General features: G+C 45.8%; 8 protein-coding genes and 1 long non-coding RNA gene across 29 annotated transcripts; 7 read left to right on the forward strand and 2 right to left on the reverse strand.

Moving 5' to 3' along the window:
• The first annotated feature begins 6,150 nt into the window (after nt 1-6,150).
• Nucleotides 6,151-127,177, forward strand: TTBK1 (tau tubulin kinase 1). Of its 13 annotated transcripts, none has more exons than XM_064509821.1 (19): nt 6,151-6,403; nt 14,122-14,256; nt 19,702-19,803; nt 24,205-24,276; nt 24,410-24,568; nt 30,665-30,812; nt 45,310-45,383; nt 48,835-48,975; nt 50,738-50,842; nt 68,342-68,407; nt 69,928-70,020; nt 70,742-70,867; nt 82,638-82,792; nt 83,567-83,786; nt 87,399-87,574; nt 89,242-89,800; nt 97,644-97,898; nt 116,125-117,695; nt 119,008-127,177. In XM_064509821.1, the coding sequence occupies exons 4-19, from the start codon at nt 24,226-24,228 to the stop codon at nt 119,432-119,434; spliced, it is 4,326 nt and encodes a 1,441-aa protein (XP_064365891.1). In that variant the 5' UTR covers nt 6,151-6,403; nt 14,122-14,256; nt 19,702-19,803; nt 24,205-24,225; the 3' UTR covers nt 119,435-127,177. The 13 variants fall into 13 exon arrangements, with proteins under 13 accessions (XP_064365891.1, XP_064365896.1, XP_064365886.1 ...); XM_064509816.1 differs by lacking the exon at nt 6,151-6,403 and adding an exon at nt 6,714-6,828 and having other exon boundaries at nt 14,117-14,256; XM_064509819.1 differs by lacking the exon at nt 6,151-6,403 and adding an exon at nt 6,714-6,828.
• Nucleotides 127,178-135,622: 8,445 nt separating this feature from the next.
• On the forward strand, nt 135,623-153,433 carry SLC22A7 (solute carrier family 22 member 7). Of its 2 annotated transcripts, XM_026104178.2 has the most exons (10): nt 135,623-136,100; nt 138,718-138,821; nt 144,242-144,396; nt 145,900-146,068; nt 149,101-149,218; nt 150,553-150,662; nt 150,750-150,964; nt 151,464-151,572; nt 152,901-153,107; nt 153,285-153,433. In XM_026104178.2, the coding sequence occupies exons 1-10, from the start codon at nt 135,723-135,725 to the stop codon at nt 153,346-153,348; spliced, it is 1,629 nt and encodes a 542-aa protein (XP_025959963.1). In that variant the 5' UTR covers nt 135,623-135,722; the 3' UTR covers nt 153,349-153,433. The 2 variants fall into 2 exon arrangements, with proteins under 2 accessions (XP_025959963.1, XP_025959964.1); XM_026104179.2 differs by lacking the exons at nt 144,242-144,396; nt 145,900-146,068 and having other exon boundaries at nt 135,629-136,100.
• A 7,970-nt stretch (nt 153,434-161,403) lies between these two features.
• On the forward strand, nt 161,404-178,938 carry TTL (tubulin tyrosine ligase). Of its 2 annotated transcripts, XM_064509833.1 has the most exons (8): nt 161,407-161,786; nt 165,151-165,229; nt 166,973-167,205; nt 170,367-170,502; nt 170,600-170,869; nt 172,127-172,270; nt 174,490-177,008; nt 178,444-178,938. In XM_064509833.1, exons 1-7 carry the CDS (start codon nt 161,630-161,632, stop codon nt 174,602-174,604), a joined length of 1,134 nt encoding a protein of 377 aa, XP_064365903.1. In that variant the 5' UTR covers nt 161,407-161,629; the 3' UTR covers nt 174,605-177,008; nt 178,444-178,938. The 2 variants fall into 2 exon arrangements, with proteins under 2 accessions (XP_025959966.1, XP_064365903.1); XM_026104181.2 differs by lacking the exon at nt 172,127-172,270 and having other exon boundaries at nt 161,404-161,786; nt 174,490-178,938.
• Nucleotides 178,939-179,453: 515 nt separating this feature from the next.
• POLR1B (RNA polymerase I subunit B) lies at nt 179,454-198,492 on the forward strand. Its single transcript, XM_064509829.1, has 15 exons — nt 179,454-179,682; nt 180,098-180,265; nt 182,268-182,414; nt 183,415-183,547; nt 184,589-184,725; nt 186,336-186,559; nt 187,960-188,131; nt 189,342-189,513; nt 190,329-190,610; nt 191,238-191,371; nt 191,826-191,996; nt 192,625-192,781; nt 193,971-194,167; nt 194,585-194,838; nt 196,516-198,492. The coding sequence occupies exons 1-15, from the start codon at nt 179,524-179,526 to the stop codon at nt 197,396-197,398; spliced, it is 3,390 nt and encodes a 1,129-aa protein (XP_064365899.1). The 5' UTR covers nt 179,454-179,523; the 3' UTR covers nt 197,399-198,492.
• On the reverse strand, nt 195,170-201,253 carry LOC112985510 (uncharacterized). The gene is made up of 3 exons (XR_003259767.2): nt 201,116-201,253; nt 200,867-201,007; nt 195,170-198,333 (listed from the first exon to the last, which is right to left on the reverse strand). It is a non-coding gene; the product is annotated as an uncharacterized LOC112985510 (long non-coding RNA).
• PTCRA (pre T cell antigen receptor alpha) lies at nt 199,581-200,891 on the forward strand. Of its 2 annotated transcripts, XM_026104173.2 has the most exons (4): nt 199,581-199,749; nt 199,982-200,284; nt 200,581-200,619; nt 200,782-200,891. In XM_026104173.2, exons 1-4 carry the CDS (start codon nt 199,698-199,700, stop codon nt 200,889-200,891), a joined length of 504 nt encoding a protein of 167 aa, XP_025959958.1. In that variant the 5' UTR covers nt 199,581-199,697. The 2 variants fall into 2 exon arrangements, with proteins under 2 accessions (XP_025959958.1, XP_025959956.1); XM_026104171.2 differs by having other exon boundaries at nt 199,982-200,619; nt 200,782-200,865.
• Nucleotides 201,225-205,851, forward strand: CNPY3 (canopy FGF signaling regulator 3). Of its 2 annotated transcripts, none has more exons than XM_026104174.2 (6): nt 201,225-201,606; nt 203,696-203,819; nt 204,114-204,210; nt 204,627-204,749; nt 204,921-205,038; nt 205,162-205,851. In XM_026104174.2, the coding sequence occupies exons 1-6, from the start codon at nt 201,240-201,242 to the stop codon at nt 205,371-205,373; spliced, it is 1,041 nt and encodes a 346-aa protein (XP_025959959.2). In that variant the 5' UTR covers nt 201,225-201,239; the 3' UTR covers nt 205,374-205,851. The 2 variants fall into 2 exon arrangements, with proteins under 2 accessions (XP_025959959.2, XP_025959962.1); XM_026104177.2 differs by lacking the exon at nt 201,225-201,606 and adding an exon at nt 201,632-202,368.
• A 300-nt stretch (nt 205,852-206,151) lies between these two features.
• On the forward strand, nt 206,152-208,051 carry GNMT (glycine N-methyltransferase). Of its 2 annotated transcripts, none has more exons than XM_064509835.1 (6): nt 206,152-206,446; nt 206,525-206,652; nt 206,780-206,893; nt 207,210-207,352; nt 207,506-207,627; nt 207,710-208,051. In XM_064509835.1, exons 1-6 carry the CDS (start codon nt 206,241-206,243, stop codon nt 207,819-207,821), a joined length of 825 nt encoding a protein of 274 aa, XP_064365905.1. In that variant the 5' UTR covers nt 206,152-206,240; the 3' UTR covers nt 207,822-208,051. The 2 variants fall into 2 exon arrangements, with proteins under 2 accessions (XP_064365905.1, XP_064365904.1); XM_064509834.1 differs by having other exon boundaries at nt 206,155-206,446; nt 207,723-208,051.
• Nucleotides 208,052-209,622: 1,571 nt separating this feature from the next.
• On the reverse strand, nt 209,623-226,944 carry PEX6 (peroxisomal biogenesis factor 6). Of its 4 annotated transcripts, XR_010388606.1 has the most exons (18): nt 226,030-226,944; nt 225,511-225,674; nt 224,720-224,803; nt 223,237-223,339; nt 222,910-223,046; nt 222,714-222,825; nt 218,450-218,658; nt 217,673-217,865; nt 217,169-217,245; nt 216,928-217,060; nt 214,586-214,791; nt 214,433-214,494; nt 213,867-213,975; nt 212,558-212,674; nt 211,858-211,935; nt 211,446-211,570; nt 210,502-210,641; nt 210,106-210,246 (listed from the first exon to the last, which is right to left on the reverse strand). XR_010388606.1 is itself a non-coding variant. In XM_064509830.1 (17 exons), exons 1-17 carry the CDS (start codon nt 226,879-226,881, stop codon nt 210,110-210,112), a joined length of 2,913 nt encoding a protein of 970 aa, XP_064365900.1. In that variant the 5' UTR covers nt 226,882-226,944; the 3' UTR covers nt 209,623-210,109. The 4 variants fall into 4 exon arrangements, 3 of the variants coding, with proteins under 3 accessions (XP_064365900.1, XP_064365902.1, XP_064365901.1); XM_064509830.1 differs by lacking the exon at nt 211,446-211,570 and having other exon boundaries at nt 209,623-210,246; XM_064509832.1 differs by lacking the exon at nt 210,106-210,246 and having other exon boundaries at nt 210,474-210,641.
• Between the last annotated feature and the right edge of the window lie 252 nt (nt 226,945-227,196).

Raw genomic sequence — 227,196 nt, forward strand, 5'->3', positions numbered from 1 at the left:
GGGTATGAGTTATAACCAATAGCACGTGTGCCACCTTGTGCCAGATAGCAGTATGGAAAGTTGTTCTTCATTCAGTTGGTTTGCTTAAGAATTGCTCACAATTTTTCTATCAAAGATATTTTTATGAAAAAGAAAAGAACAGATTTCCAGCTGAATGCTTTCCATGAAAGAAACAAATGGATGTTTGGGGGGTTTTATCCAAAAACTCAGCATGAAATTAAATTCTTTGGGTCAAGAACCTAGTGATTTAATTTACCTAGGTTGCTGCAGACCTTGAAATCTTCCGGGAATGCTGCCATTCTCCGATTTTCTTCCATTTAAGACTGATTTTCCTTTTCTGCCACTGAGTTTTATTTCTCTCATGCTTCCCCAGACCACCCACCGCCCCCAAATTTTGACTTTTTCCTCAAAAAAAGCTATGACCATCCTCAATACAACTGTCACAATCCAGTCCTGGAGGTCACCTGGTCTCCCCATTCAGCCGGGCTGCTTGGCAGGCCAAGAACCACCCTAAATCTTTTTTCTTGCCTCCAAGAAAGCTGGGGAGAGGGGACATGAGACTCTGTGATCTGAGACTTTGTGATGCCTACTTCTCCCAGGTATGACCTTCTGGAGGTGAAGGCCAGCATCAGGTCATTGACTTTTGAGAAAAAATGGGAATTACAGCAGTTCTCATTATTAACTACAGCTCTTGAGATGGGTTCTTCCAGATTAGCTTATAAATTAGCCCTCTTTTCGGCACCAAAAAGATACAGCAACACACCTCCTGTCTAGGTGCATCCTGATCCCCATTACGCTCTTCAATGCCAGATTGTGCGACATCTGAAGGACTTTCATGCCCAAGGACTCTGAAAACAACAGGACCACGGCAGTTCAAACAGCCTTGAGCTTCTTCCTGGGGTGTCCATGTCTCAGCAACTGGATTCACAGAGGATTTATATGAGTGGGTGAGGAACAGGGATGTGGTAGATGAAAGGTTCTGGTAACTTCTGACAGGCAGGCCTCGTATGCAGTTCGGACATCTTGCAGCCAGTCTCCTGCTCAATCCCTAGGCTGGTTTTGAAAATGAAAATCACCTCTCCACTGCTTTCCTCTATCTCTGTAAAAAGGGGGTCTTTCAAAGCCTTCACATTCACTGCATAAACTCCCATTCTAACAGTTTGACAAGTAGCTCAGGAGGAGGACACAAAATAAATTGCAAAGTAAAAATTTATATTACCAAGCCATTCAGAAAAGGCAGAGTGTTGATCCTTCTACAAACACAGCTCAAGAGCCTCCCCATTAGAAAGTCTATCCTTTGCCAATTACTAGAAAACCCTGCAGTGCCTCCTCATGCACACCCATGAGGCCTGCCCCACAGGCAGTCTCCCATACCAAAGGAAACAAAAAAGGAATCAAAATGATTTCATTTTGCTCACTTTTACCTTTCCCCATCCTTTTCCTCTGTGATTGGTTTAGCAGATGGTTCTAATCTGGGTTTGCCCAATACATGGTACTGCAAAGAGATGCAAACATGCCAGGAAAGGCTGTAGCTAGATAAAAGCTGTGGGAAAAAATGTGGAATTGCTTTCTGCATTCACTGTGTTTCCATTCAGAAGACCCTCCTTGGATTATGGAGACTCCAAAGAGTTGTGGCCTCCACTGCAGAGAGAAAGTCATTCCCTGGTGTAGCCAGTCCTTTGAGATGGCCTCTGGATCCAACACCTCATTGCGCTACAAGAGATTTTAGCAGGACCACCCACTAGATAGCTGTTGTCCTGGGCAGATATCAAGGGTCTTCTGTGCAGATATCATGGCAGGCACTGATGAACCAAACCAGTGCCAAGTAAGAGTAGGGTATGGGTTTGACTGCAGATATCCTCTGTGTTGATCAGAGCTAGAGCAAAAAAAAAAAAAAAAGAAAAAAAAAAGAAAAGAAAAAAGAATGAAAGAAAGAAAATATTTCTATTCCTACTACAGCAGCATTAGTTATTGGCCTTATCTTTAATTACTGCCAAGACACACAAGACTTACTCAATGCGGTGAGCAAGCCCCCTTCCTCCAGAGTGTGAGCATAAAGCTGAACAGAGGCAGAGATATTTGCAGTATCAGGACCTGAATATAAAAAGACTAGGAAACATCTCTGATAATGTGCTCACTGGCACTGCTAAGTCCTCTGCTTGGCACCAAGTCAGCTTTCTTCTCCTCTGAAGGCTCCTTGCCACTACTGGCATGGTATTGGACTGTGGCAGTCAGCAAAAGAAGAGAAATCACTGTTTTCTCTGGGTTTGCTGTCTTGTCAGTGCTTGTCCCTCTCACTGTTGCCATTAGCCTGCCCAGGTGATCTGTTGTGCTGTCCCCAGGGTTTTCCTGCTCAAGGATGGGTTTCAAACCAAAGGGATTTCTGAGCTTTCTTTGCTATTTGTCTCCTCTCCTGCACAAGCACAGTCCACAACAGCTTTGCTCTACACTTTGTACCTGCAAGTCCTTGCTGACAAAACTGTCCATTATGCTAGCTTCCTCTTGGGCAGCACTTGGGGCTGCCTACCTGGATAGAGGACTGAAGGCTTCAGCACCAAGCCCTTCTGTCTACTCCAGCTTAGTACTTGTGCTCTGGGCTTAGACTCCACTTGCCGCAAGGGCACACTCATGGGCCAACAGTTGTTCAGGGGAAACTCAGCTAAGAAAGGTAGGAAGGCTCCAGCCTTTCACTTGACTTCCACTTTACCTTGTAAAGTGATATTGCCTTCTTCTTTGGAGTAAGGTCAGAGAGACTAGTTGCAACATAATTGTGATTGTACATGGAAAGATTTCTTCCCCAGGAGAGTAACTAAGCATGGGGAGAGGGGTGCAGGGAAGGTGTGGTCTCTCCATCCTCAAAGATCTTCCAAACTGGCCTGAACAAGACCCTGACCTAATTCTGAAGTTAGCCCTGCTTTGAGTGGGAGGCTGGATCACAGGCATCCTCATCCAGGGATCATGGAAAGCGAGCCAGTGACCCAATCATCAGGCCAAGGGCTCCACCAGCCATGGCTCAGTATTCAAGCAAGACAGACACAGAGATGGTAGCCAGGTTGAACCAAGAGGCCACATCATCAGGCAAATTTGCTCTGGTGAGGTAGGTGGAAGGTCAAACTAGGAAGTCAATCCACAGGTCAGGATCAGGTCCTATGACAGTAATCAGGCTCAGACACAGTCCAGTTATTGCTGGACAGGCCTATAGTGACAAGACAGATCCAAGGTCAAGCTGGTCCACAGGTCAGAGTCCAGATCAGCAGGCTCAGTGGCCAGGTACAGCTGTGGCTGACCTAGAGACCAGCTCAGGCATGGACTGAAGGCACAGTGCTGAGCCTAAATAGAGCTCCTCCGCCCATGGGCAGAGGATACAGGTGGAAGCCCCAGGTGAGGCTCCTCAGGTCCCCTAAGGCCTATTAGTGCATTAAGGGCCCTAGCAGTCCCTTTCCAACCCAACTATCCCACTGGGTCTGTGCTTGGTGTCCCATTAGCCCTCTTCTTCTAGATTGTGAGGACCCTGCCCTCCACCATATGGGCTTCTTCCCCCCAGCAGGTGCCCACATGTTTGCTGGCAGCAGTACATGGCATGATGGGGCTGAAGAAGTCCTCCGGCATCTCTGGCTAGGAGTCCCTCCCCAGGTGCATCCCTCCATGGGGAAAGCTCTGCCAAGCCCTTGGACATGTCTGGAAGGCAGCCTGGGAGAGCGGTGTGTCAGAGAAGATGTCCATGGCAGCAGGCAGGGTGCTGAAAGAGGGGCCTAGAGGGTTCCCAGAAGCTTGGGAGAGGGCCTTTTCAGGGGAAGACAGCTGCCCTGCCTTCTTCCTTCCTTTTGGCTGCTTCCCCCTGAGCCCTCTTGAACACAGTGCCAGGGACCAGCACTTGAGGACACCAGTGATGGGAATTTGACTTGCAGCATGGGGAGCTTATGTGGCAGCTGTCAATCATCTGTCTGTCATAGGCCAAGAATGACACAGCCCTAGGCACAAGGGTGCAATCTCCCCATGACAAGCTGTGTTACACCCTGGGAGCTAAGCTGCTGCAGGAATGGAGACTCCCTGGCGTCTCTACGGGATGTTTCCACTGAGCAAGTCCTCAACGCTGGGGGAGCATGGCCTCTTCCAGTGAATGAAGGAACATCATGAGAGTGTGGTAGTCCTGTACTCTGTGGCCTGAGTGGCTGGAAGTGGCAACAGTTATGGTGGGTCTCCCTTTGCATAGTCATGCCTGCAGGGATGTCAGTCTTTGTAGTATCTATCTCTTGTTGCGACCCCAGCCCCAGAGGGACTGCTCTAGGAGGAGAAGAGTCCTGGTTAGGAGATATGTCCCCCAAGGGACTGTCAAGATATGTGGTCTTGCAGAAGCTGGTGGGACATGCTGCACATGAGAGCAGCTGGCAACCGCCAGCTAGGGAAAGGACAATAGGTTGGGTCACTCCAGTGTGGACAAGGAGAAGGCACAGGTATGTTGCACATCTATGGTGAAGGTCCAGGAGCAGTGCTGTGCTGCTTGCAATGTGTCACACAGGGGAGTGCACATCTACAATATGGGCATGGGATAATGCACATGCACGCTTTGGGGCACAGGTACAACGCACATCTGGGGATGTGGGAGATTAGCAGTGCACACCTTCAATGAAAGGGAATGAGAAAGAGCACAACCACAGTGCACAGCACAGGAATGGGCACATTTGCAGCGTGGGAGCACAGGAGAGCACACACCTGGCATGTGTGGCATGTGACTGCATGCCTGGCATGTGACATGCTGCTTGTAGGAGTGGCATACTTATCTGCAGTCTGAGGTGCAGGGTCATAAGTACAGTGTGAGTATCTGCGCGTTGGCGCATGGAGGATGGCACATCTCTGGTGTGGTGTGTATGTCTGGGTAGCAACAGGGGACTGCCCAGCTGTGGGGGGTGGGCAGAAGCAGTGCCACGTCTGTAACACAGTACTAAGCTGCAGTACCCCACTGCAGGTGCAGTGGCCTATTGCAGGTGTGTAGCAGAAGTTGCAGTGCACACATCTGCAGTTCGAGGCACAGAGGGGCAGTAGACAGCTGTGTGTAGACCATGAGAGTGTCCAGCTGTGGCCAGGCAGACATGTGCTGGGCACCCATCTGCAAAGACTGCAGTGCCACGTACAGCTGCATGCAAGGCAGAGGTACAGTGCTCAACTGCACGCAGGAACAAGGTCTATTGTTCCTGTGCAGTGCACTGCCCATTTCTTTGTGTGCGGTGACAGTTTCGGTGGCACTAGTCCTGATGTGGTGCTGTGCCCAGCCCTGGGCTGCTGGGCCTGTTTCCAGCCCTGGCAGTGCAAGATCCAGCGTGTGCATATGAGGCCAGTGCTAGCCCTGGAGGTGCAATGTCCAATCCCGTGCTGGTGGTGCTGATCCTGTCACCAGTGCAGTGCCCAGCCTAGACAATGCCGATGCTGACATGGTGCAGTGTCTGGCCCCACGCTGGTTGTGCCGGCACTGGTCCCGGTCCCAGAGCAATGGAGTAAAAAGCCCCAGGCCACTATGGATGGAGTTCCTGGAGCCGGTTTAACTGCCAGCTCAGAGCAGTGCCCAGCCACACGCTGGGGATGGTGCCAGGTCCAGTGCAATACAGTGTCCTAGGCAGATGGGGCCGGTCCTGATGTTGGTCCCAGTAGTGCAGTGCCCATGTCCATGCCAAAGGTGCTGGTGCTAGTCCCAGGCCCAGTGCAACATGTTAGTTCCAGTCAAAGTGCAGTGCCCAGTCCTGTAAAGATGGGGCCAGCGCTGGTCCCAGTCCCAGTGCAGTGTGCAGCCCTCTGCCACTGCTGCTGGTCCCAATGCGTTGCAGTGCCCATGGCCCTGCAGATGCCGGTGCTGGTGCTGCAGGTGCTGGTCCCAGCGCAGCGCAGAGACAAGCCCCGTGGCAGCGCCAGTTCCAGTGGGTGCCCATGGCCAGGCTGCTGGTGCCAGTGCTGGCAGCACACTGCCCAGCCTGGTGCCAGCGGTGCCAGTCGCAGCACGGTGCACTGCCCAGCCCTGCAGCAGTACACCGGGATTGCGGCAGTGCAGAGCGTTGCTCCCGGCGCTGCCCGGGATCGCGGCGCGGGTCGCAGGCCCGGCGCGGCGGCCGTCCCCTCGCCGTGGCGGCGGCGGCGGCGGGGCGGGCCCGGGGCGGGCCCGGCCGGGCGGGGGCGGCCCGCAGGTGATGTCAGGCTGATGCTGGCGGTGCGGCGCGCGGTGCATTGTGGGCGAATCCCGCCGCCCGCCGCGGCTCCGAGGGGGAGGATGCGCCCGAGGCCGGCCCTCCCCCGCCCCGCAGCCGCAGCCGCAGCGCGTCGGGCCGGCGGCACCGAGCCCGGCGAGTGGCACTGAGGGCGCGGGGCATGCGCTGCCCACGCCGGCCTCAGCGGGAGGCGGCAGCGGCGGGGCAAGGTGAGCCGCGCCGGGGCCGGCCGCGCCGGCCGTTGGCGACCGTTGGCGGGGAAGGGGTGTCCCGCGGGCGGTCGCAGGGGCGTCTCGCAGGCGGTCGCGGGGCTGGGGGGTTGCGGGCCGCGCCGGCCGCGCCGCGCTGCTCGGGGCTGCACGCGGGGCATTTTGGGAACTGTAGTTCGCCCCCGCCCGGGGCCAGCGGCGAAGGGGGATGGGGCCTGCGCCAACTACTCGGGCTCCCAGGATGCCCCGGGAGCTGGGCGGGCCCGAAGCGGAGCGACGGGCCGGCGTCGCCAATGAGAAGCCGGGCCGGGGTGGGGCGAACCATCTGCCGAGAGGGGCTGGGGGGCGGGGGATGGCGTGCCGGCAGCTGCAGTGCAGGGGCGGACGCGGCCACCTCTTCGGCGGGGGAGGCGGGGCGGCCCGAGGTGAGGGGCCGGACCGGGGAGCCCGGGGGCGGCGGGGGCTTCTCGCGGCTCAGTGCCTTGTAGCTGCGCTGGCTGCGGGCGAGCAGGTGCTGGGCTGCAGGCGAGGCCCCGTGGAGGCGCCTGGGCGGGGAGGGGCCGCGGGCAGGGCGGGCCGCGGTGGGGGCTGCTGCCCCACTGCGGCCCGGGCGGTGGGAACGCCGCGAGGGGCCGGATCCACGGGGAGACACTCGCCCGCACCTCCGCCGTGGCCCTGGGCTGCCGTGCTGCTCTCCCGCCGCCTCAGGCAGCGTCAGGGTGGACCAGCGTGGGAGGCAGCCCAGCGGTTTCCCGGCCTCGTCCGGATGATGCTGAGGAGCGCAGGAGCCTGTCGGGCGGTGGCCGGGGTGGTGGCGGCGCAGGCGATGCGTGGCAGACCGCAGGGACAGCCTCGCCCAACCATCCAGCGCGCATCAGCGGGCCGTGGCATCACTTGGGGGCTCGGCCTCGAAGTTTATGGGCGAAGCAGCCCGCGCGCAGAGGGCATTAGCAAGGCGCTGCACCAGTTGGCGGGGCCACGACCTGCTGTGTTAGGCAGGTAAATGTACAGAATATGTCACTTTTTGCAGCAAGGCCAGGCCCTACATGAGGTAATGAGCGTTCCTTGGTGTATCCATCGGTGCCTCCTTTATGTTTAATTGAATGCTGGGAAAATAGACCGTTTTGCTGGGGCTTTTGGGAAGGGAGTTTTTTCATTGTATTATCTTGGGATGACTTTCTGACGCTTGGGTTTGGGGATGGATACTGAGAGTTTCTCTTCATTAGCATTCTTAGGGTAGGAGTTGTTATTGCTTCAAGAGTAGCAGTGTTTTCTGCAGATTTTTAGGCTGAAGTCTCATACCATTGTATTTTGATTGTTCATACTGTCCAAATTTGTGTTGGTGGATGTGACTCCAGTCATTATGCTTTCCCTACATACAGGGAGAGAAGGTATCCAATAATCTGGGTCTAACTCGCTGAGAACTGTCAAGATGAACATCATGACCTTGAAGTGGATCTGGTAGTTAACAAGGAACCAAAATGCTACATGAGGCACTGGAGTGACAGTGTTGCTGATTCAGTCAGCTGCTGAGCTCAAGATCCCTAGCATTTTGAGGGGTGATTTGTGTACTTGTTTGTTGGTGTGGTATTTTTGAGCACTCTGGACCAGCTGTATAATAAATTGTTTGCTCTATAGTTTTGAATTTCCTTAGGCTTCCAAGGAGAAAGTATAATTTGATTGACAGAAGAAAAGGTTTCTTAATTTTACTGTAACACATGAATTTTTTAATATTTTTGTATTGTCACTGAAAATGCTACCCTTTAACAACAAACTTCCGTAGTGAATCACAGCAGAGATTTTGAGTATGAGATAACTTTTATCTTTGTATGACTGAAATTTAATTACGTGTTGTATGTGAGATGAGGTGTGCTACTTGCTACCTCCACACTAATACTTAGGGGTACTGTGCCTGTATAGATGCTGTGACTAAAGAGCAGTGTGCATCGGTACTGTTTCAGTAGTCATTACCACATTTCAGTCAATTAGCTTCTTTTGAGACTATTTCTCAGTATTATAGGGGACTTTTCTTAGGATTCTTGTGTGCCTGTGATCATCCAACTCATAGCAAGTATTCTCATGCTGATGCCTCTGAGATGCGAGCTCAGAAACTTTTGAGATGTGATGTTTATTGGCTTATGTCATGTTCACCCATGTTACTTTTGTGTTCTGCATGCTTTTGCATGCTTTATGATAGATCGTATTCATTCAGGAAAGGGCAGAGTTCATCTTCTCTGTCTGAAGAAAAAAATCCTGGGGAATTACCATCCCCTTGTATGTCGGTTTTTATCAGGATCAGTCTCAGGCATACCTGCCTCATCTGTTTTCTTGGAATAGTTAGTACGAGGAAAGTTAGATCCCTATAAATGTTCTTGGGCTTCCAAAATAAAGTGTGTCTGGTGAAGGAAATCTATTTCAAGAGCTCCCAAGACTATGTCAATGAAGTGTCCCCTTCCCCCCACAGATCATGTATTTGTTCCCCTGCCCTGTAACCCCAGCATTTTTTGGTGCTGGATGAAAGTGCAGTGGTATAGCCAAGTGTATCTCTATGCTGCAACAAGCAGCCTGGAGCTCTCCTCTAAGGCAGGCTGTTGGTACTCAATGTTTTCCAGAGAAGGAGTGATCAAACATATTCAGGAAGAGCTGTACCCCTCTTTCTTATTTATCTTTAGCCTTGGAATCCCTTCATGCTGTTTCTTGCCTTTTCCTACAGAAAGATTGCCACATCACTTTATAGCCCACTACATAGCCCATTGCTCTCTCATGGGTTTTGCTATGGGCTCTCCTTTCCGGTTGTCCTGCCAGTTTTCCACCTTGGTCTTATGTATCTGTGTGTGAGGTCCAGATAAACTGTGCAGGAACAGCTGTCCTTCCAAGGAAGGACCTAGGTAAGATTTATCTGCTAGAGCTTCATGTTGACCTTCCAATCACATTGGTTCACTTTAGAAACAGTCAACGGAGCAGAAGACAGAAAATAGGCCCTCATAGGGCAACATATTTTTACAGAGTCTACAAGGGGTTTGTAAACTGTTCCCTCATTTTTTAGGGTTTATTGGGTTTGTTGGCATCTCCTCCCCTGAATGTTGTAAGGCGCAGCCCAAGATTTGCTGGAGTGATTGCAGAAGCATCAGCTATTGAGCTGTCCATTGTACAAAAGGAAGTTTAAGCTCGGCTGGTTTACTGAAGAAAATACAGAATAGGCACAATTAGTGCTTCCCTCCCCTCATCTCTCAAAAACCCGAAGAGCAGTTATTTCCCCTGAAACCTCCTGAAATGTCTTTTTGAGACATGATCCGATTGGAAGAACTGTGAAGATTGCTTAGGGAGGGAGAACTGAGAAAGGCCAGCAAGGAGGTTTTCCTCCCTAGAACAGAGGAAAAATATGAGACTATTGTATGTTTGTTGAAGCCTTAGGAAAGAAAGGTGGGAGGTGAAGGAGATGATGTGATTTATATGTTATGCCCTTGATCCCTAATTGAGACCTCCTTGACTGTAAGAGTCTCACCAGATGCAAACTGGGCAATGGCAGTCCTCATCCAGGTCATGCAAGACCAACTCTTAATGTTCTCCACAACAGTGGCTGCAAATAGCCTATGTATCACACTGTTGAGACCCACGACTGTTACCTCGGAAAATGTGGGAAATCATCTAACATTAACTGTCCAATCTGGAACTCAATGTATATCAACTGTTGTTTTACAGATGAACTATTCAGCTTCTTGGAGATCAGCAGATAAGTCAGTATATTGGGCTTAATGGGAAAAAAAAAAGTCACCAGAGCAGCTTTTTTTCATCGGACTCGCAATTCCTTTTCACCTTATCCAATTCCATATTGTTTTCCATTAAGTCTTCTTCACTACTCAAGAGCTGTTTAAAGAGCTGTTTACATAGGAAAGGGTCTTTTTGTAGTTGAGAAGGGAGATGTTGGCAGTCTGATGCACTGTGGGTGTGATCAAGTAAGATGTGCTTGGAAGCCCTTTCCTTTTTGTGTCAAGCCTTGTCTGTAATTTGCTGAATGGTATGAAAGGAACAAACAGCAGATCATGGGCTGACACATGATACTCCAGCCATATGGGTACAACGGTGAGCAGAGATAATGCTTGTGGTTGCAGAATTTTTTTCGCTGCAGAGAAATAGGGAAGCCCAGCCATAAAAAGGGGTTTAGTTTCAGAAGTGAGAGGTGGAAGTACAGCAAGGTAGATTCCTTACCATCCGTGGGATAGGAAATGTTACAAGGCTCGCCATCGGTCCAGAGGCTATACATATATGAGCCTTTGGTGGCTAGACGATCAGATATAAAAAGATAGTTAGCAAAACAGGTAAGTCGATCCCCAGTGAAAAGAGCTCAATTAGTCTGTAAACCTGACCGGTCAGGCCAAAAGCCCATATTGCTTCAGTCCTTTCTCTAACAGTGACCAAGCAATGATGCTTAAGGAAAGATTAAGAGGACGTACATAGTATAATTTTCTTAGTTACACCCTTCTTGTTTTTGTAGTCTGCAGTTTTTCGGTCTTTTTATCTGTTAGCCTGAATAACTTTGTGTGTGTATACAAGGTTTGTCATTCCATTGGCAATAGCACTCTGTTGTGAAACTTAACTGTATGTTCCTATTTGTCTTCCCCTGTTTTAACTGGATATTTGTCTGAGAGAAACTTTGGTTTTATCCTGTGACATACTAATTTTTAAGGGCCTTTGGTCTGCTACCATGCCAGAAGGTTTTGGCTATCTAGATATACTGTTTATTAGTGAGATGACCCTTATCTGCATGCTTGTTGAATCTGCCTAAAAACACCCGGTTCTTCCTAATAGGTCTATGAAGTATGACTTCTCCCATCTGTCTGCCAGTTTTATTTTTAATTTTAATTTCTCTGAACATGTCTGGTGCAGAAGTAAGACTTTCTTATTTTCCAGATCATCTGCAGAGCTCTTTAAAATAAAGAACAAGGAAAAAATCCTTTGCATCTTCCCTTATCTTTTCTCTGTGCAGTCTTTCTATTCCTTGTTCATCTGCCATCCAGTAGACTCTCTGACTGGTGTCTGGTCTGATATGTGTGAAAAAAACTGTAGTTTTTATATCTTTAGTGATTTGCTCCATCTCTTTATTTTTTCTTGATGATTTTATTTGTGAGTTGGAAGAACTTGTGCTGTTTTCTGTTTTCTTCTTTTGCATTGCCTCTTCTATTTTAAAAAGACTTTGGTTTGTACAAGAACTCAATTAGAATTAAAATCAAGCAATTTAAAAGGACCAAGGAGAAGTTGATCTGGCTAAAGATAGGTCTTTTTGGTAGGTGGTGTACTTCTGCTCTGACTGCAGTAGAGTGTCAATGAAGTAGAGTGTCTAAGCAACAGCTTTGCTCCCCATGCAAGCAGTTTATTCTCTTGGCTGCTCTTTTTAATGTCCTTTATATAGTATTTAACCATCAATGCTGTAGCAGATTATCCTTTTCCCAGAAAATATTCTGAGTTTGAGGATATTGTTGTTAATATTACAGAATGCTTCTCAGGAATATTTCAAATCTTTTCTTCCTAAAGAAGAAGCCAGGTATTGCTTTTTCTCTCAAAAATTAATGACTAGCTGCTTCTAGTTACTGTTTAAAATTTCATCTTGGTCCCGTGTCCTGATCTCCATGAGAAAATTAAAGTTACCCACTGTTGCACATTTCGTAACCTCACAGCCTCTCTGTTCTCCCTCAATAAATCACAGTTGCTGTACTATTCTGGTCAGATGGTCAATGGTGTAGCTCTACTACTACATTCTTCCACTTAGGCTTGATACAATTCATTTATCTATCTCATCGGAGTCTTTTTTTTCCGCTTCGGTATGTAGTGCTGTTCTTCTCACTTGTTTGAACTGGTCTTTTTTTTATCTACTTTGTACCCTGGAAGGCCAGAGAATGCAATCCTTTTATCAAGTTCCTGAGGTACCTATTGCTTAAATATTCTTGCTTGAATCTGTGTTTTCTAGTTCACCCATCTTACTTCTGAAGCCTCTTTCTGTACAAACATGCAGGCATGTCTGCATTTGTTCATTTTGGGGGATCCCATTTAAATACTGCATACCACTGAAAGCACCCTTGGCTTTTTTTTTTCCTTCTAAAATTCCTTCCTATTTTTTTTCTATCCTGCATCAGAAATTACAGAATTTGGGATTTCATCCAGGTTATCATTCTTGGCCTTTGTATCACTGGAAACCATATGGAGCATGCTTGCCAGCTGCTCCCTGGTGCAATATAAAAATGGCTGTGCTGGATTAGACCACAGAACGCGTTATCCTGTCTGTGACTGTGACCAGCATTGAATGCCTGGGGGGAGCGTGAGTTTAGAGGCAGTGGGGTGGTGCCATTTTCTAGAAGTTCTTTCTCAGCTCCCAGTCATTTTCAGTTCAGTGACTTGGTGCCAGAGATTTTTGCCTTTGTATTCAGTTGTCCTCCATTGGTTGCGGGAGGGGGGTTGTTGGTTGGCTGTTTTTCTCCTATGTATTTGTCCAGTTGCTTTTTGGCCCAGTGTAAAGATTAGTCTTCACAGTGTCAAATAGCAGGGTGTTGCACAGCTGTACTATGCTTTGCATTTGTTTCAAACCTGCCACCCACTAGAGTTGCCTGGTGCCATTTGTTTAATGCATTGAAAGGAGCAATGAATGCTGAACTTACTTGAGGGGGGAAATGATTGAGGTCTATACAACCAGTTCTTCTTGAGAATCTGTTTTCCAATATTCTCTGTGCCACTTTCATACCTGACTAGCAGGTCTCCATGCTGTCCTCTCACCTCACAAACTCAGCTTTCTAAATGTCTGTTTACTGAGCCATCACTGCAGCTTTCCTCTTCCTCCCTTCTCCCAAATGGGAGTTCTTGTTGCAAGAGTGTGGCTTACCATCATCTGGTGAGAAGGTTTCACCAATAAGACCATTGCTAGTCAGCTTAAAGCCGTATTGCCACATGATGTTTTCCCCTCCTTGGCATCGCTGATAGTCTGAAGTTCCTCTTCCTCCCTCCCCAACACCCTGAATTGTTGCAGCTCATCCATCCCTAACCTGAAAAAGCAATACTTTGTTTCTGAGGACTGAGGTGCGTGTGTGCATGAACATTTGTTCAGAGGTACATAGCTGAACATGCAGCATTTGAAGCAGACTGTAACTGTCTCACCTTTCTGCTGGACTGCTGCCTGCTTTCCAGCTCCACTCTAGGCATTTTTAGAGGTAATGGGAACTGGAACGGAAAAATAAGGGGTAGTTAATTCTGTTGTTTCCCTCTTCTCTTAGCATAACTTTTTTTTGTAGTTCACTTCTGGAGTTAGGGACTGGGAACGCCATAGATTTGTTGACCTGTAGGCAAACTATCCTTTAAATTCTTGCCACTTGCTTTGCTCACTCAAACAATGGGGTTGTATAGCTGTATAGTTTTTACCTTCATGTGGGTGTCAGGCCAATGTTCCTTCTACTTGGATGCTTCATTAAGTTGTGTGGTTTGCTTCCCTCATTTTGTGAATGAGAGAGAGTTGCTTGTCACTGTGCAAAATACTGCATTCAGAAAATTGGAGTCATCTTTGGGGCAAAATTGTGCTATGACATTTAGAACTCTGTGTTTTAATTACTTGTCTTTAATTGTTTAAATAGAATCTAGATGCTTTAGAGTCTAAAATTTACCAGTTTAGGGTTTTATGAAGTAAGTTATCAAAACTAACTGGTTCCTTTAAATTTTGCTTTCCTTGAAAAGAAAAGTTGGCTTCAGGCAGAGTTACTCCCCTGCTTTGAAACAGAAGTGGCTGCATCCTGCGATCTCATGGAAGGCTGAGGGCTTCCTGCTATCAAGAGAGACGTGGAGTGCAGCTTGACAGAGGCTGAAATGGATCTGAGGTACTGCTCCTTCATTGTGCTGGCACTTGCATTTAACTGGCTCTACAATGAATCAGTTAAAGGAGCTTTAAGCCAAGGAGATAACCATAACGATAAGGAAGAATGGACTTTCTGCTGGGACAGGCCACCGAACTTTCTCATGGCGGGATCCTGGGTGCAGGAGCTCACAGGTGGCAGGGAAGAGGGGAACTGTTTCCCTTCATTGGAGGTAGTTTTTAGATTGGCTAACCAGGACCCTGAAGCTGTGGATCCAGGATCAATGTATGTTTGTAGACCTCATGGAGGAGGGACTGTAGGTAATGTGGTGTACTATTGTGCCACTGATTCTCAACCTTTATTCATTAATATCTAACAACCATCCTCCCCCATCAAAAAAGTAGGATTTATAGCAGCTAAAGCATGTCTTTTGAAAGGTGTCCAGCCTTGATCTGAAAAGAACAAGAGATCTAGTATGTATCGTCTCCCTTGTTCTAGGTGCTTTCCGTAAGGAAAAGAAAACTGCCATGAAAAACAAATTGGACTTGTCTAGCTTCAACTTCCAGCAGAAGATGAGCCAGACAGGAGGATCCCTTTAGTTTTGTAAATTTTCTCCATAGGGAGATACTTCTACACTAAATTAATTTGCCTCTCGTTTGCCTTTTTGATGAGATACATACACTTTAAAGAGTTTAGCTTTTTAGGTAGCTAGAAAGTCATTTTTCAGCCTTTCAGTGACCGTTAGATGTGGATGCTGGCATTATACAGTATTCCGCTCTCTCTCACCAGTGGTAGACAAGGGATAAGGACAGGATTGCCTTTCTTTTCTCTGCTTATATCTGTAGCAATGCTGTGCCTGTAAGCATGACCTATATGCCTTATTCCTAGATGCCTGAGCTTGAGTTTGGTTGTATTGAGAGGCATTTTGCATAAGATGCACTTTTTGTTTTTGCTTGACTCTTGTTTTTTCTTGATTCTTTGCTTCCTATATCTAAAGAGACCCAGAATAGTGTACTTGTATTGAGCAAAGATGAGGCTTGAGGGGCTTTGTCTTTTGAGCTAGCAGGAAAAAAGGGGTAGAAGGTGCAAATTCAAAGTGCAGGTAGTCAAGTGTTTTCTCACTCTCACAATAGCTAGTATGAGGGAAATGTCAGGGAGCATTTGGGTTCTAAGCCTCAGGGCTATCTGATGGCTTTGGTCTTTGCAGCCTATATGCAAGTTTTCTGCCAGCTCAGGAGCTGATATTTTTAGTGCAGTTGCTGGTTTTTGCCAAAATTTTTTTTTTTTTTTTTTTGCTACTGCTATCTGTGTTTCTCGTGATGAAATGATTTCTCTTCCTTTCCCCGCCACCACTACCTCCCCACCCTGACCATCCTTGCCTGGATTTGAAGTAGCCATTGTTCTGTCTGTGGAGTATCATTAAAAATGTTCTCTGGTAGCCAGCGTACTGTGGCACGTTGAGCATAGAATGCATAATTACCCTTTTCAGGTTGAGATCAGTTTGAAAAATTGTAAGCGCTTGCCCACTCAGGTACCTAATGTAGTTTTCCGTGAGTTTAATACAGTTATGAACAGAATTGAAACCCTATGTCATATTTTCATGTAAAAAAATCTCATTTTAGATAGCAGTAGTGTCTGATTTATGCTGCCTTTTTAATAGAAACAAATTCGAACCATCTGTGTTCTGTAATAGGAAATTCTCAGTATCCAGTTAGCTAGTACAGCTCTGGCAAATTAAAGATCACAATAAATATATGTATTATAACAATGAGTTTGTCCTGAAAAACACATTTTGGAGTGGTTTTTGCTAAGAATAATGTTCAAGGGACTTTTCTGTAAAGAACAGTGATCTAGTGTCATATCTTGAAAGATTTAATGGCAGAATTAGAAGATGCATATTCATAGAACTATTAAAGTCAGCAGACAGAAAGAACCTAGTATCATAGATTATGGATAGGAAATAATTATTTGCATGGCTAGGAAAATGCAAAAAGGTACTGACAGTTGTGGACTAGATGCCATCATTGATACATGTGGAAATGGCTTATTTAGAGGCAACCAAGACAAGCTTATAAAGCTCTTCCATAATCTTTTAGTGGCAAGACCACCGTTTCTCCTTTGGAAACTAACTTACAAAGCAGTGCAGAAAGAATAAAACAGACCTTGCTTGCATATAAAAGAGTTTTCATATATTTTTTTTTAAGATGTTCAGGCATAGAGAGAAACAGGTGTGTGCAACAGCCATCACCTGTCTTGATGGTTTTTGTTAGTATTATCTTCACATCAACTACAAAGGAAACAAATTCCGCTAGAATTGTATACCCTTCAAATAAACATGGAATTTGAACTTCCAGTCTTAAAACAAGTTTTACACCTCTGGGGACTTGAGTTTTGTCTTTGAGGTAAGAGCTCTGAGAACCCTTGGTTGTGGTTGAGAATGTACGGGGATTTCCAAAGGATAGAGGAAAAAGTGGGTCAGCTATGAGGACATCACCTTGGGACAAGTCAGCAGCCGTCAGCAGACTGAAAAATTATAAGACTGCAGATCAGAGAAAGTAACTGTAAATTTGCCAAAAACAGGGGGCAGAGGAAAGCTGAGCATTCCTCACTGAGCATGCTTCAAGAATGTAAGAGAGTTTCTCAGAAAAAACAGAAAAAATAGCTATAGAAGTGCTGGTGAGAGATGATTTTAAGTGACAAAGAGTTGGCATGATAAAACATTTTTGTCAGTCCCAGGAAATCTCTTCTGGGTAATTATAAACAGAATCTCTGCTGTGATCAGCAGTGGGCTTGAAAACTAGAAGAATTTTAATGTCCCATTGAGTCTTGTTTAGTTTGATATGACATGTCAGTGCAGCAAGTGGCAGTTGCCACTTCTCCTAATTTTTATTAAATTTCAGAAAGCTTTTGGCAGCAAAGTCTATGTAGCAGATCTATAAATATGTGGATTTCTCTGCAAAGTATCCCAGAATTTTAATCAAAATATCAAATACAATGTCATCTCTGAGCAGGAACTTGCTGTTGTGTTCCTATCCTCTGGATAGCTTTTGGATTAGTTGATTTAATCTTTTAAAATTATGGTGACATGCCTGTATGATATAATGACTTTAATGGATGAGACAAGCACTGTTTTCTCCAGTATGGATGTTTAAAATGATTAGCCTCAAGTTGTGAACATTTTAATAACCCTCACACTGGGTTACATACAAGAACACTAAGTAACAGATGTTATCAGTTTACCAAATGGCTATTTGAGTAGGTTATTCAAGGTAAAATACTGTTCTCCAAAAGTAAGGTCTCAAGGAAGGTACTGTTGCCCACAGCTGTAAAGAGAAGAGGGATTCAGAGTGGCCACCTTTGAAGGAAGGTGAACAGGCTCCCCACAAAAGCCTTCTCCAGGCAGAAGGGAGAAGAGTTGCCTTAAAGGGACCCTTTGGATTGTACTGAGGGTCAGTTAAACAAACTGCTCCAGGATCAGATTGGCTGGTGAAAGCATGCCTCTGTGAGATGTTCCTGATGGTGTCAGAAGCACTTTGAGATCAGTATTGGGTTTGACACCATAAGTATAACCCCTGCTTAGTTCTTGCTTTTATTCAGATGTATTTGTTTCAGTTATCAGCTGAGTGCTCAAGCTTTGCAAAAACGGAGCTATACTTAATTTGAAGGCAGATAAACTTGAATTGCAGGCAATGCAACAATGTTTATTGTAAGCAGACCACAGTGATTCCCTGTTATACTGGTAGGAAGTTATGTTGGTTGTGTTATGAGAGGGATTTCTTGTTGTTCGATTTTAATTTCCTGCTTGGATCAAAAAATTGGAGCAACTCTGTCAGGGAGACTGGAAGGTAATAGACTTTCCTCTCAAATTCTGCTCCTCCCTTTTTTCCTAGCTTTACTTCTTAGACCGATAACTAGAGACTTAGGTTCAAACAAACTGCCAATAGTGCAGGCATTCTTATCTGTTGTGCATGCCTAATGATTTGTTGTCATAAAGTAATTGTGTTGTTTCTCCCTGCAGATAGGTGGTTTTGGCACAGAAATCACTCCCTGCTTTGTAATGTTTGCTAATACAGTCTCTGGCAACATGAAATGATGATTTGGGATTTTTTTTGTTTTTGTTTTGCTTAGGTCATACACTTGTACTTTTAAGTTATTGTCGAGGCTAAGCTAAGTCCAGTTGGCTGTGCAACCAGGTTGCATAGCAGTGCTGTCAAGGAGCTTCTGCTATCATATTTAGTATATTTTTGTATATTCTGTTTAGTGCAGCCTGGTGTTAGCAGACAATCTGGACGTGTCTCTTGATTGCAGCACTTTTTTTTTTTTTTTTTTTTTTTTTTTTTTGCCGTCACAGACACATCAGTCATTAATAGTAATGAAATAGAGACCTTTTAAGAGTGAAAAATAGTCCTAGTATCATGCAACTTCACCTTCAGATTTTTTGTTTTTTCTGAAAATGAGATGCTGTAAAAGACAAATCCAGAATTTGTAAGGTTGATGCGCTTGCATGCCTATGAGAAGAATATGTCATAGAGAAGGAGACTTTAAGCCACACTTGCTAGGATTTGAGCCTGCTATCTAAGCAGGATTTGCTACAGCAGAAGCAGGCAATGAAGAAAGATATATGTCTGCAAGGAACAATTGAATACCTTTCAAGCTCCTGCTGTCAGACCTACCCTAACAGTGTATTACTGCTTTTAATTGCTGTTTCTAGTTCAGCAGGAGCTATGATGTATTCCAGGGCTGAAGCATGGTTAGCCCAGTGCACTGTATTTCTTAATCAGCTTGTTTCCTATACTGTCATATGCATATCTACGTATTAATAGAATGCTGGTGCATGGTACAACTTATTTATACAAAGACTTGTTTTTCTTAATGTGAAGGTTTTAATATTTATAATTGGAATTGTTCCTTGGAAGCAGGTGAGATTTGTAAAACCATGAGGGACACTGAGTACCTGCAGTTAATGCTGACATTGGCTGAGCCCCACTTCTGCTGCTCAGTTGCCCTTGGAAACCCCACTGTTTTTTCTCTCTTACTTTTAAGCACTCCCAGTCCTACTTGCTATGTTCTCCTCTTATTCCCTGCCCCATCAGTTTCATTTCAGCTTAATGCTAGTAAACTTGTTTCTTTGTCAGCTGTTTCAAACTGATGTTCATGGTGCCAGGTCATGCTTAAATTCTATTTACAATGTTTTTTTGTTCCTCTCAATTAAGTATCAGAAAGGGAGATTTAACTGATTTCTAGACTGCAGCTTGCTGGGGTTACTTCTTATATTTTTGCAGATATCCAGTTTTGTCTCACCTGATGAAAAGCTGTAGTTTGCATCAGCTTTCTAAAAACACTGTTGGGATCTGCTATTAAGGTGGATCCCGTGTTCGTGGTGGGGATGACACTTCGATGAAGTCAAGAGGGTCCTGGGTTTCAGCAGTCTAAATAAACTTCACTTGTTCTAATTGTTCTAATTTATAGGCTTCCAGAGGTGAGGATGTGCCCTGAAATAAAGTGGGATATTGCAGTTCTTCAGCAGTGAGATTAAGACACTTAAGAATATCCAGGACCTTTAGTAAGATGGTGAGAGACAGACCTCTATAGCTTTGTTCCGCTGTTTAACAAGCATCTTGCGTCTGAGTTTTCAAATTGATGTTTGCTTGGATTTGGCTGCGTTTTGAGCAATGCTACCACAGTATATTGGGATTGAAATACATCTAACATAGGGAACATCTCATATATACATTAAAGATTTCCGCAAGAAAGGTTCCAAGTAAGTTTTATTTTAAGAATGCTAGGATCCTGTAAAATTATGTAGACAGTTTTGTTAGAAAAATATTTAAAATGCTGCTTACATGAGAGAGAAGCCTATAAGGTAGGTAATTAGGTTGTAGGTATGTGACTTTTAATTAATTCTTTATTGCTTGATCTCTGACCTTCTTGGAGGGATCAGGGAGATATATCAATTACTTTCAGAGGAGGGAATATAGAATTAAAAACACAAGTCTGGCCATATTGAGTCATATCACAGGCCCAGTCTCAAAATTGGCCAAGAGTGGATATGTAGGGTAGAGGATAAGGGAAAGCATATAGCAATGACTCCTCAGAATGCTCTTACCACCTTCACTGATTTGTTATTTGGAGGCTTTCTAAGCTAAAGATGGGATCTTTGTGTGTGAAAGTGCTTGATGGATGGATTTTTTTTTAAATGAATTTGTCAAGACTCTTTTTGAATCCATTTAAGCTTTTAGTGTCTACAGCTCCTGCCACAAGGATTTCTGCAGCTTAACAAATTGTATGAATTACCACTTACTTTTGTTTGCTCTGAGTTTGCCTCCTGATAAATAAATGAACAAGGCAGAGGTAATTGGTATAAGAAAACTGTGCCAGATTAATAGGTTGCAAGATCAGGCCCTGCATTGAAATAATTCTCTTACAGACTTTCCTCCTAAGCTTATTTTTGTGCCTATCACAGTCATGCTTCTCTGCTGGATTTTCATGTTAGCTCAATAATTGCTGCTACATTGCATCAGTTTTCTTGCAGGCTGCCTTAAAAACAAAGAAACCACTTAGCTCTATGTATTACTGGCTGGAGCTGTGTTGGTGCCAAGTGGAAGGCACAACTAGCAGAGCAGTGTGTCAGAATGTTTAGTGTGGCATGTTGGCCTGCTTCAGCTTTTTTTTTTTTTTTTTTTTTTTTTTAAAGACCAAGACCAGATTTATAAAACATCTAAGATTCTGCAGTATGTGCTGGAAGCGCTGAGGTTGGCCAAGAGACAGGGTTTGGTCCTGTTGTTGTCATCGTTGTTTCTTTCTCACAGCTGCTTTTGTCATGCTTCACATCTTTCTAGGAAGCTAGTTTTAGAGTATCTTAGGCTTGCTCAGCTCTTTGGACTTCTTGGGAGAAGGGTGCAACCTTTTCCTGTCAGACTGACTTTTCCTATGGGAAATGTGGTGTCTGTAAGTTTTTTGTCTTCTCAGACACTGTCTTCAAGTAATGTACATTTATGTTGCACAGTCTGTGTCTCTTAAAGCCAGAAGTTATACAGATATTTCAGAGTTCATAAGATTTGGTCATCATTTGAATCAGGAAGAGCTTTACTGGAGATCAAGAGCACTATAATCCTTCCACCTCTCTTTCAGTCCCCCATTAGCACAGCTTAACACTTAATATGCGGAAATGATACCTGCTCTGTGCTGTGTGTTGGGGAAGAAACCATAGTGCCTCGCCTCTCCCCCACTGACCCACCTTCATCACCTCACTTTTGTACATGCACTAGCAAGCACATTCAGCCCCTAGCAGGGGGCAAGCTGCAGGCTTAGATGCTAGTCAAACCATCTTTAAGCTATATTTTAATGATTTAGGTGGAATTAAAATAATGCATAAATTAAAAGTATAATATAAATGTGTTTATTTTTTCCCCAAAGTAACTTTCAGCCCTTCTTTTGCTGTTTCTCAGTGACATTTCTGGAGATCTTGGTTAGTGTGCATTACATCTTGCTGTGGGTGTAGACATGCATCAGTATTACTCTGGTAAACCATCACTGGCCTGAGCAGTAATAGTACTGCCTCAGGAACCAATTTTTGGTGTGTTGTCACTGCTTTGTGCTGCTACTATGATCTAATTTGTCTCAGACTGTAATTAAATTGGCTTTTGGTTTGGCTCCATCACTCTGGCTATACCAAGCAGAGCATATCAGTAAACTTTGTTCTATAATTTCATATTGCCAAATGGCTGCTATTCGTGGTAGTGCCCCAGGAGAATAATTTCCTTATCAGAATTTTAAATGTGAGAAATGACTCGTTTGTCCCATTGTAATTGAAATTTTGTTCTGTTTCAAAGCCAGTGAAACTTCCTGTGACAACTTCTTTAAATGACAAACATTGTCTTTGTGCAGAATACATAAAGTGAATTAGAGCACCAGAAAAAGCACTTCTGTGTTGCCCAGCTTTGGACACCAAGTTTCATGCTCTGTCGTTCCTCTAAAATTATTCCCCGGTATTACTTTTCCACCACTAAGCACTGCACTGAAATCTCATTATGTGGATGCATCGCTAGTACATGCATCATGTCCAATACTTTTTAGGTGTTTTGCTGCAAAGTGGAAATTAGACTATAACCGACTTTTGCTGTGGAAAAACTCCCGAACTTCTCTCTTTTTTTGTTGTTCCTAAAACCCCATCTTCTGGATCTTCAGCTGCCTTTGTATCCCTTGCAGACCAGAGCCTGCACTGTACGATGATTGTCCTGCCTAGCGAAGATTTGTAAGAGTAGGGAGGGCATCCTTGCCTCTGCTCCTGTAAGTGCTGGGGTCTTTCATATTCTCATAGTGTTGAAGTTTTAGGACAGTCTGTGGTTAAATGACTTTTCTTTACATAACGGAAGAAAAACCTAGCAAATAATTCTGTGTAGTATGTGAATGCCATGATGTCAGACTTAGAAGTAGTTTTGTGGGGAGTGTCTCTCCTGTGCAGTCTGCCATGATATGCGGGGAGGGTGGGCATACAGCATGTCCAAGCTCACTGGTAGCTTAGGGCTGGTCAGGTCAGCTCTTCTGCCATAGCAGAAAGGAGCCTGGGAATGGCACTAAACTTGCTCTTCAGGAAGAAGCAGCATGTATGTTATGCTGCCAAACACAGCAAGTACTTTCTCATTGGAGAGCTTTCCAGTTTGCTTATTGCCTTCAATACCTGGAGACTGAAAGAATTGCTACCCTCTACAGATACTGGACTCTTTCTATGAGAACTCAGAGCGTTTTGAAGCATCTTTTCTTCTGAAATGTCTTTAAGATTCAGTTTCTTATGTTATCATTATCTCTGTTACCATTTTGATTGTACTCCAGCAAAAGCTGGGGTATCTGAACATTTCTATGCAGCCCTCTTGCAGCATTAGTCTGCTGTTGGGTTCTTCTAGGTAGTTATCCTCTGTTTTTAGAACGAGATCTTCTTTTGAGATGTTAGTCTTGTTTTGTTTGATCGTCCTTTGAATGTCTTGCACTTTGTGACATTTTTATCTATTGCTTCCTTGTGCACACTACATGCTGGCCACTTTTTATCCTTCCTTTTCAGTCCTTTTATTATTAGGAAGTGGCCTCTTTTTTTTCCTCTCTGCTAATTTTCTGGTCATTTTTCTTTTTTGGCATGAAGAAGTGTGATGATTGAATGACTGGCTCTAGCCTTTTTTTCTAATTTGGTCTGTACATTTTTAACCTGATTTTAACTTTGCAGTCAGAGCACTGCAGTGACAATCATTTTTAGGAAGGAAAATACGGAATATTCTTGGGAAAGGATGACAGAACTGCCAAGAAAACTTAATAAAAGATTCATGCAGTCTGGACTATTTCCAGGGCCAAAAATTATCTTACAGAAAGAGACAAAATGCCTGAGGAAAATCTTTTATTAGTCCTGTTCCAATTCATTTGCTTCCAGGGAAGGAGAGTTAATGTGTATCTGAAAATCACTTCCGTAGAAGAATTAAATCAAAATATTCAAACCCAAAATTAATTTCAGATTAGGCTATCTTGAACTCCCTATAAAGACAGGGGATGAGAGAGAATACAAACACCATAGGAATGTGGTATCTTTCTGTATTTTAACATGATAATTTTAGCAGTGTGTGTTACAAGAAGGACTAATCTGCATATGGCTGAAGCCCCTTCTAACCGTCCCCATCTTCTTTGCTTGGCTGTTCATTACAGTGGTAGTGTCTGGTTCTCTGAAGGCTCTTCTACCCTATTCAGATGCTTTTCGGCGTATTGAATGCAGTACCTAGCAAACCTGTCTGATTTGTGTTGGATGTTGTCCAGTGAAAACCGTAAAAAGTGCCAATGCAGCAGCTGCTCTGTTAAAGCAAGATCTTTTTGCCTGGTGCAATTACAGCTCTTGCAGCATAATTTGGCATTAGATTCTCTGACTTGTTGGCTGTGAGGCCCAAGAGCACTGGATTCCTGCATGATGTAGCCAGTAATTTGTCACCCTTTCAGTTTTTGCTGCTGACTTGAAGCATGGTTGCGTCTGCCAAGCCTATGCATGGAGTGAGCTCAGGTGTTTGCAAGGTGAGTTTTCCTTCTTTCCTAAGAGACTGTTTCTGATTAAGTCATGAGCAAGACCTGTGGAGATGCAGCATGCACTTCTGCCATGACCTGCGCTAATTTTGTCATTCCTTCCTCCCTCCCCATTTTTCCGCAGATAAATGGCTCATTTAAATTGGGAGCTACTAAAATACTCTCTGGCTGGCAAATGCAGTGCCTAGCAGCAGTCATCAAGGACGAACCAAACATGAGTGGAGGAGGGGAACAGGTCGACATCCTGCCGGCCAATTATGTGGTCAAAGATCGCTGGAAAGTGGTGAGTAGCTCTGGCTTTGTGCTTTCTTTGGTGCTCTAAACAGATCTCCTCCTCCTTTAGTAATACAGAAACTTGTCTGTTTAACCCTGGGCTCCAGCAAGCAACAGTGGAGAGGTCTGGTTTAACATGTTAGTCAGATACTGCAAGAAGATAGTCAATATTGCTAAAGTGTTTTTTAGACTGTTTGGTATTTTTAGAAGACTCAACCAGCCAGGGATTTTTAGGTAGGAATGAACTGTTGCAGCTGACTGAGTCATCTTTGAGTAAGAAACTTGGGTTTAAAGCTACTGCTTCAAAGAATGTTAGGGATGTGCCTATAAATAAGTTACACTGAAACAAGTTTAAAGCAAATGTTTAAGGTTGTAACATCAGCCACTCCAAAAGTTAGAAATTCCATAATTAAGGTTGTTGATACAACTTCTATGTAAATTTATTATGATACCTTTTTAAAATCATATCATTATATGTTAAGAGTTTTAGTTCTTTGTGGGACGACTGTCTCATTCAGTGTGCAAGCTGGATAGGGTCCTTGAATTAGTAACCATTTCATCCTTTATATATTCATTGTGTAGCTGAAGGTCTCACTATCCATTTAAATTCATAGCATGAGTTTGCCATTTAAAATAATTTTTTGTGTTATTTGTTGCTGTAGTATCTGTGTCAGAAATACTAATGATTTTTTTTATTTATGCTTTTACCAGGTGACGTAAGAGAGAATGATCAAATTTCTTTTACAGATAGGGTCTCAAATTAGTTAGATATTTTATTTTATTTTTTGGACTTAATATTTATGACCAAAGCCGAACTCCACTGGACTGCATGTGTGTCTAGGCACGCTCAGCACTTCCATAGTTTGGACCTGGCCCTTTTGTCTTGGGCGTCTAGCAGATGAGGAGCATGAGATTAGTGACTGCTTGTGAGCAGCCAGGGTTCAAATGCTTGACCAGAATCATGTAAGAACACTGTGGTAGAAACATGGGGAGAATCTGATCCTCCAGACGTGTGTTTCATTGCCACCAGATTTGTTCAGAGCATGTGGTTCCTCTTATACATAAGGTTTCCTCTTTATTCATAAAGTGAGGTTCCCTAGGAGGTGAAGAAAGTGGCATTATACTAACACTGTAAACTTAATGCAATCCTATTGTACATTATATTCTAGTGTCTTTAACTGAAGTGAAAGTTCTGTATATGCTTTTCTAAGCGTTATTGTTTTCTGATTTTGGGCTTTACTTTTAAAAAAATGGGGAAAAAAAAGTGTCTGTACCGTTTTGTCTTTCTTTAATTTGGATTACTAGCAGTGCCGAAATCATTAAACTCGCAGCACAGACCTCTCCTGATTGAACCACCAGTGATTTGTAGTACTAGCAGTAGGTCATCTCTCTCTGCTGGCTAGCTATGGTACAGCTGCCCCGTGAGTTTTGCAGTGGGCTGTGAAGAGCAGAGGACTAAAGAGACTGAGAACTTTAAACACTTCAGTTCCAGGTTGTGGATAGAATTATTTTCAATAGCCCACTTCAGACAACATATCATCCTTTCCCTTGACTTACCATGTGTCTTTATCTCTTTGATGTTCCTGGTCAGTCCACCTTGCTTTGTTTCTGTTCCTCCCCCATTGCTTGCATCTCTTCATCATAGTATTTTGCTCCTGCTTTCTCCATAACCTTCACTTTTCTGCCTGGCCTATCCTTTTTTTAATTATTATTATTTTTTCCTTCCAGCCTATTTTTATTTCAGAATTCAAACTGCTCCTCTTTTTCTATGCTTCCTGAGAGCAGATGGAGAATCTCTATTTTCTCTGCAATTAGACACCAAAGTTGAGACCCCCCCAGAAGCTGTCTGGAGCAATTTCAGGGAAGTCCTGCTGCATTCTTGCAGCTCTGGGCTGGACCACATATACTTGTTTGGGGAGGATGATATGTGCGCAGTTTAACTGACATAAAGGACTTGAAATATTCTTTGTGCTAATGGACTTCTAAAATCCTGCTTCCAGCTTTTAGCTGGTTCTCCCTGGGCACAAACTGAGATTTTTCTCACGCCTGCAATTTGGTCAGATTGGTGCATGTTCCTTACAAAGGTGAAGTTGGACACATTCCTGCTGTCAAGCCATTGCTTCAGATGCGTGGGTGCAGATACTACCAGCCGCCATGGGGAAGAGCCAGGAGGGAGAGAGCACGTTCATCTTTGTTAGTGTTAATTGCTGTAGTGCACACGCTTGTTACTGTGCCACTGTGCAACTTCTCACATTCTTCCCCATCCCTCTGTATCCTCGTTAGATTTGGCCTGTACCTGTTCATACTGTTCATCAAGCTTGAAGTTTCTCCTCCATAGGCAGGAGTGCTAAAGCTTCTCTGTTAAATGGTGGGTGTAATACTTTTAACACAGTCTAAACAAAGTAACTTTGTTCCTGGAAAAAGTAAAACTCCTAAAAGCCCTGTGAAAACCCCTAAAATAGTCTCAGTTATGCTCATGGGGGAACATTTTAAATGATTTTAATTTTCATAAGGGTAGTGAAAGTGGTGATTCAGATTCAAGTGATTGGATTGTCCTGCAATTCTGATTCTGGGGGCTGCTAAAAGCTCTACCCATTTATCCTCCCCCCCCTTCAGAAATACAGAAATGTGTAACTGTTTTGCTAGCAATAACCGACTCTAACTGGAAAAATAGCAGTACTGCTAGTTCAATAGTTCAATACTGCAGTGGGGTCATCAAATATTACCCTCCTCAGGGGCCCTGAGAAATTACAAGGGCATAAATAGTGAAGGGAAATTCTGATTCCCAGATGTGCTTATAACGTTTGGCCTTACACTGAATTGTGTGTTTAGAGCCATCACTACAAGGTCACTTCTGCGCCCTGAAAAGTGCCCACCCTTTGGGCAGGCTTTCTGTACTGCCCCCTTGCTGTGCTAGTACAGATGTTGGTGTGGCCATGAACCAGGCAAAACTGCAAACTGAACAGGGTTAAAAGTAATCTGGCAGAAATATAAAAATACTTCTGTTGGCCAAAGGAAGTGGATAATTAAGGACTTTCAACTGTCACTTGCTCCTACAAGCAAGCACAGAATTGTGGTATCAGTATTAGCAGGGAATCTGTCCCTTTTTTTTTATCGTAGACCTTTTTGAATCTAACCCACAGCATGCAAGTTGGACAGCCTGAGCTTTGCTGTGTGTTATGGGTCCTGCTCAAGCAGGTGTGTGGCATATTTAGATGGAGCTGGGGTTCAGTTGCCAGAAGGCTTTTTGTGTAATTTGTCCTCCCATTGTAACTATCTTTGGCTGGGCTGGGCATCCACTGGAACCCTGTAGTTCTTAGGCCTGGCATGCTTCCAATGTAGAGCCAATTTCTAATTTTAGATCAGTTTAATGTATTCCTTAGGCTGCTTTCCTCCTCTCCTTCCATATGCTGACTGACAGAGTTTTGACAAATGAAGACGTTAGTTATCTGCATTTAGCCTGGTGATAGTTCAGTTTTCTGTCACTCCCTAAGTGTGTGAAGTCTGGCTGACTGACAGCAATGTGGGGTTTTGTTTTGTTTTGTTTTTTAGAATGGCATGGACTGGGAGTGTTACACATTTTATCAAAGCTGTCAGACCTGAAGGAATAGTCTTTTGAGCCTCATTCTTTACTTGCAAATGTTTTCAATGGTTTGACCAGATGAAATTTGGATGGTATTGGAACCCTGCAACTATTTGAGAGTTCCCAGGGGTGACTTCATACACATCTGCTCTGAATGATGTGGACTTCTTTGTTCAGGGGAGGGAACTAAGTCAAACTTTGCAGACTTGACTATACAAGTGCTTCTATAGCCAATCACAGTATTTGCTCTTTGATATTGTCAGCATTTGAAGCCTGTGAATGACAGCTTTGATTCTGGCTGGATTCACTTGTAGGTCACTGGCTCTCAGTTTGGTCCTTCACTCTGGATTCACGGCACATGTTCTGGTTCCAGACCTTGCTGCCAGTCCTGGGACTGAGCTGCTTGTGCCTTGGTCCTAGAGAATTTTATTGAGAAAGTCTTTTTTTTATATAATGTCCTTAGATGTTAGACTTTGTGTTTAGAGCAGCTGTGTAATATATGTGTATACTTGCTGAATAAAAGATTTAATTTGTAATGGAGGGTTATTTTGGTTAGGGTTTGGGGGGAAATTTGGCTTGGTTTTTTTGAACTGCTCCTGTGTGGAACAGTGCAGTTTCCATTTTCCTGGTGGAGCTGCATTTTGTCTTTTAGAGTAGAATTTCTTGCTTGGTGGCTCTAAGCTCTGGAATCTTGTGCTGCAAGAACCAAATTATTTTCAGGATATTTGGGCAAACTAGAGACTTCAAAGGGAGCTGGCTGTGTCCTGCATAACTGCCAATATATCTGGAGAGGCTTTTGATAGTGGCTTCCCTCATCAGAACATGGTGGTTGTTTCGCATTGGCATCAGGTAGTCCTGAAGGACAGTTCAGTTTGTAGAGTTCCCAGAGCCCCCTAGTCAGAGACTGCCACACCAAGTAATCAAGTAGAGTGACTTTTTTAGTAACTGTTTGCTCCAAGGGACTGATGTGGCCATCTAGGAGAAAGCAGAAGAGCTGCAATGAGTTGTATGGTGGTGTGGCCATTGATGAGGTGTTGAAAGGACTGAAAGCATGTCTGAGGTGCAGCTTAATATAGGAGTGGAAATAGATAACTGTGCGTGATTAGATGGAAATATTCACCTGACTCTGTGGACTGTAACGGAATTCTGGACACTCAGCTTGCATATAGACTCATGTATTTAAGTAGGAAGAATCCTGACAGTGACATCGGTCTGTATCTCGGTCTTAGCAGGTTATGGGCTGGTGGAAGGTGGGGAATGGGATGGGTGGGAAGAGAGTAATTCCCTGAACAGGGAGGCATAACATGGGGTGGTGACTCATGATTACCACTTAGATGGTTTTCATTAGATTTTTCCCTTCTCTTTCTTGACCCTGCATTTAACAATTTCCTTATTCATTTTTTCTCTTGAATGATATATGCCCATCTCTCCTTTGGGTCAAGTAAAAGGCTGTGCTGAGTTCACCTTAGAAAGTAAATACCCACAGAGTACCCAAGCAATGAGGAAATGCCTGCATGGTAAGCTCCAGACCTCAGCCAAGGCCTTCAGTTGCAAGTTAACTAACTTCTTCTGTACTAAAGAAAAGGACATGGCTGCTGAGGACCTCTGGATGTCACTGAAAGATGAAAAATTGCACCTGTCTATATGTTTATATGTACATACGCTGTCAAGTCTCAGCTGAAGGAGAGTCAAGGAATCACCTTCCAGGAAAGGCAAAGGATCTCAGCTTGCTCTGAGTGGGTGGCTACTCTAGAAACAGGCAGATGATCTCTCTGGTAGATGCATATCAAATATGTTGAAACATAGATGTCTTTAGCTTTGAGTTTATGTCAACTGCAATTGCTTCTGTTTCCAAGTAGTGAGAACCTCCTATTCTGATACAGCCTTAATTTCGTTCAGAGACACAAAAAGCTTAATTTGCTGAGGTTTTTTTCTGTCTTTCTCTTTTATGAGAGAGAGAGAGAGTAGAGCTGTACTTGTGACTTTTACACAAGTGTAGTTGGCAGCTCTCTGAAATGTGACACTGACCTAGCCTCACTAGCAAAGCAGGTCAAGAATCTTGTAAAATATTTTGGTGGATATTTTGTTCTGCATGATTAAATTTTTGCAGCCATTATTCCTAACTACCTTGGTTGTGTTCTACTGCAGAGATTGGAGGGTGGGGGGATGACAGTTTTTATCTATCTTCTTTTTTACTATCTTCTTGAAAGACCTTTTCTTGAATTTTGGCAACAACTTCATTGGTGTGATAGGCATTGTCATTTGCTTTTAAATTTATCATGTCATCACTTGTTGAGCTTGTTCTTTGTGGTACAGGAAAGAGTTTACACATAGTACCATCAAGTGGGCATCTGCAGTTTTGCCTAACTGTGCAGTGAAGGGATTCAGGCACAGCACAGAAAAGACTTGAGAGCTGAGTTTGTTCCTCCCTATGCAGCAAAGAAGCTAGTGCCTGGCTCTGTGAGGGCTAACTTGATGGCATCTCTCTTGTGCATTGTACCAAACCTCCTTGTACCATTCTAGTTGAAGAAGATTGGTGGCGGTGGCTTTGGGGAGATTTATGAGGCAATGGATCTACTGACCCGTGAGAATGTGGCCTTGAAGGTGGAATCAGCCCAGCAGCCCAAGCAAGTTCTCAAGATGGAAGTGGCTGTCCTGAAAAAGCTGCAAGGTAAGACATAAAGAAACTAATAACCAGAGCTCTTTGTGGACTCTGAAATGGTAAAGGTCACTGTGCATGTTAACAATTAGAATCCAAAGGTACAAACTGGGGGGGGGGGGGGGGGGGGTGATGACGGGGAGTTGTTATGACCTCTTCAGCTTTCATCTACGTGTGATGCTAATGTTAAATGATTCAGCTCAATGTTAATACATTCTGCAAAGCGTCCTGCTCCCTGCTACTATGGGGAATATTTTTGTCTGACAGGCTATAGGAACAACAATGAGACTTAAGCTGAAAGACTGAACACACGAGTGATACTCATGAGATAATAAGGGATCGAGTAGGAGATGTCTGACTAAGAAATCAGGTTAGCTTATTGCCTCCCAAAGGACTAGGACAAGGGTTGTGACTAAAGCACTGTGAGCATGGAGTCTGCACCTAAAATGGTTGAATAGTGAATGGAGACCAGTGGAAAAAGTGGATAACATGAAGGACAGGGAAACTGGCAATTAGCTCATTTCTCATGTACCTGACTATCTTCAGATGTAAAGTGATTCTAGGTCTTTGGGTTTGGGGAGTGGTGGTACTGAATTATGTTAATTTGAATTAAATAGCTATCCTTAATTTTACCTGAAACAGCTATGTATCGGTCTAGAAGTAAAAGTCTGCTCAGGTACCATCACTTTCTATAGATTGTGTTTTTCTCTAGCAAAGCTTTTAAGCAGACTTCAAGCTGCCTGAGAAGCAGCAAAATGGGGGCCTTCCTTTAATGCAGGTCCCTTCCCTACTTCCACTGAAGAAACTACATTGAAGGGGGAGTTTCCCTATGCCAGGGTGCTGTTTTCTATTTGCTCAGATGAAACTGTAAATAATGTTAAAGTTGAAGCTTTATGTGATGATCTTTAAAGCTTTTAAAGTCACAGTCCTTCTCATGAGTGAACCAGTAGAACAGAGTGAAAGAAGTCAGACAGTATCTCAGAGGCTCTTGCAACGTTGGTGAGGTACAGCTTAACACCAAAGGATGCAAGGGAACAGTGTTTGTAGGAGTCCTTCCTGGTTGAAGTGGCAGTGATGGGACCTCTGCTGAAAAATGATGACTAAAGAGGATGGAAACAAGGAATTTCCAAATCTGCCATTTAGAAACTGAGAACTGCGGTTTGCTAAAGTGCATTGTGCACCGATTTCCTTGCGAAAGCATGTCCAGCTCTGGGCAGGTGCAGTTTACATGTTCTAGTAGAATATGCTTTTGAAAGGAGGTTCCCTTTTGCAGGATCCCACTGGATTTGGGGAAGCACCTCCTGAGGCAGTAGGTAGTATCCTTATCACCAGGGCTCCTGATTCAGAGATAGTGTTGCAGCCCCATGTCCATGCCTCTACCCTGCCCTTGCATGACATCTCTAGAGGTGACTGAATTAAAGGGTCTTGGCAAATTGGGTCTGCTCACTCACTGTGACAGAATGATTCTAGGGAAAAGCCAGGAAATTATTTTCTAAGTTCAGATAGTTTTCCATAGGTCAGTTCCTCCAAGAGGAGGAGCAAAGAGGCCTTTTTTGGATACACTGTGTTGTAATATTTGTAGTTGGGATGGTAAAGAGAGTCCAAGCAAAGGATAAGGCAACCCACATAGTCAGGAGAAAGGTTGCTGTTGATCTGAGAGAGGCCTGGATATGTAAGAGGCTCCTAGGGAAAGGCAGAGCTGGTGACTGAAGTCGGAAGGCAATATAATGAGGAAAACTGAGATCTAGATTTTTGCTTTTGCTTGTACGCTTGGAGCTGCTCTGAAGTTAAAATGAGGAGTATGAATGTGTAGAATGGCAGATTGTTAGAATACCAAGAGGAAACATATTGACACTAGCCAGCATGAAAGTATGTTACATCTAGGGCAGGGAATGCCTGAAAAGCATGACCTAAAGTCATCAAATCAGAACTAGCAGGGAGTTGACTAATATTTGTGTTTTACTGTCAGTGGCTATTTCTGTAAAAGCTGAGAATATCAAGCAGTTGAAAAAGAGCCAAAGCTGTACACAGGATGATCCTGGTAACTAGTGTCTGGAAAGTCTACCTGCAAAGCAGTTCGCAAATATTAAAGGACAGAAAAGACATAAAAAGCAGAATGGACTATTCATCAGATATCCTACATTTAGGAATCACAAATTGTTTTAGCCATATTTGTACAAATCAAGTTGCTCTGTGAAAAATACAGCTTTTTTGGTGCAAGGTTAATCCCCAAATGCTTTGCAGAAATAAGTGATAAAGATAAAAATAAGAAATAAGTTTGAGTGAGTTGGGAATCATGTACTGTGTATTTTTTCACTGCAAGCTGTTGGAGAGAGGTGAGAAACATTTCAGACAGGGACACACTGACTTAATCCAAACAGTTATCTAGGAGTCAGTTGGTGGTATTACCATAGGTGACAGGGGACAGTTCATGCTTTTTCAGGTGAAAAAGAAAAGAGCAGTGTTGTGTATAACTTCTCTGCTTTTCTGGTGGGATTGAGCATTGAAATCTTGAATAGTACACCTTTGTTGGATTTTATTTAAGTATTACACACACATTAAAGGACTAATGAGCTGCTGATTTCTTTCAGAGCTTGTGATCGTGATCTTGCAAGTTACTAGAGCTTCGCAGAGTTCAGGACAGAGCAGGCTCACCATTAGCCCAGGCTGCAGACCTGCTTCAGGACATAATTTGGGTGCAGCCCACTCTGTCAGCATCAGCTCCCAATCTGTTTGGACTGCAGACTGTTACCAGCAGTCAAACTGTCTGAGATACTACCTATCACCAAAGCAATGGAAAAAGCTACATAAGGAACATAATTTTGCAGGTCACTGACCGTGTCCTTTCTGCACAGGCACTCCACACAACACAGTTGGGGAACTAGTCAGGTTAAGGCTGTCTTAGAGACTCTCCATATACTTTCTAACACCTTGTGTATTTGTACTTGGCCATGTGAGATCACTGCCACTTAGTATCTCTCAACTGCCCTGTGCAGTCATCATATTCTGCTGTCACTTGTTTTTTTTCTAGCTGTACAGTGCCTGTACTTTATCTGTTTAGATCCTGATGTTTTTGCCAAAGGCAAAGTTCTTTCTGACTTGCATTGTTACTTGTGAGGAACATACATCACCACCTAATCCACCTTCCAAATCTTTATCCTGTCTGAGGGTTGGGAAGTACCACCAGTGATGCCCTTCTAGGCTTTCAGTGAAACATGAATGAGAAGTCAGATTACAGAATTTCTTGCTGAAGCAAGTGATGAAGGCTGCTTCTGCTGCTGGAACTCCCAGTTGTCCTGTTATCACAGATTTAGCCAAAAGATTCGCAGAAAAATTTCTCTCTCCCCTCCCTGTCCCCATGTCTGTCTGTCTCTCTCTCGCCTGCTCTGTCCCCCCCCGCCTGCCTGTCTGTCTACCTTTCCTCCCCCCGTCTGTCTCTCGCCCTCTCCATATTAAGAATATTTTTGTATGAGATAATATATATGATTATACTACCAGCATATAATTTTAATCTCAGTTAGGCTTGTGTCTACTTTGCAGTCAGGCTACGTCTTCTGACTTCAGTCTATGAAAAGCCCAAGTCATCTTGCAGACGATAGAAAACTGGAAGGAGTGGTTGATAGACCAGATTGGTGTGCTGGCTGGAGAAATGGACCAGATTGGTGTGCAGTTGGAGAAATGGGCCAATAGAAACCTCATGAAGTTCAACAAAGGGATGTGCAAAATCCTGCACCTGGAAAGGAATAACCGTGTGCATCAGTGCACACTGGGGGCCAACCAGCTTTAGAGCAGCTTTGCAGAGAAGGACCTGCAGGACCTGGTGGACAAGCTGAACGTCAGCCAGCAATGTGCCTTGCAGCAAAGAAGGCCAACATTGGACTGCATTAAGAAAAGCGTTGCCAGCAGGTTGAGGAAGGTGATCCTTCCCCTCTACTCAGTACTGATTAGACCTCATCTCGAGTGCTGTGTTCAGTTCTGGGCTCCCCAGTACAAGAGACATGGACGTACTGGAGTGAGTTCACAAAGATGGTTAAGGGATTGGAGCATCTGCCATGTGAGGAAAGGCAGAGAGAGCTAGGATTGTTCAACCTGGAGAAAAAAAAAATTTGCGGGGAACTTAATGAGGTTTATAAATGCCTGATGGGAGGGATTAAAGAAGACAGAGTTAGACTCTTCTCAGTGGTATCCAGTGACAAGACAATAGGCAAATTGAAATACAAGAAATCCTACTTAAACAAAAGAAAAGGCTTTTTTTTCTTTTACTGTGAGGATGGTCATACACTGGAACAGATTGCCCAGACAGGTTGTAGAGTCTTCATCCTTAGAGATGGTCAAAATCTACGTGGACGATGTCCAGTCCTGAGCAACCTGCTCTAATTGGTCATTCTTGAGCAGGGAGGTTGGACTAGATGATCTCCAGAGGTCTCTTCCAACCTCAGCTATTCTGTGAGTCTGTGATCTCTCTCAAACCTCAGGGTTTCCCTGGTTGTCTACTTTTGGATTAGTTTAAATGAAGTTGAGTTCATATATGCTGCGTATAATGGTTACTCATGCGTGCTAAACTATTACTCCTATTCTTATCCTAATCTGTCTCCAGTGGTTATTCTATACTCTTCCCTATATTGTCTTGTACTAAATACCACACTCAGACCTGCTAAAGCAGTTAGGATTAAGTTGTGTGTCCATAACCTCTGTGTGCCTTTGTGAATTCATACAAAGTCTTTATGTCTATTAATGAAGCCATCTATGAACCTGTATTTGATATGACCATGTCCAGCTTCTTGTTGCCCCGTAGAAAGGTGTGCAGACCAGGTATATCAGGCAATGAAGGACAGAGAGTACCTGTGTCTACATCTCCTACTTCCTCTGATCAGCACTGCTTTGGGTTTTCCAGTAGCCTGTGCCCTTGGGATCAGGAGGTGAGCTGATGATGTCATGGAGCGTGGATGTCATGGAAAAAAGAGCTTGTACATCTCAGTTTCTCTGGCTTTTGCTTGCCAAGTACAAGTTTAAGCTCCCTGAGAAGATCTTGGCCTTTGTAGAGTGTCTCCTGCCTCCTGGGTTGACTTTTCTGTATTGATGACTGAATTGCCAGAACCTTACATAAAGCACTGCATGCTGCACTTGCAGCAACCAGTATCATATCCTGGCCACTTACTATGGCTTTCCTTCTGTGCCAATTTTTACGGAAGCAGAATGTCGGGCTGCCCAGAGAGGAATTTCTTTACACGCCAACTTGTCTTTTTTTTCTTGAGAGTGCATGTAGCCTTCTAGCTTTTTATGGACTACAAGGCCACTTTGCGCTATTTGGGTGACTTTTGGTATGGCATCTAGGAAAAAATGGGTGTTCAGTTCCTCCTTTTGCCTGCCCCAGTTTCTATTACAGGCTTAGTTCTCATGGATTTCTTTTGAGGAGTCTTTTAACGAGTCCTGGTGATGGCAACACAGCTCCTTCCAGTCCCGTTTAGTAATGAGCAACATCAAACTGGTTCCAGCCACTTCAGCAGCAGCATTGTGTTGTTCCACCCAGATACTCTGTCTCCTTTAGATTTGGAAACTATTTGCTGCATACCTGGAACAGACCTTCTGGGTCAGTTTACTCAGAAAAGATCTAGTTCACATGACCCAAACCCACTCTGTGAACAAAGCTCATGCATGGTACTGGGGATGATTTGAGGCAGCATGGGGGTTTGCTATAAAACCTCATGACTGTTGCAAACCAGGACTTCAAGATATGAGAGTCCTGTTCCTCAAAGTCATGAGAGAGGAAAAAAAGAAAGGGGGGCAGTTTTGTCTTATCTACAATTTGGAAGGAGGAGTCCTGTCATTTCTAGAAATGAAGGTGGTATTTTGTATCTTCAGTGCTTTTCTCCCTTTGGAATACAGGCAGGGAGAGACCTGTGTGCTCTCTCTGTGACTTTTTCTTCCCATCCTGAAGCTTTGCTCTGGACCAAAATTCAGGTGGCCAAGGGGCATCTATGAAATACTATCCTAATTCTGTTTCTCATCTCTGAAGTCTTGGGGGTTAATCAGAATATAAACACTCTGTTAAAATGTTTTCACAGCTTCTGAGGTGCTTGGCTTGGGCTATCTCACCTTCAGTCTGGCTTTGCAACAGCAACCTTAATTGCAGAAATAATAAATCAGTATCCATGAGTAAATCCAGTGGAAATTCAGTAAATCCAGTAATCGGGCTGCTGCAGAGAAAGAGTTGTGGAAGCCATCTTTAGATGCTGAATCAAGTACTATGTCTGCTGTAGATGCTAAACTGGGGCTGTGTGAGGTCCAGCAGTAGGTGCTTTGAATTCAAGAAGATCCCTTTGTATCACGTTAGTCTGTCTTTTGGGGTCGAGGGAAGGAAATGCTTCTACAATTAGAATTTGTTGGGGTGTTTGCAGCTTGCAGTGATTTCGGATTTGGGATTGAGGGATTGCCTTTTAACACTGGAAGGCGTGTATGTATGCCTGTGAGCGTGAGGGTGTGCGCTTACGCATAATGGGCTGAGAACTCAGAGTCCATGTTTTCATTGCAATGCAGATGCTGGAATGAAATCCCCTTGATTTCAGATCCATGAACTGTCTGCATTGTTGGCTTTGAATACATCTTAAAAGTGTCTTGATTGCAATGTAGGATTTTTAGGAGAGCCAAGACTTTGCAGCTGTGGATGAAATACCCGTTTATGCATTCTGGCTGATCTGCATTGTGCAGCACTGCTGCCTAGGGTGACCCACACATGTTCCGTGAATGCATGTGATGTGACTGGCACAACTTGCTTTCTTGCTTTGTCTCCTGTCCCAGCACCTCTGCGCATAGAACATCCCTTTAAAAGCTATTGCAGAAGCAAGGTGTGTAGCTATCATCTGTTCTATGGCTCTCCAGCAACTGGGTGGACATGGTCCAGTAGATTTCTGAAGCTGTACAGTTTTATTCCTATGGCTGTGGACAGAGTTGTGTATGATTCATCTGCATGTTTGCAGGTCTGGGATTGTAAGGAAATGGTATTACTTGTAATAAAGTGGCATCTTTGTTGAATATTGTTATGGAAATACATGTTCTATTTGTGGTTTTGGCACAGCTAAGCCAGTGACCCAGCAGTACAGCGGTGATTTGTGGGATGCTGCAAATGTTGACTAAGAAGGAGCAGTTGGATGTTATGTGGCCATGTAGACTTCTCTAAAGATGATGGTTACAGCAGACTGCTAAACTGCTCTGACATGGGTTGATATAAGTCTGATTTGGTCAAGACAACTCCTTCCCTTCTGGACTGGGCAAGAGTCTGGGAACACTGCGCTGCTACCTTCAAGTCTACATGAGCTCATGGCAATTCCTATGTTGGTCAGCCTATATCTGGAGCCCAGTGTGGTCCGAACATTCTGTAACGAAGACCTAGTCTCTTTTTTCTTTCGATGTCAAGGAAATCAGTCACATTCAGTATGTTGGAGACTGGCTGGATGTGTCTTGTTGCTGCAGTTGTCCCTGGTATTGCAGTTCTGTGCATAGATCGACTGGCCCTGACAGTGATGTAGTGCGGTGATATTTTTGCTTCTACCTTCAGCTAGGGCTTGTGGAGTTTCCTGCTCCCCTCTCGTCCTAATGTAGAATCTGACTTAACATTTTTGCAGCGTAGAGCTGCAGCACAAGACCCAGGTGTTCACGCAAGGAGAGTAGCAGAAAGACCCTTGTATGTAGGGCAGCGGGATATGTGGCACTGTGTGTGCAGCACAGTTGATTTAGCATTCTTCCTTTGCATTCCCTCTTCTTGATGGCTCTTTCTGGAAACACTCAGAAGGCTTGTGAGATTAGAATGGTGCAAAAGGATCTCTCGTGAAGCACATGCTTTGGTTGTTCCTGTGGTAGTTTAAGGCCTGGTCTACAGGGCCTGCAATGTGGATGTGGCCACAGTATTTAGATGTCTTTGCTGGGATCGTCCTTGGGGCAGCCTAGCTGAGCAGTTAGATTGGCCAGACCGTTCTGGTGCTGAGCACTGTTTCTGTGGGTTCACCATGGCAGGTTTGGCCTAGGGTGGGGTTGGGAGGCCCTGTGTATTTCCCCTTGGCCTAACTCAGCAGCCAGAGTGTTTCCATGTTCTGCTCAATATGACATTTTCTTCGTAAACACCTTCTTCTCAGTGTAGCCAATCTTATTGCATAGGACTCTGATTAATTTTATTCTGCAGTGCAGAGATGTTCTGCATATTGAGTGGTTGTGTGAGATGCAGCCTGGTCACAGGCATTGTAGTTTTTGAGCACTTGATCTTATTATATCAGATAGTGAGGCAATTTTGTGTTGCCTGTTTTCCATTTACTGCCAGGGGTTGGACAGGTAAGAGTTTCCTAATAAAAGAAGGGAAGAAAAGGGCTCTTGCTTGTTTTTTTCCCTCATTTGCCAATCCTAGTGTCTTGGATACATGAGTTGTTTTTGTTAAAGGGGTGTCTTAACTCCCTGCAATTCAGTTTACCTTTGTAGACACTTTTATGTTTCCACAGCATTTTGCTTAGTCGATGTGACCAAGCTATCTGTGCAGGCTGGGAAGCAGGGCATTACTTCGGCAGGTGCTGTGCTAATGCAGGGAGGCAGATTCTGACACTTTAAGTAGCTCCAGCCTCTCTGCCCTGACTGCATTTTGCCATATGAAATAGTCTTGTGGGTGTTTGACTAAACTGAAATTTGGGCCCCATGTTTTCTGTGTGACCATTGTACCATGAGATGAGGGGAGGATATAGGATGGATGTAGGAGGATTTAAAATATGCTTTCTTGACCCCATATTGAATGCTTGCTCCTTCAGTTTTCTGCCTTGGCCTGTGTAGGGTTTAATAGCAGTTGGTCATATTAAAGTTTTTAGTGGTCCAGAGAGAGAACAGAAGAAATGATGTCATGCAACGTCAGGCAATTTTACATTTTGCTGTTTGAGGACTAACCCTTTGTTTTTAAGTATGTCCATTAGTTCATGCACTTATTACAGACATAATAGCAAGGCTAACCCAGCCGTTGAAATCATAGCTGGTTCCTATCAAATAATGTAGCTATTTAAACCTTACTTTCAGCATAGAATTTTTTTTGTTCTATGTTGGAAACTCCCCATCTCTAGCTGAGTCGACAAGTCCCCGAAGTCAGCTAGTTTGTCTGACCAGAAAAGAAGCTTTTTGCCTCCAGAGGAAGGGGAGTGTAGGTGAGTCAACTTTGCCAGGTTACAGACACCATTTCCAAGTTACAAGGTGATGAAAGTAACTCTCCTTTCATTATGTAGTACTGAAGGATCCTCTGTCTCTAGAATATTTCTACAGGAGTTCAACTACCCTCAAAATGCAAAATCTGCCCTAAGCTGATAAACTTGATACTGATGTTGACAGGTGAATAAAAACAGGATGTTTGCAAAATGTATATCATAGTTATAATACAAAATATGAAAAATAGCTGCAGCTTTCCACATAATAGTGAGAGCAATCATCTAGCTAGATATCTGCAACTGTGGATGTAACAAAGATCGTGATAGTGCCAAGTGCACAAGTGAGTTATGTAATTAAGCACTTTGGCTTTTCCTGTGCAGCTGGTCTTTAGTTGGTCTTCAGAGCTGCTGGATGGCTCTGCCTTGATGGCTATTTTTGGTTGACAATATGGCAATGTTTTGGTACTTGTTGTATTGCCTGAATAAGAAAGAAACTTGAGCGATGATTCTGGAGGTAAGCTGAGTTTGATCACTGCTGATGCAAGAGACAGACCCTAAAGAAAAGCTAGTATTTGGCATGGATAGATCTAGAGAATAATTTATGTTTGCAAGGACCTCTGGAGGCCTCTAGTCCAACCTTCTGCTCAAAGTGCAGCCAGAAAGATCAGGTTGCTCAGGGCCTTTTCCAGTCAGGTGTTGTCTGTAAGGATGGAGATCCCACAGCCTTTCTGGGCTCCTGTCTAGGGTTTGACCACCCTCATGGTGAAAAAGAAAATTCCTTATAGCTAATCAGAATTTCCCTTGTTGCAGATTGTGTCCAATGCTTCTCTATGCGCCTCTGAGAAAAGGCAGGCTCCATCTTCTCTGCACCCTTTTATTAGGCAGTTGTAGACAGCAGTAAGATCTCCTCTTTGCCTTCTTTCTTTAACACTGGATAAACCCAGTTCTTTCACCTGTTCTTTGAATGTTGTGTTTTTCAGTCCCCCACCCATCTTGGTGGCTATTCCTGAGCTCACTCCATAATCTCAAAGTCTTTCTTGTACTGCAAAGGATACGCAAGAATCAATAAGGGTAACAGTAATTATAATAACAATAATTACTGTGAGATTTATGATAGTTTATGCAGGAAAAGTTATTTTTTGGTGGACTGTTAGCTGTGAGGCAGCTCATGTATGTATGGAGATGGATCAGAAAATAATACTAGAATAAATTTTAAGGATTAAATTCTTGAGATGCCTTTTTGTGGGTGTGAGGTGGTTATTTGTATTCTGCAGGTTAAAAAGGAGGAAATACAGTATCTCCTATAAAAAAGATACTTCAGATCACAATAATAATGTCATGTATCTGTTCCTTAGTATTCATTTGGTTAGATTCATTGCTTTCTTGAAAATACAGTAGGAATATTTAAGGACCTAAATTAGCAGATTAGAATGAATGTTGGTGTCCAGCAGTTTGAAACCGATTAGTGCAGAAAGATGCACCCTAAAAAAATCATCATTTAATTTTTAACGACTGTGTAATGCAAGTTTTTCATGTACTGAAAGTTTTCAAGTATTAACATGATTCATTCTTTTTTTTTAATTATATCTCCACAAGGTGACAAGTGTACATCCTATGGTGGAAGGGTTTTCCAGCTCCTGGATGTTATTTTTATACAGAGTTCATGGTTACTGAGTGTAATTTTTAAGTTCCTTCAGAGTAAGGATGATGAAGGCCATTTCAGTGACTGAAATGTGAAAGAAAACACATGTTCTTTGAAGCTTTTTTCAGATCAGTGTTTATTTAACATCAGGCTGACTTATTCCTCCAAGCTATATTAAAAGAGGGAATAAGGTTGTAACCTTAGTTAACAGACTAAAACACCTTGTGATCTCTTGCTCAGTCTCCTTTACCTCGTTGGAAGAAAACTGCTTTGTTTTTATTATATAGGAATATTGATATTGGACTTAGTTTCTAAAGTATGAACTTGTAAGCTTCTGTAATATTAGAGTGACTGTTCAGTGGAACAAATCCAGCAAAGTAACAGCTAATATAACTGGCCCTGTGTCATCTGGCAATTAGTGCAGTAAAATGATTGTGAGGGCATCCATACTAAATACGCCCTGAAAAAACTTTGTTCGTGTGCTTCAAAATTCTGATCAGCTGCAGGACAGCTTAACTGCAGGAGTCCCAAAGCCATGCCCAATTGTCATCTTCCATCTGCTATTTCAGCATGGCATGAACTCCTCTGAGAGCAAACAGTTGCATCCTGGTGCCTCCTTTCATTGAAAAATGAGTAAAGCCTCAGAAACCCGGAGGGGTGGATGCTGTAAGCATCTATCCCGTCTATGCGAGCAGCTGGCTCTACATAGCACAGCTCTAAATGTGCCCTGCTTTCTACACCCTGCAATATCTGTTTTGTTTGATGCAGGAATTGGCACAGACTGTGTTTTGGTGGGGTGAATGGGGGTGCAGTACAAGAGAGACATGGACAGGCTGGAGCAAGTCCAGCAGAGGGCTACTAAGATGATGTGGGGACTGGAGCATCTCTCATATGAGGAAAGGCTGAGAGACCTGGGACTGTTCAGCCTGGAGAAGAGAAGCCTGAGGGGGAATCTTATCAATGTGTGTGAGTATTTGAAGGGAGGGTGTAAAGAGGATGAGGCCAGACTCTTGTCAGTGGTGCCCAGTGACAGGACGAGAGGCAACGGGCACAAATTGAGACATGGGAAGTCCCATCTGAACATGAGGAAAAACTTTTTTACTGTGAGGGCGACTGAGCACTGGACCAGGTTGCTCAAGGAGGTTGTGGAGTCTCCATTCTTGGAGATCTTCAAAAGCTGTCTGGATACAATCCTAGGCAACACACTCTGGTTAACCCTGCTTGCGTAGGGGGTTTGGACTAGATGATCTCCAGAGGTCCCTTCCAACCTCAACCATTCTGTGATTACCAGTAGATACACTCACTGTTTTGGCTTTTGCCCCGGTGTCCATCTCCCGCTGTTCTGCAAGGCAAAACAAAACCAAGTGAGACTTGCAGTGTGCCTGCAAATCAAACCGACTGGTCTCTGTGAATCTGTATGGATTTAACAGGCTACTCCAGCATGGGTTTGAACACTCGGTAGTCTGTTCATAGACACTCTGCAGATAGCCGGTATGCTGAAGCACACGGGTATTAGAAGCTCCCAAAGAAACATATTGGCTCTTTCTGAGGTTAATCTGTTGTCTAAAAAGCAGCTGCAAGGCCACATTCCCTCTTGGTAGATCCGAGGCCAGGATGTATGTTGTGTTCAGGCAATGTTTCAAGGAGTTCCTTCAGGAAAGTCAGCTTCAGCCGGTAGGAATCTGTAAGTCAAAATCAACAGTGAATTTACAATGAATTTACAGATACTGAGAAACAGGTGGCACACAGACAGGGCATAGGCATGGTATGTGAGGAAAAAGAAGCAAGGAAGAATATGTATCCTACTAGTGATGCTGTGATGTGTACTAAAGGAGGATACTTTCCTGATCTCTGAACCTCTTCTCCTGAAATATTATGAATTTGCTGTTCTTTGAGGGTTTCTGCCATATCTGGTTTTGTACCTTGTCCAGTTTTAGGTCTGAGTGTATTTAAGCAGTCTTAAGTCTGTGCCAGTTGCATAAAGGACAGCAGGGATCTGCAGCTGCAGTACCCACCTGTGCTTATCTAATCAGATATAAGGGCTACAAGTAGGGGGGAGGGAGGAGGGGACAGTTGTTGGTGGGGTGGTGACTATTTTTCTTTTGTTTTGCTTAAGCCTGTTCTTCCAAACGGAGTGAGGGGTAACCAGGGCCTCTGTCCCTCCAATTCTGGTTGCAAGCAGCTGTGTTGTTTCCTTGTGGTAGGAGAACAAACAGTGCTCCGCTGTGGGACACTGCTGGCCACTGGACGGCAGGCTGCTGATGCACTTACCGAGGGCATGCAGTTGGAGTGCCATATTCCCTGCCTGTCTGCAGTGTTCTGATCAAAGCTCTGGTCCTCTGCTGTGAAAGCTGCTCTTCATCTCCTGCTGCGCTTCAGCTTACGATTATGTTAAGTCTTAACTGTCCCAGCCCCTTTCTGGTGCCACAACCCTACGGTGCATGCAGAGGGAGCAGTAGCGGGGTCCCAATTGCACAGGCAGTGCAATTACTGATTACTGCATGTGTTCATGCTCTCATTTTTCATTTTTAATTGGGAACTATCAAACAAAAAGCTTTGGTAAAAACTAATTAAAATTGCCGGTGCTCAAGCTCCACCAAAAAATATAGGGCAAAGCTGTGCAATGATACCCACCCTCTTCTCTGCTTAGAAAACCCATCAGGAGCCAAATGTTCACCAGTGTCACATGCGTCGATCTTAACTTTGTCATCAACAGTCTGTTATTAGGGGAACACACATACATCTATTTCCCCTTTTGCTAATACAGAGAGTACGCTGTCACAAATACATCATGGGTCAGGATCTGAAACCACAACCTCCACTCTCTCCAGAATATACTGCATTTTTTTGAAGGTAGGTCTTGCTTGGAGCCATGTGATGAAATGAAGACATTGCAGCAGCGCTTCTGTACCAGAGAATGAACTTGAGAGGGCTGGCAAAGTGTTGGCTGGTGACTGATTGGTTTCGATTTTGCCTGGATAGAGATGGTTTGTGTTTGTAACTCAGTGCAAGAACTTGACATGTAATCACACAGATTTGTTTTCTTCTTTAATTATGAAATTGTCTTTAGTAGTTTAAATGTTTTAATAGAGTTTGTCATAACCATCTTTCTTGTCCAGATGTTTCTGGCAATCAAGCTTAAGGTTTGTCTATGCATCAAAATAGCTTTAAGTTTAGCTGTTTCAGGGTAAGCAGTGCTAACAGGGCAAATGTGCTGGTGGTCTGTAAAAGTGAGCATTTACTGAGTAAAGGTGGTCTAGGGAGCTTAAGAGTCATGCAGGTGAAGCTGTGAAACCATGCAGTAGTGTGTGCTACCCATGATTTAGTTCAGGGTTGCTGGTGGTTTTGGTGGTGGTGTTGTATGCATGTGGCAGCTGTATAAACTGCACTCTGTCAGACTTCCGCTTATACTCTACAACATCACTTTGAGGATTCAAGGATCCTTGACGCTGGTTTCTACTTGTGACTGTTTTCACAGGCTTTTTTCTTGTTGAATGTCATAATACTGTCCTGAGGCATGGGGTTGTGGGAAGTGGAAACAAAATCAGTCTACTCTGCAGAACTCTCTGCTTAATGTCTTTTACAGTTGCAAGCCCTTTATTAGAAAACACTTCTCTAAAAATCATGATCCCTGGGTAGTTATGTTTTCTTATGTTTTGTCTTGTTTCTGTTTTTTCTCTCTTTTTTTTTTTTTTTTCAGGGAAGGATCATGTTTGCAGATTTATTGGCTGTGGAAGGAATGAAAAATTTAATTATGTGGTCATGCAACTTCAGGTGAGTTATGCATCCCCCCCCCCCCCCCCCCCCCCCAAGAGAGATGACATCCCAGGGAGCAAGAGAATAAGGCCAAGCATTGCAGCAGAGACCTTGTTGTACATCAAAAGTGGGTGGAATGGGAGACAGTGAGAAGGGGTGATGTTGCTGTGACCCTTTTGGGTATGTCAGTTCTCAAAATATGCTAGAGCATTCCATAGCTCCACTGTGGTTTTTAAGATAGCTTTCTGTTTGCTTTCTGGGAAAGCACTCGATTCAGAATGCTTGCAGGGGCTGCTGTATCTTGCAGCAGTGGCTGCTGGTTGAAATAGCTCTTGTTGAGCTCTGAGATGTGGTGTTCAAAGTACCTGCCCTATATCAGAGCTCAGAACTTGGTGGGAGTCGATGGCATCTCACTAGGGGCGTGGTCATCCCTCGCTGAGAGAGAGTGGACTCTGGCTTCCCATCTCTACCAAGCTCAGCAGTGGCCTTGCTTCTGTTATGGAAGCACATGGTTAACTGTACTGTTAGACAGCCACGAGCTGAAGGCTGGCATGGTTCTGTTTACATGAGCCATGCTAACAGCAGGAGCTGCAGGGACACCTGCATGGTTCAGCATGAAACTCTACCAAGTAAGCCTACATGGGTAGATCTTCATAGCCCAAATACGGTGGTACTGTCACAAAAGCAGCTGTCCTCTGCCCCATAGTCACAGGAGAAGAAAGGTGGTAAGGAACAAATGAGAATTTGTCTGAGCCAAAAACATATGGAAGAAAGGCCTTTAAGGAGATGGGGAGTCTCCCTGGCTCAGAGGGGAATGCTTTCAAACTAAAGCTGCTGCTTTCTGACGCTGAGGCCTTGGAAGCTGGCCTGTTTCAGCACCTGATATAGAACTTGACAGGGCACTTGTCCCTATCTCTCTTGTAGCTTGTTTGATCAGAGCTTCACTTTGCAAAGCACTGTATGATTATACATTACAAACCTAACCTTCCTCTCAAGAGCTTACAGCATATGTCATATTTCTGTATGTATAATCTGGGTGATAGAACATGCTGAAGGAAAGTGAGAAGGATGAAATAGTAAGTAGAAGGAGGAGACTGCTAGGGTAAACTGGAGGGTTATTTTAATTAGTGAATGAAGTAAAATAGATACCAGCAGGCCCCATGTCCAGTTTCTAACATTAAATTCTTCCCTCCGGATGTCACAAGAGAGGAACATGAAGGGGAGCTGAAGGACACACAGTGGGTATATGAATTGAGAGTTTTCTAGGCATGTGGAAGAACAACTAAAAAGATGCAAAATTGCTCAGGGGAGAACGAGGTTATGATGGTCATGAGAGAGAAGGGAAATGGATTCTGTGCAGGGCATTGTTTAACACAGGATGTGGACAAGTGGGGAAAAATCAAGTTTTTTTTCATTAATATCTTATGAAGATTCTGAGGGTTACTTATTAACAATAAAAGTTAAGCACTCAAGCAGGGACTAAAGCTTTCAAGTTGACAGTACTTCTTTAAAATAAACTTGTAATTCTTTTAAGCTGTAGTTCTACTCCAAAAAGTGCATATATGAAACCAGTATATTTCTGAACCATGGGTTTACCTTCTGTGCACTTTTGGCATCACAAATTCTGATTTTAGGGACAGGAGAAGCTTTTGCTCTCTAGCTAAACCTGCCTTTAGCTGCAGTGTCTAAGTAGGATTCTCAACAGGGCTAATTTGGAGCTCACGACAAGATAAGATTTCTAACCCCCCAATCCTGTTCTTAACAAGCCTGTTGAATATGACTTACCTGGGAAGAAAATATTTTTTGCAAAGTATCCCTTACTTTCTAGTCTGGTTTTGACAGCATGGCTGAGCTGGTAGAGTTGGCAGAGCGGAATTTGTTTCATTATTTGCAAATTAAGATTTTGTTGCTTAAATCATAGCTAGTTTGGCACCGTCACTGTTCAGGCTAAAAATTCCCTTTCTGCTTCAAAATATGCTGCTCATCTATCCCTGTGGCCACAGTGCCTTGCAGTTCTCCCTTTCTGAGCAGGAGCTGTGTTCAGTTGCTGGAACTGTGGCTTCTCGTCTGAGCCTTGCAACTCATTGCATCTGATGTTTCTCTGCCAGCATGGTGGTGTTTATTTGCAAAACACTTATTTTCTGCTAATTTTCTGTCTTTCCCTGAGGCAGTAGTGGACCATCATGACATCCCTATGCTTTTGGTTGCTTTTGGGACTGGAGAACAGGTCTCTGAGACTGACTCCTAAACCTGCTAGGGGAAAATTGTGGCTTAATAAATAGCTATTTCAATATGTAGCTCTGAAAAAAATCTGTCTGGCCCTGTTACATTGGATAAGAGAATCAGTGTCCAAGAAACAGTGAAAAGAAAGATCTGCCGTCAATTCAGAAGCTCAGCTCTTTCAAGGCAGAGGTGGCAAATCTGTCTGCCTGTAATAAGCTGTCACATATACAGAAGTATTTATATTTTAAAAAAAAAGGTAATACTAGGCTACTTTTGTAGTGTTTTTGTTGCTCATGCTAAGGAGCAAAACTGGGTAGGTTGCTGTGCCTTGGCTCGTATCTGTATTATATGTGAGCCCCACAGCGAACTGTTTATTCATCTGTGCTCCAAATGTGTTTGTCACCAAATGTGTTCATTGGTACTTTGGATTAGATCCTGAAAGTTAACTGGCCTGTAATAAGTGTGGTTGGTCAAGAGACTCAGAGCCTTGAAGTGAAACAGGAGCAAAAGAACTTGAGCAACAGTTCAGAGGCTAAAAGAGCCAGTTGCAGTTGGCCCCTTAATGTCTTTCAGTAAGTTGGGAATTGGGGGTGGGTGGATGAATTGATTAACATTTCACTGGTTTGGAGAGCAATCTTGGTTTTCTCATCAAATGTTTGGAATCTCTTCTATATATATTCTGTCGTGAATTTAGTTTGAATATATGTGGACTTATATTATAAGTGTGTATGTTTTTGCAGGAGCAGAATTGATAAGTTCTGTAGTATAGTGTTAATCAGCATATTCACATAACTCTTATTTTGATGTATGTTATGTGAACCTGTGGACTTTTATGCCTGCTTGTTTTGATCAGTTGATATATGCTTTAGTTTTGTAGAATAGAGGTGCACTCTGTCATAGAGGATACTCATTTTAAAACCCTCTTTTTCATTTACAAATCAAAGAACGCTGTGATAGTGTGATAGCTCGTAGTGCAAGGCATTGCTGCCCTTGCTGTGCCTGTTTCCTAAGTAATGGAGTCAGCTGGCTTCCAAGGATATCAGCCTGGTATCTTCTTATGAGCATATGTATCTTTTAAAAGTTAAAATGAAGTATTGGAAGTTTACATACAAGAACTAAATCAGACATAAGGTGAGGCACCTCTCTGATTAGCATTTTTACTTTCGCTGGAATATGTCTTAGATCTTGCGATTGTGAAATGCTGTGCTTTGGTGTGCTGGTTTAAATGTTGTATTGACTGTTTCAGGGCCGAAATCTTGCAGATCTCAGAAGAAGTCAGCCTCGAGGGACCTTCACACTGAGCACAACACTGCGATTAGGCAAACAGATTCTGGAATCAATAGAAGCCATTCACTCTGTGGGATTTCTGCATCGTGACATCAAGCCTGTATGTTGTTTTGGAAATTCTCCTTTTGGTTGTATGTCTGTCTGTCATGCTTGAGTAAATAAAAACAACCTGATGGCTTGAGCATGGGCAAATCTCAGTGGAGGCATTTAGGCCTGCCTTACACTCCCACTGTCTGACACATTGGCTATTTTCTGTGAGTACGCAATAGTAATATAGTATTGTCATTCCTTTAAGTGCACAGCAAACTAGTTTTTGTTGGCAGAGGACACTCCATTGTGGATTAGTAGCTATCAGTCATACTTGTCCCACTCAAGATCACATGATGAAGCAATCTAACTTTGAATACTCCTCTGGAGTCCAGCCAATTGTTATTATAAAATGGGTTCAGAAAGTATGTCTTGCTGTGTGACCCATCACTTCAATAAATGCCATTTCATGTATTTGATTTAACTGAATAATCCTTTCCATTTTTCCCAAGCAATTGCCTAAAAAATTGGAGGACAATTTCCAAAGTATGTACCACTGCAAAGTGGTGTGTGAATATTGCCTGAGCAGCTGACCCTTTCCTTCTGCATATGCATGTGTCTGGGAGCAGCTGCCTCTTGTGATGACAATATGCTAATGAAGTGTGTTTTGGGATATCAGTCTTAGTGTGTCTCCATGTTTTTTGGGTGAAACATCATACAAACATGCTAGAGATTCAGCAAAACCTCCCCTGTGCGAACTGCAGGGGAGTCGTCATACTGGACTCAGACAGTAGAAACAGTAGTAAGACTTCAGGTTTGCTGTCCTGGACCAACAGCCTTTGAAAGATATAGCACTATACGCAGAGTGGTCTGGGCTTCTTCCTTTCTTCCTTTCTTCCTAAAAAGAGTATTACACCTTTATATTTACATCAAAATTGATGTTTCACATTCCTCGTTGCTTGTCCCTTGCCTTGAACGTGGGGTGACCTAACGGGGCCTTTTTGTTCCCAGTATGGTGAGTCATGGAGTCATCTGCCTAGGTGAGGCACCGTAATTCCAAGTCTCACTATAGGAGTCAGTCTTTCCTGAAGCTCTTCGGTGCTTGACCTGTACACTTCTTGCTACACCATCATTGTGACTATCTTCTTTGTTGCTCTATTTACTGCTTTAAAATCAGCTGTTCCTGGCTGATCAGATTCAGCTGAAAAAGTAGCTGACTAGTCACTAATGAGGGTGGGCTCAAATCCTTTAGCAGCCATGCATCATGGTAAAGCACCCAGCTATAAGATGGGGATTAAATGATGGCTGCTGCATTTGCTTATTGTCAGTTTATTTACTAAGAACCAAACCCGGTGTTTTTAGGTGTCTGAATATTCAGAGAAGTTCAGGTAATGTGTTACAGTGGATAGAGATTTTTAGTCTTTTTTTGGAGTTAGGGCAGGATAATGCATACTAGCAGCTGAATCATGAAGAGAAGCCAAGAAGCATTTTGTCTACAAGTAACTCCAGCATGTTATGCAAGTGATGGAGATCTCACTGCAGAGCTAGTGGTGTGAAATATAACTCTTTCTCATAGCAGCTGAAATTTAGCTAAGCTAATGTGAATTTTAGTTATTTTGAGACTCCACAGTCACATCTCTGCAAAGTGAACCTCTTAACATGACAATGATTCTCCTCTCCATGAGATGTATCTTAAAATCCCTCTCTGTGACTCATGTTACCATCAGCGATGTGTGGGGCTGTATGACAAAATTTTGTATACAAAAGGCCACTCTTACCCAAGTTGCTGTCATCCACCTGATTGTTGACTTTATTTTTTAATTTTTTTTGTCCAGTCCAATTTTGCCATGGGCCGCTTGCCTTCAACATACAGGAAATGCTACATGTTAGACTTTGGTCTGGCCCGTCAGTACACCAACACCACTGGTGAAGTCCGGCCAGTAAGTAAATTTTAAGTAATTTTTTTCCAGTTCTGCTCCTGATTGGGCAATGAAAAGGTTTGGTTACTTTGTTGATTTTATGATTGTTATGCTTGGTCATTATATTGAATTGCATTTTCTACAAGGTGAGAAGCAGGAGGTGACTTCAACTGAGTTGGGAATCAGAGAAGGGATGTTTGCTTTTGTCTCATGAGATATAGATAGATAGATCTCTTCCCCCGCCATCCCAGGCTAACCATGTTTTCCACAGGCTTAGAGTACTTACAGAATGTGTGCTTGCCAAGCAAGAGGACAAGCCTAATGCTGCCTGTGCAACTTCTGTAGCCTTAGGGGACTGTCCTGCTTCAGTTCTCTGAGGGCACAATCTGGGGAGCTGGGTTGGTGCATTCTGAAAGTTCTTTATGGAAAAAAACAGCAAGAAACTAGATGCTGGTCTGATCTCTGAGGTTGAGCTTACTGTGAACTGAAGCCTGTAACCTACCCTTGCCAGGCTGTATTCTTGCGTCTGTTGCCTCCTTTGTGGATTTCTTAGCAGTCACACTGAAATACTACTAGGAGAGGAGGAAAGAGCAGGGGAACATAACTTGCCCCACCTGGCTTTTGTACTATCTTCAGTCCACCATGTTATTTGGAGTCACCCATAAGGATGCAATAAGCTTCAGATACTGTAGGCTGTACCATATCCCAACAAGCTGCAGTCAGAGCACACCTAGATTTATTTTGGAACACAGCACAAGCATGCAGGGCTCTAATAATCTCTCTGCTTATCATCCTAGGCTTATACTTTTTGGCCTGCACATCTTTCCCATCTACAAGATATTAGTTGCTCCAGAAAGTGTTGACAATGTAAAGGTTAAATTCAGAGATTCTCTGTCATACAGGAAATGGTTGGGGAGTTTTTCCGTTTTTCCGTTTTTCTGTAGTCAGAATTCAGTCTCATCATGGACTGAAACATTACTTCTGAAACTTGATGTTTGTTTTTCTGCTAAATATATTGTTCATTGTTTCAATGAAGCAGCTATGTTTTATGCCTGTATTTCATGTCCCATTATTTGAACTATATTCTTTCTTTACAACTAAGACCATTTTTTCCAGTTGATTGTTCTTTTGGTTTCCCCTCTTTCCTCATTTCTCCCACTAATTTAAAATGACTTCATTTTTATTTTGCTATACATTTAGAGAGTATTCTCAGGCTGTCTTTGTGCAAGCAGCACTACATCAAGTCTGGCCATTTTTAAGAGCAAAGGATTCTTCAGCTGTGTCTCACACGGGGCATATGTGTTCCTACTTGGGTTGGTGTGGGTGTGCATTAGTGTAAGACTTTATGAGAAGGTGAATCTTAATTCTGGTCACTCTGCTGGTTGGTAGCTTGCTGCAGCTGGGTCTCACAGAAAGAATAATGACACACAATCTTTTCTAGGAAGAGATAAGGGAATCACTGTGGGGAGGGAGTGTGCTCTGTTGAACGTGGTATAAAGACTTAATTTGTTCAGGGCGTGGGAGGTTCATATGTGCTAAAGTCCCATGTACCTGTTCTCCTACACCACACTTCAGATGATGAGGTTTTTTTGCAAAAATAAAACAATAAAAAATCATAGATACTTACTTTGATTCCTTTCAACAGTATGCTGTAGTTACTGGGCTATTTGATCCCTTTTGTGCCTGCTGCCTGGTACCACTGAGTCCAGCTTACTGGACTGAGACATTTATCTAGAGAAGCATGGTGCCGGAAATTATTGCCCAAAGGAGTACTGCTCAAAAAGTGCACTAAGAATTAGGGAAGAGATGGGGTGAACAGGGATGTGAAAAGTGAAATGAAATTTCATCAGATGAAACAGTTAATTGGTCTATGTGTGTCATAGCTTAGTTAGATCCAAGTATCTGAAGATTAAAAGCTCTGTGGATTCAGCTCCGTGTGTGCATACAGCATTAATGACAGAGTGTGGTGAACTTGCAGGGTTTCTTTTGTGTCTTAAGGAGAAGGTGTATACACAACCTACTATGCTCCTTTGTAATAGACTTGGCCAAGCCTGGTTGTTCCACTGTAAGAGGTTTTTGGTTTAGTCTTTTTCAGGTGTGCTTTTGAATGCCTCTTAAATTGATTTTAGGTTCAAAGTGCTCTCTAGGGCAACAAGCCAGTTCTGGGGAGGGGGAAGTCAGGGATGCCCAAGGTGGTGTTAATGGTCATAGCATTGAGGAGGTGAAGCACTTGCACCTTGCCCTCGCCACTGCCTTGCACAGGCAGAACGAGGAGGCATGCAAAAGTCTGCTCTGGCAAACAACCTTCTACAACCACTCTGGAGCTGGGCCTTAGCGACTGAGCTCAGGCACCTTGCAGAAATCCTGAATGCTAGTTTAGGAAAAAAGATAACTTTTCAGATGTATTTAGGTAGTCTTTTCTTATATTTTTCTGGTTTTTTAGTTACAAACTTTTTTTTTTTATTATACCAAAGAAAGACTATTTTAAGCTGTTAAGATGGAGTCTTCATTCTCTTTCAGTTCCTTTGTCTATGAGGAATAAAGTTCCTAGACTTATAACGTGATCATGCTGTGATCGTCCTATCTTTCTGTGATTTGGTTTTGAGATATAATACAAAAGATGGGGAGCAGAAGGAACTCACTTTCTGCTTTTCTGGAAACGTGTGGATTTTTCTCTCAGTCATATTCATTTATTAACAGATTTTTATCTGTTATTTTTATTTTTTGAGTAGCTTCCCTGCAGTTTTCTACAGTTCCAAAAGCATTGTCATAGTTTATGGATAATACTATAAAACATATTTGCTGTTTTCACATCCTCTGAAATTCAGAATTTCAGTCTTGCTTGTCAACTTTTCAGAGATCCTGCATGACTTGTTAATGATACAGATGACAGACTCGGCCTTTAGGATTTTTTTTTAATGTATCTTTTGCCTTCCTCTTTTTTTGTTAGTTTTCTATTTCGAAAGCACATTTTGGTTTTGGAAAATGGGAAAAGCCAGCAATTTCATAAAGTAAAATGCACAAGAAAATTGTTGGCACTGATTTTTGTGCAATTCACAGATGCCAAACAGTATGAAAATTTTTGGCATCAAGAGGCAAGGAGCCCCTTAGTAGACAGATTGGCATAGGCTGTCTCTAAGAAGGTCTCATTCTCATTTCTTAGAGATTGATTGAAACTTTGAAGCGCATTTCTGCTTTCCCTGATCTTTAAGCATTAATTCCTCTGTCTTCAGTTGTTACCACTGTGGCTTTCCAGACCCTCTCTGAAGGGCTAGCACAGGAGCTGTTAGCTGGGGAGCTGGTAGCCTGCTGAGCTTCTGATGAGTATTAACAAACTATTTTGATGATATGTTTTTACAGAGGGCTGCTACTTGACAATTTGACTTGATTCCTCAATATTTGTAATGTTATAGGTCATTTGGCACAGTTGAATCCAAATTTATTCTGTGCTTCTAGGAAAATGAAACTGGTATGCCTTAGGTAGGATGCCAACATTATCACAAATACTACTCTTTGGAGAAAAGCTGTTGCACAGATTTGCTTTCATGGGAATGGTATCACCCCTCTACCACTTGGCCCTTGCCAGATCTTGCAAAATTCTCCTGGATAACAGTCTGTAGAAACTTGCAATGCACCCTAGAGGCACAAGATTGTTGGAGCCGGGAGGTGTGTACAGAATCATCAGCAACAACCTTGTTCACTGTTAGCGACTAGAGGAACGTAGCTGCTCTCAACAATCTGATTACTTAATATTTTTTGAGGGCTGTAGAAGTCACTGTTTGATAATTACTCAGATGGACAGGTAGAGCAGATGTGTGTCAGTCAGGTGGCCATTTGATGTCCATTGTGTGCTGAGAGCTTTTTAGGACCTAGCTGAAAGCTGTTGCTTGGGCTACCATCAGCAACTCCACCATTTGGATCAGAGTCAACAGGCTGGCTAGCAAGAGGACTCCGATTCATGGTAGCTTCCCCCCACCCCCCGCCAATGGAAAAACCTGTAATCTTTCTAGGGGGGGTTGCAAACACTTGTAATTGAGGACAGGGAAATGAAGGAAAAGAGAGGCAACTTGACCAAACTGCTAGAGGAGATGCTGATTTCCTTACTGTGCCTCTCTGCTTCTCCCCACCTGCCCCTTCCAGTATTCTCTCCTGCCTGAAAGGTCGCAAATATTGGTGAAGATCTGTGGTCTGTATTCAACAGGATACATTTGACTTGGGATTTTCCATTTCTTGCTGGTAGTTCATGAAGTATGTTGGTCCATTATCCTTAGTAACATTTTCTGGTGCTGAATATGTACATATTTACTGAAACAGAGTGGAAAAATGACTTTGTGCCAATGACTATGGACATCTCCTGGGCTGTGAGACTCCTGAAATCCCTATTCTAGGGAATATCAGTATTTTGTACGAAGTTGTAAAGCTTCAGTGAGAGATTGCAGTATGTCTGCTTTCTATCTGCCCATAGCTAATGTGTATGGCACTGTTCTGTCAAGTGAGAGGTGTAGGAATTCCTGTAGCAGATGGTGTTGAACCTGTGACTTCCAACTTTTGGGTGAATGCACTAATGCTGGGGAGCAGAAACTGTGCTCCTGTTCATTGTTGTCCTCTTTTGCAACTCTGGACCTTCATTTCTTATTTTAGTGGTTGTTTTCAGTGCTCTCCGTAAAACTCCTGTGGTTTTCATCCCGCCATGTTGCCTCTTCAGCAGATATCAGAGTGATGCAAGCCACTGTGAGTAGCAGGGCTTGCAGTTGTAAGGCTTCCTTCAATTGCCTAAAGAAAGCTTCATCTACTTTCTTTTCTTGATCAGGCAGTCTGTAGCAGTTGCTTACTGTTACATTACCTGTGTTACTTGGTGCTGGTCACTCTACCTCTCAGTGATAACTGTTTCATTATCTGTTCCAAGGAAAACTGTACATTCAAGCCACTCCTTTGCAACCCCCTCCTCCTCACCTTCGCAGCTCACCTCTCCTAAAGAGGCTTTGTCCATCCCTTGCAGCATTCCAACCATTTGAGCTATCCCACCAAGTCTCTGTAATCCCAATGAGGTCATAATTCTGCAATGGCACATTGACCTCTAAGTCCTCATGTTATTTTTGCATGTATAGGAGTTTGTAGACAGGCACTTGAGATGAGCCACCAGTTGTGCTGCTTTCCCGGGGGAAGCATGAGAGCCTCCATCATTCTCTCCCCTGGACACTTCCTCACAGCCTCTGTTCTTTTGTTTCTGTTCAGGTTATGCTAAATGTCTTCCAGTGTACCTCATTTAAAGCCCCCCCCCCCCCCAGTAGATTAGCAGGCCTGTTGGCAAAGATGCTCTTGCCAATCTTTGACAGATGGAGCCCTTCTTTCTCCAGCAGTCCTTTTTCCTCAGAGAGGGACCCATGGTCATAGAAGCCAAAGCCCTGCCTGCAACAGCTAGGTGTTGACCTACAGGGTACATCCACTCCTACCTATGCCTTTCTCACTCATTGGCAGGATTTAGGAGGATACCACCTGGGACCCAAGCCCTTTGCCTATGCCTCCAGAATCATATAGTCTCTCTCGATATACTAAAGGTCACCCCTGACAATGCTGTTGGTGCTCCCATGCATGACCAGCAAGGGGTTAATAGTCAGAGGGCCACACAAGCTTTGGCAGTCTGTCCTTAACATCCCAGATCCAGGCCCCCAACAAGCCACAAACCTCCCAAGACATCAAGTCAGGTCAGATGAGTGCCTCTCTTTCCCTTAGGGGCAAGTCTTCAGCATCACGCACCTTTGCCTCTTGGCATGGACATGTGATTCAGGCTTAGCTGGCTATGAGGCCTCCCCTGACAGGTCTTGTTCCTCCTTACCTATTCCCAGGGTACTGCATCTGTTCTGTAATTGCAGATCTGCCTGTGGAGTAGGAGCCTTCCTTCTGTTGCCAGAAGTCAGTTTCCCTGCTCTTGGGAGTCTCCATCTGTTACTCCTCTGAGCGTAGCTGCTTTTGTCCCTTCTTCCTGGCATTGCAGAGATCAGAATCTCCCCTTTCAGAGGCTCTGTGAAGACCCTGTTATCTCTTGTTCATCCTCCTTGATGCTACACAATCTGCTCATCTCTTCCCACAGCTCCTTCACCTGGCAACTCTGCATCAGGACCACAGCGCTCATCCTACAGGTGAGGCCACTGCCAATCGAAGCTGCAACCTCAGGGAGAGGCACTAGGTGCTCTCTGCTGCCCAATGTGGATAGCCACATCCTCCCTTAGGGGCTCTACCTGGTTTGAGGTCTCTGATATACCAAGGACAGTTGCTCCAGCTAGTCATGAGGACCATGGCCTGTGGCACATCAACACCATCACTGCAGCCTCAATCAAGCCCATGCTCTCCTGAGCAGAGTTTCTGGGCCCGTTTGCACCCTCGTTGTGCTAACTGCTGTCACAACTGCTACATCCCTGTTAGTTCTCTGTTTACTGTGCTTATTATAAATACCACAAATAAAGCAAAAATTTAAATCAACGTTTTCGTGCTTTGTTAAACACTGAAGAATCTCACAGTGAAACTTTGATCTACAGGAAGTCAGGCTTTGAGTTTTGCTGGTGACAGAGCTTTCTTATCTCATGATATGACAAGTAATGTTAAGGGCTGGGGGGAGCACATCTTTAAAGGGCAACTGTAATAGTCACCACTCAAATCGGAGAGAAACATTCTTTTGCAGTGTAATTTGTTTAAGTGTAGACTTGCTCAGTGGCTGATATTTTTGAAAATCCAGATGTACTGTATGTACTGTAGACAAGTCAGCCTTGTCTACGTGCATGAATGCTTCAGAGAACGCTATTGGTGATGTGTTGCTTTCCCTTACAAAAGCTGTACAGGCTTTTTTTAACTACATCCTAACTAGCCACATACCTACTAATTTTGTTCTTTAGGAGAGTTTCAAGTATTCATTCTGGCATATGGGGTCTGAACCAACATTATCCCATTTAAAAATTAGCATTGCACATGCCAGATTCCACAGAATGCAAGGAGGATTTTATCTGCACAATTACATATTACATGTACCCTTTCTGCAGGTATCCAGAAGCAACTTTTTTTTTTTTTTTAGGAGTGGAGGCAGGATACCAGACAAAATGCAAAAATGCATCCAGCCAGTGAAGCAGTTGTTACGATCCATATGGAATACAATGGTGAATGCTACAAAAGGCACTTTTATTAGTGCCTTTATACATATCTAGATGAGATAGCACAGCTGATAATGCATAAGGTACCGTATATACCAGTTTCAAACAGGGTACTGCAGATCTAAGCACTATTCAGAAGAGAGTAATGAGAAATTTATATGAAGCAGGATCCAAAAGACTGTGATTCTTCTGAGTGAGAGGATGAATTCTTCCTTTGGTTACATGGGAACAAGCTATTTGGTGAAATAGGTGGTAAATTTAAACCAATAAAAGGATACATCTATTCATGAGGTGGCACTTGCTGCCACAGGTAGTCAGTATGCATTGGAAAGAGTAATACAGAGTACACCTGCAGAGCAAAAACTGTAGTCTAAAGAGCAGTGATATGGCAGAGTGTACTGTGGTGAAGGGCCAATTGTGGAAAAAATTGCAAAAAGTTGTTATAAATTAGAATGACAGGACTATAAATTGCAAGATGAAATTCATTGTAAGTAAATGAAAGGTGATGCCCATGGAGGCAGAAAGCTGGTTCTGATTTCACATATATCATGATGGCTCCTGAGCTGATAGGTACCCCTGATAAGTGAGACCTTGATGTTATGAAATAGTTTCATGGAAATATTGGTGTGATACTCAACCTCATTCAAGAAGGCAATCAAATATTAGAAGTCATCAGGAAGGGAATACAGGACAAAACCAAGATCAATATGGTGACATCTGATGAGATTGAGATGAGGATGGGGATGGCTTTTCAGACTTCTTGCAGAGTACCTGAGGGAAAATCTTAGACCTTGGGACTGATCTGAGGGAGACTTGAGTGTCTATTGGCCTCATTTTTGCAAAGAGCCTTTCTCTTAGTGTTGGTTGTAGTGTGATGATAGCCTATACCAGCAAGTGCTGCTATCTCTGCCAGTGCCCTTGATTAAAATCAAAAGAGCTTGCTCTAGAGTGCTTTACTTGTTAGCCCCTCTTCTTTGAGATTTTTGCAGTTGCCTTGACTTTGTGATTACATGTGGAAAATTAGGCAGCAGGAGAATGGGTACATATAAAAACTGCTTAGAAACATAGAAAAGATTGAGTTAAAAGAAAGAAAGCATATGTTCTCCATAGGGATGTTCTTCCTGCAGAAAGCTTGTGCCCCATATTTGCCTAGTTGGAGAAGAAAATGGGAAATGTAAGGAGCAGTGTCATCTTGGGCCAATCTGGCCTTTGTCCTACCGCTATAGAGGAAGCGATTATTTCCTTCCCTTAATTCTTGAAGAATTGCACTGCTTCATCCAAGGCCACTGTCCTTGCTTCTCAAACTTACTTTTTGCTCCACAGGATCTTCACAGGATTCATGCTATTATGTTTTCAGTGCATAGGGGTTTTTTATTGATAGGGTTGTGCTGATGTGTTTATATACTCCGCGATCAGCACAAGGGTTCCCAGTCAGATTGAATAGTCTGATTTGAAGTGGGCAGGACTTCAAGCTATGTGTTTCCTAGTCATGGAAGGCTTGGAGATCTGCTTCAAAAGAGGTGGCTTGCTGAGGTTATCTGTTACCTCAGCTATAATTAATAACTGCTTTCAGATGTAGAGGATACTCTACAGAGCCTTGTCTCTTCTGTGAAATAGGTTTGGGGGGGGGGGTCTCCTCCCCCTTCCTCCCCCCACCATGAAGACATGCATTTTAGGGTGGATCCCAAGAACTTCCATTACAAATCTGATATTTCAGGATACAAAGAGCTTTTTAATACTCTAACCATTATTGCCTGTAGATGCAGCCTTCTGCCGTTGTTCAGATAGGGACAGGAGCAGTTTTATTCCTTTTGGTGTCACAGTTATGCAACCCACCTTTGTCATACAGCAGTGTGCTGCAGGCATTCAGTGTTGGTGCATATTATAGGAAAACAGAGCTAAGTCACTGGAGAATGGGTTGAAAAGTTGTATTTTTAAGTTCTTGGTACAGAAAGAGTACAAGAAAAAACTTTCATCTTGCAGTCATTTTCATAGCTGAGAGCTGGACTAGCAGAACGTGTTTGATATGGAGAACTAAGGGCTGACTAGAAAATTTGAACTGGGAGGGGAATATAGACATGAATGTTGTTATACAGATAATATGGTGAACAGCATATGCTTGCATAATGAAGATGTTTTGTTCTTCTGAGTCAAGAAAGTCTTCTGTGCTGATGCGGGTTAGCTTTTGGGTAATTAACTCTTTGGTCTTTGTTAAAGTCTGCTAGGTTTGTCACTAGTGTGCATTACAGATAGCACTGTACTCTTCCTCTGCATGTGAAACTTTGCCTACAGAAATGTATTCCCTGTGGTTTCAAAAATATTATTTGGAAGAGATCAAAATTTCAGCAACTTGGTCTTAATTATTTATTTGAAACTATAGGGGAGGTTATGTTTTTCCAGGAATCTCTCTCCTGCTTGTGGGATCTGACACAGTGCAGTTATGCTCAGCAAGTGCTTTTTTTAGCTTAGTCAGCTGCCTCCCATTGATTAGATCTCGTGTGCTTCAGACTGCACTGCAGTAGTTTGCAGTGCTTTGCTGGAGATACTGTACATGTGCAAGGGCGGCTGTGCCATTCAGTGGACAGAAGGAAGCTGTAGGCAGGACAGTGCATAGCCTCTTTCAGCAAACATGATGAAGGCTGCAGAAATGCGTCAGCTAATTGAGAAATACTTTTATTTTCCGCATGTCTGTGCACAGTGTTAAAAATAAACTTTACTGCAGTGGACAAGGTATTAGAAGGGGAGAGTATAGTACTTCTTTTCTACTAAGTAGTTTTTCCCCACTGGAAAATGAGCTAAAAGTTAAGAAAAAGTATATGAACTCCTACGTCCTAAGACCCCAAATATTCTAACTTAGAAGCCCAGTTGCTTTTACACTTTCTTCATACTTGAAATGTGTGTGTAATGTTACTGATAAGATTAACATTTTTACAATAGAATAAACACATTTGTGGAGCTATAGTACTGAGAGTAATGTATTAACTTGAGAAGGGATATACTTTTTGTCTTGAACTTTGTATTTTAAAAAGGCGATCACAGAAAAGACTGGCAGAACAAAACATAGTCACATAATTTCATATAGAGATGGAGAAAAAGGGAAAAAAATGAGCCAATGTCTTTAAATAAAATCACATACTTGCTATACTACAGAAATGCCATTTCCATGGGGATGTATTAGTTATAAAACACATCACTGTGAAGATGATTTAAAGATTCTGGGTTTTACTCCACTCATGCCTTGTGGAGTAGCAAACTTGGACTTGAGAAGAGAGTTGACATTCTGCTTTAAAATATTACAACTACAGAAAATCAGTGCAGTTAAAATTAAATGTATGGAAAGCAGGCTACCTGATCGATTTGAGAATCTATTAGCAAGTAGGGACCCTTGTATCTGATATATATTTGGTTATATTGTTGTCCTGTTCTTGATAAAGTACTACTTGATAGCATGAACAAGGAAAAAGCAAACTTTCATATGGGAAAGCATGTCGATACCACCATACTGATGAGCTGATCATCTGGATAGCATAATAAATAAGGTTCAAATGAGCTTAAGTATAAGACAGTCAACTACGCAAGTTTGAACATCCAGGAAACAACAGTGTGTAGGATGGTCAGTTCTATCCTGCAGGGTGGTAACTCAGAAGATGCCTTAGGAATTAAGGCAGAAAACAAGCTGAACATACGTTCCCTGTGTCACCAGACAGTAGCTATCTCAAAAGGCCAACATTTTCATTGCATGCATTAGCAGGAGCAGGTAGAAAAGTAAAGAGAAGTCACTAGTAAGATTACTACTGAATACCATATCCATATTTTATGGTGGGTTTGGAGTCTATATATCATTGATGGCTTAAAAAGTGCAGATATGGTGTTTGTGCTGTGATGCAAAGATTTGCTCACTGCTCCCTGGTCTCTGCTAGTCCTTGGGCACCAGCATGAGCACAAAACAACCTGCTGGCCTCAGGTTTCACTTCTAACTTGCATGGCTTTGAGCAGTGTTAGATAGTTTCGTCAGACATCTTGCCATAGGCTGGGGTTGCTGTGTCAGACTTTCAGAGCCTTTGTTCAGTTACCACCTACTGGAGAAATATCTCATGTTCTTGTTCCATAGTAAGATTCCTCAGAACATTGCAATAAGATGATCCCCCTGAAGGCACAAGAATTCACAAACTAGGTGTTTCTCTGCTTTCCTCACCTAGAAGCCCTGGTGCAGTGAGGGTGACCTCACATAACCTGTATCAGGTGGTTGGTGGTTTTCTTTTACGTAGCTGCTATCTGGTTAGAGCATTACACTACAGGAGAAGGGAAGGGAAGGAAGATCCAGGCTAAAATCCCATATATGCCTGAAAGGAATTGAGAACTGAGATCCCATTTTCCATATCTGAGTGCCTCTATTGCCAAGCTGCAGTAAGGATAGGCTACATCTGAATGTATCATTCCTTCTGGTTAAAGTTGTTCCGCTTGAAGCTCTGATTATTTTTCCTGCTGGGCTACACAGAGAGGAACAGAATTATTACTCTGTATGTTGACTTGAATTGGAAGTCAAGTTCCCCTCAATCAGGCAAGTGTCCTTGCTGTCAGTTTGCAGAGTAATTGTCATGCATTTTCTCTCTCTTGGTAATAAATATTCAATTATTCTATGCAAAATGGATCCTTTCCAAATGGACATCGAAGTTTCATCTCAAAGCATCCTGTAGTTCAGAGGTGAGGGTGTACTCTGGAAGGAGGGAGATGTGGTTTCCAGGTCTATCCAAAGGGTGGAGGGATGTGAACTTAGCTCTCCTGCATCTGAGTGATTGCCACTGCTGTCCTTTGTCCTCTGCCTCTTGGTAGGAAAGGACCATCTTCTCCACCTGACTCAAAAAAAAAAAAAAAAAAAAAAATTATAGCCTGTAAATCCCAAATGAGAGGTGACTAACTCTCTCTACAACTCTCTCCAAAACATTTCCTGCTGGCTATATTCAGTGTCTCTCCCACTCTGTGCAATAGCTTGTGGAAACTCTATCCTTATCTACTTAGCACTCCCTGTGCTTTCTGCAGAGATCTTTTGTGCTACTTGTTCCTCTAGGGGACTGTGTACCTAAGAGACCAGTGCAGCAACTAAATGCTTTGAGGCTGAAATTATCTGGTTTGTCCAAGAATTGGATGATAAGTGAACAATAAAGAATTACTGCTGGAATAAGCTTTTGATTAAAAAAAATTGCTTATTCTTAGTCCTGTTTGTAATGTGTGAAACGCATCAGATAAATCACTGTCATCCTCATCAGCCTCATCTGCAGCCCAAGTTCTGATGCTGGAATCATGCAATGAGCCTGTTGGTGCATGTTATTCAGAGAGACAGAATGATCACTCTGGTCTTTTCTGATGTTAAAGTCCATTGGAAATTATGAATTCTCATAAAGTAAAGAAGGAAAGATAGCATTTTAACTCATCTCTGTGTTGCCTGTTGCTTTGGAAAGATTAGTATGGGACTTCTCAAAACTGAATATAGTAAAATCTGCAGATGTCTTAGAGCTTGCACATTTTGAGCTAAGACGGATATTGAGATTCAAATAACAACAGGGTTGATTGCTTTTGATTAGTTGATTTCTGCTGGATTAGGTATCTCTGAGCCAAGATCTTTCTTCAGTTTACTAAATTATGTACTGAAGTCCATTATAACATTAGTTCTTGCTTCTGACTGAGGTGGCCCTCACATTTCCAGAATATGTGGTTCACATCTTAAGGTACAGTGACTGTTCACATGGCCTAAAAGCAAGACCTTGCACGTTCATTCTGCTCTCTTTCAAACCACCATGCTGTGTCCCACTACAGACAGTGGAGACTGCTATTTGTAGATGGGGTTCGACAGCAAGCAGCAGGGAAGAGAAAGCTGCCCAAAGTTGGCAATTGTGAAGCTCATGAAGTTGTGGAGCGGGTAATTATAAGGGGATGGTGCTTGCAAAAAGAACCAGAAATGTCAGATGGAAGCCCCTGAAAAATCGAACTAGGAATGGGACATCCCTGTTTATTTTTCTAAACTAAGCACCGATGGGCGAAAAGAGCAGGATGTGTTTGTGAGAAGGAGTGAATCCACTCACTGGTTTTTTAATCAGTTTGTTTTTTGGGGTGAGGAAGGGAGGTTTAGGTATCAGGTATTTTTATACAGTAGAGCCATGAGACGAGCCTGTAGTTGGGCCATACCTATCTCAGCTCTCAACTTTTATTTCTGTATTTTGTATTAGGAGCAAGTGATATGTCAGTAAAGGGAAGTTGGACTCTAGAGGGGCCCCTCTCGCCACTTTACAGAGCATTCACAAACCACAGAGACTTACTCAAGCTGTGTGTCTAAATAAAACCAAATACAGCATGGGCAACAGTAATCCCAGGCCTGGGAAATATGCTGGGAGATGACAGCAGCTAAACAACAGGCTGAAGTTTCAGGAGGGGTGCAATATTGAATTGTTTTTTTTAATTAATTTCTGTTTTTTTCCATTTTGTTGTTTTTTTTATCATGTTTTTCTTTGGGTTTCTCTCTGTTTTACAGTTCTTTTGGGCTCTTCTTTTGAGGCTGTGTTTGATGCGTTGGCTTCCCATCCGCTGCTCGTAACCATCTCTGCTATGAGTTGTGAGTGAGCCATCATCATGCTTCTGGGTTTTCATTTTGTTTTGTACTTTTGTTGTATATGGGATTCCAAATTACACCTGTTTTTCTTTTTTTCCCCTCATGATATGTTTGTTTTTCAGCAGGATCGTGACAGCTGCCTAAATGTGATGCAGAGGCCAAGAACACTTGGGATTCTGCATGAAGGGCTGGGAGACATTTGGGAGGGTGCCGGAGACTGTGATTTCTTTGTCACTTTTGTGGTTGTGGAGTCAAGGAGAAGGGAGTTCTCCCACGTTATGCCTTTGACTCCAGCTCCCACGTTATGCTTTTGACTCCAGCTTCCTGTATTTATTAATTTCTGACTCCTTATTGGGATAAAATATGCTGCTGTCATTAATGATTCTGGAAAGTACTGCTGTTTAAATTAACAACTCAAAATGCATATGAGAAGTGCAGAATTTGTCTACGGTGTGACCAACGCTACGGAAGAGGTGGAGACTCGTGTCCCCTCGTATCCCTGTAAACCTAACTGGTGGACTCGGGAAATACCTAGCAGTGAGTCACTTAAAACACAGATCATCAAGAGTGTTTGACCTGGAGAGTGTGGAAAAGCTGATGGGTGCAAAAGAGCACACACGCAGTTTGGAACAATGCATCCACCATGTACAGTATTTTGTTAGCTAATTCTGCCCTGTTTGGAGATAGTGCATATGGCCAATATATTGAAAGGAACACAGAGTATAATTTTTGCTCTGCAGTACTGTTCTAACATATTCTCCAAAGCTAAAACTCATTTTAAACCTAGCATCTAACACAAGGCAAAATACTTCATATCTCTGAAGTCTCCCTGGCAGCTCTGTGTAATATATTCCTTAGCTTGTGCACTAGATGCAATCCAAATGCAGGAAGAGACATTTTTTACCCTGATCAGCATTTTTGATAGTAATGCTGATGTGGAAAATTTAAAAAATAAATCATGTATGTTTTTGAAATTATATTTCAGCTTTCTAGCTCTTTACCTTCTTATCATTTTAGGGATTCAAATCAGTTGGATTATACATGATTCCATGGTTTGAAGTTCCTAACTGTTAGAATTTCAGTTCTTACACAAAATTTTTCCATCAGGCATGAAGATATAACATCTTTTTATTGTATAGCCCACACTGCGTTGAATGTGGATGTGTCTGGAAAGCTGGAATGTTTTATGCAAGCTCTCCTCCACTGTTGGAGCTATGCAGTGATGAGTTGAAATTTATTAAGAAGAATTGAAATATGTAAAGAAATTATCTGGAAAATGAGTGTTGATGAATTCAGAAGAAAAGCTGGTAACAGTTGGATATAAGTGTGAGCTGCAGCAAGTGCTGACGAAGGGCTGTTTGTCTGGATGAAAAGTATATCTCCTGCTCTCCACAGTCATGCAAGCATTTGACTGTAGTAATTAGTGACACAGTAAAAAGGCATGAGTTATAGCCTTGTGGCTGGCAGGGCAGCCAAATATGGTTAAAAGGAGGGGAAATCTTTCTGAGGAAAAGATGCTGTTAAGGCAGCTAGCATCTGCCTGTTTTGTTTAAAGCTCTAAACATCCTGTCAAAATAATTGGAAAGCTAGAATATCAAGTCCTGTGCTATGTGAGGATTTCATAGTAAAGTGTTTCAGCCTTGCTCAGCTGCAGTGCTCTCCCTTCAGTGACGTAGCACATCACAGAGGATTGGAGAGAGCTGTTTGGATTCAGCTGCAGAGCTGGAGTGATGAACTCTTTCACAATGGCCACGGGATAGAGGCACACTAAAAGATGGCTAGGCATTTTCTTCCTCTTCTGGAAGAGGAGCAGAATACATTTGCAAACTGTCTAGAAGTTGTTTTCAGAATGGATCTAATTTAGAGTCTAGAAATACTGTCTTCAAGAAATAATTGGTAGTGATCTAAAGATTTTCAGAGACATTGCTACTCATACTGAAACCAGCACTTGTGGCAGTGGATTCAGTACATACAAATTCACATTTGACAGCTGAAGCCACTGAGGTGGGTAAAGAACCTGAAAGACATCCTCCCCTAAATTGCAAACATTGAGAGGGATTTGTTCTGAAAGCATTATGGATTGCACACTAGAATTATTCATAATATGCTGTCACTCTATGTCTCATGAAAAGTTTCCAAACACACTAGCTTCCACTTACGCTGGAAAAGAGGATTGTTCTCTTGTCTTTGAAAAGGTAGAGAAGTTCTACCCCGATGGTTGATCCTAACAGATACCTTCCCGTGGCTAGGCATTTCTGCTGCTCAGAAACTCTCACCCTCCAGTGGAATGCTGAAGAATATTTTGCAGTCATTTGCCAGTGGGAATCCTCAGTGCATGCTCTGGGAAGAAACAGACACATGATCATGAAAATATCTTGGCTATTACATGCTGCTGAATGAGTAGCTCATAGCTCAAGCTGGTGGACTGCAAGATTAAATGCTGCATTAAGTGCTTGGGATATGCATATGGGTGCACTTTGGGGATAATTTGAGTAACATAATGGAGTTATAACATGGACTTGTGACTTTTTGCTTGGAGTCACTGTTATTGAAGAGCTGCATTGTATGCCCTCTAGGTTGTGTGTTAGTGGCAAAGTGTTGATGAACTTGTTTATAAAACATTCAAAGCTGTATGCTTTGAGTGTTTTGAAACTTACAGCAACTTCCCTGCACCGAAAAGGAAGCAACTGATCTGTATGTATTTGAATTGACAGAAGAATGCCTTAGAATGAAGCCATAGAGTTTTAGGCTTAGCTCTGAAAGCATAGGCACAGCTGAAAGAATAAAAATGAATCAACTGACCTAAGTGGGACAGGTCACTTAAACAGAGTTATTATTAATGCACTTAAATTTCTGTAAGTGTAGGATCTTAATAATCAATATGTTCACTTCTGCCAAACTTAGCCTTATGATGGAAGATGCCTGGGCCTGACCCTAGTTTTGCCACATGAATTTTGAAAGCAATTCTGTTAACTCTGGCCCTTTTAGCTAAGCTGAAAGGATTGACTGGATTTCATTATTTAAATCCTTTCTCAGAAAAATGACATCTTCAGTAAGTGAACTTATATGGTCTAATGTCCTTGTGGATGCAGCAGAGTTGGAAGCATTGCTCATCCCCTACAGTAGAAGCCTCCAGCTGTTGAGGGACAGTCAGAGGACTGCCTTCTTCCCAAGGCAGCTGTATCAAGCCTTCACTTCCTAGAGACACAAGTATCAAAGGAATCAGAAGAAGAGAGTCTAAAGATACATGGTCTAGGATAATACATGGCCTAGGATATACTAGGAAGAATCTGGAAAAAGTAAGGACACAGGACACAGCAGTGTCAGCAAATGCATCTGTTCATCTGCCCTCTGTGAGAGTAGGGAATCCCCATTCTTGTCCTGAGCAGGCTGTCCTCAGGCTTTGCTTAGCTCATGTTATTCATGAACTCAGTTTTGTACCAGTGCTGCTTTATTAACTTTCTCCTTGACCTGGAATTTAAAAAGGAAAGAGTGTTCCTGGAAAATGTTCTCATCTCTGTGCCTAAACTATTACTAGTCTAACTGTAATCATCTTGCCTGTTGTGTAAAATGACCTTTTAAGAAGATGCAGGATTAGTAAATGCAGTTTGTTACATGGCTGCTAGAACAGGTTAAGGTATCAAGAAGGGCTTAATATCCCTTGGATATGTATGAGATAACATAGACATAGACAAGAAGTCCTCAGGGTTATCTGCACATGAGATTTTGTAGTATCCTGCTCTGTCTCTGAGATTATCTGTTATCTTCCTTCAGCCTCGCAATGTTGCTGGTTTTCGGGGAACAGTCCGCTACGCTTCGGTGAATGCACACAAAAACCGAGTAAGTATTTCTGGGTTAGAAGAGGTTAACAGAGCGAGGTTATTTCTCCCCAGAAAGCTGTTCTCAGGAGCAGAGGTGTAAAGCAGAAGTTTGGGATTTAAAAAATAAAAAAGAAAGTTTCTCCAAATAGTTTAGACTGGGTTCCTCAGGAACATGGTGCTTCTTATTCCTTCATTACAATGACTGTCTAGAGAATCCTCTCGCTGCTTACAAAGCACTGCTATAACTAGTGGTGCCAAGTGTTTCCTATTTTGAGAGCCTCTTTCTAGATACCTTTAACTTTCCTGGATTAGAACAATTTAAACTGATTTTTTTCATGGGAGGAACCTGCAAGGGATTTAACTTTTTAAGAAAGTTTTAGCAAAACCAATTCAGTTGTTTCTAAGAATAAGGCTAGCAAAACCGAAGTACATTACTTCTGAAAATGTTTTCTACCTTCTTGTTAGGAACAGAGGTATGAAATTTGGTAAGAAGCCTCAAGTTGGTGTTAGAAGTATGCTTTCTGCTGTCCCTTTGCAAATTTGTCTGAATTTGGCTTCATTTAAGATGAGTCTGTAGGATGACCTGTGACATATGAGGGAGATTCAAGAATTTGTAGGGCAAAAGGTTATTGTCTGTAACTCCTCATTTATTGCAGAAGGTGCAAAGGGTGGTATGGGGAGGGCAGTCGAATGCTGTCGTGGATTCTTTCCATTTCTGGGGGACACTGTTTGAGGAAACCGCAGGTGTGATTTTTTGGAAGAGCTGCATAGTGCCAGTTGCAGCTGACATCAGCTGAAGGTATACTGAGACATAAAAAGTGCTGTATAATCCATACTGCTCTGAGAAATCAGATTCTAGACATTGTACTCTGAGCACCAAGAATTACTAAATGTGCTTCAACAATTTTAGCCTTAATCCCCAGGTTCCACTTTACCATTTGTTAGAGCAGGAGAGGAATGGTATGTGGAGATGTTAGAGATCTGTAAACTGTTGTGGTGCTTGATGATGAGTGTTTTACAAAAGCCCATGTAAATTAATGCTGTTTTGAGAAAAGAGTTTGAATGATATTTAGCTAGAAAAAATAATAGTAACTAAAAGACTGTATACTCATAGGGTTTTTGTATGTTTTGGGTTTTTTTGGCCTTTTTTGTTTTTTTGTGGGGGGTGTTTTGTCCTGTTTTCTTCTTGTAATCCATGTTGTTCCATGTCCCATTAATAAATATTCAGCTCCTGTACACTGAGTGAGGAAGAGTTCTATGGAAAAGTTGCATTTTATTGCATAGATTAAAAACTCTTTCCTAGTATATTTGCAATAAGGAAAACAAATGAAGTTATTCAGGTGAATGTATGGTATCGCCTAATTTAATAGATGCCTGATTTTGCATCCTTGGTCTTCAGTCTGGGTTCTGTAAAGATATGATGGGATGTGTGACTTCTCTTCCCACTTTTTAAAATGAGGTAGCTCACCTGGAGAGCACATCTGGTCCACTGAGCAGTGTGGAACTTTGCTGCTCAGTCTTTGTCTTTCTTTTCTCCAGGAGATGGGTAGACATGATGATCTGTGGTCCCTTTTTTACATGTTGGTGGAGTTTGCAGTTGGTCAGCTTCCATGGCGAAAAATCAAAGATAAGGTAGGAAACCTAGTGTCTCTGCTTAAGGTAGGGTGCTATATTATTATTATGGCTCTTATTATTCCGCTTTCTACAGCTCAGTGCAGCTTTTTCCTGAAGTAAAGCCAAAGCCTGTTTTTCATCAGGACTTGCTGCAAGATGCTAACCTGCTTTTATGTGCTCTGATGCACAGCGTGGAACTTGCCTTATTTGACTAAGTGTTTTCTTATGCACATCAAGTGACGTTGACTTTGTTCGTACAAAGCAAACAACAAAAGTGGAAAGTCTAGATCTGAGCTGTCATTTCACAAAGAAGCAGGGTCTTTAAAAAGGAGAGAGGATAGAACTCCCCCACCCCATACCAAACAAGCCAAACAGAAATTGCAGCTGGGAAATTAAATGGAATGAAGTTAACTATTAATGTTATCTCGAAAGAGCCTTGTGCTACAGAACAACAGTCCCTGGAAGCCAACAGGGCAGATATACAGAAGGCTCTGCTAAAGGCACAGCTTCTGAAGTGAGTTTCTGACTCAGGAGTCCCCTGCAGTAATCTACCTCAATTTGCTAGGGACACCAAAACAGGAGAAAGTGTAACCGTAATGCTGGATCTGTGGAGAGGCTGTGCTCCAGGGATGATAAGGCTGGATGGTAGCTGAATGGTAGTCTAGGACTGATAAGACTGAGGAAGTATGAATAAAAAGGGATAAAAGATTCTTGACTCTGAGGGTATTCTCTTTTCCAGGAGCAAGTTGGCATGATAAAAGAGAAGTATGAACACCGGATGCTGCTAAAACACATGCCTTCAGAGTTTCACCTTTTTCTGGATCATATTGCAAGCCTAGACTACTTCACCAAGCCAGACTATCAGGTAGGAGCTTTTCTTTTTTACCAAGCATGGCACTCTGGACTGGCGTTTGGATTTTCTGATTTTTTCCATGCATGCTAAGGAAGCGGGAGAAAAAGGTTGGACTGTACAGTCCAACAGTACTTCAGCATCTCAGTGTTTCTTCTTCCTCTCCCTGACTGTTCAAAATAATCCTGTGCTCCAAACTAGAAAGTTCTTCGCAACAAGCAGAATACTTTTTAGCTTTCATTAAAAAACAAGGTTGTGAGTTAAACCAAATGTGACAGAGTTTGCAGACTTTGGCAAGCTCTGCTAAAAGAGCCTGTGCCAACAGCTTAACAGTGCACATTAGCACTTTTGGTTTCTTGCAAACTAATGTGGGCTTTAGCTATATTGTCTCTTTCATTAATATTCACCTTAACATATTTTTTGTCCTTTCCCATTTGCTATTAACTATCAGCATATATATGATCAGTTACAGTAGCTGAACTAACGCAATTTAACTGTGGTAACTTGATTCTGTGTCCCTTTTTTTATCACGGTGGTTTTCACTGTACATTAAAGCCAAAGAGCTGAAAACAACATCTGTGCAGTCTTATTTGAGTGCCAGATCCTTTTGATAATGCATCAGATGAGTGGGAGGATGGTAGGAGGGTGTTCCAACAAACCTAGCCCAAAGCTTTCCAACAGCACTTTTGTGTATTAGCCACTTATGAGTTGCTGCATAGCAACCATAACTCTTAAATAAATGAAAAAAAAATTTAGCCAAATACTTTCCAGATAGTAGCATGTATTATAACATGTGCCACTAAGATGGAGGGCTGGAGCAAATGACTGAGGAGAGGCTGAAGGAGCTGGGTTTGTTTAGCTTAGAGAAGGCAAAAGGGGATCTAATTGCTGTCTTCCACTGCATCAAGGGAGGTTGTAGGGAGAATAGAGCCAAACATTCCTCAGAGTTGTACAGCAAAAGGCAGGGAGCACAAGTGCAACAAGGGAAATTGTGATTAGATGTAGAGGAAAAAAAAATCAGAGTGAGGATTTTTTAAGTAAGGAACAGGTACCTAGAGAAGCTGTGAGATCCCCAGCCTCACCTCAATCACTGCAAACATGATGGAGCAATGAATCTTGGAAAAAATTTCCAGGCACGTGAAGGACAAGAAGTTGAGTGGGAGTAGTCAGCATGGATTCACAAAGGGGAAATCAGGCTTAACCACCCTGATAGCCATCTACAATGAGATGACTGGCTTGGTAGATGAGGGGAGAGCAGTGTCTACCTTGACTTCAATAACTTTTTTGACTCTGTCTCCCATAACATCCTCATTGACAGGCTGGTGAAGTACAGGCCAGACAAGCAGACAGTGATGTATATTGAAAACTAGCTGAACAGCTGATCTTAGAGGGTTGTGCTCAGTGGCACAAAGTCTAGTTGGAGGCCAGTAACAAGTGATGTACCCCAGGGGTCAATGCTAGGTTCAGTACTGTTTAACATCTTCATTAATGACCTGGATGATGGGGCAGAGCATACCCTCAGCAAGTTTGCTGATGATACAAAACTGGGAAGAGTGTCTGACACACCAGGTGCTTGTGCTGCCATTCAGAGGGACCTTGATAGGCTGGAGGAATGGGCAGAGAAGGAGTCTCCTGAAGTTCAACAAAGGGGAGTGTGAAGTCCTGCACCTAGAGGGAGTAACCTTGTGCACAAGTACATGCTGGGGGCCAACCAGCTGGAAAGCAGCTTTGCAGAAAAGGACCTGGGGATTCTGGTCAACAGCAAGCTGGACACAAGCCAGCAGTGTGCTTTTTTGGCAGAGAAGGCCAATGGCATCCTGGGCTGCACTGGGAAGAGCATTGCCAGTAGGTTGAGGGAGATGATCCTTCACCCCTGCTAAGCACTGGTGAGGCCACGCCAGGAGTACTGTGTCCAGATCTGGGCTCCACAGTACCAGGGAGATATGGAGCTACTGGAGCAAGTCAGCGAAGGACCATTAAGGGACTAGAGCATCTCTCTTATGAGGAAAAGCTGAGAGACCTGGGACTGTTCAGCCTGGAGAAGACAAGACTGGGCAGGGGAGGGGGGGGAGAGGGCGGGTCTTATCAGTGTGCATAAATATCTTATGGGAGATTGCAAAGAAGATAGAGACAGACTCTTCTCAGTGGTGCCCAGTGACAGGACAAGAGGCCACGGGCACAAAATGAAACACAAAGTTGCATCTGAATCTAAGGAAAAGGTTTTTTTTACTGTGAGGGTGACAGAGCACTGGAACCCAGAGAGGTTGTGGAGTGACCATCCTTGGAGATTTTAAAAGCTGTCTGAACACAGTCCCAGGCAACCTGTACTAGGTGATTCTGCTTGAGGAGAGGTGTTGGACTAGATGATCTCCAGAAGTGCCTTCTAACCTCAGCCATTCTCTGATTCTGATTCCATCCTTGGAAATTTCCAAAACTCACAAGGACGAGGTCCTGAGCAATCTGATCTGACTTTGAAATTAGCCCTGCTTTGAGCAGAAAGTTGGATTGGAGATCTCCAAAGGTCCCTCTGAACCTATATCCTCCTATGATTCTCTTCCAGTATTAAATAATTGTGACCTAACTATACAGAAAACCCTTTGAGGTGGACATGGAAGGAGATGTTTCCAGGCAAATTTTGTGCAGTAACAAATCATGAATAGCTCTTTGGCAGTTGAGAGTTTGTCTGAAGCTATGAATTGCTGCTTTGCCACCAGTTTCTTACAAGTTCAGGTCTGTGAGGAAGCATCCAAAAGGGGCTCCCCACAAAAGTCTGACACCTGCAGCTCGACTCTCAACGCTGATTCTTCTAGCTTGACTGGAGACATATTCCAGCCAGCAAGTTCTCAAAGCATATCTCAGCCCCAGAAATGTCTTGTATACAGACTTATTTGGATTTATTAGCATGAAAGAGATTAAAAAGCGTATCATATAGCATCTAAATTTGCCACCAGCACCAGATCCTTGAGGAAATTAAGGAAATTCGGGAAATCTGTCTGCCCAGATATAAAGTCACCATTTGTTACAAAATTGGAATGACAAGATTAGAAATAAGGCAACAGAATAATATGTACATAAACATAATTTTAAGTTAGTTTATTGGTTCCCTTGTTAAGTCTTTAATATATTTCATTTTAAGATGTATGCTAATCACCAGGCTAGGATTATGACTCTGAATGCTGCCATGTAGCTGGACAGGCTTAGTATTTCATGAAGCTACTCAGCTCTTGTCAGCCTCCAAGTTCTCCTCTTTGTTTGAAAGAAATTATTATGAAAGGACTGCTGCACCGGGGTGGAGCAAAGGTCTGTCTGGCCTAGTAGCATGTCTCCAGCAATGCTGCCTGGGGAATAATATAAGAGAATGAACATCTGATGAAGTTTCCCCAGAAAACTCTGAAGGATCCTTGTAGCTGAAGGATCTCCTAAACCAAAAATGTCTCTGTAATTCATAGCCATCAATGAATTTGTCTTCCACAACCTTGTCCAGTCTCCTCATGTTCATCCACTGTGTTCTGTGACAAGAGGCTCCACAGCCTATGTGCTTGCTGTGTGAAGAATCACTTTCTTCTGTTTGTTCTGAACTTGCCACCTGCCAGCTTCACTTAGTGCCCCTTAGGTCTTGTCTTGACTGTAACAGTGAATGCCAGATCCCTATCCCCTCCCCCTTCCTAGCCATGCAGAATCTTACAGACTTCCATGGTACTGCTCCTTGGTTATGTTTTTGCCCAGGCTGAAGGATCATAAACTACTTAATTGATTTTTGCCCAGAATGAAGCCTTTTCAGACCTTTGATTTGAGTCCTCCTCTGAACCTTTTCCAGTTCTAAGATACCTTTTTTAGGTGGGGAAATGTCAGTATTGCATGTTTAAGATGCACACAGCCCCTGGCATGACATACTGCAATTATGATTTCCTCTTCCATTCCTAAGGCTTTCTAACACTGTTTCTTTTATCCAGTGGCAGTGAATTTTTGTTGGCTCACATCTCTATGTACAAAACAAAGCTTTTGCTTCTTTTGCAGTAGCATGAGGTTTTGGTAAATTCCTTCTTCCACATCCATCATTCTGAAGGGGGCAGTGGTGTATAAATGCTGCATGTGAACCTCTGATAACAGATCATCCCGACTGCTTTGTCCTCCCTCACTGTCTGAAGTCTGATGTATTTTTTTTCCTCTACTCTCTCCAGATATTTGTCTTCTGGCTTTGCAGGGTGCTTTTGGGTTTGTAGGGGAGCCAAACATGAATGTAAGAGCCATAATGAGTCAGTCTGTGCTTCTTGTTCCCTTGTAAATGGGGACAGACAGTTGGGGATTGGCCACTGCTGCCTGTCCACCTTCTTCCTAGTGATCCATGCTCTGAAGCTTGCCATCTTTATCTTCAGCTTTGCCACAACCAGCATCTGGGATTGTCTCATTTCATCCACCATTACCATCTAAGCAGATATGTCAGTGTGAAGGATGGGAAGGGCAAAGGGCTGAGATACAACTACAGACCTCACTACCACCCTGCAGCACAGCTCATCTATTATATGAAGGAAAAAGCAAGTGCATCTGCTGTCTTCAGGCTTGTTTCATCACTGGCATGGGAAAGAACTTTTAGAGGTAGAGGGCAATGCAGACACTTTACCTCAGTGACCCTTTGCCTTTTTTCTATCCTTCCATATCCCACATTGCTGTTTAAAAAAACAAAACAAAAAAAAAAGCCAGAAAACTCTACTGACACTAACAGCTGTATTCCTCCCTGTATCCCAGCCCCAGCGCTATGGCTTTTCTGTGTTTGTGTGAATTCTCTCCTCTCTTTCCCCTAGTTTTACAATTCTCCTCCCCGCACCCTTGTCCATGTGTGATTTTTTTTTCCTTGTTAGCCATCATGCTCATCTCCCTTTGTCTTGATTTAGTAATCACACTGCTGCCTTTTCCCCTACTGTCTCTGAGCATTGTTCTGTTCAACTCCAGACCCTATGCTTAGATGACTGTGGTCCCTTATATGGCTACTCTGTCTTTCTCTTATGGCCCCTCCAACACTATAATTCCTGCCACTTTCTCTCTCAGCATGGAGCCAGGGCTGCGTTCTGTCCCTAAGAAGAAAGTATGACATCTTTGAGCTTTTCCTTGGGAGTCTCTGCCCTACTTTGGCTGGGCCTGGGTGGAGAGAAGACCCCAGGAAGAAGGGGTCTATCATCTGAGGAGTATGAAGAAGAGCAATGTGCCCTGCCCAGCTGTCCATGTTTGTGATACAGCCTAAGAAAACCCAACAGCAGCTAGCTGAGCGGGTGGACTCTGCTGCTAAGACAGCAATTCTGCAGTGCGCTTCACGGAGAAAACAACTGCTCAGAGCAAGGAAGAAAGGCAGCCTCACAGGGAGATGTCTTCTCTTTCCCCTTCCCTTTTGTCCTTTTCTACTTCCTTTTACCATCCATTTGACCCTGTCGCCTCAGTCCTGCAGTGTGTTCCTCTTCCATTGTCAGGGGTGAAGATTGAGATTTTGTGTGAGAACAAACGCAGCAAATACAAATTGCAAGCTAAGACCATCTGCTGAGAAGTTTCCCTGAAACACTGGGAAAAACTAATCAAACTCGCTACTGTCCCACTGAGAGAACCTAGGGTGGGGTGAAGGTCTGACTGTGAAGGTGGAGGCAGTCAGGAGGAGATACTGCTGTTGTTGCTTTCTCTCTGGAATCCCTTATGGGAATAACTTTGTTACCAGAGCAGTTGGGGGAATGGTTGGGAGAATACAGCATGTACTGTCTCAGTCTGCTGGCAATAAGGAGAGGATTTGTTGTGGTACAGGAGGAAGGTATAACTAAATCTCGATTTCGTCATCCCTTCCACAGGGCACTATAGAAGGAAGAGAGCCTGTAAGGCCCTTGGCAGGAAGGGGTGCACCTTTTTTTTTTTTTTGCATGAAACATGGTTGGAAGACATATTGTATTACTCTCAAGCAGTAGAGAGAAATTGGAATATCTTCCTGTAGCAAGGGAGTCTTATGAGAACATGTTACTTGCTCACGTAGCACATTTCCCTCTCTTCCCCCAACCCCTGAGCTCAGCTTTCCCTGAAATCTCCTCATCTACCTGCAACAAACCACATCAACAGTCACTCACAAAGTTCCTGAAAGAAACAATGGTGTTTTCTGTGTATGCACGTGCTTCATACTCACTTTCCTTGCTTTTGTGTCCTGTCCAGGTACCAAATAGTCAGGCCTGTTACTACCAAGAAAATCTGGCAGGTCAGCTGCTGTCCGCCATTAATTCCATAGCTTTCTGGGGATGAAAACTATAAAATCCTTAATGGAGTGGTGGATACAGGCATAATTGTGGTGGACTTTGTAATTTTTGCTGAAGAGGGATGCTCTGCCTACATTTATATTGATTGCACAATTATGCATGTTATGGAATAAATACTTTGGAAAACGTGTCCAGGCATATGAAAGATAAGAAGATGACTGAAAAGAGTCACCATGAAGTTATCAGGGGCAAATCATGCCTGACCAACATGATTCCCTCCTGTGAGGAAATGACTGGTTCTATGGATGTGGAGAAAGTAGTGGATGTGATTTTTCTTGACTTTATACAGTCTCCCATAATGTCTTTGAAGCCAGACTAGAGAGAGATGGTTTGAATAGGTGGACCACAAGATTGGTGGAAAATTGGCAGGACTGCTGGGTCTCAGAGGGCTGTGATCGGCAATGCAAAGTCCTTCTGGAGGCTAGCAACTAGTGGTGTCCCTCAGAGAACAATACTGGGGTCAGGGGTCTTCATAAAAGACCTGGATGATGGGACAGAGCACACTCTCAGTGAGTTTGCAAACAATGCCAATTTGTGGGAAGCAGCTGATATGCTGAAGGGTAGTGCTGATACTCAGAGAGACCTTGACAAGCTGAAAGGAACTTCATGAAGTTCATCAAAGGCAAGTGCCAGAGCCCTGTGCCTGGGATGGAATAAACCTGTGCAACGGGACAGACTGAGGACCAACTGGCTAGGGAGGAGCTGTGCAGAAAAGGACCTGTAGGTTCTGGTGGTGACCATGAGACAGTAGTGTGTCCTTGTCGCAAAGAAAGCCAACCGCCTATTGGGCTGCATTAGGAAGAGCGTAGCCAGCGGTGGAAGGGAAATGATTAGTGCCCTCTATTAGGCACTTGTTAGATCACATCTGGAGTGCTGTGTCCAGTACAAGAAAGACTGACAAACTGGAGTGGGCCCAGTTGAAGGTCACCAAGATGGCCGGGGGCTAGAGCACATGGCTTAAGTGGAGAGCCTGAGAGAACTGAGTTTCTCTGGCCTTAAGAAGAGAAGGATCAGAGGGGATGCTATTTTTGCCTTCACCTGCCTGTGGAGAAGACTGAGCTAGACTCTTCTCAGAGTTGCACAGTGAAAGGGCAAGATGCAACAGGCACAAGCTGCAACAAAAGAAATTATGATTAGATACACGGAAAAAAATATCACCATGCGGATGGTCAAACAGTGGAAGAGGGCCCAGAAAGGTAGTGGGATCTCCATCCCTGGAGGTACTCAGAACGTAACCTTGAGCAAGCTGATATGACTTTAAAATTGGATCTGACTTCAAGGTCAGCCCCGCTTTGAGTAGGAGATAGACTAGGTGATCTCCAGGGATCCTTTGCAACTTAAAGATCTTGGAGTTCCAACCCTCTGTCTCTCTAGCACCTCCTTCTGAGGGTCTTGCTGTGCTCTTAATGAGAAACCCTATATAGCTGAGAGATCCCTTGTCAGCCTTCTCCTGGCTCTGGCCAAGCTGGTTCTTTTCGGGCCCAGCAGAAGGAAACTCAGTACTGGAGGCTGACCAGCGACTGTGGAGACTGTTCTGGTCCCTTATGTCTGTAGGCAGAGGATCCCTGGACAGGGTCCAGTAACTCCTTGTGTGACTTCTGGGAGCAGTGGATGGTGTTGGGACTGTTCAGTGCAGTTTCTCACCTCACTTTCCTCCTTATAAAGCTTTGACCTTTCATCAAAAGTAGAAAGGGTTCAGAGAAGGCTGAGAAGGATGAACAAAACCATGGCTTTAGAATAATGACAACTGAGGAGACTGAGATCCTTCAGCCTGTGAGAAGAACAACCAATAGGGAATACGACAGAGGGCTGTAAAATCCTGTATGGCCTGCAAAGTCAAATGTTAACAGAAGTTATAGAAGAAACTAATGAAAGTTTTGGCTGAGTGGGGCCTTGGGAGCATGAAGGGATGCGAAGAATAAGACAGCTGAACTGCCAACTTTAGTATGCAGTTTCTTACTTCAGACTGCTTCCATATCAAAGGAATGGAAGGTGGCAAAAGCAGTGCTAATTTTTAAACGGCTTCAGAAAATTCCAATCCCTGAACCTGACATATACAGCACAAGTAGTCAGGAACTGTGATAAGGACTGGGATTAGGGGACAGATGGGTGAGGATAATGTAATGAGCAGAAGTCAACATGGCTTTTATAAGGGTAATTTGTCTGTAAATGTGTAGAGTTCTTGGGAGTTATTGAGCATGCGGGCAAAGGCTCAAAACAATTTTTAATATTCATTTCTAAAAGGCATTTGACAACGTTCCTTACCAAAGGTCCTCATACAGACTAAACTCACTGGGGATAACAGGGAAGCTGCTCAGATGGATGAATAACTTGTTAACAAGCAAGATGTAAAAAACAGTTAAAAGAGAATGCCAGTAGAATTCAACAGAGCCCTGGGTTTGAACCAGGTTCTTCAACATGGTCATAAAATCATGTGGAAAAGGTAGAGGATACCAAAGCAATGAATGTTGTTCATGTTCATGCATGTTCTGCTTATGCTAGGTAGTAAAGAAGACAATTGACTAAAAAGAATTGCATGACTTCATGGAAATGAAGTTGATAAAATAGCAGATGAAATTGGATGTAGATAAATGTAAAATATTAAGTATGGAGAAAAGGAATCTGAACCTAAACTCTGTGATGGGCTCCAGTCTTGGAATTACAATACATTTTTCTGGAAAAAACTTCAGTTCAGTGCTCAGTAGCAGTCAGCAAGCAAATATAAACCTAGGAAGTATTAGAGTAGTATTACAGGGCAATCAGAAAATAGCCTTCTTCCACCGTGTAAATATGTGTGATGCCTGTATCTTAAATATTGTCTATAGTTCAGTTCCTGCATCTCAGAAGGCTATCTTGAAACCAGTGAAGACATACAGAAGAGTGACAAGGATGGCTATGGATAGATTGACTTCCAGATATGGAAAGACTAATTAGACTAGGACAGTATACTCTGAAAAAGAGAGGACTGACACAGACATGACATCTTTAAAATCAACAATATAATGGAAAAAGTGAACAGAGAATGATTGTTTCCTGCTTCTTCTAACATGAAAATGAGGAAGCGCTGAATGAAATTAGAAGGTAGCAGCAGGTTTAAATGAACAAAGAAGATAGTTAACAAAATTTGTAAATTCTTTGCCATAAAGTATGTGTAGTCCGAAAGCTTATGCATTCAAAAAGCAATTAGGCAAGTTGATCAGAGAACTCCCATCTAAGTTTACTAAATATAAGGAGTTACTCTGGCTCTGAGTCACAGATCTTTGAAATCTAGGAGGAAATATCAGGGAGACGTTGCTGGATGGTCGCCCTATTCCTATACTCTCTCCTCAACACACAATATTGTCACTATTAGAAACAGAACACTGGACTGGATGGACTTTCAGCTGGTTCACTATTTATCACTCTTAACATGTTGTCATTTTGTTTTAACTGGAGAAGCTGAGAGTCTTTTCCATTTTGTTTGAAGGGAACAACTGGTGGCTTACTTCTTTTTCTTACCTGATTCATCCATTTGACTTCCTCTTTTATGATGCCTTTCAGGGGGTAGGGATGGCAAATTCTGTAGACCCCCTTTACTGCACCCAAATCCCAACTCTTCTTCTCTCGCTGCTTCATCTCACTGCTTCATGCTCTGCTGGGTCTGCCTTCACTTGAGCAGTGGTATTTTTGACTTGGTAGTGGCAAGACCTCAGACAAGTTCTCTACTTGACTGAACAGGTCACCATAATTGGGAAGTTTGGCTTTTGGTCCTATTAACGGGTATGTATCGCTGGGTACTGCTAGCGCAAGACCAGTAGCCACTGTGCTAATCGTCATTGCATACATAATTCATATGGTAGCCATGATTAACCAGGTGGGTTTTCTGATTTCTGGTTTACCACCTTGTTGCAGCTCAATTTTAGGAGTGCCTATAAAACTAAGATTTCTACTGCTGTAATGCAGGTAAAATATGATCTCCATTGCCTTCATTTTCTTGGCTTTCCAGTTTGGGAAGTGTTGCTCTAAGGTAGGGGCAGTGCAGCTTTGCAGTTCTGGAGAGCTGCTAGGAACTTTCAAAGGAAGAAATAGAAGAACGAGAAATGCCCTTACCAAAAGACTGTGACCCTTTAATTACTCACGTTCAGTTGCGAACCAGAAATTCCTTGCCAACAGCAGCAACACTAGTCCTGCTTCCAGCAGCGGTGAAAGTGAACATCGTGAAATGATGCTAACAAGAAGAAACACAACTCCATCTTATTCAAACATCAAGACAGTACCGGCCCTTCTCTGCCTTCTCAGAGCAGAGAAGCTGGTACCACTGCTATGTCATGTCTGCTCCATCTCTACTCTCTGGAAATGTGTTACCTGTCCCTTGGTTTGATTTCTTTCACAGTCAAATCTGGGAATTCTCCTTTCTTAGAGAAAAATCATGCCATTGCAGAAGTGGAGCTACTGAAATCATTTGATTCTAGGCCACAAAATGGGGGAAAAGGAAGGCTGAACTGGAAGCTGCAAATGGGAATTTTACTGTGGTTTTGGTAGAAGGTAGTAGGAAGAGGTGGGCTCTCCTGGCCTTTATACAGAATTTTTTCCAATCATGCAGATAAACAGAACTGAAATTTAAATGCAAAGAACATAGGGTTCTTATTCAGGGTAATTTTTATTCATAACCTAGTGCTAATTCTATGCTATAAGCCAAATCTATTTGTCATCATAGTCTGTCTTCATATTGACTTTAGCCAAATCCTTTCAATTCTGCATTATTTAGCTGAATAATGTTATTACAAATGCAGGACATATTGCTGTATTGGCCTAGAACATCTAGGATATTTCCCTCTGACAGTAGAGTATCAGATTTCTCTGGGTAACGCATTGATGCGCAGAGCAATGTTGGCAGGCGTTTCATTCTCTCTAATGGTTGTCTGTTCTTAGAAAGAAACAAGCAGAAACCACTGGGAGTTTGAGAAGTGGATGAAAGGTATCTGCCATCTTTTAAAAGGAAATTATATCATCCCTTGTACATTTTTTACTGCAGCCAAATGTGGCAGGCCAGGTTATGCATAGGCATATTGTTGAGCTCCTGACCAAGCTGTATTTGAGCCAGACAATGCAATGAGTCTGCTTCCTAGGACTGCTTCTTTTCTGCTGTGTCTGTATCCTTCGGAGGTCCTCAGACTACGCACTTCAAACATACCATTCTGCATTTGTCTAATCTGCAGGAAAGCTGAGCTGAACTTCAGGCTTCAGAGTTGTACTAATAAACCAACTGCATGATTTAATCAAATCAGTGCTAAAATGTTGCATGCACTTCTTCTGTAGATTTAAAGGAATTTCAGTTACCAAGCCAAAATGAGCGTGGGAAACAACTGATATGATTGTGTGCTATTTGCTTTTCATTTGTTGGTACCTTTCATAGACAAGATGGAAGTTATAAACTGCTGTTGGCCTTAGCGCTAATACTTTAGCTTTTTGTGAAAGCTGCTCCCAGTTATTTAACATAACTTGTTCTTGTAAATTTATTCTAGCTAATCATGTCCGTGTTTGAGAACAGCATGAAAGAAAGAGGCATTACTGAAAATGAAGCCTTTGACTGGGAGAAGGCTGGTACAGATATCTTGCTGTCCACTAGCACCTCTACTCCACCACAGCAAAACACTAGGCAAACAGCAGCCATGTTTGGGTGAGTATTGCTGTCATGCTGGTCAGACTATGGACACACTCAGTAACAAGCTCAGTGACAAGTTAATTTTTGAAAGGTTCAAAGACCGTTGTGGTCCTGAGAAGTAAGATCTGCATGGCCTTTGGCCAGGATTGATGAAGCCTGTATTTTTCTATACTTTGCATATTATATGACACAGATGGCTGGAGCTTCCCTGAGTGTGTGTGTGTGTGTGTGTGTGTGCTGGTCACACCTGAAACATGTCCCAGCCCTTCACAATGTTTCATGTGCCGGTCCAAAGGTACACTAAGTTCAGTGGTGTCCAATGAAACAAGTCCAATGAAAAATAGAGGAGGTTTAGCGCTTTGGTTGATTTTGTTGCTTTTGTAGGGGCTGACATTAAGGAATAAGAATAATTCTTAATAATATTACAGAAGATAAAAGCTATAAAGCCTATTAAGCTTCATTGGCTCGTGTAAAAAGGAGAAGGTTCTTTTAAGTTAAGCATTGTATAATAGGCACTCCTGGGGAGTTCTTATAAAGAAGTTTGCAGCCTGAGTATTGAGGGTCCCAAGACTCGTTGACTGATCCATCTCACTGTCTTTGTGCCTGGATGTTATTGGGATCCTCTTATGCTTCTGTTTAAGGTTGTGCTACCCTGGATAACACTGGATTGCCTGTTTCGTTCGATGTGGAGATATGCTAAAAGCTGTTGAGGAACTTCTGTGGGACAGCGTGATAGAGCTGGTTCTTTAATTACTAATCATTTTACCTTTCTTCATGTCTCTTCTGTAGGGTGGTTAATGTCACTCCGGTACCTGGGGACCTGCTTCGTGAGAACACTGAGGATGTCCTACAGGGTGAACATCTGAGTGATCAAGAGAATGCTCCTCCCATCCTGTCAGGCCGGCCAGCAGAAGGTCTTGGCCAGGCTCCAAACACTGCTTTCAATGAGGCTGAAGTTTGGGAAGAGACAGATGTGAATCGCAACAAACTCAGGATCAGCATCAGCAAAGTAAAGAACGTTTATTTACCTCCTATGGCTGCTGGACTTAAGGCAGTGGACTCATAGACTGGTAAAAGCCACCTGGAAGCACTGTTGTAGCATCCTATATACTGCAGACCAAAGAGCCTCTGTCTGTGGAAATGGGGACTGCCCAATTTTTGCTAGAGTAAAAGGCATTGGGAATAATTTGGGTTTCGTATTATGCCAATGACATTTTGGACCCAATAATGCTAGAGTGAATCTTTCCTACAATCTTTATGTCATTAGATAGGATCTTGATACTCTAAGCAATGGAATCCTAGCCTTTGAGTAGCTGATAGGATATCAGAAATGTTCCAGTATTGGAGGTTATAAGCCAAAATCCTATTGTGTCTTAAACTCTCGGGCAAGTAAATTCAGCCTGAGATATCTTCAAAGCCACATTTTTCTAGACCTTGCATCATAAGCGCTCTGATCTTTCTCTTCCAATTTTTTAACTTTCCTTTCTAAGAGTAGCCCAGTCTATAAACAGCATCTAATTTCACCCTTATGAAATTAGAGATTAGATCAGCTGGTGCATCTAGCACCAGCAATCTAGTTTTGCTTTTGTGAAGAGGGAGAAGTATCACTTAATCTTCTTTATTTCTGTATTCAAAGATTATGTTAGACTTTTTAGCCTGTCATAATTTTCCTCATAATCCCTAAGCTTTTCCTCAGTCCTTTCTTGCAAATGTGATGTAATTCCTTGGAAGCATCCCAGCTGAATGATGATTCCATATCCATTGTTGCATTGATCTCAATTCTGATTTCAAAATCAGAATGTCACATGGCATGACATCAGATACCTTACAGAATCTGTCTGTTAACAGAGAAACCTGTATAAAACTGACCAGTAATATTATCAGGGCATATCAGATTTGCCTGACAAACCCATCTAATGGACCTTTGTGGACTAGCATTAATCATATGCTAAATCTACCAGCCTTCTGGACCTGACCAGAATTCACATCAGTCTATACTGGCACAGAATTAGCCCTCCTTTCAGTCCTACAGATCTCTCCATTATCTTTAGTCTTATTAGAAAAGATTACTAGTGGACAAGAGGTCATTCTCAACTAACTTAAAATTATCCCATGCAAATGCTGTGGATCAGCATGCTATCTATATGGAACTAATATATTACCAGAACTATTCTTCCAATATTGAGAAATATAAACCAAATTCAATAACTTCTTCACATCTCTTTGTACACTAAGTATAGGCAGCCCCGGAAGTTCTCATGTGAAGGCACATGAAATAAGAAAACTACTAGAGTAGGGCAGTTTTATTTCTACAGCATACAAAGAAAAAAAGAGCATTACACAAAAAATCCTGGTTGTGCCTATCTGTTTTTCTGTTCCTGAGAACCACGAGGTACCTTGATGCTTTTCAGTCAGGTTGAGATGTATGCAAGGGAGTCCTAATGTCCTTTCTGCATGCTAGTTGTACATCATATCTAGGTACTCAGCCCTGTCTCTCACAAGCCCTGTCATAACAGTAACTAGAGACAGGAGAGGTTTCTACAAGAACCACAGTGTCAACAGGTGACTTTTCTGCCAAGAGATATGCTTTTTCTTGACAGTTTTCTGCCAAAGGAGCTTACAGCCAGCAGTCTGCACGGCAATGAGCACTTCAGTTCTGACAAGAGCAAGCAGGGCTTCGTGCTCTCCAAAGCAAAGGAAGCCTGCCCCTTCTCTCTGCTAGGGTTGTTATCTCTAGTCTTGACTGTTCCTTGAGAAGGAACCAGTTTTCTTTTAAGTCACAATCACCACAAGGAGAAAAAGGGGTGCTTGCAGGTTTGATCTGCAAGGACAGAGCTTCATCTCTGCTTGTAATCTCAGGTGTCCCTTGTGTTTTTCAGAAGACATGGGCAGCTGGTGTGTAACACACCTTTCTGCTCTCATGCTGTTCACAGATTTGCCTTTCTTAGCTTTCCAGTCTCCTAGCGTTAGTTGTAACTCTGACTCTCTCTGTCTTGCTCAGTGTATTTAGGTGATGAACAGGTCTTGCCACATTTTTCTCCCCAATACATCTCTAAGGGTATCCTTTTTTTGTCTTCACACAGTTCAGGCGTCCTTCTGGTCCACTTCTCCCATTTCTGCGCTAAGGGCAGTTTCCTTGCTTACTGTCACTGACCTTTCTAAATCCTCCTTCTGGTTCACCTTCTGCTGCTGGGTCAGGGTTCTCATTCAGTGTTTTTACATAAGCCTCTTCCTTCTCTCCCATGCCCTCCCCCAGTTCTCTGCTCTTGGATCCTACAAGTTGCCTGTTTCCTACAGTTAAAACACCAGCATTCTGCTTCTCTCCCAAACCCATTTTTCCTTTCTTTATCACCACCTTTCTTGCGTATTTTGACCTGCACCGATTACACATTAAATCACTATCATCTGTTCTACTGTTGCAGTAATGCCTGAAAGATCTCCTCAACTCTCCACAGCTGCAAAGGCTGCTTAGTTATGCAGTCCAAACCCAGCCTGAATGGTTTAGACGTGCTAAATTATGGACACCGACTTCCTGTACGTACTGTACTGACACAAAGGTGTGACCAGCCAATTACCACAACTCTCGTGATCAGCAATGTTTTACTGGAAATCCTGCTTACATTCAGAGCCTCTGGGCATTAGTAGAGATGAACTGAATGTAGAGGGCATGCTGCAGCAAAGGATAAACGCTCTCCATACTAGGAACTTGCACTGGCACCTCACTACACACCTCTGCACAGAGGCAGTATGTAGCCACTGAAGTATCATGGCTGGCAGCAAAACAGAGTTAAATACAAGCCCTAGACTACTACTGGGCATTGGACCATTCTGCCTTGGCACTTGTGCCTAAGCAAGGTCTCCTCTCCCAGAAGAAAGTATCACTGTGGAAAGCAGAGGAAGGCTGTGCTACAGTCACCTACTTCTGCTCCTTTGGCTGCTGCCAAATTAGAAAAAAAGTCAAATTCACCCAGGTCATATGAAAATAGAAAATGCATAGAGTATGAACTCTCAGTGTCCAAGAGTGTGTTCAGGTCCATGCTTCTCTAAATTGCTGACCTTGGGTCTGTGGAAAGCTCTTACAGATGTTCCAGCTTGTGGTTGAGTATATGTTTTGGACGCTTTTGCTTAAAGGACCAAGATTTTTTAAAAAGCCCCTGGTAATTAGGAGTTGGCTTAGTTATATTATGTTCATCAGAAGTAAAAGTATGCACCTTGCAGCATAAAGCATGGACCTTGCTTAGACAAATATAGGCAGGCAAGGGCTTTTTCATACAGCTTGGCTCTGGGTCTTAGCAGATCTTGGATAAGCAGTCCGGGGTTGTGTGTGTGAGGGTGTGTGTGTGAGGTTAGCTCTTTTGGATGTATTCAGCGTAATTGGAATGCACAGATCACCCGGTAGAGGTGCTTAAATATTTGAATTGATTTGATATCCATACCTTGGTTTAATAACCAAAGAATTACCAGGGTATATGGGTCCTTCCATTTCTCCGCTCACTGCTTGTGTAGATTGTGAAAATGCAACTGCATCTGTATCCTGGAAGAAAGCACAGAGCAATAGCGAAGGATGGGAAATCAATGCCTGTGATCACATTTTGAGATTCTCTGTGTTTATGCCTTACAGACTCAGTGCATGGTAGAAGAGGAGCAGAGAAATGGTGTCTGTCCCAGCTCCCCTGTCCGAGTGCCTCCAGAGTCCCCTACTGCACAAGTGCGCTCCCTAAGATACCGCCGTGTGAATAGCCCCGAGTCAGAACGTCTCTCCACTGCTGATGGCAAAGCAGATCTACATGAAAGAAGGTTTGCTCCCCTTCTGTAGCCTCCTCTTTTGTGATACTGCTTTGAATAGTGTCTTAAGGATTGACAGTTGAGACTAAGCCCATCATTAAAACTGTGGGCACTGAAAGGTCTATTCTGGGTGAAAGAATCAATACTCGTGGACTTGGTTTATGACCTTTGTGATGAGACACTCATCTCACAGAGCAGGTAGATGTTTGATAATAAGGACAGTTAGTGGGGAGGATTCTCATCTCATCCCTGAATGGGAAGGACTCCATGGATGGAGGGGGAGACATTTGTTAAGGCGAAGGCAAAGAGATGGATCAGAGACAATTTAGGTAGTCACCGAGCTTTTGGCTGGCCTGTCAGTGACCAAAATCATTTAAGTGGGAGAGAAGAATGTATCTTCTTAGGATACATATTGGGATGCACATATTCTGGGAGCTAGCTGGCAGACGCTGATATGGTGGGTTTCATTATTCCATTATTTTTCATTAATAATAATATTCATTTTTCAGCATAAAGCATTGCATTTGTTTGCATGCACAAAGTATGCATTACGTCTAAAAGGCAAACCCTGATTTTGAGGGTTATAGGAATATCTAATCTCAAATTCACAGCAAGGAAAAGAGGAAGAAACCAAAAATAACAAAAATGGTAAAGAAAATAAGCTGTTTAAAGTAGCATGTGCTAGGAAATGCAAGTGTTACAAGACACAGGGCAACTGGTCTACTGACCATCCCCTTCACAGCCTTTGTTCCTCTCTCTTCCTCTTCCCGCGGAAAGTAAGGGCATGGACTGCAGTTGTAGGATTTAGTGGTGAAACAGTCCCTCTAAACGAGGTGGAGAAGATACAAGCCTTATTCTGAGAGAAGATCTGACGAAAAGGGACAGTCACAAGGAGACACTATTTGGAAATGAAGGAGGATCAAAAAGAACTATAGAGTGGATGAGCCCCTCTATTAATAAATTAGGGATTGAATAACACATCTTGGGTCTGGCTATGATCTTCTTTGCCACTGGCTTTTCCATCTGAGAGGCTGTCTGGGCCGTCAGAGCTTAGGGAGTGTTTGAAAGATACTTCTGCCTGGCTCTGGAAGTTGTTGCTATTTAGACTGTGCACTATGTGTCACTGAACATTACACTACCTTGATACCCTTTGTCAAAGGTTATTTGCCATATTTCCCTTCTGCTCCCCAAATTCTCCTGGGATCACCTATTCCTGTTGAGCATTTCAGTGAAATTCCTGCTGCACAATGGAGATCAAATATTCTTGCTGTCTTCAAAGAACACATATTGCCACCGTAGAGGCCTCAGTGGCCACCTTAGAGGTAGCACAGTAGAGCTGAAGGTGCTATAGGAACCCAGTAAAGAAACTGATAAGTCAGGGAGTAGATTTAGGTTTTTTTCACAAAACAGTAGACCTTTCCAAAAGAGAAGAGTGTATTGGTGTTGTGGGGTGGAATTGGTTTGTACTCTGTCATTTACAAGAAAGAAAGATGCTGAAATTGAAGCATTTTAGGGGGAATATCTTTATTTAGGTTCTAAAGAAATGTTTTAATTTAAGCCTGTCTTTCTGAAGCATACCAAGAAATGAGTGAGAAGAACTATAGACGTTTTCTCTCTTATGATCCCTAATTTTAACCACAAACCTGATGCATTTTTAATGATGTCTTGTTCTGGCTTAGATCTCGAATGGATTTACCTGGCTCTCCATCACGGCTTGTATGTTCCTCCCAGCCAGCCCAGATGCTATCCATTGATACTGGCCAAGCTGACCGGCAGGCAAGTGGTAGGATGGATGTGTCTGCTTCGGTGGAACATGAAGCCCTCAGCAATGCTTTCCGCTCGGTACCGCTGGCAGAGGAAGAGGACTTTGATAGCAAGGAATGGGTTATCATTGATAAGGAGACAGAGCTGAAGGACTTTCACCCAGGTGCTGAGCCAAGCACCTCTGGAACCACAGATGAGGAACCTGAGGAACTACGACCTATTGAAGAGGGTGAGGAGAGAAGGCGCTTGGGGGCAGATATTGCAGTCAGGCCGAAGATACATGATGGGCGAAGTCGGGGTATGCAGCCTGTGACTGAGGAGGATAGTTCCCACAGACATGAAGGACCTTCTCAAACAGTATCTGACAGTAAACATGAACAGCAGACAGGAAGTCCAGCCCATTCCCCCCTGCACTCAGCACCAGCTATCCGACAGAGGAGACGGGAGTCTGAACCTACTGGTCCTCAGAGACAGGTAAGATCTTCAACAGAGTCTCCTTTGCTCTGATCAGTATCTCATTGCCTAGCGTAGCATGGTCATTATCTTGGGAAACCTCAGCTATGCTGGAGAAAGCTGTGATTTCCAGCATGGATGCTCTTGTGAAACCCTTTCTGCCAACGTTTGCAAATGTTGTGAACACCTCAGAGGTGCTCCCTATAACTAGTAATGTTATTCCCTACTAAGGACATACTGTTATCAAGATTTTTCAGACATTTTGGCACAAGGACAGGAGAAGAGCATAGATCTGGTTGTGGATATCTTTAATCAGTTTGCTTATTGCTGTCCCACAGTGATTTGTTAGTAACTGCTTAGTTGTATGGAAATGTTGCTACCCGATCTCCACCTACTTTCTCAGCAAGCAACAGCAGTATATGGCAAGAGAGTGCCCTCTGATTTAATCACCTGTCAGCACCGGGCAGACCAGGAGCAATGCACAGCACAAAATAACTCTCTGAAATCAAACTTTCTTTGGAATACCTCATACAAAGCTCAGCGTAACCAGCGCACACACACACACCATTGACCTTACTTCAGGGACTGCCGTTGTTGTTACCAGGTATTTACTACAGAAATATTCATTAGCGACTTCGATTTTCCAGGGAGTCATAAAGGGCTTTTTTGATTTTGGTTTTGCTAAGGGCTGAAGTTTCTATGTTAGTCAAGATGTCCCATGCACATGTGATCCATAAACTCAGCAAACAGAGTCAGGTCTTGGGTCAAATGCATGTTAGGGACAGTGCACAGTGATACCCACCTCCTGCAGGAGCCTTTGCAGCCTGCTTGTTCCCCTCTGGAAGATGGTAGCTCCATCTCCCCTTCAGGAGCCTATTCTGCAGTGGAGCATTTGTTGGGCTGGGGAGAGGACACAGGCGGTAATAAAGCTGTATGGACCGTAGTAAAAGATACAAGATACAAGAAAACAAGGACTGTTAGTTTCAGCAACAAAGCATGAATGATACAAGAAACTACATAAAAAGAATCAAACCAAATCCTTGCCTGCCAGCAGGTGCTCCCTGCTAAGGTCTATGAGGCTGCAGCATCTGCAGGAAGGATAGAAGTACTGACAACACAAAGTGAATTTGCTCTATCTGTCCACTTATTAGGCTGGTCAATGCAGGATGCACTGACCCTCTGTGAGAACAAGCGGGGCACTCTACTGATATATTCAGCATACCCAAAGAAGGCCGGATAGGCCTTCTTGACCCTAACAAGTAATACAGTCACGTGGAGGGACTGGGGAAGTTAGATATGATGCAGTATGAAGGATGCTTATTCACAGTGATACTTAAAAAAAAAAAAAAACAAAAAAAAAACAAAAAAAAACCCTCATCCTAGCAGGCAAAACAGTAAATTCATTTCCTGTCATTAAACAAAGACAATGGGTGATTGCTGCTGATGTATTAGATGGGTGATTGCTGCTGATGTATTAGACAGCCTCAGTTCTCCATGAGATTGCCTATTTCTTTGCTCTTGTGTTCTGAAATGCCCTCTAGTTGCTCCTGTGTCTAGCTTTGTACTTAGTTGGGTCAACGCTGGATTTGTCCAAGTGGCTAGGATTTGCTTGTGCTTCCTCTGAGTCTGGATCTTTCAGTTGTATCCATGTGCACAGCTTTGAAATGACATTCACATTTTTCCATTTGCTGTCACAAAACCAACCACTGACTGTCAAAGGAAAAATAACTTGGTGCATAAGGGAAAGCAAAAACCTCTTCTCCTTCAGTACAGCAGACATGGAAGAACAATTGGTTAGGACCAGTATTTTGATGAGGGTAAAGAGCAGTTGTCCAAGGGCCTAATGAAAATATTGAAAGCCTCAGTGTCTACTGGCAGTGACATATGTTTCTTGCAGCCCAGGCTGGGCATCCTCTGGGTCTGTGTGAAACTGTGACTAGATAGTGTGTGCATGAGTAAATCTTTCTCTTCTTTGAATGTGAACTGAACTTTTAAGATAGGTAAAAATGCCACTAAATGCAGAGCTATACCAGAATGCAGCCACTATGTGGCTAAGACCATAGACCTTCTTGTATGGATTTGGGATCTCATTCTGGTCTCCCTAAGATTGGTGGACATGCTTTCATGTCAGTGGAATACTAACTCATAGCAAATGGGTAATCTCTGCTTTGATGCTTTCCTCTGTTCCCACAGTATATGAGCCATTACTTGTTACTCGGAAAAAGACAGTGACCTCTGGATTATCACAAAATCCCAGAATGGTCGAGGTTGGCAGGAATGTCAGGAAATCACCTAGTCCAACCCCCTTGCTCAAAGCAGGGTCAACTATAGCAGGTTGCTCAGTACCATGTCCATTTGGATTTTGAATGTCCCCAGGGATGGAAACTCCTTTGTCTCTGGGGAACCTATTCCAGTGTTTGATCACCGTTATAGTAAAAAATATGTATTTTTTAATATCTAAATGGAATTTCCTGTGTTTCAGTTTGTGTCCATTGCCTCTTATCTTTTCACTGGACACCACTGAGAGGAGTCTGGCTCCATCATCTTCTTTATTCTCTCCCATCAGGTATTTATACACATTAATGAAATCCCCACTGAGCCTTCTCAGGGCTAACCAGTCTCAGCTCTCTCATCCTCTCCTCATGTCAGACACAACAATCCCTTAATTATCCTTGTGGCTCTTCACTGGACTCGCTCCAGGATATCCATGTTTTTCTTGTACTGGGTAGCCCAGAACTGGACACAGTACTCCAGGTATGGTCTCACCAGTGCTGAATAGAGGGGAAGGATCACCTCCCTCAACCTGCATCCTAATACAGCCCAGGATGCTCTTGGCCTTCTTTGCTGCAAGGCACATTGATGGCTCATATTCAACCTGTTGTCCATGACCCCCCAGGTCCTTCCCTTCTTTTCAGCTAGTCAGTCCCCAGGGTTGTTCCTCCTCGGGGCAGGACTTTGCACTTTTGTTGGACTTCATGAGTCCTGTTAGCTCATTTCTCCAGCCTGTCCAGGTCCCTCTAAATGGCAGCACAGCCCTCTGGTGTATCAGCCACTCCTTTCAGTTTTGTGTCGTCTGCAAACTTGCTGAGGGTGCATTTGGTCCCATCATCTAGGTCAGTAATGAAAATGTTAAAACAGTACTGGCCCCAGTATTGACCCCTGAGGGACACAACTAGTGACTGGTCTCCAATTGGGCTTCATGCCACTGATCATAACCCTCTGAGCCCAGCTGCTCAGCCAGTTTTCAGTTCACCTCACTGTCCGCTTATCTAGTCCTTACTTCTTCAGTTTGTCTATGAGGATGCTATGGAAGACAAAGTCAAAAACGTTACTAAAGTCAAGATAAACAACATCAACATGAGTTTTTATAGTTTGTATAGCTCTCCTCTCATCCACTGAGCCAGTCATCTCTTTGTCAAAGACTATCAGATTGGTCAGGCATGATTTCCCCTTCATAAATCCATGCTGACTGCTCCCATTCACCTTCTTGTCATTAATGTATTTGGAAATGGCTTTCAGGAGGATTTGCTTCATGCCCTTCCCAGGGTTTGAGGAGAGGTTGACAGGCCTGTAGTTCCCCAGATTATACTTATTTAGAGGTCAGCCGTTTGTTCAAATGTCTGAATCTGTTGGGTTCAGACAGAATACAGAAGGATGCTGTAGTGCGGGTGTGACGGAAAGTGGTGTCCTGGTGAAACTGTGTGGGTGCTGCTGTAGAGAAAATGAAGTATAGAGGAGGTTTATGTAGAGCTTTGAATGGCCTGGGGAAATTTCTATCATTTGAGGTATTCTCATGTGTTAGCTATCTTCCAGTTTCAGTTGACAGTAAGGCAACTGCAGTGGAATGTAGATCCCATAGGAAGCCCTGGTACAGAAGATGAACATGACTGTCATGAAACTATGTCCAGTACAAGCCCTTCCATCTGTGCACTGCTCAGTGAAGGCAGTACGCTGAACACTTTGACCAGTATGTTTCTGATCACTTATCAGTACTGCTGGGGCATGACCTGCTCCCACCCTCGGCAGAGAGGGTTACAGCTAGCTCAAGCTGTTGGGATGTTCACCAGCTCAACATGCAGCAAGACTGTTTAACAGAGCTCTTAGAGTTTATTTTAGTGTTCGCATGTATTTTGCTAATGTAGTAACCAATCTCTGCTTATGTTTATGCAGTAACATGCAGATAAAGCTATATAAATAGTTAAAAATAAGTAAAAAAAAATCTTGAAACAGCACTTCTGTTTACATATGAATCCTGGCGTAGGATTCCTGTTGCTATTGAAAAGCATTTATATCCACACCTAGCAGTAGGATTCAAACATTTATCAAGTTCTCAAATATGCTGAGTAAATTTATTGTCACTTGACAGCAATGGCAGCTTAATTCTAGGTTCTATGTTGTAAAGAAACACAAATGCTCATGCATGTATGAATTTCAGCCACTACTTCTTACTGTAGGTCTGTGTACATGGGTATTTCTTGGCTCTGATTCTCCCTTACTGCTAGTGCAATTGGCATTGTACAAAACTTTTGAAAAAACTTGCCTGCCTAAAACTTGACTACTTAAACACCCCTCCATATAAAAAAAAAAAAAAAAAAAAAAAAAAGTGAAGCAACACTGGGAGATCTTATTAACTCTTCCTTACCTATCCTTGAATATATTCTGCAGAGCGCAGAGAGTGTTTTGTTTACACAGTGTCTTGCAGTCCCGTCTTCCAGAATCGAGAACAGAAAGGACTCAGTGTGGAAGGGCACGAGCGTATCTCCTCACCAACTTAGCTGTGTAGTTTGAATCACTCTTAAAAAATCCCCCTTGGTGCTGTATTAGGCCTCTTTTTTCAGGGAACTACCACTTCAGTGGCCCCAGTATGCCGCTGCCTTCCTCCATTGATTTGGGTTGGTGATGATGGGTCCTCAGACCAGGGCAAAGAGACACAGGAAAAGTGTGTCTCACAACAAGGACAGGGCTCTAACTTTTGGGGTGATCCGTACTGCCTCTTTGATTTATGTGGTGTAGAGCTCTGGGATTGCCCCTGCGTTTGTTAGCTGAAGGAATTTTGTTTGATTTGCACTGAAAACTGAAAGCTGAGAAGGACTTCTCTTGATGATATTTTGGGTCCTGTGGCCCCAGACCCTGGAGCAGTGATGAGTGAAATGCTTGCACTCCCAGAGTATTCCCAAAGTAGAGAGCAGGAAGAGAAGGCAAAAACTACCACTTTACCGGCTCTGAGGTTGAAAGAAAAAAATGGGCTGAAGCAATCAAGCAACGGATAGAAGCAGGAGATGGTAGGCCAGCAGACTTAAAACACTGGGCAGAACAGGTCAGTTGGGGTAAGAAGGCAGGAGGGGAAATGAGGTACAAAAAGGTGCTAAGTGTCTTGGTTTCCTTTCCCTTCTACAGCATCTTCTGTGAGCTAATCAAAAGGGACCTGAGGGGCCATTTCTCAGTGGTGAGAAATGGGCATTTGCAGAAAAGGAGATAGACTCACATTGCCCTTCACTTGAGTTTAACTCCCACTGAACTGCGCTTCTTACCTGTTGTAGATGAGGCAATTCTTTGACATACACCTCCTCCTGCTTCCCTGCCAATGAGGAGAGCTTGCCAGCTGATGGTGAAGGATGTATGTAGAGTTGGCCTTCTGTCTTTATGCTCTTTCAATTCTGGGTTTGTATTCATTCACGTATTAAGAATATAGGATCAGCAGAAGGATGGCGCTATAGGAGAAATAAAGCTCATGTATGCATATTAGATGCCCAGGAAGCAAAAGTCAAAACCTTTAAGCTCGATAGTAATTCTTAATTACATTTAATATATTCTTTAAAAGATATTGAGCCCTATCAACATCACATTTCTCTGGGATTTCACGAGAGGCATCATACTCTTCCCGTCTAAACAGAGCAGGATAGATCTGATGGAGGGCAGTCCAGGCTCGTAGCTGCCAATGGCAGAGGGATTAAAAGGGGGCAGCACCTCCAGCTTTTAACTGTGTAATTTAAGCATTAGAACATCAGTTAATGAATGCAGTATGTCTGTAACTTCAACTTAAGCCTGGAGGCAGCATCACCTGAATGTACTTGCTGGTGGGGTATCGCCCCTTTATGATGTGGTTAAGGTTTATGGCATGGTTAAGGTCCTTGGCCCTGTGCTGTACAAGAGGTTCATCTAAATAGTTGGAATGATCCTTTTTGGTCTGAGAAGCCTTTTCCATGTTGGGATGCTGTATGCATTGGAAATCATAATTACAATATGCTGCAGCCCAAACATAAAGCAAAATCTAATAATACGAAAGCCATTATACTTAGTTGTGCAGCTTACAAATACTACACCCAGGACCAAATTTCTACGCCATGTACGCAAAGAAGAGACACTTGCCTTTATCAGAAATTATGGTTGCTGTCTAGAATTTATCTCTCTTAGATACTCTGAGTCACAATGTTACATGATTATTATCTGCGAATCTGTTCTGTGCAGTGAGATGCAGTACATTTAGGACTATGTGGATAATTGCTTTTCACATTTAATGCTCATTGCAAGCTAAGTAGTTCTTGGACGCTTGGGAAGATAAGGTATCTGCCTCAAAATGCTGCAAAGATACTGAAGGTGGTGGACAAGTCATGAGGCTGGATAAAGCTCAGCTCTTCTCCTCATAGGATTTGTTTACAACGGTGACCTTTCTAGTAAGCTAAGCAGAGCAGTATTGGCATAAGAAAATACAGTGTTGCCCTTTCACATTTCCCAGTTATATCTTCAAATCTGACAGAGACTTCCTGAAAAGAAATGCATCACAAGGAAGGGGATGGATTTGAGAAGAAAACATGTAATTCCAGGAAAAATGATCTGTTTTGGAGGTGGAGGTTTGTGCATCCTTATGAAAGCACTCTTTTCATAGCACAGGTGGAAAGTTGTAGAAGGGTACCAAAGGGCTTAGCGTTTTTAGGGTACAAAATCTGAAATCATTCCTGTGCTGCCTCTCTCTTTCATTCACTGTGTAGAGGGAAGTTAGGCACTGAGATCTCATCACGATATAAACTCATACGTTGACCTCTGTGAGTATGCTTTCCCTTCCCTGGCCATGCCAGGATCACAGAAGCAGAAAGGGGATCTGAGAATTTATCTTCTCTTCATGCCCTCCTGTGGCTCTGTGCTTTGAATTTATCACTGAAAGGATAATTACACACTGCCTGCTTTTCCAGGTGTTGGTACCTATCCTCCACTTCCCCAAAACTGGAAGCATTTACACTCCCCCTGCAGGTACCAAATGTAAGAGTGTATTCGGAAGTCATCGGTGCAAGTGTGAGAGCAGGAAAGTCCACTAACAGCCCCAAAAGTTGCTTTCGCAAACCCTTGGGGCAACTTTTAATAAGATTCATGAAAGAGCCCCTGAGAATCCTTCCATATTAAATAAACATGATTATTTTAGCAACAGGTTTTTCATATGTTCTCGTACACATGATTTCCAAGTATGTTCGGAGTTTTACTGTTATCTATATGAAAGAGGTATGAATAGCCTAATGACATGTCAAGATAAATGATGCCAGAGGAGCAGAGAGGAGGGGCATGTGGCCTGAAGAGACGTTTCCCAGTAGCCAGAGGAGGGGACTGATGTCAAGGAGTCTGATGCTCCTGGTGTCGTTCACGTTCACATGTGGCTGGGGAAAGCAAGGTAGGCCCACTGTAATTGCAGACTCCAGTGGTGTCCATAGGATCTTTGGGAATATATAGACCCAGAACAGTAAGTAAGCCCAGCATAGAGCAAAAGCGTTTTCCATCCGCCAGCGAAGATGTCTGCAGCATGCGCATCGCAAACCAGGGGCGAGTCAAGTCTTTGCCTGACACCTTTTCCTCCACTCTTCTTGGTCTTTTTCAGTTGGAGGAGGACAGGCCTTCTCAGCACTCCCTCCCGAGGTACAGCCCCCTGAGAAGACTGGCGTCCTCCGTTTTCTCCTCCTCAACCCTGGAGACAGAACACTACCCTCACGTTGGTGGTACTTTCATACAGCGCAGCCGTTCAGCGGAGAGCAGCCCCGTGCGCATGCCCCACCGCAGGCACATGCCCCTCACGGCAGGAAACCACAGACTCATGCCTTCCGTCCTGCGCATTTCCAGGTCCCAGCTCCAGCAGGTGTGGGCCCGCTTCACACACAAAACATAGTCTGTTCAGGGAAGCAGCAGCCTCCATAATGCAATAATAGATCCCACCTGCCCACAATGTGTTACCACTCAATGCAATATTGAATCCCAGACAACACTGGCCTAAGGTACTGTAACTTCCAAAGCCCCTGCAACCAGACCCCACCGAGACTGAAAACATCTGCCTTTCTAAACCTCCCAGCAACCTGGGCAAGGGGCTGCAGCATGATTGAAGATGAGAATGCACATGGTGAACCTGTAATGTATTAAAAAGGTGGAGAGCAGGGCTTTTCTCAGAGTCTCGCTTGTGTATCCTGCAGCCTTGGGTTAGGAAGCACAGGGCTGCCTCACTGAATGCTTGCAAACAAGCCCCAAATGCTGTCAGTTTATGACTGAAGTGGAGAGGCCGCGGAGGTTTCAGCAAGCATTACCTTCCCCATGCAAATCGGTTCAAGCTTCTTTGTTGGTGTCTTACCCTGGGCCAAATCCATACACCATTTTACTCCATCTAGATACGGGCAGACTCACACTGGAAGCTCACCTGAGGCAGGACCTCAGGATTTGATTTGTCCCTCTTGTGGAGTTATGTTCATGCATCTCTGTTGCTTTGGCTCTGGAAACCCCCATGCTTTTGTTGCAGTTTTGTTTCCATACAGTGACCACGTTTTTCCATCTCTGGCTTTATGTCTACTATGTGACAGTGACCCAGGTTGTCTGTTTGCCATGCCCAAGCTGCTCCCAATCTACCTGCCTCCCTCAAGAGGCTCAGACTGTCAAGAGTTTGAATAGCAAGGATTTTCTTACTGATCCAGCTGTATATTATGCTATTTCTAAATTGCAGAGTTTTTAGGCACCGCCAGCTTTTCAGTGGCAAAGCAGCCCTGCTTCTTGGCCTTGCTTGGAAATGCCTGTGATAACTGATCTCACTTGAGAAATAAACTGGCAATTATACTGAGCCCGGAATAACTGTTCTTAGCAGACAGACAAAAGAGGAAAGGAACTTTCAGGAATTTTAAGTATTATTCTGCCATTTCTCTAGAACCTCCAACGGCTGGCAAAGCCTTATGTTGTCCCAGGATAACCAGTTTGGCCCAGAGAAGGATCTTGGGTTATACTGGAGCAACACTACCTTTCTTTTTTTGTACTAATTAGATCACCCACACTGTAGGACTTTGGCCTCAGTGCTTTGTATACAGAGCCCCTGGAGCCCTTCTCTGAAACTGCCTTGAATCTCAGAGGCAAAGGGAGATCTAATTTAATTTAAATTGTCATAAGTATCCTTATTTCTCAGATTTGAGGGGATATATCGCCCTTCTCAGCATGGTTGCTCTGTAAAGCACCAGATTGTATGGAGACCTTCTGTATTTAAGTGAATGTAGTAGCTGTCTTCTGTTGAACTGAGCCGTTGGTCTGGTCTTCTGGGAGAAGAGGCAGTATAGGTGATAAGCTTAAAGAAGAGAGTCTTGGTGCTTAAGGCTTTAGGAGAGTGTGAGTCAAAGGGAAGATATTCTGCAGAAAGTAGGTGACCCCAGGATACAGACAGCAAAACAGATGGAAAGCTCAGACAGCTGTGAGAGCAACATGAGACAGTGTTGGGTGTTGACAGAAAGCTAATGAGTTGAAACACAGCAGTAGTATTGAGTAGGTAGGATGTTTCCGGCAGAATTACGATGAATGCTTCCCTGTAGCTACTGTTTCTAGAGGTGTAGCTATCCTGCCCAAAACCTCTCTTAACATCAGATTCACACTTCTATAAGCAAGTCTTTAAGTGCAGTCCCAGGCAGGGTGAGATGGTGCTTTCTGGAGCTCATAGGACCTGGCCCAGTCGCTTAGCATCTCACAGGCCATGCTCAGGCAGGCCGGCTGCCACGCGGCACCCTTGTGCCTGCAGGGATGGAGACGGCTGAGGCCAACACACCTTGCTTGTGAATGTCAGGGTAGTCACAGCTGACCTCTTCCCACATTCACTCTTGTGACATTAATTCCTTCTGATTTGTTCCACGAACATTAGTGGACACATTGTGGAAATGAACAGGACATTTTTTCCACGTTCAGTAGAGCTGACTTGACTGCAACTTTTTCTGGAGAAAAAGGAGTTTAGGGAAGAAGCAATTTAAAATCAGTAGTGCTTACTAATTTTTGGCTTTTAGTCTCCAAAACACTGATGTTCGCTTTGCAAGGTCAGTTTTAGGAAGGAAATTTTGTAGAAATAGAAGAAACTCTAGTTTTGCCAGAGAGAAAAGGGAATAAGCAGGGTAACTGGGTATTTATAAACTCTAACCTGCCAGTTTCAGGCAAAAAGAATGAATAGCTGACAAGTAGCTCTGTCCAAAAAACTAAAGTGCAGTACTCTGTCTAATGCTACTCATCATGGTTATATATAAAACTTCTCCTGCCAGATAAACTTGATATTGTTCTTCTGACAAGATCAAAAGTCTGATAAAGATCATTGTCTTACACAAACTTCAGTAAGGCTTTTGTCTCATTAAATTTATTAATAAATTGAAAACCAGCTAACCAGACAAAACATGTTTAGATATTGATATCTCTTACAAATGGGGATGTTTCTCATTAGGGCTCCTTATTTCCTGACCTTAGCTCAGCACTAGTCCATGTCTTTCCTGGTTATCAAGAAGAAGAAAAAAAATGAGTTTTTGCTGTATCAGCAGGAAAATGAGTATGTGAACAGCGGGGAGATCTTTTGTACTAGTGAGACCAATACTAAAGACTGTATGGAAATTTTTAGAAAAGATTTTCATAATCTGAAAAGGGAAAAGAAATATGAGTTTCTATAAAACTTGCCTTGTGGAACGAGATTGAAGAAGTGCAGACTGTCAATCAAGACAAAACTACAAAGTGACATGATCACTGTTTAGAAGTACTAGCCTGCAGAGAACAGGAAGGCTTTTTAATCTGCCAGGCAAAGGTATGGATCTAGTTGCTGGAAGATAAAATAGCAGATAAAGTAGCAAAGTTCAAACTAGAAATAAGATGCTCAAGGTGATGAATCACTGAAATACCTTAATAATATATAATAATACTCCCCTGTTTAGATTCTCTAAGATGGGATGTGTATTTCTAAAATAAACCTATTAAAACATCAAATTTGGGCTCTCTGCTAGAATCGTTGGACAAGTTGCTCTGGCCTGGCTTTTTTTGGAAGTTTTATTTCATAATCAGAATGGTCCGTGTGGCTTCCAAAAATTAATTCTGAGCAAAATAATTAGTGCTAATGAATGGAATCCTGTTGATGTATTAGTATGAAGAGGATTTTAAAAATAGTCAATTTGCAGATTTTTTTTTACCACCTTCATCTAATGCTGTAATAATTACTGTGGAATCCACGTATTACTGAGCAACAGTTGGAAAATTAAAGAAATGTGAAAATAGCTCTCATTTTATACTTATGGAAGTGTAATAAATTAATACTAAAAACAGTTACAGTGCAAGTCTAAAAACCCTCTTCAGATTGCATTTATATGACATTTATTTATTGTATTACTTTTATAATGATTTCAGTTATAAATGTAGAAATGTCCAAAAATCAGTTGTCAAAAAAATTATCTAGAAAGCGCAAAGCAAGCATCACGCAGCCATTTTCCACTGAAGGCTCCAGGTTTGTGGTCAGGCGAAGGGGACAGAAGTGCCCACTCTCCCAAAGGCACCCTGCTATCCCCACCTCACCCCATCTCTCCCCTTCTGCCCCTTCCCCATGTCAGCACTGGTGTTTGCAGTCCTACCTGGATCTCTGTGGGGAGCAGGGACATTGTTTGCAGCTGGATTCATTCCTTGCTTTGGTCCACTGTCCATTTGCACAAGTGATAGTATGGGCAAGCCAGGGACAGCAGGAAAAGCAACAGTGGGAGAACATCCTTCACTAAAAGTGATCATGGGGCTACAGGCTGAAAAGTTAGTTGACCTCATTGTAATTCCTTTTACATTTGCTAAGGTCCTTTAAATTCCTCAACTGGGTAAGTCAGTGAAGTCAGTTGGTATCAGTGAAAAGAAATTTCCTTTCAGCATCAAACTCTTACACAAATTGTGTTCATTAGGAGACTCCAAGAACAGGGTTTGCTTCCTGAAAGATATATTATTTTTGGTTTTACTTCCAATTGTGCATAGCACTTTTTCTCCATCAGAATCCCAAATGAGGACTCAAATAAGCATTTGCCACTCCTTTACAGTACAAAATGTATTAGCATGAGAAGGACAGATAGCGGTTGCAAGGACCTTGTGCTCTATTGCTGTGAGCAGGTGCACATCGATTTTATGTACATACAAAAGCCACCTTTTTGCATCTTGGTCCCTATCTGCCTCCTTTCATTTTCTTTCTATGCAGAGCAGGAGATGTTTCCCAACTGCTCCTGGGAGAGCAAAAGGGAAGGTGTTTTGTGTCCTGCAGCTCAAACCCTGGACATACCAGGCAGAGCGGAGATGAGGCTATGGAGCAATGTGTTTTGGAAGTTTATATTTGGTGGCACTTATATGACAAGGAATTAAAGAAATGCCAGTGGTTGGGTTTAAAATGGAAAGAATATAAGCCTTCTCTTGTAATACTGCAGGACCCCTTTTGCCAGCAGAGCTATGTTAGTCATGGGCATGAAGAGCTTTGATTCTTGACTGGCCAGCCACAATCCTTAGGGTGAATGTAGTTAGGCCAGCACAAATTCACTTCCATGTAAAAGGTTTTGGTGGGAGGGGGTTAGCTGAATATAAACTATTCTGTCATAAAAGTTCAATTTTGCTGATACCAGTGCATCTGCATTAGGAGTATTCTGTTGGTATAATCATGCTGGCAAAGTCCCTGCTGAGAACATGACTTTGTCCAACATTGCCATGCTTTTTTGCCAGTATTGAGGGGCAGGTAAGTGGAAGAGTTGCATCACCTCTTTCACTGTTTAAAGACCCTTTAGTTAAAGTGATGGTAGCATGTAAAATAGAAATGTCCTGTAAGATGGTCATAGGGGTGATACAATCCCATCCCTACACTCTCTCTTCATCATGAAAGTATCTCTTGCTCTTTCAATCCTTCTCTTTGTAGTGGGTCTGAACCTGGACTGTATGATGGCCCAGGCTGCTGCAAGATTGTTGCTCCGAAAGGGACAAACTGATCCAAAAGTTGTATTCCTTGGGCTAAGTGTCCTTGGGGAAGCTTACAGACTTCCAACCTGGCTGCTGCTTTCTTTCAGCATGAAATATGTTGACTCCAAGGGAAGACTTTTCCTTTAGCTGCTGCTGTTCATGTGGTGATTCTTCAAGGGTCTGCAAGGCTAGAGGCAGATCAGCCCATATCTCCAAATCCTGTGTCCGAATGACTTTTGGGGAGAATTTGGGAAGCTGCTCTAGGCACCTTTCATTTACTAGGTACTCTGCTGAGGATGAGAGCTTCAGTGCACCTTCCTTCCTCCAGGCCCGGAAGGCAGCAGACACTATCTGAGCTTTGAAGGGCTTTTGGTAGTTACCACTTCCACAACACAGGGTGAGGAAGCTGGACTTGGACAGTTGGCTCCAGACTGGACTGAGATAAGGAAGCTGATCCCAGAGCTGACTGATGTCCTCCTCTGGGATCTCATCTTTTCCTGCATCAGCCAAGGGGCAGAGATGTTGCTGCTGTGCTGCCACCAAATTAGCTTATGCTTAAATATGAATCTGAATGCAAGAACAGCAGTCAGCTGCAACCCCAAGATGTTGCTGGGCTTCACATACATTGTACACGTACTCACAGGCAGCACCTCCTTATCTTTGCTTCATTGCTTGAGAACTGACCCTCCAGCTCTTGTAGATTCATTTGCCTTTTTCTTCCCCCTTGCCCAACTCATCTCTTCCCCAAATGACAAACTTCTTTCCCCTCCCTGGTTTCCAGTGTTCGTCCCACTCCACACATTCACCTTTGCCATTCATGGTATCCCATACTTCACCTCCTTATTTGCTTCTCTGGGGTCCCTGCCTTTGCTGTTCCCAAGTGTATGCCAGATTTGTTTCTTGCACCAATTTCCTCCTCATTGCATATCTCATGTTGCACCACACATTCCTTGTAGCACTTTGGTCAGCCTCTTGCATTCCACCTGTCTGATTTCCTTGGAGGAAACAGTGAAAAAAAAGGCACGCGTCTTGACTTGGAGTAGCCTGAGTTCTGCATGTAAACTATGTGAGGAATGGTGGTCATGTTGGTTAAAGGCAGTTTGATTTCAAAGATGATAATGGAAGATATCATCCACTTCCAGGACAGGAGTTTCATGAGTTTTGAAACCTGGAATCCTTAGGACTTAGCAAACTCCCTAAAGAAGTTCTTCAACTGCATGGTTTCAAGGCTGGAAAAAATGGCTGTCCCCATTCCCCATTCCCCATTCCCCATTCCCCAACCTGGGACTGGGGAGGAGGATCCAAATAAAAATAGAAATAAACAGGGTATTTCAAGCAGCCAAGACAGGAGGATAACGTAAGTGCAACAGAGGTGACACTTGGTTCATTAATTCTAAACTTTTACTGACTAGGGTTTCCTCTTGTGCCCCATCTTATATGAAAATACCACCAAGTGATGGATGTTTTACCTAAGGATTGATATTCCTCAGTTTGGCACATATAATGACAGTTTTTCCCTTACCTAGACTGTGCCACTGTCATTAAGCCATCAAAGCATCTTGTTTTAAACAAGTTCTATGTTTCTTCCATTATCCAAATACTCCCTTTTTGGCAGCTAGCTCCAAGAGGTTGCTCTCCAGTAGCTTCTGCAGCAGTCAAAAACTGGGTCTTATATGAGAGGGCTTTTAAGATCCTGTCAACCTCTTTTTTTCCTTTTTGAGGTGAAAAATCTCAAATTTAGATGTAATTTTTGCACATAGGACTTTTGGAAAGAGGTATATTGTTTCAAATTGATTGGTGATAACAAGTACTGCTCTCAGCAGCTTTCTTACCCTCTTCCTGAGGCACAGAGGTTGAGTGACTTCAATAGTTGGATGGTATTTCTTTTCCAAAGATGATCCTAAGCCAGTTAATGTACACCTCCTTTTCTAAGTGCTCTACTTCGTGAGCACTCAGAGATGAGAAACAAAAATGCTGTTTGGCAGATTGCTCTGCTCTGCGCTTCAGACATTTCTTCTAAAGAGTTCACTGCAGAGTGTTTAACTACCTCATTTGTCATTCGCTTTCATAACATTAAGCTTTGGTAACATCTTTATCACTGATTCCACTGCCTGAAAGTGTACAGCCTCTTCTGAGAGTTTTGATCATTTGTTTTGCAGGTAAGAAACTAGAAAACACTCATGATTTTAGCCTTCCCAAGGTTTAGTCATAGTACTCATACCTTTGTATAGCCTCTTAAGCCAAAAGATCCCCAAGTGCTGTATTTTTCCTATGAGACACTTCTGCTGTTTGCCATGCAGGGACCTCTAGAGGAGAGCAGCACATGTATCCTCTTCAGAACGTGTTAGGATGAAGCCAGACAAGAATTTGATTTCACAGGGAGAAATTCAGGAGACAGAACATTGTTTCTTGAACTGGAAATTGTCAGAATAGTGGAACCTATATTCCAAATATAACAAACATTAGTGAGGTGTTTCTTTGACCCCAAACAACCAGGAACTCCACTTTGTCTCTCCTCTAAAAATGCTTAACAACAGGATACACAGTCAGACTGAAGATCAGAAACCAGCACTGAAAAAAGTGTTCTGTCCTTTTCCTGTTTTCTAATATGCTTCCTTCTCTTGCCTCCATCAGTTAATGTTCAACGATACGTGTATTTGGAATTGAAGTGCTTGGGAGTGGTACAAGGTTAATCTTGAAAACAGAGGGAGCTTTTCTACTGCTCACATGGAGGGATTGCTGAGGGATATCCAGAATGTTTGTAGAGTGTGTCTAGCATCTCTTCTTTTAGACTAGGTGGAGGTCTCCATGGTATCCAATCATGCTAGCATTATAGCTACATAATACTGTGTTGACAACCTGATTTATTTTTATTATAGATAAACCAATGGGTTAGATGAATGACACTTTTTATTAATGGTTGTCAGCGGAGATTTCTTCATGCCACCTTCGAGCTTTACCTTGAACTGAGATCATTTTGAGATTCTTCCACACAGAGTAAGAAAAGGAGTATATCCCAGAGTATTCAAAAGAGAACCTCTTCTCTTTCTTTTTTCTTCTTTGCCTTTGATGGCAAAGTGGTAAGGACTGTGTGGAGGTAGCTGTCATATATTTGTCTAGCTCTGCTTTGCAGTAACAGATGGGCTTCAAGAGGCTGGCTGAAGAAAATAAAATTGCATTTCCTGAAAAGCATGAATAATTTGCAAATTTCTAAATTCCTATTGGTGTTTCTAGTGAATAAATTGCCCTAGATATTTCTCAACTTGAGAACAAGGGGTGTCTTTCTTCCTGGTCTGGTTACCCTGTAGTTGCCTTCCCTCCCCAGAGTGACTGGAGGAGATGACGGTTACTGTAGAGGATGCCCAAAGAGAGCCAAGTGTGCTTCTTGCCCCCATGGTGTTGGGATGCTTTTTGCTGGAGCTTCCATTTCTGGTTGTATGAATGTCCTGATCTACACATGGAGTATGAATGGCCATGCATGGTCATGCCTTACAGAAGCATTTCTGTGCTAGCAGTGGTAATGGACTGTTCTGCAGACATCCAAGTGCTCAAAGGGCTGCTGCAAAGAACGAACCTCATGGTGTCTGGCTTGGATGGCACAGCTGGCCTCCTTTGCATGTCAGAGATTTGAGCAAATGATTTCACCTGTCCCATCCCACTTTTCTTAATACAGTGTCTTGTAGCATACACATCCCTATATTTGCCATCAGCTGGTGGCAGAGTATTCTGGTCATAGGAATGGTGCTGCCACTTGGGACATAATTTATTAGTATGCAAACATATATTTTGGGTAATGTCAAGATATTAAATAAAATGTGTAAAGGCTGATAATTGCTATACTATCTTCCTTTTTGTTGCATTTTTATAATGTGTGCTTTGTGTCTGGGTCACTATAACACAGATCTGCATTTGCAGTTCCACAGGACAGCACAAAGATTAAATTATGGGAAATGTTTCTAAATATTATTTGATGTATTGCAACTCCTTTGTATTACACATACCATTGAGGAGATAATTACAATGAATGTACATTTTGAACAAGCTGCTAACCATGTAACCTGGGGATTGAAAGCAATCCCCATTTTACATTCACTTGCATGTCTTTTAGTGTTTAAAAAGAAAATGGCTTTATGTTTGGAGGTTTTATTTTTTCATACACAAAGTGTTTCAGGTTGGTTACCTCATCTAGTGCACTTGCCTCATAAGAATCCCCAGGGCTTCCTCCAACAACCCTATAATCAGTTTAATTATGAGTGCAGTTAGCTGATCTGGCAACGTGAAACACAGTAATGGCAAATCTCTTCTGAACTACGAGTCAAATAAGGAGGATTTCTCTGAGACTCTTGCCCCTTCAGCTTGGTCCTTCCTAAGAAAAGCCGGATCAGGTTTCTATTCAACACTGCTGACATATGGTTACTTTTATGACTAAGGAAGATGTTTAGCTTTCAGAATTTTCCTTCTTTCTTGCTGCTATTAAGTTGCCTTTACAATTAGGGACTAGAACAATCTTTGGATTATCGCTTCCTTCCACTTTGCTTGCCATTTCCTGAGTCTCTTATGAGTGATAAGAATGAGGTGGTCCACCTGTCTCCTCAAACAAGTAGCTCTGTGTTGACAGTTGTTGGAGAGACTGGTAGGTGCAGATTTGGGAAGCTAAATGGCAGGTGTAGCACCTTTACAGCGCCATCGCTTCCATCGAAGATGCTAGGAAAACTGGCACAAGCCTAACAACATATGAAGAGCACAAAAAGGGAGGAACAGAGCATTTATCCAGCATAGGACTGGACTGTCATGTTCACCTAGGAAGAAAAGAAGAGAAAGCTTCTGAAGCATTTGATGGTAAGAGGCTGGAAAGAAGAACGCCTTTCTGACATTTATGGTGCTGATTCCTGGAATATGGAGATCCTGAAAGCAAGCCTGACAGCTCTAAGACTCCTGCTACTTTTACCTCATCTGATGCTAGTTTGAAGAAAAGGCTGCTTCAGAAACTCAGATTCTAGTTTTTCGAGTCACTACTGTAAATCCTGCCAAATCTCCCAGTCCCAAACAAGTTTAGTCTGTGTTGGCAGAGGATAATGTCATTTCCAGGATATGCTAAGGTCCTGATAGTATCCAAATTGAAGCTGTTATCAAGAAGACTGGACTACAGTTCTTGCAGTCTGTTTGCCATCTGCATATCTCGGGACTAAGGCCTCTTCCTGTTCCTAATGGAGTGACTAAAGTCATGCTGGGAACTTGATTTCTGCTCCTTGGACTTTCCAGCTCCCATGAAGAATCTCAGGGACCAGCATATCCTTCCTTTGCATTGCCTTGTGTCACTTGTTACACTTCTGTTGCTGCTAAGCAGGAGAGAGTCCAAACCATATTTAACCATCATTATTCAATTAGAAAGTGAACATGGGTTTCTGTAGTCATTTCTATTGAGAGGAGACCAAAGTGTAGGTAACCTGTTGTACTTCGGGGTTTGTCTGAGAAATGTCATCTGCTGGGACTTGAGTTTCCTTGAAGCAGTGGATGTCAGGAAGGTCCCCTTCGTGCAGGTCTCCAGCATTAGAAGGCACAGCAGAAGGACTTCCTTGAGTTGCCTGGAAGTCCTCATCAATTGCTAGGACAGAAGTTACTGAAGAAGGTATGGAAGCTCATCTCGGGAGGAGGGTAGCAGGGAGATGGAGGGGAAGCAGCCTGCTCTAGCTTTAAAGGTGATACTGAGTAGGGAGTGGTTTGGAAGGACATAGTTGACTAACGGGGTCCAAAGCTTGTTTTCCCTGAGTCTTTTTATTCTTCCTGTATGTAATCCCTTTAGAGCCTAAGGTAAACCCCTTTTTGTACTGCAATAACACTGTATTATATGCTTGCACTAATTCTTCTGGCACACCAAGCATGCAAGACCAATTTAAAGCTTTTTTCAGAAGAAAAACACTGTATTATTGTGTATATAAAAATACTGAGAGAGAATTTGAATTCTGTCTCCTGTATAAAAGCATGCACTGATTACCTGTATGTAGACCACGCTGTAAATGCTGCAGAGTACTGTAAAATCCTACACTTGAAATCACAATGAACAGGCAATGTCATCAAAACAAACAAAACAGAAGCTGTGCAATGGATTTTGTGCCTTTTTTAAATCCATGTATGTTAATCCAGACAATCGGAGAAAAAAAAAAAAAGCTTGTATACTACCAAAACCTTATTAAAGAATCAAAGGCAGCACCTTGGTGATGGCTGGGTTTTTTGTTTGTTTTCTTGCTCTGTTTTTCTGCTACCTTTGTTTTCCGGCTCTGGGAAGGTATGTCTGTTGTAGACCCTGCTCATCCTTGGGTACATGGGAACCCAGATCAGGGAGATGAATGAGCTCTGGTAGAACAGGGGGAGTTAATTAGCATTTGCTAATGAGATAAATGAGAAGTGGCAGGTGGTCAGTTAAGACTGAGCTGGGAATGGAAACAAGGTATTGTGAGTGTTAGAAACACACTTTGCACACATTGGGGGGGGGGGCACACTGTGAGTTCAGTTTATGTAAATTTAGGCTAGCACTGATTTCACTGACTTTAATCCTGTCATATCACAGCAATAGGTTACAGCTAACCCTAATTTATGGAAGTTTTTGGAGCTCTGGCTTGATGGTTATCAGCATCCAAACTGGTTAGACCTAGGCTAGTACGATTAAGCATCTACAAATACAGCAGAAACAGTTTATCATATGGCGCTCAGCTTCAATGGTAGGCATCTTCCCCTGGCTGGCAGCACAGTATGCATGGGCAGGACAGGTGGCTTTCTCCCATCGAGTATTTTATGAGGTGTCTAAGAACAGGAGGTAAACTTCTAACCCCTCCGCTCCCTGAAACCCCAGGGATATGCGTGCAAGGGCATGGCAGAGCTGTAATAATGTTCTTCTCCTGTAAGCCTGGGCTGCACAGTGGAGCAAACCATGCTGTTGCTCTCACTAGTGACTCCCGTTTGAAAGCAGTCCATGCTGTGGAATGGCATCTGGTTCAGTCCTTGTCATTGTTGATCGCCCTAGGATCAGGTTGTCAGAGAAAATGTGGTGATAGACTGTCTGCTTTGGGATGAAGTGCACAGTTAATGATTCAGTGCTTTTCTGAAGGTTCCTGGAGAGGCAGGCTGCAGGGAGCGTGCTCATGTAAGGGCCCTGGTACCTGTGGAAACAGCGATTAAAAATGTCCCCCTTGCAGGAGAAGCACAAGGCCTTAACTCCTCGAAGGCAGAGTGTCCTTTATGCAGAAATGTGACAGATGGGGAGAAATAGCTAGGATTAGGCTGTGGCCTCTGGCCTACAGGGTAGTACAGTGTGCGAGTCCTTTTTTTTCTCCTGGGAATTGTATGGTTATTGAGTCCTTCTCACACTGCCTCTAGCAGGGTCTGCAACCTTTCTGCTCTGTGATAGATGGCTCAAAGTGGGGTTTTTTTGGTTTGCCTCTATGAGCTTGTTGGTATGTGGCTTTGCATGTGGCAGTGTGTCCCTCTGTCAAACACCCCAGAAGGACACACTGCTGTAGTGGTAACTGTGATCTAGAACATAGGCTGGAACAGAACAGCTGTTGTAGATACAGGAGATGCTGCACTTGCTGTCCTTAGGGGGTTAGGACTAATTTGAGACAAATATTTTGTGTGGGGGGGGGGTCCTATAATTGGTTTTTTTTCCACAAATGATTGCACTTAAACCATTTAAAACCAAGAGATGGGAGGACAAAAAAGCCCCCAAAATCCTGCACTCTAAGGGAAAATTGATGAGGCTCACACAGGGACCTGCTCGTTTCTCCCCTGTGCCTGTGCAGTCTGGGGTGGTGCAGAGCTGTTTGGGAAGTAGGCTTTTACGATGGACACTGGGATGGCCATGCCACAGATGATGGCTTTGTTGGGGGAACATAAGCACAGGGAAGCTATAGAGCTTCTTCTCTATGCTCTTGTGATTTCTGAGATCACCAGAAAGCAACAGAGGCCAAATGGATACTGCCATCACTCTTTGTTGTTGCAGGGACCTGGGCAGAGTGTGTTTGTCTTTGCATGGGGCAGGACATACATGAGCACATTAACAAACTGGATATCAGTACTGCTTCTAAACCCACCAGGGTGAGCCTGCTCAGTACTGCTGGCCTGAGAAGAATATCTCTGGCTACATTTCCACTTAGAAAAGGATCCGGTAATTTCTAATGAATGTTAGTAAACTCACCATAGCCAAATGGAGACTGCACCTTTACTGATTTTTGCAGTATTTGCAGTTCCCGAGCTGCAGGGAATTAGCACTGCTTGTATTTGGTGATATAACTGTCTCTTACAGATAGCCCAGTGACAGTGATTCTGCTAGTTTGAAACCTCACCATTTTACACTAAAGACAAAGGCCCACTCTGTTTAGCTGTTCTTGGGCACCGGGGCAGAGATGGACTTGAAACGGCTGGTTTTTGCTTCTGCAAGTATGTGCAGGTAGATCTTTTTATCTCCTGGTTCTCCTCCTGCTCTTTATTTGAAACTCTGGCCTCTCTGCAAAGCAGGAATATTTGTAACCTCCCAAATATATATTGTTACCCAAAATAGTAACTAGCCAAATTCCATTTAAATGCCAGAGGGTTTTATGGAGAGATAGAGAGTTAAAGAGGTAAAACATGCAGATTCTTTGGGAAATGCACACATTCAGACACACAGGTATACTCATACTGCCGTATAGATTCCTGGACAATTGGCTGACAAGTCGAAAGACAATCAGGACTGAAGATCTGATTCCAAGCAGATGGGGGAAATAGTTCACTGTGACAGTGATGAGCAATGGGTCTTCTGAGAAAGGGAGCATCACAGGCAGAGATCAGAGCTTGCTGGAGAACAAGCAAGTCTTTTTGCCCTAGAGTCAGTCAGCTCCAGCACAGCTCTGCTCATTCACAGGCTTGATAGCTTTCTACAGTAGGGTAGCTGGCTCAGCTCATAGCATAGTTCCTGCTTTTTCTCAAGCTGGTGATGTAGACAGTTCTTTCAAGCTAGGCACCTGTGAAGAATAAAGACCAATGCAAAGAGGACCTTGCGGGGGGGGGGGGGGGGGGGGGTCCTGAGGAACAGCAGGTAGAACGAGAGTCAGCAGTTTGCCCTGGCAGCAAAGAAGGCCAACCTCATCCTGGGCTGTATTAGCAAGAGTGCAACGAGTAGGGTGAAGGAAGTGATTATTTCCCTCTACTAGGCACTTGTGAGATGTCATCTAGAGTACTGTCTAGTTGTGGGCTCCTCAGTACAAGATCTTGACATACTAGAGTGAGCCTAGCAGAGGGCCACCAAGATGAGCAGGGGCCAGAAGCATGAGACATAAGAGGAGAGGCTGAGAGAGCTGAGTTTGTTCAGCCTTAAAAAGAGCAGGATCAGGACAAGACCTTATTTCTTCCTTGAACTACCAGATGAGAGGATGACACTAGACTCTTCTCAGAAGTGAACACTGAAAGGATGAAATGCAATGGACACAAGTTGCTGAAGGGAAATTTAGACATGGGAATTAGATATAAAGAAAAACTTTTTCACCGTGGAGATGGCCAAACACTTGGACAGGGGCCCAAAGAGCTTGTGGGATCTCCATCCTTGGACAACTCAAACTGAGCTGGACAAGGTCCTGAGCAGTCAGTTCTAAGTTGCTCCTGCTTTGAGTGGTAGTTGGATCAGAGACCTCCAGAGGGTCCTTACACTTATGTTATTCTCCAGTTTTATGGTTCTGGGATACAGTCTAAATCACTCTGCCCCAGATCTTCCAGTATCTTCCCACAGTTCATCCCCATTGGTACAGCAGAGCAGAAAAGGTTTCCTGCAGTCATTTGGGAAGAATCCTGGAGCAGCTGAGGGCACTGTGCTATAAAAGGCAAACAAGGTGCCCCAAGAGAGTGTCATGGACACATACTTCTTTAGTGGGGGGCAGGCGCTAAACTGGAATGGCTTGTTCAGCAGTGTGGCTGCTTGCAACTAGCTGTTGGCATGTTAACTCAGCAGTGAAGACTCAGACTTTGATGCCCTGGGACTGTCTTTCTTGTTAACACTTTCAGATGATGATAGCAGTGAAGGTAAGAAAATGCGTGTTCAAATAATATTTGACCTAGGTGTCTTTTCAGTAAAGTTTCTTTTAGTTGGGTTTGTGGATAACTTCTGCCTTCCTTTCTGTCTTTCTTTTTTTTTTTTTTTTTTTTTTTTTGGCTATTTATGCTCTTTGTATTCTCTCCTTGGTGCATTTACAGTGGCAAAACATTCAGAGTCTCAGGCTGCTTTGAGGAATGTGTTATGTGAACGTTGGGGTAGTGCAGGTAAGAAGTTAAACAGTCCAAGTCTCCCATAGGTAGGTATAAGCCAAGCAATCACTGTTGTGCTTAGGGTGCAGTATCCAGACAGGGAAATAGCAAATCCACAGGGCAAATGGAGTGACAGACAGAAAGGCAATCCATGTGCTAAATACCACAAGGAATTCGTACAGCCAGACGTGGGATTACTTGCAGGTTAGCAAGACACCTGCAGCAGGAGTCAACAACAGCAAAGGGGAACCAGAGCAGAAGGAGAAAACTGTAATTTATATTACAGCAGTGTCATGCTATCCAGCTCAGGGTCAGTACTTCATTGTTTAGTGCTATATATAGACCAGAAACTTTTATTTCCTTTTAGAAAAACTTCTGATGTATTGCAAGAGAAAGAGCTGTTCAGGAAAGAGGGGTCTCTGGAGACAGGACTAAGGATGCTAAAACAGTCTGCCAACTGTGCACACACTGGATGTGCTGAGTTTGTGATCTTCCTGCAGAGCTGTTGTGATATATGCTGCTGACAGAGGATGAGATGAACATCAAAAGGCTCTAGATTGAAAAGAAGCAAACAGAGCGCACTGTGCGTTATTGAGAAGAAATGGCAGCTAGAAGGGGAAGGAGATACATGATCAGCAGCAGAGGTGAGGTCACCATGAAGCCAGACAAGATGCCAAGGCTGAACATCTTAGGACACTGCCTAGGTCTTACGCCTGGTGGTTTCAGCCAACAGTGGGAGGGACTGCAGGGTCCTGCAGCATATCTCTGTCCTATATAGGATGTACATTGCAGGACTAGATTCAGTTCTCCTTGACCAGAAAGCAGGTGGGATGACACAAGCTCCTAAGAGTGAGGGAGGAGGTTCGAAGGTTTATATATGAGTTTGAGCAGCCTGGAAAAGAGAAAACAGTGGTCCTCCAACTTTACCAACCACAGCATCTAGGAAATGGAGTGAAGTAGAGCAGCAGGTGAAGTGTCATTGGCAATGGGGTATCTTTTCAGTGGTGAGTTCATTGCAATGTAAAGTGTTGGTCAGGGCTTCTTTGTTAAGGTCCAGTCCCACACCTAGGAAACTGCACCTGTTTGATCAGCACTCCAGTGGCAGTGGCATTGCTACTATGGTATTTTTATTGGAAAAGCCAAATCCAGCCAGCAAGCTGAATCCAATCTTGGGCTGCCAAATAGACTAATTTCCAAGAAATGCCTGAGGGAGGAAGCCAAGTGGGTAACTTCTTTTGCAAAGAGCAGTAAGTCCATGTTATCAGTCCAAAGTGCAGGTCTGTCATCCTGATGCAAAAGATAGAGTGGGTCAGTGGAATCTCAGCTTAGGCTGATAGATGGCCATCCTCAGAGCCTGGCTCCTGCTTTAATGAAAGAAGAGGATAAGCTTTGGACTGCAGCGGTATTTTATTTTATACTGTAGAAAAACGAAGACAGTCGCAGGCAGGCTTTACCAAAGGGAAAGGAGAAATGAGAAATACACTTTTCAAGAACAAAACACTGTATGCTTTAACAGCTTGGAACAAGTTTATTTGAAATTTCTCTGTTGTATGTGAGCATGAAGATCTTGTATTTTTCAGGCATACTTAGGGCAGATTTTCAGCAAAATTAGAAATTGGGTCACTGGAGTGAAAAGCTATGAGGGTTATTCTCCCCTAGAGACAAAAAGAAAGCTCTTTGCCCACAGTGAGTTGACCACTCTGGAGGACACATAGTTAAATGGGTGCTTGTTTGGTTGTATAATCTAAACGTCCTCTGAGTGTGTAAAATGTCACTTCAAAAGCAGATGTTTGGAGCCCTTCTGTGTGTTATTAGGACCTTCCAAAGGTGACGTGATACATTATCATCTGCTTGAGTTTAGGGAGAGGCTGTCATTTCCCAGCCTTCTTAATGAAGGGTGACCTAAATGGTTTTTAGAAATTCATTCTGTGAAGTGTTTCTACTGTGGCTGTCATTTACAACCCATTGTGAATTATGTTAACTTTGATGGTCATTTGCTATTTATTTTGCCCCTCTTTTGCTTGTTTGGTCAAGTGTGTGCATATGTATGAACATATGGCTGTTTTTCCATTGCTGTTATTTGCAGTCATTTCACAGCCTACTTCTGAAGTCCTGTGGGCAGCTTCTGCTCCACAGACTACAGCTGGAGAAACATTGTTCCCAGCAGTAGTTCTGAAAGACAAGGAGTTCCCCTGCCCTTCCATTGCTCTAATGGTTGGACATGCTAGAGGCTATAAAGATACTTTCAATGTCAGCATTCGTGAGTTACTCTGATCATTTTAGTGAGGGACCAGGGAAGCGATGAGGAGTAAAACCCACAGAAGAGAGAATACGGAGTTCCTAGAGGGAAGGGGAAGCAGAAGGGCGGGAAGAATAATACAGCAAGGGAGCACAAAAGAGAAACAAAGAGTATTGCCCTTAGAACGAAAGAGTATTGGAAAATGATTAGGAAACACATTTATTGTAGAGAGACCCCTTTGACGTTTAGGGCAGTTCTCTGCAGCCTGGGCATAACGAAGAGTTGCAGAATGGCTCCAGTAAGGAAAGAGAGAATATGTGATACTGAAGAAGATTGGGAAACCCTGAAAAAACCCAAAGAATTGTTTACAAACAGCTCTTTTAGGTCTAGGTTAAGAACTGCTGACAAAGAAACTCCTCTGGCAGGTTCTTTGCCTTTGTTGATAAGTGTCTTTGTGAATCCCTTCCTAAGATTGGTACTGATCAAATGATTCAGTGATTGCTGCTCAGGTGGGTGTTCTGGGGAAGTGATGGACTAGATGTTTTCCACTGGTGCTTCCCACCGCTGTTCATATTTTTGCCAATGCTATATCTAACTGTTTTCTTTTGTCATATCTTTCTTTTTGCAGGCATATACACTGAAGTCATTTGAAATGAATGGTCTGCCCAAGGCGGTGCCTTTAAGTTTGCCTTGTCAAGACTTCAAAAAAGATGTGTCAGACTACTGGGAAAAGCCTAAAGCACCCCAGCGGATAAAGAAAGTTGACTTCTCAAATGTTGTCTTGACTGCTCCTTGCAAACCCCTTAAACCTCAACTCGAAATGAATGGGAAAGAGGAAGAAGAAGAAGAGGAGGAAGAAGAGGAGGAGGAGGAGGCAGGGGATGAGATTGATATGCACAGTGGCTCCAGCAGTGACATGAGTCAGAAAAGCACAGAGCGCAGCCAGGAGTGTGCACCATCCACACTCCTGGCTGATGACCAGAAGGGATCCAAGGGTCGAGCTTCCACTGCTGATGGGGATCTGGAAATGGAGGAAGGCTCAAAAACTCTAGTGCTGTTTTCACCAGGTGATCTGAAGAAGTCTCCGGTGACCACAGACTTGGCTCCAGAAGTTGATCTGGGGACTCTTGCTGCCCTAACACCTCAGAGCGAGCGGCCACAGCCTATGGGTAGCCAGTTAGATGTATCCGAGCCAGGGACCCTGTCCTCCATCCTTAAATCTGAACCAAAGCCTCCTATGGCAGTGGCTACAACTTCCTCCCCTTTCACCAAAGTTGAGCGCACATTTGTGCATATTGCTGAAAAGACTCACTTAAATGTCATGTCTTCCAGTGGCCAATTGATGAGGCATGAGGAATACTGCCCTCCTGGTCCATTTGAAGAGATCATTATTGAAGAAGAAATGGAGGAAAACCTGGTGCTGGTAGAGAATGGAAGCATACATTCAGGGCTAGAAGGGGCAGAGACAGAAAGCTGTGCACTTTCAGCTAATCACATTGAAATCACCTCAGAGACAGTAGGGGAACAGCTAGCCCTTCCCACTGGCGTAGCAAAGCCTCCTGAGGACAAGTTGGAGCTCTCTGACAAAGTAGCACTCCCGCTAGATTTGGAAGAGCCTGGCAAGACAGTTACAAGGGAGCATGACCTTGAGAAGACAGTATCCATAACAGAACACCTTAAGCAGGCAGAAATCCTCCCTGACACACCACAGCAGGGCCCCAGGAGACCTCTGGGATCCAGGTATAGGAGTCGGATACCCATTTTGTTCTCTGAGGAGGACACTGGCTCAGACCTTTCAACTTCACTCTCAGCCAAAGAGAGGCTTTATAAGAGGGCTAAGCAACCTGATTTGGCTCGCCTAGTGATGGAGAAGAGGCAAAACCGTCTCCTTAGGCTGGCCTCAGGGGCCTCCTCCTCAGCATCCTCCAGCGATGAGAGGCGGCGGGCCTCAGAAACCCTTTCAGCCACTGGTTCGGAGGAGGATACCCATGACTCTGATGACTCCATCCCAAGAAAGGCAGGGAAGGAGAAGGCTGCCCTCCTGGGAAAAGAACAGAAACACATAAGCACAAAGAGCAGAATTCCTCGGCCCATCACACCGGTGAAAACACCGCTAGAGACAATGAGGTCTGAGAGCTCCATGGCCGTTGCCATGCCAGTGCTATGTAGCTCCCAGCAAGATGCAGCTGCTGCCTACAGGTAAGGCCAAAATTCCTGAGCAATGCAAAACACGAGACTTGTTCAGGAATCATAGTGAGGGCTTTTCTCACCTGTCCTGCAATCATTTCAGCTCACCTGTGTGTGGAATACACACCTCCCTGACTTCTTCAGCTCAGTCTGGCCAAAGAGTCAAGTCTCTCTTCACTTGTCCTGGCTTTGGGGCCCTCTGCCCTTCCATGATCTTTTGGTTTGGTGCTGCTAATAGTAGATCCTTTTTGTGTTCAGCTTTTAGTTCTGCTGCATGATTGGCATGGCCCTGACTCTCTAGGGAGGCCTGGCCTGGTACTGCAATTAGAGCTGCAACAGCCAAGAGTTCACAACTGGCTCCTGAATTTCCAGTGAAATTCCCCAGTTTTGAATTCCCCAGTTTTGGGATCTGCTTCTGTGCAATTGTGAGAGATATCTTTCAGGGAGCAGACCCAGGAATGATAGATATGCCCCCACCTTCTCTGAGTTATGCTACTATGGCACCAAGAGGCCTCAGCAGAGCTGGTACCCCTGTGCTGACTGTCCCGCTGTGTATAGTAGATGCCCCAAAGAGCTGATTGCCTCAGAAGAACACCAGCATGCAAAAAGCTCAAGAGAGGGATATGCACACACATGTGGGCAGTGGTGTTGACCTGGGACAATGTGGGTCACCTTCAGATGGTTTAAATTCCATACGTGTCCCTGTGCCTGGCTCTTTTCAGAGGTATCTGTCTCACTGTTGAATAAGCATAGAGATGTAGGTGGAGCTGGGCCTTCTGAATTCAGCCTTTCCCTGTGTGCACCAGTGTCTGACTTTCTACCTGTCCTTGTGACTGGACATCCAGTCCAGGAGCAGAATTGCTGCTGTGACCCTGCCACAGGTTCAGCAAATTCTGCTCTCTGAGAGACATGAAGTGAAAGGAGGTGGCCTATTTGGGCTGGTTTATTTGCCAGCAGGGATATAATCGGAAGCCAAGTGGTGCAATCTGGCTTGTGCCCACATATCCAGACTGTATCTCCTGCCTTGAAAGAGGTGGATGCATCCGTACTGCATGTAGAGAAGAGTGCCAGATACATGCCACCTGCCCAAACAGGCCTGGCATTTTCTCAGAGTGCTGGTTGTTAAACACTTATTTTTTAACAGCAGTGACAATTACAGGATGGTGCTCAAGCTAGTGCCACATTTTGTTCAAAACATAGATCTTGCTGTGCTAGTGCGGAAGGCACCTTGTGATTGTCCATCAGCATTCATGCCAATGCTACCAGTAGCCCATAGCCCAGTGCAGCAATTCCTCTTCATCCTCCCTCTTCTCTTTCCCTCCAGGCTTCAGGCACAGAGACCAGCTGGAAATATCCCCAACAACTCCCGAACAACACAGATACAAAGCCGGCTTCCTCCTTCACCGAGTTCCACTGCTCTTCCTCCACGAAGCAGCTCACGGAGGTCTAGTTGTGCACCCCCTCGGAGTCCTGTCCTTCCTCCAAGAAACCCCAGTGCTTCCCCCAGAAGCCAGTTACTGTCTAGGAGGGAAAGCCCTTCCCCTTGTCGACAACGTAAGCTGGGGACTGCTATTCAGCGAGTTCCACCTTCCCCCCGACCTCAGCCCCAAGCTCAGGCCCTGGGGCCGACAGGAGACTCCCCGCCCTCGGCTGGTGTGGCCAAAAAAGGACAAAGAGGAAAAACCCAGACTCAGAGTCCAGCAACCAAAGGAAAGCAGGTGTCCCTGGAAAGTAAGGCAGCTGCCAGATAATGATCTTCTTCTGCCAGCCCAATAGACTGGGTAACTTCTGCATATAGTATACACTTGAGATGCTGCAGCACAGCCTTTCATGCGGGAACCACAAGTGTATAGCAGTCACTGTACTTCAATGCTTCACTCACTGTCACCCCACACTGTTGCAATCAGCTCCCACAGGCCTGAGAGCCTCTGAGCCACGGAGCCTTCTTCAAGGGAAACATCCCTGGCTGACGCTTGCTAATGCACAGCACCAAGCAGTGACTCAGGCAGCCTGCCTAGTGCTGCCTCTCCTCCCTCCCTTGGCATTCCCCTCTCTCTGTTAGCAATATCAGTTGCCAATACCGTGCACTGACCCTGGCCTTGGAAACAGGAACAGAGATGATGAGAGTGAGGCCTGCTGGAGAGGAAGGCTCCTGTCCTTCAGGCAGCTCCCTCTTCTCTCTTAGCTGGTAAAATGCCAGCATTGGCTGCCATGTTTTACCTGAGTGTTGGCTCATCTCCTGCCATCTGCGTGAGCAAGGGATCATCACTAGCTTAGCCAAGAGGAATATATGTGAGCTGAGAGGAGAGGAGCAGGGAAGAAATGGAGGGGGGCTCTGCTTGCCCTTCCTGAGGTGTCTCTGCCAGCAGGTCCAGGGAGACAGACAGGCCTTGCTGGATGGTCTCAGCTCCTACCTGCTCCAACATGTCCCACAGAGGAGGGAGTCCGGCATTGCTGCTCAGTGACACTGCTGCAGTTTCAGCAGATGCATGGGTGGGGGGTATTTAGATGGAAGTAGGGGCTGCGCTGGCAGCTTGCCAGGAAATCAAGAGTGCCTGCTAATTGATGTGGACGGGAGCACACTGCAGCTGCTTCTGTCTCAAATACCAGACTGTGACCTGGGGAGCCTTGATCTCCCAACATAGGGTGGGGCCTCTAGACCTGAGTGTGGTTGGTGCCGTGATTTTGTAGCCCACCAGATGCAGCTCCAGCCTGAAGATGTGAATAGTCACTGGAGGCCTTTAGCTCAGGTGCCCCTTGCACCTAAATTCCTTGTGTTTTATTGTCACACTCTCGATGTTTGTGAATTTTGGCACCGTGGCTGAAAGTTCCCCTACACAGTAGGGAGGGAAGTAATTATTCTCTAGTATGCTCAAAAGCTGCTGCTTTGCCAAGAGAAGTTTGCTGACATGCCTTGGGTATCCTGTGCATCTCTGGCCTAGAATACAGCTGGCTGAGTTGGGGAGGTTTATATCTTTCTCTTTTTGAGTGCTCAGCTCTTCCACATACTGCATGAGAACTAATAATGTGAACATAATAGAAAGGGCTGTGCTCTTCAAATAGCGTTATCAGAGCAGAAGCTCATGTCTCACTTAGACAAGTATTTCAGCGTCAGTCATCCTGCTTCACATTTTCAAACCTTCCTAATTAATCTGGGGGCTAAAGAGTTGGTGTTTAGTTCTGAGACTGATGAGATCTTGAAGTAGCCCCAAAATTTCCCCTGTGTCTCACAAGCAAAAACACCCCAGATCCAAATATTCTGGGCTTCACACCACTGTCGTGCCTGAAAAAGGCTTTGCATGGGGCAAAATAAAAATATGGCTTCTCTGTCCACCCATTCCTGCAGCTGCAACTAGCAACTTCAGTAACTAATTGCTGATGATGGAGGAAGATGATGATGGAGGAATCTGGACAGTAATAAACTTGACTCATTTGAACATATATATATAGACAGCCATATTCATGGCCATAGAGTCTGAGGAATCCTGAAGCAGTTCACTTCTATAGGAACTATTCTGGACAGGAGTATGGGAGCTGCGATGGTGTGGCTAGGAGGACAGTGTACTCCTTGGACATCTGAGTAGGGAAATCTCTAGAAACAGATTATGGGAATTACCTCTCTATATGTGACAGTACCAGTGTCACCAATGCTAATAGTTTGTTTCACATAGGTCAAAGTGTTTGTTGTTTTGCCTAGAAGTTATTACCCTTGGTAGAGTAAGAAGCACAGCTTCTAGTCTAAAAACAAATCCCAGCCCTCATCATTGCATAGAAGCACTGGGAACTCTGAGCTCAGGTTGCCATCAAAAGAGGCAATCCCTCCAAGCTCCATCTGCTTTGCTGCACTGTTCTACCTCCCTTACGTTTTGCCAGCTGTTTGGTGAAGAGGTTGGAAACACTGATTCAGCGTGAAAACAAACGCTTTGATTTGCAGGGTCAGTTTGTCAGTCTGGTTCAGCACAGTCTGGTTCAGTTCATCAGGCTGGATCGCACAAATGCTTGTGCCAGAAGTGGGGGAAGGAGAGGACAGAAGGTGTGTCCACTTCTTCTGGGGGCACCATGACTCCATGTGGGTTTGAAGTGCTGGTCAAACTACACCCTAAGTATGCCTTGCATGTTTAGAAACTAGAAGACGGTATAAACCCGAACACATTCTTTCCACAAATATGAACCATAATGACAGTCCTATTAATTTTTTGGAGGATTGTTCATTTTAGAGTGCACAGATGGTAAGACATGGCCAGTGAAGCCTTTACCAGGTATTCCATCCAGGTCTTGTATGCACATGCCAAAAAAAGATATTGAAATAGCTTGAAAAGAGAGCTACAAGACTATTTATACAATTAGCAAACCTGCCTCATCATGGGAGGCTAATAAAGCACAATCAATGTATTTATTCAAGGAAAGGTTTAGAGGAGAGTTGTCTGTGTTCCAGAAGTACCAGTATGGGGAAAGAAGCTCCCAGAACAGGGTTCTTCTATCTAGCACATGAAAGCAGGTTAAGGAATTGGGTAGATTTTTAGTTGTGAAGCAATTATCTAGTGAAACCTCTCATAAGAAATGTGAGGACTCTTTCTTATTAAAACTTTCTCTGAGAAACCTGAATGTCTTCTAAGATATCTTCCTGCCATAACCCAACCACAGATAATAAGCAGGGTGCTGGTGACACCAAGGTAACATCTCTCCGGTGTGATGCTGTAGATCCATGTATCTAAGATTCATGCTCCTGCAAGGCATGTGCCAAAGATGTCACATGGTGGAGAGCCACCAGACAGGTCCCACAGATTTCAGAAAGCCGGTGAAAGCTTTCCAAGGCAGAAAATACCAACCTTTCCCCAGGTGCCCTGTTGTTTGATAGGGCGGGGCTGAGGCTGCAGCTGGTTCCACAGCAATCTGGGAGAGCTGCCATCAGCCATCCTTCCATGTGGTCACACTGTCAGCTGCCCTGCACCAGCACAGCCATGTTTGCCAGCTGCATGAGACTGCTCTGGCATGGAGGGGAGCAGGACAATGTATCAATGACATGGTACTTCCACTGGTCTTTTTGGATGAGAGAGGGCTGCACCATCAGATCTGAGAGCAGTAAAAGTTGTCTGACTGCAGCAATGCCTTCTACCCAGATACTCTGAGCAGGAGCTGCTGGATGTTGTCACTGAAAGGTTTCAAAGGTTTCAGATTCCTGCAAGGCCTGACTGTCCCTGCGTGTGCCACAGATTTGGAGCTCTGGACCTGTTCCCCTTCCCAGTGGCAGGTGATGCTGTGATCCTGGCTGGATATCACAGATGAAGTGTTTCACATTGCCTCTTTCATTTCTTCACTGAAGTTATTTTTTACAGGATCCCCAGAGCTGGGCTTTTCCGGTCAAGTGGATAAAAAGAATTTGCTACCCACAGGAGCATGCTGTCTAACAAGAGAAGGTCTACATAGTCATGTTTACTAGCAAAGCCAGTCACATTGTGTTGCATGGTCTAGGTATGTACGCCAGTCCTCTATCAGCAGCCAAAGTACTGCAGGAGGGCCAGTGGTGGCTTGCTCCATGGCACAAGTGTCAGAAGGGAGACTCGGTGAAGGCTCTGCAATGCAGATGCTGCTCTGGATCTCTTCCCTTGCTCTGATTTTCAAGGTTATGCCCTTTGGTTGCTCAATGGTGAGTGTAGCCCCAGGGACACTAGTTGCTGGGGTGCTCAGTGCACACTAGTTGCAGAAGCTTCTTGTCCTCCCATGTGGCTATCTGGAGGGATTTCTGGCATGCAGCTAGAGCCAGCAGTGACATTTCCTGCTAGTGTCACTATGAAAACTGCCCTGCAAGAGGGTCAGCAGCTTGTCTCAGTCCTGTCTTCTGCCCCTATCCCACAAGGAGCCTGGGAGGGCACCTGTCCTACTTGGAGCAAACATGGGAGATTGTGTTTGGGGGAAGGTCTGTCTTATTAGGAAGAAGTTAGATCTTTGAGGGATAGGGCAGAAGACAGAAAGACCAGTCTTTCTATGGCATGGCAGGACACGAGGGGCTGTCACATCCCAGAAAGGCAGAAGAAGTAAGGCCCTGCTGTTCCCTGCCATGAAACATGGTGCATGGGCTCTGTCAAGCCTCAAGGACACATAGGGGTGCTCAGACACTGCTTTTGGAATGGGACATTGTTCTTGCAGTGAAGGTAGGGAAGATCCAGCTGACCAGAGCAGAAAAGATGATTAGGAAGACTAAAGAGTTTTGGGGGGGGGGGGGGGGAGGAGATGCAGATTCCCTAGCAGAAACATTAGGGAGTTTCTGTGTTAGCAAGGATTTCTGGGAACAGCCTGACACAATGTGATTCCCACTTGGTGAGTTTGCTGCAAGATCTGTCCTGGCCAGCTGCACACGGTTGTGCTTATGTGTATTTTGAGGGGACTCCTGGAACAGCCTGCCAGTATGCATGTGTTTGAATGTGTATATTTGCATGGGTAGCAGAAGCAGATAGGATTTCTTCTGGGATATGCCCAGAGTCCAGTACTGTGGGGTCCTGTGCATGTGTTGGGAGCAAGAGTGTCTTCGAGATTGTCTGACATCATGATATTTAGTAAATGCTCTGCTATGTGTTTTGCTTTGCTGGGGTCTATGAAAATCCGGCCTGCTTTCTTATCTGCCAGCTGAGAAGACTGGATGCTGCTTGGTAAAATGAGGTTGCCTGGCCAGGAGATATTTGCAAAGAAACTGGGATATGAGAGGATGTGCCAAGTGGCAACTCGGGAAGACAGTTCTCAACACTAAGCCAGTGTGAAGGACAGTTCATATGAGTAGAAGGGGCAAAAAGATTAATGGTGCTGGACAAACTAATGCCATGGAGGGACTTGAACATATGGCAGGAGATGATTAACTGATTCATCTGGTTGGCAGCGCATACACTCCTGCTTGTCTTGGTGCAAAAGGTGTCTTGGTAGGAGACATTTCTGAGTCAGTTGTGCTTGCAATTTGTGAGAGGCAGGAGGCTTTGCTTGCCCTTTATAAGTAAAGATTATAATATATACTATTATAACATAATATAATATAAGTAGTGCCCATTATATGTAGTGGCTAAAGGTTGAAAAGGAGCCTGCTACCTTCAAAGAAGTGCCCTTGATGCTATGCGACATCTGATCCGTGCAGGAATGACTGCCTTGTGCAGTGCATGTGAATGGAGGAACAGTACACCACTCCACCAAAGTGCATGTGAGCTATGAGGCCGCACTCACCAGAGCATGAACCCAGGGCCAAAACACACTGGCTTGGATAACTGATGGCAATTGTGCTTGCCATCAGAGTTGTAATAACCAGTGGACTGACACATCTGTGCGTGGCATGTGTCTGGGTCTGGAGACTCTTTGCTCAGGTGGTCGCCCTTGACTGACACAAGTGTGGTTGTGTGCTAGTGAAATGCTTTGATCCAAAGCAATTTGGGTTAGGGGCAAGAAAATCTTTGATGAAGTTTCTCCTTTCCAACACAGAGGTATTTTCTCAGTGTAGGTCCTCTATAAGAAGGTGGCTAAGTATCTATTTATAGCCTGACCAGCTCCAGTAGCAGCTCGTTGGGTCCCTTAGCACATTTCTTTCCTCCCTGTATAGTTTCCTGACCCCTGGCATGATCCCATCACTGTTTTGTGTGCACAGACATCAATGCCTACTGAAGGTCTTGCCCCACACATCAGTCGTCTGTGGTTAAGTTAATCTTGTTTCAGTGAACACAGTAAAAGTCCCTTTGTGGATGTGGTGAGTTTGGTTTCAAGTAAGTTTCTTCTGGCTTCACTGAAAGATATCTGTGTTCGAACTGCAAAAGGCTGGTGTTACAAAGTTCACAGGGACTATCTGAGAGTTTGCAACCAGCTTTGATTGCATCTGTTTTGCCAGCGACGGTGACAACTGCATGAGAGAGAGCAAGCTTGGGTTTCTGTTCAAGCCCTGTCACCTTGTGGTGTGTGTTGTACTGATAGTGTGTGGGGAGGGGACATGTGAACAGAACCATTTGCTGGCCCCCAAGGTTCTCTGCAGCACCCTGAGTGTTTTCTCTCTCTTTTCTCTCTCTCTCTTTCAGCCTGTTGCTGAGCTTTGTGGGGCTGGGATTATGCTGTTAGTAACGGCAGAGCCAGATGATGTGAAGATAGGTTGGTGGCATCTCCATGAGCTTTGGTGGTTGCATCTTTGTCAGGCCAGGGATTAACCCGTTTGCAGGCTATGGTGATGCCATGATCCTGGGCACAGCCAGGATCCCATTAAACACTCTGGACTGGCCCAGACAGGTCTAGCCACCAAAAGCAATTTATATACCATAACTCTCCTGTCCCCTTGTTCTTAATTTCCCTCCTTTAGCAAATTCTTGCTAGAAAGTCAATGTTTATTTCCTGCAGGTTGGTCCCTCCTGAATTTCTGCCAAGTGTGAGGCAGACTTGGCTCCAACAGATGCAACAGGCCCTGCATCATGCAGGCTGGTGCTCAGGGTTACAAGAAGGAGCACTATCCCACTTATTTCTGAAGCTGCAAATATGTGGAAAACGAGTTTAAGGTATGCATTGGTGCCCTCTGCTAGAAGGAGGAAGAGAGCTACCACAGCAAATCCACAAGTAGGTTCTCAGTAGGAACCAAGGCGAGAACGCCTCCTGTCCTTAGCTTCGAAACCAGAAGTGGCTCCAAAGGCAAGATCTCCACTTTGGTGAGGGTACTGTTTTGTTGGTGTCTGCCAGCACCTGCTCTGCGTCTAGGTGGCCTTGTATTGCCACTGCCATGAGCGCAAAGAGATCTGAAACATGGTCACTGAAGGAGGCAGGGGTTGATGTTTCCTTGGTGCTTACGTTGACGGCTGTTGTGGGTGCTAAGGCAGTGGCTCACCTACTGGGGTGTGAAGAGCTCTGCAGCACATGGGGGTTAGGAGAGGAGTCCAAGTGTAACACTATGTATGAAACCCAGTGTCAATGACACTGCTGTGTTATGGGACCTGGGCTGCTGCTTTTCCAGACAGGAATTAGAGCTGGAAATGCAGATTGTTCTGTATATCTATCTCCTTTTAACACAATAGCATGTGGCTCTACACTCAGATGTTGTACCTGGCACACCAGTGTTTGTTTCCTTTGTGTCTGACTCGGTCTGACAAAGATTTTAGGCCTGGAGACAAGTCTCTTGCTCCTTTGGTACTGTCTGTCTGAAAATGTGACTGGGTCTCAAGGCTAAATCTCTCTCCATATCTTCTTCGCATTCTTTAGGAAAGCAGCTCTAGAATGTTTACACATTGCAAAGTGAATGTACAACTCTGACCAAGGAACCAAAATCGGATTCAATTGCATGGCAAATTTCTTGGCCATAAAGTCTGGCATGCATCACAGAGGCCCTGTCTGTGTACAGATCCACCTGGCATTTGTCATAATTTCAGATCATGTCTTAAAAAAAATATATGATGATGCCATTTTTTGTTCATATCAGACACAGCTGTCATTAGATTTGTTATTAAAAGGGGATTCTTGATCATGCCATTAAAAGCCTGTCTACCTTTTCACTGGAGTCTTCTCCCATTTATTGGTGTCACCATGTGAAGCAGAAACACCATGTGAATTGTTGGTGAGGGGTCTTTGTTACGATTGTACCTGGTTTTCATTTCAGCTCTGTGGCAGCCATGGTCCCCCTTTTCTTCATCCTCTGCTGCTTCCTGTGGAGCTGCACTTGTGGCATCCCAGGCTGCCATAAAATCGTATAGTTCTTTTCCTTCCAGTAAGCAGTGTCTCCCCAGATTTATCTTCTCCTGGGCATTCAGCATTACTCTGTCTTCCCAGTCAGGGCCCTTTTTTCCTTGCCTGTATTTTCATTCTTCAGCTACCCATTCACCCACATTTTATTGATTCCTCAGTGCCTGCCTGCTCCCTTCCAGACTGATCTCCTCCAGTATGGGAGATGCCCTGCCTCTACCAATTCAGAACAGCCCAGTGTGTCTTGCTCCATCTTTGACACTGTTAAATGGAGCAAGGCAGGGTAGTGGCATGGGAACAAGGAGGCATCAAGGACAACGATGAACCAGCAGGTAAGGACAGTGGGAAGAAACAGATGTGTGACTGTCAGGGGCCTTTGGCTTTCCATCTCAGATGCATTCAGAAGCTGCAGTCAACTCTAGCAAAGACAGGAGAGAAGTCATGTCACACTACAGAGTCAGCCATAGAAAAAGTATAACTCTCACTCATTCCAGAATTGCAGATCAAGGAGATAGCTCATCCACGTTCCTTCCAAGGGACGCTAATCTATCTACACTCCTTCGGAGGCTACCTATGGCAGCAAGTAAAATAGCAAAAAAACTAGAAATGAAAGAAGCAAAGCAGCAGAGGAGAGGTGGAATTGTGCCAATTCCTTCCTTCAGGAAGCCCCAAGAAAGGTTTCCCTCAAATTTCTTCTCATTCTCTCAAACTCAGCAGTACCTGAGTTGAGGTTCTCCTTGTCCTGCCTACCATAGTGTGACACTGTCCCTGCCCAGCCCTGAAGCAAGAGTGTAGCAAGGTAAGACCAGTGCACGAGGAGATGGGCAGGAGGTTGTACTGACCCATGGAAGGGATTTCAGGAGGGAGCAGTAAGTGGTAGGGTTTTTGAAAAATATTTCAGGGTTCCAACCCTTCAACTTGCCTCAAAGTCTCACTGTGTTTAAGGCCAGCCCTCCTCAATGTGGAGTGTGGGTCACAGGAACAACCAACCAGAATAACCACCTGGGTCTGCTTCATCCTTTTCAGCTGTGTCATGCACAGCCTGGCCTGAGAAGGATCAAAAGCATCAGAAACGAGGCCTTTCCCTGGAGCAGGGCTAGATAGCAAACAGTGGCCAGGAACTGTCTGGGCTCTGGGTTGGGATCAGAAAGGGGGAGCCACAGCTGGGGTGAGGATGAGGCTCAAAGGCAGTAGGCATCTTCTGTAAAACGGGTTGCTAAGGATGTTGAGAAGCAGCTGGAATGACCACAAATCGTGATGGGGACTAAGGTGAGAGCCCTGCAACATGGGATTAATCAACTGTACATGTTAGTGAGGCAGTTTATCCTAATAGTCAGGCTATAGGACAAGGATATAAAGGAATTAGTCTTTGTGCAGCTTTGGTACTGGCTCATAAGTAAGCAGAAGCAAGCTTTGCCTGCCCCTGTCTCTCAAATGGAGATGATACCAACAGCAATGGTTTTGATCCCTTTCAGCAAATACTTTGAGATAACAGCTAGAGGTCTTACAGGAACTGAGGAATCTGCATTCTAAGAACTGGGGTAATTGGGAGAGCTAGTGGAGTTAAGGAGCACTGTGGTAGGGGCTTTTGGTTCTCTTTCTTGCCCACAGGACACAGCATAGTGGGGAGATCTGTGGGTGGCATGGATAGGTGCCATGTGCTCCCAGCTAGTAGCAGTGGGCAAAGCTGCAAGGTCTCAGAGTCAGCCAGTAGCAGCTCTTTCACTTGATGCTATCCTGGAAATTGTAACTGGCTACTAGGTATGGTGAGATGTCTGGTAAGGCCCAGAGCAATCTGCTCAGAATGAGCCCTACTTTTGGGGGGTTGAAGCGTTGAACCAGGTGACTTCCAGAGATACCTCCTAACCTCTATTTTTCTGTGAGTCTAAGATTTTATGTTGCTGAAGACAGCTGAACACACAACACACTGATTTCACTGCTTCTGGATGGTTGAGTGTTTGAACTATTAGTTTCTGCAAAGACACTATAATAATCTTTTCCCTATTTTGTTCCTTCTGGAAACAAATATGTTGTTTGCCTTGTGACCACAGCTGTAGACAGAGCAGAGGTGTCCCTACAAGGTACATTATTTTTTCCTAGCTCATCACAACTGTTCAGTTTTTCTTACAGCAAGTGTTTCTCCTCTGCAATGAGGTGAGTGTGTTGGACCTGCCTCACTGCAGTGTCAGAGGCTGGGACCAAGCCCAAGACATGTGCTGGCATTTATGCATCCTGTCCCCATGAAATGAGACTTGAACCCAACTTAATGCTAGAATGATCTTTTGAGTTTCCTTTGATTGAGGCAGATTGGCAATTAGTACAAGTTGGGTGTTACTGCAGTCACCACCAAGCAGCTGTAATCTCCAGGTGCCCTTGAGCCCACCCACACTCCAGCCACAAAGTGTTCAACCTACCCGCATCACATGTCTGATGTGTCTCTGTTTACACCACTCTTCTACTGCCCTTGGAAGCACCTTGTGAGCTATGCCCATGTTCCTGTGCGTGTGAACCTGTTAATATTATCAACTCTAGTATATTCCACATTTAGCTCCACTTACTGGATTTCTCTGCCCACCTACATGAAGTTCTCTTTCCTTCCTTACCAAGTAACATTCATTTACAACTAACCAGACCAGGGTTTCAAAGGGATGGAAATCAAGGGATGGCAGAGGGGGACAGTCTGGGGCAGATCATATCCTGACAATTTCCATATAATAGCCGTGTGGCCATTATCCAAACGTGTGGGAGACAGAAGTTCTGGTAAAAAAGATGTGTTTTTGGAAGGCTTTCACAAATCCTGATGGTAAGGCAAGGAAGGCTTGGATGTAACAGCTGATAGCTGTTACTCAGCTGCCAGAGGAGAGGCTGCCTGCGTGACTCCTCACCCTGGAGGCTGGGCTGAAAGTGCAGGGCACAATGGTGGCTGAGGAGTTCATCCTACATTGAAAACAAACCAACCAAGCAACCCTTCCAAGGACTGTCCCACTGCTGGCAGTGAGGACACTGGCCAAGATGGAACCATCAACATGGGACCCAGCACCACCACGAGTCCCATGAATGTTTGGATTGACAAGGCCCAAGTGAGTTTGTCTCTGAGTGGGGAGAGGCCATCAGGCTCTAATTTCAACAACAAATGATGAAAAAAGTCAGCTGGATGAGGCACAGACTAAAGCACCAACTGTCTGTTCAGATAAAGGCTGATTATAGGTAGGAGTGCTGTCAGTGAGCATGTCTGCAGATGGGTGGGCTGTGCATGGTACAGGCAGCTCACAATCTTCCCTGCCTAAGCACTGTCTCTACAACCCTGGTGACTGCTGAAGGGGACATCTTGTGAGCAGGAGGCCACTGAGCTGGTGAAAATAGAAGTAACCTGTTGGAAGAAGAAGAACAATCCCTGAGCAGTTTGCCAGACCTGGTCCAAAATGTTGCTCTGTGACAGTAACTGTAAGGTCACTGACTGGAAGCACAGAACAAGTGCAGCTCTGCTGTCAGGAGTGCCTTGAGAAAGCCACAGAGATTGGACTCTTGGTCCAAGCAAGAGGAGGAGGAAAGCTCCTTGAGGCTGCTCTCTTCCCCTTGAGACCCTGCAGTTTTTCTTTCTCCCTTCTGGGGAGGAACCAGCTGAGGCGGGGGGGGGGGGGGAATGGGAGGGCTGGGCAGAGCTGTGGAGTTGCTGGGATATGACATGTGAACAGCCAGGTGGGCAGAGAAACATCAGCAGGTTGAACGTTAGGCCTTGCTTTGCCCAGCCGGTAGCTACAAATCACCCTCAGCAACCAGTCACTTCTGTCCCCTATTTCAGGGGAAGAGAGTGTATGAGTGTACCTACTTTCACACCCACACCTTAGCTATCTGTGCATGCTTTCCAAAAATAGTGTTCCAGGCAGTACTAAAGCCCCCTCAACCTGCTCCAAGCTCTCCAGGCAGTATTACATGGCTTTGGGAGGCTGTCAATGGACCCTGTTACCAGCACCTGGCTCTGCCCACTGTGTTTGGACCCAATGGGACTGTATCTGTTGGTGAGGACATGAGTACGCTGGGTTCCCCTTTGGCTCCTGGCTCATCCCCTCGTGCCATGGAGCTGCCCGGCTCATCTGCTCCCTAACCTAGTGGGTGAGTGTTTTAAACTCCAGCAACATTTTGCTTCACACAGAATTAACTTCTTCAAATGCCAGTGATCTGATTGTGGCATTTCTCATCCCTGAGAACACTTGTTCTTGCCTGAACTCCCCTTTCCTGTTATGTCTTCCTTTCCCTGAGTAAAGGGGAAGTTTGGGTTTGCCTTCTCTCAATAAAACCCAGGGAAAGAGATTTCTCCCTATCTAATAGTTTGGGCTGAATCATTGCCTTGCTAGAGCAGCCCTTCCCAACAGCACCAGTGAGATGAAAAGAGAGGGAAAACAGTTCCATAAATGACTGTAGAAAGGGTCATGAAAGGGGTCTGCTGGGTCTGTCTAGGAAGGAGATAGGATGAGGGCTCTGGCTGCAGATCCACGGTCAAACATGGCAGAAGGTGTGAAAGTGGCTTGCTCGCATAGCTTCATGTTAAAGCAGGAATGATATTAGTATTTCTGATAGCTGAGAAAGATGTTTTGACAAAAGAACAGATTACTTGCAAACTAGTTGTTAATTGTTTGCCTGACCAATTAAAATGTTTGCACCCAGGAGAACTGCAAATAAGATAGAGTAAACTTGCTAATGTGACACCAAGGAAGAATGGTACAAAGTCTCTTTCTTCTAACCCCAAACAAAAATCTTCAGGAGGATGAAGCTGTCCCTGGAGCTCTCTGTTGGCCCCTCGGCTTTCTCCAACTGAGCTAGAAGACTTTGTGTGTGTGCATCCTGCTGAGAGCATTTGGACACAATGCTGCACTATGGCGCACCCTAAACTGATCTTGTGGGCATGCTGAGGAGAGTTCATCTCATTTGACTTTGGCCAACTTCACTGGACCTCACTGTCCAAACAGCCTTTGCAAGTAATAGAAAAAATGGAAACTCCGAGTGTGTGATGTATTCAACTTCCCATAGGCAACTCAGCCTGCAATGAGCTGGAATTAGAAGGGGACATATCTGCCCTCTGAGAGCAAGGGAATGTATTTTCATGGCAGTCAGGCATAACTGAGGGAGAAAGAAATTTCAGAATCTGCAGCTTTCCCATAGGAGAAAAATGCAGTTTAAGCACCAGCCTACAACACACTAGTCTGACCTCCAGCTATTCTGCAGTGACAGCTCTCTAGCTGATATGAGTGGTTCCTGTTCCAGCTCTAGATATAATGTTCTTCCTCTCCATAACTTCTGAGAATCCAAATGTCTTTCCTCAGTCTGGAATCACACCAATCAGGTTAGGATTACCTTTGTCCCTCATGTCCCTTATGTGACCTTTGTGTGATATAGGGCAGTCAGGATTTTTATTTAGTGATGTTCTTCTAAGAAAAAGTTAAAGTAAAAACTTTTACTATAAAACCACCCTCTGTTACTGGCAAAAGAGCTAAAATTCATGGGGAAAATAGATGAAATAACCTCTGCAACTTCTGCAGACACTGTATAAATAGTCTATACCAAGTAACAAAAGGAAGCGTGTTAAAGACTATAAACAGGCTTCTTGAGAAGATATGGAGAATTAAGGACCAATGAGCAATTAAAAGTCTAGAAGAGGAACAGAACTCATCCCAGGCACATTACTGATGTCAACTAGAAAAGCCAGTGAGGATCACCCAAGGTACACATGGTGTGGCTCTATTTGCTACAGGAGTGAATCAAGTACTTCTGTCAGCCAGTCTAGTACAGCTCTGTAAACAAGGTGTTATAAAACTACAGCTGGAAACAACACATTAGTGATTGCGTCATTTAATAATCTTCTTCCTTAACAACAGCTGGTATTCTGAAAAGGGAAAGAAAGAAAGATTGCAGGAGAAAATTGTACATATATGAAGTAAGAAGTCAATTCTTTACAGTTTTATATGTGAAAATAGCAGCCAGGGAGTCAGCCTGCTGTCACCACAGCCAGGCAAGTCAAAGCAGTTTGAGTCAGGTCCTGAGCCTAATTAGCCAAGTAGTAGGGCATAGTGAGTCACACTGTTTGCACACATGTTGGTCATTAACTAAATCTGGTAACTAGTTAAATGAATGTGTTAAATTAATTTAAATTTGAATTTAAAATGAATGCATCTGGGTTAGAGAAATATTGCAATCAACTAACATACATTTTGAGCAATTGCAGTACGAATTGCAGTCCCAGGAGTTGCTGGGCATTGAAATATAGCCACGTTTCTGATGGGTAGGCTAGAGCTGCTTTGCACCTTAAACATGTAAAGGAGAATCAATGAGCATTTTTATTCCTTGCTCTTAGAAGAGTAGTGGTGAAGAAAAGCAATTTGCCCTTTAGTTCAACTTAAGTTTAAACTATAACTCTGGAGGCACTGTGTTGTCTCATGCGGCCCCCCCACACACACACACACTTGACCCAAGATGAGCATTGGGAATTGTTCACAGCAAAGACTGGGGCAATGTGTTAGTTAAACACAGACAGCTAAAAAGAGCAAAGATCTCCTAAGGTCACAGCATGGCTTCCATTGCCTTGTAAGCATCAGCCTATGGTGTTGTCCTGCTCAGAGTGCTTTCCACCATTGCAGCATTTGATAACTAGGTGATGCTCAGCCTGGCCATTCAGCTGTGACAAGAGATCCTAAGAAAGGCTTTCTTGGTCATCCTCATCTCTACTGCACTACTTTGCATGCACCCTGCAAAGTGGTTATATAGCCTTTAGACGGACAACAATGGGGTGCTTCCCCTGCTTGCTGCATGTTGCTCACAGACAAATGTGGGATGCGACGGTCTGGAGAGTGTTATCCCCAGGGTCTGTCCAATGGGTCCAGCCTGTGTACAGCACTTGCTGCAGGAGAAGTTTGCCCATGCCTTGTATCCTGATGTGCTAAGAGTGTTCAGAAAGGGACCTGAAGTCCTGCAGACTCCTGACAGAGAGTCAGGGTAGAGCCTTCCATCCCACTGCTCCCAGTTTAGCCTGCCCTGATCTCCTTCCTCTTCCTAAGCTTGCCCACACTGGCCAAGCTTAGGGAGTTGTCTATCTTGTCCTGAAGTGTTAGTGATCCTCCAGCGAGGTCTCTGCTGGGCATGAAACAGGTTGTGCAGCTCCTGGCAATTTTAACAGGCCTGGGGTATCTGGAGCTGCCACTTCACTGATTTTTGTTCCAGGCACAAGGACTAGAGACTTTTCTTCTTTAAACCATGTTGTTTGTGCCTGTGTAAGCTCTGATGCCATAACTCCCCAGTTGCTGCATTTTTCAGGCATTGTTTCTGTAATTCTTCCAAAAAATCCAGCAATTTTCCTGCTCCTTGCTCCACTAGTGTCAAAGCTTTTTGCCCTGTGGTTGTGTGACATGTAAAACACAACTGTCACGTGTGGCAGATGCTGTTCATCAGCCTCCACCTTAGGTGACAGGCTCCTCCAAATACCTGTCAGTCTCTCAGATGCACAATCTAATCCTGTCCTGCAGTGGCCCTAGCTGAATATAGAGCCCATTTCCTTGGTTAATAACACAAGATGAGTGGAAACTCAAATTAAAGACCCATCTCCTCCTGGAACCCATTTCCTGAAACAGGCAGTGCAAGGTGCAAGGTCTGTGTGGCACTGGTGGCAGCAGTACTTGTGGCTCAGTCAGGACTGCAGATCCCTCACTCCTTGGGCTGTCCCATTAGTCCACAGAGCACATCTCCTTCCAGACACTCATCTCTCCCATCCACCTTCTCTTCTGGGCACTCTCTCATCCTCTCCAGACTCCCTGTTCCCAGGTCATGATTTGACACAAGCCATCCTAAAACCTCAGGAAACACATAACTGATGCACAGCACAGGTTTTGGTGCCCATGGGCATCCTTAAGCAATGGGTCTCTGCCACTCTCCTGTGAGTTCATTTCATGGCCCATCTCAGGCAGCCGGTGATCAGCTCATCTGAGACAAAGCTTGTCACAGCACCCCACACCAGAAATGATGGTGCTTCGACAGTGCTTTCCCATAGCCTCCTTTCCTAATGTGGGTCTCCCTCTCAAAAACTGAAATAGAAGGGCTCTAAAAAAAGTCTCTAAAAAGGTAAGGTGCCTTGTGCTGAGTCCACTTGAAATGAATGTGCTTTGTGCACGCAGGATGATTTCTTTGGCTCTACCCCAAATGGAGAATGTCACTGTGGGGATATCAACCTTTCAGCGAGGTCTCAAAGTCCGAGGAAGTGGCTGTATGAAAAGCTATATGAAGTTTAGCTCCAAGAACAGAGACCATTCTTCAAGCTCATGTTGCTGCTCCTTGGTACTTAGCTGTTTCGAATGAGCAAACTCCATAGAGAAGATGAAATTTGAGGATCTCTTGCTGGAAACCGGTGGCTTTGGCCGATTCCAGATCTTGATTTTGTTTCTCCTCTGCCTCCCAAGAATCAACGTTCCCATGCATTTCCTGCTGCACAATTTTCTTGCTGCTACTCCCTCTCATCACTGTACAATTCCACGCCATGAGGCATTTGAGAACCTCACCACAGAGGAGCTTCTACTCATCAGCATCCCCCGGGAGCCTGATGGCACCTTCAGGTCCTGTGAGATGTTCTCGCAGCCTCAGTTTTACCTACTGCTCAATTCCTCTCTGCAACCAGAAAATGACTCGATTATTGAGGACTGCAGACATGGATGGGTCTATGACCACTCGCAGTTCACCTCCACCATAGCCACCCAGGTAATTCCTTGCCTTTGATCTAGATGAAAAAGAAATTAGATCAGCATTTTGAGGAGCAGATGGAGAGCTATCTCCTACGTGCACGGAATCAGAGGGGAATCTTTGTATTTTAATCATCATTTGAAATGACCTGTTTAGAGAAGATGACTTGGGATGGGGAAGCTCTCTGAAGCTGAGAATTAGAACCCAGCATTTCTCATTATGAGCATCTCAATTTTTCCAGTAATGGAGATATAGTGGGACAGAGGGTACCATGGGATTTTCTGTCGTGGACCACATGGCATTTGCACATGATTGTACCCTGTAAGGATTTCATCTGAGCCCATGATTTGCTTTTCTGATTTTCCCAAGACTTTTGTAACTCCTATTCCCTTGGCCATCTCTCTTCCTCGATTCCCCCTCTTCTCCCTGAGACTGCCATGCTTCTCTCCCCCTTTGCCTGCTTTACCTCTGTTCCCTTGGCATAGTTTCAGTGTTTCCCATTTGTCTGGTTATGTCCATAGCTAGGAGGACAAGCAGGACAGAGGGCTAAGTGGGTTCCCCTGCGACAGGGGACAGCATTTGCTCACAGTGCTATCCCATTGCTGCTTGGGAAGCACTGGTGCTTGGAGAGGAGTCCTGGGGTTGAGGCAGCCAGTGGGCATGGGGCTGGCAGGGAGGGATGGGCAAAATGAAAAGGGAGGAATGGCACTGGGTGCAGAGAGGTGGGAGGGGGATATCAAGGAGGGTGGACACAGAAAGTAGGATGCAGGGGGTCAAAAAAGAAGACTCCTGGACCACAGCCCAGAAGAAGTAGGTTTGGGCTACTGATCATGGCAAAGTGAGGATGATGCTTCCAGAGCAAGGAGGTGGGGGAGAAACAGCTGCTGGATGGTATCCTCCAGACTGGGGACAAGCACTCTGGACACACTGAGGGCATCACCCTGACAAGTACCAGCTCTGTCCTCATGCATTATGTCAGCCAGCAGAGGGGGGGGTCAGCAGCCATGTGGCAGGTCCCATGGCAAAAGCCTGGATGGAGCTAGCGTGAATGGGAAAGCAGGGACAGTGAAGCCTAACAGCAGGCGCTCATCAAGCCCATTAGGTGCTGTCTAGGGAGCCAGAGCAGAGTGGGAGCTTTGCTGCATCAGGACCATCCATGCAAAGCCCCCAGCTCATGGTTTCCTCATCCTTCTGGAAGATGTTTCCCAGATTTAGGACACTGTCAGTCCAGTTACAAGAGGTTCCCTGCTGTCAGCCAAAAAATATGCTCTCCAGGGGCCTCCCTCTAAGACCCAGCATGCTGGCTAGTTTTAACCTTGAGCCTGCCCTAGGTGCCTGCCTGTCAAACGTTAACCACCAAGCTAGGGCTGTCTGACAGTGATACCTTTGGATGTTAATACTTAACCTGCGGGCTGTAATTTTCCTTCCTTGGAAGGTGGCCCAAAGCACAGGGGATCTTGGGGAAAGGGACAATTCAGTCAGACAAAGGGGCATAGCTGGGTTGGAAATGAGAGCAGGAGTGCTGTTATTTTGAGATGGTTTCCTATCTTAGTAAGAACAAGGCCAAACCTTAAGCTAAAGCCAGTGCCTCCTCTCTACCACTTGACCGTCCCCAAGTTTGGCAGTCAGTGAAGTGAGGGTTAGATGCGCTCCAGGTCTGCGTCTCATTTCTGCACCGTATCAGGGCGAAGGGGGCAAAGTGTCCTTGCAGGAGAAGGCAGGGGAGAGGTGTTCGGCAGCACACATGCTTAGTGCAACACCCTGTGACACTGCAGTCAGTGGTGCAGTGGCCTCAGGTCGTGTCTGAGGGGCCAAGGCTTTCTCTGGAGTCTTTTGCTTTTGCAGCAAAAAAAAGTTGCTCAAATTCTGGCTGACTTTGTCACAGAGATTATGAGGCTGGGTGGATGATTAGCTTAAGTTTTTCCAGGTTATGCACATATTGAAGATTAACTCTGCAACTTGACCAGGGAGTACTTACTACTTGATTGACAACATTTGCACCTCCAAGAAAGTAAGACGATGCTCATTAATTTACTGAAGAAAAACGTCTAGAACACCCTCTTGGAAAAAAATCAATAAGTACATGTCAGGAACAACTGTGTGGTCTGGCTTCTCCTCTGCCCTCCTCCCTCTCAGCACAGAGAGCTTCAAAGGAAATTGGTAAAAACAGCAGTAACTGGCTATCAACAAGGCATCACCTACCAAAGGCTGTGACACGGCTCACTGCACTATGGCACCCTACAAAAGCCCCAGGGCAAGCCCTGGAGCATCTAGAGCATGAGAGGGAACCAGCGGAAAGGTGCACCAGGCAAGCTGAGAGCAGCTATCACGGAGGTCAGGAGAGGAAAAAGGGACCTCTCCATGATGAGTGATACCCAGAAAAGCTTTCTGATACCCAACAAGTGTCCATAGAGAGACTGTCACAGTGGGACTAAATAACTGGGAGGCCTCTTGAGTTTTGTGAGGCTCTGGCAGTGTCCTATGTGCAGTTTAGTGCAGGGTCCTACCTTTCACTCAGTCAAGTTTGGCTGATATAAGCTGCAAGACACCATGGCTGATCGCTGGAGGGAAGGGGTATGAGAAGGTGGCAGAGGCTGAACTGGGCACTAAGAGTCATTTTGGCCTTGTGTTTCAGTGGGACCTGGTGTGTGAGCAGCGCGGACTGAACCAAGCGACTGCAACATTCTTCTTCATCGGTGTTACAGTGGGGGCTGTGATTTTTGGCTACCTTTCAGACAGGTTTGACTCTTTTCAGGCTATTCCCCTTCCTCCCTCCCCAGCCCTGGGTTTCAGTTTCATGACAAAACCTTCACAAACTGGTGACCTGCAGAGGACAATTGGAGAAGCAGAGAAAGCAGAAAACACAATTGTGAAGGGAGAATTCAGCCCCTCCAGTGAAAATTGGGTTAAAGTCGTACTGAGAAGCAACACAGAGACTGAATGTTAGGTGCCGTCCCCACCTGCTTTGTGGATTCAAAAAAGGAGACCTGTCTGAAATGGAGAAACCTAGTTAAGGCAAAGTCAAAATAAGCTGCTGAAAGAGTTAAGTCTTTGAAAGTTATATGGAAATTGGTTTAGGACACCCAAATAAGCTCGGAACAAATGCATGCCATGTCTGAAAAAGAGACTCAAGCAAGCAAAAACTGACTCTGTCTTTCCTAGAGAAGCAGAGTCAAGGCAGTTATAAGCAGGGTGGCATTCCTCTGGGAAGAGCTCAGGTAGTATTCCAATGAGGAAAACAGGAATGAATCCTATTGGTCTGGCTGAATGTTAAAATCTGATAGGATAAGCCAGAAAAGACTCAAACAACTCAGCAAGGGCATAAATTAAGAAACTGGTTGTTGTTTTGGGATTTTTGTTTTGGAGTTTTTCTTATTTTTCTTCCAAACAGCAGAATTAGGAAAGGCACCAGAGAATATGTAGAGCAAACATACAGTCAGGATGTGCTGTTCACTCCACACTATTCATTATTCAGTGTCTGAGTTTCCTGCATAGGTAACTGCTTGGTTCTTTAAAAGAACATTTTTGTAGGGCAGGCAAAACCACCACATCACAGAAATGAACCAGCCTCACGATATGTGCACCCCGGCAATTTAGTGCTGAAGATGGAAGCTGCTACATCCATGTCTCTGCATATATCGGTACTCTTGTACGAGCACCTAAGACACCTGGCTGGTTTTCAAACTATGTGTCTCAGCTATGTATCTAAAAAGGTTTTACAGCACAGTTGGAGGGAAAGAAATTCAGAGTCAGGAAAAGCAGCAGGACAAAATAAGGCAGAAGAAAATGTCTCTACTAGAGCGAAAGGCATACAAATGAAGAATAAATTGCTTTTTGAATGGTTTATTAGGGAGTGTAAATGGTCAAGGCTTAAAAGGACCACCTGGGAAAAAATAAAGCTATAGTGGAGGACACAAATTCCCTGCCTTTGTGCTTACAGTGGGAGAATGTGTAGGGGTGGGTATTTGAGTTGGAGCATTCTCATTAGAAAACCCATCTTGAAATGTGCTGGTTGAAGAAGGCTTGGAGAAAACAGAGTGAGTAACAGTAAACTGCCAGGACCAGGGAGCAGTTGTCCTGGAGTCCTACAGAGACTTCAGGATGAAGAAGCTGGAATACTGGCGGCAGAGGACTGGGAAGGTATCACACATCCAATCAGTTTTTAAACTGGTCTCCAAGAGAGATTTAGGGAGCTATCAGCCAGGCACCCTAACATCTATCTGTACTGAGAAAATCAGTAGAAACTGTTCTGAAAAACAGAATCAGTGGGCACATGGGTAGATATGATATGCTGGTGAAGAATCAGCAGTTTCTATGCAAAAGACTGATGCCTTAAAAATACTTTGGATTTCTTTGAAGGTGCTAACAGGCATGCAAACAGAGGAGGCACATCTACTCGGATTTCAAGAAGTTTCCTTACCAAAGGTTCTTAAAGAACCTAAGCTGCGCTAAGATAAGAAGGAAGGTTACTGCATGGCTAAATAATTGATTAAAAGTCAGGGGAAAAAGGGGGAGGTATAAGTGGTCAGTTGTTACGATGGAGGGAGGTCACTAGTGGAGAGTCTGTGGGAACCTGTGCTTGAGTTTGTGTGCTGTTCAGCATATTCATGAATGATCTGGAAAAGGTGATGTTGTTTGGAGTTATCCAGGCTTGTAAAGATGAGGTCTGAGTGTGGAGAGCTGCAGAAAGACCTTACCAAGTTCTGTAACTAGGTAGGAAATAGAAGACAAAATTTTAGGGTAGATTAATATAAAACAGAGATAAACAATCCTAGCTTCATGTTTAAAATAAAAAAAAACAAGAATTGCTAGGAAAGGACGAGAAAATTAAAGAGAACAGCACTGTGCCACAATATGTAAATCCATGGTGGCCCCACATCGTAAACACAGTGTGCAGTTTTGATTCCCCTTCATCCTCCTCCTGATCTCAAAAGGGTATAGTAGAACCAGAGAAAATCTGGAGAAGCTAACAAAAAAGACCAAGTTATGCCTTGGCTTCCAATTAAATAGACCAGGACCCTTTGATCTGCTAAGATGACAGCTAAAGAGGGCTTGATAGCCATCTGTGCCCTCGTGAGCAACCTGGAGCAGAGCCAACTATGCACTGACTAGCCAAGCTACTTGGTCACAGTGCCCAAGGGAGAGTAGGTCACATCAGGAGAGACCTGCAGCCTCCCAACAGCGGTGGGAGCAATGCACAAAGGATAAATTTGGCAGATTCTTTTTCCTGTATCAAGTGGGAAGGGTCTTTGTCTTGTTCACATTTTTATCTGTTTCCTCCATAGACTCATGATTTGGGATTGAGGCCAAAACTTTTACAAGCCCCAAATTTATGTATGTTTGTGCCTTGATTTCCCCTCTTTCCCAAGATGCTTTGCTACGGGCACTGGGTGGAAGGGTAAGCGCAGTATTTGCTTCAACAGTGGCAGAGAAGGTGTGTGGGGCTGACAGTGGTGGGAATGGGGAAATCTTTAGAAAGAAGGGTAAAGCTAAAGAGCAGGTTGAGCAAAAGCAGGTAAACCATAACAAACAGGTCAAGCATGTTGTGTTAGTTTGCCACAACACTCCAGAGACAGCCAACTGTCACTGCCACCCACCTCCTCCAGCACCCACGCAGACCCCATTTCTATTATTTCCTTTCCATGCTTGCTCTTCATAGTCTTCCCTCATCTGCCTTTGGTTTTGCCTGTGTTGGCCTCCTCCAGCCCTACAGTACCTGTTTGAGATGGAGGGCCAGAAATGCTTAAAGTGACCATTTATTCTTGCCATCTAGCTATTAATATATTACTTATCCATGTAAAGAACTCCTCTCTTCTCCTGTGAGAGCTTAGTTTTTCCCCTTTGGTGTGGGGGATGGTTTTGACTGATTCTGTTAAAAGTCTTAAGCATTCTGGATCAGTCATATCTTGCTTGTCACGTGCTTGACTTCTCCTTCAGTGAACTTCCATAGGTTATGGGTATTCCCTGCAGAAGCCACGCTGACTCCTCCACTATTTGCCTATCCATGTATGTATGAATTCTAATTCTTAACATGATTTTTAACCATTTTATCAGTATCAGTGCCAGATCTATTAAACCTCAGATGTGCCCCACATCTCCCCTAAGACCTCTTATAAGTTGATCTCCCACTAGCAACCTTCCTTTTCTCTCATACAAAGGCACTAGGAGGTCCCACTTCATTGAGACAGTAGTAATTCAGATACTTCATCCTTTAACTCTCTAGTGCCCTGGGGTGAAAACCATCCGGTTGTGGCATTTTGCTACAGTTCATTTTGTTATTTGTTCTAAACAACTTCTACAAACACATGGATTAGAGAACATATCTGCCAACAAATTTTACCCCGGTAACCTCTCCAAGCATCTTCACTGTGAATGTGTCTCTCAAAAACAGTAATTTTTCTGCTGTTGCCTGCTCTTTTCCAAACAGTCTTTTTGTAGCTTGTCTGTTGGCTGTATAACTCTCTGGCAAACTTCCAGATTGTGATATTTATGAAAATGGCTTCTTATTTCTTGCTATGCTTGTGTGATTTGCTCCTTTTATAATTTTTTTTTAACATTTAATCTTTCAGTGGCTGGGTTCTTCCCTCTCTCTCTTTGAAGGTGATTTCAACTGCATCACTTCTGGCAGCCTTCCTGTAGCTTGCAGTTCAATCCTGCTACCTTCCCTCTGGTTTCCCTACCAGGTGGCATACATTGCTGAGAGACTCTACTAATGAGTCAATAAATAGCTGTCTTGCACTCTGCAGGGGATTTGATGTTTTGACATCCTCTTTAGTATATTTTCAAAAAAGTTTTTCTTTTAAAAAATTTAGCTCCTTTCTTAGGCAGTTACCCTACTGGAAGACGGATACAGCGTTGGTGGGTTACTGAGTGTTGCTGCTCTGACCCAAGAGTATTACTTTGACTTTTGCAGACTGGCTCTGCTTATGTTTCAAAGCAGGTCCAGAAAACTGGTCAGGCCCAATCCAAGAGTTGTTTCTTCTCCAGGAGACTGCTTAACTAGCTGCTGCATGAAGTAATCTGTGATTGTTTTTAACAATGTTATTGTGACATTATGTCCCACCACATCATTCACCCTCATGAAGTACTGGTCCTTGCTACCATCCTTCTCCAGTGGCCACTGAGAGAGCCCTAAAGCCAGAACTGGGCCACAATTTCAGTTCCTATAGACTGAACACTACCTATCGACAGGATAATTTACTAGTCTGCTTTGAACCTAAACTTTCTTCATATTCAGTGCTCAAATTCATCAGCAGGCCCCCTCCACTCTCGGATGATTTCTGGGTATAATGGCATTCCCCTGATTGCCCTTCCACAAAGGCTGTGATGGCTTTATTTTATCAATACCTTCACTGAAACCTCAATACTGTGCTCCGTTTCGCTTTTCGTGGGTTGTGTAGAATGCTTCTGCACATACACACATTTCTGTGCATGCGTGTGTATAAAAATAAATATTTATAGTGTGTATTTGATTTTCTATATTTCTCCACACTACATTTGAAAGGGACATCAGGGGCCAGGTGGTCATATTGCTTCCAAAACCCTTAGTAAAGGACATCCTGGAAGGTTTCTCATAGGTCCTTTTGGAGATCAGGGCTATTTGCACATGGGGGCTGACAAATGGTTTCCTTTTCTTTTCCTTCAGGATCATTATTTTCATTTTGGAGACTAGTGCAAAAGTGTTATGTGTTTTTCTCCTCTTCCTCCTTGGGAGCAGGGATGGTGGCTGGTCCTGAGGGGGCCACATAAAGAGGAGGAGATGCTGAACTGAGAAGCAAAGCTGGGAGTGGGGACGGCTGCTGGAGGGAGCAGGGTGTGCCAGCGGCATGGGTTTTCAAGCTGACATCACACATTTGATGGTGGCATTGATGGGGGAGCCCAGCATGTTGGGTTTTTGATCAATACTGCTGCTTCCTCTGGAGAGTCTCATGGTTGATGCTCACAGGGCGGGTTGCCACTCTGAGTGGGATTGTGCCACTGTGGCACAGCCTGCATCCAGAGCAGTTTCCTTCTCTCTAGGCCATTGCACTGCATCTTGTGCTCTTTGCAAAGCAGGTGATATTTTTATTGGCCTCCTCGAGTCTCTGCTTTGCCCCATTTCAAACCCTGCTCCTGGGACAGGTTTCCAGCTGCTGTAATACAGTCTGTGCTTGTGGCAGATATGGACGGAAAGCTATGCTGCTGGTGTCACTGGTGTGCTCAGTCATATTCGGGATGCTGAGTGCTGCCTCCACCTCATACAGCATGCTGGCTATCACACGGACCCTCACCGGTGTGGCCCTGAGTGGCATCTCCTTTATTGTATTGCCGTTAGGTAAGTAAGTGTGGGGGTCTGAGGGTGCCTGATTGTACAGGGAGACGTTTGGCAGGTGGTGGACAAGTAGGTAGGGACAGCTGTACCAATCTGGGCAAAACAAGTAGGAACAGGAGTTTGGAAATTGTTACGTAGGCAATTTCACTATGGGCAACCAAGAGAACACCCCTTATATAAGGATCCAAAAATTAGCATTTACTGTTAGTCTAATTAATGCTTTACAGTCTAACGAAGGTATAATCAACCACTAATTATTAGTTCCGCTGCAACATTAACACTTATAAACTGTATTACCCAGTTTCAGTTAAGGATCATTAGTAATACAATAAACACATAGACAAAAATGTTTACCCCTTTCCTCCAATACTGAGTTCTCACCCTTCAAGTACATTGCTGAGGCAGTTCATCAGCATGTCCATGTCTTCAGCAGAAGGAGGAGGGTGTGTCACTTCTGGGGTGTTTCTTCCTTCCCAGTCTTGGCTTTGCTTGGAATTGTTTTCGTATGCTCCAAATCTGTATTTTTTGAAAGGGAGGGGAGAGCACCACAAAAATCATACAAAGCTAAGCAAAATCAAAGCTAAAAAAAGTTAAGTAATAATATAACTAAAAAGCAAGCTCCAAACCTGAGGGTACCCAGCAGGCTCATCAGATGATTTTGCTGATACAGTTAGGACACTCTAGGCAAGAATCATCAGATCCTAGAGCAGCTTACAGATGCAGCAAAAACTTCCAGAATTTTTGCAGGTATAGCCAGAATCAAGCTAAAATAGGCTCAAGACTGAACAAGTCCATGCCAGGCCCGACAAATCCCAAGGCCTACTATGGCTGATTATTGTTATAAAGGTTGAGGCCTATTTCTAGCAGGTGGCACTCTGGGCCACAGGACTACAAGGCAAAGTGGCGCTTAGGAAAGATATTTGTGATTCTTAGAGGTTGTAGCCAGATGTTCAAATCTGTGGAAGAAAAGTGGCATTTGGTTCACACAAAAAAACAAGGAGACCACCATTTTTTCTGGCTTTATGTGTATATTAGTATCTGCTCTCAGTAGATTCCACAGGTAGGTCAGTTCATCTTAATATATTTCTTTAATCTGGAATAATGGGTGGGCAGAGAAATGGGAAACTGTGCAGACAAGAAATAACTAGATAATTAGGGGGAAAATTGATGAGTCTGATGGAGAAAATCATTTGAATGTTATTCAATGGAATTAAAAAAGTACCACCTAAAGTGTTTTTAGCATTGTGACTCTCATTGTTTTGTCCAGTATTTCTTCTTTCAAGGCTATATTTTAGTTGCTTACAACTTTGCCAGAGGCTAACCATTTTGGATGAACTTTTTAAATTTTAAACATTTTAAATGTGGCAAACATCTGTCAAGCAGTGGAACTCTCCCAGAGAAAAAGACCAGGGAAATTGCCTCACTTTGCCCTTGTTACAAAGCCCTGCAGACCTTTTCCTGTAGAAGTCCTGTGTGTCCCAGCTGAATGCTGCCTCCCTATTGCAGCGATGGAGTGGGTGGACGTGCAGCATCGCACCATCTCTGGGATCTTGACTAGCATCTTCTGGAGCATCGGGAACATGCTGCTGGCCATGATAGCATACTTGGTGCGGGACTGGCACTGGCTGTTAGTTGCTGTAACTGGACCTTGTCTCCTGAGCATCATCTGCTTGTGGTGAGCACATCAAGCTGCAGCCTGCTGGACTGGTGGGGATGGGAGCAGGCTGTGATTTTCCAGGCATAGCAGCTCTTGAAAACTGGAGTGGCCCAGGTTTTGTCCCTCCTGACCAGGAGCCATAGTCACACCATGGCTTTGGGGATGAGGAGAGGTAGGAGTGGGGCTGAGACCAGGCTTTCAGTGGACAGAGGGATGCTCCATGAAGGGGCAGGATTTGGTACTGAAAGCACTATCAGAGATGGCTCAGAGCAAGTGAGGAGACCCCTGGTGGCAGGACCAGGTGAGGTCCCCGGCATTAATCCCCGGGGGTTTCAAGGCAAATAACTTAGCTATCTCCTGTCCCCCTCCTCAGGGTGTGGGGCGGGGGACACCTTTGGTACCAATTTTTGCATGTGAGACAATGGCATTTGCAGGCCAGGTCAGGTGCATATCTCTCTGCACCTTGCACAGCCTTTCTCAACTATGTATCCATCCTCACTGGTCAAATATAACAGTTTTCTGCAGGCTATTTCCTATCTATAGCTTTATTTAAGAAATGCCTTACATCTCTTAAGTCTTACAAGGGGAGATGGTTCATTTAATCAAAGAACTCCTTTTCCTCCTCCTTTTTTTAATGAAATGACATGGACTAAAACACAGAGTCAATTCACTGATATCGTTATTGCAGTGTGAAGTATATTGGATTAACTTATTAGATGACCCAAAATGGTCCTTTGCACAGGCAGCCCCATTTCCTGGGTGGACAAAAGTCCGGTGTTTAAATAAGCAAGCAGATATTCCCACAGCTGTTCTACTGAGGACCTTCAGATTTGGGAATTTCGGTCTCCTCAACCTCAGGGTTGCTGTTTAGTTCATCTTGGGTGTCAGTGTGGTGCTGGACCACACTGCAGAAGCCACAGACATGTCTCTCGGAGTGACATGATGTTGTAGCTGGAAACCAAGTGGAATAAGTTCTGGTTGTTAGACATATGGCCCCCCAAAATTACATGTTTAATCACTGAGTAGGAGTGATATCCAAATGTCAAGATGCCTTTCAGCTGCCACCAAAGGGACTTCTGGAGACTATGGTTTGCTTGTTTATATGGCCATCAGAATGAAGCAAAGGATTAAAGAGCTGCACAGAACTATCACCAACATCACAAATAATTCTTGTGAAAAATGGGATACAAACTGATGTTGTTGTTAACCAATAGCTCAATAGGTATATTCTTTCCCTGGTGATGAAGGTTTTCTAGCAGAGAATAACACCTGATATTTCACTGATCAAGTCCAACGCAACTAAAATGGGTATTCTGCTGACTTTCAGAGATTTCGGTTGTTTTCTTTTCTTTCTAGGATAACCAATTATAAAAATTGAATCCTGGGAAATGTTGCAATTTGTAGAGACATTTGGACCCACCCTTTCCATCATAGCTGATTTTTTTCCTCTCTTATGTTAATGCCTTTTACGGAGCTCAATTATTCAAGAAGTTATACCGCAGTCTGATCAAAATTCAAACACCCAAAAGGGCAGTGATTGTAGCATAATAAGAAATCCCTGAAGTATGCAATCCAAATCTAATTTAGCACATTCTGGAGATATTGTTGACAGTATGTCATAATTCAGTTGAGACATTAAGCAACCACAGGACATAATATCATATTCTGGAGACGGTGGCAATGGGTGCAAAATGCCATCTTTCATTCTTTATATTCACCAAGTGGATTGGGGTATAAGCTTATGTGATTGAAAACTATGCAGAAGTCTCTTACTGCAAATAGATTTTGTCAAACATATGGCTTCAGTAGAACTCTTACTCACATATTCCTTCAAGGCTTTAAGTTCTGTGTTTAGAGATTCCCATCTGTTTTCACCTGGAAACTGCAAAGCAGCAACCAGGGGAGCAGCAGCAGCTTAGGGAACAAGTATTGTCTTCACACTCCTCCTCTAGCCTAAAAAGCAGCAGAAGTTGGATGTCTACGCTGCAAGCAATGTGTGGTTCACCTTATCAAAGATCTCTGTGACAGGGTGCCAGGAAAGGATAAGCCCTCATCATGTCTTGACATAACCAATGGGCCTAGGTGTAGAGCCAAAAATATGAAGAGTGAGGAGAGGTACAGTCTTCAAACTGACTGTGCAGGCTGTTCAGTTGCAAGGCTCTCTGGGAACAGTGGTAGGACTTATTTTTCCCCTTCCCGCAAGGGACAGACTTGGGTGGTAGGAGGTAGGTGTGGGCTGCTCTAACAAGATGCATCCTGCTCATGGCATATTCTGACTGTTGACTCTCTGGCACTTACCACTATGTGGACACACACAGCACTATGCACCCCTCTAGGCTAGCTGGACTGCACTGTGAGGTGGGAAGCTCCAGGGCAAACAGCACAATGTAGCCACAAATTGCAACCAGATGCAAGATCAGGAAGAAGTCCAAAATTAAGGAGCTGCAGGTGCTAATTTATGGCAATGGCTTGATCTTTTGCTGGAACGGATAGAAAATTAAGAGGCGCAGGCCCCCACCTCGTGGAGGTCTGCTAAGGAGACCTCTCAGAGAGGCTAACTAGCTCCACATCAATACAGAACTCCGAGTCCTTCACTAACTAGCATGGTTACTTCCTTAGTGTTCCTAGCCACAACTGTTTAAATCGCAGTTGACTGTCTTGTGCAAAAGGCTTTCATTATGGTAAAAAACAAAAAATCTTATTAATTAACAAAATAAGCATGAAACATAACCCCAAAGAGCCCACTAAGTCCTTTTTATGCAGTCATTTTTTATATCCTACAAGTTTAAAGAGTCCCAAAAAGCATGCATCTCAAAATATAAACTCTTTGGGGACAATTTTAATTTATTAGAACTGGAAATTCTTACCAGTTCAGAAAATCCAAGCTTTGATCAAAGATCATATGATTGATATATACATATGTAATATAAAAGTTGTTATTTCCAGCTGAAGTCCCACAGAGAAGACCCTCTCTCTTTGGCCAGGGTCATTTATGTGGGCTGGAAAATACGGAGTGCCAACAGAAATGCTGTCTTCTCTCCTCATACCAGGTGGGTCCCAGAGTCTGCCCGGTGGCTCATAGCCAATGGCAAAGTGAAACAAGCTCACAGACATCTGCTTAGATGTGCAAGAATGAACGGAAGGAAAGACTTCACTGTCTCACCAGAGGTGAGAACCTGAAGATCCAGACACACATTCTTCTTCTCCCATTTTCTCTTTCTCTCTGTTTTACTTCTGTTTGATACCTGAAGCAACTCTGAGCCTGCTGTGTGATCTGTGGGGTGCTGTGATCCACAGGGTGCTGTGGTGGAAAGGAGTTACAACCATCCCTAAAGAGAAAGCATCAGCTTAGCTCACATAAGGCCAGAGATCCCCCTTGGGTAGAAGGAGCATCTCTCCATTTATTATCGCCATGACAAGAAGCCTCACTGTACTGGATGCTGGTCTAAATATCCAGTGAGAGAGAAGCACAGCCTGGAAAAATAAGGTAGAGGCATCACTCCTGTAACAGAGAGCAGAATGTGCAGGCTCACGAGCAACTTATGCAGCTTTTGTCCTGTGATTCATAACCTGATCAGAAGGTCAGTTTTAACTGTCCTACCCTGCATTTGCTGATGATTTTTGGACATGGTGAGGCAAGGCCGTCCAGAGTGGCATTCATCTCTCCCAGTGATAGGTGTCCACAACGTAGCTGTCTGCAGGGTCCTTCAGAGGCTAATTGAATACAGTCAATGGAGATTAGCATGCGATTCTTCTGACCAAGTGTAGTTGTTTGCTCTAGGATAAAATGACTCATCAACTTCTTCAATGAGATCTCCATTAACTATACTGTAAGCCCAGAGAGACTAGCTTAGATATAGCTGCCAGTATTGTAGACCTTTGGTTGTATGGATCTTGTGTGTCTTGGTCAGTCAACAAAACTTACAAAAATTCTCCTGTTACTTACTTCAAAATGAATTGCTGAAAGACTTTGTGAACAGACAGTCTCTTCTTCTCTGTGGGCAGGGTTCACTTCCCAGTGCCTGGCTCTTTTTTATATACTGTATTTATATAAACATACATATTAACAATCATACTTTATATAAACATACTCATAAGAACAATGCATGCAGTTCATGGTTAGCTGCTGACTGAGATCTGACAAAATGGCAGACAACCATGTGGGTAAGAGGGTGGAACTGGCCAACATTGACTTTGCTAACACCGTGATCGACATTTTGCTGAGATCCTTTTTGTCATGTGGGGTATTTGGGTAGGAGAAGAGAACAGGCCAGGAGAAGAGGAAGAGGTCCAAAAAAATAGAGAGAGAATCTATAAAAACACATAGGAAGACTTGCCTCTGAAAATGTATGTCCAGAGAATTTTTCTGCAATGGTAGTGTGTGGAAAACCCCAGATGGTGTTGGAGCAGGGATAGGCATGAGCCCCAGCCTGTCTAGCGCTCCATGTCTGGATCCCAGATGTACAGCAGCTGAGCTATTTTCTTCTTTCCACATCTCACAGGCCCTCAGAAGGATGACAACAGAGAAGAAGTCAGGAGAGAGCTACTCCTACATCAGCCTGTTCAGGACACCAGTCCTGCGGAAGATCTCGCTCTGTTCTGGCGCTGTGTGGTAAGCAGTGTCGCTCTGCACAGGGGATTTGTCCTACAGTTCCCTGGCTGGATTTCCCTAACTCCCATCTCCACACACTCCTTGCAGGTTTGGCGTTGCCTTCTCTTATTATGGCATGAGCATGAACCTAACTGGTTTTGGGCTCAATATGTATCTCTCCCAATTTGTTTTTGGCATCATTGAGATTCCAGCTAAGCTGATCATGTATGTGCTAGTGAATCGAGTTGGACGACGGCAGAGTCAGGCGTGGACACTCATACTGACCGGATTGTGCATAGGAGCCAACATCATCATTCCCAAGTGTGAGACACTCCTCTGCTATATGCGGTACTTGCTAAAAAAGGAGACCTCCATTTAGTGCACTGCTAGAGAAGGACAATGGGAGATCTTCCCCAGAGGCCACTCTGTACAGAGATGCCTTCTACCTACAAGGGTAACAGTGGGACAAGGTTGCTAAAGTGGGCCCGCCCTAATATCTGGTGGCAACAGATGGTCTCTAGTCACTGTGAGGCAGTTAGTCAAGGTCCAGTGATAGCCACTTAAGTGCCCATCTTATTATAGACATTGTCCAGTGGAAAATATTGGGATCCATCCTTTCACCAGTTCAACTCCCACTTGGGCTAATAGTTTGTCATCAAATTTACTCATCCGAGCTTTAGAGGCAGCAGCTCCAGGGCTATGTAGCTCTGTACTTTGTAGGACCTCTGAATTTTCTCCCCTACTTTACCTGAGGCCACCACAAGCTTCTTTCTAGAGGCTGCTTTTTGACCACTGGCATAAGTGTCTTTTCTTTCCTCCTAGCTTTCACCCCCATGCGCTCTGTAGTAGCCATTATGGGCAAAGGTTTCTCAGAATCTGCGTTCACGACTGTCTTCTTGTACACCTCTGAGCTCTACCCCACCATACTGAGGTAAGAGATGCCACTCACCTGAGTGTACAGGAGACCCTCTGCAGGGTGTCACCCTCAGGTCTTTGACATCAGCACAGCAGGACATGCTGTTAGCTAGACTGCAGAGCTAATGCCTTACCTCTAGAAGTAGCAAGGTCTAAGGACTACATATAGTCAGGAAAAAGGGGCAGAGAGCTACTCTTTGTTGGCCTGCATTATGTCAGGCAGGTTATGCCTAAAGGGAGATACACTGAAAGGTGATGGGTATTCTGTGTGGGAAGATTTTTGAACTCAGTAAGGAATCCGTGCTTAGCAAAGGCTTAATTCCCTGGGAGAATCCACCAATAACTATTATAAGACCCAGAGAAAAATCATTTGAAATGTCAAGTTTTATAAGGGACATGTACTACCACAAGTTTGACAGTATTCTGGCCTACAGATGATATTAAAGCAGGGAATATATAGCTTTTCAGAATGAAAAAAGATAGCTTATGTAAAAGATCTTCAGGTAATGGTGACATAAGATTTAGTAGCAGCATGGTTTGGGATATTGCTGAGGCTGATGAAGGGAATTAACTTTCACCAGTCTGTTGCATGCAGGGAATAATGCATATTTAAACCAGAGTGGGCACACTGGTTTGCTGCTTTTCTCAGATAGGTCAGTATTTTTATGCAGTGAAAGACATTGACAGGTAAAGGCAAAAATCCTCTCTCTCTCTCTGCCATACTTTTTCTTCATAGGCACAAACAGGTCCTGTGATCCCTGTTTCAAGTGTAGAATGCCATCCTTTCACCGCAAATAAATGAGTGGAATCGGTCCTGGGTTCTATTTTTGGGCACCTCTCCAAGCTCTCCTAGGTTATAGCTACAGCAGGACCAAGGGTGCTCACAGGAATCTCTATGCTGGCCGCCTGTCTAGAAGTACCTAGGAGACAGAGGGACATAAGTTTGCTCTCAGCAGATGAGAGGATGTACTAGGGGGACAGGTGGACAATACTCACAGGGTTTTAGACACTTCAAGTGGAAACAACTTTGGAGCAGATATTTTTAGTGCAGAACTTCAGCTTCTGTCTCATAATCGAAGTAAATCTGTTTCTCACAGCAGCTATTCTGGCTCTTTGGGAACTATCATCACTGTATGAAGATATGAAGAGAAACAAAAAGCCTAGAAAAAATCTAGCAGAGGAAAAGCCTGGTTGGGGGGCGGGGGGGGAGGGAGGCCTCAGCACGTATAGAAATATAGAGAGAAGGAGCAGATGTCCTGTACTTTTCCCCAAGATCTGATATGAAAAAAGTAGCCATTTCTTTCTTGTGGTGGTCTACATCACTGTGGTGTCCTTCCCTTCCAGGCAGAATGGGATGGGATACACCTCCTTTGTGGCACGCCTTGGAGGGGCTTTGGCCCCACTTGTGTTTTTGCTGGACAGTGTGTGGCGGTCTCTGCCTGAGGTGACGTACTGTGGTGTGGCGGTGTGCTGTGGCTCTGTGGCCTTCCTGCTCCCAGAGACACTGAACGTGCACCTGCCTGAGGGTATCGAGGATGTCGAGAAGACACAGTGAGTCAGCTCCATCCTACCCTGTGTGGGGTGTCTGCTGAGTGAGGCAGGGAGATGGCCCACTCTGCTTCTCTGTCCCTGGGTGACAGCAGATTAAGGAGCAGCCCAAGGTGGATTGGGACTGTTAGGCTCCCTGGTTTTATGTCCATCAGTCCAACATGCCTTCTTTTCTTCCAGAGTGAGAGGGCCACTACGAATCAGTGCTCCTGAGGGCATGCCGTTACAGCCTCATCCGAGGTGAGGGCCTATGTGGCACAGCCATGGATACCACATAGGACTGCAAAACTGAGCCATGTTCTGACCTTTCAATAAAAGAGTCCTTGCTATCCTACAGTCTCTTTCTGCAGAGAAGTGGGGCTGAGGACATGCATAACGCCAAGTTCCTTCATCTGTCGAGGTTGTGGTGGTGCTTCTATTTGGGTTGTGATCTTTAGTCCAGCAAGAGCCTATTGTGGTGCTCAATCCACTACAGCGTCATACACAATCGTCCACCTGAGCCAGAACCTCCTTCAGTTCCTGCTGTCCTCCTTCAACAGTCTCCAGATTTCCACCCAAAGGACCTAGGGCTGCCTGAATTCCCCACCACTTCTGCACCTCTCTATCACTGAGTTACTTTCACCTCGGCATCTATTGCGGCCCACGGAGACTCTGCAAGCAGGTTTAGACACAGTTTATGAGTGAACAGCCAATCTTCATTGGCCAATACATTTAGTTAATAGCTCAGATTAACACACTCCCCTTCCCCACTGCTTCCATGCAGGCACCCAGCAAATCTTTCCTGTTGGCAGCTGGGGGAAGAAGTGTGAGTCTCTCTGTCTCCCAGCAATATCCATCCAAATCCTACTGCATCATCTCTGCATTTCATTACCAGATGACTTAATTTCACATACAGTACCAAATACTTCGTTACATTTCCATCCCCCCTCCCAGTATACACTATCAATTTAATGATAAATGACTTGAACAAAACAAATGGTCTAACTGTCAACACTTGCCCCTGCATAGCCTTCTCCCTGTGCAACGCTCAAGCAGGGAACCATTTTCACGTTACTGAGTTGCTGTCTCCATATTCCCTGTTTTTTTCTTTTTTTCTGAGCATTTTACACATTTTCATGGCATTATTTTTGCTCTTGACTGCTTGTGCTTCTGAGTGTAACCTTCTGTATGTTTCACTTCCGTCTGTATTTCTGCTTTCCTTCTCTTGCATGGCTTTCCCTCACAGTGAGCATGCAGGTGGTATGTAGGGATGGGAGACAGTGTTCAGGGCCTGGCAGACCTGAATCTGTACTGTACTAAGAGGACCTAGAGGTGGATTCCTGGAGCACAAGAGGGTGTCTTGGATATGGTCAATAAGAAAAAGGTTCCTTGTCCGAGATACCGAGAGATAACTCCTTTGGTGGAGAAGGGTGTTTGGGGCATGGCAGACTTTAAGCATTATCATTGCCCTTCAGCCTCAAGGGGGGCCCCTGAGGTCACAGAGGGAGTTTAGGCATGCATGCAGATTGCACATGTGTGTATGTACTTGGTGTCCATGGCAGAAATGTGAGGCTCCACACGCTTCATCTTGCTGGGTGTTGAAAGCAAGCAGTGGAGCACAGTGTGTGTGTGTGTGTGTGTGTGTGTGTGTGTGTGTGTGTGTGTGTGTGTGTGAGGCTCCACATGCTTCATCTTGCTGGGTGTTGAAAGCAAGCAGTGGAGCACAGTGTGTGTGTGTGTGTGTGTGTGTGTGTGTGTGTGTGTGTGTGTGTGTGAGGCTCCACATGCTTCATCTTGCTGGGTGTTGAAAGCAAGCAGTGGAGCACTCTGTGTGTGTGTGTGTGTGTGTGTGTGTGTGTGTTCAGGGTTGAGGTAGTGAGTTGTGAGCTTGGAGATATAGAAGCTCAGCTGAGACTTAGCTGGAGGTGAGGGTGACTGTGGGGCAGTCTGGAAGCTAATGGGGTGGAGGAGGTGGAGATTGTCTCTCTGATGCTGGCTGTGGGCATTCGGAGGGTGAGACAGTGTGAACCACAGTGGTGTCCAGATGATTTGGCAGCTTTGCTGATGAATGTTCACTATATGATTAATAGTCTTTTTTTGTCTATTTTACAGCATAACAAAAAGAAAAAATTCCCCCACTACAGGGTTTTCCCCTCATCCTGGCTACTATGAAGCATTTTTCTTTATCAAGTCCTCATGATGGAGTTTACTGGTCTTGGGAAAAGATTTTTTAATTTGGTGTCAGTGACTGCCATATCTTCAGGGTTTAGGCTTTTATTGCTCAGGAAGCACTACAGGTTATCCCAAACATTTCTTTTTCTCTCAGCAAGCAACATTTTCTTTAAGGAAAGGAGGTTTGGAACAATAGCTGTTATTGGCTCTATATGCTTATTTGCCCATGGAGCGAAGAAGAGCAAATGTAATATTTTTGTCCACATTACAGATGCGGTACTGCACAGGTTATCAAATAGGTTATTCCAGTGGAAGTACAATTTATAACAATCCTATGGCTAAAAGCTTAAACATAGTCATGTTTGAATGCTGATAAAACTAAATGTATGAACAGGAGCTATGATGCACTTCTGTAGTCTCATGTTTGTCTTTATCTTTGTTTAATCTCCAGATGAAAGAGAAACTTTTCTGGTCTTGGGCAAAAATTTTTGGACTTCTACTTATTGTTTACCTGGTCATACGTGCTTTTTTAATTGCTTAACGTTGAGAGGTCAGGGTTTTTCACTGATAATTCGGAGTCCAGGGCTTACAATGTACAGATTATTGTTGAGGCTTGAGAGTTCACAGTCTTTGACTTGCAGTTATCAGTTCAAAGAATATCATGGGATTGCGGGTTTATCATTTAGGGTTTGCAGTCTGTTGTTGAGAGTTTTACAATTTATAGGATATTGCTGAATGTTGAGGGCTTATGGTTTGTCACTCTGAGGGTTTATTGCTGAGGGTTTCTCAGTGAGAGCATATGGTTTATCATTCAGTATATTACTGAGGGCTCAATGTTCATTCAGGGTTTGTAGTTTCTTGTTTAGGGTTTAATGGGTTGTTGTCTAAAGGTTTATAACATACAGCTTAAAAACAAACTATAAACTGTAACTCCTAAAAAAATAAACTGTTCACCCTTATTTAGGATTTGTATTAAGTGGGAGGCAGGAGGAGTTTGAACATACTAGAGCTTAACCTATGAGTTCACTCAATCCCACTTATTATTGTGGGTATTAACCAAGAAATAACTGCTTTATACTCTTATGTATGTGCCATTTGCAATCTCTCTGTACACAGTAAGAGTTGTCTGAACAAAATGACTCAGAGTGAAGATTGCACAGTCCCGCCAGGACTACTCAGGGCCATATTGGGCTTTTCTCAAGGTCTCTTGGGCCATTTTGGGGTCCATGGACATCCTTTGGCATTTGCAGTACTGTTCCTGTAATCTCTGAGGCTTTTCTCTTGGGTCTCCAGGGCTACTCTGGGATGTCTCTAGGACTTTCCCTAGACCCCTTGAGAGTGTTTCAGCAGTCTTCGGAGGTCTTCTGTCTTCTGGGGAGGACAACTCACCCATCAATGCCAGAGCTGTTTCAGGGTGTCCAGTGGTCTTCTAGAGGGGCTGTCTCCAGGATCCATGGGGCTCTTTTAGGGTCCTGTGGCCATTCCCAGCATCTCTAGGGCTATTCTGGGGTGGTTGCAGCTCTTCTCACGGTGCTTGTGCCTATCCAGGGGTTTCCAGGGCTGGTCTCGGCATCTGCAGTGCTGTTGCCCATGTCTCTGGGGATAGAACTGGCATCTGCAGGGCTGGTACCAAAGTCTGGGCTGTTCCAAGGGTCCTGCAGGGATCTGAGAGTCTCTTGGGTGGTTCCTGTTGTCCCTCGAGCTGTTGCAGTGCCTCCATCTGCTACAGGAAGCAAATGTCACAGCTGGGCTGCCAGCTCCTGGGACTGAATTGCAAGCTAGCAGGCTGGCATCACCATGGGGAGGTCTTCTTCCTTCACCTTCACCATCTGTGCCTCTGGGGAAGAAGGTGGATCATGAAACCATGAGGGAGCTCACCCCACTTCGGAGCATGGCCAGGAGCAAGAATTCAAGAGTCTAATAAGGTCTGGACAGTAAAGGTGCCCTGGGCTTAGCTCTTCCAGTCTTTGGCCTTGTTGGACTACCAGCACCTTTCAATTACTGCACAGCCTTCCAGAAACAACTATCTGTTGGCTTATAAACCACCAGGAACATAATACAGCAATAAAAAATACTGCGTATGAAACGGACAAAAACAAATCACATCAAACAAATCTAACTGGACGGTGGATAAATCATAAACTGTAGCTACAACTACTCTTTGGAGATGGCTTGGAGACTTTTCCACGCTGACGCTCAAAGTTGGCAAAAAGGACATGCAGTAATCTCATTGAATAGGAGAACTCTAAGAATTCGTCCCAAATACATAAAGAAAAAAATAGGTTTTGCAGATTATTTATATCTAGCATATATGTGGTAAGTATTTCTAAGTTAAAAAAAAGGGAGGGGATTCTTGTTACAGGAACTTTTGCACGTAATCTTGAGTAATTCAGTACTGGATATCATTCTGCTTGATGGTCTAACACACTGATCCTAAATTTAGGGATTGCTGTTGCATCTCATACTTACTTCTGCAAAAAAAGTTACCTATAAATTTGGAACTCTAAAAATGACCACTTTTCTAAACAGGGAAAAAAGAATGGCCTCAGCATCTGCATCCCACATGCACCATGAGTCCTTGGGCTTTGAGGTATTTTAAGCTAAACCATAGGCAAGTCTTTCAGGCTAACACAAACTAATGGTGCATCTGAAAACGGATGGAGAGCCCCATCAAATTCCAAGTCAAAGAGTGCCTTCTTGTAGAAATAAGTTGCCTGGCAAAATTTTGTACATCACCTTTTCGCTTTAAGACAGAATAAGAAAATCATCTTGAGGAGGCAAAACATATTATTTTGCATGTTATTTCTGGCTGGATAAAATAACCTGCCACAATCTCCATGAAAAGCACATCTTGTGCACTGCCTTGTGTTCATCACTATCAGAGCATGGCTAATATAGCAGCAAATTGCAACACACTAACATTAATAATAGAGCATATTCCTTCAAAAGTGCCATATGCAGAGTGCTTATGTGGCCACCTTTTCATGGTATTCCTCCAGCTACAGCAAATTTGGGACAGAGATACTCCAAGGTGCTTTTGCAATGAGGGAACATGCAAACTTGCCAAAAGAGTGCCTTTATTAATAGAAAATTCTGACTTTGGGCAAACACAGTATCTTTCATCAGGTCACCTTTAGTAATTGCAGAAGTTTGTACATCTTCTCTATATGCCTGCAAGTGTACTAAATTACACTAGTAATGCTGCTGTTAGCTCCTGACCTGGAAGCATTACAGTCTTATCTTATTTTGGCCATCTGAGGGCTGGAAAGGAAGTTTTCCTTTGTTGCCAGATGATCCTAAGCAGACTAAAGCTTTAGCACTTTGATCTGTCTAGGCCCAGTGGAAATGAAAAGCTGTAAAACTCACTGTGGCAGAACCTAGAAAGTGACAGTTCAGGAAAACTTTCAGTGAAGAAAGTCTAATTTCCCTCCAGAGAGGGAGAAATATGGATTTAATGTCCTGATTTTTTTTTCTCCATCTCTTAAGTCTTCTCAAAAGGAAGACAGATGGGGTCCCAAATTAATGGAGTTGGAGGTTGACAGTACCCCTATACCAGAAGGGAAAAATTACGATGTGGATAAAATCTTCTGGGATTAATTATTGCTAAAGAATTCACCCTTAAAAAAAAGAAGACTGTGACCTAATTATACAACATTCGCAGTGTTTGTTTTGCCTCTTGCAGCAATTCATAGAACCGATTATTTTTATCCTATCCTATCCAAAATATTTAAGTAAAAATAAACAAGTAAATCATGTCATCTCTGTTCATAATCTTTCAAGGTGAAAAGCATTTCATTAAAAATTTTAATTTAAACAACTTAGTAGAAGAAAATGAGATCCCAGATATTTTCCAAAATGAGATTTTTCCTGTCTTTGAATCACATATCACACCTTGTATTGTCAAAGAAGAAAAGGCAGTAACATCAGTGGGCAAGTCATGAGCAATCTACCACATCTCTGTGGTTTCTTCAGAAAAATGTTCTTGATTTCTTGGAAATATATCTTGATTTATAGCAACCAGCAGAGTGCTATGTTGATGATGTTTCTCATACAGTGTCTGCAAGGAAAATCTGGATATTAATCAAATCAAGTTTTCATTACTGAAAGGTTTATTAAAAGGTCTAAACCCTCCAGATTCTGAATTTGCAAAAATAGGATGTCTTTGGTTTGATGCAAGCTTGTTTAAGAGGACAGGAGCAACAGTTTAAAAGACACTCACGAACAGAAAAAACTTATCTAGATGAAAAGATATGAAGAAGAAAAAAACTAAAAGACATCAAGAAGAAAAATACAGTTTGAAGAGTCTAATAGAAAATTAAGTTTAACAGAAAATAAAGTTTATCAGATCTATAATCTCACAATCACATGGCTCAGAGCACTGTGTCACATCCAGCCTCCAATCCTCATGCTGAGGTCTGTGACTCTTGGAAAGAGGCAGAGTGGAGGAAACAACCTAGCCTTTTCCTCACTTGCTGCTCTGCTTTGGCAGCAGTTTGTCACTCCAGTTTACCAACATGGATTTACTGGAGCGAGTCCAGTGAAAAGCCACAAAGCTGATTAAGGAACTGAAGCATCTGTCACATGAGAAGAGGCTGAAGCGAGCTGGGTCTGTTTAGCCTGGAGAAGAGAAAGGAGCGTGAGGGGATCTTATCAATATTTATAATCTGTGGGAGGGTGTAAAGAGGACACGGCCAGATTCTTCCCAGTGGTACACACAGGTACGAGGCAGTAGGCACATGCTGAAATGGAAGATATCCCACTCTGAGCACAGGAAAGCACTTCTTTACTGTGAGGGTGGTTGAACGCTGGAACAGGTTGCTCAGAGAGGTTATGGAGTCGCTATCCTTGGAGATACTCCAAATCCACTGGACAAGGTCCTGGGCAGGCTGCTCTCGGTGACCCTGCTTTAGCTGGGGCGTTGGACCAGGTGATCTCCAGAGGTCCCTGCCAACCTCAACCCTTCTGTGACTCTGTAAAGGTAATACAGCTAGCAGGTTGACAGTGAGCTGCCCTCTGTGGCACACAAGGCACAGGGATGTTGCCTGCAGGTTGGGGGAAGCAATCCTTCCTCCCTACTCAGCACAACGAGCATTTCTTTCTGAAAAAAATATGAGAAGTCCGGAGCTAGTAACAGCCTGAGTGCATCTGGCAGGGAAAGTCGCTGTGCTTCGCCCCGGGTCCCTTGCCTCTCACACCCAGCAGCCAGGAACACCTGAATGACAGCCCAGGGACCACAGCAGCCAGGCCAGTACCCCCTGCCTGCAGGGGGACACAGAGGCAGGGACGGCCCCGGCTCAGTGACAAACAGGGCCACGGGGCCTGGGCCAGGTACTGAAACACGGTGAGAGGCAGGAAGGAGAGTGCAGCCACCCCCTCGTCGCCTGGAGGCAGGAAGACAGTGAGTACCCCTGCCCCCACCCCCGACGCTTCCGTCTTGTCACTTCCTTTCTCTAGAGGGCGGGATTACCTCTGTTTCCGGGGCGGGGCCCCGCAAGGCCGGGGCAGTGCTGGGCGGGGGGGCAGGACCAGCCCCCCAGGGCAAGATCACGCGTGTGCACACACCTCTCCGCCCCCCCCGGACAGGACCAGTCCTCCCCCCCCCGGGAAAGGATCAGCCCCCCGGGGCAGGATCACGCACACACACACACACACACGCAGGATCAGCCCCCTGGGGGCAGGATCACACACACACACACACACACACACGCGCAGGATCAGCCCCCTGGGGGCAGGATCACACACACACACACACACACACACGCGCGCAGGATCAGCCCCCTGGGGGCAGGATCACACACACACACACACACACACGCGCGCAGGATCAGCCCCCTGGGGGCAGGATCACACACACACACACACACACACACACACACACACACACAGACGGGCAGGATCAGCCACCTGGGGGCAGGATCACACACACACACACACACACACACACTGGCAGGATCAGCCGCCCGAGGGCAGGATCTCACACACACACACACACACACACACACACACACACACACACACACACAGACGGGCAGGATCAGTCCCCTGGGGCAGGATCTCACACACACACACACACACACGGGTAGGATCAGCCTCCCGGGGAAGGATCACACACGGGCAGGATCAGCCCCCCGGAGCAGGATCCCACACACACGCCCAGGGGCAGGGCGGTCCCGCCCCCGATGAGCTCAGCGCTGCGGCGCGGCGCGCAGGGGCGGGCGGGCCTCCGCTGCCATGCGGAGCCGGCCGGGCCCTGGCGAGGGCGGTGGCGGCGCAGGGCCCTGCCTAGGCCGCGGCGGGGCCCAATGGGCTGGGGGCACCCTGCGGGCCCGCGGGGGTAAGGCCGGGTCGGGCCGGGTCCGCCCCCCCCCGCCGCCATGTACACCTTCGTGGTGCGGGACGAGAACAGCAGCGTCTACGCCGAGGTGTCCCGGGTCCTCCTGGCCACCGGGCACTGGCGGCGCCTCAGGAAGGACAACCCCCGCTTCAACCTCATGCTGGGCGAGAGGAACCGGCTCCCCTTCGGCCGGCTCGGTAAGGAGCGTCCCGGGGCCCGGCAGGGACCACCCAACCTGCCCCCGCCGCGGCCGGCGGGCTCTGGCCCCATTAGGAGCCCCCCACGACAGGGTGGGGTCCCCCGTGGCTTGTCACCGTGTCCTGTCACCCCCCACACGCACCCCCGGGGACACGCAACTCTGGGCAAGGGCTGCCCCCACCATGAGCAGGGCCTGTCCCCATCAGGGCCCAAGTAACCTGGGAGGGGAGCCCCATGGTCCCCTGTCACCCCCCAGGACACCAGTGCTGGGCTCCTTGCAGCAGGGAGCCCGTGGCCGCTCCAGCCCGCATCACCCAGAACAAAGGGCCGGGCCAGGGGTCTCTGTGCAGCCGCCTAGTCCCAGAAAAGGCCGTCTGCGAAGCAGCTCTGCCCCAGAGACGAGCAGGTCCTGCTGGGGACCATGTCCTCTGGCCCAGGCGCAAAGCGTTCCCCTCACCCTCCCACCCCAAACTCCTGAGTAACAGTTTCTCTGGTGCCCCCCACAACACCCAGCTCAGCTTGGGGCCAGCAGCAGGGCCAGCGCCACCAGGCCTGGGATGCTAGCAGGGAGAAGGGCGCTCCAGGGACCCCCCTCCCTCAGCAGGGTGCTTCCTTTTTTTGGCTTCTGCATGTTGCAGATACTGGCCTTGGGGTCCCCCCATGCCCCACAGAGGCCATGCCCCCCCCCCCCAGCTCTGAGCCTGCCCAGATTATCCAGCAGCAAGGAGGCTGGGGCCATTTTTGCCATTCTCGGGGGCCTTCTGCAGCCCAGAGTGGGTGCATCAGGGACGTGGCGGTGTCAGTGACGTCCCCATGCCTGGCAGGGGTTGCAGTGTCAAGCTCCCGCGCAACGGGAGTGTTTTCTGGGGTTTGAGGCTGCTGGAGGTATGGGTCTGAGCCAGGCATACTCTACCCCTCGTGCAGGAGCCGAGGCTGATGAAGATGTTTCTCGGCAGCAGTGTGGTGAGGGTTACAGCACATCTGGTCCCTGTTTGGAGGGCTATTCCAGAGATTGTGTGTGTATGTAGGGCCAGGCCATCCCACCTTTTTCCCCCTGCTGTCTATCCCCATCTGTCTCACTGCCAATATGCGTGTCTGTGTCAGAGCAAGCTCCAGGAGCTTCCCCGTGCTGATCTGTCCCCTGCCTGCCGCGCGTACTCCCTGTCCTGCTGCAGACTCAGGGTCATCCCTGAGCACAGGGCAGTGTAACCGGCCCCTCAGCTCTAACCCCTAGGCCCTTCTCCCCCACCTGATGGGGAAGAGCCTGCCAGCGGGGAAGGAAAGGGCCATATGCTGCCCATGAACAAGAGTGAAGAGCCCAGCCAGGCACCAGCAGCGCTGCAGTGGGGAGCAGAGATGCATTGTCATTGCCCATGGCTGGTTGCAAGCCAGCAGGAGCTGCAAGGCTGGCAGGTCTCTGTGCACCAGGCCAGCTGCCATCCTCACCCCGTGCTGGCTCCTGTTACCAGGCCTATTGGAGCAGGCTTCTCTCTGGTTTGGGTTCAGGATGCTGCTAACCGCAGCAGAGCAGCGCACTCCCCTTCTGTGATGCCCCATGTCAGCATCTGAAAGCTGGCAGGACCCTCCCAGCTGTGACATCCCTCCATACCAGACCCCATGTTACAGCCTGCTGCTCCACAGAGGTGCTCAGCAAACCAACAGTGGTGTGCCTGCAAGTGGGTCGGATTTATCTAACAGCAGAGGTTTCCAAGCAGGCTTCAGCCTCTCCCATCCTCCTTCAGTCCCATTCCTCCATCACTGGTAAGAAGATGGGCAGGTTACTGTGGGGCAGAGGCCACTCAGAGTGGTGGGCTTCCCTTTTGGACCTCTGTTCTCCTGGGAATCAACCAAAGTCAATAAACTGGAAACAGAAAAAAATTTGACAGTTTATACTAATTTCTTTCAGGAAATTAGTGCCTGGCAGTGCTGAACATGGAAGTACCTGAAGTTACAGATCTTTGTGTAGAAGGTGGTTTTCAGCTATCTTGTATTTAAAGATCAGGAAATAAAATAGTGACCCAGTACAGGTCCATGATTTGGGGGTTGAAATACATACATAGTCAGTATCTGTGATCTTGCAGCTGCCTGGTCTTTAAGGTAGCGTTTGCTCCAGGCCTTTTCTGCCAGGCAGACACCAAGGAGGGTAACTAAAACTCTGAATCCTGTTTCAGGGTCTAAATCACTCCCACAAGCATTTGTTTGAAAAGAGAAGGTGAAGAAGCAGCACACAGTGTTGTGCTTGGGGGATCCCTCTGGTCCCAGGTATCATTTTAAACCAGAACACTTTTGTATTATGTTTCCTTTATGGATGCTCTTGTCAGATGTTGTCACCAGGGACCCAGGTGTTGCCTGCTGTGTCACTTACCCCTCACACATACATGTTCAGCTTCACTAGTGGTGTGGTAGAGACTGCACAGCTGTCACCCAGATTTGCACTACCCTTTCAATGACTGCTGCCATCCTGTCCCCCAAGATAGCTTCCAGCTGAGCACAGGTGCTCATGTAGCTGGAGAGGGTGAAGGAAGGCAGGCCACAGTGTGAAGTCCAGTACTAGCAAGGAGGTAACCATCTATCTGGCACTTCTGTTTGGCACTTTATTTGGCTGGATACTGGGACCAGTTTGGGGTTTCCCAGCACAAGAAGGACATTGACCTCCTGGAATGACTCTAGCAGATGCCATCAGGAGAGTCTGGGGAACACAGGATGGCAGTCAAACACAGGGACAGAGGCCCAAACAACCAGTGGGGTCTTCATTCAGTGGGGACCTTTTGGCCTTCGACTGGCCAACCTTCAAGCATAGGTTGGAGCAGAGACTCCCTAGAGGTCCTGTCCCACCCCAGCTATTTGGGAGGGGACTTGCTGTGTGCTGCCATAGGAAAGCAAGACTCAAATTCTTTTAATATTTCCCAGTGTTTCATGACATCTGGTCCTGAAGGGAATTTGGCTGTAAATGACAAACAAGGCTGTTTCCTAAACTATGATCTTTGTGTCATGGTGCACTTGCCTGTATCTTTGCACTGCACTTAGAGTACCTGAAATCCTGACCTTTAAAAACTGCCACTAGCAAATTGGGAACATTTCCAGGGTGGTTCTGTCAGTTCCCAGTGTGAATTAGAAAGTCATTCTCCCGCGGAAAATGGGAGTGTCATGTTCAAAACAGACTTGAATAAATGCATGATTTTTCTTAGTTTAAAAAAAAAAAAAGAAAGAAAATGCAGGAGCCGGTATCAGCCTAGAGCTCATGTCTGTGATATAGGGCAAGGAAATGGCCTTACTTCTCAGCTACATAGGTTCTTTGCACCAAGGTGATGTTTTTTCCTTCGTTAATTGAGAAGTTTGTCTCAACTCTCGTTCCCCTTGTAGGCCATGAACCCGGACTTGTGCAGCTGGTGAATTACTACAGGGGAGCAGACAAGCTGTGCCGCAAAGCGTCTCTGGTGAAGTAAGAAAGTCACTGAAATGTTAGGTGGGATTGGCAGGAATTTTTTTTCTAACCATTGTCAATTGCTGAACCTGTTCTGAGGGTGTTTCGCAGAAAACAGCTGGCAAAATCTGCCCTGGGATTGTGGTAGCTTGTGCTGTCTTCAGACTCCTCTGCTGGTCTCCACAGCTATCTGTGTGCACAAAGAACTCTAGGTAACTTCAGGGGAAATGCCCTTTCCCCTGCATTACATCTGCTTGAAACCATAGAGTGTATTGAATCAGGCAGACAGGAGTAAAAGAAAAGAGCCAAAAAAAAGAAAAAAACAATATCTGTTTTTTTTTTCCTTATAGATAGATCAAAACCTTAATTAAAATCTGCTTCTTTTATTCTCTGTATCATACAGAGATGAGGCATTAATGTGCCTTTAGCTAATCAGATTTATTGGCCAAACAAATGCTCAGAGATATCTCCAGGAAGAGTTGGCTTGGGGAATTATTTCTGCATGACCAGCCGTGCCAGGGTCTCCTGAGGAAAAGGGGGTGAGCTTTCGCTGTAGATGGCCACAGCCCATGTGCTAGCTCTGCAGCTGTTAGGCCATCTTCCTGTCAGAGCTGTTGGTCTCCTTCAAGCGTTTGATTCCACGTTAGCATCTGTCCTGCCTCTTGCTGATAGTCTTACACACAACATATGCTAGTCTGAGGCTTCACCCTCCCCTACAAAGAACCTGCCCCCACATGCTTTTCACACAGTGGTGATGGTGTTTGTCAGGAACTAACAGTGTATTTTTAAACAAGGATTCGCTGAGCTCCCCACCTGTATTTCTCTGCAGCCCATGGTCTGGAGCACAACAGTGCATCAGGCTGCTTATGAACCCCAAAGGACCACAAATTTCATTCCTCTGACACAGGAATCCCAGAGTGTCACTGACTGACTGCCATTTCAACAGAGACACACAAATGTACAGAAAGCGTCACCAAGTCGATAGTTCTGCTCTGGCCTTAAGTGAAACAGAGTGAACATTCAGAGAGACAGGGAGCTCTCTCAGCTCTGAAAGAAAACAGACCTGGCCTCCAATGATGAGAGTTCACTGGCATCTCTAGACAGAACTGTAAAAGAGAGTATCTGCCAGAGGGAACAGGGGTTGCATGATACAAGAGGGATCCCAGAGACCTCAGAACACGATATGTGTGGCTGTGTCCTTGCCTTCAGTAGGTTCCCAGTGGTCTTGATCCACAGTTGGGAAACCTATCTTGATTTCGATAGGGATGGGATCAAGAGCTAAGCACCAGAATAGAGCACATTACTGCTCTGGCTTCCCTTTTCCCCCTGTGATTACAGCTTCCTTCCTGACCTATTATACTTCGCAGCGTACCTTACCTTCACTCCACATTAGCAGTGTGGAGCATCCCCAGTGACCTTGTGCAGTGATGTTGTAGGGAGTTCATCACAAGCTCTAGTTCCATGTAAACTTCTCTACTGATTGTTTCCTGATATCAGTAATACCCACAAATGTTTAATGAAAGAGTGCAGGTCTGGTTCCAAGAGCAGGGCTTGGCTGCAGCTTGGGGGTGCCATGGTCTCTGTAGGAAAACCCTAATTTCAAGGGTCTAAGACAAATATAATAATGTATCACAGACTCTGTCTTAACTGCTATTCATCACAAAGCAGAAGGGCCCAGTTAATGAGGATTTGTACTTACTGATTTTTGTCCTCGCAGGCAGGGATGCACTGAAGATTAACAGCCTGTCTCTCTTTACCCAGGCTAATCAAGACGAGCCCTGAACTGTCAGAGTCCTGCACGTGGTTCCCTGAGTCATATGTGATATACCCAACAAACCTGAAGACCCCTGTGGCTCCAGCACAGAATGGAATTCGTCATCTCATAAACAACACACGGACAGATGAGCGTGAAGTGTTCCTGGCAGCTTACAACAGGCGGCGGGAAGGCAGAGAAGGCAATGTGTGGATCGCCAAGTCCTCAGCTGGTGCCAAAGGTTCATTCTGCTGCAAAACAAGCCACCTTCTTGTTACTCTTTACTCTTTTCTTGGTCTGTAGAGTCCCAGGGGTTTGGCTGAATCCAGCTTATCTCTAGCCTGTCTGGAAATGCCTTTCCAACCAACTGCACACCAGTCAGGCCAGCGTAGCGCTCTCCTTTCTCTGCTTGTTGGCATGGGGCCCCTGACGTGCATTGTGGTATGCATGTGCTCCCTAGGACGTGGATGGTGATGACGGGACTCCCCTTTTTCCCTCATGTACCTCAACACAAAGGAAGGTTTGCTGCAGGGAGAAGGCAGCAGGGAGCTGGGAATAGGCGAGGGGAATGTGGAGAGCAGGAGAAAAGGGGAGCAGAACAGCATATGAGGAAGAGGGCAGCAAGGACAGCAGCAAGGGTGGGGAACCCAGTTCTCCATACCACAGCTGAGGCTGATTTCAGCTGGGCAAAAATACTACTGCTTGTCTTCCAACCGAACCCAAATGTCTGGCACCCAGTGGCCTAGCCATGGTCACACTGAGGGACTGACTGGGCAGCCACAAACTCAGTGCATCCAAATTACACCCCAGCCTCAGGAGCAGGTACCAGAGCAGATACAAGCAATGCCATGTCTGTATTTCCCTTCAATGACAATAAGGCAATAGCTATCTACATAGTCATGTGTCCCTTCTTGTTCTAGGGTCATCACTCTGCTTGTTCCACAGAAATAATGAGCTCTTAGAAGATATAGCTGAACATGGCTATAGATGTAATACTTTGGTAACTATTTGCTGTTAATGTCTGTCAGTTACAGCAGTATCACTGGCATGTTATCAGAATTGCTTTATAAAAACTTGCCTTGCCATGTGTGCAGACCTCAGACAGCAGAGCCAAACCTGAGTAATGACCTGGTCTTTTCAAAGGCAACAACTCCACAAGTGTTACGCATATTTGCAGTCACTTTTGATGAAATCTTACAAAAATCAACAGGGAATGTGAAAGCTAGAGGTGGCTGTGAGGAAGCTGCATGTATAACCATCCTTCACGCAGGCTTCTTCCATTGCTCTGCTCTCTTGGCTGTGTTGCCCAGATGCATCAGAAGAGCATGTTTATCTTCATCAAGGAGGAGGAGATGAGTCTTTTCATCACTCCACTTATGTGTCTGTGAGGTTTAGCTGTCTGGCAAAGAACCAGTCTGCACAATTGAAAAGGCCATTGCTATTGTTCGCTGCAGCAGGGAGAGGTTCAAACTCTCCACAGACTTTAATCAAGTGTGATCCCATCCTCTTCTTTTTTGTAATTAAAGCAAAGTAACCCTTTGTATTCATCAGTTTGCTGCAGAACCCAAGTTGGAAATAAAACTGGAAAGCAGAGCTTCATTCTAATCTTCTAGATGACACTTTTAAACCTCTGGGGCTTACTTCCAACAAAGAAGAAAGCTTTTTGACATTAATTGCCCAGGCACATCTGGCTCAGGCAGCCCCTGGCTCCTCACGGTTCTAGTGAAGCTTGATTGTCCATCAGTAAAAGGAAAATTAAAGATTTTGGATGTCCTGGCTTAAAAGTTGGGAAATTTTCAACTGGGACTAGAGGTTTTTGAGAAAGGGGACAGTGGCCCCACATAAGCTAATTTGCTGCCTCACTGGGTTGCTGGGTAGGTACGCAGGTAAGGTAACCTCCCTCCTCAGTTCAGCATCTGTCCAGAGCAGAACTGATGCCTGCCGATTTTGCTGCTGCAAATTTTGCAGGCCATACTGGTTTAAAAATATGTTGCTTCCCTCCTTTTCCCAGTGCATAGCCTTGTGGTCGTACCAATGCAAGCGTTTGCTTGGCTCTGCTGTGATCGGGGTACTAAAAACATCTTTTCAAAAAATAAAAAAGGAGAAGGCAGAGAACAGTACTTTGATGAACATACCTCCTTTTGGTGGGAGATGCTGAGGAGGAAAGGGGCTCAGTGGCGTACATACTAGCAGGTATGCAAAGCACAGAGCAGTGAGTGTAGAACTGTCTCAACAGTGACCTTCAGAAGTCCCAGCTAGGATCTGTTGCTCCCATGGGATGCTCCTGTCTACGTGTGCTCCAAACCAGTGCTCTCTCCCTGGTGCCTCCTTGAAGAGCGTTTGTCTCTTTTCACTTAGCATTTCCTCCAGAAAACTAAGCACAAAATGAAGACTAAATCATCAGCTTTAGTCCAAAAGGTTAGCCAGAGGCCTGAAGGCTAGATATAGTACCAGAGAGATGTTAGATAATTTTACCCAAGCTGGTTCATCCCTACTGCAGCAGCATGCCATCCCTTTATCAACACCCCAGAAGGGATATAAGGTTTCATTGCTTTGCAACAGTGGTTTCATGTTTGGACTTGCAAGAAATGAACAGTGACAACTTCAGCCAAAAGCTGGCAGTATTTGAAAGATGGCTCTAACTTCTTTATTGAAGAGTTTTTCGCCACATGGGAAAACACAGATGACATAGATAAGCATTTTGAAAAAGTTCTTTGCCTAATTCAGTGATCATTTTATCAGTAACTTAAATGGACTTAGCAGGGGAGCATTGTTTGCACGTGTATGTACATGTGACTGTGGCAGAGAAAGAAGCCAGGCAGCTGAGACGGGGAGAAAGTCTGAATCAAGGATCAAATCCCCCTCCCCAAATAAACGAAATAAAGAAAAACCCCACAAACCTTCAAAAAACCCTGCCCCCCAAACTGCTGAAAAACTGGGAAAAACAAAACAAAAGTCAAAAAGTGCTGAAGAAACCACCCCCCACAAAACCCTGCTGCAAGAAGACATGGCAAAAAAGGAAACAAAATCCCCCAAACTAAGCAGTTGCTTCACTGCCTGCCAAGATCCCTGTTTTCTGTGCACCCATTCACACCTAAATAGCCAACTCCCTGCAGATGATCCCCATGCAGGCCATACCCTCGGTTCCCATCTGCTTTAGCTGCAGTCACTGGGCAGCCAAACTCCTGGCAGCATGGGAAAGGGAGATCCCTCAGCAAAATTACTGCTTGATGCTGAGCAGACATAGCTTCACTCTTGCACTGACCAGCCCTGGGGCTGTGGGTTCTTGCACATCTCCTGGCTTTCTTGGAGAATGAGCCATGATCTGTTTGGGCCTTGAAAAAGCTCCAGCAAAGATAGGAAGATCCTCTGCCTAATATTTTCTTTGCCTTTCTGTGCCAGGGGAAGGGATCCTGATTTCTTCAGAAGCTGCAGAGCTCCTGGACTTCATCGATGAGCAGGGACAAGTGCATGTGATTCAGAAATATCTAGAGAAGCCTCTGCTTCTGGAGCCAGGGCATCGCAAGTTTGACATCAGGTAAGCTTTTCTGCATGGCTTTTGTAACATGGGTTTGCATTTCTGTGTAGTTTCTTTTTAAGCCACTGAGACTTGGGCTTGTTCTCCTGCCCCCTAGGAGCTGGGTTCTCGTGGATCATCAATATAATATCTACCTCTACAGAGAGGGTGTCCTGCGGACCTCTTCCGAACCATATAACAGTGCTGATTTCCAGGACAAAACCTGCCACTTGACCAATCACTGCATTCAAAAGGAATATTCCCAAAACTATGGGCGGTATGAGGAAGGGAACGAAATGTTCTTCGAGGAGTTCAACCAGTACCTGATGGATGCCCTGAACACGACACTTGAGAATAGCATCTTACTGCAAATCAAACACATAATAAGGTAACCAGCTGCCTTTTGTATATGGGAACATAACCCTTTGGTAGTAAGCAATGTGTATGGAAACTGCTGGGTTAACAGGCAGACAGATAAGGGAAGTGTTTCAGTTGCATGGGTCAGGGATTGTGAGCCAGAGATAAATTTAAGATAAAGCCAGAAACACCCCAGTGTCATTGCTCAATGAAAACGGAGAAGAGGGACTCTAGAGGTGCTGTGCTCTGAAGGGTATATGTCAGTGTGTCTCTTTTGCCACCAGTCAGATCACTTGGTGAGGGAGATGTCCCTTGGTAAGGGACAAAAAGCTGGGGAAGACAGTGGGTAGAAAGACAGAACAAGGAGAGTTTGAGGTGAAAGACATAAGGCTTAATAGGGGAAATGAAACAGGACCAAGTCTGCAGGATCCCACTGCTCCCCTACTGTCAGCAGACAGCAGTGAAGCAGGTTGGAACAGGTTGTCTTGTCCTATTCAGTCCACACAGAGCTGGCTAGCACTACCAGCTACTTCCTGAGTGCAAATGGAAAGAGCCTGGAGAGAGATCTCTTAGAGATCAGGCTGCCACAGAGAAACCAGGTCGTGACAATGTGATCCTCCATAGCAGAATTTGCTCTGCAAAAGCTCCACTGCTGCCAATTACACTGAAAAGACATGACACAGTCTTTGAGGGACTCAGAGGCAAATGAGTTCTGAGCAGCAGCTCCCTGGGGGACCTTGTACAGCCCTTTGCAGCTCTGACTTCTGATCCAGATTGTAATTGCACATCCTGTTTTTCCACCTGCCTAAGCCAATATTGAGGGTGGATGTTGCTTCCCAGCTCTTTGGGAGTTCACTCGGGGTATCTAAGGGTTTATGGACTGTTGACGTGTTTTGATGGTTGCATCATCTCACTTACAGGGACCTGGTTATCATGACATGTGTTGGATGTAGCTTGTAATTCAGGGGCTGGTAAATGACATGCAAGTATCAGGCCTCCAAGTATGCTTTTATTACAAAGGCTGACAGAGAAAAAGTCCCTCAGGTTCTCCAAGATGCTGAGGACTCGCAGCACAAGCCAAGTCTGATGGTGCTGCAGAGGGGCATTTCCTGCTTGTTTGTGTGTCAGTTGCAGAAAGTGTTGCTCCCTCCACTTGATGCTCCAGCCAGTCCCAAGGCAAGAGAGGTCCCCTCCATTTAACCACACTGTGCACAGCCCTCGGAGGCTGCAGTGCAACTGATACATCTGGCAGATTTTTAATCCTGGGTTTCTGTTTCTCCCTTCACAGAAGCTGCCTTATGTGTATAGAGCCTGCAATCAGCACAAAGCATCTTCATTACCAGAGCTTCCAGCTCTTTGGCTTTGACTTCATGGTTGATGAGGAGCTGAAAGTCTGGCTGATAGAGGTCAATGGGGCCCCAGCTTGTGCCCAGTGAGTAGTCAGTTTCTGTAATATACTTGCAATATGACCATACTCTATCACCCAGCTCACCAAAAACATGGCTGGGTTCCAGCTCCAAGTAAAAAAGGTGGAAAAAAGTGCATGGCAGAGGGGTTTTCCAGGCTAATCCATTCTAGAAACTGCTCTAAGTGCTAGTCGATAGAGGTTTGTTGCTCTTTCCTCTGTGCTTGGTGTCCAGCTTCTTTCCAACATGAGATGAGCCCTATCCTCAGTTTCTGGACAGATGTATTTGAATATAACTATGGTCCTTTTTTATTGGCACTATTGAGTTGAAGGTAAGTTGCAGAATTAACAGCTGAGGGCTCAGGTGGTTTCTTAGTCTCACTTGTGGAGCCAGTGGTGGCTGGTCTTCACCCAAACACAAGATACATCAATAGCATTGAGGGCAGTTGTTGGAAGCAAGTGACTGAATTTGCAGGGAGCAGGACCCCAAGCACTGTGGATGCTGCAAATGTTGGGTCAAAGCCTCCACCAGTAACAGGGAGGCTGTGACAATCAACCATGGCCATGAACATACCTGCAGTGGCACAGCAGAAGCCACTGTTTTATGTGATTGAGATAACTGCAGAAGATAAGGACACTAGAAATCTTTGCTAAATCAGCAGCTATACCGTATACAAGCCCAGCAAAATAGAACAGGCTGTACAGAATATGTCTTACTGATAATTAATATACCTGCACACTGATTCACCAAAGCTGCTGACCAGGCGATGGTCTCTTTGGTGGGAAATACTGGATCTTGACAGATGATTCCTTTCTCTCCGTCCCTCCCTTCCTCTCCATCCCCCTTCCCTTCCTCCTGTTCCCTCAGTCTCTCACTCGCTCCATCCCCCCCCTTCCCCCCACTTCTTCTTGAGGGGTCACCTTGTATAATGTTACAGCTATGTTACCTGTGTTTTCATTCTCTTTGACTTCCGTATGCATATGGATAATGCATGCTTACAGCTGGGGGGTTAGCATCACCACGCAGTTATCGGAATTTTTGAAAATTGAGGCTAAAGAGAACTTTGTCCAAATCCTTGGGTGGTTTTCTTAGTGTTCAGGCTCAAGGAACATGAAAAAGTAGTTGGTGGTGGTTTGAGAACATCAGCACTGCTCAGAAATCTGTCAAGGTCTAGTTAGCATCAACGGTCTTCAGCTGCACATGGACTGGATCAAAAAGGATGGGGAGATTCACCCCACTATGCCAAATTGTTACAGACTTTGAAATACTTCTTGAATTTTATTAAGGATTGTTGCAGGGGCTGTTGCTGTGTGGATTTTCATTGCAGCAATGCCCTGTTTGCTTTGTGCCTAAATGGGCACTTGGAAATAACTGAAAGCAGCTGGTCCAGGTTTGGGCTACCTGCAGCTCCACCTCTTGCGGCTATTCTAATTTATAGCACCCATATCACACAGTTTTCATTTAAGAGAAAAAAACCTGACTGTTGAAAGCAGTAAATTCCCAGGAGCTCAGAAAGTTTCTCACTGTCATATAGTCCCAGCTGCACAAGGTGAAAAACATTGTTAATCCTAGTAAAGATAGCTTTGGTACTAAAAATGTACCAGATGCTAGCATGTTCAGTGAGATTACATGTGTATTTCCTTCAGCAGAAAATGAAGCTGTTGTTAACTCATTTCTCAAACACCTTGTCTTGCCTCTCCCTTTTCATCAACCTTGCCATGGTGAAACATCCAACTCTTCCAGAGGGGTCCAGTGAAGTCTCTGTGGCTGGCCCACAAGCTAATGTGTGCAGTTGCATATCAGTGCAGTATTTCTTCAGACCGTGCTCACCTCAGAGCAGCCCATCCAGGGGGTGTCCCCACATGTATGGGGTCTGGTATCATGCTCGTGACTCCCTGAGCTGGGAGATTGGTAGAGGGGGTGCTCAGCTCATGCCCCTGCATCCTATAGTGATTCAAGGCTGGGGCCTGAGGGGGTAGATACTCTGCTTAGGAGCTTGTTCTGACAGTAAACTTAGGTAACAGGTTTTGTGATCCCATCTGGCAGCAAGCAATGTTGGGAACCTGTTGAAAAGGAAGGCAGTTCCTGGGGTGGGAGGAGAGGAAACCGAAGAGATGCCAGCCACCTCCTGTATGTCACTCTACAGCTCCCACTCGGAAAATGCGTATCTGGGTAAAAAAGAGGTTGGAGTCCTGCTGGTTTACTCTGCTTGGGCATCTTACTCTCTTTCTCTCTTGTCTCTTAGGAAGCTGTATGCAGAGCTCTGCCAAGGAATTGTGGATGTAGCCATCTGTAGTGTTTTCCCCCTCAGTGACACTGGGCAGAAGATGAGCCAGCCATCGATATTTATCAAGCTGTGATGACAACAGGAACATTTCTGCTGAGTACAGAGAGAGACTGCACCCACTGGGTCAGAGCAGTTCGACGGCTTATTTCAGTATCATGCCAAAAAGGGATAGAGACAGGCTGCTGCTGCTGCTGCTGCTTCTTCTTCTTTTTTTTGGGGGGGGGAAATCATGGGGAAAACCAACAAAACAGAGCTCCCATGCAGAGCTGGGACGAGCCAAAACTGCTCAGACAACTCTGTCTGCATTCACCAAAATTCACTTTAGAAACAGCTCATGTGACTTTGATATCTGAAACAAATCTCTCTGGGAGAACAGCAAAATTACCTTAAAATGAAACCTCAACAGGGATACAACAATACTGTATTAGCTCATCCTTTTCTATAGAGAAACACTGTTTTTTTAAGGCAATTGAGCAGAGTACAATGATCGTCTGGGGTGTCATGGCTGGGAAGTTGTCCTCCTCCCACTGTGTTTCTTCTTTCCTCACCTACTGCATCGTTAGTGCCTTAGCTCAGCTCCAAATAGGTGACTCCTTTCCTTTGTTCCTGCTCTATTATGTAAAAAGGAACAAGCTCTCTTGCATCACAGGATGCATAAAACCAGGAACATTGAGAATTTGGTCTCCTTAGGTCATTTTCCAAGCTGGCTGGCTGAGCACCCAGGCAACGACTGAATGAAAGGGTGCTGAACTGCAGGTGGTGAATTAACCCAAGCAATGAAGGCAATTTTTTTATTTATAGTTATCCCTTTTCCTAATGAGATTTGAATCAGTTTCCATCCAAGTCTAATGCAGTTAGATCCAATTTAAAAAAGGTAGAGAGACCCCCCCAGTGCTGTCATGCAAGCTGTAGGATTTCTAGCATTGCTGTCTTGCTGGGAGTGTTTCAAGCGACAGAAACCCAGTCTCCTCAGAAAGCTTCTTTGGAGACGCTGCAGTGAATATAGGCTCTTCTCTCAGCTTCCACCTTAATACACTTGAGACTCAAATATAAAACCTTTCAGCCCTACCAATTTTTATTCCTTTTGATCCAGCCAATTTTATTCTCCTCTGTTCAAGAAGTATTGTGTTTTTCTACCCTGAACAGAGTCTGCTGCTCTGTCCCACCTGGGGGGCAGATGTGTAAGGTTTTGTAGACCAAGAGAGAGCCTGCTTGTGTATAGGTTTGCCCCACAGCTGGGACAGGCAGGCATTTTGGGGGGGAAGGGGTAAAATTCCTTGAGGTCCCTGAATTTCAAACTAACATCTGTTTTGAGTGTAACCTAAATTCCTGGACTACTCTGTTTACCTGAATTTTTAGCCTAAGCCCAGGGCGTGCGTCCCTCCTAAGCCTGGGTTCTTTGCAGAGCGCAGTGGCATTCAAAACAGCAGCTGGTTTTGCTAGGTGGTGCGTGGCCTGCGCTGTGTCCCAAATTTTCCGAACAGAGGCGCAAAGTTTAACAAGTCTCAGGAGGCTGCAGCAATGTCTGCAAAGAAATGAGTGCTCGCAGGCTCCGCATTAAAGTCGGGGTTGTACATCAGTGCTACTGAGTTTGGAGTTTCTTTACACACATTGCACGCGATGTGGGGATGTACCTTAGCTCTGAGGTTACATGATTTAAACATGGTTAAGCACAGATTACAAATAAGCACCTGTGTGAGCAACACAGAACTACTGCCCAACATGGTAGGAAAGAGATGGGTTGTTTGATTGAGACTCCCTCCAACACTGCATAGGAAAGCATCATGGAAAATTGAAGCTTTGGGAATTTTAATTGCAGCAGGAGAGTAGGCTGTGCTGCTGAGGTCAGGGCCATGATCTGCTGCCTCTGGCAAGGAGAGATGGTTGGCAATGAAGTAAAACAGACCTGGTTCATGTTACCCAAAGGAAACAAACAACAAGAGATCATGGAGGTTACAAGCTTCTGGCTGCCTGTGTTTAATGGGAAGTGAATCAAGCAGTGCGATTTCTGCCTCTCACAAACGATCCCAGCACTTTGACATACTCACCTTTGCTCGTGACTGAGATTTCACAGATCTTCCTGCCAGCGTAGAGCTCTGTAAGCAAAGGATCCTGCCACCTTTCTGTATGCAGGACTGAAGGATCCGCCCCTCCTCGGAGTGATAGATTTTGATTGTGCTGTACCTGGATGGAAATTCATTGCAACATGCTATGAACAGAGTGCTTAGCAAAACCCAAAAGAGGTGTTGCAGAGAGGAAGCATCCCAAAAGGCCAGGCAAGCATGTCGTAAACACTCTGAAGTGCTGCATGGACTGGAGTCTGCGTGGTGTGTGGTAGACACAAGGTGCGCTGGAGTTGGAAAGCGGTTCAGTTGCTGCACGCTGGGAAGCAACAAGAAGTGATAGCCGCGTGCAAATGGGGCATCTGCTTTGTTTCTCCAGGCTGTGCGCAAAGGAGGCCTGGACTCCAAGTGCTGGTGGGTGGATTTGTTTCCAGCAATGCCCCGAACACCAGATTCAGTCTCTGGCTTTGCTGGACCTTCTGTGTTTTCGGAGGAGGGATTGTGAACTCTTTGGTTTATGAGCCAGGAAGTGGTGGGGAAATGGTGGGTCATAAGCTGGGAGAAGGTGGGTATGAGGGAAGGACTGTCTGGGTGTCCTAACCTCATGATAACACACAGGTGTTAAAATTACCCTGCAGACCAGATAAAGCATAGTGTTAACACTTCTAGGTAAAATGTAGGCTGTAGCAGGTGTTTAATTTGACTCGCAGAGCTACCAGCTCACTAGGTCTCCACAGACATTTTCACATAGTAGCTAATGTGATCTTAAACATACACCTTTTTTTCCCAGCAAAGGCAAGATCTAATAGCAATAGCTTTGGTCCAGAATGTACCTGAGCAGACATTGAACTCTCACAAGCTCTACACCAGACCAGACCAGAGCTTCTCAGGTGTGAAGTGAGAAAACTTTACCCATCGTAAAGAAATGAAAAATCCCTCGGGTGCTAGACCCCTCTTTATTTTCCCTTCGCTGTGAATTCAGAAATCAAAACACTCCCTTCCTTAGTGTACATAACATTAGATCCCTGCCAACATAGCGGGATAAGGCTAGGAAAGCAGCCTGGATGCAGGGAAAAGCAGCATCTTTTATCAGCACAGCGAATACAGGCAGGAAGAGCAGTGACTGAGGAACCTCTACATAATTCCAAGGCCTTTTTTTCCCCCCTTTTCACCTTGGGTTGCATTGAGATACTTTCCCAACTGGCTATTTCTGCTGCTCAACTAAAAGTAGGGCTTCAACTCAATGGTGAAGCAATGGCCATAGGCGATGCAGTTTTTCATAGCCTGCCTTTTCAGCTGGGTTTTGGGGGAGATAGTGATTCAGGGACTCTTTAATCATTGGTTTGTTTGCTGAATTCTTTAGAAATAAGCAACAGCCTCTGGAGGAAAACACTGGGTACCATCTCCCCTCAAAGTGCTCTCCCAAGAGGTAAATGCTAAAGGATGGCAAGCACGGTGCTTAGGGTTTTGCCCAATTTATTATTTATTCAGTGGAGCAGAGAACAATATGGATATGGCTGAGGCCTGAGCATTGCAACCATGGGTGCGCCTTGTAAGTAATGCTCGCAAACTTTTCTTTTTTAGGAAAAAATGCAAAAATAAATGTTTTCTAGCTTAATTCAACCAAAAGGGCAATCAGCAAGAAAAGGTCTTACTCTCTTTCCTAAGCTTTCACAGAGGATGGTGCTGGGTTTCAGGAAGATCCCTTCCATAGTCTTAGCAGTCGTATCCCATTAGTCCAGCCATAAAGGATTTCAGACCCGGATGCTCTGACTGTGTTTTCCAGCAGGGTCTGGTCCAGCTGGAGCCTGGGTTTCGGTTAACTCCCATATGGCTTCTCTCATACCAGGTTAATGGTGACTGCCAAGCAACAGCTCTCGCACTCCCACCGAAATCCTGTGGCCAGCCACAGCCTGCGGAAAACCCAGGGGTTGTCCGAAAGGCTCGAAAGCAGCTTCGTCCAGGTTGTCCAGCTCCTGTGCCCTGCTGTAATCAAAGCCCTTTGGAACTACTTGCATGTCTCTGGTCCAAGCATTTCTTGTTCTTCGAGTGCTGCTCTCCACTAGGAGAGCAATGCCGTGCTGTAAGTTAATAATTGTGTGTCATTATCAGTGTCAGCTACAATACTCCACAGAAAACCATGGCCTTGAAAGGATTGGAGGCCGTCACTGGGGCAGACATACAGAGCTCCTGGACTCATGGTTCCTGGGCTCTAGTTTGTGTTTCCAAAGTGCTCTTGCATGAGCGTGTGTGTACACAGCTGGCAGGACCCTGAGCAGTGCGTGGTTCTCCAGTGTTTGTATTCAGATCTGTCCTAAACCACCATTAAAAAGAGCAAATCTCAGAGGTTGTGGCATTCCTGTGGGACAGCGGGTCCCAGGGCTCTGGGGCTGGCAAATCAGCGATGCAGCTCTAGGGGACACAGTCCTAGGGGTGGCATGGCTCTGAGGGGCAAAGCCCTGGGGGCAACAGCCCTGGAGGTGGCATGGCTGGGAGACACAGCCCCGGGGGGACATGAGCTGGGGAGGACATGCCTGGATGGGCACAGCTCTGGGGGACACGGCCATGGGGGGACACAGCCCTGGGGGGGGGGGGGGCACGGCTGGAGGATACAGCCCTAGGGGGACACAGCCTGGGGAGGACATACCTGGATGGACACAGCTCTGGAGAGACAGGGCCGGGGGGGACACAGGGCTCTGGGGGCCCACGCTGGGGCCCACACGGCCGCACATGGCCGTGAGTCAGACACTTGGGCGCATGCGGCGGGGGGGGGGCGGGGCAAACGTGGGGTTCGCGCGTCCCCGGGCGGCCGGCGGGGGCGGGGCGGACGCATGCGGCTGGCGGCGCGGCGGCGCCGCCGGCCCCCGCCCGCATCCCAGCAGGCGGCGCGGCGGCGGCGGCGGCGGCGCGCGGCGGGCCCTGGCGCGGCATGGCGACGGGCATGGCGCAGGGCAGTGCCAGCGATCCCCACCGGCTGCGCCAGCGGCCCCGCTACCGGCCGCGCGGCGAGGCTCGGCGCGACCTGCCCGGCGCCCACCTCGACTCCTTCAACTACGCCATCAGCGAGGGCGTCTACCGCGCCGTGCAGGTTGGGGGCGGCTGGGGAGGGCCGTTGGGCGGCGGTTGCGGAGGGGAAGTGGGGGCTGAGGGCCGGGGGGGGGATGTAGGGCGGTGTGGGGCAAAGGGAGGGGCTTTGGGGGGTGATTGAGGGGGGACAAGTCAGGGCAGCTAGGGAGGTGGTTTGGGAGAGCGGAGGCGACGCCGGGCACAGCAGAGAGGACAGCCAGGGGAGGCCTGAGGAAGACGGGAGGGATGGCTAGCGGGTGACTTGAGTGGGACAGAGCAGTTGTGGTGGGGATGTGCTCAGGCTTCCTCCGCAGCACTGCCTTCCCAGTGCTTTCTCACTGCTTTCTCACGGCCCCTCCTGCCCCGGCAGCCCTCTCGGTTCTGCTTCTGACATAGTTTTTTTTGTAAGTGCGACCACTCTTGCGTTTCTGTTTCAGGACCTCCAACCGCTGGAGTTTGCTCTCAAAAGTGATCGCATCTCGCTGGCTATTGTTGGAATTTCCATCTCTCCTCCAATGGTGCCAAAAGGGACCATCTGTCAGGATATGAAAGTTTACCCAGCAGAGTGCAGGGGCCTCCGAAGCACATATCGGGGGAAAATAACTGTAAGTGTTGAGATGTAAGCATTGGGGCTCGCAGGAAGTATACGGTTTTTCTCCAGGGTCTAATACACATTCCATTATTACATATGGTAGCGTAACATCACTAGTTCTACAGGAGCAAAGCTAACTGAAGCTAGTTTCTCCACAAATTTATGTGTACTTTAGCTACAGATCATTTTCAAGTTTCATCTGCTTTGGGGGTATTTCAAAGAACTGTCCTGTATGGAGTCTTGAGTTCTCATGAAGTATGAGCTCACAAGAAAAATTTTTCTTCGATGTGAACACTGTAAAGATCTCTTCCCCTCTGTCCTTCTTTTTCATAGGACCTTAATAATCTTTCTTACTCTGCTGTTAAATTCATGTAGAAATCAGCTAGCCAGCTCAGAAGATCTTGGAAGGTGACCTGTTTAATCTCAGAGAACGTGATAATCCAAATCTTGTTTCTGTAGGAATCCAGGTTTCAGAATCAGTATTGCTCAGGTGTAAAAGCCCAGAATTATAAATCTCTCTTGTTCAAATCACATGTTCATCAGTTTTCCGTATTGCTCTGAAATTTGAATAGAGAAACATCCCTAGCAAATATTTTCCCTTGCATTGTGAAAGCATCAGAGGACCATTGCTGTTTGCCACTAAAATTGTGTAACTTTGTCCAAGGTGTAAATTTACGAGTCTCTTGCAAGAGGATGATTGTGTGCAGTTTCTAGGGTTTTTTTTTCTTTCTTTCTCTGAAGCATTATAACTTACTATGGTAAAAGCAGCTGTAAGTGCAATATTTTGTCTGAACATAAAAGTGGGGCAGTCACACAGATTCTTCGCAGACGTTTTCCCAGTGGCTCTTGGGTTTTTTTTATTGTTCATACCCTAATTGTTTCACTCTATTTCCTAAGTTTATTTGCTTTTTGAATCCGTGTGAATGTTTGACAGTCACAGCACAACAGTTTTGCTGTGCCTTGTGTGAGAAAATATTGCCCTGTGCTTGGACTAGTAGTTCCATTCCCCACTCTTGTGCGGTAGGAATCAGTGTATTATCATTTCCTGTGTGCTTTCACTGTACTGCTCTTAATTGCATGTCCTTTCATCGTATCCTTCTTGATGTTCTCACTTTTCTAAGCTAAAGAGTCTTCATCTTTTTAGTGGCTTCTCACGTGGAAGCCATTGAAAGCCATACCTTTGATCATTCTTTAGGCTTGAGACCAGAACTGTGCTGAGACTTTCGTGTAGGGTGCACCATGGATTTAGAGAGGCACAGTAACATTTCTGTTCTCTTTCCTGGTAATTCCTAAAACTTGGTTTACTCTTTTGAGTTGATGTTTTCATATTGTAATGCCAAGATTCTTTCCTGAGTGGTAGTAGCTCCTTTAGAGCCCATCATTCTGCATATAAAATTAAGATTGTTTTTTTCCACTGTGCATTTTATCTCCTCATTTCTTACAGTCAAAAGATCCTTCTGCAAACCCTCTGTCAGCTCTTATTATTGTAAATAAATTATTTTTTTCTTAAGCAAACTGTCTTTTCCTTTTCGCTTTTCAAATCACTTATGAACATGCTAAATGGACAAGTCTTAGGAAGGATCCCTGTAGGCCTCTACAGTTGATCTCCTTTCATTGAGCATTTACGGTTTTTTTCCACTTTTTCCTTTAACCACGTGTTAACTTCTGAGGTCTCCTTTGCTATCCTGTGGCTTCTTTATTTATTTAGGCTGCTTTGTTGTAGTGTCTGAAAGGCTAAGTAGACTCTTTCAGCTTTGTTCACCTGACTAGCAGTTTCTTTACATAGTTCTAGACTTGTCTGATTTCCCTCTGCAAACCCATGTTGACTGTTTTCCAGAATGTAATATTTATCCCTGAATCTATTAATTCTGTTTTTTTTATTATGATTACTATCATGTTTCTTCTACAGTGATAAAAGTTTACTTTTGTGGTTTTATTAAGTGCACAATATTAATATAACAGAAACAAAAACAGGCAACTTAATTCGCTTAACCCTTTGTGTTGTGTCATTTTAGGCTGACATCAGCTGGTCAGTGAATGGCATTCCACAAGGGACCATTAAACAGCCCCTGGGGTATATTCCAATCATGGTAAAGTCTAAATTGTGCAACCTCTATAATCTTTCTCCACAAGAGCTCATCCAGCACCATGAGGAAGAAGAGGTAACTGGATTTTTGTGAGTCAGGAACATCTGTGCTTTGTATGAGTAATATGTAAAGCCTGTTTTTCTTTAAAGGACTTTAGCTCCCCCCCCCCCCCCAAATTTGACTTAAGTTCTCTGAATGTGCCCTATTTATAATGATTCCATACAGCACCTTGAAAAACTAAAAATCTCAGCAATCTTTGAGTGCAGGGATCTGTTTGGTGCGGATACCTACAGTTCCATTATATGACTTTTCAACTATTACCAGTAGTTGAGGCTGTGTAGCTGAGGGTGGGCATCCGTGGAGGCAAAGATTTGGCAAACGGGCATTGAGAAAGAGATTTTTATTCTGGGTTCCCTTCTGCAGCTTTTTCTAGGTCTCCCCAATAGCATATCAACTATGGGCAGTTAAATACAAAATTATTTATTGCTGTGATTTTTTTAAGTTTTGTGATTGTTTGGAGATCAGATAAATATTCAAGAACAAGCAAACTATGAAAGAATCTACAATGATGCATTGTTGCTGGCTCCCTGCTATGCCACTTGTACCTTTATTCATAGTATAACTTCATACTGGAACTCTTTTTTCCTATGACATACAATTTTGGGGACTATAAACTTATCAGTGTTAAGCTTATATCAAACTAAAAAGAGGTTTTCTGTGCTGAAGATCCCTCTTGAGCTGAAATTTTGAAATGAGAGCTTCAGAGTGTTTATTTAAAAAAAACAGTTAATGTCAGCTCTTTGAAGCTGTTCAGTTTTTTTTTTTTCCCCTTTCTTTAAACTGTGGAACATTCTGCCCTTTCCTTGCACTGTATGCTAGTCTTAGACTTAATGGTAACAAGTGCAGCCTGTCCAAATATAGTGCTCAAATATATGTTGTGCTATGTGCTTCATAGTTAAAATAATAGTTAAATATAATCCATTCTTACTGCATAATGCAAGCTTTTTTTCTTTTTCATAAAATGCTGGATTATGAGTTTCTAAACACATTACGAGCATTTTTCTTTTTCTGCCAGGAAATGGGAGGCTACTTTATAATTAATGGCTTAGAAAAAGTTATTAGAATGTTGATTATGCCCAGGCGGAATTTCCCTCTTGCAATGACAAGACACAAGTGGAAAAACAGAGGTCCTGGTTTCACAGAGTATGGTAAGCTGAACAGTTGCTGGCAGCATCCTTCAAGTAACTACTTGAGGACAAACAGGAGTGGCTGACTAACTGTAGCTGATATTTTGATAGTTTGTTTTGGTGCAGCTCTTCCATAATATTTCTGTTTTGAGGTGAATTTTACTACACAGGAAAATAAAGGATCAATAATACCATAATAGTGCAAGCCTGAGGCAGGTTCTTGCCTTCTAGAAGTTGTCTGAACCATCCATGCTGAGCAAGAAAATTGTATTCTAGACCTTGCAGTAAATTAAACCTTTTGTTTTGCAGAAGGTGTAACTAAAGCCATAGTTTTAGTAGAAATCAGTGTAAACTGGTGAAATCATTTAACTGAATTTGTTTCTCCACGCTTCACAGTGGCAGATTTTATTTATGTAAAGCACATTAGCTAGGTTCTTGACTGTCCCACAACTTTATCACGTATAGTCAGTAAAGCAAGTTTAAATTTCAGCTATATCACAGAATTTGTATTTTTGCACTCCGGTGTCACCATCTGCTGATTTGACTGAACCATGGTGCTTCAGAACACAGTTCCACAGGAATTAGTTTAGAGGCAGTGCCAGTTTAAACAGTTCCCATTTGTTTTATTTTTTCTTTGCCCTGCAGTGGACAGCACATAGTAGGACCAAGAGACACTGCTTCAAAGGAGATACGAAACTTGAGCCAGAGTGAAATTAGGACAAGTACTTGTATGCTGCTGTATCTTACAACCTAAAACTATATGCAGGACAGTTGAGACTTGGGGCTTTTCCTTTCTTAAAACCTTTATGCATCTTCTGAGCCTCTCAGTAAGTGTGCCCACTATCCTGTAGGCATTTGGCCATTAAAAACTGATCTGAGCTGGCATATTTATTTGAGATGGGAGACTGATGCTGTAGTTAGTGATCTGCCTTGTGTTCTAAACCATGAAATGCCTAGATTTTTGTAAAGAATTCTGTAACTCATGCCTGTTTGGACATGTCACAGGAATGTAGTCAGTTGGTTCTGTACAGCTCATATTGGTCTTTGTGTTAATTTTTACAGGAGTAGTGCTGCATTGTGTTAAGGACGAGCACACTGCAATAAATATGAACCTTCACTACTTGGAAAATGGTTGTGTGATGGTGAACTTCATTTTTCAGAAAGAGTTGTTCTTCCTTCCTTTGGGGTTTGCTCTGAAGGTAAACATTATGTTTGTGCTTTCTGTGTTGAACAGAGACAGAAGTTTTGCTAAACATTTATTTTTTTGAGTAATGACTTAACAAGTAGCTAATTCAACATGAGGTATTTTCAGTCATCCTTCCTATCTCGGCTGAAGAGCTAGAGTCCAAACCAAGCATATGCACGTAATGTAAGACAGCAGAGGAAATGTGTACAGTGTAAAGAGAGGAGGGGAGAGTTACGCAAAGGTTTCATGGCTTCTGGCTACTAAATGCTCTGGAAGATTAGCTCTTGGAAGAGCTTAGAGTTTTCCACCTGATGTAAAAGATTTCAAAATCTTAGGGTTTTTTTTTTTTCTTCTTAAAAAGAGTGACTCCTGTGGAATAAGGAACAGTTCAGTCAATCTCAATTATGGCTGAAGTGTTCAGTGAATGAGCAGCATTAATCAGTTCAGTCAGGTTGTCCCATCTAAATGTAAATTGCTGAACTGGCTCCTCTTTTGAGGAAAATATAAAATAATGTTTCTTTTTGGAACTCTAAGCAATTAAGGATTGGGAGACAAAAAAACAGAAGGGTCTGTTTGAGCACAGTGGGTGGATTTAAATTGTTCATCAGATAACAGGCAGAAGTTTGACTCCAGCCAAGTCTTCACATTTCTGTCTTTTAAAAGCATGCTTTCTCTAGTAGCGGCACCAGGGTACTTAAGCCATAAATTTCACCTGAAGCAGCTTCTGTAGATTTGCATCCTTAAAACTCCCTTGTTTCAAGCTCAGTTCTGTACTGGTTTCCTGTGGCTCATCCAGGTCCCAGTGCAGTAACCTGGTTCTTCTATGAGGCACCTGCTGCACTTTTATTCTGGCTCTAACTCTCATTCCTCCCTGCTGTGTAATTATTCCAGTGCTCTCCCATGAGAATAGGCAACGTGTGCTGTGGCTGGTTCTCAGATTGTATATATGATGATTATCAAGCAGCAGAACCAATAACTGCTGAGCTTACTTTGCCGCCTTTGATAAAGGAACCTGCCTGCATGTGTCTTTCATATGGCCTGCAGTTTTTCATTTCAATGTTTTGAAGCTTGATTAAATCTGACAGAGAAATAGTTTACTTAAAGATGAGTGATTAGATACAGAAGTCATGGTGGGCAATGTGGTCGCTTACCCCTGACTTAAAGAAACAATTAGGAAACCTTACAGCACTAGGAGCTCATGAAGTGCTGAAGCTAAAGAGAATTTGTTCTAATATGCAAAATTGCCTTTTGACTTGCATGAGGATAAGAAGTAGCTTGGGACAATAGTGAATTAAATTCATGATTGTAAGTGAGGTCATTCTGTGAAAATGTAAGTAAATATTACCTAAACAGAAGAAGCCTGTTTATTTTTAGGGTGCACACTTGTTTTTCCCAGGGGTTTCAGTAGGTTGGGAGTGCATCTGATCATCAGGGTATGTATATCCCTGTGTTTCTCTTAAGCAGTTCAGCCCCACATTAATTTTCAGTTTGCATGGTGGAAGGGTATTTCTACAGGAGTGAAAACCTAAATCAGTGGGGTGACCTGGTTCTGTTCCTTTATTTTAGGGGCAGACACTGCTGCAGCTGTTTTGTTTCTTGATCCAATACATTTCTGTCTTTCAGGCACTAGTTAATTTCTCAGACTACCAGATATTTGAAGAGTTGGTCAAAGAGAATGAAGCTGACACCTTTTATGTGAACTGCGTTGCTGAAATGATGAGAGCAGTAGTGGATGCAGGCTGCTACACACAGCAAAATGTCCTCGAATACCTGGGAAAGAGCTTCAGAGTAAAACTTAACCTTCCTGAGTGGTACAGCAACGAACAGGCTGCCGATTTTATTTTAAAGTCCGTATGCATTTAGGAGTGTGTGGTTCAGTTTAATTGTTATAAAACTGTAGGCAACTTTAAGAAAACTGCCATATTGTATCACACTGTATTTGTTATGGTTTTCACATATGCTTATAAAATGACAGTCAGTGGCTAGTTTTTGATAAGACGTCATGATATTAATGATAATCTGTATTTGTGCTATTCAGAAATACTAATTTCTACAGATCAATACAAGCATCCACAAAATGGATCTGCCTGGTTTCAGGAGACCTTACTGTTTCTCGTTTAGGCACAATTTTGTGGTGTACTTAATGAAAACCATAAATATTCCAGATTAAGGAAGAGAAGAGCAGTCAGAACTAGGTCTGTGACTGCTCAAGGCTCAGTTTGTTGAATGGAGATACTGCAGTTTGTGGCACTTGATATCAGCTGTTTTCTGCAGTCATTGGCCACTATTAGGAGAATTACACTTATCTTTTAAAATAGTAGAAACAAGATGATGTTGTAAAATCCTGTTTCTTCCATGGAATAAGGTAGGTAGGAATGGAAGGGCTAGCTTTGAGGCTGTTAGAATGTGACAAGTGTTCAACTAAATCATATCTTTTTCAGGTGGAGTATGTGTTTGCTCTTTGACTGATTAGTAAGCTTTTAAAAAGGATCATTTGCGATTCCCAAGTCTTTGAGTACTTGTAAATAGGGAGTGGTCAGATGGCTGGAAATATTAAGGCAGCCTGCAGCTGCTTCGGGGGCACTTAAATATTGTCGCGTCTTGGAAAGCAAGTCTGGAGTTGGTCTGCTTTAGTGGGAATTAGGAATGACATATCTTATTGCTTGCACTAGAATGTTAGTCATTCCACAGTTTTCCATGTGTGTGTTAATAGCAATGGAGGTTTGAACAACTTGTGGCAGGACACTGACAGTGTTAGCAGAAATGTTTTGTGATTCATTACTAGTTTCCAGCTCGTGGGTTTTGTTTTTTTTGGTTTGGTTTGGTTTTTTGAGAGGTGGGGAGGGAGTGCACGTATATGGACATACACACATATATGAATGGTGTTGCACACACTGAAACTATGTACAAAACTCACCTGTTGAGTGGGCCTGACTCACATATATGCATACATAAACTGTCTACATGTGAGGGTGTCTAATGTGTGTAAAATTAGCCTTCCCTGAAGTTCACCTTCACCTAATCCGTCAGGTATACTCCTGATAAAGCTAATCTCTTGTAACAAGATGGTCATTTCTCTACTCAATCTGTTTTCTCTTGAAATTTTCACATTAAGGGTGACTGGGAAAGCTTCTGTCTTGTTTTGGTTTTTAGCTAAAGAATTCGGTTTGAGATTATTTAGGACAAGCTTGAAAAACAGCTGGCATGAAAAAATAGTGTTAATTGTCCTTTTTTTCTCTTCCTCCAGCAAGTGTATCTGCATACACTTGACAAACAGAACTGAAAAGTTCTACCTGCTTTGTATGATGACCCGGAAGCTGTATGCCTTTGCCAAAGGGGAGTGTATGGAGGATAATCCAGACAGTCTGATGAATCAAGAAGTGCTTACTCCAGGACAGCTTTTCCTTATGTTCTTAAAGGTAAAGTCTTCAGGAATTTAAACTGGACAACACAACAGTCATCCAGTCCAGCCTAAAGTCTGATCATGGGGATAGGAGAAGTGCAGGAGCCAGAAAGGACAGCAGGGAGCCTGGACATGCTGCAGACACTGAGAGCACACTAGATGCAGTGTAGTCAAGGGAAGGCTTGGCTGTCGCAGTAGTGCAATAGTGTACTAAATTTGCTGAAGAAAAGCCCATATAAATCCTGGAAGAAAAAGCTTCAGAGCCTTCCGGAGCAAATGAAGGTGCCCCATACAGGGTCGCAGTCCAGGGGAGGAGGAATATCTTGTCCTTCTGGTGTTTGCAGAGGGTTTGGGAACAGCATACTTCTGTGCATCAAGTGATATGTTAGTGGTAAAGCAGTTAGATATGCCTCATTGTGGACTTGCTGCTGTTTCATGTGGCAAATGTGCAAGAAAATACTCTGGCCCCTTCTTTCCAAAGTGATGATACATTTCATTGTCATCTCTCTCTCTCTCTCTCCCCCCTGCCTTTAAGTTCTTTTACTGAACAGGAAGTCAATAACATGCTTCTAACTTTAACAATTTTTTATTAAAGAAAATGTTATTGATGATGTAAAAATGCAGCTTCTCAGTCTATTCCAATTCAATATTAATTCAGTTTATTTCTGGGTTTTTTTCATTTTAGGATGCCAGTAGGAAAGAATTCCTGTTCAGGAAGAGCTTGAGTAAACCATGAAAATCATTGCAAAGTAGTAGTCATCCCCAAGTAAAGATTTCCCTGAGTTACCAGCTAACTCATTCTTGAAAGTATCTTTCTTTACCCTTTTAGCTAAAATTTTCTCTAGAGTTGTTTTGTTGAAAGACTAATAAAACTTCTCTACTACGCGAGGTTTCCCAGTGACTTAGAAATAAAATAAAATAAAATGTGTTTTCTGTGAAGCATTTTAGTGCTATATGGAACTACCACCAGAAAACAGGAAAGGTTGGATGGGTATTTTGCTGGCGAGTCTGTGTTGGCATGATACCCTGAATGTTCTGGTAGGATGAAGGCAGTGTAGGAAATAAGGCTGGAAAAACTACCAAATCATTAGAAACTGTCCATCCTGTTGATTTCAAAGGATTTCTGTACTACAATTAACTTAACCTTGCACATGACAAATGTGAAGTTCTAATTTGATCCTTTATTTTCCTATTTTAAATGTAAATCTCTCATTCTTAAACCATAGGAGAGGCTTGAAAGCTGGTTGCATTCTGTTAAATTTGTTTTGGAGAAGAGAACAGAAAAGGCAGATATCAGTATAAATGCAGACAACCTGATGAAGGCGTTTGGCCTGGCAACGGACTTTACCAAGCCATTTGAATATCTGCTTGCTACTGGTAACCTGCGATCTAAAACTGGTAAATCGTAAGGCTCAGGAAGCCTTTTTTTGTTACTAAGTAGAATGAGAAAAAAGTACAGAAAACTGAGCCCTTAACTGAAAATAACTGCCTGTATGCAGGCATTGTATTCTGTAAATGAATTTATGAAGAGAGTGGTTTGGGGAAGGGGATAGTTAGGAGAAAAAGCTGAGATTTTTTCCGCAAACATAGATTTCATGCATGGTACAACATAACGTTCCTTATTAGAATTGTGACTCTACCCAGATAAATAATTGAACCTAAATTTAGCATCAGCCAGAGCAGCAACTGTGTTTTCATTTGTTCTCCCAAAGATTATTTCTTCTTCTTAGAAGATACAACTTAAGACAGAAGTGGCCTTTTTTTCTCAGGACTGCACCATCAGTCACATAAGCTCGAACAGAGAGAAACGACTGCCTTTAAACTGTAGATTTCAGATTATGTGGTGCATCCCTGAGCTATCTAGTGTGATGTGTAATTGAATGTTCACTAGAAACACTCATTTGACCCTCAAAGTTCATGAAAATGTTTTTGATACCAGGTACAAGTCCCCAGGTTGTTTCATTGAACAGATGGGAGCGACTTAATTGTTTCTAAAAGGAACTGGATTTTAAGCAACAGCTTGGAATTTAAAGTCTCTTGGCCATTACAGTTCACTGAGTTGCTTGAATACATCTACGCCTTACAGTGCTGGGGTCCTGTGTGAGCGTCTTCAGGTCTTTTTAGTGAAAAACGTTAAAATGACTTGTAATACTATACTTACCTTGTCAAAGCTGGATGACATGCTGACGTAAGTCTCAATTTTTTTTCCTAAGGCCTGGGCATGCTACAGGACACCGGTCTGTGTGTGGTGGGAGACAAGCTGAATTTTGTTCGCTACCTTTCCCACTTTCGCTGCATACACAGGGGGTCAGCGTTTTCCCAGATGAGAACTACGACTGTACGCAAACTTCTGCCTGAATCCTGGGGGTTCCTGTGCCCCGTGGACACCCCAGATGGAGAGCCCTGTGGTCTGATGAACCACATGACAGCTGTGTGTGAAATAGTGACAGAGATGGTGTCTGTGACAGACCTTCCACCTCTGATATGTTCCCTAGGTACATTTTACTGGCTTGATCATTTCATGAAGCGGTCTTCCTTTTTAACTTTCTGTCCTGTAAGCCCGTATCTGGGAAATGTTCTCCAGGTACCATCACTGTAAATTAGTAAAATCAGAAAGTGAAATCAAGGTAAACCTGTTTCTATTGTGCTTCTGTTTAATGACAAGTAGCACATTGCTTATATAAGTGTTAAAACTTTTTAGAGAATGTGATGTTCACGATAAACATGCCTCTGAGCTATATCCTGTAGAGTGAAAATGTTTACGTAAACCCAAGGAAGGGCACAATACAAGCTGTAGGAAATTGGGTGAAACAGTGACTTTTTTAATGTTGCTGATGGCTGCTGAATTAAATTAGAGCTAATTTAGAATTCCCATTATTGTGGTAGTCAGACTATTTCACTCAGAAAAGTAAGGGGTAAGGAGAGTGCCATCCTAGGTTGCGTATATTTGACATTTTCCATTAAGTAATCTATAGCTTTGCCTTTTTATTTTGTATGATGATCTAAACTGTTTTTAATGTCTTGAAATGTTTTTTGGTGTGAATTGAGGCTTCCTGCAGAAATAACTTCCATGTTTTGTTTGCTTTTTGGCTGTTCCTTCTGCCATTCCTCTCATCTCACAGGTGTCACTCCCATTGATGGGACTCCAAGCAAGCCTTATGCAGAGTGTTACAGAGTTGTGTTGGATGGCTCTGTCATGGGCTGGGTAGAGCAGGAGCTGGCTCCGCAGATTGCAGAAACCCTCCAGCGTTTCAAGGTTGTCTTGTTTGAAATGTGATGTAGCTAAACAGTCTATACACTGGTCAAAAATACTCATGTTTGGAACTTTTCTTGTTTGTTTTTTTTAAACTTCCATTTATTTATTATTTATTTTTTAATCTGACCCTATAAGTTATGTTTGGTTGGATGGTATTATGGGAGTGGGCTTTTCAGCTTGTCTTGATTATATGCATATGTTTGGTCTCTCAGTTTTTGAAGTAGTTATTGTTACAAGTACCTTTTTTTCTTGAAAAATGTAAGGTAGAGATATTCTGTCATATTCTTGGTGGAAATCTAGAAATATTTTTTAAAATCTGTTCTTCTCCATTCTATATTAGTAGCTACATTTGTAGTTGGTATTTTCACTGTGGGAGTAAACTAGCCTGTTGAGTGCAGATTAACTAAAACAGTGTTGATTTGTGTTTGTAACTGATATTTCTTTGTGCGAACAGATAACACAAGAGAAGAAATTTCCTGCACGGGCAGAAGTGGTCCTTATCCCAATGACAGGAAAACCTAGTCTGTACCCTGGGTTGTTCATTTTTACTACCCCTTGCCGGATGGTGCGGCCTGTCAGAAATCTGTCTTACGGAAGGAAAGAATGGATTGGTACCCTGGAACAGGTAGATTGTGCATGTTTCTTTTACAAAGTGCTGTTTATTACAAAAATATCCTGCATCAAAAATAGTATCTTCCAAAATACTTGTGAAAAGAGCTGAGAATGGGACATGCAAGATTGAGTCGAAGAGCTAGCAGAGGTGGCAAAAAGGTTTTCTGATATCTCACTGATTTGTTTCTTGTACATTTCTTACACATGACCTGTAGGTGTCTTTTGGATTGCTGAAATCTGCTCTTGATATTAACTTAGTGAAGCTTTTGAGGAGGAGGGTTGCTGTCGTGTGTAGCCTCTCATCTTGTGTCACCTCTTGTTCTCCAAATTCCCCATAGCCAGTCTAGCAGTGGCTTGCCTGCGGACTTGGTAATTCAGAATAGTTAAAGTGGGAAACATGAACAGCAATGTGTTCTTGCAGTTTCCTATTTTCAGAGTTACTTTCCCTGTCCTCAGTCTGTGATGTGATGGGTAGTTTGACAGTTGTCTGATATTTTTCTTGCCTGCTAATACGCTAAGGTGCAGACAACAACCACAGCTAAAACTGAAGTGGATGAGCAGACATGAGAGGCAGCTTTATTTTGTTTTCTTCCCTTTAAAAGAACAAAGTGAATAGGCAGTGTCTGTTTTAATTCTTGCAGATCTTCATGAACATTGCTGCCCTGGAGTCAGAGGTTGTGCCCGGAGTGACCACTCACCAGGAGCTCTTCCCTCACAGCATTCTGAGTGTGGTGGCCAACCTCATCCCCTTCTCTGATCACAACCAAAGTCCACGAAATATGTACCAGTGCCAGATGGGTAAGTCCTATAGTAGCTAATGCTGCAAGTCCCCAGGCAAGGGGAGAGGGAAGAAATCTCTCCCATGTCTGTTTCAGTCTGTCTCCCTACACTCCCAAATAACAGCCCTTCCCAGCAGTTGTCTGAAAAAGTGAATTAAATTAAGTTTATCATCCTGGCAGCCTTCTGGTGGGCATTTCTAAGTTGTTGCACTGATGTTTTTGGTTTTTTGTTGTTGGGTTTTTTGGTTCAAGGTTTTTGACCATACAGACAAGGGGAGGAGGGGCCCTGTGCCGACTGGTGGTATTAGTATCTGGTACCTGTACTGCGAACAGTCCTCTTATCCCCAAGAGTGAGACAGGTTGACCTATTTCTGACTGGTTGCTGGAGTAGATGCTCTGCTGTAGTGTGGGGTTTCTTTGCTGTCTGTTTTCAGTGAGTGACTGTGCTATCTTGACTCTGCAGCTTTTGGGAGGACGGTTTTTAAACATCTGTTTCAGGATAGTAATACAGTCTGGCAACGGGTATTTTCTCTGTCTGCTACCTGACAAGTACTTAAATTGGCTTACTTGATTGTCTGAAGGAAGTTGGGATAGAGTGCCTAGATGGAGTTTCGGTCAGCTAAGTTGCATGTGATGTGCAAGTTATTTATTAAAAAGAAAAAAAAAAGGCAGACTAAGAGAAGAGTGCGAGTAGGACTGTGGGAGAGCAGCTCTTGTTACCTCCATGGCATTGCTAGCATATTACCTTTCTGGCAGAATATTGTCAGAAAAGTGGCCTTAACATTACCACTTTCTCCTTTTCTTTCCTGTAAGTACCAATGTGACTATGTTCAAAACTTGTTTTCCCTGCCAGTATATTTATACAGGAAGTAGCAAATGTTCTTTGGCCTGAGAATATGTAAAGTGTGCTTCACTATGTGAAACTTTAAACAAACCTCATTTGGGGATTTTGAAATTTCAGTAAAAGGCATAAAATTGCAAATATTACCTATTTAATGATATGAAGGGAATTGAATACTGTGGTTCATAGAAATAGTTTTATAGCAGGATTTAGGGCAATTGTTAAATTCCAAGGATTATAAAGGTTGATAATCCCTCTAAACAGTAAGTATTTCCAGCTTTGTTTTCAACAAGATACCTGGAGGAAGAATCATTGATTAACTTTGAGTTGATCGTGAGTGAGTCCAGCTTGCTTTCTTTCTTCATAGGAAAGCAAACCATGGGGTTTCCAGTTTATAACTACAAGGACCGCTCAGATAACAAGCTGTACCACCTTCATACCCCCCAGAGCCCACTAGTGAGGCCCAGCATGTATGATTACTATGATATGGACAGCTATCCGATTGGTACCAACTCAGTTGTGGCTGTCATCTCCTACAGTGGCTATGACATGGAAGACGCTATGGTAAGGCACCAAAAGGAGAAATGGAATCATGCTGTTCTGTAGAGGAATTGAGTGTGGGAGACTATTAAGAAGAGCAGTATCTAGCTGAGAGGAGCCCGTTTCCGCTAGTCCACAGCCTCCATTAGGGCAGATATAGAATATAACTATTATTTGTCTGATGCAGGTAGTGCTTGAGGTACTGAGAGTAGAGCAGAGCTCCTTCATGCAACATGGTAGGCTTCCAGAAATTGGAAAAAAACAGGAGTTGCAGGAAGCTGTTTGGGTCTGTATGAATGCTGACTTCCTGGGAGGTTTAGTTTAGGAAGGTGATGTTACAAAGGTAAGTGTCAGATCAGAAGGGAAATCATTTCTTTGTTGAAGTTATTAGCAAGTCTTTAACAGGCCTTTTTTCTTTTTTTTTTTTTTTCCCCTTTTTAGATTGTGAACAAATCTTCCTGGGAGAGAGGGTTTGCCTACGGAAGTGTTATCAAGGTGGAGAGCATTGACCTTTCTCTTAGAGCCAACAGGGGAGGCGATACCTTAGTATTTGGTACCAAGCCTGGTGATGTGAACTTTACAGAGAAGTTAGATGCTGATGGACTACCTTTTGTTGGCTCCATCCTGCAGCCAGGGGACCCGTTCTACAGCTTCGTGAACCTCAGCACAGGGGAGACCTTCACTGTGTACTACCAGTAAGTTCAGCTTGCCCCTCCTGGCAACAGCCAGTTGTGAACAGTCCGACAACAGTTGGCCCCGATGAGCTTCAGCATCCTTTCTCTGGGTGTTCCCTTTTCTCCTAACAGCAATAGTGTTTCAGGTGTCCATGTGCTGAGAGGGAGAGCATGAAACTCATGTTGTAGGTGATTCCCAGGCATGTATCCTGGCTTTTCTCTAAGCTAGCTTACCCTGAAGAGCTGCAGAGCCTGACTTACCTGTAGAGATAAATCTGAGACTGGAGGGGAAGGTGAGCTTGCACAGATGTTAGTTTGTGGAGCACTTGGGTAACACAGTAACAGGCATCACTGAGAAAGTCATTTTTTATTACTAAATAATAAATGGTGTCTTTAGCTGCACTGCAAGGTTGCTGTGGGTGGGTAGAGTGAATCCTGGTTGTAGAGCAGAGCTAAGTTGCAAAGAGATTCAGCACGTGGCAGTGGGGGATTGCAGGAATTTCAGTCTGTTCCTTTTCTCTAATCATACTTTGGCAGGCTCCTCTCTCACCTTGTGCTCCTGCTCCCCAGCTCTGTCATGCCAGCCTGGTCTTAGTTCAGGCTCCTTGTCTAGAGAGCCATTTTGCTTCTGTGCTTCAGCTTTTGTCTATTCTGTCTCCAAATCACATGGTTGTTAAGGTATATAGGGAGAGGGAAGGCTTCCTGCCCTCCATGCTGGTTCCTGCCCCCAGCTTGCCTCAGAGACCCAAGGCCCTTAGAGAGAGTTCTCTCACTGCCATAAAGGTGTGCTGCATACACTGCTAGATCTAATGTGTGGCTAGGGAGAGATGGAGGGGAGAGGCTTTGACTTAAAACTTTTGAACAAGCTTGGAAGAGGCTTATGAAGCTCAGTTTTTCTTTTTTGTGATGGCCTCTATCTTGCTTACATTTGGACACTGCAAAAGAATAGCTCTAAGCCAGTTACAGTCCTGCAAAAACTTAAAGGATCTTCAAAGGAAAGGAAAAAAGTAACTCTGGCTTTATTTGGGCAAAGTCTATTTATTCTTTAATTGTCTCCAAAATGGGCAGATAGTTTGTGCTGAAAGCTTCACAACAAATATTAAGCCTGCACCAAGCACCTAACATGTGAAATGTAAAGCTGATGGATGGTTCATTTGGAGAAGCTGCATGCTATTGAACAGAGGAGCTTCTTGGCAAAGGCCACGTCAGCTCTTACCATGCCTTCCCTTCCTCCTCTGAGCTTTCCTCTCTTCTTTGTACTGACCCCAGTTCTTTATTTCAATATTCCACCAAGACAGTGTGAATTTATTGCAGGGGGAGCCTTCCTTAAAACAAAACAAATGGGCATTGGGATTCAGCTTGTCAGATCAGGTGCTATACAGATGTACTAGGTTTAAATGTTTTTTTAAATCATGGATGATGTTATTTGATTACCTGAAAGTCATAGCTTCCAGTTAGAAACAGCAAACCAAGGTACATGCATGACACCTGTGTATTGCTCTCTAGCTCTAATTCTTTAGCAGTCTGATTTCCCTCGCTACTGAATGGTATTTTTCAAGAAATGCATTGATCCCCAGCAGTCCCAAGCCATTTTATGTGACTTACAAAGCAGTTTTGTTTTCCTTCAATTCCTTTTCCTAGCTAAAAATCATTAGCCCACCTGACACTTTTGCTGTGATTCTTTCCCCACCTACACAGGAATAAGGAAATGGGCATTGTAGACAACATCAGGTTGTGCAGTAATGACCGTGGCACTGGGAAATTCAAGAAGGCTTGCATCACTGTGAGAGTTCCCCGAAATCCAACTGTAGGAGACAAGTTTGCTAGCCGCCATGGACAGAAAGGCATCCTGAGCCAGCTCTGGCCAGTTGAGGATATGCCATTCACAGAGAATGGGATGGTTCCAGACATCCTCTTTAACCCTCATGGGTTTCCTTCCCGTATGACCATTGGGATGTTAATCGAGAGCATGGCAGGGAAGTCCGCGGCACTGCACGGGGTCTGCTACGATGCCACTCCGTTCACCTTCACAGAGAAGAACTCCGCTTTGAAATACTTTGGTGAGACTCTACTGGGTGCAGGTTATAACTTCTTTGGGACTGAGAAGATGTACAGCGGAGTCAGCGGCCTGGAGCTGGAGGCGGAGATCTTTGTGGGAGTCGTGTACTATCAACGCCTGCGCCACATGGTCTCAGACAAATTCCAGGTGAGGACTACAGGGCCCCGAGACAGCGTCACCAACCAGCCCATCAAGGGGAGGAATGTGGAAGGTGGCATTCGCTTTGGCGAGATGGAACGTGATGCTTTGTTAGCTCACGGCACATCTTTCTTGCTGCAAGACCGTTTGTTCAACTGCTCTGATGGCTCCGTAGCTTATGTCTGCATGAGCTGTGGAAGTATGACATCTCCTCTGCTTGAACAACCTGCGTCTTCCTCCTCTGTGGCAAGCAACAGGAGATACTCGTGTTCTGTCTGCAGCGAGTCTGACACCATCGAGGTTGTCCCTGTTCCGCACGTCTTCCGCTACTTCGTGGCAGAGTTGGCAGCCATGAACATAAAAACAACGCTCAATGTGGAGTAGCTCTGTTGTCAGGCAGTGATTCTGCTGCTGGCAGGGAGGGAGCACCTGCTACAGTCCTCCATTTTCCCCTTGAGGGTTTTGAGTGTTAAATCAGTTCTCGGGTTCTTCAAACAGTTGTGAGATTAGTTTGATATTTGTATTGAGATGGGGCGATCTGCTAAGCTGCGTTGCTAAGAAATGGAGCGCTATTGAAGTTCGTTTGCACTTCATAAAGGATCACTGGCTATTGAGATGTGGAGTATGGAAACCGAGCAGTATCACTGCTCCCACAAGGCTGCTGGGTTGAAAGCAGTGGGGGTTCTCCGTTCTCTGAGCACTGGCTGCAGCTGTGAAGATGAAAAGGTTGTAAAACAGCATGAAGTGAATGCTGGAAAGGAACCAAAAAAGATATTTTTGTTATTTTTTAAAGGAAAAAAATCTTGCAAAACATATGCCTTAATGATGGTTGCGTGCTAAAGTGATTGGACCTGTTTTATTTTTTTATTTCATTACATATGCCTTTAAACTCAGTAAGAGGAAGAAAGGCACTAAGCTGTAGTGCAATGAGACACAGCCTGACAGTAAGACAAACCATGATCACTGAGCCAGGTCTGTCCAAGGCGTGTTTGATATTGTTGAGCTCAGCGCCTCTCTGTGCTGCATCGCACGGCTTTGTGATTTTTGTTGTCGTCTCTGGCTGAAGAAGAAAGCAAGTGGTTTCTCAGCCTGGCTCTGTCGCTCAACAGTTCTTCGGTGCTGCTAGCACAGCTGCCAGATGTCCCAGGACAGGAAATCACATCCACCAGAAGCTTTGTCTTACATTCAGCGCACAAGTTCCCCATGTGGGGTTGTCTGTAGCAACCCAAGCTTGTTGCCAACCTTGTTCTGTTGTCCGTGAAGGCCCTGGTAGCACTCCCACCTGCTGTCATGTCCTCTGGTGCTCTTTGTAACATCTCCTGTGTGGACACAGCATGTGCCTGCTCAGGGGAGACTCGGCTGGCACTCAGGCCCAGGCCCAATGTGACCAGCTCTGTTTGGGTCAAGCATGCAGAAGGAAAGTTTTGTACCTCTTGTTAAGAGTTGTTTTATATGCTTCTAAAAAAACTTTGTTCAGAGCTGGGGTTTGGGACAGACTTTGCTGTGTTAGCCATCTCTACAGCTGCAGGTTGGAAGGGGTAAGCCTGCATGTGTCAATAGGACGTTAGAGGAAGAATGGGATGGGGTCGTATGAGGAATGGGAGCATGTGTTGCAGGGGCAGCGGTGGGGTTCTCCCTGGCTCATCACAGTGAACCAAAGTCCTGTGTGGTACTGGGCAGGAGGGTGGCATGTCCCCTATGGCTCCTTGTGCCAGTGTGGGGGCTGTCTCAGGCTTATAGAGTCTGATGTGTTGCATTGTCAGGGGTTGGCCAGGGCCTGTGGTGATGGCATCTCTCAGCATGATTTGTCCCAGCGGGCTGGGGTCCGGCAGGGCAGGGGGAAGGGCCTCGCGGCACTTGCAGCCATGGGGCTAGGGTCTGCCACGGCTGATGGGGGACCGGGTGGCCGCAGGGCGGCTCCGCCAGGGGCCAAGGCCCAGCATGGCAAGTAAGCAGGCTTACGGTGTGTCCTGGGGTCGGTGCCGTCGGGCTGCTGTGTCCCGGGACCGCTGCCGCGGGAGCCCGCGTCCCGGCGCCGGGCGGTCGGGGCCGCGCGGACTCAGGGCGGCGAGGGGCGGCTCTCCCAGGGCTTGGGCGGGCGCGGCAGGCGGGAGGCGGTGGGGGGGTCCTGCGTTGGCGCAGCGTGGGGGCGCCGCACGCCTGGCGGCGCCCGCCCACTCTGCACCAGCCGCAGCACCTCCGCCAAGGAGGCCGGGGCCGGCTGGGCCGAGGGGCCGGTGTTTCCCGCCGGGGGCCCGCCGGCAGCCTGCTCCATGGCGCGGCCTCACTACCGGAGGCGGCCGCTACCACTGGGACGGGGGGGACGGGGCGGTACCACTGGGGCGGGGTGGGCGGGATGGTACCACTGGGGCTGTTGGGGGGGGGGACAGTACCACTGGGGCAGTGGGTTGGGGATGGGATGGTACCAAGGGTGTTTGGGGGGATGGGGCAGTACCACTGTTTTGGGGGGGCACTCCCCTTGGTACCGGGGGGTCAGTACCACTGATGCTGCAGGACAGCAGTGCAGCCACAGGGCAAAAGCAGGTGCCAGCCCCCACGCCCCAAGGCCGCCTCTGCCCCCCCTCACCCATACGGCAGGCTGGGCCAGGCCCCCCCCAGCCCAGTGATGCACAGGTGCGAGTGACGGTTACAGAGCAGCCCCCACCAGCCCCACACCACCGCCATGGGGGTGGCCAGGCTGCTCCTGCTCACCACCCTGCTCCAGTTCCTGCCCTGTGAGTACCCCGGCCGGGGGGCATGAAGCCAAGGTGCCTTTAGAGGCTGGAGGCCAATGGGGGCCCCGGGCTGTGGGCATTGGGGATGGCAGCCTGGTTGCCACCAAGCCTATGGGCGAAGGCCAGGTGGCAAAGTAGGGGCAGCTGGGTGGGGGCCCGTGACTGGGGCTGAGGCCAGTCACGGGCTGGGGCTGAGGCCACGGGAGCCCCTAACCCCCCCGCCTCTCCCCAGCCCGTGGAGCAGCGGGCCCCTTTCCCGCGTTGGCTCCCCCACTGACCATGGTAGTGAACGGGCAGCAGAAGCAGTTGGTGGCCTGTGTGGTGAGCGACCTGCCGCCAGGCTCCCACAACGCCATCTGGATATCCAGCAGCAACGGCAGTGCCCTGCGCACCTTCACCTATGGGGTGTCCCGTGGGGACAACAGCACCACCAGCACCATTTCCATCCTCCCTGCCGACAGCGACACGCTTGCCTGCCACGTTGGGCCCGACCGGACCGCGCCAGCGCACAGCTCCGAGCCCCTCCGTGTCGCTGGTACGGCCCTGGCTCCAGCTGCCACGCCACACAGGCCTCGCCTGCCCCAGGGGTGCACGACGGGCGATGCTTCCTCCTCCCCCCGGCTGGCTGTGGGGTGTGTGCCAGCCCCGGCCTGGCCCAGGGCTGTGGCCATCCCCAGGGCTCTAGCAGCGGTGGTTCCAAGGGGAACGGGCATGAGGGCCACAGAGGTAAAAGCGTTGTGGACCCGCTGCACGAAGGGGGTTGCAGCTGGCCCCACTCGCACACCTGGTGCTGGGCCCCTTTCTGCCCCAGCCGCTCTCTCTGCCCCGCAGGTGACAGCGCAGCAGATCTGTGTCCGGGGGCCCGCACTGGTGAGTCTCGCCCCCTCTGCATCCCCGGGACCCTAGTGCTCGCGGGGATACTGGGAAGGAAACCAGTGGCCTACAGCAAGGCCCCTCGCTGGCTCAGGGTGGCGGGGAGGGGGTTGAATTGCATCCCAAGGGGAGGCTGTGCTGAGGCTCCCTCCCTCGCAGCGCCGCGTGCCTTCACCACCATGACCCTGCTCGTGGCTGTCCGGGTGCTGCTGCTGAAGGTGCTGCTCTTCGACGCCCTCCTTACCTCCATCCTCCTTGCCGTGGCATGAGGCCCCCAGGGCCAGCGCAAGGGATCCCAGCATGGAGCGGCAGGGACCCCACACTAGCCCTGGAGGCACCCCCAAGTATTCCGGGGGGGAGAGGGCAGGGAGCAGACCCTGGAGTCCTGTAGGGGGGTAGAGACCCAAAATAGTTTGGAGGGACAAGGAGGGGACCCCACATTTTTGTTGGGGAGGGACCCCGAATTATTTGAGAGACAGGGGCTGGCCCCCACCTTTTGGGAGGGACCCCAAATTATCTGGGGGGCAGGGAGGGTCCCCGAGCTGCTGGAGGGGGGGCTGACCCCAGTTCTTGCGGAGGAGGGAGCAGGTCCCCGCTCCCGGCCCCGCCCGGGTGCCATGGCCGCTTCCCCCCCCCCTCCCGCCCCCGGAGCCGCGTGGCGCCGCCGCCTGTGCGTGGGGCGCGCGACCCGGAAGAGATTCTACGGCGCCAAGCGTGGCGGCCCTTGGAGAGTCCACATTGGCTGGCGGCGGGCGGTCGGGCGGGGATTGGCCGTTGGGAAAAGGTGGGGGACAGATGCGCGGCTCCGATTGGCCGGTGCCGCCCGGTTTCCATGGATACCTGGCGGGGCGGGCTGTTCCCGGAAGCACGGCCCCGGAAGCGAAGCTATGGCGGCGGCAGTGGCGGTGCTGCTCGCGGCGGTGCTGCTCGGCGCGGGCGGCGGCGACGACGCGGACTGGGTGCGGCTGCCTAGCAAGTGTGAGGGTGAGCGGGGCCGGGTCGGGCTGGGGCGGGCTCCTGGGGGGCTCCGGGCCGGTGTCCGGACAGGGGTCCGCCCCACCACCCCCACCTTGGGTGGCGCTGCGGAGACGGCGAAGGACTGGCGGTGTCGCCGCCGGCTCGGCTCAGACCCGCCTCGCTGCTGGGCGAGGGGCCGCCGCCACAGCTGGTGGACGGTTCCTGGTGAGGAGACTGCTGCGGAGCTATCCCCACCCCCAGTCGCCTTCCCCTTTGCCCGGCCGGAGACCCCCAGCAGGCTGGGCGACAGAGGCAAGCGTGAACAGCATCTGCATTCCAGCTCTGTTGCCGTGAAGTCTCCTACAGCATGTCTTGACATGGTGGCTGTTTTCTGCCCTTTCTTAGATGGGAGGAGCTAAGGGTACTCTGGCAATCACTGTTGTTTCTAGTTTTCCTTAATTGTCTGATAGTCCATAACTGGGACTGGTTGTGCCTGCTGCTTACAGTGGTGCTTCCTCCCTTGATTCATGAGCAACCCCAGCAGTGCGAACGATTCAGGGTAGGTCATGACAGACCTTTGCTGTCTGCTGTGGCTTCCTCTGGCTTTGTTGAGCTTTTAGACTCTTAGAGCACAGCTATAGGCACATGTGGATCTTGATGGTTAAGAGAAAAGGAAGACAAGCAACTCTGGAGCCCTTTGCAAAGCTTTCGCTACTGGGGAAGAAGCTCTGGAGACACTGATGTCCAAGCTGCACTGCAGCACCCACACAACCTCAGCAAAGCATTGTGGTGAGCACTGACTGTGTGTTGCTCCTCTTCCTGTCCAGGTTTGGGACCTGTATGAGCCAGCAGCGATAGCCGTGGGCAGTATCTAGATAACTGGACTGGGCAGTGAGTGCTTCTGGCAGATGTGGAGACTGCAGCAGCTGGGTGTTGTGTGGAAAGAGAGGCCCACAAGGGAGAAGTGAGGGGCCTCGGTGTGGGCGGCAAGGCGTGGGCAATGCTCACAGGCGGACGTGTGCTGCAACACCGGAGCAACCCCCTCGCTGCCCTCCTGCCTGCAGCACCTCTCCCTCTGTCCGTGTGCCTGAGAGAACACGTACAGCTCATTGCTGCTGGACCGTCCCTGCCTTTCTCCGAAAGCAGGGCTGAAGAAAAAGGTGGACTGTGGAAACGAGAGCATGTGGCGTGGGACGATGCCTTCTGGAGCCTCCTAGGACCCTGGCCTCACAGGGGAGGGTGGCCGAAGAGCACCCAGCATCCGTATCCTCACACTTAAACTTGTAAAGCCCAGAGATGCTTCTCTGTTCTTCTCTTTCTCTTGGTTTATACAGCTCTGTTGGACTGTTTGTTACAGAGGAAATAAAGCTTTTTTTCCTGTTTTATAAAGGAAAATATAAACTGTTATAAAGTTGGCGATGCCACAGTACTACATACAGTGCCTGGCAAAGCACTAGTGGGGCTGACAGCCCCATGTACGACACCACAGTCTGCAGCTACTGCCTTGTCCTGCAGCCCTGCCCACTGACCCCACAAGCTGCTCTGATCCCAAATGCTGGCTGTACGTGTGCTCCCCTGGGGCAGGGCCTGCTGCCCTAAGCCCCAGCCCCTGCATATCCACCTCCTCTGGGTGCTGGGAGAGCTATTGGTGCAATGTGTTGGTGTTGAGAGCACAAGGTGTGAGTCACTGCAAGGCTGTTGCTGTCACTGCAAAATGACTCATCCTCTGCCAGGAGGAAGGGATAAGGAAATAGCTCCACTGGAAAGTAGAGCTGTCTAGGGGCACCTGCAGGTGAAATTACAAGGAGCCATTGTCTCCCTTCCCAGCTATGACAAACAGCTGGCTGTTCGGATGAGTTGATATCGAAGCATTGATTCAGGCCTTCCTGCATCAAGGGATCTCCCTTGGAATTGTTGGAGGTGTTCCTGCTTATTCCTATCCTTACTGTAGCAAAGGTGTCTCTTTTCTGCTTGTGACAGCTCCAGTGAGCCTGACTCCTGCCATTTGCTTCTAAAGCAGTCCTGTTTGCTGGGAGCTACATCACACAGCCTGAAGCATGCTGTTTGCCTGAGAGCGGTAAAACCCACTGACCTACCTGTGCTTTCTGTCCCACAGTGTGCAAGTATGTGGCGCTGGAGCTGAAATCTGCTTTTGAGGAGACTGGCAAGACAAAGGAAGTAATTGACACAAAGTATGGCTTCCTGGATGGGAAGGGCTCAGCTGTCAAGTACACGCAGTCGTAAGTGACTCAGCTGTGGGAGAGCAGAAGGGAGGGTCTCCTGTCACCATTCTCTGGAGCTGGGAACATCCTGAATTGGCTGCACACAACTTCCCTGAGTGTCTGGGTGCCAAAATGCACCAGTCCTGTCTGGTGGGCGGAGTTGCCTGTGATGTTTTTCTCCTGCTTGGGAGAGCCCGGGAACCACGGCGAGAGCTCCCCTGTCATGTGCTGCCAGGTCTGAGGCCTGGTACGGTGCTGCAGCTGTTCTTGCAGGGCAGCGCTGAGCCTTCACCTCCTGTTTTCTCTGTGCAGGGACATCCGGTTAATTGAGGTCACGGAGAACATCTGTAAGAGGCTTCTGGACTACAATCTGCACAAGGAAAGGAGTGGCAGTAACAGATTTGCAAAGGTTGTCTTTCCAGTCACATGCTTCCAAGAGTGTCCCTCACGCCTGTCCCTGTGCTGTCAGGGTGCTGAACCTTGAGTCTGTGTTTCTTCCCCTCACCTGTATCCCCTGAAAGCTAACAGCATGCTGGCTTTGAGATCAGTTGAGGGGTGATGGGGCAGGCCCAAGTTCTCACTCGCTCAGCGGGGACCCTGCTGAGCCTCGAGGGGCTGTGTTGCCTGGCCTGTGTTTTCCAGCTTTGTTTGTGATCAGGGGATCATTGCAGAGAGGGACTCATTGTCAGTTAAACTCTGTCCTGGTGACACTGATAGCGCTGGTTTGAATCCCTGGGCAGCATCATGTGGCCTCTACCTGGGAGGGGAGAGCAGGAGCTGGGTGGACGGAAGTATTGCTTCACAGGGGCCACTCTTCTCTCCCAGGGTATGTCAGAGACGTTTGAGACTCTGCACAACCTGGTGCACAAGGGTGTCAAAGTGGTGATGGACATCCCCTATGAGCTGTGGAACGAGACATCTGCAGAGGTGGCAGACCTCAAAAAGCAGGTACTGTTCCCAGGGGGATCAGCTTTTGACATGTGGCACAGGCTTGCAGGCTGGAGCAGGGGGCACCAGCCTTGGGTTCGGGGGGAGGATCTGGCATGCATCCCAGAGATCAGGCACATGGGCAGGACCTGGCCATGTGTGCCTGGAGCTGGGCTCTCCTTTCTCTGCTAGTGCGATGTGCTGGTGGAGGAGTATGAAGATGTGATAGAGGACTGGTACAGGCACCACCAGCAGGAAGACCTCTCCCAGTTTCTCTGCGCTGACCATGTGCTAAAAGGGAAAGATGCAAGTAAGTGGGACCTTGCTGTTACTGTGGGCTGTGCGTGCTTACAGGGGAGGGTGGGAGAGTCCAGCCAGGGCAGGGGGAGCCCAGCATCTCCCTCAAGGGACCCTCTGCCCATGTCTTCCCCAGGCTGCCTGGCAGAGAAGTGGACTGGCAAGAAGGGTGACCTGGCAAGTGTGGGGGAGAAACAGAGCAAGAAAAAGAGTGGGAAGAAGAAGAAGAAAGCCAGGAAGGAGCAGAGCGAGGGAGCCTACAGCCTCCCAGCCACGGGGGAGACCCCAGAGGAGAGTGGGATTCAGGAGGAGGCTCCCCTCGCCCACAGCCCAGCTGACGAGCTGTAGGCACGCAGCACGGGGGCCCCACGCTCCATGGCATTTGGTCATCTCATGCAGCTGTGTCCTGCAAGTACTGAAGGAAAAGGGATTTGAGTAGAGGTGTACCCGATTCCTCTGAGGGACAGTGCTAGCTGTGGTGTAACTTGCAAGCCTTACTCTTGTCCTGGGGGCAGCTCTGTGGGGAGCAGGCAGAGGTCCCTGCACTGTGCCATGGGCCCAGCCCTGCCAGGCTGGGGGAAATGGCAGAACTTGGCTGCCTGAGCATCTTCTGCTCCTGGGAACTCCCAGCTTGTCCCAGAGCCCTGTGCCCAGCTCTGGGTGAGGATGTGAGCTCTGCCCAGAAGCCCTTCTCTTCCTCCTCCCTGTGCTGCCAGCACCCTGTGCAAGGATTGTAAATAAAGACAGTGGTGCAGGGGCTGTGATTGCTCCCTGCACTTCCTAGGCAGGAGGGCACGCACCTTTGTGCTGCCGTGGTTGGTTTGTACCCTGTGCTTTTCCCGGTTTCCGCTGCTGGGGGCAAGTGAAGCCAGCAGGAGGCCCTGCTGGTGGCTACCACTAGGAGGCTCATGCTCCTGTGAGCTCTCGCCTGAGGTGGGGACCTTCGACTTGTGGAGCAGCGAACGCGGGGTGGCGGGGCTCGGGGGAAAGGTGCTGCGGTGGGAGACGGCGGCCGGGAGCTTCCCTCCGCTGCCCGAGCCGCGGCGCTCGGCGGGCGGGAGGGGGGCAACCCCTGACCCGGGCGCTGTTTGCCGCGGGGCGGGGCGGGGCGACGGGGGTGTGCGCTGGGCGGCGCCGGCGATTGGCGGCGAGGCGCAGCGGGGCCGGGCGCGGAGCTGCAGCGGGGCCGGGGCCGGGGCCGGGAGCGGCGGCGGGATGGTGGACAGCGTGTACCGGACGCGGTCCCTGGGGGTGGCGGCGGAGGGGCTGCCGGACCAGTACGCGGACGGGCGGGCGGCGCGCGTGTGGCAGCTCTACATCGGCGACACGCGGAGCCGCACGGCCGAGTACCGCAGCTGGCTGGTGGCGCTGCTCCGCCAGCACCGCTGCCGCTCCGTGCTCGACGTGGCCTGCGGCACCGGGTGAGGCGCCCGCGCCCCCGCGCCCCCGGCTGCCCCGGCCCCCTCGCCGCCCGGCCCGTCTCACTGCGCTATCCCCAGGGTGGACTCCATCATGCTGCTGGAGGAGGGCTTCCTGGTGACCAGCGTGGACGCCAGCGACAAGATGCTCAAGTATGCGCTGAAGGAGCGCTGGGAGCGGCGCAAGGAGGAGCCCTTCGACCGATGGGGTGCGGGGGTCTGGGAAGGGGGCCGGGGGGGCATGGGGCACCCAAGCATCCACCGGTGGTGCCGTGGGAAGGGGGCCGGGGGGGAGGGGGGGGTGTCTGTGCTCTCACCCTCCCTCCCGCACTGCAGTCATCGAGGAGGCCAACTGGCTGACGCTGGAGAAAGACCTGGAGAAGCCGGGGGATGGGTTCGACGCCGTCATCTGCCTGGGCAACTCTTTTGCCCACCTGCCAGACTTCAAAGGTGCGGGTTTTGGGTGTTGGTTTTTTTTTTTTTTTTGGGGGGGGGGGCCGCATGCAGGGGTGCACAGGGGCTCCCAGGCAGCTGAGCCTATGCCTGAACTTGTTGTCACAGGTTTTGGGGGGGGGGGGGGGGGGGGGGGAGTTGGATCCCAAGCTGGAGTTGCTAGGGCATGACATGTTGCCAGAGAGCCTGAGCAGGTGCCCCCCCCCCCCCCCCAAGACATTTGGGATCGTTGAGTCCACACATTTTTTTTTTGCGGGGGGGAGGGGGGGGCCCGCACTTACACTGCCTGAGGACACTGTGTTTTCCTCCCCAGGGGACCAGAGCGACCACAAGCTGGCCCTTAGGAACATTGCCAGCATGGTACGGCCTGGTGGTGTCCTAGTAATCGACCACCGCAACTATGACCACATCCTGGCCACAGGCTGTGCGCCACCAGGCAAGAACATCTACTACAAGGTAGGTGGCCACCACAGTCTTGGTTGGCCCAGCTGAGCCATATCCCGCCCCCAAAGCCCCAGCCCAACCCTCTGCATGCCAGAGCCTGGGGGGGTGGAGGGGCGAGGGGTGCTGCATGCCCACAGGACCCAGCTGGCCTCCTGCGGTCCCTAGAGTGACTTGACCAAGGACATCACCACGTCCGTGCTGCTGGTCAACAATAAGGCTCACATGGTGACACTGGACTACACAGTGCAGGTTCCCGCAACGGAGGCCGGGGCATCCCCAGAGCTGAGGTGAGTGGGGCTGGTGGCTGGGGGGATGGGAGGGCCAGGCTGGTGGCCAGCCCCCCAACCATGGGCCCCAACCTCACCCTAGTGCCTCCTTGCAGCAAGTTTCGGCTCTCGTACTACCCACACCAGCTGGAGGCTTTCACAGCCCTGCTGAAAGGTGCCTTCCAGGGGAAGTGCCAGCACAGCATCCTGGGTGACTTCCAGCCCTACACACCGGGGCAGGCCCACACCCCCTGCTACTTCATCCACGTTGTGAAGAAGACAGCCTGAAGACCACCTGACAGAGCAGCAGCAGCAGTGGAAAGCTCAGCGCGGGGGGCGGGGGGGGGGCTGGGGGCATTGCCATTTGCCTGTCCCCATGTGCCTGCTGAGGGCTGCCCAGCAGCCCCTTTCCCATTAATTAAGTGTGCTTGTATGAGCTACCACAGCCCATGGTCCATGTGTACATGTATGGGCAGGGTTCGGGGCCAGGGGAGCGGCCTGGGCCATGGTGGTGGTGGTTGGGGGGGTGCCCAGGGACAGCGGAAGCTGGGTTAAGGGGACGGTGGTGCTGGTGCCAGGCCTGCGGGGAGCCCCATGGCCGTGCAGGCACAGCCTTGGCCCCAGCCTGCTGCGCCCCAGCCTGTGCCTCAGGCCTGCCTATGGCGTGTAGTTTTCAGGCGCCCTTTGAAGCAGAGGCAGGGTGGGTGGCTGCACCTCACCCCTGAGCCAAGCCTGCTGCAGCAAGACTCTAGCAGACAGCCTTCTCCCAACCCAGGCACCCTCCCCTCCGTTTCTGGACACCCCTCAGCATAGGCCAAGGTGGGAGTTGGGCTGTCCAGCACCATGAAGCCCAGACCCCCCACCGCCACCACCTCTCCCTCGTACTATGGATGCTCCCAGGATGGGGAGGCACCGCACACCCAGGCAGAGCCTTTACTGCAGCCGTAACTCCCTTCTTGCCACCCTGGTGTGAGGTAGCAGCCAACCGCAGCAGTGCGTCATGGCCACAGACGCGGGCAGCTCTGTCTGAACACGCTCGGGTATAAGAGCCAGAGCAACAGAGTTAACCGCGTTTATGAGCCAGGGTTTCACCCCTTTAAATGCCTGCAGCTTGGGAGGACCAGCCCTCCATGGAGGAGCAGCATGAGGATTCGGTTCTTAACACCCACATGCCAGCCCACACAGTGGCTGCAGTTCTTGGGGCTGACAGCAACAGGGGCAAAGTTTGCTTTGCAGCAAAATTTGATTTGGCTGGAGCAGGTGCCTGCCCTTAGCTTAACCCCAGGCTGCCTACAAGCTGTGCACACAGCTGCAGAGATGAGGCATGTGAGAGGCAGAGGATCACGCACAGCTCCAATAGGGGAATCTTAATTTGATTTTTTCAACAAAGGCCCAGGAGCAGCACACATGCGAGGGCATCAGCAGCTGCCACGAACCTGCAGCCATTTTTCCAGAGTGAGGACTGAGAGGGGATAAGGCCTCGGTGGGGTGGTCTCTGGTCCAACTCACACTCATTGCAGGCCAGTTTAAATAAGGTGGGTCCAAGCTGTTCCAGCCAAGGGTTGAATATTTCCAAGGCTGGAGCCCCCCCAGCAGCTTTCAGCATCTGACCCACGGTTTTACTACTCTCACTCCAACAATTTTTTTTCTAATAGGGAATGGGACTTTCTCTTGATGCCACTTGTCCCCATTGCCTCTTGTCATGTCACTGAGCACCTCCAAGAAGAATCAGTACCCTCCCATTAGGTAGCTGTTGGCAACAGTAAGATTTCCCATTTTCTGCCAGCTCTCAAACCCTGTTCCCTCCTAATCTGCCACATGCTCCTGTCCCTCCACCCCAACCACGATGGCAGCCTTTGCTCCAGCCATGTTCCTAAATTCCCCCCCTCCCCGCAGGACACCAGTTTCTCTGCAAAACCCAGCCCTTCCCGAGGTTCACAGGGTCCTTCCTGAGCCACCGATGCCTGCAGTGAGCAAAGGCCCAAAGCCACACAGTGACCTCCTAGACCCAAGAGCTGGAGCAGAAACCTGCATTTATTTACAAAGTCCACATCAAGCCCAGGCCACTCGCTGTCCCTCCATGCTCTGGCCAGCAGCCCCTCACTGGGGACTGATGCCCCAACCAAGGATGGCCTCCAGAACTCCTGCTGCCAAACTGGGTACAGTTTGGGCCTTGCTCTCCCCTAAATGTTCTGTCACCCACAGAGATATCTCCACACTCCCCACAACCATGAGACTCCCAGCTTTCCACCTCCTGGGAGGTCATCCTGGTATGCTCCTGGGCACCCATGAGGTGCTCCCCTGGATGTGAGGAAGCAATACAGGACCCACCACCAGACTGAGCACCTCGGCAAGACATGGCCACTTGCTCATCCAGGCACAAAGGAAGAGGGTCTAGGAGCGATGGGAGGAAAGCAGGAGGGTGACTGTTTCTGTCTCAGGTCTCTTGTGTCCTTTACCATATCATCCCCTTCACTCCCTGCACTCTTAGCTCTGCTGGGGCTTAGCAGGCAGCAAACTTCTGCTGGATGAGTCTGTACCTGAGCAGTTCCTGCTCAGAGACTGATGGCTGTAACCTCGCAGCAGCCTGCAGGAAGTCCTCCATGGTTAGGATCAGAGCAGAGCTCTCTGTATCCAGCCCTGCATGAGAGAGAGGAGGAAAAGGCTAAGAGCAAAGAGCAAGGCCAGCCAGCATATCCCAACAGCCTGCTCTTATTTGCTAATGGGCTGGGAGTCACGCCTCTCTCTCTCTCTCTAACACACAGCCCAGCATTTAGACACAGTCCCAAAGCCATTGAGGCTCTTCTTTCAAAGCCTAGTTCCTGCTGGCAGCAGTAACTGTCCCCTCTGTGGGGCGGCCTCAGCACATGGGATGGGTAGGGGTCAGGCTCCCACCTTCCTCAATCCATTCCACCTTGCGCTTGACAGCGCACATCATGGCATCCGAGCACAGTGCATAGATGTCTGCTCCTGTCAGCCGAGTGGGGCATTTTTCTAGGATGCTGGGGAGACTCACAGAAGGATCCAATTTAAACCTGCCAAGAAAGAAAACCACAGGTGTGAGAGCCACGAACAAACAACAACAACAACAACAACAACAATAACAATAACACAGACTGGGAGAGATGCCAGAGTGACTGGACAGGAGGAACTGGAAGCGACAGAGTCTTGCTATATCCTGGGCTGTGCTCTGCATGCTCCAAAAATCAAAGGCTTTCTTTTTTTCTTCTTTTAACATGGCCATTTCTGTTTGAGACATCCCTGCAGCAAGGTCCTCTCTCCTGCTAAGTAGAATCAAAAGCAACTCCAAACTCTCACTCAGGGAAATTAAGTGATCTCCACACCTGGGAACAGCCTGCAGCCAGGGCTGAATAAGAACATATTTAATTACTGACAGCACAAACCACCTTGACACCAAACCATCCCATCAGAGCCACACTGCAGACAGTGAACCTCCTAGAGCACAAACAGCAGCACTGTGCTGGAGCGCACTTCTGCCAAGCCACATGGTGTGAAAAGATGCTTGCAGCCAGCCCATGCTTTTGCCTCTCCTACCAGATTATCCTTGAAGGGAGGAGCAATACCAGCTATCCAGTCCCTGGAAGTCCCTGCTGAGGCAGATTCACTGTTGCTCTGCTGCTCACCCAGCTGTCTCGGGGAGTACCTCCATACTTGAACTGCACAGCTCACTTCCTCCCGCCGCTTCTGGGGAGCAGCCAGACACCACTGCTCAGTAACCCCACACAACAACTGTTTTGTTAAGGAAGACACACAGAGCACTGGCTGCACAACACCCCTCAGCACTGCTGGACAAGAAGAGGCGAGATGAATAGAGCTACCTGTGCCCTTGGTCCTGGAAACAGTAGGAAATGTGCTAGCGAAAATCCTGCAGGACCCAAATGGGGACTTCCTGCCGTGCTGGTGCCCTGTAGCCTCACCACACTGAGACGATCTGGTTGAGCTCCTCGAGTAAAAGACATGGGCATGGTGACTGGAGAACTCTACCAGCTCCTCGACCCTTCACTCAGACAGTGGGCTGAGCTGCTCCCACCATGCAGGGAGTTAGCCCCAGCCTGCTTCTGGAAAAACTACCCTGTCCTCCCCTTCCTGCTGGCTGCATGCCAGCAATTTGGGTGCTCTCTGGGGCCCAGACATGAGGCCAAGCTGCAGCACCCCACATGTCAGCCCCAGAAAGGCTGCTGCCCATTGCAGGACTGTGGAAAGCAGCTGCAAGAAGACAGGGTCACTCACTTCCTGGTGATGGCACTCAGCACCTGCAGCTGCAACTCCCGGTCTTCATTTATGCCCACATAGACCAGCTTGTCAAATCTACCAGCAGAGAGAAGAGACAGTCAAAAGAAGGCCAACAGAAACTTGTCCCCAGGGTCCAGCCCTGTGCACCAGAAACCAAAGGGTGGACCTGGGGCAGTTCTTTTTGCTGTCAAGTTCGTGGATGATAACAGACTGTGGGGAAGCAGTCGATGTACTGGAGGGCAGCGCTGCTCTTCAGAGGGACCTCAGCAGGCTGGAGAAATGGGCTCACAGGAACCTCATGAGGTCCAACAAGGGCAAATACCAAGTACTGCCCCAGGATGGGCTAGCTGCAGGCATCAGGACAGGCTGGGAGGCAGCTCTGCAGAAAAGGCCCTAGGGGACCCATTTCTGCTGCCAATTCAGTGCCATGGCAGGAGCCCTTTTGCCCTGTTCTTTTGTTGGGGTAATAAGCAGAGTGGTAGGGGTAAAGTAACCACAGCACAGTGTGCTGTGCTGCTGTTACAGTTGTAGGCAGTGGCCTCCTCTAAGCTTCCTACATCCCCCACAAACCTGGGCCAGCAACACCTTAGGAACAGCCTCTGTGGAGGGACTGTGGCTGGGACACAGCCCAGCTCATTGCTGCCTGAGGAGCTCTAGGGAACTTCCCTGAAGCAAGGAAGAGTAGCACGCAACATACCTCCCCGGCCGGAGCAGCGATGGGTCCAGGAGGTCGGGCCTGTTTGTAGCTCCGATGACAAACACCTCTCTGGTGGAATGAAGACCGTCAAGCTCAGCCAGGAGCTGGGAGACAACTCTGCAAGGAATGAGATGAGACACAACTAGTCCTCAGCAAATTGCTCACTATTGCATTCAGCTGCCAAACAGAAGGAGGAGTGAGCAAGACCACTCACAGGTCCATGTCTTGGACTTCCAGCTCTTACCTTTCTTCTCTGGAACTACCCTGCTACACCAACTCACATCACTCTGGGTGGAGCCAGTGATCATGTAGGCTCACTGCAAAGCGAGTGCGAACCCCTAGTGCCAAGATAGTCCTAAAAGTCTCTCCTTGGCTCCAAATCCTTCCAGAATGGCTGCACGTGCTTATACTTGCTATCGCAGACACTGGCAACATGGACCAAACACAGGCAGGCGTGCACGGCTGTGGCTCAGATTCCCCACACAGATGTGCTGGCTAGTGCTAACTCTCCTCACTATGTGGCACTGCCCTCTCTGTCAATGCTGGGCACGCCTTGGAAGGCCAGCAGCGCTGCCAGCCAGTCCTCAGCAGTGACTGGCACACATTGCAGATCCAGTTTTGCTGCTGCAGGAGTTGAGCTGGTTCAACCACGCAGCACTTCAGAGCGTCACACAGACCTCCTGGTAGGGGGATGTCTCCACTAGGTTCTGGGACCACTTTGAGCCCACTGGCATACACCTAAACAGCTTCTTCCAGACATGCTGGTTTGTGTGTGAAGATGGACACTGGGGGCACGTGGCATTGCTCCAATACCCTACATTCTGCAGAACTCTTCGGGGATGGAGATGAAGACTGGACACGGACTACAAGCTCAGCAGAAGACACCTGGAGGAAACTGCCCTGTTTCTGGGTGTATCCAAGCTGCACATACTTTGCTCCCACCAGAGGCAGCTGAAAGGTTTCCCACCACAGGGAAACAGCAGCTAATGGGAGGATAGCAAGGCAGGAGTGTGAAGGATGACCTTGGAGAGGCCAAAGGGAGCAGTTAGCAGCCACAGATGCTGTTGGAGGAGGCCCTGTCTTAACCAAATATTTGCACAACAGGCTTGGGCAATCAGGGATCTGCTGCAATGCAAACAGCAGTAATGATGGCCTCAGAGAGGAGACAGGCTGTGCAGGGGAGTTGAAAGGAGCAGGGAGGGAAGAGGGACAGCAGGAGAGCTGGGATGGACTCTGCCTCGTTGGGCCATCTCGTGCACCCCCAGCTCAGGTAGGTACACCTGCTCTCCTAAGCACTGTGCTCGCTTACCTGTCCATGACACCCCCTGAATCTCCACTCTGCCCACGACTTGGGGCCAGGGAATCCAGTTCATCAAAGAAGATGATGCAGGGAGCCGCTGCCCTGGCTCTGGCAAACACTGCAAGGAGAGAGAGCGGGCAGGAAGTGAGAAAGAGCTGGAGCAGCAGTTGAGAACACCAGGACCCACTAAGCCACCAGCACAGAGGAGCTGTGAAGGGAAACCAGTTGCATCCCGCTTTACCAATAATCACTGCTTCTGCCTGAGAGGCTCAGCCAAAGCAGGGACTCCCACATGGGTAGCACCCAGCACAAAAGGCCCCGAGGCTTGGCTGTGTTTTGGAGGTGCTGCTGTCCCATCAGCAATGCCAAGGACAACAGCAAGAGCGGAGAGAGCAGGAGGGGTGGCTGCAGTGAGGCAGAAAACAGACTGGGTGTGGGAGACAGTTGGGTTTGCACCCTCATTGGCAGCTACAGGTAAGAGTTTGGAAGAGGAGGTTAACTGCTACCTCCTTCCCTCCAGCACCACAGAAAAGCCTCCATCTCCCCACATGCAGGACCAGGCCACTTCTGCTCACCGTTGCGCACGTTCTCCTCACTTTGCCCAACATACATGTTGATGAGCTCTGGCCCTTTCACACTACAGGGCAGGGAGAAAAGAAGACAGTTAGAGTAGAATTGTGAGTTGCCAGGAGAAAGTCAGTCCAACCATGTGATACCCCACTTTTCACCTGAGGAATGTCATGGTGCACGTGGTTGCCACAGCTTTTGCCAGTAAGGTCTTCCCTGTCCCAGGAGGGCCATAAAGCAGCAGGCCAGAGCGACACAGACCCAGTGACAGCAGCTCTGGGTGCTCCAGGGGCAACTGGATAGTGTCCAGGATCTCCTTCTTCACCTCTTGGAGCCCACCAACATCCTGCCAGGATACAGAGGGGATCTGCCGCAAGAGAGAGTCCCTCTCAGCACTTCTTCCTGAGCCCTGTGTAGGCCTGTTCAACTCTTGCTCCAGTGGGGCATCAGCCTCTCAGTGTCCCTAGTGCTGTCAACTGCATCCACCATGCAGCAAGTCAGCCCTGCATTGCACTGCCCAGCCATCCCTGTTACGAGATTCCCCCAGCATCCATATCCACCCTCTCCCATGCTTCGCAATGGGGAAATGAACCGCACATCTCCCCAGGCAACCTGTGCTTACGGCCTGCTGCCTTGTCACTAATTCTCTACTGCACCTCAGATCAACTGCCAGCAAAAACAAAAACAATAAAGAAAACAGCAAAAACACACAACAGGGAAAACATCTGCCAGTGGGGAGAGCACCCTTCTGCAGACACAGCACTAAGGGGCACATGGGAGAAGGTAAAAAAAGGAAAGACAGCAAACCTGCAAGGGGTGAGCCATGCCACTTTTGTTATTTTCTGCTGAATAAAACACTCTTGGAGAATGCTGATGTTCTGCTCAAAGCTTTAGAAATAGCAGAAATACCAGAGTCTGCATGATGTATCTCTCTAGAGAGCAAGAGCAGTGTTCTGGGAGTGTGCACAGAAAGCAAAGGCTAAAAACACTTCCCCCCAGCTGTCAGCCGGGTGGAGGGCAGGTGCCAGCATGACCAAGGAGTTTAAAAATAGGCCAAAGCAGAATTCCTTCCCCCTCAGACAATTTGGTTCTCATTTCTTTGCTACTTGAGATGATGTTATGGTGCTATTTCTTCAGCTGTCCAGCAAGTTCTCCAGGAAAATCAGGCCAGACAAGATAAGCATTTCCAGAAAGAAATCTTTTAAAGCAAAAGGTCACAGGCCCTCTTTCTTCAGTGCTAATGAATAGAAGAGTTGCCCTCTTCCCCACACTCTTGCTTATGCTTCCTCTCCAGAAAAAAGCTCTATAAACATCAGCAGGGGAGCTGAAAAAATTGCAATAAAGTTGTTTTCAAAGGAGTGTGTGAGAAGTCCAGGATGTTTTGGAAATACTGCTAGCAACCGGAGATTTGAAATTATTTCTTTCTAGGATGCTCAAGCTGACATCCCTTTAACAGCAAACAAATGTGGGACTAAGAAAACGCAAGTGGGGATCTGAAAGTTATGTATGTGAGAGTATTCAGGAACCTGGTAATGGACTTTCTGAACTGCTGCCAATTACTAAGAAATCAATAAATGATTGTATGATACAAGCAAAATTAGCTCCCATTCACCCACCTCACTGCAGAGCATGCTCTATAGTTTTTTTTTTTTATATAGTGAACTTAGCAAACATGCCTCAAAGCACAGCTCATTTCAGTCTCTAATAAGTCAATGAATCAATTAATGGTCCCAGCAAAGCACCAATGGGAAGGTGACACCTTCCCAGGGCAGGACTGAAAATGTTTTTTGGGGGAAGATGCCAGGATAACTGCTCCAAGGCCAGCATTTCCTGTCCTGTGCTGAGCTCAGCTGACTGGATTGAGGGCATAGAGAAGAGGTCCTGACACCATGTTACCCAGAAATGGTTAGGCCCCAAATGCTGTTTCACCGGCCCAGAGCTGCCAGAGGTGGATCATTCCCCTCCTGAGAAGCTGACCGTACTGGTTTTTTCTCACACCCTTTTTCTGTTTCTCTGAGGAATCCCTTGCTCTTCAAACTGCCCAGCTATCAGATGAGCCTGCCCCAGCTCTAGCAGCAGCCAAGGCCATGGATCAAATTTAAGGCTTCTCACATATGTGGGGAAACTCCCTCACCAGCTTGTCCCCCAGCCTCTCTGTTGCTATATTGTGGCTGGCTGGAGAGACCTGAACAAGGCAGCCAGCCCACCAGTTGCCTCTACACCATACAGCCTGGCACTGCTACCACACTAGCTAATTAAACAGTCTCCAATTAGGGCAGCGAGGGCTTCCCTGCCCAAATTCAAGGCCAACAGCGTAAAAAGCGCTAGTGGGGGAAGACCACAGCAGGATTATTTTCCAAGGCTGGGGGAGTATGTGAGAGGACATAGCAGGAGGCAACGTGTTAGAGCACAGCCCAGGTCTGGCAAGGCCTGTGAAGAGCAGAGAGATCAGGAGCCACACAGCTCTACAGACTCAAATCCCCCTCCTGCCCCAGCACCCTACCTTTGGGGCTCCTGCTGCCTGTGAATGGGCATCATGCAGCTGGTCCAGTGCAATGCTGAAATCCTCCTCAAGCATGGGGAACCCAGCAGTGCAAAAATCTCTCTCCACTTCCTCACTCAGTCCTCCTGGAAAACTGGCAAGGAAAAAGAAGTGAACAACTGAGGCACTGCCCCCGCTCCCAGTGTTATCAGACTTGCTGCAGCCAAGCTCCCTTCCCCTGCTGCCCTACTCCTTACACTACCTCAGAGCTTGGATGCGGGTACAAGCAGCACGGCTGCTGTGGGACAGCAAGGCACAGAAGTCTCCCAGCACAAAACCCTGTGAATGAGGAAAAAAACAGCATCAGTTCAGCCCCTGACCACTGCTCCAGTTAAGCCATACAAGGTGTATGCGGAGAGACCTCTTGCAGAGTCATTTTTGATCTTCTGTGCCCTTGTTCAAGTCTTAGCTTCATTTATTTTATTTTAACTCTGGCTCTGTTTGCAAGGTGATGAGCACCCTTCTAACAGGGGTGAGCATCAACCAACACCTCTGCAAAAGACATCCAGTCTTTTCGCACCGGAAATCCACAGCTAAAGCTGATGCATAGCACCCCTGATGTCTGAGGACCAGAGCTAACCATTGAAGAAGTTGCCTGGGAATTGCCCCCTTTCTCCCATGGCCTGGCAGAGGAGGTTGGCAAACATTTCTGGCCTGCCACACCATGGAGCTGCCTGTCTGCACAAGCCCCTGTGGTTTCACTCACTGCAGTCCTGCGGGCCAGCTTTGGTAGGCTCACTTCTTTGCCCAGAGGAAGATTGGCAGTTAGTGTGCTCAGCATCAGCCTTCTGTGCTCTTCTGAAGGGGCTTCAATTTTCACCTCATGAAGGAAAGCAGTCTGAACGTCTGTGGGAACATCCCAGGGCTTGCATGTTGTGCCAATCACCAAGACAGGGTGGCTGTTGAGAAAGGGGGGGACAGTGCATGGTCACAGCTCTACAGAAACCTCCCTCTCCCCACTGCCATCCCCCCTCACTACTTCGCTCTCCAGAGGGTAGCCTTTTCTCTGAGATGCATGCACACACTAGCTAATCTCTCTCATACAGCCACTCTCCTCCAGCTTACCCTTGAACTGCTTTGCAAGTGCTGTCCCCTCAAGTGACATCTCATTTCCTCACTTGATGTCTCCCTCTCTGGTACTTGCCATCAGCCTCAGGACCCTCCTGGAGTCTAGCCTCACAATTCCAGCAGAACAGCCTTGCATATCCTGCAGCCCTTGGCACGCCCCACTACTAACATGACAGGTTTGCTCATCTGAGCAAAGTCTGAAACCAGCCCCGCTCTAGAGGATAAAACCTCTCAATTCCTGCAGCCCCTAAATTGCAAGAGCAAGGGCCCTCTGAAATAAGCAAACAAGTCTAGGAGAGACTCCGCTGGTTTAAAAATAAAACTGGACATGCTAGCAATGAAAGCCTTCATGCAAGAGTAGGAACAGCAGAAGCAATCATCTCAGGCGCCCACAGCAAACGTGCAGGGTCCATACCTCAGTGTGAGGTCTCTGTCCAGAAGCAGCTGCCTCAGAGTAGCAATGACCCTGCAGTCCTCTCCTAGCCCGTCCCGGTCTCTACCAAGCACCTCTATGTCCTTCAGCAGAAGCACGCAGGGATAATACTGCTGGGCCCGGGAGAAGGCCATCTGTACTTTCTCCTCCGTGGCTCCACTGGTGTCACCACACAAACTAACACAATCAACCTGCAAGAAAGGCCACACAACACACAATCTGCAGGGGTGGCAACATAGACATTGCGGGGCTGAGGGCAGTGCTCACTTCCATAGTTTTCCATCAGCAATGCACATCTGAAAGGGGAGCTAAGGTGGACATTCCCCAAAGGCACTTGGTAAAGTCAGAAACAGCTGATGAGACACAAAATAGACATAAAAGGATTCAGGATTACCTGGCACAGAAAAATGGCTATTTCCCTATGAGGGATGAGGGTGGGTCTTGTCTCAAAGAGGTAAAACCAAGGGACTGGAGTCAGATAAAGCAGATGCAATTGCTCAAGCAACACACGCCAGAAGGGATGGGAGGGCCATGCAAGAGGCCAAGACAGTGAGAACAGGATGCCTTGAAGGAACAATGCAGAGAGCAGAGGATAAGGCTCAGGAAGCTGTTCAATCCACTATCACACAGGCTCACAGTGCTGGAGGAAGGTAGAAGGTCGGGGGGAAAAAAAAAAAAAAAAAAAAGGTGGCTAGAGGCCCAGACACTGTTTACAAGGCAAACACTGCATGGAGCCATTCAGAAGGGAGAGGTGAGCCTTTAACAGCAGCTACAATACTGCTGGAAACTGGCAGTGCTGCCTCCTGGTGCCAAGAGGTCGCACAGGGAGAGCCAAGCCGTCTCTGGGAGTCCCTGCAGCCTCATCCCAAAGGGTAGTGAGAGCCAAATGCTTCTCTGGGATTCCCTGTGGCCTCATCCCCAGAAAAGGTAGCTAGCAGTGAGGGAAACTGGATGTGCTCACTGGCCATCTTTTATACCGTTTGCTCATGCCAAGCACATGTGGAGAACCCCACAGCCTCAAGAGCTAATCTAAAGGGCAAGGACTGGGTTGCAAAGCATCAGAGGAAATCCTGAGCACTCTCAGAGCGAGGAAAAGGAGCGCACAGAAGGAAAACAGCGTTTTTAACAAGTTGATAAAAGGCATTCTAGACTAGACCTCATTTTGGCTATGAAGCTTACAAGGTAAAATCTCAGCTGCAAAAACATAAGAATGACTGTTCTGGTTCAGACCCAAAGTCCATTTAGCTCGCTACTCTGTCCCCAAAAGTGGCCACAAGTGTATACCTAAGGAAGAGCACAATCAACATAAATATAAATAACCCCCTCCCCCAAATACTCTTCCAGGTACTGTCCCGATCCAATATTGGGAAGGTTTCGTTACGATCCCAAGGACGAGATTAAGACCCTAAAACCGGTCAGTCCTGACAAAGAGGTGGTAACTCCAGCAATTAGCACTGTTTCAGCAGTGCACAGGAACGCAAATTGCTGGTAACTCCCTTATCATTCCCGCCTGCACCAGCTCTGGGCCCCTTTCTCACTGAACTAGGGAGTGCGGCCTAAGGCTTCAGCAAATTTAGCCACTCATGCCAAGCAAGTTTTATAGAAGTTGTGCTAAAAACGGACAATAATTTACAGTCCAGATCCCAAAGTCTCTGCCCGATTGTGGTCTCGTTCAGTGCAGGCTCGGTGTGTCCTGGGTGGTCGCAGGGAGACCATCTCAGGGGTCGCAGCAGCCCAGTCCTGTTTCCGCCAGGGACAGATGGCTTGTTCGGGGTTGTGGCCTGCCTGCACCCCAAGAAATGTTTAAGGCAAAAAAAATTCATTCATCTGTCCGCCACAGGTACCTACTATGATTCTCATCTAAGGAGATTTCCACAGTCAGATGCAGTTTCACTATTTAGTAACATTCAGTAGATTTTTTCCTCTACATACACATATTTGCACAAAGAAACACCTCCTTTAGTTTGCCTGCAACCTGGCTCCCATTAGCTTCACCTGTGTCCCAGGCCTTGTACTAGTGCAGACAGGGAAAAGTCAAAATGCTCTCCACTCTCTGCTGGCCACTCAGGATTTTGAAAACCTCTATCAAATTCTCCCTAAAATTGTTTCTTTTTCAAGCTTAAGAGTTTATTCAGCTGTTCATCAAACAGAAATTGTTCTAGACCCCTGACCTTTCTCAGTGTCCTCCTCTGAACTTTTTCTAGTTCAGCTTTATGCTTCTGAGATAGGGAGACCAGAACTGTGCACAGGATTCAAGCTGTGACAAAGTGTGGATCTGCACAGCAGTATAATCTCCACTCTGGTTTGTTTCCTACTGTACGATTTGATTCTTGACATCTATGAAGAGCAGAACTGAAGTCTTCCTGGAGCCATTGACATAAAACTGAATTCTTGATCCTGACTGGTGACAGTCAGCTCAAAATCCATCATTTTCTATGTTAAAAAGGGGGGGGGGGTGCTTTTTTACCTACAGTGAATTTTATCTGGTGTTTTACTGTCCAGTCACTCAGTCTCATAAAGATCTCCTCCAGTTCAAGGACAGTCTGTCCCTGTTTTTCCTACCTCTGATAACTTTTTATTATCAGCAAACCATCACATCACTGCTCATCCCTTATCCCAGGTTGTTTCTGATTATGCTCACCAGCACAGGCCCCCGCACAGATACCTACAGAACTCTGTTGCTGGTCTTCTATTGTGAGAATTGACCAATTATCCCTCCCCTGTTCCCACCTTTTAACCAACACTACATCCATGCCAGGGTCTTCACTCATATCCCATAGCCACTCAGTTTCCTGAAGAGCCTTTTTGAAATCCAGGTAGACTGTATCAGTCAAGTTGCTTTCAACACATGATTCGTAACATCTTAAAGAACTCAGAAAGCTTTACAGGACAGGACTTCCCTTTACAGAAACTACATGGACTCTTCCTGAGCAGCTCACAGTTATCCCTATGTTTACTAACTCCATCCTTCTCTAACCTGTTACAGACTGCCAGCTGATAGGCCTGCAGTTCCCAAGATTCCCTTAGACCCTTTTTCTAAAAACCAGTGTCCCATTTGGCACCCTCCCATCCTTGGGCACCAAGAAGCTTTAAATGAAAGGCAAAATTCTTCTACAAGTAGTTCAGCCGTTTCATCCATGAGTTCTCATAAAACTCCTGAGCAAATACTGTCTGATCCTGGCAGTTTATCCCCATTCCCTTTGCTCCATAGCCAGGCTTTTTTGACCTGCCTAGGTTTGTTTTCACCTTTAACCTGCTAAGTCTGCAATCTTTTCTATTTTCTCTGGACACAACTTCGGCATTTTGACAGATACCTTCTTGTTTTCAGTGACCTCCTCTTCCCCACTGTTCATCTGTTCTGGCTTCCATCTACCTTTCTCAAGCTGATCCCGAAAGAATCTATGCCGTGGCCCTGTGTTATGGCGCAGGGTCCTGCATTCACCTCCTTAGCAGCTGTAAAGACTTCCTTCTCGTGGCTGACTCTTTCTTTTTAATAAGCCTCATTCTGACAACGTTCCCTTTTCCAAAGCCAAGCACAGCTATGGCAGATTTTTCGTCTTTGCTGCTCTGATGGGGATGCTGAGTGTAAGCACAGTTACAGGGCTGCTCTTCTACAGCAACATTTTGAATGAGATCTGGCACACACATTGTTATCAAGCCAAGGGCTACGTCTCTCTTGCAGGCTCCCTACCCAGCTAGAGAGGATCTCAGCATCATCTCTGCTTCACTTGCCAACATGGTATTTGCTCAGCCCACACAAGGAACAACTGAACACACTCAATGCCACAGCAATTCCTGCCCTGTCTCTCTGATTCCTCTCAACATATTTTACTGCCACACTCTGGGGTGTAGCATTGACTCAATATCTTATCAGACAATATGAAGTTAGTCCCCTGTCTGCAAAATACATCAGACTGACAGCAATAATAGCAAGAGTTAGTAAAGAAAGATACAAATGCAGTCTCTGGGCCAAGAAACCTCTGAATTACTGATATCTGAGCATTGGAGGGAACAGTCCAGAGAAAGGATTTGAACAGTTGCCCTCAGATTATACCCACCAAAAATCATAATCTGTGCCAGAGCAAGCTGCAAAGCTCAGCATACTTGGACTCCTTTTATTTGCATGCATGCATGGGAATGGCTTCTAAGGAGGCTCATGTCATGGTTGCAGTGTTTTTTGTTTTGTTAAAGAATATTTCTGTAACTGGGGTGAAGCCTCCAATCACTCGACCCTAGGAGAAATTACCTTGAAGAGGTGAAGGTTAAGGCAGCTACACACAACTCTGACAGCCATCAGCTTCCCACTGCCGCTTGGTCCCGAGAGGAGAATGCTGCCTGCCCCGTTCAGCGCAGTTACCCTGCAACAGAGAGGCAGTTCTCTCAGCAGCTGTGAAGCAGGGTCCCAGCTCTCCTGAGGCTTGCTAGAAGGAATTTAAACTCACTGGCTGTTCAGGTGAGGCCGAAGAGCACCACAGAGTTGCTTCACAACATCGGAAAGTCCAGCAGGAGATAAACTGCTCCAGAACTCATGGCTGCCATAGGCTGGGGAAGATGGGACAGCACTGTTGGTTGAACCCACCTGCAAGGAAGAAAGATAACGCTCTGTGGAACACCAATGGAGAAAAGACAGCAAGCGACAAAGCGTCCCAAAATGCCCTTTTTGAACTGTGGGAGACACAAGCATCCCACAGGCGCCTTTGCCATCACTACAGTGCAACCTCAACCTCAGATCTCCTGTACACCCGCCCTGCTCTCCACTGACATCTTACCAGATACAGAGAGGTGTTCTGGGTGTCCACCAGGTAACCCTCAGACTGCTCGCCTTCCACCATGCCTAAAATCTTCCTCACTTTGAAGTAAAGCTCTGGCCATCTAAAGGAAGAGCAAGCAGTCTAAATTATTGACTCAAGATCTGGACAGCAGGAACAATCGTTTCACCACCAGGAGCCAGCTGAAAGGCACAGGTAAGTACAGACACTCCTGCTCTCTGTCAAGACCCGCATGGGTCCTTTACGGATCCTGTAGCACTGTCTACTGTCTGGCTAGGGAGACCAACATGACTCTCAACAGTGACAGCTTCTGCTGGTGGCTTTAGCTCAGAAGTACTGATGTCCCAACCTTTCCGTTTTGTCTGCTTTGCCTAAGAGCTCACACACTCCCTCTTCTGCCATCGGTTCCTTCACTACGACTGCACAGAGGTTGGCCTGCAGCATATAAAACCTCGTACTACAGAGTCCTCTGAGCTGCAGAATAGAACTCGCCCAAGTATCACGATAGACTTACTAGTATCCTGCCCTGGATACCTGGCTGGGAAAATGCTTCTTCCTCCACCAATATCCCACAGGACAGATTGTTAAAGCACCTGCAGAGGTTTCCTCCATCCATCCAGTGGGATGTTGCATACTAGAACAGTTTGAAGCTCTCTAGGCCCCATTAACTCTGCTATCTTCTTTGGCCTGCCATATGGCAAATATATAAGTGCACAGGCGGAAGACTTGTGCCTCCTGTGATCCTGCTTCCTTCAGAAAAACAGCCTAGAGAATGCTTGTTATGGTAGCATTCCGAAAACCTTAAAGTTTAGAATATGCAGTGAAGACTAACAGTGTTAAAACACATGGCTGGTACATCCTGCATGAACGATTCAAGGCAAATACTCACATCGCACTCTTCAGTTACCTGTGGCAGTTCCTTCATTGACAAAACTGAAGCATTTATATTACCACTAGCCTAGCCCTGCTGCAAACACCCTACTTTGATACAAAAGTAATTTTCTTCATGTAGTGCAGAACTGCTTCAAAGCCATATGAGCAAAAACCAAGGAAGGCAGAATTGGTGGCTGAACAGAAAGTTATTCTAACTAGAAGGGTTTATGTTCACACCTCAGTGTTTGTCCCACATAAACAAACCCAGCTTCAACTTTGGTTTACGTGGCACTGGCTGTCCTCAGGCCATCCTTTTCCGCTCTTCATTCTTTTTTCCCCCATCAGTGTCTGTCTCTCTCTAACTTTCCCTTTCTTCTCTCTGTGACTGTTTAAGGTGAGATAAGGTATAGGTGCAACCTTCCATAACCCAACAAAACCTTTTCCCTTTTCCCATCAACATAAAAAAAGAGGCAGATAAACTCTGAACTCCAGGGACAGATGAGAAGGGAATCCATTGTCCCGTTTCAAGAGGGTCGATAGTGGAAAAACACCTTTTCTCTTTTAATATCCATGTAATAGAGCCACAGAGCCACATTTTATTGCCACCCACCTAAGGAATTTGTCTGAATTTGCTTCTAAAAACTCAGCACATCCAAATGTCGGAATGCATAGGATGTCTCCCTCCTGGACAAGCCTACAAAAAAAACAGAGTTTCACCAAATGAGAAACAGTAAATCTTTCTACCCACCATGCCACATGTATTTTTACAAAGAAGAATGTAGCTACTCACAGTGCTTTTGCTTTGTTCCTTTTCCTGTATTCCAAAATTATAAATAGCCACATAAAGATTCAGCATGTCCCAGATGACAGTAGGTGCATCTGGACTATTAAGGGAAATATTATTACTTTCTGGGAAGAATCTGCCAATGATATAGAAGATCGACACTATTAATTTTAAAGAGCATCACCGCCCTATGCCTAGAACAGCTAAGTATAACTCTGAAGAAGCTCGGGGGCAAGTCATGAGAGAAGACTTCTACACAGCCAGTTTGCCAACTACTCAACTGTATACAAAGTTGAATACTGGCGTATGAACACACCCCAGAATGCAGGTCTGTGGGCAGTATTTGGGAGCCCTCAGCACTGGAAGGTAAATCACAGGGAGAGAGACTTGAGGATGACAGGACAAGAGATACTGCATGTCAGTCAAGCTCATGAGAGCTCAAGAGGAGATGTACAGGCGGATATTTTAAAACCATTCAGCATACACATTAAGCTGTTGATACAAATATGATCAATGTATATCAGATCTGGATGACACTTATATACTGCAAGAGCGCATCTCGGTTGGACGCAATCAACAACACAAATGGAAACATGCGCCTTCCCTGCATGGCTTACCGAGGCGTTTCAAAGTGCTTGTAGAGAATATGGTCATAGACTCCTCCGGCGCTGTAGGCTGGCGAGTGGACGACCTCAACGTGCAGTTCCTTGGCAAAGGGTGGCACAGCCAGCAAGGACCGGCTCCCCTTCCCTTCTGCAACACCAGCCTCTGCTTTGTACCTCTGCAGAGCAGACAACATGGAAGTGGGAGATATCAAGGCCAGCTTTCCACCACAAGGCCCCAGCACCATCTCCCCCCTCCATCACCAGCCTGCCACCAGCACATCCCTGGAGGCCCAGTGGCTGCAACAGGGGATGCCACAACGCAGAGGGATGGCCAGCAGCCCCGTTCTCCCGGTGCCACAACGGGGAGACCCAGCACGTCGCCAGGGGCTCAGGGAACACGACGCACGGTGCTGCAATGCAGCGGGGAGCCCAGCCACAGTGGCAGCCCCCTTCTCCCGGTGCCCCCCGGCCTCCCCCTCCCCCCGGCGACAGGCACAGAGGCCCCAGGCGCCGTCCCGCCGCGGGGCTCACCAGGAGGCAGACGTGGCCGGCGGCAGCCGGGTCGCAGCCCAGGTTGAAGGCCAGGGCGGGGGCCAGCAGGGCGCCGTCGAGGGGGGCGGCGGCGGCACGCGGGTAGCGCCAGGGCGGCGGGCGGGCCCGCAGCGCCGCCAGGTGCTCGCGGCCCCCCCCCGCGGCGCGCACCCGCACCCACTCGCCCTGAAAGAGCCCCAGCGCCAACAGCCCCCGCCGGCTCACCCACACCTCAGCCCCGCCGCCGCCGCCGCGGGCCGCCCGCAGCCGCGCCCCGCGCTCCGGCCCCGCCGCGAAGCGCGACACCAGCGGCGGGGCCGGGGGGCTCCGCCAGGGGCCGCCGCCACCGCCGGAGGCGGGCGGGGGCGGCGGGGCCGGGGCGCGGGCGAGGCGCGTGCCGTTGCCCAGCAACCCCTGCAGCGCCGGGCGCGCCTCCAGCACCAGCGGCCCTGCCGCGCCCGGCAGCGCCTCGCCGCGCCGCGCCAGCACCGCGCCGCCCGCCGGCCGCCCTCCGCCGGCCGCCAGCAGCACCCAGGCGAGCGGCGGCGGCCGGCGCACCGGCCACACGGCCACCCGCCGCCCCGCCGCCAGCCCCAGCCGCCGCAGCAGCGGCCCGCGCAGCCACAGCGCGGCGCCCCGCCGCCCGCCGCCGCCTTCCTCCTCCTCCTCCAGCACCACGGCGCTGAGCAGCACCGCCTGCGCCCCGCCGCGCCCCGCCGGCCGCACGGCCAGCACCAGCCCGCCGCGGCCGCGCAGCGCCGCGCACAGCGGCCCCGGCGCCACCAGCAGCGCGGTCACCGGCGCCAGCTCAGCCGGCAGCGCGTCCAGCGGCCGCAGCACCGCCACCGCCATGGAGCCACCCCCCACCGCGCTACCATAGAGGCGTCGTCGGCTAGAGCGGCCGCTGCGCGCAGGCGCGCCGCGGCTCCCGCCCAACCATAGAGCGCTGGTGCGGAGCGGCCCCGCGCTGCCGGGAACCATAGAGAGGGTACCCTCTGGCAGGTGTCCCGGCCAGGGACATATCGGCCCAGGAGCGGGGACCTCTTCCCGACATCTCCTCCTCTACGCCCCCCGTGCAAGAGCAGTGCGGGGAACTGCCTCTTACTTCCAGGCAGAGTTAGCCCTTGCCTCACAGCCCCGGAGCCTGCTAGGCCTCGCTCCCCAGAT

The sequence above is a fragment of the Dromaius novaehollandiae genome, chromosome 3 (assembly GCF_036370855.1).
Source record: "Dromaius novaehollandiae isolate bDroNov1 chromosome 3, bDroNov1.hap1, whole genome shotgun sequence".
Lineage (NCBI taxonomy): Eukaryota > Metazoa > Chordata > Aves > Casuariiformes > Dromaiidae > Dromaius > Dromaius novaehollandiae.

Coding starts and splice junctions, on each gene's coding strand:
- POLR1B (XM_064509829.1), top strand. CDS start 179,524: ATGGCGACGGGCATGGCGCAGGGCAGTGCCAGCGATCCCCACCGGCTG. Junction 191,372..191,825: donor AAACCCTCCAGCGTTTCAAG/GTTGTCTTGTTT, acceptor TTGTGCGAACAG/ATAACACAAGAGAAGAAATT. Junction 191,997..192,624: donor GGATTGGTACCCTGGAACAG/GTAGATTGTGCA, acceptor TAATTCTTGCAG/ATCTTCATGAACATTGCTGC.
- TTL (XM_064509833.1), top strand. CDS start 161,630: ATGTACACCTTCGTGGTGCGGGACGAGAACAGCAGCGTCTACGCCGAG. Junction 161,787..165,150: donor GCTCCCCTTCGGCCGGCTCG/GTAAGGAGCGTC, acceptor TTCCCCTTGTAG/GCCATGAACCCGGACTTGTG. Junction 170,870..172,126: donor CAAATCAAACACATAATAAG/GTAACCAGCTGC, acceptor CTCCCTTCACAG/AAGCTGCCTTATGTGTATAG.
- PEX6 (XM_064509830.1), bottom strand. CDS start 226,881: ATGGCGGTGGCGGTGCTGCGGCCGCTGGACGCGCTGCCGGCTGAGCTG. Junction 217,866..218,449: donor GACAGAGACCTCACACTGAG/GTATGGACCCTG, acceptor CTTTCTCAACAG/CCACCCTGTCTTGGTGATTG. Junction 210,247..210,501: donor GGTGGAATGGATTGAGGAAG/GTGGGAGCCTGA, acceptor TCTCTCATGCAG/GGCTGGATACAGAGAGCTCT.
- GNMT (XM_064509834.1), top strand. CDS start 206,241: ATGGTGGACAGCGTGTACCGGACGCGGTCCCTGGGGGTGGCGGCGGAG. Junction 206,447..206,524: donor GACGTGGCCTGCGGCACCGG/GTGAGGCGCCCG, acceptor CGCTATCCCCAG/GGTGGACTCCATCATGCTGC. Junction 207,628..207,722: donor GGGGCATCCCCAGAGCTGAG/GTGAGTGGGGCT, acceptor GCCTCCTTGCAG/CAAGTTTCGGCTCTCGTACT.
- PTCRA (XM_026104171.2), top strand. CDS start 199,698: ATGGGGGTGGCCAGGCTGCTCCTGCTCACCACCCTGCTCCAGTTCCTG. Junction 199,750..199,981: donor CCTGCTCCAGTTCCTGCCCT/GTGAGTACCCCG, acceptor GCCTCTCCCCAG/CCCGTGGAGCAGCGGGCCCC. Junction 200,620..200,781: donor GTGTCCGGGGGCCCGCACTG/GTGAGTCTCGCC, acceptor CCTCCCTCGCAG/CGCCGCGTGCCTTCACCACC.
- SLC22A7 (XM_026104178.2), top strand. CDS start 135,723: ATGAAATTTGAGGATCTCTTGCTGGAAACCGGTGGCTTTGGCCGATTC. Junction 136,101..138,717: donor CCTCCACCATAGCCACCCAG/GTAATTCCTTGC, acceptor CTTGTGTTTCAG/TGGGACCTGGTGTGTGAGCA. Junction 138,822..144,241: donor TTTGGCTACCTTTCAGACAG/GTTTGACTCTTT, acceptor TGCTTGTGGCAG/ATATGGACGGAAAGCTATGC.
- CNPY3 (XM_026104174.2), top strand. CDS start 201,240: ATGGCCGCTTCCCCCCCCCCTCCCGCCCCCGGAGCCGCGTGGCGCCGC. Junction 203,820..204,113: donor GCTGTCAAGTACACGCAGTC/GTAAGTGACTCA, acceptor TTCTCTGTGCAG/GGACATCCGGTTAATTGAGG. Junction 204,750..204,920: donor TGGCAGACCTCAAAAAGCAG/GTACTGTTCCCA, acceptor TTTCTCTGCTAG/TGCGATGTGCTGGTGGAGGA.
- TTBK1 (XM_064509821.1), top strand. CDS start 24,226: ATGGTTGCGTCTGCCAAGCCTATGCATGGAGTGAGCTCAGGTGTTTGC. Junction 87,575..89,241: donor GCAGATCTACATGAAAGAAG/GTTTGCTCCCCT, acceptor GTTCTGGCTTAG/ATCTCGAATGGATTTACCTG. Junction 117,696..119,007: donor GATGCAGCTGCTGCCTACAG/GTAAGGCCAAAA, acceptor CTTTCCCTCCAG/GCTTCAGGCACAGAGACCAG.